Source organism: Esox lucius, chromosome 20 (assembly GCF_011004845.1).
Source record: "Esox lucius isolate fEsoLuc1 chromosome 20, fEsoLuc1.pri, whole genome shotgun sequence".
Taxonomy (NCBI): domain Eukaryota; kingdom Metazoa; phylum Chordata; class Actinopteri; order Esociformes; family Esocidae; genus Esox; species Esox lucius.
In genome coordinates, this window is record NC_047588.1 from 22,189,888 (window position 1) to 22,433,680 (window position 243,793).

A 243,793-nucleotide genomic window follows, 5' to 3' on the forward strand; every position below is an offset into this window, starting at 1 on the left:
TTGAGTTTTTAATCCAAGTTTATACATTTAAGACGCTATGTAATAATTAGTAAATTATTTTGCAATTATGTTAGCACAGCTGAAAACTTTTGTGCTGATTAAAGAAGCAACAAAACTGACCTTCTTTAGACGAGTTCCATATCTGAAGCATCAGCAATTGTGTGTTCATTAACAGGCTAAAAATTGACAGAAACAAAGTGCTTCTGACACTCATCAGTCTATTGTTCTGAGAAATTAAAGCTATTACATGTGAGAAATTGCCAAGGAACTGAAGATCTCGGGCAACGTTATGTACTACTCCTTTTCACAGAATAACACAAACTGGATCTAACCAGAATAGAAAGGAGTGTGGGAGGCCTCGGTGCACAACTGAGCAAGAGGACAAATTAGTTTAATCTCAGACTGGCCAATAAAAATAAAAGATTAATATGGAAAAGAACACAGACACAAGACAGAGAAAGTACTCTCTAAATGTCTTTAGATTCTAGGAGTTACCAATTAAATGTATATTATAAAAACCCCTTTTCACATCAGCAGTTGTGACAAAGTGCTTTTACAGATACACAGCCTACAACCCCAAAGAGCAAGCAACAACTGAGTTGAGGAACAATTGTTAACAAAGGTCAATCTGTTCCATACAATAAGCAGAATGTGTATAAATGTGTTTACCTATATCCAGTGTTTCCTACTTGACCACCTCACAGTTTTTATGAAACAGGTATAACTACACTGAGGAGCCATATCATGTAACTTATAATTTGGTGGTGCTGTATAGGTAACATACTGTATAATGGTTCTATGACAGATTAACTGAATGTAGCACATTCACCTATTTACTTCAGTAAAATACCGTTAGATTAATGTGCTATGTTAAAGACATCAAACACAACCAAACATGCTGCCAAATAAACATGCTTCTATACAATTTCTATACAATTTGTGGTCACTTGAATGTAGCAATGGCAACATGGTCCAACAATGCCTCAAGCGTTCCCTTCAGCCAAGTTTAGTACATCATTGGGGTGAGACCAGAAGAAGGCAACTGGCTTGATACTGTGTGAGTTTGTGTGTGTGTGTGTGAAACCTTATTTGCAGTGACATCCAAATTAAATTTATTCTTATCACACCACAGGAGAGAATATTTAATTTCTGCAGAGCATACTAATCCTGCCAAATCCAATAGGTGTATGTACACACTTCGAAAATAACCTCCAAGAAGAGGGTATAATTACTTTTTACATACCAATTCAAACTGTCTCGAGCTGCCTATGTGTTAGCAACAGTGCTGAATTTCTGGGTAGGATTTAAATAAAGGTTGATTTTAAAGCCAGTAAAACAGTGTGAAATCATAATATTCTTTTAGAAATATGTATTACAGTGAGGGAAAAAATATTTGATCCCCTGCTGATTTTGTACGTTTGCCCTCTGACAAAGAAATGATCAGTCTATAATTTTAATGGTAGGTTAATTTGAACAGTGAGAGACAGAAAAGAAATCCAGAAAAACACACGTCAAAAATGTAATAAACAAAGATTTGCATTTTAATGAGTGAAAGAAGTATTGGATCCCTCTGCAAAACATGACTATGTACTTGGTGGCAAAACCCTTGATAATCACAGAGGTCAGACCTTTCTTGTAGTTGGCCACCAGATTTGCACACATCTCAGGAGGGATTTGTCTCACTCCTCTTTGCAGGTCTTCTCCAAGTAATTTAGGTTTCGAGGCTGACGTTTGGCAACTGAAACCTTCAGCTCCCTCCACAAATGTTCTAAGGGATTAAGGTCTGGGGACTGGCTAGGGCACTCCAGGACCTTAATGTGCTTCTTCTTGAGCCACTCCTTTGTTGCCTTGGCTGTGTGTTTTGGGTCATTGTCAAGCTGGAATACCCATCCACGACCCATTTTCAATGTCCTGGCTGAGGGAAGGAGGTTCTCATCCAAGATTTGACGGCACATGGCCCCGTCCATCGTCCCTTTGATGCGGTGAAGTTGTCCTGACCCCTTAGCAGAAAAACACCCCCAAAGCATAATGTTTCCACCTCCATGTTTGACGGTGGGGATGGTGTTCTTGGGGTCATAGGCAGCATTCCTCCTTCCCCAAACACTGGCGAGTTGAGTTGATGACCAAGAGTTTGATTTCACCCTGCAGATCTCCTCTGAATCATTCAGATGTTCATTGGCAAACTTCAGACAGGCCTGTACATGTGCTTTCTTGAGGGAGACTGACAGTTCTTTTGTGTTTCTTCCAATTGCAAATAATCTCACCAACTGTTGTCACCTTCTCACCAAGCTGCTTGGCGATGGTCTTGTAGCCCATTCCAGCCTTGTGTGGGTCTACAATCTTGACATGCATTTTTCTGGATTCTTTTTTATGTTATTCTGTCTCTCATTGTTTAAATAAAACTCCCATTAAAATAATAGACTGATCATTTCTATGTCAGTGGGCAAATGTACAAAATCAGCAGGGGATCTGCTTGAATTTCTTTCCCTCACTGTACATATGAAATATACTTTGTTTATTTCAGTGGGTTCATCAGCCTGGTTTAAAACAATATGTATAAGGTATGTATTTAATGGGGCAATTGGGAAATGTTTGTTTAGATCTGGAATGATCCTGAGAATCCGGAAAACACAAAAGGCCTAACAAAGTCTGAAGGACCCCAACGTATTTAGTGCCAAACAGGAACCATAGGAAAACTGTCTAAGATCTATAATAACTCACACTACAACTCACACATTTAAAAAATCTACTTCAAAATACCATACCATACCATACCATCTTCTTCCGCTTATCCGGGGCCAGGTCGCGGGGGCAGCAGTCTAAGCAGGGATGCCCAGACTTCCCTCTCCCCAGACACTTCCTCCAGCTCTTCCGGGGGGACACCGAGGCGTTCCCAGGCCAGCCGGGAGACATAGTCCCTCCAGCGTGTCCTAGGTCTTCCCCGGGGTCTCCTCCCGGTGGGACGGGACCGGAACACCTTCCCAGGAAGGCGTTCCGGAGGCATCCGAAAAAGATGCCCAAGACACCTCAGCTGACCCCTCTCGATGTGGAGGAGCAGCGGCTCTACTCTGAGCTCCTCCCGGGTGACCGAGCTTCTCACCCTATCTCTAAGGGATCGCCCGGCCACCCTGCGGAGAAAGCTCATTTCGGCCGCCTGTATCCGGGATCTTGTCCTTTCGGTCATGACCCAAAGCTCATGACCATAGGTGAGAGTAGGAATGTAGATTGACTGGTAAATCGAGAGCTTCGCCTTGCGGCTCAGCTCTTTCTTCACCACGACAGACCGATACATCGACTGCATTACTGCAGAAGCTGCACCGATCCGTCTGTCAATCTCCCGTTCCATCCTTCCCTCACTCGTGAACAAGACCCCTAGATACTTAAACTCCTCCACTTGAGGCAGGCACTCTCCACCAACCTGAAGTGGGCAAGCCACCCTTTTCCGACTGAGGACCATGGCCTCGGATTTGGAGGTACTGATTTTCTTCCCCACCACTTCACACTCAGCTGCAAACCGTCCCAGCGCATGCTGAAGGTCCTGGTTAGAAGGGGCCAACACAACAACATCATCTGCAAAGAGCAGAGATGAAATTGTGTGGTCCCCAAACCTGACACCCTCCGGCCCCTGGCTGCGCCTAGAAATTCTGTCCATAAAAATTACGAACAGAACCGGTGACAAAGGGCAGCCCTGCCGGAGTCCAACATGCACTGGGAACAAGTCTGACTTACTGCCGGCAATGCGGACCAAGCTCCTGCTTCGGTTGTACAGGGACCTGACAGCCCTTAGCAAAGGACCCAGGACCCCATATTCCCCAAGCACCCTCCACAAGATGCCGCGAGGGACACAGTAGAATGCCTTCTCCAAATCCACAAAACACATGTGGATTGGTTGGGCAAACTCCCATGAACCCTCCAACACCCTGTAGAGGGTATAGAGCTGGTCCAGTGTTCCACGGTCCGGACGAAAACCACACTGTTCCTCCTGAATCCGAGGTTCTACTATCGGCCGTATTCTCCTCTCCAGAACCCTGGCATAGACTTTCCCGGGGAGGCTGAGAAGTGTGATCCCCCTATAGTTGGAACACACCCTCCGGTCCACCCTTCTCCGGTCCCCTTATGCCACTTCAAAATAAACTTCTTAATTATTTTTGTCTGTTGAATCATGCAACAATTGCTCTTCATTTTAATAATTGGAAAAAATAAGTTATGTTCATATGTTTGATTTGATTGGTGTGACGTTGCAGGTGCCTAAGCGGTATAAAGTTGGCACTCAACATTGGTGTGAAAATCAGAAACAGAACGTTCAACTCCCTATACCACTATCAATTTTGTGAAGACCAGAAAATCCTCAAACACAGACATTTTAAAGATTACACATATCTACAAGCAGACTAGAAGAACGATAAAAGACTGGGCTATCTGCCACAAACCAAGAAACTCTAAATTGTAGGAAGCTCAGGAAAGCTCCATTGCTGAAAGACAGAGAAAAGAGACCCAGATTTTAACTTTTCATAAACCAAATTAAATAAGCGTAAATCCTCTTGGGAAAATGTCCTATGGACTGTTGGAATCAAACTGAAGCTCTTTGGCAAAGCAGATCAACCCTTTGTTAACAGATGACCAAATGAAGTGCTCAAAGAAAAGAACACCTACATTTAAATGTGAGGAAAGTTTGATAATGCTGTGGGGTTGCTTTGCTTCCTCTGGTACTGGGGAAGTTCAGTGTGTAAAAGACATCAAATAATCTTATTTAGAGTTTTTGGAGCGCAGTGTATAATCTAGTGTTTAGAAATTGTGACTCAGTCGAAGGTTCTGGGTCTGCTAACAAGGCAGCGGCCCCAAATCAATCAAAAAGAACTACAGAATTGCTTAAGAAGAAACGCTGGACTGTTCAGGAATGGCTAGTGACAACTCCATTGTCCGTATTCACAAAACATTTTATCTTACCACTTGGAGGACTCCGAAACAGCACTAAAAGTTCCTAGCTTAAAGTTTTCTCTTAAAATCTATTCACATAGCTGCTAAGACCAACTTTTACCAAGGAATGAGGAGAAATCTTAAGCTAAGAGAAAGGGCGGAGTTGACCCTGTTACTATGGATGATGTCATGTTCTATGAACAAGCTTACTTACTATGCCCACCGTGATTGGCTGATACGGGAGGACTGTTGTTTGTTTAGTCTTAGTGAATTAGGAGTCCTCTTGACTACTCCTAACCTTTTACAGATTTAGGAGCCGGTTTTAGCGCTAAAACGTTTTGTGAAAAACGTGAGCATGTACAGGACTAACATAATTTTTTTTTAAAGATACTCCTAAATCAGGAAGTTAGGAGCTACTTTTAGCCTTAAGAGGTTTTGTGAATACAGTCCCAGATCTTATTCCCATATAAAACTAAAGGCTAGTGAACAAATCCACAGTTGGGCGGTGGACCCTTAAAACATTACAGAACTGGAGAGTGGGCTAGGTTGCCAGTAGAGTATTGCAGGAAGCTTACTGATGTTTACAAATATATCTAATACATATAATTAACTGCTATTTTCTTTAGCAAAGGATGTGCAACCAAATATTGTTCTTGGGTGCCTATTTTACTTATTTTTACTTAATTTGAAAATATTTTTAAAGTGTAAGAATGTGAATATAATTTAACTGTTGTTCAGATTTTTTTTATAATGAGCTCTGATGCATATACACATTAAAGACAGATTTCACTCTAAATTAAAATAATAAAATGCATTTGTTACCCATGAATCTGGTGTGTTTAACATGCTGGAATGCCTCTTTACATGTGTCAGAGTCTGCGATATTATGTTGCAAGTATCTAACCACAGGTTGTGACAAACCTCCTTTGACTTCCCTCCGTGACCATCCCATTGCCCAACCCGCTTACATGCCATTTACTCCACAGGGTCTCATAAAGCTGTATAGCTGTTTAACTATCCCAGAACACAACAGATGAGCGAGCTTTCATCATTTCATTACTCTTTTTTTAACCTTTAGCTTTGATGGGGGGAATCAGAGATAAGGCTGGAGTTTGCCTTGAGAAAACAAAGGGAGACACGCACAGCCAGGAACGAGGAAACTGAAGAGGAGGAGGAGGATAGGTGTTCTGTTTCAGGATCCTGCCAGACTCAATGAGGAGAGGTTGTGAAAATAACACCACAGTCCAGCTAAGTCTGAGACTGTGCGTGAAATTGCCAACAGAGGGATTAAAGGAGATTGTAAAAAGAGCAACAGAATGGCTGGTGAGTGGGTAGGACACTGAAACCAGAATGAGTTGTTAGGACATCCACAGAACCTTACAAAATGATCTCTTAAACTGACATGGAAGTTGTCTTGGGTTCCTGGCATGCACCAGATGATGTTTATAGGATTTTTATGGGACATTGGCCCTTGGAAGCCTTTGTCTTGTTCCCAGTTTGTTCCAGGAATATCCCAGAGAAAGAGTTTAAGATGTTTTTGGGATGTTTTGTCTGATGGCTTAAAAATTTGTGATTGTTGTTTTTATAAAATATAAAATATTTTGTTAACACTTAATATTGAGAGTCCCAAGTGTATCTGTAGATTCTCTAAAAATGATCTACTGACTGTCAGTAACATTTTACCTAACTATCGACTAACTGTTTTTTGATTGGTTTTATTTGTGTCTAGTTTATCTCTAATAATGTACTGCTATAATTTCCCCCTCTCCTAGTGTATCTTGTCAGTCATTGTTTCCTGTACGTCTCTGTTCCCTGTTGTCGTTCTTATGTCATTGTTTTGAGTACGTCTGTTAATTATAAGACCTTCATTGACATCATCCACGCCTGTGTCCTGCTCCTACTTCTATGCGTTACACCTAACCTTAACCCTTACCCTAAACCTTCCTCTAACCCGAACCTTAACAAGTAGATCCTTATCAACAGATGGTTTGTTGAACATTTGTTGATGATATATAATAATACTATCTACATATAAAGGTTTTTATTTTTTATAAGGACCATCAGAAAAAATCCAAGTAGGTACTAAAGACCCCTCCAGTGGACATTGACACAACATCCCATAAATGTCCCAATGATCAATTAAGAATTATACAATACCTCCTGAAGGTCATTATACAATGTCCCACTGACGTCAGCCTCGAAACCTTAATGACTTGGAGAAGATCTGCAAAGAGGAGTGGGACAAAATCCCTCCTGAGATGTGTGCAAACCTGGTGGCCAGCTACAAGAAACATCTGACCTCTGTGATTGCCAACAAGGGTTTTGCCACCAAGTACTAAGTCATGTTTTGCAGAGGGGTCGAATGTTTATTTTGCTCTTTATAATGCAAATACATTTATAATATTTTTGACGTGTTTTTCTGGATTTTTTTTTTTTTTGTTCAAATAAACAAACCATTACAGACTGATCATTTCTTTTTCAGTGGGCAAACATACAAAATCAGCAGGGGATCAAATAATGTTTTTCCTCACTGTATGTGATAATTGTCCGTTCCAGGTTTTAAACCTTCTGTAACATGCCCAAAGATGGCTTATTGGCTTGTGCAGTCTGAGCCATCTGGAGATGTTAGAAAAGTTCAGATTTACTTTAAAACCAGTGACAGACAATTATTGTAAATCAACCCCATTTTCTAAAAAGTTGGTAAGCTGTATAAAATGTAAAGAAAAACAGAATGCACATGATTTAAACTCTATATTCAATAGAAAATAATACCAAGACAACATATCAAATGTTGAATTCTGAGGAACGTTATTGCTTCTTGGAAGATAAATTCTCACTTTGAATTTGATGTCAGCAACACGTTTCAAAAAAGCTGGGACATACTGGAAACGCTGTGTAATGCAAAAACCTAAACCTGGCAGAATATCACACAACTAATTAGGTCAATTTGCATCAGGTCAGTAACATGATTGGGTATTGAAAGATCATTCCAGAGAGGATGGGCCTGTCAGAAGTGAGGATGGGGATGGGTTTACCACTCTGTGAAAGACTGCATAGGCAAACAGTGCCACAATTCAAGAATATCTCAAACTTATCTCAAAGTAAAATTGCGTTGAGTTTGGGGACCTCATCCTCTATGGTAGACAATATCATTTAAAGATTCAGAGAATCAAGTTTCCACTTCAAGTTTCAAGGTTTATTTGTCAAATGTACCAAACAACATATCGGAGTAATCTCAGTATGCAAGGGACTAAGGCAAAAACCAATGTTGGATGACCGTGATCTTCAGGCCCTAAGGCTGAAATGCATTAAAAACAGACACGATTCTGTAGTGGACATCACTTCATGGGCTCAGGAACACTTCCGAAAATCATTGTCTGAACACAGTTTGTCGCAGCATCCACAAATGCAAGTAAAAACTCTACCATGCAAAGAAAAAACATGTATAAACAAGATCCAGAAACACAGCCGCCTTTTCTGGGCCCAAGGTCATTTAAGATGGACCGAGGTGAAGTGGAAAACTGTCCTGTGGTCTGACAAATAAAAATTTGAGAGTCTTTTCGGGAATCATGGACGCCATGTCCTCCGGGCTAAAGAGGAGAGCAACCATCTGGGTTGTTATCAGCACACAGTGCAAAAGCCAGCATCTGGATGGTATGGGGATGCATTAGTGCTGGCATCTATGTCAAAATGGGCATGTATTTTTCTAAAAACAATAACATTTCTCAGTTTCAACATTTGATATGTTGTCTTTGTACTATTTTCAATTAAATACAGGGACAAAAGATTTACACATCATTGCATTCAGTTTATATTTGCATTTTACGAAGCGTCCCAACTTTTGGAAACAGGTTTGTATATGGTATATACCAACAACTACTTCAATCATGTTCTTTATGTTTTCCTTTGGTCACATTTAAAAAATTACATGTAAATGTACCATTTGAGAGTTGAGCACTGAACCAGATCATTCTAGGTCTGCATTTGACCCCTGAAAGAGTAAGGTTTGTGTAATAGGTGTGTATAGGCGTCCTGCTTCGCGACGATTACTTTCATACTGTCATGCAGGCTACATTCTAACATATCACTAGTAAGCTACTGAGCTAGACTAGTTAGCTAAAACTACATTGTCTCACATCAGCAGCTTGTTTGAATTGTCTTGGACAGCACAATGAGGTCAACTTTCTGCTCCTATATTTGGAACAATATTTCTACAAAATCAGTTTGTATATAAACATCTACACAATTCTACTTCAAATCAGCAGCAACTGACACAAATCTACTGTTACTTTACAGTTTCACGGCAACAACAGGCTGCTGGCATTTTGAAATATTATCATATTAGCTAGCCTCTGACCAACTGTAGCTACCTAGCTAGATTTTCTGAAGATGGTGTATACCATGCAGATAATGTCTTAGGCACAAGAGGAGGAGCCACATACATTTCCAACACTGCAAATGACAGCAGAGACTGGGTACTGACAGGAGGATCAAGAGGGCATACAGTTTTTTAGCACTCTAAGCCTGGTGGATAGTAAGGAGTTAGGCGTTATGCAATGCCACGAAAAAGTATTTGCCCCCTCTTGATTTCCTCTATTTTTGCATATTTGTCCCACTGAATGGTTCAATTCTTAGATTACACTTTGTATGTAGATCTAAGAGAGCCCAAGTAAACACAAAAATCTAGAATTAGATTTAGAAAACACTCCCAAAACCAACTGGCCCAGTGTGAAAAAGGGATTGCCCCTTAGTTACACATTAACCAAATTCAGTTGATCATTGGATTCAATTAGAGCAGACACAACCAGACTTGATTACTGACAGCATGTTCGATCTAAACATAGCTAATATAGAACATCACCAACAATGTGAAGTAGATTACAATGTCTCTACAAGCAGCACCATGCTGCAATTGAAAGAAATTCAGATAGATGAGAAAAAAGTAGTTGAGACATTCATCACTCTGGAAAGGGTTACAAAGACATTTCTAAGGGTCTGGGTCTGGGACTCCAGCAAACTACAGTGTACATTGGTAGCCAATATGCTTCTTTACAATTCTGAATTTGTTCTGCTGCTGTCATCATTCGTTACATCACCAAAAAAAATGAGTGACCTCATTCCAGAGGCAGCAATGCTTGTCCATGCTATGACACTACCTCCACCATGCTTTACAGATGAGGTCACTACACACTTTTGCCTCATCTGCCAATAAAACTCTGTTCCAAAACTGTATTGGTGTATAGTTTTTTAGCAAATTCCAATCTAGCCTTTCTGTTTTGGATGAGACCATTGTGGCTGATCAGAGGTTTGAACCATGCAGTGTAATTCTGCTGCCAAAGTCTTCTGCAAAAAGTTGATTGTGACACTTTCAACCCAGCATTCTGGAGGTTGTTTGTAATTTTACTGACACTTATTTTAGTGTTTTTTTTTCACATTATAGGTCACATAATTTATCTTTGTCTCATTATTTTACATCACAAAAACCTGGCATTTTAACAGGGGTGTGTAGACTTTTTATATCCACTGTACAGGAATATGCACATTGCACCTTTAAATATATTAATTCAAAACATGTAATTAAAAAAATTAAAGCCTCATTGGCTTTAGTACCTTTAACATTTATATTTAAAATAGGCAACTGTGTTGTTTATTATGACATTTTCTGACATTTGAGCATATGAACAAACATTTCAGATTGGAGAACAAAATCTAATCCGGACTAGCATCAAGATAATCCCAAAAACTAACAGTGAGGTCTGTGCTTGTGTGGCTAGGATCGATAACATAAACAAGCCCCTCTTTTCATAACTGAATAACAGGTTGGTGGAATAAACAATCCTTCTGTTCAGACAGAAGGACAGACGGAGGTACACAGACACAGTCAAACAAAATGACGGACAAGCAGAAAGACAAACGGGTGAATATTCTAAAATGTAATTTGCAAGAGATGGGCACCGTACATTAGAGTGGTTTCATTAAATCGGTTTTATGGACAGAGATGGAAATATAATTTTGAAAGGTAAGAGAGGAGAGCTGATGATGCATCAACTGTCTTGGATTGTTACATTAACTAGCCTTTGACATAGAGACAAACTTCTTTGAAAACCAATAGAACAGCACTGTGTAAATTATATAGTGTTTGTAAAATATTTCCCTGAATATTTAAGGTGATATTTTGGCTTGCTCACTGTGAAGAAAGTGAAGGATGTTGTAAAGAGTTATGAAAAATTTCCAAAGCCTCTCTATTTTTGTCACATCCTCATTCCGGGCTTCTCAATAACATCGACCATGCCCCTGTGTTTTGTTGTGGGTGATTGGGGTTGGTATATACTTCTAGGGTGGGGCCTGGTAGTTGCGAAGTATTGTTTTTTTAATCAACTTGCTGAGCGTTTATTCAGTATACTCTTTTCCCTAGTTATACTCAATCTAGTTTTGTGACCATGTTTATTCTCTTGCCTTACGATTTTGTAATGTAGCCCTGTTGTTTGGATCTCCCGTGTTTTTGACCTTTCTGCCTGCCCTGTGACTTTGTATTTTTTTTGGATTATGTTTTTGTATTAATAAATTCAGCGCTCTGCGCTTGACTCCATCTACCGTGTCTGGAGAGTCGCAATCATTTTGGATTTGTTGATTTCAGACCACAGTTGCTCCAGCAAGATTTAGCTAGCTAGTCTATCTTATTGACTACCTTAGCTCATTAGATAATATACAGTGGGGAGAACAAGTATTTGATACACTGCCGATTTTGCAGGTTTTCCTACTTACAAAGCATGTAGAGGTCTGTCATTTTTATCATAGGTACACTTCAACTGTGAGGGATGGAATCTGAAACAAAAACCCATAAATCACATTGTATGATTTTTAAATAATTAATTTGCATTTTATTGCCTTTTTAACTTTCATGAGTAAAACTTCTAATGAATGTGTTTAAGAGTACATTTATATTTACTGTCATAAATATTAGCAACACCCCCTCCTTTTCGGGATGCACGGGGGATATGATCACTAGTATAGCCAGGAGGATAGGCCTCATTTAGGGCAGTAAATTCATCAGGCTTTAGCCATGTTTCACACAAGCCAATAACATCTAGTTTATGTTTAATTCATTTATTTTAATTGCCTTTGGAGCAAGGGATCTAAAATTTAGGAGTCCCATTTTGAGATACGAGGTGATACAGTAATTGTTTTTGTGACCGAGATGGAGGAAGGCTTTATCTTAATAAGGTTGCTATTGTTAGCACTACCTTGTTTAACTTTTCTCAGCCTTGAACAAGTAACAATCTCAAAGGGCAGAACGAAGCTAACTCCTCTGGCTATGCTATTGACAGACTACACTATGCTAGCAGGCTGGCTAACAGCCTGGGCCTGACCTGCACCCTATCTCATGGTGAGGTTATAGGAGTGAGACTCCTGTCAATGTTCCTAGATAGAAGAAGAGCACCAATACAGCTAGGATCAGGCCTGGCCCTCTTTCTGGGAGACTCCCAAAAATAGAGCCAGTTATCTACAAACTTTACCTACTGCGATGGGCAGAACTCAGTTTTCAGCCAGCGATTGAGTTGCGCAAGTCTGCTGTAGAGCTCGTCACTACCCCTAGCTGGGAATAGGCCAGAGACAATTACTCAATCAATCAATCAATCAAGTTTATTTATAAAGCCCTTTTTACAACAGCAGTTGTCACAAAGTGCTTTACAGAGACATCTGGCCTTAAACCCCAAGGAGCAAACAACAGTAGTGTTGAATTTCAGTGGCTAGGAAAAACTCCCTAAGGTCGAATTTTAGGAAGAAACCTAGAGAGGACCCAGGCTCAGAGGGGTGACCAGTCCTCTTCTGGCTGTGCCGGGTGAGATATTAAGAGTCCAATTGGAATAATAAATACATTTCTCTGGGCTAAATCCAGAGTCTATTTGATTTTAGACTAGGTCAGAAGTATGACCAGGTGGACAAGGACAGGGACAGCAACGGGCCCCCCAAACCAGGTAATCCGCAGGTGTGGACCAGGACCTCATCTCCTTCTAAAATTTAAAACTGGAGGAGACTGAGAAAATGTAGTAGTACATCCCTCATATCCCCCAGCACAATAATATAGCATTGTAACACCTTGGAACTGAGATGGGGGGGTCCGGTGACACTGTGGCCCTACCCGGGGGAGGCCCCGGACAGGGCCCAACAGGCAGGAAATCAATTCAACCACATTGCCAGGCATCAACCAAAGGGACACCCACCAACCGCAACCCCCCTGAATGAGGGGCGAGTATTGCTAGCGGCGTACAGCCCAATTGCACAAGTGCGCAACAGAGAGTCAAAAACAAGCCAGTGACTCTTCCCCCGAAAGGCATTGGAGGGAAGGCATCCCAAACTTTACCTACTGCGACGGGCAGACTCAATGCCGACACAATGCTGACTATTTCTTCCTAACGTCATTGGTGCCAACATGAATAACAATACCTCTGTACTCTCTATACTTGCCAGTTTTAGACTTCGCTAGCACCAATCCCAGATTTGCGGCTACGTCGGTGGCTCTGCCCCCCGGTAAACAGTGTATGATTGCCGGCTGATTCTTTAGTCTAATACTGCGGGTAATGGAATTGCCAGTGACTAAAGTTTGCAGATCACCGGTAGAAAATGCCTGCCGATAATTCCCCTCCAAAGACAGCTTGGGCCTTGACTCCGACTCCAGTGGGGAAAACCTGTTGAAAATATCAGTCAGCTCTAGCAGCGACATAGGTTTAAATGGTCGACAGCATTTTTTCATAGTGACCAAGAGAAAGTTCTTGCCCGGCTGCAGGAGCTGTGCCGGGCAGCTAACTACACTATTGTTTCTTCCTGGTGGCACAGACGCAGTTTTTCCATATACATAATCCTTGCCTGACATTTGTGTCTGAAGCCGAGCCTCTAAATCTGCTATCTTTATCTGAAGACGATAGTTCTCCTCCGTGTTGTAGCTACAACAATTACAGTGATAAGGCATAACAATGGTACTTAGCTTCGGGGGTTCAGCGGTGAGTAGTTCCGTTAATTATGTCCAAATAGAGTCCTGGTGTAGAAAAGTTGGGTAAAAAGTCAACAGATAAAATACTGTGTTGGTAAACTCTTAAAGTAGAATTTAACCAATTAGTTTATATAGAGTAAATTCGACAAAGTTTGGCAAGGTACCCAGGTAGGTAATAGGCTTGGGGGTAATAGGCAGCATTCCTCCTCCTCCAAACACAGCAAGTTGAGTTGATGCCAAAGAGCTCGATTTTGGTCTCATCTGACCACAAAACATTCACCCAGTTCTCCTCTGAATCATTCAGATGTTCATTGGCAAACTTCAGACGGGCCTGTACATGTGCTTTCTTGAGCAGGTGGACTTGCGGGCGCTGCAGGATTTCAGTCCTTCACGGCGTGTGTTACCAATAGTTTTCTTGGTGACTATGGTCCCAGCTGCCTTGAGATCATTGACAAGATCCTCCTGTGTAGTTCTGGGCTGATTCCTCACCGTTCTCATGATGATTGCAACTCCCCGAGGAGAGATCTTGCATGAAGCCCCACACCGAGGGAGATTTACAGTTCTTTTGTGTTTCTTCAATTTGCGAATAATAGCACCAACTGTTGTCATCTTCTCACCAAGCTGCTTGGCGATGGTCTTGTAGCCCCTTCCAGCCTTGTGTAGGTCTACAATCTTGTCCTTGACATCTTTGGACAGCTCTTTGGTCTTGGCCATGGTGGAGAGTTTGGAATCTGATTGATTGATTGCTTCTGTGGACAGGAGTCTTTTATACAAGATGAGATTAGGAGCATTCCCTTTAAAAGTGTGTGCCTAATCTCAGTTCATTACCTGTATAAAAGACACCTGGGAGGCAGAAATATTTCTGATTGAGAGGGGATCAAATACTTTTTTCACTCATTAAAATGCAAATCAATTTATAACATTTTTGACATGCGTTTTTCTGGATTCCTTTTGTTGTTATTCTGTCTCTCACAGTTCAAATAAACCTACCATTAAAATTACAGATAATTTATAGATTTATTTTGTCAGATTTATTTGTCAGTGGGCAAACATACAAAATCAGCAGGGGATCAAATAAAATTTTCCCTCACTGTATATGACACCACACAGGAACTGCCAAAAAAAAGGCTGTCCATCAAAACTCAACATTCAGATAAGAAGGAGACTTGTGAGGGAAGGCACAACAATCACTTTAAAGGAGCTACAGAGTTAATTGGCTGGGAGAAATGTAATGGTGAATTGATCAATCATATCAAGAGGTCTGAATTAAATTGATCTGTATTGGAGTCTGGCCAGAAGAAGCCATTCATCAAAAAAGGACATTTGAAATGAAAGCGATGAGAGTTGCCCAGTTGCAATGTAGAAAAAAGATTTGTGGTCAGATTATAGAGCTTTTTGGCCAAAACTCTAAACAATATGTGTGGGACTAACCTAACACTGCCCATGGCTCCACAAACAACTTCCCTACAGAGAAGTATCATGCCGTGGGTCATGATACTTATCAACAAGGACTGGGTATCATTTTAAAATTAAAGGAAGAATTTGATTGACCAAATGACTTGGAAATACTGTGAGGAACCTGCGTCAGAATGCTAAAAAGTTTAGCTTGGGAGGAAATACCTTTCAGGAAGTATATTTCAGCAAGAGAGTGATCCTAATCACAAGGCATAAGCAACATTGGAGTGGCTCAAAGAAAAGCATAGGCCTAAATCATTCAACACTGTGGGCCGGTTTCACAGACAGGATAAAGCCTAGCCTAGGACTAAAAAATCAAGTTCAATAGAAAACTTAATTAAGCTTGTTGTTTTAGTCCAAGATTAGGCTTCATCTGTGTCTGTGAAACCGGCCCTGTATGCAACACAGGCAGATACTTACCCCAAAAGACAGTTTCTGCAACAGAATGTGGCTCTACCAATTATTGTGTCGGGGTTGAATACTACAACCCTGTTTCCAAAAAGTTGGATGCTGCGTAGAATGTAAATAAAAACATAATGCAATGATGTGCAAATCATCTAAACACTATACTCAATAAAAAACTTCTACAAAGAAATGTTATTGTTTGTTGAAAAATATATGCCCATTTGAATTTGATGCCAGCAACACATTTCATAAAGTTGGGAAAGAGGCAACAAAAGACTGGAAAAGTTGTGTAATGCAATTAACTTGCATATCACACAATTAATTAGGTCAATTGGAAACAGGTCAGTATTGTGAATGGTTATTAAAACATCATTCCAGAGAGGATGGGTCTCTCAAAATAAAAGATGGGGAGGGGTTCACCACTCAACATAAACATAAAAAAGTTTCTCAACATAAAATTGCAAAGAGTTTGGGATCTCATCATCTGTGGTATATAATATCATAAAACATTTTGGAGAATCCAGAGAAATCGCTGAATGTGAGGGGCAAGGCCGAAAACTAATATTGGATGGCCATGATCATCGGGCCGCCAGACAGCACTGCATTAAAAATAGACACAATTCTTTAGTGGAAATCACTGCATGGGCTCATGAACACTTCAAAAATAATTGTCTGTGGACACAGTATGTCGCTTCATTCACAAATGCTAGTTAAAACTCTACCATGCAAAGATGAAACCAGATATACACAAGATCCACAAAAGCCGCCACCTTCCCCTGATCCAAGGTCATATAAGATTGATGCAAGGTGGAAAAAACTGTCCTGTGTTCTGAAGAATCCAAATTTGAAATTATTTTTTGGGAATCATGGATGTCGCATCCACTGGCCTAAAGTTGAGAGGGACCATCCGTCTTGTTATCAGCACACAGTTCAAAAACCAGCATCCTTGATGGTATGGGGATGCATTAGTGCACATGGCATTTGTGACTTCTGTGAAGGTGTGACAGAGAACATCTTGCTTTTAAACTCAAGAAAAACAGAAATGCTCATTTTAAGACCCTAGAAACAAAGAGCTTTGTTAGCAGATCTAACTCTGAACCTCAACGGCTGCATGTTCGTATCCCAAAAAACTGTAAGAAACCTTGGCGTTACCCTTGACCCTGACCTCTCCTTTAATGAACATATAAAATATGTCTCAAGAGTTTCTTATTTTCATCTTGGAAACATCGCAAAAATCTGAAACTTTCTATCATAAACTAATCCATGCTTTTGTTACTTCTAGACTAGATTACTGCAATGCTCTACTTTCCGGTTACCCTGACAAATCAATAAATACATTTAAATCAGTGCTGTACACGGCTGCTAGAATCCTAACTAGAACAAAAACCTTTGAACACATTACTCCTGTCCTAGCCACCTTACACTGGCTGCCTGTTATGGTTAGAGCAGATTTTAAGGTTTTATTGTTAACCTATAAATCAATACATGGACTTGCTCCTACTTACCTTGCTGAAATGATCCAGCCATACATACCTACACGTAACCGCAAGATGCAGGCCTTTTAATTGTACCTAGAATCTCTAAACAAATAGCTCAATTTTTCCCAGTCTCCTCCCGTTTTGAACTTATGAGGACATGAGGTCCTGGCCCACATCTGCGGAGTACCTGGCTTGGGGGATCTGTTTCTGTCCCTGTCCAAAGTCCTCCTGGTTGTGTTGCAGATCGAGACGATGCCTGACGATTTCAGCTGCCACTGTGCTGACCCCTCCCCCGTGTTGTCCCTTTCCTGGTCCATCTGGTGATGCTTTCGACCTGGACTAAATTAAAATAGACTCTAGACTCAGCCCATATGCATTTATTAATAATTACAATTGTAATCTTAATATGTTCACCTAGCACAGCCAGAAGAGGATTGGTCACCCCTCTGAGCCTGGGTCCTCTCTAGGTTCCTTCTTAAATGTTGGCATTCTTAGGGAGTTTTTCCTAGCCACTGAAATTCAACACTACTGTTGTTTTCTCCTTGGGGTTTAAGGCCAGGCGTTTTGTAAAAGCACTTGACATCTGCTGCTTTGTGACATCTGCTGATGTAAAAAGGGCTTTATAAATACATTTGATTGATTGATTGAAGGTACCATTAACGCTGAACAACATATACAAGTTTTGGAGCAAAATATGCTGCCATCCAGACAATGTTTTTTTCAGGGAAGGCCATGCTTATTGCAGCAGGACAATGCTAAGCCACATTCTTCACATATTACAATAGCATGGATCTGTAGTTAAAGAGTCTGGGTGCTATACTGGCCTGCCTGCAACCCAAATCTGTCACCCATTGAAAAAAATGTATGCATTATGAATTGAAAAATATGACAAAGGAGACCCTGAACTGTTCAGCAGCTGAAATCCTATATCAAGCAAGAAGGGGAGCACATTTCACTTTCAAAACTATAGCAATTGGTCTCCTCAGTTCCCAAACGCAGAGTTTTGTTGAAAGAGGTGATGCAAAACATGCCCCTGTCCCAACTTTTTTGAAATGTGTTGCTGGCATCAAATTCAAAATGGGCATATATTTTTCCAAAAACAATAACACTTCTGTTTCAACATCTGATGTGTTGTCTTTGTACTTTGCAAATTAGATATAGGGATAAAAGGTTTGCACATGTTTGCATTCTGTTTTTATTTGCATTTTACACACTGTCACAATTTTTTGGAATTAGGGTTGCACAGTAATAAAAGCAACATATTTCACCATATTCTTCTTAAAAATTCCAATGTACCATTTGTAATTCTGCAATGTGAGAGAAATAAATAAACACATTTTTGTTCTGAGTGATAAGGACTCAGCCCAGGACGTTCTTGCCACTGGAAAGACAAAAAATACCACAGGCATTTTAGAGCTTGCTAGATATCCCTTTGCCCTTTTCTTTAACAAAGGGAATGTGATATCCTCACTCAATTTGAGTACCATCATCATGCTCTTCCCAGGCACAGAGGTATTTAATCAGTGCATCAGACAGTATTGGAGTAGTCTATTTGGCAATACCGACATCCATGGATAGCATAATTGTGTCTGTCAAACAGGTAGGCGTACCACTTATTTTTTGGAATAGGAAGATATATGCTCCAATTATATACAGTGGGGCAAAAAAGTATTTAGTCAGCCACCAATTGTGCAAGTTCTCCCACTTAAAAAGACGAGAGAGGCCTGTAATTTGCATCATAGGTACACTTAAACTATGAGAGACAAAATGAGAAAATAAAATCCTGAAAATCTCATTGTAGGAATTTTTATGACTTTATTAGTAAATTCCTCTGTAAAATAAGTATTTGGTCACCTACAAACAAGCAAGATTTCTGGCTCTCACAGACCTGTAACAACTTCTTTAAAAGGCTCCTCTGTCCTCCATTCGTTACCTGTATTAATGGCACCTGTATGAACTTGTTACCAGTATAAAAGACACCTGTCCACAACCTCAAACAGTCACACTCCAAACTCCACAATGGCCAAGACCAAATAGCTGCCAAAGGACAACAGAAACAAAATTGTAGACCTGCACCGGGCTGGGAAGACTGAATCTGCAATAGGTAAGCAGCTTGGTGTGAAGAAATCAACTGTTGGAGCAATTATAAGAAAATGGTAGACATACTGATAACCTCCCTCAATCTGGGGCTCCACGCAAGATCTCACCCCATGGGGTCAAATTGATCACAAGAACGGTGAGTAAAAATCCCAGAACCACACGGGGGGCCTAGTGAATGACCTGCAGAGAGCTGGGACCAAAGTAACAAAGGCTACCATCAGTAACACACTACACCGCCAGGAACTCAAATCCTGCAGTGCTAGACGTGTCCCCCTGCTTAAGCCAGTACATGTCCAGGCTCGTCTGAGGTTTGCTAGAGAGCATTTGGATGGTCTAGAAGAGGATTGGGAGAATGTCATATGGTCAGATGAAACCAAAATAGAATTTTTTGGTAAAAACTCAACTCGTCGTGTTTGGAGGAGAAAGAATGCTGAGTTGCATCCAAAAAACACCATACCTACTGTGAAGCATGGGAGTGGAAACATCATGCTTTGGGGCTGTTTTTCTGCAAAGGGACCAGGACGACTGATCCGTGTAAAGGAAAGAATGAATGGGGCCATGTATTGTGAGATTCTGAGTGAAAACCTCCTGCCATCAGCAAGGGAATAGAATATGAAACGTGGCTGGGTCTTTCAGCATGACAATGATCCCAAACACACCGCCCGGGCAACGAAGAAGTGGCTTTGTAAGAAGCATTTCAAGGTCCTGGAGTCACCAGTCACCAGATCTCAACCCCATAGAAAATCTTTGGAGGGAGTTGAAAGTCCGTGTTGCCCAGCGACAGCCCCAAAACTTTGCTCTAGAGGAGATCTGCATGGAGGAATGGGCCAAAATATCAGCAACAGTGTGTGAAATCCTTGTGAAGACTTACAGAAAATGTTTGACCTCTGTCATTGCCAACAAAGGGTATATAACAACGTATTGAGATGAACTTCTGTTATTGACCAAATACTTATTTTCCACCATAATTTACCAATAAATTAATAAAAAAATCTTACAATGTGATTTTCTTTTCTCATTTTGTCTCTGACAGGCCTCTCTCATCTTTTTAAGTGGGAGAACTTGCACAATTGGTGGCTGACTAAATACTTTTTTGCCCCATTGTATGCAATACTATGATTATGCCAGTAAAGAATTTTGGTGCACGCGTGCACATATGGGAGGTCCTTTAACAGGCAAAAGGGAATTTAGTTTAACCCCTGCATCGGAGAGCTAAGAAAATAAAAATGTATTTTAATAATATGCCGCCTGTTCAACCATATGGCGCGATCCCATAATTGTACCAATTACAATAAAAATAGTAGTATTTTATTAAAATTTTACTTATATTTTAATATTCCTGTAGAACTGAAAAAAGAGTGAGATAATTAGAGCTTTAGAAACAACTGCTTTCATAAATGCATGGCTATCCTTGTTTCGCTGGAGTAGGCTAGTGTAAAATAAGCTTTATGTCAAGTTTATTAGCATGTCGAATTTATGTCGATTGTCCAACATCAGTTTAAGCATTTATTTATTTAGTCCCTGCCTAGAGTGGACTCTAGCTACCAAGGTGGGAGAAGGGCGAATGGTGAGGGTGGGAACTGCAGCAACGCTAAGAGGTGGGGCTGGGGTGCCGTCGACTGCCGCTCCTCAGGTCCGCCGGAGGACATCAGCCAATTGTCACGCTGGAGGGAGCCAGCCAGTTGTCAAAATGTCGCCTCAAATTCAAGTGTCGCCCTAGGCGGCTGCCTAATATTGCCTAATAAAAGGGCCGGCCCTAAGGACTCTCAAGTGGTCATTTATCACTTCCTGTTTCACCAAAGCATAAATATGAGGTGGCACACCAAACTCCTGTATCTATCAACATGGGGAAGGTAAGAAAAAATACTAATTAAACTTCATGTTGATGTCCATAAATTAGGCAATGTCTGTAAGAAATTGCTACATGCCTGAAAATCCACTGTTAGGGCAATTATTAAGAAGGTTAAATGTGCACTATGTGGGATTTTGTCAGTAAAAAAACAAATGTTTTGTCCCCTGTAAACATGTTGTGCAAGCTAGTGGGGGCCCTCTAAGAGCTGTTTAGCAACACAGACAGCACAGCGCTAGTGGAATATCAATTTATAATTTCTGGAGCCTGCCGCTACTTTCCAGTCAATTCTGTTCTAGCAATCCCGTTCCAGCCAATCGCCTTCTGCGAGGCAGGCCTTCAAGCCAATCCAAAGTCCAAAGTCCTCCTGGTTGTGTTGCAGATCGAGACGATGCCTGACGATTTCAGCTGCCACTGTGCTGACCCCTCCCCCGTGTTGTCCCTTTCCTGGTCCATCTGGTGATGCTTTCGACCTGGACTAAATTAAAATAGACTCTAGACTCAGCCCATATGCATTTATTAATAATTACAATTGTAATCTTAATATGTTCACCTAGCACAGCCAGAAGAGGATTGGTCACCCCTCTGAGCCTGGGTCCTCTCTAGGTTCCTTCTTAAATGTTGGCATTCTTAGGGAGTTTTTCCTAGCCACTGAAATTCAACACTACTGTTGTTTTCTCCTTGGGGTTTAAGGCCAGGCGTTTTGTAAAAGCACTTGACATCTGCTGCTTTGTGACATCTGCTGATGTAAAAAGGGCTTTATAAATACATTTGATTGATTGATTGAAGGTACCATTAACGCTGAACAACATATACAAGTTTTGGAGCAAAATATGCTGCCATCCAGACAATGTTTTTTTCAGGGAAGGCCATGCTTATTGCAGCAGGACAATGCTAAGCCACATTCTTCACATATTACAATAGCATGGATCTGTAGTTAAAGAGTCTGGGTGCTATACTGGCCTGCCTGCAACCCAAATCTGTCACCCATTGAAAAAAATGTATGCATTATGAATTGAAAAATATGACAAAGGAGACCCTGAACTGTTCAGCAGCTGAAATCCTATATCAAGCAAGAAGGGGAGCACATTTCACTTTCAAAACTATAGCAATTGGTCTCCTCAGTTCCCAAACGCAGAGTTTTGTTGAAAGAGGTGATGCAAAACATGCCCCTGTCCCAACTTTTTTGAAATGTGTTGCTGGCATCAAATTCAAAATGGGCATATATTTTTCCAAAAACAATAACACTTCTGTTTCAACATCTGATGTGTTGTCTTTGTACTTTGCAAATTAGATATAGGGATAAAAGGTTTGCACATGTTTGCATTCTGTTTTTATTTGCATTTTACACACTGTCACAATTTTTTGGAATTAGGGTTGCACAGTAATAAAAGCAACATATTTCACCATATTCTTCTTAAAAATTCCAATGTACCATTTGTAATTCTGCAATGTGAGAGAAATAAATAAACACATTTTTGTTCTGAGTGATAAGGACTCAGCCCAGGACGTTCTTGCCACTGGAAAGACAAAAAATACCACAGGCATTTTAGAGCTTGCTAGATATCCCTTTGCCCTTTTCTTTAACAAAGGGAATGTGATATCCTCACTCAATTTGAGTACCATCATCATGCTCTTCCCAGGCACAGAGGTATTTAATCAGTGCATCAGACAGTATTGGAGTAGTCTATTTGGCAATACCGACATCCATGGATAGCATAATTGTGTCTGTCAAACAGGTAGGCGTACCACTTATTTTTTGGAATAGGAAGATATATGCTCCAATTATATACAGTGGGGCAAAAAAGTATTTAGTCAGCCACCAATTGTGCAAGTTCTCCCACTTAAAAAGACGAGAGAGGCCTGTAATTTGCATCATAGGTACACTTAAACTATGAGAGACAAAATGAGAAAATAAAATCCTGAAAATCTCATTGTAGGAATTTTTATGACTTTATTAGTAAATTCCTCTGTAAAATAAGTATTTGGTCACCTACAAACAAGCAAGATTTCTGGCTCTCACAGACCTGTAACAACTTCTTTAAAAGGCTCCTCTGTCCTCCATTCGTTACCTGTATTAATGGCACCTGTATGAACTTGTTACCAGTATAAAAGACACCTGTCCACAACCTCAAACAGTCACACTCCAAACTCCACAATGGCCAAGACCAAATAGCTGCCAAAGGACAACAGAAACAAAATTGTAGACCTGCACCGGGCTGGGAAGACTGAATCTGCAATAGGTAAGCAGCTTGGTGTGAAGAAATCAACTGTTGGAGCAATTATAAGAAAATGGTAGACATACTGATAACCTCCCTCAATCTGGGGCTCCACGCAAGATCTCACCCCATGGGGTCAAATTGATCACAAGAACGGTGAGTAAAAATCCCAGAACCACACGGGGGGCCTAGTGAATGACCTGCAGAGAGCTGGGACCAAAGTAACAAAGGCTACCATCAGTAACACACTACACCGCCAGGAACTCAAATCCTGCAGTGCTAGACGTGTCCCCCTGCTTAAGCCAGTACATGTCCAGGCTCGTCTGAGGTTTGCTAGAGAGCATTTGGATGGTCTAGAAGAGGATTGGGAGAATGTCATATGGTCAGATGAAACCAAAATAGAATTTTTTGGTAAAAACTCAACTCGTCGTGTTTGGAGGAGAAAGAATGCTGAGTTGCATCCAAAAAACACCATACCTACTGTGAAGCATGGGAGTGGAAACATCATGCTTTGGGGCTGTTTTTCTGCAAAGGGACCAGGACGACTGATCCGTGTAAAGGAAAGAATGAATGGGGCCATGTATTGTGAGATTCTGAGTGAAAACCTCCTGCCATCAGCAAGGGAATAGAATATGAAACGTGGCTGGGTCTTTCAGCATGACAATGATCCCAAACACACCGCCCGGGCAACGAAGAAGTGGCTTTGTAAGAAGCATTTCAAGGTCCTGGAGTCACCAGTCACCAGATCTCAACCCCATAGAAAATCTTTGGAGGGAGTTGAAAGTCCGTGTTGCCCAGCGACAGCCCCAAAACTTTGCTCTAGAGGAGATCTGCATGGAGGAATGGGCCAAAATATCAGCAACAGTGTGTGAAATCCTTGTGAAGACTTACAGAAAATGTTTGACCTCTGTCATTGCCAACAAAGGGTATATAACAACGTATTGAGATGAACTTCTGTTATTGACCAAATACTTATTTTCCACCATAATTTACCAATAAATTAATAAAAAAATCTTACAATGTGATTTTCTTTTCTCATTTTGTCTCTGACAGGCCTCTCTCATCTTTTTAAGTGGGAGAACTTGCACAATTGGTGGCTGACTAAATACTTTTTTGCCCCATTGTATGCAATACTATGATTATGCCAGTAAAGAATTTTGGTGCACGCGTGCACATATGGGAGGTCCTTTAACAGGCAAAAGGGAATTTAGTTTAACCCCTGCATCGGAGAGCTAAGAAAATAAAAATGTATTTTAATAATATGCCGCCTGTTCAACCATATGGCGCGATCCCATAATTGTACCAATTACAATAAAAATAGTAGTATTTTATTAAAATTTTACTTATATTTTAATATTCCTGTAGAACTGAAAAAAGAGTGAGATAATTAGAGCTTTAGAAACAACTGCTTTCATAAATGCATGGCTATCCTTGTTTCGCTGGAGTAGGCTAGTGTAAAATAAGCTTTATGTCAAGTTTATTAGCATGTCGAATTTATGTCGATTGTCCAACATCAGTTTAAGCATTTATTTATTTAGTCCCTGCCTAGAGTGGACTCTAGCTACCAAGGTGGGAGAAGGGCGAATGGTGAGGGTGGGAACTGCAGCAACGCTAAGAGGTGGGGCTGGGGTGCCGTCGACTGCCGCTCCTCAGGTCCGCCGGAGGACATCAGCCAATTGTCACGCTGGAGGGAGCCAGCCAGTTGTCAAAATGTCGCCTCAAATTCAAGTGTCGCCCTAGGCGGCTGCCTAATATTGCCTAATAAAAGGGCCGGCCCTAAGGACTCTCAAGTGGTCATTTATCACTTCCTGTTTCACCAAAGCATAAATATGAGGTGGCACACCAAACTCCTGTATCTATCAACATGGGGAAGGTAAGAAAAAATACTAATTAAACTTCATGTTGATGTCCATAAATTAGGCAATGTCTGTAAGAAATTGCTACATGCCTGAAAATCCACTGTTAGGGCAATTATTAAGAAGGTTAAATGTGCACTATGTGGGATTTTGTCAGTAAAAAAACAAATGTTTTGTCCCCTGTAAACATGTTGTGCAAGCTAGTGGGGGCCCTCTAAGAGCTGTTTAGCAACACAGACAGCACAGCGCTAGTGGAATATCAATTTATAATTTCTGGAGCCTGCCGCTACTTTCCAGTCAATTCTGTTCTAGCAATCCCGTTCCAGCCAATCGCCTTCTGCGAGGCAGGCCTTCAAGCCAATCGCCTTCTGCGAGGCGTGCCTTCGTCTTTGGCTTATTTTGAGAAAGCACATTTTACCTGGCAGATATATATAGCATAAGCAACCACAGGGAGCAAAGTTTGCTAACTTTAAGAAACTATAATGACAGCTAGAGACCAGGACGACAAACTTCCAATTCCTCCCTTGCCTACACTACAAAAACTGCAAAGAATTGAAAGAAGACTAGTTTTCTATGGCAAGCAATCAGGAACCCTAAGCTAACATTAGCAAGGCTAAGAATAATGTCGAACTCTGAGTTTGTTTTTTCTGGAATAGATCATTCTATTTTTCAGATTATTATTCAGAACTTCATTCTATATTCGACACTGTTGCAGAACCGCTTTCTGACCGGTGAGTAATTGCAAAATCCTGTATTTTTTTTTTTTTTACTTTTACAGCTTTAAATGAACTAGAAGAAGACCAATTTGTAATTTGCCCCTACTCACAGTAAGGAGAATGTTTTAAGAGTTATGCAAGGATTACAGTGGGAGAATTACAGAATTTCGTTGAAACTTTCGGTCACCAGTATCCAAATGTACCATTAAACATCACCTCTATGCTAGCAAGATACTTGCCAGATGGACTCTTTCTCATCAAGACAAAAAATCAGCACCTGGAGTTTGCTAAACGTAATTATATCTTTGATTGTATCTGCATTCTATGTCCAGATGTCTTGATGAAAGAATAGGCTTCCTTCTTCCAAATAGCTTGTTCGCATGGAGTTGAGGTCTAATTCTGGAGGTCACTGTATATTCCAAATGTAAGAAAATTACAATGTGCCTTATATGCTAATATTGTTTTTTGTTTCTGTTCATCACCACGAGCCGCAAGGCGAAGCTCTCGATTTACCAGTCAATCTACGTTCCTACTCTCACCTATGGTCATGAGCTTTGGGTCATGACCGAAAGGACAAGATCCCGGATACAGGCGGCCGAAATGAGCTTTCTCCGCAGGGTGGCCGGGCGATCCCTTAGAGATAGGGTGAGAAGCTCGGTCACCCGGGAGGAGCTCAGAGTAGAGCCGCTGCTCCTCCACATCGAGAGGGGTCAGCTGAGGTGGCTTGGGCATCTGTTTCGGATGCCTCCGGAACGCCTTCCTGGGAAGGTGTTCCGGTCCCGTCCCACCGGGAGGAGACCCCGGGGAAGACCTAGGACACGCTGGAGGGACTATGTCTCCCGGCTGGCCTGGGAACGCCTCGGTGTCCCCCCGGAAGAGCTAGAGGAAGTGTCTGGGGAGAGGGAAGTCTGGGCATCCCTGCTTAGACTGCTGCCCCCGCGACCCGGCCCTGGACTACTATCATTTTCAAATGTCATTTGTTTGATATTTCGTTATTATACCTTATGAATATGTTATTGCATATGTATGTATAGACAGCGATAATTATGTGTAATGTACTTGTAATGAATTTTGGTGTATGTTGACTGTTGTCTGTTCGCTAGTATACTAGACTGGAATGGTCACACGGGCTTCCTGTTAACATACGTCGCATCGGCAACATCTGAGTGCATGTACGCATGTCGTCCTATACAGCATTTAATTGTGTCTGTCATCAGATTAAATAAACAAGAACAACTGGGATCGCTGCTTGGATGGATTATTTAAAAATTAAACACTGTAAGAAAGAAGGTTCTGAGTGACATCTGTTACATTTGCACATTTTGACATGTCCCACAGGGGAGGAAAGCAATACCACAGTTCTTTTCTTTGGAAAAAAGTTTATTTTTTTCTCATAGAATTTGCTTCAATTAAAAACACACTCATATACTGACTTAATTGCAAATATATTTCAAACCTAATATAACTATTTACTTAAATAAAACATAATTGTACTTCAATGTGGTGTCTTTTTTTGAGCATATTTACATCATAAATAACTTCAGGAAAAAGCAAAATTCATGCTCTGAACGAACACAAAAAACAAATCAAAAATGTTAGAATAAATACAGGCTAATCTAGAGAGAAGACCACATCTAAAATTGCATCCATCCGATCATAATAGTGTATGCCATATAACCTACATAATATAATAAATATGATATGAAGATTGTCACTAAGATGACAAATAAGATAAGGATTTAGACTGTTCTAATATATCTATAACATATGTACAGATAATCAGCAAAATAAAGGAAAACACCAATAGTGTCAAAGTAGGGTGTTGGGCCACCATGAGTCACCAGGACAATTTTAATGCATCTTCGCATAAGTTCAAGAAATCTCTTTAACTCTGTTGGGGTTAATTTTACACCCGTGTGGAAGCACTTCCTTTAAATATACTTTGTTCCTCACTTACCCAAATGTTTCCTTTATTTTAACGCCATGTACATTTCTCTTAATGTCTTATCTCAGGAATTCTGTAAAATCATGAATCCCTTTTTCCCAAAACATTTCAGAACATTAACCAAAACTGACAAATTCATTACAGATTTTGTTAAATTCATTACAGATTTTGTTAACCCAGAACTAAAGTCTCAAATATCTGGTCAGATGCTCAGTTAAGCTCTGGGTCAGTGTGTTATGATGTGACTGTAAACAGTACAAAGAACCCTAGGTTTATGAGCCAAATCTCCCCTCCACTTTTGAAACTGTGGTGATGCAAACAAGTGCAAATTCAGTATTTGTCCAAAGCAACAGAACTAAAGCTGCAAATTATCTCAGGCAATATGTTTTTTCATTAAATATCTACAGTACCATTTATGTTGATGTAGACTTTCATCAAATGTCAATTAAGATGATATGAAAAAAGAAAACCATGTCATGAAATGCAAATAACTGGAGTAATGTCAACTCTGTCAGAATTTAGTCTGAAGTTAGTATGAAATTGTTTAAAGGTCTTGATTGAAAAATTTTCTCATTTTTATTTAAATGTTGTTTTTTTTTGTAGAAGACTATAATGTGCCATGGCTAATTACATTAGCTAGAATTTTAGGATTTTTTTTTACATACAGAATATAAAAAAATATTTACTAAACAACTATTATTCTTTAGGTCTTGCACAGCAAATACCTGTACAGCAATCTTTTAAGCATAAATTACAAAATATGTTTTCATAATACTGATTTTTGGTTGACAAGCCACTATTGAGGTTGACCATAAGTGGCACTTTTACTGAAGAAGGGGTGCTTACGAGCATGGATGTAGCACAAAATTCTGGGCCCTGTACATAGGCGGTCTCTGAGGGCCCCTCCCCACTTTATTCAAGATTCAAACATTTTTGAGGGCCCCTCTACACATTAGGGCCCTATATACTTAGTACCCCTTTTCCCCCCAGTCCAACGCCCCTGCTTACGGGGTCCTTATAGTATAGCTGATCCTGCTACTTCAAAATTCATTTAGACAAATCTGACGGAGTTAACAAAATCTCCTGACAAATCTTTCCAGAATAACAGTTTTGAGATAAACATTGTTTAAAATCAGAGGTACTGTAAGAAAATGCATACAATCTGTTTTCAGTAAAAACATTTTTAAAGGTGACAGCAGTCATGTGATCATTCATCTGAAATTTGCATCCATTTGAAAAGTCCCAGCTTGTAAATAAACCATTGGTTTAGAAGATAAAATAACACTGACAGCTGATTCTAAACCATAGAAATAAACAGAATATCCCTCCCTAAACAACCTGATTTTCACCTGAACCTAAATTTCATGGGTAGTGATACATTTCCGACAAGGGGAGCTCACTTTAGGGCAATGTGTGATCATTTCTTAAGAATAGTGTGTTTTTGGACATTGGCCCTTTGAATACTTTGATCATAGAGTATATAACTCTTCCACCCCTTTCAACACTTTTTCTAAAAGATCGAGATCCTTCACTCAGGTCCAGGGCATTTCCAATAATTTTGTTACATATTCAGTTCCCCAATCTCTATAATTATTTTAATGTTTCCTTTATTAAAAAAATAATAAGGATTGCCTGGATTTTTAACAATCCCAGATTTCTTATCATTCTCTTATGAAAGATGTGGGTACACTGCTCTTAATCCACACCACTAAATAGCAGGAAAAAAACTTAGACAAAATACATTTGCATAATTACTGATGTCCAATAGCAATTCCAGGAAGTTTTGATTGGGAGAGATAAGAAGGTACTAGGTCGAAAGTCAGGTGGTGCTGATCACCGGGGGCGCTGATTGGCGAATGGTCACCCGACACATGGACGTTGGGCTCAACTGACACAATGCATTCCTGAATAATTCTTGGGGATGTTAATGGGGGTGCTATGCTTATTTTTTTGTTTATTTGTCCCCGCCAATGCTGATGACAACTGTAGTTTAACTATAGTGCTAGTTTTACTTAACTACAGTTGGTCTAGTGTATCTTGTAGAATTCTGATTCTGGTCATACACATCACTGCAAAGTGCACTGAAATGGAAACTTGCCCTCAAAACATATCAATAACACCATCTTTAGCCATGGGGATGAGGTTCCCACAATACGACTTCATTTCTGGCAGTGCAACTGGAGTGATGTATTTCTGAAAAAAAGAAAAAAAGAAAATCTCTATGTAGGATAGGATTTTTCATGGATAACATCCGTAAGACGCTGTGCTAAGGTCATGGCATTAAGATTAATTGAAATTACAGTTTCTTCTTTATGTATTAGTAAGTGTCCAGAATGGTACCTTATTCCATTTATGGTGCACCACTTTTGACTAGAGCAGTAAATGGGCCCTATACATACAAACAGTAGCTATTAGGATGCAATTTCAGACGCTGTCTTAGTGTAATTAAATGAGCTTTGCGTTAGCTGCCATTGGTTATAATTACTGAGGTCCCCTTGTGTCCCGGCCCTTGCTCAGCCTGCATGCACAAGTGTGAAGTCACATCATAGTGGGTGGAGCCAGCAGAGCCCCTGAGGCTCTCTGTGTCATACAGGTGCTCCACAGCATAGCCAGTCAGGGAGAAAGTAGCAGCATGCTTGTCCAAGTAGAGCCTCCCCCCTTGGGTTTGGGGGTGAGGATGTGAATAGCAGAGGGAGGTGGCTGAGGATGGGCCTGTTTGGCCCAGCTGGTACTGGAGAGGGACAGGGGAAAGGTCTGTCTGACCAGTTTGCTGGAGGTAGTCTTTGTGCTTGTGAAGGTGGTGGTCAGAACCTGGGCTTCTAAGTCTGGACAACGGGGCAGGGCTGGAGGCGGGGCTGATCACCTGACCCAGCCCATGGCATAAGACGCTTTGCAAAACCCCCTGGGGGTAGTCGATTGTGAAGCAGGGGCCAGGGCCCTTAGGAAGGCCATTTGCAGGTCCTATAGGAGTGTTAGGGCCTGGGTGGAGATGGCTGCGGTGCAGCACCCGATTCTCCTCCTCCTTAATCATCTGTTGTGTGGCTCTGATCAAAGTTTCAATCTTGCTCGGCTCCTGGGAGCTGGTCCGAAATGGGTCAGCGCGGTAATGGTCCCCAGAGTCACTGGCGGAGCCTCCTTCTGGCGAGCTGACCACGCTGTCCTCGTCCCATTGGCCATGGCCTGTAGAGGGCAGTAGTGGAGAAAATGCCCAAGTGTCACACTTAAGTCTAAAAAATCTAAATAGAAAATGACTGAAGTAAAAGGGAATGTCACCTAATAAATTACTTGCCTAATGACTCAAACTGAAATCTTCCAATCCATAACATGCACTACCTGTTTTAGTCTGATATTCTTTGTATTGCAGCAATTTAAGTGATGTCAAAAAGGGGTGTGTAAAAAACAGTGATCAGCAATTAGAGTATCAAAACCAATTACGGCTCTGGTCACAAAAATAGAGAGATTGGGCCAATCTGCCTGAACCCATAATTTTATGTTTCATACTCAAATGTTCAGCGTCATATTTAACTCAGGCTTTTAAATTAGAGTAGCTATAATAATAATATATTTTATTTTATAGGACAACAATTACATATCCTAATTTCAGAGAGGAAATTTTGTTTTCAGAGAGAGAAATTAAACTTGTTGTCAAATATAAGAATGACCCAAACAGTAAACATCCTAAATACAGTGTAGGGATAACAAGTATTTGATACACTGCCGGTTTTGCAGGTTTTCCTACATACAAAGCATGTAGAGGTCTGTACAATTTATCATAGGTACACTTCAACTGTGAGAGACGGAATCAAAAACAAAAACCCAGAAAATCACATTGTATGATTTTAAAATAATTAATTAGCATTTTATTGCATGACATAAGTATTTGATCACCTACCAACCAGTAAGAATTCCGGCTCTCACAGACCTGTTAGTTTTTCTTTAAGAAGCCCTCCTGTTCTCCACTCATTACCTGTATTAACTGCACCTGTTTGAACTCGTTACCTGTATAAAAGACACCTGTCCACACACTCAATCAAACAGACTCCAACCTCTCCACAATGAGACAAAAAGAGAGCTTTTTGGTCTAAACCCCACTCGCCGTGTTTGGAGGAAGAAGAAGGATGAGTACAACCCCAAGAACACCATCCCAACCGTGAAGCATGGAGGTGGAAACATCATTCTTTGGGGATGCTTTTCTGCAAAGGGGACAGGACGACTGCACCATATTGAGGGGAGGATGGATGGAGCCGTGTATCACGAGATCTTGGCCAACAACCTCCTTCCCTCAGTAAGAGCATTGAAGATGGGTCGTGGCTGGGTCTTCCAGCATGACATGACCCAAAACACAAAGCCAGGGCAACTAAGGAGTGGCTCCGTAAGAAGCATCTCAAGGTCCTGGAGTGGCCTAAACAGTCTCCAGACCTGAACCCAATAGAAAATCTTTGGAGAGAGCTGAAAGTCCGTAATGCCCAGCGACAGCCCCGAAACCTGAAGGATGTGGACAAGGTCTGTATGGAGGAGTGAGCCAGAATCCCTGCTGCAGTGTGTGCAAACCTGGTCAAGAACTACAGGAAACGTATGATCTCTGTAATTGCAAACAAAGGTTTCTGTACCAAATATTAAGTTCTGCTTTTCTGATATATCAAATACTTATGTCATGCAATACATTGCTAATTAATTACTTAAAAATCATACAATGTGATTTTCTGGATTTTGTTTTAGATTCTGTCAGTCACAGTTGAAGAGTACCTATGATAAAAATTACAGACTTCTACATGCTTTGTAATTGGGAAAACCTGCAAAATCGGCAGTGTATCAAATGCAGGCTGAGTTAAAGACTGCTTGGTTTTCTATTGGGGAAAATATTGGTAAACTGTAGTTGTAGCTTACTATTAAATTAATTGCTTCTGGCAAAAAAAAAATAAAAAAAATCTATTAGAGGGAGGGGAAAAAACATTGGTCTTAAAAATCTCTTTGCCAAACAGAACATACAGCAGGTCAACATATTATCCTAGAACAGTGATGTCAAACATGTTGCTCACAAACTACTGGTAACTTGCAAGCTTACTAAACTATTCTCAAGTAAAGAAGGTTTTCACATACTCCACTGCAAAAACTAATGAACAATTCAAGTTATTAATGACATTATTCCACCGCTTTTAATCCCTTATTGTACATTTGCAGCATGTTGCCTGCCCAGTCTTTGTGTGGTTCGCATGTTTGATCTCATACTGACTGTAGCGACACCAGGCTGGCATGCACCTTCTACACCACAAATCAAAACAGAACATGCATGGAGCAGTTGTAAATTAGGTTGGTTCTTGCTTGGTTCTTCTATAAATGTTACATCATTTCAAACTGTCCATGCATTTGTGGTTAATACTACGAAGCTTGGTGAATATTTTAAGCATCTAAAAAGCATTAAAAGCATTGGAGCCTATCCACTCCTTATCACTTTCCCCAGAACTGTGAAGTCTATAAAGAGAAAAACATGAATTGTGTCTAATATTTATATAAAATAGTTGCAGCAGTAGATGAGATTCATCAAAGACCTACACATTCCTCTTTTTGTAGAATTGTAATTAAAAGGAAAGATTGCCATTAAAGGAAAAGTATTCTGGACTTTCTTTCACCAGAACAACATTTATTTTCTTGATGTTTTCTTTGTGAAAGACCCATTACAGTTTTTCTTTATTAATATTTGTAATATTCACAGGGAAGGTGCTATACTTTCTCTTCTACACTAGCAACCTTGGTAAAAGTTGCCTAATAGAAAGTTTTTAAAAAAAGTGAGTAACTTCACATTTTTTTCAAGTAGCTGTCAAGCCTAAAAAATTTGGTGACCCTTATCCTAGAGGTTAAGGGTTATGGAAAAAGCTACATTTCCTGCTGATTTTTTACAAAGATGCAAACACAAAATATATTTTATTTACCACCGAGGTCTTTTTTGGTTATTTAAGGTGAGAAAACAAAGATTTATAATTCCATCCATTAGTGATCTGGACTGTGAAATCAAATATGTGTATTCTAGCTGGGCTGAAACAAAAGCCTGCACAAACTGTTACTCTCTAAGAATGGAGTTTACCCACCCCCAGCCTTTATTAACAGTTACTGGATAAGGGGCCAGGAATAAAAACTTACTATTTTGGTTATGGATGGCAGAGATGTGGGGCATGCTGCTCTCATAAACTTCTCCATTCTCCAGTGATGAGGTCTTGGTCAGAGGCAGTACAGAGCGGGCGGCTCCCCACCATGCCTCTCTCCCAACTTGGGGAGTCCCCAGGAAGTACCTCCCTGCCTCACAACGTCCCCGCCCACAGATCTGGTTGTGACCGTTTGTGTAGGGGTTGGAATGGTTGTCACTGTGACTGTGGCGATGGGGCTCATCAGTGATTGGATGGCTGTGGCAGAGGGAATGTGGCTCGGAGAACTGCCTGTAGGCACAGGAGGAGTCGAGCCGCTCCCTCTGCTCCACCAGCTGAGGTGAGGCAGTGTCATTGACAGGGCTTCCCGCCCAAGGGCTGTCCTGATCTGACTCTGAGCGCTCAACCGGGAAACCAGTGTACTGTATAGACAGAGAGAGAGAGAGAGAGATACAAAGACAAAGAGAGAGAGAGAGTGACAGAGACAAAGACAGAGAGAGACAGAGACAAAGACAGAGAGAGAGAGAGAGACAGAGACAAAGACAGAGAGAGACAGAGAGACAGAGATAAAGACAGAGAGAGACAGAGACAAAGACAGAGAGAGACAGAGACAAAGACAGAGAGAGACAGAGACAAAGACAGAGAGAGAGAGACAGAGACAAAGACAGAGAGAGAGACAGAGACAAAGACAGAGAGAGAGAGAGAGAGACAGAGACAAAGACAGAGAGAGAGAGAGACAGAGACAAAGACAGAGAGCGAAAGTAATAGAGAAAAACAAACAATATAGTGAATTCCATAAGCATACGGACATTGGTAATTGTTTTAGATTTTCGCTCTGCATTCCATTACTTTCGAGAAACAATTACACAATGACTCTGGGGTTGTATGTGATCACTGTCAGCATTGATTTGAAGATATTTTCATCCATATCAGATTGACCATTTTTTAAATTATATCAGAGCTGTGAAGCCAACAGTCCAATTACTTTTGGCAACTTTAAATGGGGGAACTATGTACAAACCTGTTGTAATTTGTAAATGGTTAATCGAATTTGAATTACAATGCTCTCAAATTATAGCTTAATACAACCATATAGCCAAGTTCTGGAATACAGAGCCACAAATAAAAAAAATCTCTACCTGTCCAAATAGTTTTGGAGTTCACTGAAAAATAGGGAAATAAGATATACCCCATCCTTGACAGATCATGCAGCATTATGACTTTGTGTAGGTGGTGCACAAGACAAGCCTTGTATGAAGCTCCTATGGAGCCTCACCTGTGTGTAAGGAGACAGTCGAGCCTTGGCTTTCGGTCGGGACACTCTGCTCTTGGGTGCTCTGCGGTTCTCATTGAGGCTGGTGGGAGTGCTGCTGTAGAGGAAGGATGGCTTTGTGCCTGTCACTTGGTCAAGAGACAGCTGCAGACCTTTATACTCTGTATCACTAGAGAGACATAGACATGCGTACTATGAATAAAGAGGATCTACAGCTATATTCCTCATTTAAATATTTGTATGTATTAACATGAAATAAACCCCTTATTAAACAAGTCAAGGCAGCTCCAATGTCAATACTTTTTATCCAACTGTGGTGAAAACATTTGTATGTTGGTATTTTAATTGTTTCACTCTTGGGTGGTGAATAATAGCATACTGTAGGTCTGGTAATAAGACTATGATCTGTGTGGGAGTGCGTGTGGAAGAGAGAGACAAAGAGAGACTAAGAGACAATAATAGAGAACAGAGAGTGGGAGGGTTTTTTGGGATGGGTTGTTTCTCCAGCAGGAGAAACAAGGCCTTTAACAAACATACAACAGAGGGGAGGCTGTCCGTTCAAATACACAGTGAGATTAAGGGCTATGTCTGGATAAACCAAGCCCACAGGAATACCATGCTAGGAGACAGTACTTGGAAACTACATTGATTTCTCTGTAAAGGGCTGTATGGATTTTATTCACTATGATGACTCTAGTTAGATATGGTAAAACCTGGACATGGCTTATTCTGGTCACTGAAGCTACTTCTATGCACACACATGTTTACATACACAGACGAATTGCATGGCAACCCGTTAATGGGCACAGAGACACATAAATACACACTCAAACAGGTACACACAGGATCCATGACTTGTAAAACACACACAATTACAACGAAGACATACACATTCTATACAAACCCATTTGGAGTAGGGTTCCCATAGGATGAGGTAAGTTCACACATTTCAATGCACAAAACAGTCAGTCAGTCAGAGAGACAGATAACACACAGGGGTTATCAGTACTAGACAATAGGAATGATTGATGTGGTTATCAGTTCTTGTACACACGGAGGTAGTTCAACCAGAGGTGAAGTGCCCTACTGTGTGTTAATCAATGTATCAACAAGTATAACTCTACCTGCTACTGTGTTAATCCACCAAGATTAGATCCCATAGCTACAATGAGAAAGTGACCCAGATATACAGTTAGGTCTGGAAATAATTGAAGTTACAGTTAAATAATATAGTTAAATAATGAATATGCACCTAAAGTGTAGTCTCTCAGATTTGAAGGTATTCACATGCAAATTGTAGTAACAATTTAGGAAATACAGTATTTAATATGTAGCCCCCTCTTTTTCAAGGGGCCAAGCATAATTGGACAATTGACTAAAAAGTTGTTTCATGGACAAGTGTGGGCTATTCCTTCATTATTTCTTAATCAATTAAGCAGGTAAAAGGTCTGGAGTTTATTCCAGGTGTGGCATTCGCATTTGGAAGCTGTTGCTGTGAACTCACAACAAATCTGTCAAAGAAGCTCCCAATGCAAGTGAAACAGGCCATCATTAGGCTGCAAAAAGAAAATCCATCAGAGAGATAGCAGGAACATTAGGAGTGACCAAATCAACAGTTTGGTAGATTCTGAGGGGGGAAAAATGCACTGGTGAGCTCTGCAACACAAAAAGACCTGGATGTCCAGGGAAGACAACAGTGGTAGATGATCGTAGGATCCTTTCCATGGTAAAGAAAAACCCCTTCAGAACATCCACCCAAGTGAAGAACACTCTCCAGGAGGTAGGCATATCATTATCCAAGTCTACCATAAAGAGAGGACTTTACCAGAGCAAATACAGAGGGTTCACCACAAGGTGCAAACCATTCATAAGCCTCAAGAATAGAAAAGTCAGAATAGACTATGCCAAAAAAACATCCTTTTTCCAGAGTGATGGGAAGAAACAAGAATCCATGTAAGCCTAGTTCAGCCGGCCCGCAATAAAAAGTGTTGATAATTATTGCCCTGCCGAGACTCAAATCTGGGTTGCCCATGTGAAAGGCTGTCTTTAACCACTATGCCACCAAGCTATACATTTGCAGGGCGTCGGTATTATTACATAATTTTGTCACGCATTATCATCACACCAAGTTTGAATATTCCGTTAGACACCATTAACCATTGTGTTAAACTGAGTAACCTTTCATATTAAGTTTTCCTCCACAAATAGCATCTATGAACTGTATGGCTTTTGTCACTGGCCGTTTTAACAGCTTATTAGCCATTCGTGAATGACATTGATACAATATTTACTGTATGAATATACACTCACCTAAAGGATTATTAGGAACACCATACTAATACTGTGTTTGACCCCCTTTCGCCTTCAGAACTGCCTTAATTCTACGTGGCATTGATTCAACAAGGTGCTGAAAGCATTCTTTAGAAATGTTGGCCCATATTGATAGGATAGCATCTTGCAGTTGATGGAGATTTGTGGGATGCACATCCAGGGCACGAAGCTCCCATTCCACCACATCCCAAAGATGCTCTATTGGGTTGAGATCTGGTGACTGTGGGGGCCATTTCAGTACAGTGAACTCATTGTCATGTTCAAGAAACCAATTTGAAATGATTTGAGCTTTGTGACATGGTGCATTATCCTGCTGGAAGTAGCCATCAGAGGATGGGTACATGGTGGTCATAAAGGGATGGACATGGTCAGAAACAATGCTCAATTGGCACTAAGGGGCCTAAAGTGTGCCAAGAAAATATTCCCCACACCATTACACCACCACCACCAGCCTGCACAGTGGTAACAAGGCATGATGGATCCATGTTCTCATTCTGTTTCCCCCAAATTCTGATCCTACCATCTGAATGTCTCAACAGAAATCAAGACTCATCAGACCAGGCAACATTCTTCCAGTCTTCAACTGTCCAATTTTGGTGAGCTTGTGCAAATTGTAGCCTCTTTTTCCTATTTGTAGTGGAGATGAGTGGTACCCTGTGGGGTCCTCTGCTGTTGTAGCCCATCCGCCTCAAGGTTTTATCAGCTTGAATCAGTCGGCCCATTTTCCTCTGACCTCTAGCATCAACAAGGCATTTTCGCCCCCAGGACTGCCGCATACTGGATGTTTTTCCCTTTTCACACCATTCTTTGTAAACCCTAGAAATGGTTGTGCGTGAAAATCCCAGTAACTGAGCAGATTGTGAAATACTCAGACCGGCCCGTCTGGCACCAACAACCATGCCACGCTCAAAATTCCTTAAATCACCTTTCTTTCCCATTCTGACATTCAGTTTGGAGTTCAGTAGATTGTCTTGACCAGGACCACACCCCTAAATGCATTGAAGCAACTGCCATGTGATTGGTTGATTAGATAATTGCATTAATGAGAAATTGAACAGGTGTTCCTAATAATCCTTTAGGTGAGTGTAGGTGACGATAAAATACTTTTTCGTCAAGTGAAAAGACGAGAGAATCGTGTAGTCAGCAAAGTTTTTGTCTATCCTGAACAAATCCTAAGATATAATTTGAAAATCGACCAGAAATAGTCGCAATATAACAGTAAACGGTTTCATTTTAGTCTTCCTATAACATAGCTACTGAAGGTTGTAGCCAGCGAAGTGTTTCTCTTTCCTGAACAAATCCTAATATCCACCAGAACTGTTTTATATTAGGCTTCCTATTACATAGCTACTGAAGGTTGTAGCTAGCAAAGGTTTTGTCTATCCTGAAAAATTCCTGAGGCATAATATGTTTTAAAAGCTACGAGTGGCGAACGTGGGACCTGTTGTTCCATTGTCTAACCGCTATGCTATTTAACAGGGGGTCAGTCAGTCAGGCACTCAGTCAGTCAGTCAGTCAGTAAGTAAGATACATTCGCTCTTCTAGGCCAGCTCCACTTATGCGGTCCAGCAAAATGTAAGGAGAAGGCTTGGAATGGCTCATGATCCGAAGCATACCACATCATCTGTAAAACACGGTAGAGCATGTGTCATGGCATGGGCATGAATGGCTTCCAATGGCACTGGGTCACTAGCGTTTATTGATGATGTGACAGAAGACAGAAGCAGCTGGATGAAATCTGAAGTGTATAAGGATATATGGTCTGCTCAGATTCAGCCAAATTCAGCGAAGTTGATTCACTTTACAGATCCAAGACATACTGCGAAAGCAATCCAGAAGTTTTTTTCAGGCAAAGAAGTGGAATATTCTGAAATGGCGGAGTCAATCATCTGATCTCAACCTGATCGAGCATGCATTTGACTTGCTGAAGACAAAACTTAAGGCAGAAAGACCCACGAACCAACAACTGAAGACAGCTGCAGTAAAAGCCTGGCAAAGCATTACAAAGGAGGAAACCCAGTGTTTGGTGATCCATGCATTGCAGACTTCAAGCAGTCATTGCCTGCAAAGGATTATCGACAAAGTATTACAAATAAATATTTTATGATTTTGTTAATTTGTCCAATTACATTTGAGCCCCTGAAATAAGGGGACAGTGGAAGAAAAATTGTTGCAATTCCTAAACATTTCAAACAATATTTTTTTCAAACAATATTTTTGTTCTTGAATTAAAGCTGAAAATCTGAGGTTTTCTGCTTCTCGGTTGTTTCATTTCAAATCCATTGTGGTGGAGTACAGAGCCAAAATAATGGAAATCGTATCAGTGTCCAAATATTTCCAGACCTAACTGTACATCTAATGAACACTGAAAGGTCATCCTTGCAAATATTTTAGGTGACAATGAACTAAACATTACAATTTATGCATGTATCAGCTCATAAAGTATAGTGTAATTTATTTATACATCATTGTACATGAAGCTAATGATTGCTTTTGATTGAATATATGGGTATCTGAGTTATGTCTTACAACTGATACGCCTTTGGCCTGGTTTTCATAAATAAAAATGTATTCTCAATCGGCTTGCTTGGTAGAATAAAAGTAAAATAAGAAACATTTTAAATTGGTATTATAGGTGATTATTCACACAGTATTGTTGAGGCAAAACAACGTTTGCATATTCTCTCTTTACAGCTTAATGTCTTAGACAATAAAACATCTAAACAAGATAACAAGACATTACTAATTTACTAAAGCTTTTAATAAATCTTAATTCACAAATTCTAAACTCTCTATTTTCTGGGCTGGCAGCTGTAAACACTATACAGTGCTAGCGCATGTCCAGGCCCGTCTGAAGTTTGCCAATGACCATCTGGATGATCCAGAGGAGTAATGTGAGAAGGTAATGTGGTCTGATGAGACAGAAATAGAGCTTTTTGGGCTAAACTCAACTCACTGTGTTTGGAGGAAGAAGAAAGATGAGTACAACCCCAAGAACACCATCCCAACCGTGAAGCATGGAGGTGGAAACATCATTCTTTGGGGATGCTTTTCTGCAAAGGGGACAGGACGACTGCACCCTATTGAGGTGAGAATGGATGGGGCCATGTATCGCGAGATTTTGGCCTACAACCTCCTTCCCTCAGTAAGAGCATTGAAGATGGGTCGTGGCTGGGTCTTCCAGCAACGACCCAAAACACAAAGCCAGGGCAACTAAGGAGTGGCTCCGTAAGAAGCATCTCAAGGTCCTGGAGTGGTCTGGCCAGTCTCCAGACCTGAAGACAATAGAAAATCTTTGGAGGGAGCTGAAAGTCTGTATTGCCCAGCGACAGCCCCGAAACCTGAAGGATCTGGAGAAGGTCTGTATGGAGGAGTGGGACAAAATCCCTGCTGCAGTGTGTGCAAACCTTGTCAAGAACTACAGGAAATGTATGATCTCTGTAATTGCAAACAAAGGTTTCTGTACCAAATATTAAGTTCTGCTTTTCTGATATATCAAATACTTATGTCATGCAATAAAATGCAAATTAATTACTAAACAATCATACAATGTGATTTTCTAAATTGTGTTTTAGATTCCATCACTCACAGTTGAAGAGTACCTATGATAAAAATTACAGACTTCGACATGCTTTGTAAGTGGGAAAACGTGCAAAATCGGCAGTGTATCAAATACTTGTTCTCCCCACTGTATCTTTACGGCCTACCAATTAAAATCTCATAAACACATAAAGCCGTTATGGATTGGAGGGGGTGCTTGTCGAGCTGTTTTCTTCTACTCTGTTTTATATGAAGCAGACTATTCTGTAGCAGGTCAACCTAGAGATTAGAACACGTGACCATTAACCAAAGGTAGCTAGATTAAATCTTAGAGCTGGCAAGCTGAACAAATCTGTTGTTCTATCCTAGGGCAGTTAACCCTAATTCCTACCATGTTTTGTCAGTCATACCTGGTATAATAAGAGTTAAATTCAGGAAATATAGGTCATGTTTTTAAAACGTATTTTCTTGGCAACTCTTTATTCATGTAAATATCATATTCATTTAATTTGCCATGTGGTACATATTAAAGCCCACTTAATTTAATAGAAGAGGCTTTTGAAATAATGTATTAGTGCATAATAAAAACAATGAACGGACACTTAATATACTATCCTCAATGAGGTATTAAATAAATTCACATTAGAAACAGATGTCTACGCATGGCGTTTTCCATTTAGCATCTGCATGGCCCCATGCACAACAATGACAGCTGGAGCATGGCACTTGGACAAGCATTGTTAGGTTATGAAATTAAAGCCTGAAATCTCCTTCCTAATAAAAAGCACCTTGCACGATAATTATTAATTTAGAAGAAACATTTGAGAGACAACCAATTCTAGCCTACTGAGAATGAAAGAGCAGTGTATCTCCCCCAAACATGCAGCACAAATTTTATTTCTTTTTTAGGTTGATGGTGTGGTGTGAAATATCAGGATGAGGTCACTTCTAGACAATGTTAGATTACTTTTTGAGACATGCGTTTTTGGAGAAGCATCTGTCTTTAGGTTTCAGTCATAAGGTTCTAGTGATGATATCAATACACCCTACTCAACTTCTTTCCATATATGCTGTTTAAAGTCCCATGACACATACAGCATTCCTCACTGAGTTCCCAGAATTCTTATCAGACCTCACAGTCATGGCAGATATTGTAATTTTTGGCAACTTCAATATTTACATAGAAAAGCCCATTGACCCTTTAAGAAAGGCATGGCAGCCACAGATGATTCAGTGGGTTTTGTCCAACAATCTTTCAGGACATTTCCACAATCATTCCTAGAATATAGTCCCACGGAGTAGATATTGTGGATCAAAAATGTTTTCCTCATAATCCTGGATTATTGGACCACCACTTTATAATTTACTGTTGCAAAAAGTAATTTAACCCCAACCAAGGACTTTAAAAAGTTTCAATATGAGTTCTCGGACAACGCAAAAATTCTTGGATGCCGTAGATTCAATAAAAATCTTAACCATCTAACCAATGATCAACAATTAACCCTGCGTTATACCATGGATGCAGTTGCACCACTTAACACTAAAAGTTGCAACAAGGAACTTCCTTGTATACAGAAAATATCAGGACCGTAAAGCAAGCTTCTAGTAAAGTATATCCCTCTACACATTCACAAAAATAGTTTGGCAGAAAAAATCATCAACACTTTTGTTACTACAAGATTAAACTAGAGCAAGGTTCTTCTCTTAGTTTCCAACCCTACTCTTGAGTTTTTCCTGGCCTGTGTGCTTCAATTGCTCATTGCTCAATGTATGTGATTTGAAGTGAATTTGATGGATGAACAAGGATGCAAATGTGTGTCTTTATGTGCAGTTTCACAGAAATGGCTAACTACCAAAAGTGGATTTTAACTAACAAATCAATCAAATGTTTTATTATATTTTATAAAGACACCCAGTCTAAACCCTTGGAGTGAAGATCTGCTGTTTAACCACTAACCAAACAAAAAGACTGTCCCAATCCCAAATAGACCCCAATGCCCTGCACCCTATGCACTTGTGGAGATCTAAGTGTTTAAGTGATATGCTGGATCTTAACTTATCAGAGGGCCAGGTGGAACCATTACCTGACCTGTCAAACCCTCTCAGATCTCCGTGAGTGCAAAGGGTGTAGGGTTTAGGGATCCATTTGGGATTGGATATGTATTTAATAGTGATCACTATTGGGTCTACTGTTTTTTATATGTATAGATATGGATATGAGATGATCTGGATGCCATTCTACAGCTGAATAAATTGATAGAAAACAACTGTGAGTTTTTCACTAAATCAATATTCTAAATTAAAGAGAGTAATAGGGCTGCAGGCTGCAGTCTTCCTGTAAGCTAATGTAACGTCTCACCCTATGAAAGAAATGTTATTAACACAACAACAAATAAATAATAAGACAAAAATACACAATTTTGCTCAACTGTAAATTATCTCAACAAAAGAAAAGTCCTTTTTGAAACATTGTTAAATATACTTTCATCAAAAACCTTATCCACTAAACTTAATCCATGCAAATGGACAGCCATGTCCTGTTTTTAATTAACCTCTTGTTAATTGCTTTGTGGTTGCTTGTGTAAACCTTGGGTGCCAATACTCATCATTTAATCATTATCTTATGGTGTGTGTGTGTGTTTTCTGTGTTCAACACAAAAAATCGGATCAGGCTCCTGCTTCTTACTCCCAGAGACAATAATCAAATTAAAACAACCAAATCAAGTACAAATGTGACTTCAGAGCCCTGTCTGAAAAAGCTCACTGAAAAAGCTCAGTGATAAGCATAAAACATTTGTGTGCAGCAATTTGACCATTCTAAATATAATATGTTGCTTTGAAGGGCTTACTAGTTGTTTTGCTTGTTTATTTTGTTTGTTATATCTTGGGTTATTTCCATTAAGTTTGATTTCAGTAGAATGGCTAAAGTGATTTCACATGTGACTACTATATCAATGGATTACTAAATCAATCCTAAGATTATTGGAAAAAAAGTTTCTGATAATTGTTTTTAGTTTTCTTGCATGGCCAGCAAGCCATGTACCAAGTTACAGCTAACCCAAGCCATTCAACACAAACATTCTACAATCAATTAATGTTTTTGACAGATACATTTAGAAGCTAATTTCATGTCAAATAGTGTTATTTGACCTATTTATGACATTTATTCTGACACAAATATCCCAGAAAAACTGGAGTTTTCCCAAATTTGCAGCTGCCTTCTCCCGCTAATCAATAGAAGGTATGGCAAGGAACAGGCTGACATTGGAACTCAATAATATTATTTGTAGTATGTTAATAACTTGGTGTTAATAAATCATCCAGTAGCCAGCTAGTTACTTATGTTAATTACATGAAGCTTCCTATGACTTCAATCAGCAGACATCTCTGGTGGGTGTCTGTAGAGACCACGATACAACAGAAATGGAGGGTCGACAATTTAGATGTTCACAATATTTAAAATTCTTGTTAAACTCAGTAAAGGTATCTTAGTGGGGATAGGCCTGTATTTGCAAGATAAGGAAGAAGGATGATTTAAGGGGGGCAGCACATCTACAAAGGACTACATTGCAAATAAGTGTAAATAACATTATTAACATTTCCATATGTTATTCCCTGGTTCTTGCTCAGACTGGTACTTACGTCAAGACGTAGTTGACACTGACGATACAGTGGGGTCTGGATGAACGGCTGTTGTGTACGATGGTGGCGTAGCTCTGGACCCAGACCCAGCCACCCTGCTTAGCTAGGAACCTGTAGTATTTAGTGGTCACCTGACCTTTTACCAGCACTGTGGAGAGAGAGGGAGGTAGCGGAAAAGAAAGAGGCAAATAAAGGAAGCAGTGTAAGAGTGAAAGTGAAATGTTGGCTTCATTGTTTTTAATGCTAAAAAGTAAGGATTAACTAGTGATCATGTAAAACAAAATTACTGTAGTGCAAATCTGAATTGAAAAAATATGCATATTTGAGTTATCAGATGATAACAGACCACAGTATAAATTAGAGGTTTCAAAAACCAATTTGGAAATGGAAAACATAGCACTATTTTCAGCTAATGTAAATCATTTACAAAAGAACACGCAAGGGCATTGGATATCTGAGTCCATTTTTTCCATAAAGACAGTGGTGTTAGTCAGCGACTTTTGTTTTTGCCACACACTGGTAATATATTAAAGATTGAACATCCTAGTGCTGAGGACTTAGAGACGGTAGCTACAGGAAATGAAAACAAACCTAACTCACACAAGTGGTGTGCACATCTGAGATGGAAGGTGTCGCAACTATGGACATGGTGGTATATGGTCTTCTCTATAAGATCTTGAGGCTCATAGCCTGTCAGCTCTGCAACCCTGGGACGCAAACAATATTAATACACACACATAATTGCACATGAATACACATACATACAGAACATTTGAGCTTTTATAAATAAGTATCACCACTAATGCATCAGTGTAGTGTTTATGAAAGCTGTATTAATAATATATGAAACATATATAGAGTTGTTTCCAATGGGACTGCTATGAATATTCAGTGTAAGTGACATTTACTACTCTATTCACCTGGAATCAAGGAAGATGAGCTTCATATCCAGACTGGCTCTGAACATGAACATGTTGCTGTGTAGTTTTATCTCAGTGACCGCACTGGGAGGTAGAGAGTGGCCCACTGCCACCAAGCCCACATTCTGGTAGCAGCCATCAAACAGAGACATGTCCAAGCTATACTGACGAATCTTTAAGTACCCACTGCAGTGGATCACCTTACAGAAATGGTACACACATACATATGCTGAGGGTTTTAAGAATACACATATTGTTTAATTAATGTAATTAAGTTTTGCATAAGCATGCTAACAATTATCAATGTCATATAGGCACACCTTGTATCCACCACACGTCAGACCAGCATTTCTTTTAGCAAGAACGCATTTCATTCTCAAGAAGAAGGAACGTTCAATTTCATATTCTTCCAAGAAACAGAGAGAACAGCGATCAGCGTCAAGAATAATTTCAAAACCATGACACGAGACGTAGTGACCAGCAGGTGCCATGCCATACCTTGAACAAAGTGCGAATGGTAGGGTTGACAAGCCGTTAGCACCGCCGTCATTTCGTCGTGGTCAGCAGGGTGGATGTATTCGTAAATACTATTTCCTGTCAGCTCTACCTGTTAAAAATATTAACATTTATAAAATGCATCCCATAGCATATGAAATGTAATTGGACATTTTTACTTTCAGTTAAAGTGATATAGAACTGAAAGATGAAGGGATGTCATTTCACCGAAATTAAAACCTATTATGTCACAACCTACCTGTGATAAGCCCAAATGGACTGATGCTGTTTCAGATATGTACATGATTTTCCCGTCCGGACCAACCACAAAAATGAACCCGTCCAGTGTCTGAAAAATGGAAGCAATGTCTAAACCTCTGTCCATCTGGGCCTGCACATTATATTTATTATGCTACACATGTTTTAAGATCATTCGTTTGGTATATTAATAAGCAAAACCATCCATAACAGTACAGAAGCATCGATTTCTCATCGGTTAACTGTAATAGGCTTTTACCAATAATAGCCTAATACTGGTTCTACACAGTATTATTATTTTGCAGTCTACTTAAATGTACCACATTTAAATAGCCTGGAACCATTAGAAGAATCGAATCATTTATGCACATTTATTCTTAATATCATTACCATCATTTTTAAGTCTACCGCTTTCACTAGACCATGCCACTTTCCTCCACTGCATTTAGTGTTGTAACAATAATGTAGGAACCCTTGTTAGGTACAGATTCATGGAGGAGGGGAGAGAGGCGCAACGCGTGACTATGAATGCATTTAACTTATTTTCCGATTTAAACCTACAAGAATGAGAGCAGCAGCAGAAGGCGAAGGGACACGGAAAAAAGAAAAATCCCGCCCTCTTTAAAAAATGCATAATGGAATGACCACTGATCCTGCATGACAAATCCTTTTAATAATAACAACAACACTAACAAGAATACTTGCATTAATTGGAAATGTATATACAGAATTAGTCATCACCATACGATTTCGTTTTATTTAAAATAAATGACAAATATTAAAATTGGATTCAATTGCATAATTCAAAAAAAGTCTGCACCTGTAAGACATGTGATCCCACCTGTAAAAGATGTGATCCTAGCTCTCGACCGACATTATCCAGAGAACCGGTCCGACTCACGTGGCCCCAGGACTCTCCCAGACCTGCAACACAAAAGGGATGTATATATATATTATATATCATTACAACGTTAAACAAAACACCTTTTTTTTTTAAATAACCTTGAATCCTAAAGAAATAAATTTTCCCCGAACTACTATTATTGAGAGAATGGCTGAGATGAATACAACCATATCCTATATGTACATGCCTATATTTTTTATTATTCTAAATATTATTCATTCAGTTGAACACAATAGTGGATTTAATAGTGAACGAAAAATGTTTTCTCATTGAATGGACTGTAAACAGGTGGTAAAACAGACATTTGACATGTAAATCTCCACAGCTAACCCGAAGGAACCAACAAAACTCGATAAAGCAAATAAGAGTTGCAGTCCGCGGTAAGCCCTCGAGCAATCCGGATTGAAATGCAAATTCGGTACGAAAACAAACACGCGCTGTTCAAAGACCCCATTTTACGTTTACACAACAGATACAACCACATGACTCACACAGCTCAAATACGCAGCCTCTTCACTACAGGAGCTGAACCACGCAGCTTTATGGAATTATTCAGTGGATAATGATATAATGTGGAGCTCCAATACATTCAATAGAATAACATAGGTTTCCTATTTAGAACTTTGGAAACATAGAAATCCAATTAATTCATACCACCATGCATGTCGCAGGCGAATGCAATTGTGGGCTATAGCCTATCCTACATTATTGTTTTGGTTTGCCTGTAATAGGCTAGCTACTAACCTTTTGTATTTCTCATAATTCTAATACAATAATGTCGGCCACCAATACTAACGATAAGCTTCACTGTTCATGAATAGACCTGGGACACTTTACATCGAATAATAAGGCCTTCGCTCGCAGTGCATAGTTGGAGAGTCTAGGCATCAATGCGCTCATAGATCGCTACAGGGTGAGTAGTGTGTAAATGGGACACCTGCAGAGATATTCATTAAAAAGCTTAAATGTCCCATTTTGCTAATTGTCGGATTTTCTCATCTGATTTGGGAATTAAATTAAGCATTATTACATAAAGATGCGCCATAGTGTTAAAAACTGAACAAAACTACCTTTGAAACTAGATGCGTTTAGTGACAATTTAAATATTGATTGAAATGGAGAGCCTTGTCCGGAAGGAATTGCTAGCATGCAGTGTTAGATATGTTTTATGACTACTACATAGCAGTTGGGAAAGCTCCCAGTGTCTGCAAACTCAACTTGTTATGTTGCGCACGTGCGCGTCATTTACAGGTCAGATTATTGTTTACATGGGATCCTGCTCTTCGAAGTACTAGTATATGTTTGGTAGCCTACACACGTAATTAACTCAGATAATTGTAACAACGTAGAGAACCATGAAAACCCGGGGGGAAAAATGACATTGACATTAAAAATGCACCGTTGAATGAACAATGCTCTTTTAACATAACGGTACATAACGTTATTAACAATAATAATATTGACCCCACGAAGAAACTATTGGAAATCCGCAGCAAAATATCACCAGATTTCATATTCAACCACCATTAGACATGTTCATTTATTCACTTAGCAACATTACAGTTTATTTGTATATTTAGTAAATACAATTTTTATGTTTCCTTACATTTTCACTTCTTTATAAAGTTCAATCGATACATAATTTTCTTTTGAAGATGTTAATTAGGTCACATTATGTGATGAAAATTACTTTTAAAGGCATTTAAAAGGGTCGTATTTAATTGACATTTACTGACATTGTTTTCTTAATTTACTTAGCCATGGTATTGCTGTTAGTTACACAATAGGAGTGACAACCTAATGTTAGCACGCTTAATATATCATTTCCAATTAACATTACTTTAAAACTGCTCTAGCAAAAAAAATAGATCAAGAAATGTTGTTAATATTTTGTGTTAATTCAGCGGCAACATGTCTCTACACAAACGCTGTAAGTACAAATAAGCCATACCAGTGACAGTTTATAAGCTGTTACGGCTGCAACTAAGAATATCTGAATTTATAAGATATGGGATGTCTCAATTATTGTTTTTGTCCGAAGAGGTGAAAATGTGTGAAAGCAGTGAAGAAATACTTGCTACCTTTGTATTATTAGTTTGTATTTCATCCCCCCATGAAAGAAAGATAAAAAAGAGTGACAAGAGAGAAAACTACTATTGCTTCAATGCCATCCATTTTCCACGTCAAAACCCCCCACAAAGAAATCCCAGCGAAATAGTTACCCCAATTAAGGCCGACAGCTTAAATTTGGTAGTCAGACCCATTGGACTACTATTTTCAAGTAAAGTTTGAAGGTTAAAACCAGTTATAACTGCAAGCCAGTAGTAGAGAAACCTGGATTCAAATTAAGACATAGATTTGCCCAAGAAAATTGTCGGGAAAATTCGTCTTTACTATGTACAGTCAGAGTGTAGCCAGAGTGTGTCAGATATATATCCGACCACTGTTTCTTGCAGGTGTGCAATGTTTTGGTCAAAAACCTTCGTCAGGCAGATTTTGATAATAAGAAAAAAAATGTGGTGTTGTACATAGTTATTATATACGTGGTTTATTAAGAACACAGACGTAAGACGAGTATGTGATGTGCTATGTCTGTACAGAGTACCATCTGGTCAAAATCACCAATTTTGTAGACTAGTACATTACAAAGTCGTGAAGAAATGGTTCCACTTATTAGACAAACTGATTGACATAGCGATTTGTTTTTCCTTCTTCGCTCTAGATGTGTGTGTGCTCGCTTTAAATAAGCAGAGGCTTATAATGAGGAAAGCACATGCTTCGCAACACGGATCGTAAAACGCATCAGTGACAGGATTCTCAAGCGTGAGTATACAGAAGATTCCCCATGACACTATCCCCCTCCCCCTATGAAAATGTAGCTTCAATTATTCATCAGTTTATTTTACCGTGTGGAAAACGTTACCATGCTTTGTTTCCTTATCAGAGTTGGAAATTGTGAACTGTAGTTTACCTGAAATTGTGAACAAAACATTACCTGGTGAAGACGGGTGTATAATGTGGTGTATGTATATATTATGATGTATTACTAAGTTTCATATGATCGATATTAATAATAATATTTATAACTGAATTAATTTGATTTTATATAAAAAGACACAATAATCTGTAAACATGAAAGATAACAGCGTATAAGTTATTGCATAGGCCCACACCTGAACATTTTTACAGTAATTGCTTGTTTAGTATTATAACGAAATTTCTGTCCAGCTATGTTAATACATTTCAAGTTCATCCTTGTAAAGGTGTGGAACTGAACCTCCTTAAAACCCTGATGAATATAAAAACAAACAATAAACCAAAGATTACACTTGTCACAACGATATCTGCACTGCAGACTACAACAACAAATTACATGCATTTGGTATATGTAAATTGGACTGTTTATAACAGATGTTAAGTAGCCTTTTAAGCCTGGTTCAGTGTTCCACTCATAGCTGAACTGCATTGAAAATATACTGGCTACCAATAGGCACCAGACGTTGGTGCACGCGGTGAACTATTGATCACCTGGTAAATGTTAGGCTCGGTTTACTAGGCCTAAAAACAACCTCCACACATAGAGGGATCGTATCAATCCTATACTCGGTTTTTATTCTAACCTCCCCTTTGTTTATATTTTCTTTAGCTTCATCTTGAGAAGCCTTGATTTCTTTCCACCGCTCCTCCTCTGCGGTGGTGTTGTATACAAGTGCCCCATATGTTTGGAGGGATCAAACAGCAATAGTCGCACGGCCGATCCTAATTGGCGCGGCTCTGTAGCAGTCACGCAGAACAGGGGCCCATGGAGACCTTGGTGAGAAGGTGGCAAATGACGGCTAATCGTCTACCAGGGGCATCATGGTCGACTGACTCTGAAAGGGGACTACACGTGTATAAATGTAAAAAGACCAGACAGTGCATTCTTCGTAAATAAAGACTTGTGGACCACGGAAGGTTATCCATTCACGTGCGCACACTCCTAATTTTACGGGCCATTATATGAGGTAAGGGGCCATATGGGTACTTGGCCAAATGTTTTTTGAAAACAATTAAGGTACCTTGTGATGGAATACAATACAATAAAATAAATTATTTTCAAGACCAAGGTTGTTCATCATTTCTGCAATTTCGTGTCAAAGACCTACATTCTCATGAGCACATATGGCATATGTTTGACCAAGTTTCACCAACTAAAATGTGTTCCAAATATTAGTAAACTACATTTAAAAATAGTACTAATATCATACGCAACATAGCCATGTTACTTTTTGGAATAGAATAGAGCCTGGCTTTTATGCTATAGCCTACAATAGCCTGCTTATGCTTAAGGCATAGCTTAATTTAGACACATCTGACTACTCTTTCATAACATAAACAAATGAACAGCTGTTGTTCCAATCCTTACTGTAAATTAATGAAAGTGGGGGAACAAGGTTTTGTAGAATGAGTGAGGAATACAAAAGGTAATACGACTGCAAAATTCTTTATAACAGCACACAACACTCATGTATGTAAAAGCAAGAACATAGATGAGGCAACAAGTTATATGATGCAGGTAGAAACATTTGTAATTATAATGAGAATGAATATGCCTACATACATAAACAATTAACACACAAATGCATGATGATTATAACTACTGATATAATTATTAAGAACAGTATTATACAATAAAATAGCAATCTTACCTTCAGGAAAAACTATTCTCATTTTCAAGTAGCTTGTTGTGAGTCTAATAATTGAAGCTTTATCAAGCTGAGACGTGATGGCAGAAGGCAGAGGCAGTAGTTTGGCCAGCTCATAGAATTCACTATTTTCCTTTTCCCGACGAGTCCGGGCAGCATTTTTAGATTTTTCTTTCATTTTCAAAATATGATATTTCCCTCGTCCTTTGGGTAAATTCCGCAAAATCTATATAAAAACCTATAGGTGACTCACTATAAAAGTCTCAATTGTAAATAAGTGTAATACTTCGCCACCCATGAATTCTTTCTTGGGCGCAGGTTCTTGAAATGCGTGAACTGAATTTCTCAAGCGCTGATTCTCTTGTGCGGTGCATCAACGTAATGTAGTATTGCAGAAATAAAATACAAAAACAATCCAATGTTACTTCCAGGGCAGAGTACTCTGTCGATAAGGTGATGAGTATCCATTATTATGTGATGTTATAGTTGTGATTTGCCATAGCTCCAGATTCATGTAGACAACTGTAGGCTACATCCACGTGGGCCCAGTATCTCTGCGTTACATTACTACAGTGTGGAGTTTACATCTTTCATACAGCTGCAGAAGACATCATGTCCCTTTGAAAAAAATAAACATGCGCGGATACATTAACTCATTGAATTAAATACTGTCCAAGTAGACCCATATGGCCTATTGATGCACACTTGTCAATTGGACACGTTACATTACATCAGATGAAACCACAGTTCGGTAAGACCAATATAGGCCTTAAATAGCGTAAAGACCAGAGGACAAATAGTCACACAACAACGAATAGTAGGCTATTCTAACGACTAGGCGTTTTAGGACAATGTCAGAGAGTACGCCATAGACGAATATTCGATTATTAACTTACCCCGGAGCGGAATCCACAACTTTATTTTTCTCCTGTAATGTTACCTCTTTTCACGCCTAATTTCCTGTTCTCCTTATTCCTCAAAATATCCTTAGCAGATTTCAAACTAAGACATAAGCGACACGCTAGCCTTCTCTCATACCTGCTTTAGGGATGCTATCAAAAATAGTTTCCAAACCCTCTGTTATTAACTCTAGATCTCCCGTTGAATCTGAGGCAAGCCCACCCCCGCTCTTCTCCCATCCTCCCATTGGGCGATTGTTAGTCTAGTCCATTTCCCTATTGGGCATTCGTGTTATAAACCTGCCAGTGGTGAATGCGAATCCGGGATTTGCTCGTAGACATTTTCGTCTTTAGCCACGTTAAAAACAACCTGGGCACATTACAGACGGCCATATGGTTTATTAGCAAAAAGTGTGTTTAAAGCTATACAGTGATATATGTTTTGATGATGTAAACCAAGTTTAGCCTATCGTCTGAAGTACGAAATGCAATGTAGAAAAAATATCCATGTTTAATAAATCACTATGTTTTTCGTTTGATATAATTCTAAAATATGTTATGATTTAGAAAATTAGTGGACTCACGAATTCATAGTAGTTTAGCCGTGGACATTATACTTGCTCCACAATGCATGAGTCCGCAGATCTTAGTCAATAGCCAGATGCATTTGACATATAAAACAAGACCAATGCCAAATCTTTAATATAATGTGTTTTTATCCACTTGTGGACACCTAATGGAAACGCCTCAAGTAAGAAAGACCAGTGCGCTATTGTCCATGCACTCTCACCCCCAACCCCGGTGCTTCCATCTCGCTCTGATTCTCCTACGAACGCATGCACAATTCTACCCTTCCCAAATCATATCGCATTATTTTCCCTTTCGACGTGGATACCCTGGTAATACTATATCACCTGCGGCGCACGAGAAAGAGAAAATGAGACAGGACGCGATGCGCACTAGAAATCGGTGACTCCTTTTTAACCTTTTCGTACAACCGGAATTTACTTAAAATGAGGCTGCTTTATCTGTGGAACAGAACAATTGAAGATACTCGAGATCATGAAGTCTTCAGGATGGACTGCCCAGAGGCGGCCGCCCATTCGGGCGTTAAGGGCGGTGCACCGTTTTTTTAATGATTATTTTACAAATGTGAATAGATATAAAGCATTGATGGGAATTACATTATAATATTTGATATATATATAGCATTCATACACACAGACTGATAACAAATTAAAGGAAAAAACTGAATAAATGAGTGGAGGAACATATATTCAGGTGTTTCCATACAGGTGTACGGCCAAACAGTTTAGCAATGAACATATATAATGCCCTGTGGCATGCATAGAAACCCTAAACAGGCCCATTTGACCTCGATTTTGGATCAAAATGTCGAGAAAATATCAAAATAACTTTGAAAGAGGGTTTATTATTGGGTCTCTTCCAGGAGCGTAATGCCCGCATCCAAAGGCACGAAGTGTCACTTAATGGTTTGATGATACGAAAAGGATGTGAAGGATATGGTATGCAAGCAAACAAGCAAGTTAATTTATATAGCACAGTTCATACACAGAAGCAATTCAATGTGCTTTACAAAGAAAAATATAAAAATCCAATAGAATAAAAATAAATCCTAGAAGATAAGCAACAAAACAAGAGGGACTCGAACCACCTTAATAATAAAACAACAGGGACAAGATCACAAAAATAAAACAGAATAAGAAAAAATAAATAGAATAAAACCAAAATAAAAACATAACTGGTAGATTCCGTTTTAGATTGCACGAGGAAGCTATAAAAGCTGTAAGGCTAAGTGTGGTTATGTTTCTATAATAATATTAAAATAGGCCTAGATGTCAGTAAGTGCCGGTTTTAGGTATAGACGACAGAAGTCGGGGCGACATCTTTACAGGGGCGACACCGGGCGACCAAACACAAAAAAAATCAGAATGCTGATATTTGTGCGATCGGTTTTCGATCTCTCATTTGCGCGTCACGTATTATATCATGTCACCTTGTCGGAGTGGGCGCCCATGATTTGTAAGCGAGACAGACTACTGAGGAAGGTCTACCACCCAGAAGGATGGGGAGCGGGGCGGGGTTAGGTTGATCTCCGGCAGGGTTTCCATATCTTTGGTTTTGAAGAAAATTGGGCTACTTTTCAAACATTGTCTCTGGTGAAAATTGGTCGCGGTTGGCGAGTTTTTGGGTTAGCCTACTTCTGACATTCACCGCGGCCGCACCGTTTCTGTCTTTATATGCAACGTTCTATATCCTGTGTTTCTATGCTACATCAGTCAGGTCAGATACTTTAGGATCCGCGGCTTCAAATGCGTATACACCTCGTCTTAAGTTTTGTTCCGGGGAGGGGGTTCACTTGTAAAGTAGTTAATATTGTGCACCAACAAAAGTTGGGCTAGTTTTCAGGCATTTTGGGCTGGTTTTGAACAGTCATTTGGCTGGAAATGTTGATTACCCTGGCAACACTGATGACAGGTCTCACCACAGGAAGCCAGAGGTAGGGGGAGCGGGGGAATTGATCAAATAGCTCGCACCTCTAACTTTGTACCGTACTAAAGGAATTACTAAAATCAGTCACACCACGAAACGCCACCACATAAACCACAATTAATTCATAAGTGTCATACAGACATATTGTTGCATTTTTTTCTGGTTTGTACGAAATCGTTAAGAATATAAAACCAGTCTGCATACCACCAAGGTGAATTGGTTTAGTCTTGACTCTTGGTTGACAGTGTGGGGGGATGGGGAATGTAATGTTGCTCGACTGCCAAATCGTCAGAAATGGATAAGAAAAGATCTAAGCCATCAGGTGCCCAGTTCAGGAAAAAGAGGAAAGAAGAAGCAACGAGAAAAAGATAAAGGTATGTCACTTCTTTATGAGTATAAAATTATGCATGTAATCTAATGAAATAGCCTAGTTAGTATAAAACTTGTGTTTGTCAGCCTATGTTGTTATGTTGCTTGCTATGCAATTACACATAGGGCGACTATATTCAGTTTTCTGTCCAACTAGCTTACATAACATTGGATAGTTTTATCACAATAATGGGTGTTGCCTGCAGCAAAACGATTACAACCTAACTAGCACATTATTGACTTGGTTAACTTTCATTGAGGTGACATTATCATGGTTTTCTGTTATAATACTGACTAGGGCTCAGTAAGAGGAATTTCTAATGCTGTAAAGGCTTAAAATACATTATATTATGCTGGTATTTTACTGATATATTGACTCTTTTGGGGTGTCTTATGCCTTGAATTAGCTTTGATTTTCCACAGTGGGAAATATGGTAGAGAAGTTTGGAGCGCTGTCAACGTTCCAAAGTGCCCAGGCTGAAGGGGGGGCAAGCTAGAACCGCCACTGCTCTCAGTCACTAGATCTCAATCCAATTGAACACCTGTGGGTGATTTTTTTAGTTATGTGTTGGACTGTACTCTCCAGCACAATAATCAAAACACTAAATGAAGGAACTGCAAATCCAGAGCCTAAAAGAATCCATGCCAAGGGGCACTGAAGCGGTTCTGGCAGCTTGTGGTGGCCCAACACCTTATTGACACTTTTTGTTTGTTTTACCTTTAGTGTGTCACCTCTTGTTATATTATAATACAAATATACATTTGTAGTGTATTTTAATAACTATTCTGTGTCTTCCTACATTAGATACAATATACACATCGTTCTTAAATTAATAAATTGTTATAAAAACTAGTAAAAAACTAGTAAAAAATAGTAAGGAAATATAACTGTTAGAAAAACTATATGAAAACTATTACTGGAAATACTACAGTAACCAATCACTTTGTTGTCATTGCTAGCCACTGCAGGGATTACATCCTTTTGCTTACTAGCAAGGATTTTTAGAAGGTTATTTGAAGCTACGTCTTTTAATAACCTTAATATGTTTATTGTTATTTCTGGTTAGGTGAAAAATGTCTCTCTAATTTCTCCAAACAAGTTGAGATCTGATGCCAGTGCTAGCCACTCCATTATAAACCGAATGTGAGTTGACTGTATTCCCTAAATAGTTCTTACATAATTTGGAGTCATTGTCGTTTGGGTCATTGTTGTTGGAGGACATTTGCGCCAATCAAGCCCCCTCCACAGGGTATGGCATGGCGTTGCAAAATATAGTGATAGCCTTCCTTCTTCCTTTTACCCTGTAGAAATCACCAAAGTACCCCCAGACCACCACATTTCCTCCACCATGCTAGACAGATGGCATCAAGCACTCCTCCAGCATTTCTTCATTTGGTCTGCTTCTCACAAATGTTCTTCTTTGTGATCTGAACACCTCAAACTTAGATTTCTCTGTCCATAATACTTCTTTCCAATCTTCATCTGCACTGTAAAATATTATGAGTTGGCCTTACTTAGAAAAAGTATGCCAACTCATTGCCTCAGAAAAATGTATAAAAGATAACTTAACTTATTCTGAGTGCGCATTACTTCAATTATTAATTAGTACATATATATAACTTTGTGATAACAGATGTGTGCACAGCTTAATACAAATTGAAACATACTTAAATCAATTATTAACTACAACTTCAAACTTTTAATTCTACTAATTATTCTCAGGTCCATTTAATTTAATTGAACACACTTATTTCAGTGAACTGAGAATGATACTATAACAATTACAACAACACTTAATCTATTTATAAACATGTTGTGTATTCCAAGGCAGTAATTACAATATATATTGAGGGGTACACATCCCCCCCAATATTCAAATATGCTCAAAATGCGCCCCCCCCCCCCCCCTAAAAAAAAGTCTACTTAATCATAACTAAACTTAACAAATTGGCGCTATTATTACTACCAGTTCTACTTTTACAGTTTCTACTTTTCACTGTTGTTCTGCGTGACATTTGTCCAGGTGCTGTTGCTTTACCCCAGGAGAAGCAGTTGGTCGACTGCTATAAGCGGGGTTGCCATATCCGCGGTTTTCATGCGAATTGAGTTACTTTTCAAACAATATCGCGGGTGAAAATGTATTGGTTGCGGGTGGCGGGTTTTTGGGCTGCTTCTGAACTTCACCATGAACTTCACACTTATAAAATAGTCAATGTTGTGCACCAACAAAAGTTGGCCTAGTTTTCAGGCATTTGGGGCTGTTTTTGAGCAGTCCTTGTTCTGGAAATGTTTTGTTTAACTTGGAAACACTGGCTGTAAATGCAGTTGGTAGGTACAATCAATGTCGAACACTGTACTATCTATCTCATTACTTTCAAATGTATTAGGAAGTGGAAATATAGAATGTAATATGAGCGCTACGCACGCTATCTTCCTGTTGATTGTGATTGTTTTAGCATAAACACGTCATTTTGGGCTGGAACTGTACAGTAGCACAAGAGGTGAGTCAATGTTTATTGACATAATAATCATTGCAATTCAGATTGGAAATGGTTAGTAATCCATTCCTGAACATCATGGCAAGAAACACAACTTGTTTACTGATAGTATTTATGTTCACTCTGGTGCGTTCAGAGTAAAGAAAGAGAGGGAGTGAGAGAGCATGAGGATGCCAACAGGCAGGGAGAGCAGGTGACATGGAGGTGAGTGAGAAAAGGACCAAATATTGATGAACCATCAGATACCGCTGTGTTGGTGTTGTTTCCGACAGGATCATATTTAATGTTGGCACAACAGAGGTTAGGCTAAGGCAAAGGCACTACTAATGTTAGGTGTAGGCAAAGGTGTTTCAAAGTTAGTGGTTTTGGTGAGAGGGTTTTGTTTCTCAATCCAAGCATTACTGTTTGAATGAATTTCAGTGTATTTGCTATGCCTTTTGGGCAATCCAAATGCAAAGCATATGTAAGCCCAAATAACAGACAAGTCTCTAATGCTGTCCATGACAATAACTCCCTCAAGTACGATGGCACTGGAGATGGGCTGGAGGTGCATTGAGCTTGGACCCAGCTGAGGACAACTGTATCTTCACCATCTTCACTGAGAACAGACAGCACACCAACTGTGATGGACGCTAGGGCCTCATGTCTCACCGTATCATGCAAAGAAACAAGTTCATTACAATGGCAAGTTATGTTTGCTACTCAATGGATTTTCTCTTATGAACATAAGTGTGTTCATATTTGCTAGAGAACAGAGCTCTAAATACACATTCATGCTGCATTGTAAAACTGTAGCCAAAGAAATATATGTGGTATGAATAAACTAAATCTATGGAAGCATATTCGAGGTCTGTACAGTTTTGAACAGTGACACATTTTTCACCCTAGACCATAAATTAATGATTATAAGGTTTATCAGATGAATTGTGGAGGAATTGGAGCCCAAAACGTGTCACTGTACAAAAACTTACAGACAGATTTACATCCATGTCCGTATGAGGTCTGGATATGATTTTTCAATAAATGCAGACTACACAGTTTTTTTCTGTGCAAGCACTTACAAAGCATCAGGTAGAATTTACTGGAGTACATTGGGAATGCCTTTGAGGACAAGAGAGCGCTGGGTAGTCACATCTGGTGTCTGATGATACAGAGAAGATCCGTTAAGAGACACATTTGAGGCACAAACACAAATCAGACAGGGGTAACAGGGGTCACAAATTCAGTGAGGTAAGTAGGAGTAAGCCCATGTATTGCCTTATAGTTTAACAATAAAACCTTTAAATCAGCCCTGGCCTTAACAGGCAGCTAGTGTAGAAAGGCTAATACTGGAGAAATATGTCCACATTTTTCCATTCTAGTTAGGATTCTAGCAGCTCTGTTCAGCATTAACTAAACTTTATTTATTTATTGATCAGGGTAACCGGAGAGAATTGCAGTAATCTAATTTTGAAGTAACAGAAGCATGGATTTCAGATTTTAACAATTTTCCAAAGATTATATATTTCATATGTTAATCAAAGGAGAGATCAGGGTTGAGAGTAATGCCAAGTTTTCTCACAGTTTTTCAGGATACAACCATACAATCGTCAAGGTTCAATGTGAGATCTGCCAAAAAACTATTTGTTTATTGAGTTTAAATGCAAAAATGTCCACTTCCTAGTATCTGAAACGCATGCTTCTAAAGTATATAATTTTGGGGCTTTTCCATGTTTCATTGAAATATACAACTGTGTGTCATCAGCATAACAGTAAAAATTGATATTATGGTTCCACATGGCAGCATATATAGTGAAAACAATTGTGGTCCTAAAACAGAGCCTTGAGGAACCCCAAAACATACCTTTGATTTGTCAGAGGATATGCCATCCACACATATGAACGGATATCTTTCAGATAAGATTTTGTCCAGCCTAGAAAGTGTCAGTGCAGCCCAATACGTGTTTACAAACACTTCAAGAGAAGGGAGTGATGGTGTCAAAGGCAACACTAAGATCAAGAAGCAACTGGACGGATGTGGAACTTTTGTCTGAAACGTTTAGAAGGTCATTTATCACCTTCATGAGTGCAGTCTCAGTGCTATGATGGGGTCTGAGCATTTCATAAATGTTATTTGACTTTTAGTTTGTTGGGAAACAGATTTTTCTAAGATTTTTTAGGGAAACGGGAGGTTCAATATTGGCCTATAATTGTTTAATACATCCGGATCCAGAAAAGGCTTTTTTTCTGATATTATTATGGAGTGTGTGACACATCCGTGGGATAGAGAGCAATTAATTATGTTCAACATCGGCTGACCTAGCACAGGAAGTAGCTCCTTAAGTAGTTTTCTTGGAATCAGGTCTAGTTGAAAAATGGGTTTAAATCTCATTACTAATTTATTGAACGTGTTGAGCGATACAGGATAAAACATATTCAAGTATCCCCATTGATACCAGGTCAGGGAAGTTGTATTAATTACTGATGAAGTGAAGACCCACTTCACTTGTTGAGCATTGCCTTTTTGTTAACTTTGCAACTGTATCAAAGAAAAATGTGCAATTGTTTTTGTTCACCTCAATCAGGTTGGAGAAATAAGCTGTTCAAGCAGATGTGAGGGCTTTTTCGGTATTGCACTGTACTGTCTCCAGTCTAATCTAAATACATCCAACTTCGTGGAGCACCACTTTCGCTCCAACTTTCTGGAGGCTTGCTTGAGTGCTCTAGTATTGACTGTGTACCAGGTCGCAAGTTTCTTGTTGCGTATTTATTTAGTTTTTAGTGTTGCAACCATATCTAAGGTATTTTGCAGTGTTTACATCCTTGATTAGATCGTTTGCAGATTTATTTACTCACATGAGCGAGCCTGGAAGAGTATAAAATAATATTTTGGTAGTCCGAGAATTTATATTATGGCTTTTAAAAGTCAATGTTTGGGGTGCAATTGGGTTTCTTCTTGTAACGATAAATGTAATAAGACAATGGTCTGATATTCCATGATTATGGCATAATAATTATATTCACAATATCTATTTTTCTAGACAAGACTGAGGTATGATTGTGGCAATGCATATGCCCGGAGACATGTTGGACAAAACCCATTGAGTGAGTTATGGCTGCAAAGGCCTTTTGAAAAGGGTAATTGGACTTTTCCACATGAAAATTGAACTAGCTAAAAATTTGAATACCATCTGCAATCACTACAAGGTTAGACATTAATTCTGGAAACTCACTGAGGAACATTGTGTATGGCCTGGGTGACCTGTAAATAGTTGCTATGAACAATTATTTATCAGCCTGGTTAGCTATCAAGAGTAAAACTTTGAAACAACGAAAACAAGTGATTTTGTGTCAGAAACATTAGCACCCCCCCCCCCCCCCCCTTTTTGGGATGCGCTGGGGATATGATCACTAGTGTAGCCAGGAGGAGAGGACTTATTTAGGGAATTAAACTCATCAGGTTTTAGCCAGGATTCACACAGGCTAATTACACACAGCTTATGATCAGTGATTAATTCATTTACTGCAATTGCCTTTGAAGCAAGGGATCTAACATTAAGGAGTCCCATTTTGTGATGCAAGGGAATACAGTCATTTTTATTCATTACTGAGGTGGAGGAAGGCTTTGTCTTAATACGGTTGCTATTGTTAGCACTACCTTGTTTTAACTTTATCTGCCTGGAACGAGTCTGGAAGATTCCCAAAGAGAAAGCCGGTTATCTACAAACTCTACCTCCAGTGATGGACTGAACTTGGTTTTCAGCCAGCGATTGAGCTGTGCGAGTCTGGGGCTCTGCCCGCTGGTAAAGTGTATGATCGAAGGCTGATTCTTTAGTCCAATACAGCAGGTAATGGAGTCGCCGATGACTAGAGTTCTCAGTCTTTCCGGGCCATCATTAGAAAATGCCTGATGATCATTCCCCTCCGAAGATGGCTCAGGCTTTGATACCGACTCCAGCCGGAGAAACCAATTGAAAATCTCCGTCGGCTCTAGCAGCCACCCAGGTTTTGCTGGTCAGCTGTATTTCTTCCTAGTGACCAAATTAATCTTCTTGCTGCAGGGTGTTTTCCCATTTCCAAACTAACATAACCCTTGCCTGACATTTGCGTCTGAAGTAGTGATGGGTTGTTTCTTGAACCATTCGTTCTTTTGAAACTAATCTTTTTGGTGAATCTTGATTCATGATTCTTCTCAGTAGGATTTTCTGGTCTTCAAATCTTGTTCTCGTTCACCGGAAGGAACAATGAATGAAATGAACGATGATCCTTGGATCTTTAGGCACTTTGGGTCACCTGAGAATGATGGAAGGCCAATGACTAATGAAGAAATAAGTATTTTCAAAATTTTTTTTTATCTCCAAGTATCTCATTTTATCATCTTTAATGTTCCTAAGAAACGTTAGCTACAGTACAAATTAGGACAGTAGGCTGTTATTCAGCTGTCAAGAGATTGTTATGTACAGTTCTGTTCAAACACAACAGAAAACATGAGTGAGCAGGCAAAACACATTTTCTTTCTTATGGGATTCGCATTCACATTTCTCGTGTACCTTTCTCCTGATAGCGAAAGCCATTTTGGAGAAATTGATTTGCAGTCAATAGGTATTTTTTTACTATGTAGTCAGCATTCTAAAAATATTTAACATTATATTATTCCCTTGGAGAATTGGTAATAGATGTACCATTTGTAAAGAGAACATGGGTGAGCACCCAAAACACATCTTTTATTTCTAATGGGATTCACATTCAACTGTCAGTCATAACATAATGGCACAATCATAAAACAAAACTTGGCAACAAAGAAAAAACATGAACTGACCCCTGTTCTGCATACCCTTAGTTCTTAATACTGTGTATTACCCCCATTAGCATCAATGACAGCGTGCAGTCTTTTGTAATAGTTGTCTATGAGGCCCCAAATTTGTCTTGGCAAAATGCCTCCAGGTCAAGTCTTTGGTCATCTTGCATGAACCACATGTTTGAGATCTCTCCAGAGTGGCTCGATGATATTAAGGTCAGGAGACTGTAATGGTCACTCCAGAAACTTCACCCTTTTCTACTGTAACCACTGGAGGGTGAACTTGGCCTTGTGCTTAGGGTCATTGTCGTGCTGGAAAGCCCAAGAGCATCCCATGTGCAGCTTTCGTGCAGAAGAATGCAAATTGTCTGCCAGTATTTTCTGATAACATGCTGCATTCATCTTGACATAAATTTTCACAAGATTCCCGTGCCTTTAGAGCTCACACACCCCCAAAACATCAGTGAGCCACCACCATGCTTCATAGTGGGGATGGTATTCTGTTCACTATAGGCCTTGTTGACCCCTCTCTAACATAGCGCTTATGGTTGTGACCATGGTCTTGTCCCTCCAAATTACAGTGTGCCAGAAGCTGTAAGGCGGTGTTGTTGGGCATATTGTAACCAGGCTTTTTTGTGGCACTGGCACAGTAAAGGCTTCTTTCAGTAAAGTTTTGTCGCATTGTGCTCCTTGAAACAACCACACCGTCTTTTTCTAGAGCAGCCTGTATTTCCCCTGAGGTTACCTGTAGGTTTTTCTTTGTATCCCGAACAATTCTTCTGGCTGAAATATTTTTTTAGTCTACTTGACCTTGTCTTGCTATCGAGATCCCCGAATATTCCACTTCTTAATAAATGATGGAACAGTACTGACTGGCTGACTGACTTTTATATATTTTTCCACCTTTATAAAGTTCTATTACCTTGTTACGCAGGTCTTTTAACAGTTATTTTATGCTCCCCATGTCTCAGTATCTAGACTGCTCAGTGCATCCACGTGAGAGCTAACAAACTCAGTGACTATTTATACACTAATTGCAATTGAAAAATCCACAGACATCGGAAATTCACTTTTAATTGCCATTTTCACCTGTGTGTGTCACCTTGTGTCTGTAACAAGGCCAAATATTCAAGGATATGTGAACTTTTGATCAGGGCCATTTGGGTGATTTCTGTTATCATTATGATTTAAAAAAGAGCCAAACAACTAGGTGATAATAAATGGCTTCATATGATCATTATCCTTAAATAAAATAAATGTTTTTGCATGATCAGTCATATATTCAAAATCAATGCAAAAATTTCACAATTTCTGCCAGGGTAAGCAAACTGATGAGCACAACTGTATTTCAAAACAATTACATTTATCTTTAAGTTGTAAAAGAAAAACGAAATAGTTTTTTCATCCAACCAAAGTCATCATATTTAATCAAGAGAAGTTACAACATGTACATTGATTAATTGTACAATCTAGAAAATTGAAAAAAAAAGTGTATTTTGCATTGTGAATTTGTTTCTAAAATATAGTAGTCAGTTCTCTGATAATAAATAAAGTAATAGTTACAAAATACAATTGAACATTGATATCTTTACACATTTCTCTTTTTATTTTGGTGACATTGTTCTGTTTGTTGTGTGACTATGACACTTTGATCATCTATTGATTCATCTTCCTAAGCATGCGAAGAGCAAAGGAAGAGGAAGATGAACTTTTATTGTAAGGCAAAAAATAAAGAACATGGGGGAAGGGCAGTGTCTATATTTTATCCAACAGATGTGATAATTGGGCACTTCTAATTGTAACCCCATAGCACTGCAGGACTACAATGAAGCATGTTTCTATATAGAATTCCAGTTCCTCCTCAGTTTAAATAAACCAAACTCCTCTCATGGAGAAGCCTTTTCCTGTATGACAAAGTGACGCCGGCATTTTCCTGTCATAAATGAGGATGATTTGTGCACCTCTCTGCTCCTACTGGTAATTTTTTATCTCAGCAGCTCACTCCCACAGAACATTAAATTAGTATTGCACTCACAATCAAATTTGTAAATCAAGATACCTACAGTAGTTTTTTGTTTTCTCACAACCCTTTCAAAAGTTGGTGGATTCAAGGAACATTTGATTGTAGGCCGAAAACCAGAAATATAAGCTATATAACTGGGGAAGCATATGGTAATTCCCTGGAAAACAAGTAGGTTTATATTGCATGATGCAACTTGTGGTGGGTATTAGTACAGTGAGTTGTGAACCATAAAGACGTCAGGTTAGTTTGTCACTTCATGGGCATCCCTCTTATGGTCTCAGTGACCTCAGAGTTGACTTGAGCAGCAACAGAGGGAGGGGTCACATTGAGGTGGAGGTCATACTGCTGGTCCAGACCCAGGTAACTGTCACTCATCAGGTACAATGTGTAGATACACCTAATGGAAGAGAAGCGAGTTACCAGGATGTATGTCATGGGATTCAATATATTCATTACCTTTACTGAGAAATCCCTATTAAAATCAGAAGCTGTTTCAAAATGCCCAAACAGGGCCTAATCAACAAATAAAGTATGGAACACTTTTCCAGTTATTCATAACAATCCCATACGTACTTTCCAGTCTTCTCTGGTGTGTAAAAGGCCAGGGAAATGTTGTTGCGTTGTCTGCAGTAACCAACGCGTTTGACTGCCAGTAGCTCTTTGCGGTCCACCTCTCCCAGAACCAGGAACCAGCCTTCATCCTTATTCTTAGGGAACCTGGGGGCCTGGGCTTTACTGTCCTGCTTCCTCTAGATAATACGATGACAAACAACAACTTAGCAGCAGTCATAACGTACATCAGTAATAAACACAAATGCTTGAGGCAGTCTATGTACACTGAACAAAATTATAAACGCAACACTTTTCTTTTTGCCCCCATTTATGTGGTCTGCGGTTGTGAGGCTGGTTGGATGTACTGCCAAATTCTCTGAAATGCCTTTGGAGACGGCTTATGGTAGAGAAATGAACATTCAATTCACGGGCAACAGCTCTGGTGGACATTCCTGCAGTCAGCATGCCAATTGCACGCTCCCTCAAAACTTGCAACATTTATGGCATTGTGCTGTGTGATGGAACTGCACATTTTAGAGTGGCCTTTTATTGTGGCCAGCTTAAGGCACACCTGTTTAATAATCATGTGTCTAATCAGCATCTTGATATTCCACACCTGTGAGGTGGATGGATTATCTCGGCAAAGGAGAAGTGCTCACTAACACAGATTAAGACAGATTTGTGAACAATAGTTGAGAGGTAAAGGCCTTTTGTGTACAAGTCTTAGATCTTTGAGTTCAGCTTATGATAAATGGGGGCAAAAACAAAAAAGTGTTGCGTTTATAATTGTGTTCAGTGTACATAAACTGCCTCAAGCATTTATGCGTATTTGTGTTCCTTTATATGAGTTTGCATGTGTGTAGGTGTGTATGTACGAACCCTCTGCTGGCCGGTGTTGATACGCTGCAGTGAGACCTGCAAGACGTACTCCTGGTCAGCGTGGACAGCCAGCCAGCTTGTGTTGTCTTTGTACTTCCCTCCAGCCACAGGGAGGGGGCGCTCTGTCTGCTCCCCACATCCCTCCCACCAACCCTTTACACTCAGTATCACTTCCACGATCGGCAGATGGCTAAGGAAAGACCATACCTGGAAAAGAGTAGTGGAGAGGGAGGAGAGGCAGCATAGGATGTGAAGGGGGATAGGAAAAGAAAAAGTTAAATAAAACTACGACTAGATACCACCTCCAACAAGTGGTTGTCAGAAGAAAAGCTCTGCTATCAACAAACCACAAACCTAAGCCCCTGGAATTTGCTTAATGTCATTGGAACTTTGATTGGAACCAAGTTCAATGGTCTGATGAGAATTTAGCAACAAACACTAGGAGTGGGTTGGATTTAAAAAAGCCATTGTAATATGTGGTGGATCTGTGATGATGCATTTTTCACAGCCTTTTTCCCTTGGGTCCAATAATTCTGGAGGGCAATGTATCGATCAGCAAGACTAGAGAATTTGGTAAAAGCATAATTAATTCAAATATACAATACACAACTGTATTAGATGCGAGAAAGCAAGAATATGGGTTATAGGTGTGTGTATTTGCCAATTGAAAAGCAGTCAGTGTCAGGCTGGGACTGGAATGTGAGGAGAGCCTCTAATATTCACCCAGCAAAAGCCATTTATGTGAGGATTACTGTCCCCTGGTGAATCAGCCGGGATGCTGCCACGCATCTAATTATTTAATTAGCCCGGCCTCGACAACATAGGGGGAGATGGTTGATGAGTGAGGAGGAAGTGGAGCCAAAACACTGATTGGGCAAGACTGCTGGACGGTTTGTGGCACCCGGACACTCTCATTATAGCTGCAATTAGCACTTAGATTGGTGCTGTAAACCCTCTGATTGGACCTTAAAAAGCCCCAAGGTCTAAGCTCTTACTTGACAATTCTTACTAAGCTAACATATGGAATTGTTTTAAGATGGTCATACCATGGATTACTTAAGCAATTTTAGTTTAAGGACCTGGGTATATAACATTTTTATTTTAAAATATAGTGACGTGGACCTGCTATGGTGGATAGAAAGACACTGATATTGTCCATAGAAACACATGTAACATGGCTAAACAGATTTTGAAGATTTTGTTTCCTATATTTGAAAGAATGAATTTTGTTATTGACTTAAGTTCTGGTGTGAGTGGTCTTCCATGTTGCTGCATCCCCAGGCTACATCTTCAACACTGTTACATTAAATATACTTAGCGTACATTTAAATGTTTGTGAAGGATTTGTTTGTGTGTTTTGGATCATTGACCTGCTGCAAGATCCATGTTGGGTTCAGCCTCAGCTTTTTGACCGAAGGCCTCACATTCACCTAAAAATTCTTTGGTACATGATGGAATTCATGGTTGACTCAATTGTGGCAAGTTTGCCAGGCCCTGAGGCAGCAAAGCCAACCCAAACCACCATGCCACCACCTCCATGCTTTACGGTTTGTGTGATGTTCTTCTCTTCAAAGGAAATGTTTAGTTTTGGCTGAACAAGGCACCAGGTATTCCGTCAAAAGAACTTCACTCATTTGTCCACAGCACATTGATCCAGCTGTTTTGGTCTTTACCCAGATGTTGTCTGCATACAGTAGAGTATGTCAGTCCTGTCTTGATATTCTTTTTGAGAGACTCCTTCCTTCCTGACCTCCCATGTAGGCCAAGTTTGTGCAGTGTCTTGAAATTATGTATTTACCAGACTGAGTGTATCATTTATAGGCTAATAATTTCATTTTATCCATTTTATGTGATGGTAAAGTTAGGGGTGTACTAAATGTTTCCGCATAAGGACATTGCATTTCTGTTTGTTTTAATTGAATCAATGATTTCCAAATAATATTTTGTGTGTGATTTGTTAAATGTTATTACCTTTATCAGTTAACATTATTTAAATTGAACTCAAATATAAAAAAATTCCCAATACGTAAATACAAAAATAACTTCCCGGGGGTGTACTTACTTTTAACACATGACTGTAGTTAATTTGAATACTAATAAACAATAATAAACTGTGTGTGTGTGTTGTGTTTGTGACTTTGAGTATGTGGTTTGATGTATGTAAAAATATTACATGAATGGAGACAGTTGACATTTTGGAAGGAGTTGAGGTATAAGTTTCAATACATTACTTCTTTCTGTGGTCTGGGATGAAAGATTCTGGAGGGGTCATAATGTGTATTGCATGGCACCCTTACAAATGTTTCAATTGAAAAGCCGAATATCTAGAATAACGTGTTCAACATCACCACTATGAAGGAACACTGTACTGAATGTCCTCAGTGATAGGTGGTTCTGTTACCTGGGTGATCTGATTGGTCTGAAGCACCTCTCCGACGATGGCAGCAAAGATGTTCTCCCGCCCCTCACAGGTGGCAATCAGCTCAGGGAGCCCTTCAATTGGTCGGTGAAATCCCCTGGCTCTGCCCATCCCTTCCTTCAAGTGCCACCTCCTAAGGACCAACAAGTCTAGTTACATGGCTTTAAATTCTAGCCACTCATCTCCACAGGAACCTCCAAACTATCACATCGCTCTCCACACATTTTTATTGATTTCACACAAAATTATTCTACTCTGCATGCAAGTGTCTCAAATCCACATGTTAACTACACAAATAAACACAAGTAAAAATTCCTTTGGATGCTGACTACTGAATGTTCTCTGTGTGTGCATGTGTGTCGAGCAGCCCAGAGGATAGCAAATGTAACTAATGTTGCCTGATGGAAATAGAATTTGCAGTTTGATAGTGTATGTGCATGGATTATAAGTTGGTCCATGGCAGAGTGTCCGAATGTGTGTTTACCTGAACAGGTACAGGTGCTGTTGTTCTATGTGAGGCAGAGTCAGTAGAGAGGAGTCATTGAGCCACCTCCCCTGAACAATCATCTGCACCAGGTTACAGATGCTGAGAGCAGTCACCAGCCAGCCTTCATTGGCTGCTACGTCCAGCATGGCCTGGAGGCAGACAGAGGAGAAACAAACGAAACACAAACAGACACAGGAAATATTTTAATTGAAAAATGCCTGTATATCTACTGTATAAAAAATCCCCCACTTACAACTGTACACTATTCAAATTTTTAGTTCAAATACAATTCTGCCCCTCTCGCATACTCAATTTATACATGTCCATACACAGTAATGCACACTAAAAGCTACACAATAGACAGCCCTTACTTCCTCTAACAAACTCCTCCCCTCTGCTCCCCAATCTTTCTTTCCCTCTTGTTTATCTTAGTAAGGTTAAAGTAAGCAGAGCTCAGCTGCACTCTAACAAATGTAATTCATCAGAAAATAATTTCCATGGAAGTAACTATGACTAAAAAGGACCTTGAGTGCACAAACAAAGCCACAGCAACGTTAATCGAAATGCTAATATAGTACAAATTAAAGTAGTAGTTATCAACATGTCCCAGTAACTAATGAGCCAATGGATTATGACAGAAAAACAGCTGATGTCACTGGAATCCCAGGGTCCAATGGAGAGATGGGTGGCGGAAACAGAGTCACAGAAACAACAGAATATGGCCGAGATAATGATTGTACAATATCTTGGCCATATTCATTCTACCAATATTTATTCTTCCAAAATAAATATTGGCACTAGTATTTATTCACTGTTGATTACAACATGAATGCAAATTAATGTGATGAATCTGACTCCAAAATGCAATTGATACGAGACTCAAAATATTGAAATCATCCCGCTGCTGTTTAGCCACTTTTGACTTAAAAGCTAACCCTTAAACGATGTCTGGCAAATACACTTCCATACCTAAAGGTATATGTAAGTAAAAGGTAAAAGTTTAATATATTTAAATATTCAATACACCATGGTCTTAGATGATGAGTTCAATCATTTAAATGTATTGTGAAAAATGTAAACGCTTTTATTTATTTTGCCTCAGTCAATAATATATATATATATATATATATATATATATATATTTTTACTCCTAACATTTACTGGTCCTTTTTCTTTTTAACACCTCATTTACTATTTTCTTGGTCCAGAACAGTTTATTAATTTCTCTATTTTCCATTTTCTGCATGCAACAGCAATTGACTACTATAGTCTGCTGGGAATAATACTACCACTACTTTTTTCCACTAGCTTTTTTAACATAATTTCACTGGCAGAAATTGCTTAGAAGACAGCTAGAGCGTCTTGTTTATTTAAAGGCAGTGATCCTAACTAATGGAGGCCCATTTTTCTCTGGCCCCATATTTCAAACTTGCTGGAAAAACTTGTCAATAAGCTACTGACGGATTTCCTCAGTGTTTACTGTATCCTCTTTGGTGTGCAATCTGGTTTATGTTCTGCTTTTTTTTTTTGTTTCACTGCAACCCTGAAGGTCTTAAATTAGGTTACCAATGCCCTTGACACAAAGCAATGTTATGCTGCTATTTTTTATTGATCCTGCAAAAGCCTTCAATAGGGTATACCATTCTACAATATTTTCTTGGCCTGGTTTGTTAACTAGCTGTCTTTAAGAGTCCAATGTGTAAAGAAAATATTCTGTCCCAGCCAACTACCTGTTACCAAAGATGTACCAAAAGGCCTCCCGTTTAATTTTAAGCCTCACGTTCGCAGCACAACATTAGCAAAATGGTCGCATCGCATCGCATCATCTTCCGCTTAATCCGGGGCCGGGTCGCGGGGGCAGCAGTCTAAGCAGGGATGCCCAGACTTCCCTCTCCCCAGACACTTCCTCCAGCTCTTCCGGGGGGACACCGAGGCGTTCCCAGGCCAGCCGGGAGACATAGTCCCTCCAGCGTGTCCTAGGTCTTCCCCGGGGTCTCTTCCCGGTGGGACGGGACCGGAACACCTTCCCAGGAAGGCGTTCCGGAGGCATCCGAAACAGATGCCCAAGCCACCTCAGCTGACCCCTCTCGATGTGGAGGAGCAGCGGCTCTACTCTGAGCTCCTCCCGGGTGACCGAGCTTCTCACCCTATCTCTAAGGGATCGCCCAGCCACCCTGCGGAGAAAGCTCATTTCGGCCGCCTGTATCCGGGATCTTGTCCTTTCGGTCATGACCCAAAGCTCATGACCATAGGTGAGAGTAGGAACGTAGATTGACCGGTAAATCGAGAGCTTCGCCTTACGGCTCAGCTCTTTCTTCACCACGACAGACCGATACATCGACCGCATTACTGCAGAAGCTGCACCGATCCGTCTGTCAATCTCCCGTTCCATCCTTCCCTCACTCGTGAACAGGACCCCTAGATACTTAAACTCCTCCACTTGAGGCAGGCACTCTCCACCAACCTGAAGTGGGCAAGCCACCCTTTTCCGACTGATGACCATGGCCTCGGATTTGGAGGTACTGATTTTCATCCCCACCACTTCACACTCGGCTGCAAACCGTCCAAGTGCATGCTGGAGGTCCTGGCTTGAAGGGGCCAACACGACAACATCATCCGCAAAGAGCAGAGACGAAATCGTGTGGTCCCCAAACCTGACACCCTCCGGCCCCTGGCTGCGCCTAGAAATTCTGTCCATAAAAATTACGAACAGAACCGGTGACAAAGGGCAGCCCTGCCGGAGTCCAACATGCACAGGGAACAAGTCTGACTTACTGCCGGCAATGCGGACCAAGCTCCTGCTTCGGTCGTACAGGGACCTGACAGCCCTTAGCAAAGGACCCAGGACCCCATATTCCCGAAGCACCCTCCACAGGATGCCACGAGGGACACAGTCGAATGCCTTCTCCAAATCCACAAAACACATGTGGACTGGTTGGGCAAACTCCCATGAACCCTCCATCACCCTGTAGAGGGTATAGAGCTGGTCCAGTGTTCCGCGGCCTGGACGAAAACCACACTGTTCCTCCTGAATCCGAGGTTCTACTATCGGCCGTATTCTCCTCTCCAGAACCCTAGCAAAATGGTGAAATGCTAAAATGATGATGATTGTCACATCTCACATTAGAAAGTCTGTTAACAGATGCTACATTATCTGTTATGTTGCCTGTGATATTATGTATGTTCTGTCCACAGGACGTTAATCTCCATGTCAACTCCATGTCATATCTATAGGCTTGTTTACATTATGACAGAATAAAGCGCTAGCTAGGCTTATCTTGGTTGGCATAATTTCCAAAGTGTGAATTTACACGGTCATGAGACATACCATGCTGGACTGTGCCTGTCAATCGTGGGAATATTGCGTAATGTGTGCGCACTGCACAGAAATTAGATACAGTCCAGACACAATTGTCTTCACACTAGCTAAACTCTGGCGCGTGCTAATAATGTAAACAAGCATGTTTTTTCTATTGTATGCTGATAATGAGGCAGGAGAAGCTCAATGAGCACCAAGGAAGGACACTTTGTCTTTTTTTCATATCCCATATTGAATCAACAGGGAAGAGCTTTTTCCCCAATTGGAATATATGACGACTAGTGCTCTGAATATTACTCCATGACATATGAAAATGTACTCAGGGTCTGAATCCCAGGGCTAACAATCCATTCTGATGTGAATAAAAGCAAGCTGTACTTTTTGAAGGGAACAAAAGGACAAGAAAGTAAAAGATGTATATCAGAAGAGAAAGGGATCCCAGAGGGATGTAATGTGGACTATAGTACATTAACCTGCACAACGTGTATGCATGTAGACCTCTAACCACTAACCTGACAGATGCGTATGGCGTTGTCCAGGACGGTTTTGGTGTCAGTGCCGTAGTCAGAGCAGGGCAGCTGAGCCCGGCTGAAATGGGCCTGCAGCAGTAAGTGGGTCTTGGTGTGGGCACTGTCATAGCTGTGAGGGTTAACCTGGAGGGGGAGACGCTGAGCCAGCTCACTGTTCAGCTGGTCTTCATTGTGCCTGACGGGCAATTCCCCGTACTCCTCTGCATCCTGGAGAAGAGAGCGAGAAAGGGAAGGCAGGAGACCGGGACAAGAGGGAGAGACATCAAACGTCAGAGTAAGTCAGTTCCCTGCTGTGGTTGGATCCTTTGTTTTACTCATCTCTGTTAAAGCAACTGCACTAAGATCACTAGGTCCCGTCACCCAAGAGAGCAGACTTCCAGAAAAACATATTTAACAGCTAAACTTCACAGAAAACTCCCACAGAGGTGCTTTGTGCTAGTTCCCTCTTTTATTGTTCGATTATATGGTAAGTCTCCTTGACTTCTGTCAAACAACCAAAAATTCAGACTTCTACTCAGACTTCTATTGCTCACTTTTGATAAAAGATGTAGGCCTATAGGGCTATATAAAACGATTAGGTGTAGTATATAAAAGGATGACATTCCATCAATCTGGCTGTTTTTTTTGCTTACTGTGTTAAAGGCTTGTTTGTGGGTTTTGGGGGGAGGCAGATGCATGGGCACGCATGGCTCTTTTTCTATGTTTCTCTGATTCACTCCAGTAAGTTTCCCTAATGTACTTCCATCATCAGAGGACAAGCGGAGACATTTGTCATTGGGCCTTTCCTGATTCAGACTGTTAAGGCTCCATCAATCACCTCAAAGATGGAAAAGAGGAGTGGAATATAGGAACGAAGGGGATGCAGAGGAAAATATGAGGGAATAAAAGAATCTGGTAATGATTGATATGGCAGGGGTTTAGTGTCTGCATGCAGATGTGCAGGAGACAAAGCCCGTAGATCTTTATACAGAGATAATCATGAGACAGAAAAACTAACACCCCAAATCCCTCCGTTGCTAGTTGTGGTATAGAGGTTGCAAAAACAAAGAAAAAAAATAATGATCTTTCCAGTATTTTAAAGACATTTCTTTCCTGACATTTCATCTGTGACCTGTTGACCCTTTCCCCTCCCCCTCCTCTATAAATGTCTGGGTTACATCCTTCTAACCAAGGCTGAGGCAGAGGGTTTTCTGGCAGCTGTGATGGCCCAGTGACCCCCAAGAGAAGAAGGGTGATATCACTTGTCCTAACAATCCCAGCAATTAGAGCAGCATCCAATCAGCACCCTCGCAGGGAATAACACCCTTTAAAACATGCAACAGCAGAGGAATAACAAAGGAATACAAACTAGCTCCTAACAAGTAAAAGAAAAACTAAAGAAGAACAGAGACAAAGAGACAGAAGTAATGAGGGAAGATTTGGATAAGATAGAGCAAACATGACAGAAGTGATAAAATTACCTGAATCATGGTCAAATACCCAATGGTACAATAACCTATGCCCCTCTCTCCTGCCTAAATTTAGCTGCCTTTAAGGTCACACATTCTGTTATCCATGGATAGTTTGTTTGTGGCAGAAACTATTTTAATAATACAAGATATGAAATATATTAAAGGACAATTATATAAGACGGGTGACAAAGGTAAAACCTGTTGACCTCAATTTTAGATCAAGACCACAGGAGGAAAGGATCTAAGTGACTTTGAAAGAGGGTTCATTATTGGGTCTCTCCCAGGATGACAATGCACATCCACAGGGAAAAAGTGACCACTGAATGGTTTGGTGAGCATGAAAAGGATGTGAATCATATGCTATAGCCACTGCAGTCACCAGAACTCAACCCAAATGAACACCTAGGGGAGATTTTGTACCATTTAAATCACAATCTGAGATCGGGTGATTGACTCGGCCATTGCAGAATATTAAAATTCTTTGCTTTAAAAAGCACCTGGGTTGCTTTCATAGTATATTTTGGGTCATTGTCCATGTATGAAGCGCCGTCCAATCAACTTCGCCGAATTTGGCTGAATCTGAGCATACAATATATCCCTATACACTTCAGAATTAATCCGGCTGCTTTTCTTCTGTCACATCATCAATAAACACTAGTGGTCCAGTGCCATTGGAAGCCATGCATGGCCATGCCATCACACTGCCTCCACCGTGCTTTACAGATGATGTGGTATGCTTTGGATCATCAGCCATTCCAAGCCTTCTACATACTTTTTTCTTCCCATCATTCTGGTTGAGGTTGATCTTAGTTTCATCTGTCCAAAGAATGCTGTTCCAGAATTGGGTTGGCTTTTTTAGACCTTGTGGTGAACCCTCTGTATTTGCTCTGGGGAAGTCTTCTCTTTATGGTAGACTTGGATAATGATATGCCTACCTCCCGGAGAGTGTTCTTCACTTGGCTGGATGTTGTGAAGGGGTTTTTCTTTACCTTGGAAAGGATCCTATGATCATCCACCACTGTTGTCTTCCATGGACGTCTAGGCCTTTTTGTACAACAGAGCTCACCATTGTGTTCTTTTTCCACCCAGATTTTACCAAACTGTTGATTTGGCCACTCCTAATGGAGTATTTTTTTGCAGCCTAAGGATGGCCTGTTTCACTTGCATTGAGAGGTCTTTTGACCGCATGTTGTGGGTTAACAGTAACAGCTGGTGGTCCAAAACAAAAGACAAGCTACTGTAGTTCAAATTGCCGAAAAACGAAATGCTGGTACTGATAGAAAGGTGTAAGAACACACAGTGCTTCACAGTTAGTTGCGTATAGGGCCAGTCAGGCTGCCCGTGCTGACCCCTGTCCACTGCCGAAAGTGCCTACAATGGGCACGTGAGCATCAGAACTGGACAACAGAGCAATGGAAGAAGGTGGCCTGGTTTTCTTTTACATCACGTGGATGGCTGGGTGCGAGTGCGTCGCTTACCTGGAGAACATATGGCACCAGGATGTACTATGGGAAGAAGGGAAGCCGGCGGAGGCAGTGTGATGTTTTGGGCAATGTTCTGCTGGGAAACCTTGGGTCCTGCCATTCATGTGGACGTTACTTTGACAAGTACCACCTACCTGAGCCTTGTTTCAGACCATGTGCACCCTTTCATGGCAACGGTATTCCCTGATCGCACTGGCCTCTTTCGGCAGAATAATGTGCAAAAACGGTTCAGGCAAAAACGGTTCAGGAATGGTTTAAGGAACACAACAAAGTGTTCAAGGTGTGGACTTGGCCTCCAAATTCCCCAGATCTCAATCCAATCGAGCATTTTGGTGCCAGATACCACAGCACACTTTCAGAGGTCTAGTGGAGTCCATGCCTCGACAGGTCAGGGCTGTTTTGGCGGCAAAAGGGGGAACTACACAATATTAGGCTGGTGGTCATAATGTTATGACCGATCGGTCTATATATAATTCCTGTGTCTGTCAGACTTTTATAAATCCATCTGCATTGCACAGCAAAACATAATAATTCTCAGGAACATGATGGTTATGCAGTACGATGGTAAACAAGATTATCAATCTAAATGCGAAGTACCATCACCATGAAAATGTGTAATAATTGATATGGAGCCTTTAACTACCATAAAATAATAAAACACATATTATCCTTCTGATTTAAGCTAAGCACAACAAAATAGATTTCCCAAATGTATTTTGTTTTGTTGAACAAGCAGTTTGAAAGACAGAAATATAGACAAAAAAACAGAAGTATATAAGCATAAGTGTTTTTGTATACTAGGATAGGTCCTAAAACAACAACACATTTCTAAAGATCCATGGTGTATCCATTGGGGAAAGACAACCTAACATAGTACAAACTGCAAATTAAATGAAAAGGGCAATGACTTCATTATGAACATAACAGGAAAACACATTTACAAGCACATGTATGCTAAACGTATATAGTCATGTCTTTGAATGAAATTATTAACATTTTGAAGAGGAAAAACAAATCAATAGCTGCAGTTCCATTAGGAAAGACACCCTAATGAAGTTACAACACTGTTCATGTGTTTTGTGTCTACTCCCAGCAGACTTACGTACCGTGAGGACAGAGAGAATGTCCTCGATAGGCAGCTCAGCCCTCAGCCTCTCCTTGAACATCTTGACTGTCTGGTGCTTCAGGTAGTAGTAGGAGGAGATACGGCCATATGTCAAAGGTTCAATGGTGCAATTGTCCTGGAGGGTGAAAAGAAGACAGAGTGGAAAAGTTGAGATAGGGAGAAGGTAAAAGGGTACAAGGAGAAACAGATAACAGAAAATAATTGAAGAGTGGAGACAAGGAAGAAAGTGAGAGGAGACAGAGGGGCAGAGGTGAGAGGAGACAGAGGGGCAGAGGTGAGAGGAGACAGAGGGGCAGAGGTGAGAGGAGACAGAGGGGCAGAGGTGAGAGGAGACAGAGGGGCAGAGGTGAGAGGAGACAGAGGGGCAGAGGTGAGAGGAGACAGAGGGGCAGAGGTGAGAGGAGACAGAGAGACAGAGGTGAGAGGAGAAAGAGGAGACAGAGGTGAGAGGAGAAAGAGGAGACAGAGGTGAGAGGAGAAAGAGGGGCAGAGGTGAGAAGAGACAGAGGGGCAGAGGTGAGAGGAGACAGAGGGGCAGAGGTGAGAGGAGACAGAGGGGCAAAGGTGAGAGGAGACAGAGGGGCAGAGGTGAGAGGAGAAAGAGGAGACAGAGGTGAGAGGAGAAAGAGGAGACAGAGGTGAGAGGAGAAAGAGGGGCAGAGGTGAGAAGAGACAGAGGGGCAGAGGTGAGAGGAGACAGAGGGGCAGAGGTGAGAGGAGACAGAGGGGCAAAGGTGAGAGGAGACAGAGGGGCAGAGGTGAGAGGGGCTGAGGTGAGAGGAGAAAGAGGGGCAGAGGTGAGAGGAGAAAGAGGGGCAGAGGTGAGAGGAGACAGAGGGGCAAAGGTGAGAGGAGACAGAGGGGCAAAGGTGAGAGGAGACAGAGGGGCAGAGGTGAGAGGAGACAGAGGGGCAGAGGTGAGAGGGGCTGAGGTGAGAGGAGACAGAGGTGAGAGGAGACAGAGGGGCAGAGGTGAGAGGAGAAAGAGGGGCAGAGTTGAGAGGAGAAAGAGGGGCAGAGTTGAGAGGAGAAAGAGGGGCAGAGTTGAGAGGAGAAAGAGGGGCAGAGGTGAGAGGAGAAAGAGGGGCAGAGGTGAGAGGAGAAAGAGGGGCAGAGGTGAGAGGAGAAAGAGGGGCAGAGGTGAGAGGAGAAAGAGGGGCAGAGGTGAGAGGAGAAAGAGGGGCAGATGTGAGAGGAGACAGGGAAGAAGTAATGAGGAGACAGAGGGGCAGAGATAAGAGGAGACAAGGAAGAAGGGATGAGGAGACAGAGGGGCAGAGATGAGAGGAGACAGGAAAGAAGGGATGAGGAGACAGAGGGGCAGAGATGAGAGGAGACAGAGGGGCAGAGGTGAGAGGAGACAGAGGGGCAGAGGTGAGAGGAGACAGAGGGGCAGAGGTGAGAGGAGACAGAGTGGCAGAGGTGAGAGGAGACAGAGGGGCAGAGGTGAGAGGAGACAGAGGGGCTGAGGTGAGAGGAGACAGAGGGGCAGAGATGAGAGGAGACAGAGATGAGAGGAGACAGAGGGGCAGAGATGAGAGGAGACAGAGGGGCAGAGATGAGAGGAGACAATGAAGAAGGGATGAAGAGACAGAGGGGCAGAGATGAGAGGAGACAGGGAAGAAGTTATGAGGAGACAGAGGGGCAGAGATGAGAGGAGACAGGGAAGCAGGGATGAGGAGACAGAGGGGCAGAGATGAGATGAGAGATGGAAGAAGGCATGAAGAGAAGACTGTTTCTGTACAGGGAAACAGTAACACACACACACACACACGTATTCACACCCACCTCTCCAATTTCTATACAATAGGAACTCTCCAGATCTCTGAGACTCCTCTCCACCAGGTTGGAAAGATATTTGTTGATTGTCTCATGGGTGATATCATCCAGGCTGTAGTAACTGGACAACAACATAAATAACAAAGGGTTAATGCAATAATGAGCATACAAAGAGACATAGGAAAAAGGAAAATAAAGTTTTTTTTCCCAGTTACAATACAAAGTACAAACTAAATAGTGACATTAATTCAGTTCACCCAATAGTGGTTTTACGTTTTTATATGTGGGTTAATTCAGATCTTAGATAAATGGAATGGTCGGGACAGTCCCAAAAACAGTTAAAACCATTGGTACACTATATTAGAGGGGAATCACCAAAGGGGTGTTGTATTCACAACTGTAAGTATGGCATAGCTAATTGATAATAGCATAGCTCAACAAACATCACAAAGCTTTACAATCTCAAATAATTGTTTCTTAAAAAATTACAATTAGGAAAATACTTATTGCTATTTGAATGACAATAATCATTAACCAACATTCTAGAAGTCAGATCAACAAAAATTGTTTGAACACAGGTTTAAAATAATGACTAATATCAAATGTTTTGTACCTCTCCCTGGTACATATTAATAGTTAAGCAGCATGGATAAATACTGTTGGTGTAAGATGTTTAAGATGTAGCCACTGCAAGCACTCAGGGACGATAATGCAATGGAGAATCTAATATATTTCAGTTTTTACTGTTTATTGATTTACACATAACCCCATGGTGACTATAGTCATGACTCTGTTCTCCACACATTGACACTAACAAAGATACACAAATCAATACATAGATAACCTAAATCAACACAACACAGTGAATGAGACAACAAACACATTGATATATTCACTCGGTAACACAAAAATCAATACATGGAATCAACCACAAACATCAAAAGCTACAGTATGTATGCATCAATAATACCACAGAATATGCTGTTGGTTTTCCCTGCGGTTATTTTAGAAGTTAGGTCTAGAAGAGCCTGGCACTTAAGGCCACACTGGCCGACAGACTGAAACAAACAAAATATTCTCCTATCACAAAATGATTACCAGGTTTTGGGCTATACAGTTTGCTGAGCTAAGGCAAAGCACAGCCAAAATGGCTTCCATGCGTGGCGCAGCAGCTTTACTAGGTAAGAGCTACCACATGAGACACGGACAGAAATCCCACAACTATGGGCTTCATTAACTTCTAATGACAAATAACACATTTTGAGAGTGTGTGTTCGGGTAAATGTGAGTGTGTTTAAAACTTTAAAGGAGCCAGAGCTATTACAGGGTATTTGCAGAAGACAGACAAAATGGAGGAACAACACATGAATTTAACAGAGGGGGAGAAAGAGTGAGACAGCATACACTCAAGACAGAGAGAGAGACTAAGAGTGTGTGTCTGCAAAAGAGAGATGGTGGAGGAATGCCAGAATCCCAGTTAACAGGTGCAGGGATACTTAATGAAGGTAATTAGACAATTGCCTCCATAATGTGTAGAATAACATGCATAACCACTTTCCACTTAATCCACCCATTGTATTAGACTCATCACTTTTTCATTATCATCACACAATCATCTGTTTTTCCTGATCAAACCTAGAGGAGTGTATAAAACAAAGTAATACAAGAGGAGTACATTTGTGAAGAATGGAAGCAGCAGTTGTGGAGCGCTAGACATATTTAATGTGGGTTTAATGTTAAGTATGAACGTCATTATCATCACTCTATATGTCAACACAGCCCATCAGAAAATGCTTTTCTTTCCACATTTTACAGCTCTTTACTGTTTGTGTGTGTGTGTGTGAGACTGCTTTGGGCTGTCTAATTAGGTCAAAGCCATTAGCATCATCACCATTATTGTATTACTCCTGAAGCTGATCATTAAGCTCCCGACGCTACCGGAAGACATTTATGAAACCCCTGGGATCATGGGTGTTTTGTGTGAGTGATAGTCACAGGGAGGGAGAGCGATTGTATGTACGCATCTGTCTGTGTGAGTGCGACAACCCCCGGATACAAGCCACCACAATCAATCAAGTCTCCATGAGCAATGGCTGTTGACAAGGTGAATGTCTCCAGGGCTTCAGGACAGATCAGATGTTCAATTGGCCATGTAAAATACAAATAAGCTGTTGGGATGTCTGTATATCTAAGCCATACATTATGTAACTACTGCAAAACCTGCATAAACAGGCAGTAACAACAAATTACGCTTAAACCAAACTTATGAGGATCAATAGAAAGGGTGCATGCAGTTAGAAGTGCGTGCGTGTTGCACCACGTTTGTACGTTTGTGTGTTTAGTATGGGAGATCTGGGTCAGGCCTTAGTGGTAAATGTGGGCTGACAGCCGTGTAAATGGCAGTGATCAGGAATGTTCTGGAATCCTTGTCCTCAACGCATAGCAGATGTCTCTGTTGCACACTGCATCCTCCCACCCATCCATCTAGAAGAGGAGGATCAGTTTGTGTGTGTAGCCCTGGTGTGTAATGTCAAAGACAAACGTTGTGGCATGTCACACAATGAGAGTTGTAACCGTGGTTTCAAAAATGACCCCGTGGTTGCCATGGTCTTGCAATAAGCACCTACTGTTTATGTCCTTGCCATTCACTTAAAATGAGTTAAACCCACCTCTAATGTTTCTGTCCAGAAGCTGTCCATAGAACCCACTTGCAAACAAAGTTAAAGTGATGTGTAGTGTGATATTATAGTCCTGAAATGTATTTAAAGTAAGCTTAACAATGCATAAGAGTACTAACTGAAACCTACACATGGTGAATAGAGAGAAGCCCAAAGACAGTAGCTTTTCTTTAAGTATGGAGGTTACACAGATGAGGTAATTTGATACCAATCCAGTTTTAGGACACAGAGGACACCTCTCAGGAGGGTGTAAAGAGTTGGACACAGTCATTTTCTCATTGAGAACACAGTAACATCTACAGAAAGTAACATCCTGAATACTTATGCTAATAAAGATGGTAGTGTATGCATGACAACATATATTGTGGAGAGGTTGGAGTCTATTTGATTGAGTGTGTGGACAGGTGTCTTTTATACAGGTAACGAGTTCAAACAGGTGCAGTTAATACAGGTAATGAGTGGAGAACAGGAGGGCTTCTTAAACAAAAACTAACTGGTCTGTAAGAGACGGAATTCAGTTGAAGTGTACCTATGATAAAAATTACAGACCTCTACATACTTTGGAAGTAGGAAGACCTGCAATTTCGGCAGTGTATCAAATTCTTGTTCTCCCCACTGTATATACATACTGGAATAATATGTATATATTGTGTAACGCATATTTTGGTTGTTTCTTTATCTCTTGCCATCATTACAATTAATTATGTTTAATACTGTACAGACAAAATATTATTCTATTACTTAATATGCATTTTATTTGAATGTAACAATGAATAATATGCTCTCCGGTCTATAACTCTTCTTTCATGTATTGAATATTACATGCGGACCTCAGAAAGAGTAGCTGCTGCATGTAAAAACAGGTAATGGGGTCTCAGAAATGTTTTTGAAACTGTATCTATCACTTAAAATCTTTCATTTCAGTCATGATTGACGGTGGTCTTTTTCTGCTGTTCATAAAATAACTTTTTAGAAGTCCATGGATGAAATACAATTGTGTAAAAATGGAAGAAAATAGCTTTACATTACCTGGGGTTCATCACCAGCCTGCGAAAGAAGTATGTCCAGGTGATGTAGTCCATAGCGTCCTGTTTAGAGGCAATGGTTCCTGCTGCAATCTCAGCATTCAGATGGTCAGACAGCACACCCAGAAGACTAAGAAAGAAGTGGTAGTGAAAGATTGTTGAGTTTCCCACATTACAAATTAAACTCTGGGCCCAGAGGGCTAAAACACACAGTTCATTTCTTCCTGTGTGTTAAAAGTAGATGATCAAATGATGATTTGGCCACTCCTTCAGAGTTAAACAGCCCCGATGCAAAGCCACAGCCTCTCACCTGGACTCGACTGGGAAGGGTTCGTACAGAAATTTCTTGTAGAAGTCTTTTTTTATGTCATGGACAAGGATCACTGCCTTGCCCTGGTCGTCATACTGAGGGCGGCCTGCACGGCCCATCATCTGCAGCACGTCTGGATGAAAACAATAACATGATAACTACTAGTTTTTCAACACTAAAAAATACCTGTAGAAAAACCCTGGTGCAGGCAGTGTGCTGTCCAAACATCTGTTAAAATATTGTACTGTATTGCGTAGTAGAGTGGTGCTATATGGTCTTTCTGTACTACCAAATGTAACCACTGGCCTAGAGAACAAAATAACTGACAAAATGAAGTAACTCAACTGATTTCTAAAGCACTTTTAACTTTACTGTAATTGAACAGACCAATATAGCTAAAGAAGTACATTTGATGTACTGTACCTGTAATGGGGTAGTCCACGTAGCGTCTGGTCTTCCCATCATAGTACTCAGTACCTTTGACGATGACCAAGTGGGCTGGGAAGTTAACCCCCCAGGCAAGAGTGCTGGTGGCTATTAATACCTGGAGACAGAACGATATTACAATGTCATAGCTTTTACCAAATCAACTGAGACCAAGTAAAGCATGACATCTTTAAGGTTAAACCTGCAAAAGTGCTGTTCAACTATTCAAGTCTTACAGCTCCGGGAAAAAAAAAAAGGAAAAGGAAGGTTTTGAGTGAGGAACAGAAGGGTTAAAATGAAGACACCAATGCAAATTGAATGATTCTGTTCCTCACTCAAAACTTTCCTTTTCAACTTTTTTGGAAAGGAATGAAAAGGTGCAGTGGTCTCTTAATTTTTTCCAGAGCTGTATAAACCTGTACTAGAGTCAGTCTATTTTGAAAATGCGTCTATCATGCACATGTGTATACTCTGTTTTCTACTTGTGTCACCGCATTTTGACCATTCATACCTGCGTGAGTCTTCTGTGTGTTGCTAGTCTACATGGATAAATCTACCAAGATCAATCATCTTCCTACCTGGATCTTGCAGTTGACAAACAGTTCCTCCACAGTTTTCCTGTCCCTCTCATGTAGTCCAGCGTGATGCATGCCGATGCCGAATGCCAGAGTCAGCTTCAGATTGGACTCTCTCACCGTGGCAATGATATCTGTCATCTGGGGGACATTAAGCGACCACAGCATTAGACCTCACCACATCAACCAAGACCTCATTGACCAATTGTTCTGTTGTAGGTAGTACAGAATGACCGAAGAATCCTACTGGCTGTATATCAACGCTGATATGGCCTTTTCTAGTACATCGGCCATGTTTTATCGGGATCTCCGATAGTCCCTCTATATAGCGTATACAAGTGCACCCTCTAGTGTTGACTCTGAAAACCCCTAACAACCATAAAATCTGAGAAAATCATCAGCAAGCAGCCAGCAAGCTTGAAGCTCGCTTTTTCTCTACTGCCCTGCGTTATGGAGAAATAGAGTTGCCACAGTGAGCAATATCAAATTCCTGTTCCACATATTATTTATGGTGCATTTACAAATAATGTGCATGCAGGGAGTAAGCAAGGTAGCTAGTAGCTAAGTACATAGCTATGTGACCTAATAGCAAAGATTAGCTATGATAACTAAACCACTTCTTAATATGTGGTTTTAACTAGCTGGCTCAGCTAGTTAGATAAAAGTGTTGCTATGATATAAGAGATCTAAACAGCCAACATGAGGCAATAAACAATTAGACTTGTATATAGAGTCTACTGATCTGACCAGCCGCAGTCAGTCATGTGAACAAAATGTATTTCATTTTTTTTAACTTATTTGGACTAATTAATATCTCAGCTAAATTCAAACCACATTCCGCAATAAATGTAAGCCAGTGAAAAAAGGTTTATGCTGTATTGCGTTATATGTATCATGTTTGATGGCTCTATTGCATGCATGGTTCACTTCAAGTCCTCCAACTTTGAAAGAGTTGAGATCTGGGTTTGGACTTGGCCATTCCATAATTCTTAATTTCTAATTTCTACTACTGCTTTTCTGGTGCAGCTTTGCGTGTTTTAGATCATCACACTAATGCCAGATCTATGTTCGGTTCAGCTTTAGCTTTGTGACACATTTTCCTCAATAATTCTCAAGGACAAAATGGAATTCATGGTTGACTCAATGATGACAAGTTGGCCAGGCCCTGAGCCAGCAAAGCAGACCCAAACCACCATGCCACCACCTCCATACTTTACGGCTGGCATGAGGTTATTCTGTTCAAAGGCAGAGTTTCGTTTTCACCAAACATGGCGTCTGGCAGTTGGCAGTTCTCTGGCAAACATCAGTTGATATTCTTTTTTGAGAATAAAGGCTTCTTTCTTCCTGAACTCCCTTGCAGGACACATCAATTAATCAAACCAGTCAGATGTATTTTATAAAGCAAATTTTACATCAGCAGTTGTCACAAAGTGCTTTTACAAAACACCCAGCCTGAAACCTCAAAGAGTAAGAAACAACAGGGTTGATGCACAGTGGCTAGTAAAAAAAACCCTAAAAGGGCCAAAACATAGGAAGTAACCACATTTGTGCAGTTTCTTTCTGACAGTTGATTCACTTTGACATTGATTCAAGAGAGGCATGCAGATCTTGATATTACCTGGGGGTTCTTAAAGACAATACTTACAATACTGTTGAATACAAGTAAAGTCTACTTGATGGTTAATTTGTAATTTTCTCATTCTTAGGCTTTGACATTTTCTAATGACTAAATATCGGCATTAAGTATCGGACATGAGACTCCAACTAACTACGGCAGAGAAAGTAATAGATATTGCAGGGCTAACAGCAGCAGAGGAAGTAATATAGATAGTAGGGCCAACTACAGCAGAGGAAGTAATAGATATTGCAGGGCTAACAGCAGCAGAGGAAGTAATATAGATAGTAGGGCCAACTACAGCAGAGGAAGTAATATATATGGTAGGGCCAACTACAGCAGAGGAAGTCATATAGATAGTAGGGCTAACTACAGCAGAGGAAGTCATATAGATAGTAGGGCTAACTACAGCAGAGGAAGTCATATAGATAGTAGGGCTAACTACAGCAGAGGAAGTCATATAGATAGTAGGGCTAACTACAGCAGAGGAAGTCATATAGATAGTAGGGCTAACTACAGCAGAGGAAGTCATATAGATAGTAGGGCTAACTACAGCAGAGGAAGTCACATAGATAGTAGGGCTAACTACAGCAGAGGAAGTCATATAGATAGTAGGGCTAACTACAGCAGAGGAAGTCATATAGATAGTAGGGCTAACTACAGCAGAGGAAGTCATATAGATAGTAGGGCTAACTACAGCAGAGGAAGTCATATAGATAGTAGGGCTAACTACAGCAGAGGAAGTCAGAAACTTTAGGGCTGACTACAGCAGAGCTAGTGAGTGAGATCTGCAGCAGTCAACCACATAATCTTCTTACATCCTGTCTAATCTAATACCATAATTCTATAAATTAAGACTAGATTAAAAGCCTACTTTTTAACTAATGTGTGTTAATACATTGTGTTATTCACAACAATTTACTCAGCCATGCATAAAGCACATACAGCACTTCCATGGACTAAAAAACAGACAATTACATTGTCTACTGAACTTTGGGACGATGTGCAAAATCCATTGCCCAGCCGTAGATCGTAGGGCTAACTACACCAGAATTAGTAATAGAGATTGTAGGGCTAACTACACCAGAATTAGTAATAGAGATTGTAGGGCTAACTACACCAGAATTAGTAATAGAGATTGTAGGGCTAACTACACCAGAATTAGTAATAGAGATTGTAGGGCTAACTACACCAGAATTAGTAATAGAGATTGTAGGGCTAACTACACCAGAATTAGTAATAGAGATTGTAGGGCTAACTACAACAGTGGAAGTCATTAGATCAAAGGGCTAACTACAGCAGCATTTTTTAAATAAAATAGAGAAACTGTAAGGCTAACTCAGCCCGAAAGGAGAGGAATGGAGGGAGGGACCCCTACTGTGAGCTAGTAAGGAAGCGCCCGTCCGTCTGTCACTCAAACAGCAGGGACTCCAACTGCTACAAGCCCCAGCACAGAGACTCAGCAGGGAGCAGCATATATCACTGGAACACACACAGTGCAGGCCCCACCACCACACACACTTAAGCATGCATATACGCAAGCAAGCAAAAAACTACTTGCAGAGTAGAGGATGAAATGTAGTGCTGTGTGTGTGTGTTTGTTTGTTTTACGAGTTAGTTTGATGTCATTCAGTGCTCTATTTTTCTCTCAGACCACAGGATTGGTGTGAAAGACGAACAGCCCCATAAACCTTGACAGTATCAGTCATTTACAATGCCAAAACTACAACGACAGCCAACACACAAAACTACGGCCAGCCATCACACCAATCCAGTATAAGCATTCTGTATCCTGGGGTTCAGAAAGGCCCAAACAAACACATTGGATTACTGTGTGTGTGTGTGATGTTGGGACTGTACATGGATGACACAAACAAACCCAGTGTACAGTAATTGAGTGTTGTAATAACATTAGCCTCATTCTGAAATCTAAACCCCCCAAAAAAACATCCTGAAATAATCCATTAGCATGCATAGTAAATATAATTGGAGATGACAGCATTATCCTATACAAGTTGGTTTGAGTTCCCTCTGTATTGACACTAAAGCCATTGCTTTGAAATACGAAGACAAGGAATATAAAAGAAGCGAAGAAGGGAAAGAACAAGCAGCAGAGATATAGCTGATGAACAGAAGCATAGACAGAAGTCCCAACATGATTAAAGTTAGGAGCTAAGAGCTCACCTGGGTCTCATCCTGGTGCAGCCACTGTTTGGGGTCGTCTTCTGTGGCCAAGAAGGCTATTAGGTCCAGAGCTGTCAGACGAGTCTGTCGTCGTGACGACACAAAGATCAGAACAGGCTTGGCCGGAGAGTGACTGCGAATGGCTGGTGGAGGGAGAGGAGAACTTAGCTACATATACTACATGTGTTTTCATATTTGTGTTTTGTCGTGTCTGGTGAGTGTTTGGTAGATATACCTTGAAAGACAGGCTTGTTCATGCTGGCCATGCGAGGGCAGTAGTGCTGTCCTGGGAAGCCCTGGATGTGGACTTCCAAAGGGACAGGACGCACAGAGGGTCTGAAGTTAAACAAACCCATCTGAAAGACACGAAGAGATGGAGCGAGAGAGTGATGGAGGAAGGGAGATGAAGGCAGGCTTGGACAGAGTTGATTAAAGACAACCATATGTGCACTAAACCATAGAAAGACAGTGATCATCTTCTTTTAGTCAGCAAGACAGACAAAAAGAGATAAAGTGAGGCCAGCTGGCAGCAAGACCCATCTGGGTTTTGAAAGTTTAGTTGTCGTCTTAGTTGGAGGGAGAGTGGGAGAAAGACTGGGAAATGAGCGCTGATCTGTGGTGCTCTATGGGGCTTGCTGGGTAGAGCAGCAGTGTATTGTGGAGAGGCTAGCCAGATGCATGTGTACACATATCTAAAAGCCTGCATAATGGATTGGACATCTAAACCCAGCCAACGACTCTTGTCCCAATCCTCTGCCTGCAGTCCCTATTCCAAACAGCCAATCTGCCTGCGAAGGACTCATGGCTCAAATAACAATGCTTAAACAATGTTTATACAACACTGACACAACAAAGCTGGCTAAACTGTGCGAGAGATTGGCCGCACCTGTACGATAAGCAGGATTTCAAGTTCACTGGTTGAAAAGCACAAATTACATTCATAATTTTTTTTATAGTACATTTAATAAATAAGCAATTAGAAATTATTACAGATGCTTTATACTTGGTCTGTTTAAGTGAATGAAAATAGTGTTAATCTAAGAAAATATATTAAGTGAACATCCCACGTTAACTGTCTACATAATTTTTTTTATATGTGATGGGTGATGTCTGGTCTTGGGACTCATACATTTCTGTTTATCTATGTGGTAGATAAGGAGGTTATTAAAACCCCCCTGACGATTGTAAAATGTGCACTGCTATTCTTATTGGGACAGGCATTCATCTGCATCGCTACTAGGATTTCTGGTAATTACCAGAGCAAGTCAAGCATAGCTCCAGAGAAACAGGACTCGAAACAATTACAGCTTGGTAGTCAAAACTATAAAATGGATTCCCTGCTAAAAACTTCTGTATGTATCTAAACTTCCATAAAACAGCTGAGGATAAAAATATTGGAAATCTAAATTCCATATTTCATGAATATTTTTTGAATGTAAGGTCTCCACACTGTAATCGGACATTCCACAATGCTGAAATAATCAGTAAATGTACGTTTGAAAGCTTTTATAAATATTTTATTACAAGTCAAATGCTGATACCCAGGACTGACCTTTGGCCAAGATAATGGTTCTACAGTTTGCTGCACCTTTCAACTTGCAACATCAGCCACTCTGACACCGTGTCACGGCTAAACGAAAACTGGATGTGTTACCTGTCCAATCCCTAACCAGTCGGCAAGGTCTCGTGCATTGGCCAGGGCCGTGGACAGGCCAACCACGCGGACAGTCTTGTTGGTGTGGGAGGAAATAAAGTTGGTCCTGGATACAATGACCTCCAGCACGGGACCTCTGTCTTCACCTGTGATAGAGTGGTACAGTCCAGTGTGAGACAAAATGGTAGAGACCGTGAGCGGAAGAGTCCAGTGAGAAAGAGTGTGATGGTGTCCAGTCTAAGGATTTCACGAGAATGGTTACTTTGATTAGTATTCGGTAACAACATTTTAAAAACAATTCTGACCATATCTCAGACGTCCTATAGGACTATACTGGAGCACAAGTGCATTGCCCTGACAGGGCTTTGTGGCATTTTCAACTGTTTATGTCTTTTTATATCCTTTACCTGGTCTGTGTAGGTCAACATCCATCTCCTTTCAGTTGATAACTCTTTGGTTTTAGCCATGGCGATGAATGACAAAAGGATTTTGTGTGTGTGCAACTTCATATTTAAACCCCAGTTATACAATTTCATAACACACTGAACTAGGTTTGATTTTATTTGAAATATTCTTTACAGCAGCCAATACTTTTAAAACCTATGTTTTTGCACAAGGTACTACTCAATAGAATGTTTTGTATTTGAGAAATGATTGTTTTGAAATAAAAGTATGTTTGAGGCCAAAATATGACTCTGTGTTGTTGCGTTCACATTTGGTCAAGACTTCCTACCATGTGTATGTCTGCCTGGCGTGTATATAAAGAATGAAGACCTACGTGAAGTGGTCTGCAGATAAAACGCTCAGAACCCTAAACTCACTATAGCTGTAGCTGTGTGGATTCAATGGAAAGAGGGAATAGAAAAGGCAGTAAAATAAAACAGCTATAGCAAATCCTGGATGAAGATTGGACACATTTCCCACAGCACTACCTTTTACACAACAGTCTATCGAAGAACGCTGTTTTGAATTGCTATGTGGCCTAAGACTGTTGTAAAGTACTGTGTTCGTAACTAGTTTTGGCTAAAGTTAGCTGAATTTGGTAACCATTTAAAGAAAACTGAATCATGGATCAGAGTCCCCCTCTGTCCACTGAATTCTTTCAAGGTGATGATCCCAGAAAACAGCAAACATCAAGACAAAAAAACATCTTAAAGGCTCAAAAAAACGATCTGTTTGCACTGGGGTTTGTGAAGGTAAACGTTAAGGCTATAAACAAAACACTGTTTGCCTGAGGGTTTGGGAAGGAAGAACCAGAGCCATGGAATTAGATTTGAATTCAGTTCCAGGGTGAACTAGTACGTACCTAGCAGGTGGATCTCATCTATGATGAGGATGGCTACTTTCTGGACATAACTGCGGTTCTGCCAACTGCGACTCACGCCGTCCCACTTCTCTGGCGTGGTCACGATCAGGTCTGCCGCAGCAATGGCCCGCATGTCTGGAGTCACATCACCTGTTAGCTCCACAACCCTAAGAAAGGGGGAGAAAAGGGCTTTATGAGGGGGAGAAAGAGAGCTTACAACACACTGTTTCAGATTGATGTCATTTAGAGTAGGCTCTCATCCAGATGCTCTTATCCATTTTGAGTAGGGAGCATACCTTTTCATAAAGGCCCCCCACTGAAAATGAACCAACAGCCCTACCACTGCCAGTGGGATGCTCGATTAACAGATGCTGAAAAAGGACCCACAGCTGAAAGTCCTAGAATGGAAGGCTGGGCAAAATCTGGATTTACACATTGTTGGAACGACCTGTCCAAACATTGTCAATAGACGATGCAATCATGTAAAAAAAAAAATCTGCACACAGTTTTAATATATATAAAAACAACACAGCATACTTCCTAAAATAAAACACATGAAAAAATTAAACCATAGGCCTAATTTTTGCAATATAGAATGATTTAGATGGCTTAGACAGGGCATTACATTCTATTGTACTCTATACACAAATAATAAAAGTGTACCATATAAAACTAAATAGTGCCTTATATAATTATAGTATCTTTAAATTATTAACTATATGGGATATTTGCTTCCCTTCAGGCTATTTTCTGACTGTTTAGCTCACTGTCAAAAACTGCTTAGCCCTAAATCATAAAGGAGAGAGAAAAACATTATTTTTAAACTATGGTGTGGGAAAGAAAAATGCTTCCTCATCTGTTTGGCAGCTCTTCAGTATCATGTCTACTGGCTTAAAGTTAAACCAGTAGACCTGAACGAAGTCAGCTGCAGAAAATGAAAGATTTATTTTCAAGTGTAAAAATAAGTAATAACAGCCTAATTGTTTTGTCTCATGATATTTCGATGTGTAATGCAATTTCTATATTTAAAAGCTATGAAAATGCATATAGCATATACATTTTCATATAATATTCTTGCTGCTTATAAATGCATTTGTTTTTTGTCTCTACTAAAGTACATTTTTGAAGGAAAACCCGCGAGTTGTTTGTATTTCAAACAACTCGCAGTTTAGGGAGGTGGGATTGTATGCACCTATTGGTTTTCAAGGAAGTTAATAAACCCTTCAACAATATTACAAATAGCCTCCTTAAGTTCATATTTCATGGCAACATTTACTACAACTGTATTCACCGAAGCCTACAGTCAGTTTTAGGTTTCCTTCAGCAAGAAGTGATTTCTGACAGGAGTTCAAATCTATACTTAGCAAATCCTTTCTACAGTGGAATTCCATTATACCAGTAGGTTAATTGAAATGCGGGTTGATCATGAAAGTGGAAATGTATACAAAAGGAGATATTTTACTCAGCTTGAAGACCTTTCTTGCTATTTGTACAATATTAATTATTCTCTTGTATTAGGTTAGTCTAACTACCTCATGCTTTTGGGAAAAAAGGGAATAGACCATTTGGCATGTTGACTCGCTGGACTGCAGATGGACCAGGCCACTACAAAATCATTTCAAACATATTAAGACATGTTTTTGACACTGTGATGTTGTGGCTATCAAAAATGTCTGTCCAACTTCGTCCACAGATGACGGTCATCCTATCACCCAGCCCCAATAGGCAGTCATTGTTTTTACTCACTTCTTGCCCAGTTTGTCCTCTATCCTGACTTTCCAGTCCTCAATCCTCTCCCTGACAAGAGCTTTCAGAGGAGCAATGTACACCACCTGAAGACACACACAAACAACAAAGATGTAAACACAGAGAGAGAGAGATGGGGAGAGAGATCAAGATGGAGAGAGCGAGCAAGAGAGATATACCTTGGAGGTGGGATACTGGTTGAAGACTCTGAACATGGCCAACTCAGCAGCAATGGTTTTCCCAGAGCCCGTTGGCGCCCCCAGCAGGACATTGGTGTCAGTGTGATAAAGTGTATGAAAGATTTGTGTCTGAATGGGGTTGAAGTGGGTGAACTTGTACAGACTCTCATACTCCGGGTTCCCCAGGGCTGTGACGGGCAACGGCTGTAGGTCTAGCAGCTCTAACAAATCACATGGCACAATTGAGACAATGCAAGGTATCATTCATAAGGTCAATGAAAAGAGATGTACACAAAGATTGTTGTTTTATCTGCAAACATCTAAGGATTGTGTGCATCTGTGTGCATGTCTACACTGTATGCAAAGTTCAGTACCAGTGTGTGGAGGGTGTCTCTCAGGCAGTATGAGGTGTTGAAAGTTGATGATGCAGACGGCCTCAGAGCCCAACCAGCGGTCAGATACAGCTCTGATGTAATACTGAGAGGGCATGGGCTCAAAAATAGGGATGGTGAACACCACCTGCTGGGGCTCCCCACTCACCACCTGGGGTAGACACACATTCTGGTTAAAACAAAGGATTGCACAGGAGTTCCCATCGATGAGAGGACAAAACGTTACCTCCCTAGAGCAGTGGTTATCAAACTGTGCACAACATGGTCAGATAAAGAATACAAATACGTTAACTTTTATTACTGACAACAGATTACATTGATTTTGTTCATAGGATTGTCAAATACATGTTTAGGGTGTAATATGAAATATTATAAATATTAATCAATGGGGCCTCATATCCACAGTAGTGCACTAATCACATTAACATAAGTGCAATAATATGCCAGAATGCAATAATATGCAATTAATTTAATCCCTATGTTTAATTTAAAATAGTAGAAGACAACATATTAAATGCTGAACCAGAGAAATTATTGGTATTGTTTTTGAAAAAATTAAGAGACCAATGCACCTTTTTCTTTCCTTTCCAAAAAAGTCAAAAAGGAAGGTTTTGAGTGAGGAACAGAAAGGTTAAAATTAAGAGACCACTGCAAATTGAATGCTTCCTCACTCAAAACCTTCCTTTTCAACTTTTTTGGAGCTGTATATGCCCATTTAGAATTTGATGCCAGCAACGTGTCAAAAAATTTGGGACAGGGGCATGTTTATGACTGTGTTGCACCTCCTCTTCTGCTTTTAACAACACTCTGAAAGTGTTTGGGAACTGCGGAGACCAATTGCTGTAGTTGTGAAAGTGAATTTTCTTCCTATTCTTGCTTGATATAAGATTTCAGCAGCTCAACAGTTCGGGCTCTCCTTTATCGTATTTTTCGCCTCATAATGTGCCAAATTTTTCAATAGGGGACATGGCTGGACTGCAGGGAGGCCAGTTTAGTACCCATACTCTTTTACTATGGAGCCCTGCTGTTGTAAGACGTGCAGAATGTGGTTTGGAGTTGTCTTGCTGAAAATGACATTGTCTGGATGGCAGCATATGTTGCTCCAAAACTTGTATATATTGTTCAGCATTAATGGGGACTTCAAAGACGCGCAAGTCATCCATGCCATGTGCACTAATGCACCCCCATAACATCACTGATGTTGGCTTTTGAACTGTGCACTGATAAGAAGCCGGAGGGGTCCCTTTCCTTTTTAGCCCGAAGGACGCGGCATCCATGATTTACAAAAATAATTTTAAATGTTGATTTGGCAGACAGTACAGGACAGTTTTACACTTTGCCTCCATCCATTTTAAATGAGCTTGGCTTAGACAATGCAGTGGCGTTTCTGGATCTTGTTTATATATGGTAGAGTTTTAACTTGCATTTGTTGATGTTGCAACATACTGTTTTCCTGAAGCCATGAAGTGATGTCCACTACAGAAAACTGTTGCCAATGAACCAAATTAGTTTTGAAAAGTTCCACCAGGTTTTTTTTTTTAGTACGCATCTTTTCCAGTATTTTGTTGACCCTGTTTTTGAAACGTGACGCTGGCATCAAAGTGGGCATATATTTTACAAGGAACAATACATACTCATTCACTTGACAATGAAACAGAACACCAACCTGTTTCTTCTGCAGGAGGAAGTACTCAGAGTGGTAGATGTGATCATTGATAGGGTCTTCTACCCACAGCCACCAGGGCTCTCCTACTGAACCATGGCACTGAGGAGAGAAGGACACAACAAAGGTTTGGTATGAGAATATCTAAACATTCACCTGTATATTCATTATTCACTAATACCTGTAGCAGTAGCTGTGGCAGTAATAGTAGTGGTAGGAGCATTGTACTGTACTGTAGTAATCATAGTAACAGTCACTAGTAATAGTAATAGTTGCAATAACAGTAACCAACTGTAGTAGAAACGATAACAGCAGGTTGCTTTGCTCGTTAAAACATTTGTCTTTAGAATTCATAGAATTTTCATTTGCCAAAATTCTTGGTGGCGCATCGTTACACAGGAGGAGACAAAATATGAACATACCCAAAGGTATTGAGGCTCGGCAAAAGCACTTTTCCTGTCAACAACGGCAAGTGTATAATCCACATGGACTCCACTTACCGTAGAGGGAACTCTGCCAAAGGCAACAATCTGAGGTTGAGTCAGTTTTATGTATGCATCCTAGCAGTGGTGTTATCAGTAGTTGCAGTAGCATTTGAAATGGTAGTAGTATTAGAAGTAGCAGTAGTATTAGTACCAGTGGTATCAGTAATACAGCAGTATGTAGAAAAAAGTATTTGTTCTCTTTGTTTCTTGCAGTCATGCAGTGAATTGTACACCAACTTGCAACCAAATGGCAATCATGAAATTATCGTATAATAAAATACTAAACAATGAATAGCATATAGTAGCTCCAGTAAGTCCAGGCGACAGGTTTGAGACATAGAGAGAGGGTCCCTTGTCTACGTGTTGTAAGATATCAGCAAAATGACTGTAGATGAAATAAGTCATAATGAATATACAATAAATAAATACAACGACCCAATAACAGATGTTTACTCAAGAGGTAAAAAAAAACATGCGCTTCAATTTCAGGAAAAGCCATGCAATGTCTTTCCCTATTAGAATAAGCCATTCTCCTGCAGTCCATAACTTGGTTTACAGTTGGGGAGAAAGACATCTAGTGTCTACATGTGTCATGGCAAGCCTGTGCAGGCGGCAGGCGTACATATGCAGTGGGGATCACCAGCTAAGCTAGAGGTGTTACATTACAACTCTCCCATGAACAGAGCATGCACTGCTAATCACACAAAAATTCATCTTCATGTAGGCTGGCTACAATGTGCCTCCTATTCCACCCAGATACTATAATTTACACTAGTCTGCTTCTGTGATGTACCCCCCCCCCCCCCCCCCCACCTATCGGCTCCTAGCAGTCGGACGCCCCCTAGGAGGCCCTAAGCGACCACTTATGTCGTTATGCCTGGAGCAGGGCCTAACTCCATCCATTAGACCGATTTAGGCTGTTTTGACATTGTGTTTTTCCCCAGACCCTACTCTTCACATGGACAGTAGAGCTGTGTTCAAATGACATTTGAAAGGTTTCCAATACTGTAACTGGGAATAGTAAACTTTGAATAAACAATAATCTAAACCATAATGAGAAACAAAGCTAATCAGCTATTACTTGTAGCAAGGCTAACACATCCAGAAGTGTGTGCTTAGGGAAAAACCCCTGTAGGACTATGTACACACTAACTGACACTGCAGGTTGTTTCAGCATTCTGCCTTTTTCTGCATTCTGCGTTTTTCACTCTGACTTCTGAAAGAATTGTGTGGTCATACCTGAGTTATGTCAAATCCCAAGTTACAACTTCTAATTGTTAAAATAGATTTATCCAAAAATCTGACATTAGCATCTACATCTTCAGAATGAATCAGGGACCTTTTCAGGAATTATCTAAATCTAATACAACTTTAGCAGGCTCTTTCTCTCCAGCTTGATTTTAACCACACCCTAAGCATTAACTCCCATACTGACACACCGTTACCAGGCTCTTTGAAACAGCCATTCAAGCGTAGCAACACATTAAAGTTCACATTTTCACTTTTAGCAGCATTCAGACACTTCAAGCTCTTACTGATAGTACACTGTGTGTGTGTTCTCTCAGCTGAAGTAGTCATGGTTACCTGGTCATGCCACTTGAAGTCAGGGGTGATCTGGAGGCGGACCCTGAGTACGGTGCGTGTAATTGGTTGGATGGTGGCCTCCATCAGTATGGAGGGAATTTGATGGACACACTGCTTCACCTTTAACCCAATGTTGACGTGGTGGAGCATATGACCTGGGACAAACAGAGAGAAAGAATGGCATCACTGTAGTCCACTGCGAACACACACGTGCACACACATTTACAGAACACCATAACTCAGGTCATATTTCTTAGAACTCTACAAGTATGGGATTACCAATCTCGTCCTTTTGCATGTCTTTGAGTTTATCCACACTTAGTTTCTTCTCCTCCAGCCGAGACAGCACGTTGCTGGGCAGGATAGAGAACTGTCTCAGGGGGTGAGCAAAGCCCCACAGACGCTTGTCTATCACTTTACACAGGTTCAGCAGGCGGTAGGTCATGGCAGGCCAGCGCTTTCGCAGAGCAATCTCAAACAAAGCCCTGACGATGCGAGCTGCGTTCTACAGAGGGACAAAGAGAAAGACAACTGAAATTTGAGTGGCAAAATAGTGTATTACAGTAGGTGTAGAAAGACAGACATGAGAAGAATGGCTACAGGTAACTGAAGGACGGAGGGTCAAGCAGGGACTCAACTTCCACAAGTAAGACGACGAAACATTGACAGACCGCTATAGATCTGTTTTTACATAATATCGTAGGTCTGAATGTGTGGTGATGGATTGCTCATGTCTGTCTTGACGGATTGGCCAGGTACTGCTGGACGATAGATTTGTTTGGTCTGGCCCGGCTGATTGATTTAGGCAGGTGTTAAAGAAATCTGATTGGCCTTGATGTGACTGGTGAGTTGGGTATGGCAGTGTGATGAACAGGTCATGGCGAAACCACAATCTCTACATCCACTTACCTAGCTTGCACTCCTGCTCACAATTTCAACACACAGCCAAAACACATTAGTCCTACAGTCTGAGTAACAGCTTCTCCAGTGGTCTTGTGTCCCTGTGTCTTTAAGAGCATTGGTGTGGTAAATACAGGTGAAATGTAGTCTCTGGTCTCTAAGACCTTGTGTACAATAACCTCCTCTCAGGAGAACTCCTGCTGTCCTGCGGGCAAGTGCACTGAGCTGAAGAACTGTTCCATTTATCACACAGTTGCAAAACCCATTCTGGATTTTGTGCGAGTGTGAGAAACAGAGCAAGCGATCTCTATGCCCGCACGCGTGTGGGTGTGATTGAGCGAGAGACTGTCAGTGTTTGTCAGTGTGCATTTTTGTGTAACTATATCTCTGCAATATATGTATGTTTGTATGTATTAATGTGTGACAGAAAAAGTATTTGTTAGTGTGTGGTTGCAGTGGGAGTATCAGAAGGCAGCAAGGCCCATCAGTCCTCGGTCTGGATTAACCATCAGATCCCCACTATTCCACTATGGCCGCCTTACTCCAGCCACAACTAAACCGGCTGCATCAGTAATCGGGCGAATTAGGAGCAAAGAGGGAATTTGGTCTGAACTATTCCAAATATTCAGCCACATGGAATTGGTTACAGCGGGAAACCAGGGATAGATGGCTTTAGCAGAGGAAGGGATGGGGGAGGTTAACTCAAAATGCTAAAATGATTCTAGGCACTGTGAAATGTGCTCCGTATCTATTTCCACCAGATACATCAAACCATTTTGGTTTTCATACAGTGCTATTGTGACCATTTATTAAAGCCCATTGATCCCTATAAAACAATGAGGATGCCGACACAAACAGGAAAACATTTTACAGCTGCGCATGACAGGATTAGTCAGGACAGTTCATGAATCCATTTCAGTACACAACAATCATGACTGAAACACTGGGTTCAAGCATGTGGACTGGACTGCATGTGCGGCTGGCTTGGCCAGGGCAGCTCGTTGTGACGAGGCCAGGGAAAGCTTGGCACTGGAACCCCCTTGCAGGGGACATGGTTACAGCTGAAGCCCTCCATCGCAGCTTCTAGCTCAGGTTGGTTAGAGGCTAAAGCAATGGGCCGTCCACGTGGACGTTTCACTTTTTGCCGGTGTGTGCGCGCAAGTGTGTGAATATGTGTTTGTCGTGCAGCGGGTTTGACATACCTGCGCTACATAGGACAGGTCTGAGATGAGAGAGAAGCTGTCCACCTCTCCCCGGCCGATGTATGTCTGCAGGAGGATGTTAATCTTGCCGTAGCCATTCTCTACTCCGCCTGCAGCAGGTAGCTCACAGTAGTTACACAGCATTTGCTCTAGCTCCTCCATTTCCTCATCACGCACCTGGAAAAGCAGTCACGGAGGCACCCACCGAAACACGGGTAAGAAAGCAGATAGCGTGGAGTCTTTCCAAATTGACCGGATCTCTAGCTATAAATCTGAACAGTTGTCCTGCATCAGGCTATCATATGTATAAGGAATTGTGACCTTTGTAACCTCTCACCTTGACCTGTTCAAACTCCTCAGCCTTGGATACGATGCTGAGTATGTCAGCCTCTGTCCTCTGGGAGTTGAAGAGCTCATTGAAGGTCTGCATGGAGGAGGTAGACATACAGCAGCAACACATTGTCTAAAACAGCTGTAGTTCATGTTTATTATTGCACTTTTTTCATGAAGCGGGATGGCAGAATCAGAGGTGATATGACTGCCCAATATCTCCTATGACCTGACATGGCAAAGGATCAGAGAACAGAGCTAGTAACTGTAGCAGTAATCCTTTCCCCAAGTTATCTCAAAATAAGGTAAACAAGTCCTTTGTATCCAGAGCCAGTTCTATGCCTAAAAATGATGTAAAGACCAATCAGCGTATGGCCAGTTCTGATATAATTTGGGGTATACGATTCTATGTATGACCTGTAAATCATTTAGAGAATATTGATGATTGCTGTAATTGAGGGCTTTTCCTTTGGCACCCATATTTCTGAAAAAATCTATCTTAATCTGTCTGACAATTTGAACATAATCTGACAGCCTCCAGATGCTTTTATTATAATAACTATAGTTTATTCAACTTTGTAGTACCTCAATTGTGTTGTATTTGATGTAGAAGTGACTGGCGGTTCTTCCGAGGTCGGTGGAGGCAAAGTATCCAGTCCTCTCTTCGAAGCGAATCATCCTGGCCTTATCCAGCTTCCTGGCTGCCTCCACCACCAGCTCCTTACGGTACAGCTCAAGTCCCCGGTCCATCTAACAGACAGGACAGTTTAGCCCTGATTGGGTCCATCTAACAGACAGGACAGTTTAGCCCTGGCTGGGACCATCTCAAAGACAGGACAGTTTAACCCTGACTAGGACTATCTAATAGACAGGACAGTTTAACCCTGACTAGGACTATCTAATAGACAGGACAGTTTAACCCTGACTAGGACTATCTAATAGACAGGACAGTTTAACCCTGACTAGGACTATCTAATAGACAGGACAGTTTAACCCTGACTAAGTCCATCTAACTGACAGGACTGTTTAACCCTGACTGGGACCATTTAACAGACAGGATATTTTAATTCTAACTGGGTCCATATAGGCAGTGTACTGTTTGTACATGGTACAGTTTGCATTAGCACATGTTCACGTAACAGGAATGCACCCTCTATATTCTCTGGTGTCCCGTTGGACCTTAGGACGGATTCTAGCTATCCCTGTCTAAGGCCCAACTGGTTCAGACCTGTATTTATTGGTTTAAACATGTTGATGCATTTAAAAGGTCATATACGCTTGTAATCTCCACCCAGTGAAGACAGAAGAGGATTGTAACCCAAAAGAGCCAGATTTAGGCTAGGTATATTTTTTATAACATTGTGCCAACTTATGTAATAACATTTTCATAAGATACATTTGATCAATTATAGAAGTGTACTTGGTAAGCTTTGTGGTTGATCCCGTAGGCCAGTGGGTTGGCTCTCATGCGTATGTACAGGTAGGTATAGCTCAGCCACCTCACTGCCTCCTCCACGTTAGTTACCGTTCCCAGTGATACCTGGAAGGGAGGGAGAGAAAATTTTAAAAAAAGATGACAACCTAAAGTAATATTAACCTTTTACTTTTTCACTCAGGTGGTGTGAGAGGATATTCCAGTCCTCTAACACCACCTGCTGGAGATTCCATACAGTCAGCCTCTATTCCTTCCCATTGCCTCTGACGAGAACGCGCCATCTATTGGGGACTTACTAGAATGTCATTCATTTATTTGTAGTGAATACGTTAAACATGTAAAAGCTATGAAGCAGTGTACATTCTAAACCAGTCTGATTTGCGTTTGTATCTCCTACCTCAGCGTTGAGGTTATCAGCCATGGTCTCTAGGAACTGGCTCTCTATGGGATTCTGCTGGGTGAGTAGAGTGAGGTAGTGGCTAAGCTTGTCGTGAGCTGTGATGATAGTCCCCTCGCCGAACTTGTCGAACTGGGGTCGTCCGGCACGCCCGAAGATCTGCATCACATCCAGGATACCCAGGTCCACCAGTGTACCCCGTTTGGCATCATAGATTTGGGTGCCCTGTTGTTACAACAGAAACAGGGAACAACAGAAACTGGATATCAGAAGCTTTGAGTTATAGGATTTAGTTAATATAAAGATAATTTCTATTCTGTCAGCAATTGCAATTTCGAAAATCAGATTTTTGTAATTCTGAGCACCATAGGTAGACATCTGAATGTAATCATTATTGTGTTCTTATTAAAATGTCTGGTAAATTAAAATGCTGCCATCAAATGTCCAGCGCCCCATGTTCTTAACAGAAACCCTGACACACACACACACACCCCCCTACCTTAATGATGACAGCATGTGCAGGCAGGTTGACGCCCCATGCCAATGTGGCCGTACAGCACAGAACCTTGAGGTAACCCCTGGAGAACATGCTCTCCATCAGGCTGCGGTCGGACCGCAGCATTCCAGCGTGGTGGATGCCAAAACCATCAGGGAACATCTCCTTCATCTGTTTGTTCCTGGAGCGCTGGACCTGGAGGAGGGAGAGAGCACATTAAAAGGATATTCTATATTTTGTCCTACTGAAGTACAATATAGAATAGAAAATGGTTAAACAACCATGTTTTGACGACAATTCAATGAAGAGACGGCAATTGAAACTGAAATAAAAAGTGTTGTTTTCAACACCAGATGAAGGTCATTATTTGCTAGTCGCTGCAGCTTCTACAGGGCACAATGAAGGTGGCCTGACACTTCCCCTATCCTTGAATCACACATCCGTAATGTAGTTGAGAAAGATCCATAAAACAGCAGTTGTATTGATCCTGGAGGGGCACTATCAGCTAGGTCCTTTACTACAACTAATAAAACACAGCAACAACACAAGTTGAGGTTTTATTTACTTTGAGAAATCAGTTCTTGGTACAATTTTTAATATCCTTGCTTCAAGTGCACACAGACACATGCACACAGAGACACACGCACACACACACAGACACACGCAAACACACACAGACACACGCAAACACACACAGACACACGCACACACACACAGACACACGCACACACAGACACACACAGACACAGACACACGCACACACAGACACACGCACACACAGACACACACAGACACACGCACGCACACACAGACACACGCACACAGACACACGCACACAGACACACGCACACAGACACACGCACACAGACACACGCACACAGACACACGCACACAGACACACGCACGCACACACACACAGACACCAGCCGATAGAGATCGGCCACACTGGACTGGGTAGTAAACCTGCCTGCACATACTGCCATCATCAAAGATGGTGTGCGCGTTTCTGTGTGTTGACAGGCAGAGAGGTGAGGTGAGGTGGTGACCTGCCGAGGCAGTAATAATGGCCTGCTCATCAGACAGCTTTATCTCTCTCTCTCTGGACCACTAAATGGAGGTCAGAGGGAGAGCACAGAGGAAAAAGCCCATTACAACAAGCATCTGTCTGTCTGCCTGTATGTGTGAGTGCAAGCAAGCGAGCATGTTCCTCTGTGTGTACATGCACCAAATTGTGCAGTGGCTACCATTCCAAACCTTTGAATACCAATTGTTTTCTGAAAATACTGTATGTATTTGTGTCAGATTTGGGTTCAAAAAGTATTTTTAAATATCTTAATTACTTTCACATTTCAAATGTATACATTTTTTGTTGTTGTTGTAGAAAACAAGTTGTTGAATTTTGGAATTATTTTTGAAATATACTCTGTTAATTATAACAAAAAAATACTAAAATGCTCTGGTTCAAATACAACCTTTTTGACTAAGGTATTTGAAGAAAACGGAAATACTATTAGCTTCACATCGTGTGCGGTTGTTTTTCCTGTGGAGAATATACAAATCATTCTATTCACTTTATCACACACTAATACAGTATTACATTGGTAGTGTGTGTGTGTGCATTTGTCTGCGTGAGAGAAGAGAGAGAAAGGCAGAAAGAGCCAAGGAGATGGTGATGGTGTATTCTCAGTGGGAGGTGTGTATATTAAGCTGTGCCGTGAATGAGAGGGGCCTGGCTGGCTAATTGAAATGCTAATGCTAAGCACTGATTTGAGGAGTCAGTGAGTGTTAGGGCGGTGCCTCCAGTCCCTAATGTAGATTGAGGCCAGACTGGAGCAGTATTTGATGTGGCATTATGCTGCATACATCATCAGTCCATATTAAGTCTCCCACCACATTGGCACAGAGCAATAAACGCTGACACCAGCTGTATATCACGTCAGGGCTTGGTACAACCAACATCAAGTTCTACACAATGAAATAAGCTAGCTAAAAGTAAACGTGTCTCTGACAGAATGTCCTGTGAACCTCACTACAGACTTTGCTTTATGCTGATGCACCATAGGCAGGCACTTGTCAGTACGGCCTCCTCTTCAATCATTGAACCGAGTCAGAGCTTCAGACCTAGCTCCCACCACCACCGCCAACTGTGATAGCCATGAGCACAGCTCAGCACGCAATCAAGTGTTCGTTTACTTAGCTAGATTGTGACAGTCAGGATGGTTCATTGTTGATTTGATTTCGCCAGCCCTTGATAGTCATAATGTTTGGCCCTCACCTTGACAGGCTTTTAACGCTGGATGAGTTGACTGCGTGGGAGGAAGAGCTGCCACTCACACTCTACTCCATTTTCTCTGTCTGTCAGTCTGTCTACTACATTTTCAACCACTCGGTGACTGTGTGTCTCTGCCTCTCTCTCTCTGTACTCATCTCTCAATTCTATTTCAGTATAAATCGCTTTACTGTCGTGGGAAACATATGTTTATATTGCCAATGTGAGTAGAAAATAAGAAAGCTATAATAAATAACAAAAGTGAAAACGAAACAATCCCTGTCTCTCATTCTGTGTTTGTCCCATTCTGTGCCTGTCTCTGTCTGCCTGGCTTGGTCGCTCTCTGTTTTTCTTCTTCTGTCTCTCCCTGTGTGTTATCAAAACATTTTTGCAGGATGCAGTACACATGGAACGGTGTGTATAAGGTGTCCATGCGCAAGGAAATAGTCTAGGAACATGTGTGTGTGCCTGTGTGATGAAACAGGAGATGAATGCATGGCAGCCATGGTATGACAGCAATGCTTTGTTCTGGCAGGGGGACATGAGGGGGGGCACACCGGAACAACTCTCACTCAGCTCAGCTTTTAACAATTTGATGATGTTGCAATTAAACAGGAAAATGGAGAGAGCTGGTATGCGCGACCACGGTTACATATCAGACCGTTCCCTCAGGCTGCAGAACTACAGACGAGCTATTTGTGTTTTCCTTTCTAGTGATTTTCTTGCATCTGCCGGTTGGTGTGCATCACTTTACATTAAACATCCTGACTGTCTGTGCCTGTGTCTGTGTGTGTGTTTTCTTGATCTAACCGTCACAATGTAGCTGATCAGTCTTTGGTCTGCAGTGTCAGCCTGGCCATACAGTAGTGACAGATCATCACGACAACTCAAAGACGCTCAAAAGACCGTTGGCGGCATATAAATAATCCCAAAAGAAGGCAAATATAGACATTAATGAGCACTGTGCGGTCCTGTGTAGTGGCAGGCAGGATGCGTGGAGTCCCAGGTGGGCTAACGTCTCCACCGCCACTTCCATCAGACAGCAAAACGCTTCCCTCAGACAGACACCCTGTCAACGTGACGGGACATGAAACGTCAAAGACATAGTACTATAGAGTCGCGGAGTAGAAAGAGACACTTCACTACTACCACTAAACTACACACATTTTTCTATAGTCCTGAGAGAGACCGTGAGAGAGAGAAAAAGGATGTGGGAGATGAAGAGATAGCTATCCTAATGTTTATAATAGATCTCCACTCAATGCCAGCCATCAATACACCACTTAATATAAAAGTAAAACAACTGTTGAACCGCTGTCTATACTGACCCAAACAGTCAAAACGGATCAAAACAGTGTAAATTGACACAAACTGTCTTATACTAACCCAAAGAGTCTACACGAACCCAAACAATCAATAATGACTGAAACCACTGAATGACCCTGACTTTCCATAATGTCCCAAACTGCACCAAAACATTATAGATTACATTCACCTAGTTGTTCATCAAACATCCCACCCAATTTAAATGTGGCTTTTGACCCTTCATGGGTATGGAGGACTGCCGAATTGGGTGACCAGGAAGAAATTATAATTGAATGTCTTAATCAAGAACATGATCACTGATTCATGACCTTTTGGTTACTGGTCAGACGCTCTAACTGCCAGGCCACCCGACACCCCCAAATGCACCATACATTCTTATTAGAAAAGCTTAATTGCATGGTTCGCTCTATGTCTCATTATCAAAACTAGAGCAAAAGGTTGTTGAGGAGGAACCTCTTGCTTTGTCATCAAATGGGTGTTAAGAAGATCTTTCCCATGTTGAATTTGGGTTCACTATAGCTATATCCAAAATGGAAACCGATTCCTGATATTTCACCAGGGGCTCTGGCAAAAAAGTAGTGCACTATATCATGATTAGGGTGCAATTAAGGACTCAAACACATTTAGCCAAAAAGATGTGTGAAGAAGTTGTAGCATCCTATCCTGCCTTACCCTAACCTGGCCACTAGGTGTCTCTTCTCCTCCATGGCTTAGTTTAGCTGACCCTTGCCAATGTTCTGTTCTCTGTATTGCTAGGTCCCTGCGACATGCCTGCATCTTTCATCTCACAGATAAGACGCATCAAACTGGAGAGGACAATGTAGTGGGCTCCTCAGTGTGTGCTAGACCAGGCATACAGATGTCCTGAAAGTTCAAATGTTCCACTAACTAAGAAACTTTTTACTCTTTCACTCTGATATGTTTACATAAACATAAGCTGGCTCAATAAATAACCATTATTCCCTCTTTATTCAAGAAGGTGCATTAAGATATCTAAGCCAGATTGACAGCCTCTTCAAACTCCAAGATAAAGTAAATTAATGAACATTATGATAGAGAAAATGTAGTGAAATCACTTTTGACTTTTAAAGTAGGATAAATAATGCCAAATTACATAATTGACCTTAGAGGTCCTGTATATTTCACTACATATGCATAGAGGAGATTAAAAAACACCTATAAATATTAATGTGGGCCAATTTTCCATCGCAATGAAGCCACACATTATCTCTGTGTGGGCTTAGAGTGGGATCAGCCCTGTCCTCGCTCCCACCCTAATACAGGACTAACTGATGGACTTATGGAGAGAGAAATATAGACAGAGGCAGAGAAAGAGACAAAGAGAGGTAGAGAAAGAGTGGCAGAGTGGGAGAAAATGGAGAGGAGACAGAGAGATGGACGAACAGATTGAAGGACTAACATGATGAAGGAGAGAACAATCAACTAACACTTCTACTCTGGAGGTCCCTCTCTAAACCTTATTTAATGCTCTGCTTATTAACGCCTAAAAAAAACATTTGTAAATACTTCAACAATCCCCATATTACATTTGTTCACTTAGCCTTAGCACATGGGTCTAATTCACACTCATCTTTAAAGTTGATTATCTCTCTAATGTTTATTTGAGTCTTCTTACAGGACGATGTTATAAGCACCAGATAATTATGCGTATGGTACTACACACAATTAAAAGACGCATATACTCAGGCATACACACATTTTTCAAACAAATTCATCCATTTTGTCTAACCAGGCCACAACTCACCATTTTTAGCCCACAACATAGCTAATCTCTTGTCTATATTTGGGGTTTTACAAAGCGTGAAAAGCGATATGACTTGTATATTTATACATTTCACCATATAAATAGGAAGGAAGATTAGAGGCGCATCAATCTGGGCTCAACCCCAGGGAATAAAGGAAAGATCAGTACATTTATCACTCTGCCTTATGCTGCTGTACTGCTTTATACTGTCATAGAGCTTTATACCATCATAGTGCTTTATACTGCTGTACTCTCCTCTTTCACTGCTTGGGGAGACGTTGAGTCTCACAGACCATCGGCTTCCATGGACTACTGGAGATACACTTCTGTGTTCTTTCCCTACACACACAACATTATTTAAGAGTTTGTACACAGCACACACAGACACACTTGGCACACCAGCACAGACACAGGCTTGAACACATGCCTTGCCACGGCCCCAGTGGTTTTGTGTAAGGGTGAGTGATGGAGAATTTCACTGTATCTCAGGCAAGTAGCAGCATCAGGTCAACACTGACACCAGTCTAGTTGGCTCTGTGTGTGCACGCTTGTTTTGTTGTGTGTTGGTGTTTATTGATCCCTGTCCTGGGTGACTGACTCTAGCCATGGGCTCAGGATTAACAGAATCAATCATGGCCAGTAGGATCTGATCAGATGCTGCCCCTCCCAGGAAACAAAATCTGGCTAGGTCCAACTGGACTAGAGTGTGGGCAGAGCTAGGCATCTACAGGTGCTGGTCATATAATTAGAATATCATGGAAAAGTTGATTTATGTCAGTAATTCCATTCAAAAAGTGAAACTTGTATATTACATTCATTCATTACACACAGACTGATATATTTCAAATGTTTATTTATTTTAATTGTGATGATTATAACTGACAACTAATGAAAATCCCAAATTCAGTATCTCCAAAAATTTGAATATTACTTAAGACCAATACAAAAAAATTATTTTTAGAAATGTTGGCCAACTGAAAAGTATGAACATGAAAAGTATGAGCATGTACAGCAGGCAATACTTAGTTGGGGCTCCTTTTGCCTGAATTACTGCAGCAATGCGGCGTGGCATGGAGTTGATCAGTCTGTGGCACTGCTCAGGTGTTATGAGAGCCCAGGTTGCTCCAATAGTGGCCTTCAGCTCTTCTGCATTGTTGGGTCTGGCGTATCGCATCTTCCTCTTCACAATACCCCATAGATTTTCTATAGGCTTAAGGTCAGGCGAGTTTGCTGGCCAATTAAGAACAGGGATACCATGGTCCTTAAACCAGGTACTGGTAGCTTAGGCACTGTGTGCAGGTGCCAAGTCCTGTTGGAAAATGAAATCTGCACCTCCATAAAGTTGGTCAGAGCAGGAAGCATGAAGTGCTCTAAAACGTCCTGGTAGATGGTTGCGTTGACCTTGGACCTCAGAAAACACAGTGGACCAACACCAGCAGATGACATGGCACCCCAAACCATCACTGACTGAGGAAACTTTACACTGGACTTCAAGCAACGTGGATTCTGTGCCTCTCCTCTCTTCCTCCAGACTCTGGGACCTTGATTTCCAAAGGAAAATGCTAAATTTACTTTAATCAGAGAACATAACTTTGGACCACTCAGCAGCAGTCCAGTCCTTTTTGTCTTTAGCCCAGGCGAGATGCTTCTGACGCTGTGTCTTCAAAAGTGGCTTGACACAAGGAATGCGACAGCTGAAACCCATGTCTTGCATACGTCTGTGCGTGGTGGTTCTTGAAGCACTGACTCCAGCTGCAGTCCACTCTTTGTGAATCTCCCCCAAATTTTTGAATGGGTTTTGTTTCACAATCCTCTCCAGGGTGCGGTTATCCCTATTGCTTATACACTTTTTTCTACCACATCCTTTCCTTCCCTTCGCCTCTCTATTAATGTGCTTGGACACAGAGCTCTGTGAACAGCCAGCCTCTTTAGCTATGACCTTTTGTGTCTTGCCCTCCTTGTGCAAGGTGTCATTGGTCGTCTTCTGGACAGCTGTCAAGTCAGCAGTCTTCCCCATGATTGTGTAGCCTACAGAACTAGACTGAGAGACCATTTAAAGGCCTTTGCAGGTGTTTTGAGTTAATTAGCTGATTAGAGTGTGGCACCAGGTGTCTTCAATATTGAACCTATTCACAATATTCAAATTTTCTGAGATACTGAATTTGGGGTTTTCTTTAGTTGTCAGTTATAATCATCAGAATTAAAAAAAATAAACATGCAAAATATATCAGTCTGTGTGGAATGAATGTATACATTATACAAGTTTCCCTTTTTGAATGGAATTACTGAAATAAATCTACTTTTTGATGATATTCTAATTATATGACCAGCACCTGTATACTGTGTTGTTTCATGGGAGGCAGAAGTAGGGCTGGGTGGCAATATTTTTAATCACAATATAAATACCATAATATAAACAGAGCTCGACACAGGCAGTTCTTAATGCACAAAAGCACATATAGAATCACAATACAGTTGAAGCACAGTTCGAATTGTCCCTTGTGTTGACAATTAACCATAAAACTATAACAGACAATAACAGAGCAAAGACAATATACCATACATAAATGTGTATTCACAAGGGTCTACAACCTTTTAGGGTATAAGAGCTATTTAAAAGAATATACGTTGTGAGACACTTTGCTTTGCTTTCAGTTACTGTACACACATTCTTCTCTCCCCTGCAACTTCTCCCTATGTCCTTATTCTATGAGAGGAAGTGCTGCACTTTGATTTCTGTCAATTCCTGGGTATATAAACAATTCTAAAGAGAGCCCTATGAATCCCTCTGAATTCTATTTTACGTTTTCCCAGATGTATTTCTCCTGACTTGTCTTTTTTGGGATACTTATCCAATAATTTCAGACACACAGTGAAAAAACTAAATGGCCTTCCAATTGAAAGATTCATTCACAACAGAATTCAAAACGTAAGTCTGGAAAAAGACATTTGTTTAGTGTAATTGTACTTACACTGAGGCAAATATGACCCTTTCATTGCAGTTCTAGCAAAATAAGAATGTGTGGTCTCTGATAAATGTAGCCTATTGTACTGCGGCTATTTTAAATAAATAGATCCAAATGATATTCTGACTCACTTATGTTTACGATGTTTCAGGTACTGTTGCTGCAGTGGGATAAGGATTTGGTATAGGTAAGCCCGGTAGCTTCTATCATCTGATAGTTAAATCCGTGCACCACAGACAGTGCAAGCTGAAAATTAAATGATCAAACATCGTGATAGGTTTTAGTTCATTTTGGCTAAACAGTGGTGGGATCATTTCAACGATGCGTTAATTAGGTCGTTTCTGGGATCCTGCAGTGTCCAATATGTATACGTTTCATGAGGTAGCCTATATCTCATGACATTACAGCAGCTGGGACGGTGTCAATGAAACGAGCTCAATGAGAGCAGATGACAGCTTTGCATCCACGGTGCAAGTTTCTTTTCAACTGCGGAGGGTAGAATGAAACAGCATCAGAAACGTTGTAATAGGATTGTAATCGGCCAATCGACCATGAGCAGATACTTCAATGTATGAAGATAAACACATCAAGGCAGAACCAAACTGAAATAGATAAACTACTGTCTGGTCTCTCATTCTATAAAGAAAAACGGGCAAATAATAAATATAATGTTAAATATTTTAGAATGCTGACCAAATAGTCAAAAAACATCTGCTTCCTCACACCTCCACGTGAATGCATTTTCATTGAAGCATTATTGGGGATTATTGACTGCAAATCAATTTCTCCAAAATGGCTTTCGCTTTTGCTATCTGGAGAAAGCTACATTATTTCGGTGGTACTCTGACAATCCCGGCTGGACGGGATCATTCCACTTCGTGTTTTCTGGGTGTCCTTGGTTTGTTTTGTCTTTCCTGTTCTCGTTTCAGTTTATCAGTTTATTCCTTTCATCTGTGTTTAGCCCCCACCTGTTTCTGTTCTCCTTGTTAGTCTGTGTATTTAAGTTCCTCCTGCCCCAGTGTTTTCTGTTTTTACTGTGATGTTCCATGTTCCAGTGTTTAGTTTATGTTTTGTATCTCAGTGCACGGCGCTCGGTTTTGTTTTCTTTCTGTTTATATTAAAAGCTCAGTTTTTCGACTCTGCGTTTGCCTCAATCTCCTTGAATTGTGACAGGTACATAGCAAATTTCAAACAATCATTCATTTGAGTATGAAGTATGAAAAATCTTTGAATGCTATGTTTGTGTAGCAAAACATCCTGCTGCTATTGTTACTCCAGTCGGAGTACGTTGAGTTTGGTTAAAAGTAAATGTTTTGGTTCAGATGATTAGCTGAGAACTATAGCTACATTTAAAGGGGCAATATGTAAGATTTGTTACTGTACTACTAGCATAAATAGGCTATAAGCAAAAATGACTAGTAGACGTGTGCAGTTAATGTTTTAAATTAACGTTTCAAATATTTTTTTTCTACTAAATTGATCTGAATGCCTGAGATTCTCCGCCTTTACACTTTCATGCCGGTCCATCTATCAGTTTACAGTGACATGTAATCTCCACATACTCGCTTTAGACACTTCGGGTATAATCCTTTCCACCCTTAATCACCATAGACTAATTAATACTCTACCAGTCTCGTTCGGTAAGGGAAGACGAAGAGGAGACAAGTTTGGTTATTGTTTAGAGGCAGGATTCTACACAGTGCCCCTTTAGGTAAATCCACGTTTGTGTTTCTGGTTCAGAAAGTACATTCCATTGGAGCTCTTTATTGAAAGTAGGAAAAAATCCAGTTATTATGGTTACTCCGTATACAGTATCCTCAGCTATTCAAATTATAAAAATAACTTAACTTTAACTTAAGATACGAAATTTGAGGTTAGAATTGCAGATATAAATCACTGTACATTTTGTTCATTTAAAATATGTTTTCTTATTTTTCCACATAACTATAGCTGATAATGTGAGGATGCTCATGACCTTTTATATTTTTCTCAAAATAGTTTAACAGGGTTTAAAATAGATGGTTTCTGACAATGGACATTCCAGAATTTCAAAGAAATCCCATTCAAGTTAATTCATAACTTCATCTGGACCAGCCTAAACATTTTAAAGTTTGACCAAATTCTTGGCTTAAACGGTGTAGGAGTAGAGTTTTAAATAATAATAATAAATATGTAAAATAACTAACTTTGGGCTTTTGCTACGCAATTATTACAGTAGACAAAACATGCCTGAGCTCCAGTGAGCATTACCTTACACTGCTCCCTGTCCAGTTAGTTGGCCTGTATCTGAGTAAAGCTGTAAAGTTTGCGGATTCTCTCTAATGCTCACACTCTGTTTACCACCCTCCACTGAGGAGCTCGCTCTAGAGGTGCCTGGCCTCAATTTCTCTCACTTTCCTCTCCTTTAAATCTCATGAATAAATGCTAATAAGTAATGCTGTTTGTCTCTAGCCCGAGTCAAAGAGGTGAGCCAGCTCAGGAGTGCATGGCTATTTTGCTGAACACACAGCAACTTTAGTACACACACCAGTAGGCTGGAGTCTTTGGCTTTGGTTTTAGGAAAGTAACTTAAATCCAATAAAACAGTCGGTATTATTATACATAGGGACATGAGTATATCAAGTTTAGCTACTGTAATAATAGACTGGATTGAGTAAACACTATCCGGAAATATTTATTGTATTAATGCACTGGAATGAGTTGCCACTGCCTGGGATTATTTTCTGTATTAATAAACTGGATTGAGTGAGCACTGCCTGGGATTATTAACTGTTAAAGGTTTTTATACAGTAGATCCATTATAATGTCTAAATAGTTTAAATTCAGATTCAGAAGTATAAGAATGGGCTGGTGAGTTATGTCTTACTTCCCCTGAAAACTATTGTATTACCTTTCCGCGGGCGGGATGAAATTGCCTCACGGACGAGATGAAATTGCACGGCAGGTGGGATGAAATTGCCTCGCAGGCGGGATGAAATTGCCAAACTAAGCCCCAGTTTCGGCCCGCGGGCCTAAGTTTGCCCACCCCTGGTCTAGGAATATACAATATAGCATGAAATTGCACTGTTCATCCAGATAAAGTTATGTTGGCCTTTAACTTGTAAGAACGCGGACAAATTTCTGACCATCTCTTCAAGTACGTTATTGACAGCATATATTATACATTTAAAACACATTTTTGTTAACAGGAGAGGAGAGCTTAATAATTAGCCATTTGCAAGTTCCATAACCTTAATGAACTTGATTTAACAACTCAGAAATGGCAAACAATAGCTATGGTGTAGTTACCTACTGCTTGTCACCTGTATTAAAGAAAATTAATACAGTACCATTCAAAACCTTGAAAACACCTATTCATTCAAGGATATTTCTTTCTTAACACAGTTTTCCGCATGGTAGAATAACAGTGACGACACCATAACTATGAAATAACACAAATACATGTCATACTGTAGATTCTTCAAAGTAGCCAGCATTTGCCCTGATGACATCTTTGCACACTCTTGGCATATTCTCAACCTGATTCATGAGTTAGTCACCGGGAAGGCATTTCAAATAACTGGTGGGCCTTGTTAAAAGTTAATTTGTGGAATTTCTTTGAATATATTTGAGACAATCAGTTGTAATGTAACAAGGTAGGGTTGGTATAGAAGACCATCATCATATCTGTACTGTAGTAGTCCGCATTCTGGCAAATACAGCTCAAATAAGCAAAGAGAAATTACAGTTAATTACTTTAACACAGGAAGGTCAGTAGATTGCAAAGATACAAAAACCATCAAGTGCTATGATGAAACTGGTCTCATGAGCACTGTCAAAGAAAAGGAAGACCCAGAGTTACCTCTGTTGAGATAAATTCATTAGAGTTACCAGCCTCAAAAACCTTTAACTGCACCTCATATTGCAGCCCAAAAAAATGCTTGAGGAGTGATGGAGTTCTACTCAGATGACCTGGCTTCCATAATCACCTGACCTTAACCCAACGGATATGGTTTGGGATGAGTTGAAAGGAAAAGCAGCCAACAAGTGCTCAGCATGTGGGAACTACTTCAAGACTGTTGAAAATGCATTCCAGGTAACTACCACATGAAGCTGGTTGACAGAATGCCAAGAGTTTACAAACCTGACATCATGGCAAAAAGTGGCTACTTTGAAGAATATAAAATATAAATGGATTCCATGATTCCAGGCATGTTATTTAATAGTTTTGATGTCTTAGCTATTATTGTACAAGGGGTAAAATAGTGAAAATAACGAAATACCCTTGAAAGAGTAGGTGTCTGCCTTGAAAGAGTAGGTGTCTGTAAACCTTTTCTAGTACTGTATGTGTTTCTTACCGATTTCTCACACTGGCCGTAGTCAGGTCCATGGTCCGGCTGAAAGATGGAAGACTCTCCGCGGTTCTTAGCCATCTCAATCAGGCCCATGGCAGTCCTCACTGTGGCATTACGAGCATGGACAAACACCATTACCTGGGTCAAACAAAGAACAGAGACAGGCCAGTTTGGGTCAAACTGCAAAACACACAGAGAGGACAAAGAAAGGTCCACCTTTAGCATGAACAAACACCATCACTTGGAACTCAGACAGCAAAGGTCAGTGTTGGGTCTAGAGTAAGTTCAAAAACCAAAAGTCAAAATATACAGAGGGTAGAAATATCAGCACGTACTGTTGTCTGCAACATCCCTTTATAATCCAGTAGCGCCAGTGTAAGGTCCTGTTCCTAGTCACACTAAACCTCCATTGTTATAGTAAGGATATACTTTCCTCCCATGTTGTAGTGGGGAAGAAAAGCAGAAGGTCATGATGCCATCTGCATCTCTTGTTAAACAACAGAGTAGGGCTGTCATTTTCCTATTACACGCAGCCTGCTCTCGCAGAACAGTCAATATTCCAGACAAAAACAATCAATAACAGAAATACAATACAGTTATGAGATGGAAGGCAAAGAATCTCTCTCCCATCCTGCTCTCTCTCCTTTGTCCCTTACGGACACTATAAAGGATTGAATACAGAGGGAGAATATGAGGAACAGCAGGAGGGGAGGAGATGAGAGATATGAAAGGAGAGATAGCATGTTAAGATCGGTGTGTCTCCAAGTGTTCGTTGTTTAAGTGTACGTGTGTGAGTACAGGCCTAGAGGGTATGTGTTCTCCCCCTCTGTCTTTGAACCAGTCACAGAGGGAGCCTGAGCACAGCTAATGTGCCACAATTGATTCCTGTTCTGCTGCAGAGCGCAGCAGTGTCATCCCCTCCTCTGGCACTATTCTGTCTAAACATCCCCCTACTACGTTGGCACAGCCAAGTCCCTTAAAGAGCAGTTCCACTGTTCAACCTCATTCATCCCCATTTTGAAAGTGAAAACTGCCTTTTTCATAATCGGCGGATCGAATGAATCGGTCCTAAAACAACCTTTCCTGCTGGTAAAATAAAAAGTAAAATTGAAAACTGCATTGATTCTGAGTGTGCGAAAATGCTTCTTCTGTTACTATGTTGCTTCTTCTTAACTTCTCTACCTCAGCAGCTGACAGGTGTGTGACAACCTGTCCTAGCCTGAATAAAGAGTAGGAGTTACAGTATGGCTGTAACGGTACATTTTCATAACCGTACTGTATGTTATGGGGGGGCCTCTTTACGGTTTGTGTGTAAACCTAAATACATTTGACATCAATTCTCAAAATAAATAGCAAATATCTAAGATGTATTTAAGTTCATAAATGCCATAAGGAAATTATTGGACAGTCTCTCTTTGCACACAATTCTCTCACTCAGGGAGAGCAGAGTCAAGCTAGAGTGAGCACAGTGTTGGTTATAGAGTGAGTGTAAGTGAGGGTTAGATTGATCTCCCTCAACTAAAGTGATTTGATGGAACTTGTGAAATATCAATTATCTACATAAAAAGAAATCTTCTGTCACAGCAAAAACTCTAAATTGGGGAAATTCCTTTTAGGTCGCTTGAGCCACGTTAAGAATCTGCCTCTCCTACCTATTTTAGGAAACAGTACCCTCACCATAGGACCAGAAAACAATGTTCATGCCATGTTTACATACTAAACTTTATCTTAGATTGCGCTCTTATCAAGCATTACGAATTCTTCCTGGATTAGTGTTGCATCTTTTCCAACTCATGACAATACTTTTTTGCACCTCACCGAAAACGTATCGTACCATGACGCTCAAACCACAATACCATACTCTGGGTTCCAGCCCTAACTTAGTGATTCCAGTAGGTATCCAGCCACATAAGAAGTGGCAGAATAATGTGTCTGGGCTGGAATGTAGGGTTTGCGTATTGTCTGAAGTTAGGAAGGGGAAATTCCCCTTTTTCATCCGTAGGCAAACACCACGGCGTTATAGTGGATCCAAGTCTCAACAAGTAACCGTTGAAGTGAGTGGAGGAGGGGGGCGTCATGGAAAACATGGGAAGATTATATACCAGCAAGCCGCGGAATTTGTACTCTACAAATTATGTAGGGAATGAAACCAACAGGAGCAAATTGCCACCTTGATGTTTGTAATTACTTGGTACTGTATATAGAGAAAAGAGGAGACACCTATCTGGCGCCTAGGCATGAGTTGATGAGAGAGATGAAGAATGGAAGGTCTCTGGAGATGTTCTGCAGAAGGGGAGCTAAAGACTTTTTAATATATGTTGTATAGTAGATAATAATGTCAGTGAGAAACCTTAATTTAGTTTGATATTTCCATACTTCCAAGTCCAAATGTCTTCTCTGCGCACTAACAAAGGACTATTTGAAATGCTTTCTCTTGATTTTAGATGGTCCACCTCCTGGAAAGTAGTCTTTAATAGTACATTTTCTTTAATCAGCCATTACAAACTTTAGCAACTGCTAGCTAAAGATTAATGAAAGCAGTATTGGGCTTGTGTGAGCATTGCTTTTTTTTTGCCAAATTACTTTAAAAGTAACAGCCAAACACATGCAGAGTATATGTCTGGTGATTTGGCCATAAAAACAATGCTCACACAACCTGAGGAATGGCTAGTGTTAATCGAAGTATGAAATCACTATTTTATGAACTGAATAATGGATTGGTCTCTAAGACTTCTTTTGGTTGAGAAGCCATCTAAGACAAATAAAAGTTACCATCTCCTAAATTAAAGACTGGGATTTAGAAATAAAATGGAGAAGCAACATCAGATTAGTTAAAGCATTATTTGATTGTGATGCTATAGCTTACTACAATACATATGTGGGCATGTGCTGAAGTGACTAATTGGTATCGATAAGTACAAGGGGGCAGGCATAAGTTAACAGCCTATTACACAAATTTGCCCGCTATGCCTACTTATTTTTCTTTGGTTACCTATACTTACCAAGAGGATATACAGATTCAGCAGCCTGGCTTCTCTTCCATCCCTTGTTTTGGGCCCATAGAGACCACTACAGCAAACTGTTATTTATTGAAGCTGTTTTATCAGCACCAAGCTGTGAGGAGGGTAGTGGTGTCCACGGTAACTGCTGGTTTCAGAGCTTATTAAAGTTCCGTCTGCCGGCCTGAAACCCCAGGACAGGGGGCCCAGGGGTGTTTCATAAAGAAAATTCCATCCATCACCATCCCATATGAAATTAATATATGTCACAACCACTTTTGACAATTTAATATGGAGCCCAGAAACCAGGTCTGTACAGGATAGATTTGGCTACATTGTACCCACTGATATAATCTACACTCATCAGCTGTTCAAGATTGAGCTACTGTTCATGACTAATCTACTGTTCAAAACAGATCAACTATTTTAAAACTGAGCTACTCTTTAGGACTGAGCTACTGTTTAAGACAAATATATTCCTTAACACTAGGACCGCAAATGCCTACACCAATTGGCGTTTCAATTTTAATTAAAATAAATCTGTGATTTTGAAAGTGATACCCCTAAAAACACCTAATTTAGTAAGACATGGAAGGAGATTCCATGTCTTATTAAATTAGGTGTTTTTCAGTTCCGTTGACAGAATTCTAAACACACTAACTTAAATTTTGTTATTGACTATTTACCTGTTTTTTTTTAACCCGTATTCCAACCTAATCCACCAAAATCACACAGCACATAACGTTGCTACCCAGACAGGCGCTAATCGGTACCCAGATGCTAATCACTCCCCACTAAATGAACAATGTCAATACATGAATGGGCAATAACCCCAGATAAAAGATCAAATCAGCCTTGGTTGAATGAGTATAATAAACTCAGACACACCTATGCATGTGACTGAATGATGAAGAATGGTGGAAATTGTATAAAATATCAACTTGGTGAGCAACTCAGACACTGAATACAATTTACTTTTAGTTCACAATGGCAAACCAAACCCAACAAATGGATGCGCTGACAGCATTGCGGATTCTGCAAAATTTGGATCAAATGGAGGATCAGAAATGGATTCCAAAAAAACACGTCTGATGTCGGGTCTTCATCTTCTGATTCTGATATTGAGCTGCCACCTCTAATGCCTGAATCTTGTCGTGGAAACGACAGAACCGAGCAGACTGCGAGACCGGATTCTGGGATGGACAGCATAATTTGGGTAGAAATGAGCAATGAGAGCACACCAGGAAGACAACACTTGCAGAATAACCTCAGAGATCACAGGCCCAACAACCCACACCAAAAGACCCATTGGCAGTGCACTCAACAGTTTTCTTTGTTTGTGTGACATGCGGCATATCAGAGATTGTACCGTCACTCGTGCACATAAAAAAGAAGAGTGTATGTGGGAGATGTCTATTGATGAACTTTAGGCGTTCATTGTATTTCCTGCTCTTGCATGTGCGTGGCACATAAGATGGAATGAACATGGATGTGGAGTTGTTTGTCTGAGGGAAAAGGAGTGTTATTGATTGTGTTAGGCCTACTGCCTTGCACGCCAGTGACCAACAGTGTGAACTAGACTGGCTACGATGTAGCACTGATGAACAAATAAAACGATTTCCCGGACAACAAAACGGTGGCTAGTGAAAATGATGAGTGGTATCTTTGGAAGACCACTAGCCACAATGGCTGGTGAGCCAAAAAGTTAATGTCAAACGCTGCTGGGGAAAGATGAAACCAGGCCAGCCGTTGAGTGATTTTTACAGCCTAATAAACTAAGGTTTCTATTGTTGATGAATGTTTTTGGTCTCAAATTGGCCATCATCGTATTGTGTTAAATATTTTATTGTTAAAGATTATTTATTTTTTTCCTTTTAGTCAAATTCTCCACTTAAAATTGCATTCATGTGGGATACTTGTAAATGAGAACAAGGTCTCAATGTATTTCCCTGGAATAAATTATCTTTTTTAAACTTTCAAATTTTTCCTGACTAACTTGTATCGCTTTTTCTACTATAAACATAGCTGTCTACTTCATGTGCATACCAAACTATTTGTGTTTTGCCACATTTATAGTTCATAAAAAATGAAGTAACTTTATAAAACCCTGATTACAATTTGTACTGACAAGGCAGTGCGATATGGCCTGAATATCATATCATGGGGAATATTTAAATGTTTTTATGGTAACGATACATATCACAGCATATTTGTTTTTCCTTTAATTGCAAACCTCTCACATTATGTTTAAGGAGTAAAAGTCTCTAGGATTGTAACTACTTATTTCTAGGAGTTATTTAACAGGTTTCTACAATGCGTTATCTATAGAATTATGTATATAAGGCCAAATTTCACAAATACAATGAACCTCAGGACGATACAATGAACAGATAAAGGAATAAAGAAGAAACAGTAACCGCTACTGCATAGAACAATGGAATTTACAATATTATTAGGCAATGATTAAAGCTAAATGAATGTTTACAATAATAGATTTTTTGTCAAAATGTATTTTAAATATATTTTTGAATACATTCTTAAAATATATTCCTAAATACATTTGGAAAATATAGGTCAAAATGTTTGAAATTGTCCGCTTAAATATATTTATTAAAAATGTATTTAATAATTTTTTGCCGGACCACATAAGCAGAGCCGGCAAAGAAGAGCGAATGTCTCTTACTGAGTCATAGTGATTAGAGGAGCGGACTTGTGAACTATAGGTCCCGAGTTCGTATTGTGAATTATTCTGTATTAGTGAAAACTTAGCTGGCTAAAACCGAAATCTGAAACTGTATAGTTATACTGCGACTGTTTCTGTCATGGAATAGTTCATCTTCAGTCTCGCTAGCAATTGCTCAATTCTTATGATTATTCCCAGGAAGTTAGTAGATACTAGTAAGCCTATTACTGGCTAATAAGCAGTTAAAATGGCCAGTGGAAAAAGCAATACAGTTAATACACGCTTTTAGTGGTGGAGGTAAACTTAACAAGAAATGTTAGTCAGTTATACTCAAACCTCAAGGCAGTCTAGCGACTGCTGAAATGTGTAATGCCGTTGTGCAGTGGTTAAAGACAGTGCCTCTCATGTGGAAGACCTAAGTTAGAATCTATTCAGAGCAATGACATATATTCATTATTTCTGGTAGATTCCACGATGACGAAAAAGTTAGTTATCACCTTTATTGATAGTTATTCGATAAATGTAATTCACGAATAAAGGAAAAAAGTATGTTGTTTTGCAAAGAAATAAAAATATACATTATTATGCCATGAAATATAATTGCTTTGGCAGGCTCGCTAGCAACTGCTCAATTCTTATGACTATTCCAGTAAGTTAGTAGATACCGGTAAAGCTTATTACTGGCTAATACACTGTTAAAACGGCCAGTGGCAAAAGCAATACATAGCCACTATTTGTGGTGGAGGTAAACTCAGTAAGAAACGTTTAACTGTATCAATGTCATTCACGAATGGCCAATTAACTGTTAAATTCAACTCTGTGGTGTAGTGGTTAACAACACAGCCTTTCATTTGGGAGACCCGGGATCGAATCTCAAGGTGGCTACCATTTCAACTGTGGGCCAGCTGAACTAGGCTTGCCTGGTTTATTGTTAAAATGCATGTCTAAACATACTGTAACATTGGCCAGGCTGTGTTTTAAACCTGCAACCTTATGTTCCACAATTTGGCGCACTAACCATTACTCCAAACAAGATTATTTCATTTGGAGGGGCAAGTAGTGGTCTTACCAAGTTTGCTATAGTACGTTAGAATATATTTGTGACCATAAGATGTCATGTATTTTGGTCATCGGTATCTATGTGTTTCAACACCTAAATGTGAAATAATCAATACTTCTGTAATTACATTTAATCTTTTTACTTTCACAGGATTTTCTATACAAAATACATATTGTAATGAGAGCGTTTTTGACGGTTAAATACATTTGGTCAAAACTGAAACGTATTTTGAATAAAGTAACATGTATTTATACATTTTTAAATACATTTCAGAATAAAAGGTGAAATACATTTTGATACCTGAAAAGTATTTTGAATAAAAGTTAAATGTATTCGACATTAATTCATCATATATTCTACATACATTCTGCATTGCACATTTTTTCTTTATCATATAGGTGGGTTGTTGACTTGGTAAACAAAGCCTTCATTTGACACAGATATTACTGCTAGTCAATGATAACCCTATAGTGTCTGAACACCATATTTAAATAGTTTTCTTGTTTGGCACCCAACTTTCTAAAACTGCCCTCTTGCACTTATATACACGTCTTTGCTTACATGAGTTGATGCAGAAACAGAAAAGGAAACACTAACATGTGTTGTCATTAGCTAAATTATTGTATAGATTATGGTCTCTAGCCAACATCTTTGTGAAAACAGAGACGTTCACATCTACACTGAAATCTATTCCCAAGCCTGGATTTGCCCACAACGTGGCATATATTTATTAGCCCGACTGATACAAATAACATTCCTCATTCAAAAAATGCACAAAATCATCCTGGCACGCCTACAAGCGAGCAACACCAGGCAAGGCGAGCATGGCTATTTAAATTTTTGTGTGAAGTTAAAACATAGGGTCACAGGGCAAGGAGAGCTGTGACTCACTGGTCTGGACAGGAGCCTATAACCGCAATATTTGCTCAGAATGTTCAAACGTTGTGATTGGTTCTTATTTACTAGCTGTTTAATTGCGCAACACAGCAAGCTTCCTTAGCAATTCGCAACCCCAAAGATTTTAGAAGTAAACATAACTTTGTTTTTCATTCATTCAATCTGAAACAGCGCTAACCAATCAGCAGTGCACATCGCCGTCATTATCTTGTGGGCAAGATCAAAACACCCTTTCCAGACCCTTTCCAAAAAGTTAGAAGGACGTTGAATCAGGTGTCAGCGAGGCTACATATTTATACACAATTACAGTCTTTCCACATGCCAAAGGCAAGCATGAAAACCTTATCTGCAAAGCTTGTATTCTCAAATGTCAAAATCATGCTCCACTACGTTTGTCTGAGTTGGCATATTTGTGAATGAACCCAAAAAAATCTTGAAGCAGTGCAACAATGTCACTTCTTCCCTCTTCAGAGAAGTAATCGCGGTCAAGCAAACCATGGGCATCGGGCGTCAGGCTGTCCTGATAACCTGGATAACCAGAATCAACTGTGACGGCAGTAGCAACAGAAAGAGGATCACCACCAGTTTGCCCCAATTTGTCTGCCCAGTTTGAACATGATAAGCATGGCCACAGAAAGAGGATCACCACCCGTGTGCGCCAATTTGTTTGTCCAGTTTGAACATGAAAAGCATGGCCACAGAAAGAGGATCACCACCCATTTGCGGCAATTTGTCTGTCCAGTTTGAACGTGAAAAGCATGGCCACAGAAAGAGGATCACCACCCGCTTGCGCCAATTTGTCAGTCCAGTTTGATCGTGAAAAGCATGGCTTGAACATACTGAAATAATACAGCCTGATTTATTTTCTGTCATCTGCTGTGCCAGTTGCCAACCCTTTTCTCTATGGTGTAAAGACCAGAAAACCATGTTTGCAATGGTGAACTTGCACCAACCTGAAATGGGCAACAAAACAAGGACATCAGCTTTGTGGCTTGCGATCGCACCAAATTAATTCTCTTTTGCAGCTACATGTTTTAATTGGCAAACACCACAGTGTGGTGCAGTTTGTATTGAAATGATTTTTCTCAAAGTAAGCAAACTCACAGCAGTAAACATTGTTAATATGCTTCCTAAGCATCAAAGCGTCATTTGTAGGTATTTTCTGTTGTTGTAGAAGACCAACAAACTTGCTCACCTTCAGGGTTCACAAAAGAGGTACATTTAGAGATTGTCCTAAATCAGACCCACTGATCTAGGGTTAAAAACTGAGTGACAGTTTAAACGACCAAATTGTTTTAGACTTAGCGACTAACTGATTTAGGATTTTTGACCAAATAAGATAACTAACACCAACTCTGCTTAAGACTGAGGTGCTACCGCTTAACCCTTCATTCACACATAAGCGGCGAAATTGCTTGCCATTCCACTGGTGACCACGGGAGGCAGCTGAAATCATCCCACCTTTGCTGTTTTGACCAATCAGTTCCTTACTTTAAGCTGGGAAAAGTTACCTATTGCATTCAAGGGGGAAAAAAAGGCAGACGGGCCCAACATAAACAAAACAGTAGTAAAGTAATCTCTGTTCATTAAAATGAAACTCACTAAAAGAAAATGCAGGGGATTTGAGCAGATTTCTCTGCTATAGCCTACTGGCAATTAAAACAAAATGTGACAGCCCCCACAGAAACAGCTCATTAACGAAAATTGGAGTTTGCCATATGTTTTAAATAATACATCCAGCAGGTAGCTAGTATTTCGTTTGGGTTGATAGCAAAAGCTTGCACTGTTGCTATCAACCCAACGTTATAAATTTCCTCTAAATACATTTTCCTAAAAATAAAACACTGCTAAAAAGATGTCCCCATCTGCCGTCCTGCCTCGGCAACCTTTTTTGAATGGCTAGCAGTGGAGAGCTTCTGCTTTAAACAACGCTATGCCATTTATGTGTGAATGAGGGGTCAGACCGAGCTGCTACCGCTTAAGAACGACCTGCTACCGCTTAAGAACGAGCTATAGTTCAAGACTATTTATAATGCAAAGGAATAAAAAAACTGAACTGTGTGAGAGTAGTAAATGTTTGTACAGTATGTGTGTTTAGGGGAGTAATACAGAACCAGCAAACTGAAATTGGAGCTAAACACAGCAAGCATATGGGGAGATGGCTGAATCCACACATTTCAATTTCCCCTAAGACCTTGAAAAGCTCGGGGAGTGAGACAGCAGAGTGTTTCTCAGGGATAGAACAGATTCTTCCTGTACCTTGCCTGCTCAGGAATTCAATTTAGCAAACTATTCTGTACTGGTCAGACGCTCTAACAGCTAGGACACCTGCTGTCAATAAACTGCTTATGAAGTAAAGAAACCTATGTAAATACATCATTTAATTACATTATCCCCTTGAACTACTGCATTATATTATGTTACTAATTTTAAAACCCCAGGTTCTACCAAACAAAACAATATGCTATAAGTTTGAAGTATTGTATGTATTTAAATGTTCTACATAAAAACACTTCTACCTCAATCTAGTATTAGTTGTAATGAAGAAATAAAAATCCAATGAAGAAAAGCTGTCTTTCTTCTGGCCAGCTGTTGTGTGTGAACATGTTTGTGAGACACTATAAAAAACACCTCTGTAAATAATTTTATCTACTTCCTGTCTTGTTTACTTTTTATTTAACCATTGATATTATCTATGCTGCTATGAGACATCAAAAAATTAGGTAATGCTGGAAGGTCTACCAATGAAATTACCACCTTTTTGTAAGAAAGTTACATTGGTCACACAACACAGTATTAAAGTATTTAACAGTAGAACCGCCAGGCCTCTCAGACCCCCAGTAACCACCAGATTTGAACGCTGTTTCATGCCATTAGCATACGAATCGTCCCTATTAGCAAACACATTCTCCGCCGTAGCATCACCATCCAGTCAAATCATTAGTTCATCTACAGGGTTGTCATCAAACTATATAGAATAGTATACATTACAGAATTTGTTAGTTTAAAATGGTTAATGAATTTGAAGAACAGCAGTGAGTATGTGTTGAAGGTCTTATCACATGAAAAAAACTATTAAAAAAAGAATACAGAGAACAATTATTTCTAAAAACACAGGCTATAGTACATTCATTTGTTTATTAGGCCCTAAAAATGTACAAAATGTAAATTACAAAGCCAATCTTTAGGTGACATTAATTGTTTTTAGGTGACATGTATAAGTTATCAAAAAAAGTCGAGGTCCATTTCTCCAAATGAGTAGGCTATGCGAATGGCTCGTCTTTGCAGGTCTCTCCCGGGGGTTCTAATGGGGCTATCGAGTTTATTTCAATGCCAATGCAAAGCTCTAGTCTCTTAGTTTGCTAACATATAAGACAGAAAACGGGGTAAAAAAGTTCTGCCCGACCATGAAATTAGATAATAACTAATTACACAGCTTTAGCACCGCAGACAGCAAGGTTCATCAGTCTTAAAGACTGAAACATTTATAAAAAGCATTTGTTTTGAAATTGAGAACAAACTGACAGATAATAAGCGCTTACCTGATGTCCATTTCTGACCTGCTCCAGAACTTTCTCGTAGCAAACCTCGTCCATGTCATGAAGCTGCTGAATCTGAGAGAGAGAAAAACACCAGATCAAAACATATTAGCAGAGTTCAAACTGTTGATCTAAAAGATCATACTGTAATGTGTTAATGAAAAACTTGCGCTGTTTCAGTGAATTAAAGCTGTCTTGGGAGGAAGACTGTGGTGAAGATTGCATCTGACAGCAGCCAGTCTACGTCAGGAACATTGCTTCTCTAATAGCAGGATAACACCTGTTGAGGCATTCTTGAACAAAGTCTCCATCTGCTCATGGCATGATAGCTGCCCATACAGGAGAGAAGTCTGATCAACTGGGAATGTAATACAATTTTGTTTGTGTGAACATGTTTGGAGTTCCTATTTTTCCCATAAATGAATAACACAGCATGTTTCGTTGGATTGTACAGGTTGGGAATTATCCTGTACAGGTAGACATGTGGTCAGACACTATCGGGGAGTTTGTGAGGTTGCTGTGTGTAATGTTTGTTTGTGGATAATTCTTCTCCAGGCATAAGGCACACTTCTATAGGTACCAAAGATGCGCATCTTCTACATATGCTTGGGCTATAATCGATGACTGTTGGTATGTTAACAGTGACAAATTGCTACTCTATTGCTTAATTGCAGAGATGGGGACAAGTCACACATGGTCAAGTCCAAGCAAGTCTCAAGTCTTAACCATCAAGTCTCGAGTCAAGTCTCAAGTCACAGTTCAGATAAATCAAGCAAGTCAAGTCAAGGGTTCACCCTAAGCAAGTCAAGTCGAGTCCTTATAAGTTTCAAGTCAAGTCAAGTCACAGTACTAAAGAGATGAACACACACACACACACACACTGTCCTCTGTTTCTGACGCGAAGCTCGATTTCAAAATCAAATATTGTTCTCCTCCACGGTACAATTTTTTGGGGGGACGAAGCGGAGGGATCTTGAATCAGCCTGAAGGGGTTGTATTCGCTATAACAACCGCCTTGCTATACCTTATCCCGCTTATTACATGGCTACCTACCAAATAAATCTATAATTTGACACAAAATATTGATTTCAAAATGAATTTATTGATTTAAAAACGATTGTTGAGGGGGGGCGGGTTGGCTACAATTTTTAAAGACTGTTTTAAATGTCGGACTATAAAAAAATCGGCCTACAACAGCTTTGAAGTACAGCTGCTTGTCCTAGACTCTAGTTCTCCTATTGCTGTTGCTGTGGTCTATAGGCCCCCAAAGCCACATAAAGACTTTTTAAATGAGTTTGCTGACCTCGTAGGAGGTATTATGTCAAACTTTGAGAAAATTTTAATTATGGGGGATTTTAATATTCATATATGTTGTCCCCAAAATTCAATTGCTAAAGAATTTATTAATTTAACTGAAGATTTTGACCTAGTGCAGCTGGTGAGTAGACCAACACATATAAAGGGGCACACCCTTGACCTTATTTTTTCTCATGGGATACTGCTTGAGTGAAATTGAGATATGCGAACATAGTTTCTCTGATCATAACCCTATCACATTCAATATGCCGCTAGCACATAACCCTATAAATCTACATAAAACTGTCTTGAAGACACATAGAATCACTGACGCTACTTCTACTACTTTTGCTGAAGCTTTTGAGGAGCTCTCAAACTACCCTGAATTTGCTTCACCAGATCTGAACCCGGACGAACTATTATATAATTTTAATTCCATTTGTAGTATAATTTTAGATGATATAGCACCGTTAAAAACAAAAAATCAAAAAACATCCTCTGAACCATGGGTAAATAATACCACCCGAACCCTGAGACAGATATGCAGAAGGGCCGAGAGGAAATGGAAAAGAGACAAATTACAGCTCTCTTACGAGATGCTTAAAGATTCTCTTTTTAAGTATCAAAATGAGTTGAGAATGGCCAAATCAAAATACTTATCTACTCTCATAGATAAGAACTACAACAATCCTAGAGTTCTTTTTAAGATTATTAATAATGTCACAAATCCAGTTGTGTCCATCTACCCGAGTGAGTCAGTGGCTATGTGTGAGCGGTTTTGCAAATTTTTCATAGCCAAGATAGCTGAAATTAGAAATAACATGCATGTGATCACTGGCACCCCGGCAGGGATCCTACAGGATCACCATTAGACACTATCCCGGCACGATTATTAAAAAAAGTGTTTAATGTAGTGGGTACAACACTTCTACATTTGGTAAATAAATGCCTTGAGTTGGGAGTCATCCCTGAGTGCTTACAACATGCGTCAGTGCAACCCATACTAAAGAGGCCAAATTTAGACCCATTTGACCTATCAAATTTCAGACCTATTTCACATCTACCATTTGTAACAAAAATTTTAGATAAAGTAGTTCTAAGTCAGCTCCAAACTTTTTTAAACGAAAACAAAATTTTTGATATATTTCAATCCGGTTTTAAACAATTTCACTCTACTGAAACGGCGCTTGTAAAAGTGCTAAATGACATTTTTATAGCCACTGACTCTGGAAACTCAGTAGCACTGATACTCCTGGATTTAAGTGCTGCCTTTGATACGGTAGACCACAACGTTTTATTATCTCGTTTAGAACACATAGTGGGCATTAAAGGCACAGTTTTAAATTGGTTTCAGTCTTATCTTACCAATAGGAGTTTTTCAGTTAACATTAGTAACCACCGATCTTCCTCAGCAAAATTTATGTGTGGAATTCCGCAAGGTTCCACACTGGCTCCGATGTTATTTTCTCTACACATGCTTCCTCTGAGTACTATTTTTAAAAAATATGACTTGAATTATCATTGTTACGCAGACGACACACAAATATATTTTCCTCTTAATAATAATCAAACACAGATCGCTGCTTGCCTTGAGGAGGTGAAAGCATGGATGTCGCAAAATGTTCTTAGTCTGAATGAGAAAAAGACTGAGGTTATGGTGTTTACATCTTCCAGTCTACATAACACAACAAATATAAATCTTGGTACACTGACACCATATGTGAAGCCATATGTAAGAAACCTGGGAGTGGTACTAGATAGTGCCCTAAAGCTTGATAGACAGATCAATCAAGTTGTGAAATCATGCTTCTACCAGCTACGAACCCTGGTAAAAATTAAATCTATACTATCTAATTCTAACTTTGAAAAAATTATACATGCTTTTATCACCACAAGGCTAGACTATTGTAATTCACTTTATCTGGGGATCAATGAATCATCCATGAACCGTCTTCAAATAGTCCAGAATGCCGTTGCAAGAGCTCTGACGGGAACGCGGAAAAGAGATCACATAACTCCTGTCCTCAAGGCACTTCACTGGCTACCAGTCTGCCATAGAATTACTTTTAAAGTTTTATTACCAGTTTTTAAATCACTACATGGGATGGCTCCATCCTACCTCAAGGACTTACTGACTGTTCATCAACCACCAAGAGCTCTTAGGTCTGCAAACCAAGGCCTTCTGGTGGTCCCTAGAACAAAACTTAAGACCAGAGGAGACCGAGCTTTCTCCATTGCTGCTCCTAAACTGTGGAATAGCCTCCCTGTTGAAATCAGAGCGGCACTAACCCTTGGCATTTTTAAAGTGAGGCTAAAGACATTTTTATTTGAGCTGGCATATGCAAATAATAGTTGAGGAAATTGTCCTGGTGCTGTGTATGTATTGTTTAAATTCATCATGTGTTATTTTCTTTATTGTTATCTGCAGTTGTCTCTGTACAGCACATTGGTCTACGGAAGTAGTGTTTATTTGTGCTTTATAAATAAAATAAATGAAATGAAATTCCTCTAAAGAAAATAGTCCATTCCGTCTCGGGTTAGAATCCTGCTGCGTCCATAGCAACGCGATGTTTTTCATGGCAACGGTCTGTTATCAAGAAATAACACGCATTCTGCACTGGAATTCAGCAAATCCATGTAATAAGGGCTAATAATAACAACCTTATAAACTAATTATTGTGACTGAAAAACTGCCTAATATGTAATTACGCTATAATTATTCTTGTCTGTATGAGTAAAAAAAAAAAAAACTCTTCGAAATGTTTAGGTGCTAGTAATCACATCGGCGCCTCCATGTTAGCCTTTCATGCAGTAAAGTTAACTGTTATGGTGTAAGCACAATGCTTTTTAGTTTCCACACGCAGTCCACAAACACTTGAAAATGCGCACATTTAATACAGACATTATAGCCTACGTGTAATAATATACATGCCCGCTCATTTTAAGATGCCCATCAACATTAAAATTCAGTCTATGCCACTGTTATAGTCAAATTCCCTTACATCCATTTACCAGACGTATTCAGTAATGATAATGGTCACATTTCTAACAAGAAAAAAAACAAACATAATCTGCAACCAAGGCCAAATTATGACAAACAAAAGATTAATTCATTACATTAGTAACTTAATCGTTATAGATCTTAGTGAAACAGAATATAAAGAGATTACTTTCTTACCTTTCCTTGTGGTTCTTAAAATAACAAATTAAATTTGACGTTGTTGCATATTTTGCATCTGGCAAATCTTTTTTTATTCACACGGTCCAGTTCAAAGTCCTTGTATTCTAAACGATACTATTTGTGGAGCTCGACTAACGTTACTGTCTGCCATGTTTGGCTCGGTTTGAATTGTGCAGCGTTAAAGGCACATAATCATCACATTATAACACCAAGTCAATTAAACTTCAGGAACATCAATTTGCCCAGTTAGGAAGCATAAGCGACTGAATCAATGTCACCTGTTTTGGTGCAAATGAAAGTTACAACAGGAGCACTGGAGAGGCAACCCCTAAAAAGGGAATGGTTTTGCAGGTGGTGGTCACAGACAATTGCTCTCTCCTTATCCTTCTTGACTGATTCTTCTCTAGTTTAGCAATTTGCTAGTGTCTGTGTCACTACTGGTAGCATGAGGCGGTACCTACAGCCCATTAAGGTTGCATAGGTAGTCCAGCTCCTCCGTGATGACATCCTTCGCAAGAAGGTTTCTAGAGCATGGAGGAGATAACAGGAGACGAGCCTGGAGACGAGGAGAGCTGGACAGGGCCTTAGAAGGGCATCAACCCTGCAGCAGTACCGGTATCTGCTTCTTTGCGCAAGGAGCAGAAGGAGCACCGCTAAGACCCCTACAAAATGACCCAAAGCGGGCTCCTGGTGTGGAGGGTAGTATGAGGGCCCAACATCCTCTAGTGGGGACCTGTGCTCACAGCCCAGCACCATGCTGATTGATTGGCATTCGCCAGAAAACATCAATATTGGCAGTTCCACCACTGGCGCCCCGTTCTCTTCACAGATGGCAGCAGGTACACACTGAACACATGTGACAGATGTGAAAGAGTCTGGAGATACTGTGGTGAACATTATGATGCATGCAACATCATCCAGCATGACCTGTTTGGCGGCGGGTCAGTGATGGTCTGGGGAGGCATATCCTCGGAGGGTCGCACAGACCTCCAGATTGCCAACAGTCCCCTGGCTGCTGTTAGGTACCGGTATGAAATGCTCAGACCCATCGTTAGACACTGGTGCAGTTGGCCCTGGGTTCCTCCTGGTGCAGGTCAATGCCCAGCTTCATGAGGCCAGAGTGAGTAGGCAGTTCAAGGATGACGAAGGCATTGATGCCATTGACTGGCCCTCACATTCATCAGACCTGAATCCAATTGAGAACCTCCGGGACGTTATGTATCGGTGCCTCAGACGCCGCCAAGAAGCACAACAGACTTTCCAGGAGTTCACTGATGCCCTGATGCAGGCCTGGGAGGAGATCCCCCAGGACACCATCCATCATCTCATCAGGATCATGCCCAGACATTGTCGGGAGTGCATACAGGCACATAGGGGCCATACACACTACTGAGTCACATTATGAGTTGCAATGGTGGTTTCTTCCTTCCTGACCTCCCCTATAGTTACATTTTGTCCAGTCTCATTCTGACATGCATTTCGACTCTGATTGTGTAAAGTGAGGCCTGTAGATTCCTTGGTGTCACTCATAAAAAGTTTAGCCATTTCATGTGATGTAAACATAGATTAACACATAGTTGTCAGATTTGCTTCAAGAGATTTTAAATACTAATTTATCAACACAATTAGAATTTAACCATAGTCTGAACTTTGTTTTACCATTTTCTATGTTTGTGTTAGTGAAGTGTGTGTTAAGTCGTGTTTGTTATCACCTTGTTGGTGGTCTTAATGCCGACAAAGCTCTGTCCAAGGGGAACAGGCCTGAAGCGGCTATCAAAGTAGAAGAGTCCGATATAGGGGTTAACGTGGAGGAAAGAGGCGACATCCAGGTAGTTGGGCAGGGTGGCTGAAAGACCCAAGATCCGGATCATGCTCTGGGTTGACTCCACCTGCAAAAAAACAAGATGAATGTAAACCATGATCACATAATTCTTTGTGAACTCAAAGATGGTGGATGAATAATGAATGACTTAAAGGTAAATTCCACCAAAATACACTATTATTTTGAGATTTTTCCTTAAATATTAATTTGAGGTGTTTCAGAATTAATTATGCACCACAGCAGTATTTTGGAAAAAGTGTACCCGCGCTACAAGCCAATTTTGTATGTAGTTGCGGTTGTCCTGGATTGAGCCATCAGATGACATTCTGCAATGTACCTATTAGCGGATATGTTGATAAATGTACAAGAGGGTCAACATTTTTCCTCCTTTTTAAAATACTACCAATATAAAAGCCATTATTCATGCTCTGCCAAAGTCTCTCCCCACACTTAGCGGGGTCTTTCAAACATTATCTTGTTGTAGACTGGATACTGATAGCTAGCTAACTTTGCAAAAAGCAACACAATGGTTTGCAGTCATGATTTGAATGATTAATTTTTTGAGGTGATCTTGCATTGTCATATTGAACCATACAAATTTTAACTTGAGTAGGCTACTGTACAACAGATTTAAGAGACAGTGTTAGTTGGATACAATGGTGATTTTTCTTCCCGGTGAAACACTTTCAAATATGCATTGAATAAAATATTTACTAATCACATTTTGTTTAACAGGACCAAAGCGGCAAAACATTAAGTAAATTCAATTGAATTGTGCCTTGCTTCTTGTTAACAGTGGGATTGCTACTTAATTGTGGTAGGTTAAGAAGCTAGCCACTGAGATCTGTGGCCAGTAATCTATTGTAAAATGTATAGCCGACCCTTTCTATATATATTAGTTACTGACTTTATAAAGGCAAATTATTTTAGCCTTGGTTACTGATAAGCTCGTCTGTGGAATTAACTAGGGCTCTGCGGTTGGTATTGATTAACAAATGCAAATGCAGTTTCATTGCTGTTATTCAAGAACATTTTGTACAATAATTATAATATCATCCTTCACAAAACCCGATTTAGTGGAAAGCCGAGAAAGCTAGTTAGTTTATGTGTTTGCCTGGTAACTGCTATGGTATAGAATAAGCTTGGTACCGAAAAGCAATTTCCACTGGTGAATGAGTGTTATCTTTATTTTTTGTTGATATGTTATATAAGCAAGGTAAACATAAATCTGATATTTACCACAGAGATCTATTGTAGTTACTTATTGGTGCAATACTGGCAGCGGCCCCAAACAAGCAAAAAATACGTTTTTGAATTGACTTGTATTTACTGTAGACAGGCACAGAATACCTCATGGGTATGACCTTTTTTTTTTTCTTCAAGAATAACACATTTGTTTTTGTGGCTTCTAAAAATTATAATTTATTTCTCTGATTACCAATTCTTCAGGTATGTGCTATCTATATTTCCTATGAATTATGGAACTTTTTATGGAACTTATTTTATGGACAGTTTCTTTTTTTGTTGCAGTTAATCACACAACACAATGCGACCAATGTGAGGCAGGTAACAATGCTCTAAAACAATTTGGTGGGTGGCAAATGATAAATCAATTAATATGAAATTATCTGGCAACAGCTTTGGTGGATATTCCTTCAGTTGGCATACCAATTGCAAATTCTCTCAAAGCCTCACACATCGGTAGCATTGTACTGTATTATAAAATTATTTTATTGTCTTGAACACATGGTGCTTTTTTGTAATGATCATGCTGTTAAATCAGCTTCTTGATATCACACAGCAGCCTGGTGGAAGGATTATCTTGGCAAAGCAGTGTTCACAAAATTCTGAGCAAACGTTTGAGAGAAAGCTTTTCGTGTGCATACATATAACATTACAGGGAATGTTTCATTCAGCTCATGACAAATGGGACCAAGACAACATTTTATATTCATGTTTCCTTTTATAGAGGTAATTCGGTCCTCCATAAAATACAATGTCTGACAAATTTTGTAGATTTCACACTGAATTCATGTCAGTTGATAAGTAATCTAAATTCAACATTTATAAGACATCTGTACCCAGTGGGTAATTATATTTTGAGTGGATTCCACATGTAATAAAATCATGCCACATTGTTACACAGCAAAGACTTAATTGAGTAAAGAGGAGAACAGAGGGTCCTTTGGAAACCTGGATGATGACGTACAACAGCCTCCTAGGGCAAGGCAACAGGAAGAACTGTGAGGAAAGTGCTGTCCTGTCTTTGTTGACAGGAGTAGTGCACTACCTTCATGCTCTTCAAGGTGAAAAAGAAACAAAGTGTAATTGGGTAAAGTACCAAAGAATGAGAAAAGGAAAGAGGGAAGGATATAAAAGAGATCAGAATGATTGTAGACTTTTTGCTCGAGGAGGGATTAACCTAGAGTAAGACATCTTGCTAGCTATGAGAATAGGCCATAGCCAAACCCTGGCAGACAATATGGTCACACACACACACACACACACACAAACACTTCCAGCACTCCATTACAAAATTGCTCTGTTACAAGGTGGTTCTTACAAATAGCACAAGGTCAGCCCTCCTGTTCCAAAATGGCAATGTTACAATGTGGTCCACACACAAACTGTCAGCGGTCTCTTACAAAGTGACTCCGTTACAAAGTGGATGAAAAGCACCAGGCATGTTGTCAGTCCTCCATTACAAAGCGATCAACTCACACTCACCCTATCAGCCCTCCGTAACAAAGTGTTTCACCCTGTAGATGTGCAGTATGTTCATTAAGTGTCTGAGACAGGGAGCCTGCTTAAGCAGATAGTTGTCTTCTCACACACACCTTTCCATCATCACTGGAAATGGGCTCAAAGGAGTATTTCTTTCCTGTGGCTTTATCCAAGATAGACTCTGCTTTAATGTTTCACCAATAGCAACACATCATATTATTGGCAATAATTATACTGTAATCAACAATTAGGCAACATAATACTTATGCAAAAAGTAATCCATATTAATGCTCCTAGCGATGTAGGGGTTTATAAATGCGGGTAATGACAGACATTTATCTCCTGAGTAATGCATAGACTGCAGTCAGCCTATCCAGATAAGAGAAAATAAAATAAACCAGAGCTTTGTCAAGCATAACATCACAGGTGATGAATGCTTCAGTGATCATCCTATATAATCCATAAAGATAACAAAAAATAATTTACCACCAGAAGCGTCTTCTCTTAATTTGGAAGAAAGGATTTCCATATTCCTACTTTCAAAGAAGTGAACTTAAGCACCTTGTTTGTCAGGAGCACCAGCCGTGATTCCTTCAGCAGAAAGCACTATCAATTAGGTTAGCTTGTCAAGTGTGGCGGTAATTGCACAGAAGAATTGTTTGGGTGAGTGTCTGCGTGTGTATGTGCACATGTCTATCTGTGCAGGTAGGGTTGGGAGTAGCTGGGGATGCGTTTGGGTCCTGGTTTATTGTGGGTAGTAACAGAAAATAGGTGTGTTCACTTGTTAGGACCAAGAAAGCTACTATTAAATGTACATTATTACAAGTGATAAACTGTGAACAGTAATGTGCTCGTGTTTTGTATGTGTCTAGATTTGTTGGTTAACTTGAGCAGGAATAAAACAACATGGATTTTTATACTGGTGTCTGAGTTTGTCCAATGGTTTATTGGCCTATCAAAGCTTGTCAATTCCTAATATAGGTTCAGACAAACACCATCACTCAGTGCATTTCCTTCATTCTCACTGAAGCACACATCATTCCGAAGTCTGTTTGTTCCATTTACTTTTGTGGAATATGGATCAAAGTTTGCTTTGATGGTTAACAAAAAATAGATACATATGAAAATTAGATATGGCTGCTATGACAGTGACTTGAAGACTACCAGAGCAAACACAGACGGAGTCACAGCCTACAAGCCAACAGAATTTTGGATGGGACTCTTCTGGAAAGTTACACAAAAAAACTCAGTGACTGCTGTGCTGTCTGGGCTATGACTTGTTTTTGTTCCTCTTGGAAACTAAAGAACTAAAGACCCAGTCCTTCTCCTTCTGGGAACTGTTCCTCTCTCTACCTCCACATACTTTTTTGATGAGGAGACTTTTTTTGAATTTCCAGAGGCAATAATCTTGCTTACTGTGCGCCAATCAATAATTCAGTGTCTTAACAACAGGAATACCTTCCAATGTGCCGTTGACATTTGGCTCTAGCACAACACAGACACCTTAATTACAAATGCTTGCTAGAGAAACACAGGAAATACTATGTGTCTGCTATGCAGCTTAAAGAGGGATCCATCTTTGATTTAAAGTGCAAAAATAAAACAGTCTGAAACACCAGCCTGTGTAATACAGTCATAATGTATTATAACACTTATTTGTTGAATGACTTGGAATTTCTATAGGGTCTCCTCAAGATAGGGAAGCTGGTTTGATGGAGCCTAGCCTAGGTCCTTCCCTCTCAGGAGGCATGGCAAAGTTGCTCATTCAGCCTTTCTTCAGTGATAGCTGCAGATAAATAGGCTGTGAAACAAATCTACAGTGGTCCTATATACAGACTGCAGTTCAATTACCTGAGGGTTAACCTCATCCAACCAGAGGAACCCCACAACACAGTACAGTAAATAAATAAATAACAGCACTGTATTCTTTCAGTATCCTTCTGTCTCCATTATTCTCTCACCACCTCTGATCATTCTCTATCCCTGTTTTGTTAAAGACAGTACTCTCCCATTTTAAGTTTTATATCTGTCATCATCAAGGACTTTAATATCCATACTGCTAAGTCGTATGTGTATGTGTGTTTGTCTGCCCATAAAAAAGGAATTGCAATCTTATCACCTAGGAAACAATGAAAATTCCCACCATGCATCTCTCTTTTCATTGATTAATTTCCTACTTGGCTGGGATTGACACCTGACGCAGGCTTGTCACAATTGAACACGGATGCGGGACACTTCGGAATGATGGCTCCCATCTCCCTGACTGTTTGCATTTGCATAATCACTCTAATATCCCAAATGGCTGGGCTGATTCCTGCACAGGGCACTGTCAATCATCATCAGAGTAAATCAGGCATCCCACTCAGACACACAAAAAAATAGACACAGCAGCTCAGCTCAACTCAGCAGAGCACAGACAAACAGGAGACAGACAGGCAAGACAGACAGACAGGACAGACCAAAGCCTATTCACTGACTACATTAAACAACACACAGTTCCACACCTTAACAAAGGGTAGATATGGATGGAAGAGAGCCAAAATCCTTTGAATGTTAATTTAAAGGAGTGTGTTTGTGACTGTGTGCCTAGAATTTAAGCCAGCCTTAGCAGCTAACTAAATAACAGTTTGCTAGCTTGGCAATCTAGCTTAAGTTATACAACAAGTAATTTGGGTTTCCCATTTTTATAGCCTATCCAGCACATGGTATAACTGTAACCGGGTGAACAAACGTTTTTTGGCCTAGGTATAGTTGCGCTGGGCAGAGACATTAATGCATTGCTTACTAGGTAGCTAGACAGCTACTTCATATACAGATGTAAAGCTAACCTTCCTGAGTAGAAGGTCAACTGGCTAATCAGATCCATATAAGTGTGCGCATTCCTCCATCGCTCCAAATCTATGCCTATATTTGAGTTTTCTCCAGAGCCTCACACAAATTTCTTTGGGACAGGAAATCCTACTTTTGTGCACTGCTATAACCGGCGCTGGATGCTTCCCTTCCATCTGAAAGGGCTAATCCACCCCCAGAAAAACAAATACAGACATTCCTATGCATTTGGTCAAAACCATGTGTTCTATAAGTGGGTAAAAAATACCATGATCTAACTACGAAGTTGTTTGAAATATTAAATATTTGGCTGTGATAGGTGTGCAAAACACAGTCCTTTGAGTCCTTTGATTACACTTTCTTGCCACTCTTTCATACAGAGCTCTGTTATGCAAAGCTCTTGATATGGTTGACTTGATATGGTGCAACATGACTTTATTACTACTATAAGCCACTGAATTCGGTAGCTCCTGGTTGTTGGACCTTCTGTAGCTTCTCTCCCTACTTCCGGTGCTGGATTTTGAGACACTACATTTTACGTGCAGTGAATGGTTGGTGTCTGCATTTATTGACTCACCTGAGGTCACTGGGATATATATATATATATATATATATATTTTACCCTTTTACTATTCTATGGTATTATCTAAGGTCTGTAGAATGCTCTTTGGGCTTTTCCTTTAGATTCACAGTCTGACCAATAAACTCTCAGCATTGGGGTTTTTAATCAAAAAAATAACAATACAGTGGGGAGAACAAGTATTTAATGCATTGCCGATTTTGCAGGTTTTCCTACTTACAAAGCATGTAGAGCAGAGGTCTCAAACCGGTTCCACGGAGGGCCGAGTGTCTGCAGGTTTTCGCTCTCACCTTGTACTTAACTGACTAATTAGGTCACTAATTGATTCGTTTATACCCCCACCTGGTTGTTTAGGTCTGAACTGGGAACCAATTTAAAGGAAAACCCAAAAACCTGCAGACACATGGCCCTCCGTGGAACCGGTTTGAGACCTCTGATGTAGAGGTCTGTAATTTTTATCATAGGTACACTTCAACTGTGAGAGACGGAATAAAACAAATTTAATCTAGAAAATCACATTGTATGATTTTTAAATAATTCATTGGCATTTTATTGCATGACATAAGTATTTGATCACCAATCCAACCAGTAAGAATTCCGGCTCTCACAGACCTATTAGTTTTTCTTTAAGAAGCCCCCCTGTTCTCCACTCATTACCTGTATTAACTGCACCTGTTTGAACTCGTTACCTGTATAAAAGACACCTTTCCACACACTGAATCAAACAGACTCTAACCTCTCTACAATGGCCAAGACCAAAGAGCTGTGTAAGGACATCAGGGATAAAATTGTAGATCTGCACAAGGCTGGGATGGGCTACAGGACAATAGGCAAGCAGCTTGGTGAGAAGGCAACAACTGTTGGCGCAATTATTAGAGCATGGAAGAATATGACGGTCAATCTCCCTCGGCCTGGGGCTCCATGTAAGATCTCACCTCCTGGGGCATCAATGATCATGAGGAAGGTGAGGGAACCGTCCAGAACAACATGGCAGGACCTGGTCAATGACCTGAAGAGAGCTGGGACAACAGTCTGAAAGAAAACCATTAGTAACACACTACGCCGTCATGGATTAAAATCCTGCAGCGCACGCTAGGTGCCCTTGATCAAGCCAGCGTATGTCCAGGCCCGTCTGAAGTTTGCCAATGACCATCTGGATGATCCAGAGGAGGAATGGGAGAAGGTCATGTGGTCTGATGAGACAAAAATAGAGCTTGATGGTCTAAACGCCACTCGCCGTGTTTGGAGGAGGAAGGAGGAGGATTAGTACAACCCCAAGAACACCATCCCAACTGTGAAGCATGGAGGTGGAAACATTATTCTTTGGGGATGCTTTTCTGCAAAGGGTACAGGACGACTGCACCCTATTGACGGGAGGATGGATGGGGCCATGTATCGCGAGATCTTGGCCAACAACCTCCTTCCCTCAGTAAGAGCATTGAAGATGGGTCGTGGCTGGGTCTTCCAGCATGACAATGACCCGGAACACACAGCCAGGGAGTGGCTCTGTAAGCAGCATCTCAAGGTCCTGGAGTGGCTTAGCCAGTCTCTAGACCTGAACCCAAAGGAAAATATTTAGAGGGAGCTGAAAGTCTGTATTGCCCAGTGACAGCCCCGAAACCTGAAGGATCTGGAGATGGTCTGTATGGAGGAGTGGGCCAAAATCCCTGCAGCAGTGTGGGCAATCCTGGTCAAGAACTACAGGAAACGTATGATCTCTATAATTGCAAACAAAAGATTCTGTACCAAATATTAAGTTCTGCTTTTCTGATGTATCAAATAATTATGTCATGCAATAAAATGCAAATTAATTACTTAAAAATCATACAACGTGATTTTCTGGATTTTTGTTTTAGATTCCATCTCTCACAGTTGAAGTGTACCTATGATAAAATGACAGACCTCTACATGCTTTGTAAGTAGGAAAACCTGTAAAATCGGCAGTGTATCAAATACTTGTTCTCTGTATATATGTATACACACACACACAGTGGATATAAAAAGTCTACACACCCCTGTTAAAATGCCAGGTTCTTGAGATGTAAAAGAATGAGACAAGATAAATCATGTCAGAACTTTTTCCACCTTTAATGTGACCTATAACGTGAACAATTCAATTGGAAAAAACTAACTGAAATCTTTGACATTCTGTCCAATGCTATGGCTGATCGTTGTATACCTCATTGGACACAAGTTGAACAACAACAACAGCCTAAAAACGTGGCTACACATCCATTAGTACAATGGATATGAGAGAATTGGAATACCTCTCCTTGTGTCCCGCACCCCAGTCTCACTCCTATGGTCAAGTATGGTCAAGGACATTAATACTCATTCAATATTATTGAGATTACCGACCTTTCTTAGAGTGTCTTAATTAGCAGGGTAATGAGGAGAGAATGGGTACCAACCTGTCTGAGTGTCCTGGCTACCAGGCTCTCCAGGACAGGTCCTCTGTCCTCATGCAGCAGGTGCACCTCGTCCAAGATGAGGAGCTTTACGATTTGGGACAGTGCCACATCCCCAACACTCTTCCTGGTTACCACGTCCCACTTCTCAGGAGTGGTAACCAGCATCTGGAACACAGCATGGGCACAATCAATGAGGTTAGTGACTGAAAGGCAGACTTTTAAGTGTATCAAAGTAGCTTCTCACCCCCATACACTCCAAGGTCATGAAATACCTGGACAGGTCACTGAACACCTCGACTTGGGCCCTAGCAGTATATTTGCAAACAGAGCACTTTACCCATTCACAGTGTAATCTGTTCATCATTCTATCCTCCAAACATCCATCCCTCACATTTCCTAATCACCATCTCACCTGTTCTCATTTAAAACCTGGACCCTTTTATTCCTTTAAGGGCCGCTCTGCGCCATCATTCTAACGCAATTAGGCGAAAGAAAAAAAGAAGAATTGGTGTGAAAATGGTTTGCAACCTGTCTGTTTATGTGTGTGCCTATGTGTCTTGTTTGGGAGTGTGGAAATTCCTATTAAACACTTTTTGTATAAGCAGTTCATTAAATACTCTCTACTTTGCATTTAAATCAATCTGGCGAGCCATTAGAGACTGGAGCGGAGCTAGCAGAGAGAAAAGAAGCCGCTGTCTTAATTAGGCTGCTGGTTAATCTAAATGAAAGCTCTAGCTTTCAAACCAATGGCTAGCAGGCTAAAGTGCTTTCTTTAATTACACAACAAAAGATCTGGAAAGACACCATTTGACTTAACAGGAAACACCCATCGATTTCCTTGTATTGTTCTTAATAACGGTGATATTGATCTTGTTATTTCTATGACTGGCTGCTGAGTATATTAAACTCATGGTTGGGGGGACTCACACTGTTCGGTTTCCTTTATGAAAAAAACTCCCATAGAATGAAATAGAATATTTGTGAATATGCAGCATCGATGAAACAGAATCTTGAAAAAAACTATTGAGTGAACGAAGACCTGTATACATTTACAGAGCAGTTTTTAAGTATTTTGGACAGTAACACAAGGCTCTATACTCCAGCACACAGGAAATTACATGAAAAGCAAAAAAGGTTAAAGTACAGACTTTCAGCTATAATTTCTATCCATGAATAGTGAACAAATTGTAGGAATTACAGCCCTTTTTATACAAAGTCGCAGCATTTTCGAAGACCAAAGGAAATCGACAATTGTATGCTACATTTTTTCTTGGCCAGCTGTGTGTCATTGCTTTGTTAGTTCACGCAAAAGAGCTTACAGATGGACAATGAGCCAAAACATACTGCGAAAGCAACTCAAGATTTTTAAGGCAAAGAAGTGGAATATTCTGTAATAGCAGAAAATACCCTGATCTCAACCAGATCAAGCATGTATTTCACTGGCTGAAGACAAAACATAAGTCAGAAAGACCCAAAAACAACAACTGAAGACAGCTGCAGTGAAGGAATGGCAAAGCATCACAAAGGAAGAAACCCAGCATTTGGGTGATGTCCATGCATTCCAGATTTCAAGCCTTCTCGACGAAGTATTAAAAATGAACATTTTATTTATTATTGTGTTAATTTGAGACCCTGAATTAAGGGGACAGTGTATGAAGATGGTTGCAATTCCAAAAAGTTTCATACGATATTTTTGTTTAACCTGTTGAATTAAAGCTGATAGTCTGCACTTCAATAGTCTGCATCTCGGTTGTTTCATTTCAACTCCATTGTGGTGACGTACATAGCCAAAATCATGAAAATTATGCCAGTGTCAAAATATTTCTGGACCAAACTGTAGCTAACATAGAGGTAACAAGTCATATTAATGGTCATGTTAGCACAAATAACAATAACGCCAGCTTTAGATTACATTGTCTAATGAATAAGTATGTATAAACGTTGACTTAAGCATTTCACAACCCAAGAGAAGTTACTCTAAATGACTCCCCACTCTCAACTTTTCAGGGACTTGATGTCGGATTTGCAGCAGGTGTCGTAGCGAAGGCATACCGTTTAACCATTTTGAGCCTTAACAACGAAAGCTTGACGGACCTTCTTCAAGTAGTGACCGTTTGCAAAGGGAGGATTGGACAAGGACCGTTTTTGGGGAAGGGGTTTCGTGAAAGGTCAATTCTCCGGGCAAGTGCGGTTTATCTCAAAAAATAAAATATTGTAGAAAAGTTACTTTTTTCCCGTAATTCAAATGAAAAAGTAACACCTTCATATACTCTAGATTAATTACAGAAAGACTCTCCACTATTATGCACACCTGTACACCTCATCTTATCACCCCGGACTTCCCAACATTAAACACACCGGATCATCACTACTACAGTCTATAACCGCCCTTGTATTGTGGTGTCTTTGGGGAGTATTGTCTGCTAGTTGTCCGTGTGTGTTCATTGATTTTCCTAGTGTCTAGTGTGCTTGTTCCTTTGTAACGGTTCTAGCTGTTTCAGCCTTCAGTGGCCTTCACTGTTTGTATTACACATTGCGCTTTTCAGCTCAGTAAACCCTTGTTTCACCGTTCATCCTTCTCTTCAAGTGAAAACATTAGTGTATTATTCAATTAATTGTATTTGTAAAATTTGATTAGCAGAGTAAAAGGACGATCAAAGGATGACTTAGAGTAGCCTACATGAACAAGAAACCATGCAAGCCTAGTTCAGCCGGCCCGCAATAAAAAGTACTGCCCTCTCAAGATTCGAACCCGGGTCGCCCATGTGAAAGGCTGTGTCATTAACCACGACATCACAGAGCTCTACATTTGCTGGGTGTCAGTATAGCCTTGTGTGTCTATTCTGAACAAATCCTCTTCAGCCACTGGCCGTTTTAACAGCGTATTAGCCAGTAATTAGCTTTACCGGTATCTACTAACTTACTGGAATAGTCATAAGAATTGAGCAATTGCTAGCGATTCTGCCAAAGCTATTCCATTTCATGGCAAAACAAAATACTTTGTTCTTTCATTCGTGAATGACATTTATACATTAACTATCAATAAAGGTGACTATGACTTTTCATCAAGTGAAAAGACGAGAGAATCGTGGAATCTACCAGAAATAATTAATAAATGTTGTTGCGCTCAATAGATTCAAACTTAGGTCTTCCACATGAGGCACTGTCTTTAACTACTGAGCCACGGCATTACACGTTTCAGCAGTCGCTAGACTCCATTGAGGATCGTGTTAAAATGACTAACGTTTCTTATTAAGTTTACCTCCACCATAGCGTCTATGAACTGTATGGCTTTTGCCACTTGCCGTTTTAAAAGCTTATTAGACAGTAAAAGGCTTACTAGTATCTTCTAACTTCTTAGGATTAATCATAAGAATTGAGCACTTCCTAGCGAGACTGAAGATGAAATGTTCCATGCCAGAAACAGTCTCAATATAACCGTAAACTGTTTTATTTCAGGCTAACTATAGTGTAGATATGGCCGGTTTTAGCCAGCGAAGTTTTCGTCTATACGGAATTATTCATAATGCGTACTTTGCTTCACATGCAAGGAGATACAAACTCGGGAGCTGTAGTTCACAAGTCCACTTCTCTAACCACAACGCTATTTAACAAGGGGTACTCAGTCAGTCAGTCAGTCAGTCAGTAAGAGACATTCACACTTCTAGGCCGGCTCCGCTTACGCGGTCCGGCAATAACATAAATCGCTATTTGATAAAATATAGAAAAAAGTCATTTTTGGACGATGTGGGCTACGAAAACCCATGCATTTATGCATCTCGCTCAAACATTAAACTTCTGCCTTCTGAAGTGTGTTTAGATTACAACAGAACATCCATTTATCAGTACACAGGAAGTTACGTTCATTTAAAGCTCGACAGTAATTAGCCAATGGGCTTACATTATCATGATGTGTATTCTGGTATGTATCATGATGTGTATTCGGTATGTCTATAAAGTAGTTCTTTGAATTTTGTTGGTGTTTCATGAAAAATTTTGAAACACCAAAAATTTTGTACACATTTTTTATTTCAATTTCATGATTTAGCGTATACAAGAAGCTGAATCTAAACTGAAAAACAGTAACGTGTGATACATATGTTGAATTGTCGAGTAGCCTTTATCGCTTGTATTAAGTTTCAATAAAAGCCTAATTAAGTTGTTGAATGGTCATGGAAATCTTGTATTTCATTTGTAAATTCATTCAAATTTAACCAAGGCTCTGATTTATCTGGGAGTATCGTGCATTCACCCATTGACAAAATGAATTCAGTAGTGACCATTAGCGGCAGCTTTTGTGGCATGTGCTTTTGGCAGATTACGTTGGAAAATGGGCTATAAAAACGACAACAGGGAAATAGTATCTAAATAGTTTTACGTTTGTGATTTTAGAATTCTGACAACGGAACAACGTAATATACGCCTATTTAGGAAAAGTCTTGGAAGGAGGAGGGTGTAACTTTCAAAATGGCAAGTTTTGAAAAACAGGATCAGAACGTAGCCTTTACACATGCAATATTACTTCTATGTATAATTTCAGATAGATTGTATAACTAGTGCAATAATATTAATTGTTAACATAGACAGAATCTTTTGGAATCTATGCCTCGAGAATGGTTGTGGAAAAACATATGTGGAATAAAATTGATACCTTGCATTTATTTGTATGAGCTGAGATATCAGTGTACCATCATTGAATGGTATTCAGCAAAGAGTCAATATTGGATAAAAGTAGAGCTCCATTTTCCTTAGGACAACAACTATCACGCTGAAACGTTTTAGTTTCCTCAAATCAATGTTATTGAAATCCTTTGTCCTTTAAAGATCCTTGAGATTTAGACAGGTACACACCTGTCTACTTAAGGTCCACAAAATATATGTCAGTGCAAAAACCAAGCCATGCACTTCAAGGAACTGTCTATAGAGCTCCAAGAGGCAATTATCCGGATAAGGCTGTAAAAACAATTGCTAAAGCAATGAAAGTTCCCAGGACTGGTGGGCTGCTTCGTGGATGAAAAGATCAAAATACAGAGAGGTCCTTGAAGAAAACCTAAACTAGAGAGCACAGAACTTCAGACTGGGGTAAAGATTCTTCTTTCAGCACATCAGCATCATGAAGCACAAAGCCAAAACAACACAAAATTGGCTTCAGGATTTCACGTCTGTGAATGTCTTTCGGCTGGCCCTTGAGTGGCCCAGCCAACGCAGGGAATTGAACCCGGTTGAACATCTATAGGCAGACCGGACGATTGCAGTTCGCCATCACTCCTCATCCAATATTGACAAAACTTCAGATGATCTACAAGATGGCAGTAATGACAGAAACTGGCCAAGACTTGAAGCTGCTAAAGGTGCATCTTCAAATTATTGAAAAAAGGTCTAAATACTCATGTACATGTTAAAATTTTAATACATTTGCAGAAATGTATATTATCAATTGGACCATGCCTTGGACTACCTGTTCTGATGACTCCTAGTTATCCATATCCACCGGGTTGCATAGCAGATCCAATTTCTGCCAGACGGCTCCTAACTGTCCCTATCCCAAGTCTACATGGTTGTGCTATAGATCTGGATTCTGCCTAAAAATACTGGCCACAGCCCACCTGTTTCTACCTGTATTTACCTGTTGGTATATTGACAAACAATTTGGCTTTAAAATACTCTACAATCTCCACACAGCACACCTAGAAAAGAGACCGGCTCCTCTCTTGGTTTATTCCTAGGTTCCAACCATACTAAGTGGTTTTTCGTACACATTGTGCTTCAGTTTTTAGTTGTTGCTTTCTCATTTGGGTTTTAGACTGTATGTGTATAAGCACTTTGTCAAAACTGCTAAAGGGCTTTATTAAATTCATTTGATAATGAATGGTGCTCTACTAAGCATGGTAAAAGTGATGTGTGCATCCGTGTGGAACCCGAGGCCACAACAAGGTCTTCCCACAGCACCAGTTATCTACTAGGCCTAATTAAAACTGGTCTGTCTGCCTAGATGGGTTTCAGTCTCTGGCAGACTGTGGTGGTCTGCGTCTGTTAAGCAGACTGCGAGGGAACCACTATCATTAGGTACATTTTTGTTCCTCTGGAGTGCTAGTGCGCCCGCTAAGCGCTCACCCACCTGCATACTGGCATGTCTGGCAGCCATCAGCCTCTCCCTGTCTGCTGTTACCATGGTAACTATCTGTACCAAAGACCGAGCATGTGTGCGAGAGTGTGTGTGTGGGAGAGTGGATAGTTAGGCATAAAGGTACAGTTGTTTCACTGGCTTAAAAAACGTAAAAGACCAAGTGGTTTCTCCATGTTAAAACAGTAATGAAAGTTAAGTTAGGGAGAATTGTTTTTGGAGTGTGTGCACATCAACTTAATATTTTCAATAAAGGGTGTTAGTAAGAGAGAGAAAAAGACAGCTGGATGAGTAGACAAAGTACTTTATCTTAAATTGCTTGAATAACTGAATTTACAAGGTTCAATAAAACATCTATAGTACTTTACTTGATGTCCATTTAAACAAAGTGTCCATTTAAAACACCATGTTCTCCTTGGTCTGGCATTTAACCAGCTGCTGCCTAACACAAGCCACATACCTCAACACGAAACATATTTAGCAAGGAAATGTATTCTGCTAATAGTTTATAAGAGCAAACTTTAAAGAACATTGCAACATTTATTGGATGTGTTATTTTAGTTACTATGCTGTACTTAGAGAAACAGAGGTTCATTTAATGAAATTCAATGGGAAGACTGTGTCCGCCCACTCGCACAAACACAGACAGAAAGACACAAACACCTGCTTCAACCCACTCTCACTGCCCTCCCCCACTCCAGCAACCCCTCTCTCTCGCTGCTGCCCCCCCCCCCCTCCACTCACTCTCCCTGGCCCCACCTTTCTCTGGCTCTCTCATACCCCCCTTCTCTACCCTAACACCCAGCTGCCCCTCTCTGGCCCTGTTTCCTCCCTGTCCCTTCCCTCTCTCTGTCACCCTCTCTCCGCCCTGTTCTCTCCATCAGTGAGGTCAAGGAGTTAAACCTATATCCTACACAATCTTCCTTTTTGTTACACACATTGCACACATTTTTGTTTCTCACACTTTCATTCAAATAGGCTAAGGAAAACAAATATGTAACAAATGCAAAGAAACAATCTCCCAAAAAGTGTTTTAGACATTTTAGCAAATTTATACCAAAAACAAACAACTGAAATACCACACTGTTAAATACTTAAACCCTGTGCTATGACACAATTGAGCTTGGATGCAGCCTGTTCCCACTGATCCCCCTTGAGATGTTTCTGCTACTTTATTTGAGTCCACTTGTGGTACATTTAATTGATTGGACATGACGTGGAAAGGCACACACTTGCCTATATAAGGTCCCACAATAAATGCCAGAGAAAACCAAGCCATGGGGTTTGAAGGAATTTGGTGTACAGCTCAAAGACAGGACTGTGTTGAGGCGCAGATCTGAGGAAGGGTACCAAAACACTTCTGCAGCATAGAAGGACCACAACAACATTGTGGCCTCCCACATTCTTAAGAAGCCTGGAACTCCCAAAACGCCACCTAGAACTGTCCGTCTGGCAAAACTGAGCAATTCAGGGAGAAGGGACTGTGTCAGGTGAGTGAGCCAGAACTCGTTGATCACTCTGACAGAGCTTCAGAGTTCCTGCATGGAGATGGTAGAACCTTCCAGAAGGACAACCATTTCGTCAGTACTCCGCCAATCAGGCCTTTATGGTAGAGTGACCAGATGGAAGCCACTCCTCAGGCACATGACAGTCTGCATGGTGTTTGCCAAAAGGCAGAATCACTCATAGACCATGAGAAACAAGATTTTCTGGTCTCAAGATTGAGCTCAATGCTCTCAATTCCACACATGAACCCGATCAAACTTCTCTGGAGAGATCTGAAAATGGTTGGCAACGATGTTCCTCATCCAACCGGCAAGAATATCTCCAGAGAAAAATGGGAGAAACTCCCCAAATACAGGTGTGCCAAGCTTGTAGCATCATACCCAAGAAGACTCACGTCTGGAATTGCTGACGAAGACGCTTCGACAAAGTACTGAGTAAAGGGATTCCTACAAACCTGTTGTTGCTTGGTCATTATGGGGTAGTGTGTGTAGATTGATGAGTAATGTGCTTTAGAATAGGGAATCTGGAACAAGCGAAGGGGTCTGAATACTTTCCACATTTATTTAAAAAATAATTGGCTGAAGTATTGCTGCAAAATTTGGAATGCTTTACCCAGTGCACTGAAAATTATAATAAAAATTATATATTTCTTTTTAACTCCTACCCTCACACCTCCGTCCCTCGGCACAAATACAGTGAACAATAAACAGGAAATTTGTCTGGCAGTGTGTTCTGTGGATTTGGCATTTCAAGGTACAACTGATGGCAGTCACCATGGCAACTACAACTAAGAGCAGAGAAAGTGCTTCGGAGAACAAGGAACCAGCAACCTAACATTAAGTGAGAAGGAGAAGGATGGAGAGGGGGTTATAGTTGGGGGTCGCATTAGCTTTCTTAACGTCTGCATTGTTAAAAGGCATTTAACACTTATTGCTCTAGAATGCAGGAAAATAAGCTTACAAGTCAGAGCGCTTCGGAAATGTTTTTTCATAACTGCCCGTCATTATAAATAAATTATAATCATAAATAAATAAATATTATCACTGTATTAACCTGTTATAGACAATGTTATAGATCAATATGGCTTTATCTGACAGTGCTGAATCAGCAGCCACACTATAATAGATATTATAGCTATAATAGAGTTTGTAAAAACAAGATAAAATGAATGTATTTCTTCACATTTAAATAACTCATCTATGAAAAGAAAGAATGAAAAAAGGAAGGCACCACTCTCCTAAAACCATGTCACGCACATAGAAATACAATTTGAACTGTAACCTGTGAGTAACCCTTCATGACTGGGATCTAGTTTGAGAAACTGGTGGTGCTGACCTCTCTACAGCATCAGTTCAGATCTGTAATCATGTAGCAATGAAGAAACAGTCAATGTAAAGGTCCTATCAGAGCATAAATTAGAAAACAACAACAACAACCTCAGATATATAAAGGAACTGCACAAGACAGCTACTTGAAGCTGGAAAAAGAAACATTGGAGGTTGTAATTGTCTATGTGTGTGCAACATGTTTGTGTGTGTGTATGTGTGCATATATGTGCTTGCAAGCATACATTTGTAAGCATTGCAGATGCATGTGTCAATGACTTTTGTTCTGAAACCTAACAAAGGAGACCGACAAAGTCGGGAAAGGAACATTATAGATAATCTAGTTGGAAGTATGTGTATAATTCATGGACACACTGTATGATTGTACTTTAAAGTGAAGTGATGTGGTGTGTTGTTAGCTCATAGTGCTAAGATAAGTGACACTCTAACACACTGTTATGGCCCTGTAGATCTCTGTCCCAGGCAGATGGTTGTTGATGTTGTCTCCCTCTTTGATCTGCTGAGTTAGACAATGCTACTATTACAGCCATAAGCTCTTTTCAAAGTACTGAACCTTTCAAGTCAAGCCAATGTGAACAGGGCTAGCTTGATCACACATTCATCCACTATAGTCACTGGAATGGAAAAGAAATCTGAGCCAGCTCAGTACTGTGGGGGTTTGTGTGTGTATCCTACCTGTGTACGGAGGATCTCCCCTTTAGTTAGTTGCATGTCTCCAGTGAGCTCTTTGACAGCAATGCCCAGTGGCTCCAAACGCTTACTGAAGTAATTAGTCATCTCGGCAGCCAGGGCCTTCATAGGAGCTACATACACTATCTATAGAGTGAGAAAGAAGGAGAGATTGAGGGAAAGGGAAGGAGAGAGAAAGAGTTCAGCAAGAAATAGGGAAAGGAGATATATGTACAGAGAGATTGTTGTGAAGGGTGGGGTAGAAGGAGAGAAAAAGGAAAAAGATGGATTGGAAGTACACGGTTATGACCAACAGAAAAGCGCAGTATAATTTGTTCCCTGGCAACCAGCACAACTTCCAATTCATGGAGAAATATGAATAAGACAAATATGTAGGCCTTACTGTACCTCGTAAAATAACGTACATTTAAACAACAAGAAAAAAAAGAGAAATATTGATATTAAAATAACAAGCCAGACAGTGTGAAAGGCTCATTATCATCTAAGATTAACTACTATATGCATTACTCTCTTGCCTTTTAATAGTCTAACTACCACATATAGAGCAGCGAAATATTTGTAGGACACTTTTTTCTCTAATTGTAAGATGTTACTTTAAAACCCATTATGAAATAAAGGGAACCTGAGAGAACAAAGAAAACCATACAGTGAGGGGGAAAAAAAATGGATCCCCTGCTGACTTTGTATGTTTGCCCACTGACAGAGAAATGACAAAGAAAATGTTTATGGTAGGTTGATTTGAACAGTGAAAGACAGAACAACAACAAAATAATCCAGAAAAACAAATGTCAAAATTTTTATAAATTGATTTGCATTTTAATGAGTGAAATTTGTATTTGATCCCCTCTCAATCAGAAAGATTTGTGACTCCCAGGTGTCTTCTATACAGGTAATGAGCTGAGATTCGGAGCACACTCTTAAAGGGAGTGCTCCTAATCTCAGCTTGTTACCTCTATAAAAGATACCTGTCCACAGAAGCAATCAATCAATCAGATTCCACCATGGCCAAGACCAAAGAGCTGTCCAAGGATGTCAGGGACAAGATTGTAGACCTACACAAGGCTGGAATGGGCTACAAGACCATCGCCAAGCAGCTTGGTGTGAAGTTGACAACAGTTGAAATTATTCGCAAATGGAAGAAACACAAAAGAACTGTCAATCTCCCTCGGTCTGGAGCTCCATGCAAGATCTCACCTCGTGGAGTTGCAATGATCATGAGAGCGGAGGAATCAGCCCAGAACTACACGGGAGGATCTTGTCAATGATCTCAAGGCAGCTGGGACCATAGTCACCAAGACAACAACTGGTAACACACAACGCCGTGGCTCAAGAAGAAGCACATTAAGGTCCTGGAGTGGCCTAGCCAGCCTCCAGACATTAATCCCATAGAAAATCAGGGGAGGGAGCTGAAGGTTTGAGTTGCCAAACGTCAGCCTCGAAACCTTAATGACTTCTGCAATATCTGAGATGTGCGCAAACCTGGTGGCCAACTACAAGAAACGTCTGACCTCTGTGATTGCCAAAAAGGGTTTTGGCACCAAGTACTAAGTCATGTTTTACAGAGGGGTCGAATACTTATTTCACTCATTAAAATGCAAATCAATTCATAATTGTTGTTATTTTGTCCCACACTGTTCAAATAAACCTACCATTAAAATTATAGACTGATCATTTCTTTGTCAGTGGGAAAACTTACAAAATCAGAAGGGGATTAAATACTTTTTGTCCAAAATTCCTTTAAAATTCCTGGATGGCCAATGAGATCTATTTGTTAATTTATTATTTATTTACTTTACCGGGTAAGTTGACTGAAAACTCATTCAGCGTGTGTGTGTGTGTGTGTATGTATGTGTAGGACGTGGGGTGGAGGCTTTATTAGAACAACAAATATATATGAGTTTACTTGTGCTCCTTGTGTTTTTGCATGTCTCATTCACAGGCTTTCACATGTTGTAGTTACCTTAAACTCATCCTTCTTGATGACACCTCCGGGATGGAGGTGTTGTCTGATTTCATGGAGAACAGTGAGCATGGCGATGTTCGTCTTTCCGGCACCGGTAGGGGCACAAATTAGCAAGTTCTCATTGGTGTTGTAGGCTGTCTCAAACACAATGGACTGGATCCGGTTCAGGCGCTCCATGCCCTTAAACACCAACCTACCAACCTAGTGAGGAGGAGGAAGGTAATGACAAAGTTTAAAACAAGTTATTTATGACAGACATTATGCAGACAGACAATGGAAGCGTGATGACACAGGGTCCCTGAAACAGGGGGTCCCTGACAAACCAAGAAAGACTAAGTCACAGTGTGTTCAAGAACATTTGAAAGGTTTTAAATATGTACACACATACACACACACACACACACACACACAAAGACACACACACAGGCACAAATACGCATTATACACCTACAAAATGCACCAAGGATTGACAGAACACCTCCTCCATAATAGTTGGGCAGTGAGGGGATGTAGCCCAGCGTGTGGCTAACTGGGAAGGGAGAGACTGACTAGCAGTACAAGATAAAATCCTGAATGGTGGGAAAAGCATTTTGTCAACCTGTACACTGCCTGCCTTTGCCATAGCAACAGAGTGTGAGTGATAGACACAGACATAAAGCAAGAGATGGGAATTATAGTTCCATCTGACGTAATATGACCGCCTTACCTGGGAACCAGTTCTAAAAAGCCACTTAACACCCTGGGTTTCCATTAGCTTGCTATAGGCCGCTTTTAGCAAATAAAGCAGGTGAAATCATTGGCTGCCCGCCAATTTGTCTGGAAACAAAACACCAAATTGTGATGTTTCCGAAACTTTCAGAGGGATTCGTAGTGCTCCATAACAGGTCAAAACTAGCAAAACTTGCCTTGACTATCCCAATTTACAGTGTGCTCACAGAGAGGGGTTTCTCTCCCCAAAACCGAATAAAAACGGCCTCAAGATAGTATTTTCAGGAGAAAACAACCAAAAAATGCTCAGCGCAAGCTGCTTGAAGGAGTTGGGAGGTTTCGATTTCCAAACAGCAGAAGCTCACTTTGAGCACACATTTCATACCACCTGCCTGGGTTAAATAAACGCACGCGAAACATTGTGGGCAATCAAAAAATCTGGATCAAGAGCCTGGACAGCCCAGGTCTGGTAATGCCCATGGAATTCAGGCAATTGGGTTGATTTTCAAATTCAAATAAAACGCTGCCAGTCACATTGTCCAGTGACCAAGTTTATCAATGGACGACGTTCTAACTTTGTGGTATGTGAGGTCTATTACTTTGATTCATATAGGTGGGATTATGGCATCCTTTTCACGCTTAAATGACACGGTAGAGAAATTCAATTAGAATATTTTTTTACCTGGTTTACTTTTAAACAATTGAGCTAGAAAGCTAACTGCTTCTGTGATCAATTTTCGTTGTATAACCAAATATTTTTTATTTGGATCAAGTTAAGTTGTCTGGAGAGTACAAGCCCACATATTTCAATTAATTTAATGTTTGTTTTTTAGGTTGACCCAAAGGGGATTTTGCAACATTTCCCAAGAAGCTTTATTGCAAGAAGTTGGTTTTAATATATTCTGTTCACCATGCACACACTGATTACTTATTATAAAATGGATTATTATATTTTATTTATTACAAAAAGTCATTAATAATCTATGTTCCTAACCTAATCCAACATTTAAGTGGTTGGATTTACCTAGTCTTGTTCAGTAAGCAATTCAATGCGGAGTCTTTCTGAATGTGTGTTGTGGGTGATAAAATGTCAATAGTTGGCTATTCACACAGCTGGAGTCCAACTGGTAATATAAAGCCCAAAAAGCATACTTAATGTGAGTTCCATGCATTAACATTATGTGTACAGTGTGAATTAATTTAGCACATGCATGGTGGAAGCTTCAGGTTTGTGAGTTGTTGAATACAATAACCATGTCTCTGTCACTAACAAACACACTCATGGATGAGTATCACTCACATACTGCTCCGGAAAAAATTAAGAGACCACTGCACCTTTTTCTTTCCTTTTCAAAAAAGTTGAAAAGGAAAGTTTTGAGTGAGGAACAGAAGCTTTCAATTTGCAGTGGTCTCTTAATTTTAACCATTCTGTTCTTCACTCAAAACCTTCCTTACCAACTTTTTGGAAAGAATAAGGTGCAGTGGTCTCTTAATTGTTTCCAGAGCTGTATATTTAAAAAAGCATGTGGGGATATATATGCAAATAAAACTTTACGTAATCAACACTAATAAATTTCAAAAATACAGGTTTAACCGAACTGATTGATTTACATTGGGTTTAGTGAAAAAATACAAGAGTGAATCGTTACCACACATTTTTTAGGTTGGATCAATGTTCTTTTTTTTAATACCAGGCTTAAAATGTGATACATGCAAGTATATAACATCTAAACACCACAGACAATCTAAGTTTTTTGGAATGCCTAGGAAAGTGGTATGATGCTTCTCTCAAAGCAACAAAAGCAGCGTATCCAGAACAGAGGAACAGGCAGACGAATAGCTATATCAGCATGGTCTGCTACCAAGACGTTTGTGCCCCATGACTCTATGAAGTACCTATGACATCAGTGGAAGCTTGAGAGACCAAGGAAAGATTTCATGAAAAACTGCCAGAAGAATGGTTTGGGATACAAAGAAAAACCCACAGATAACCAGGAGAAATACAAGCTGCTCTGGAAAAAGACGGTGTGGTTGTTAAGGTGTACAATATAAAAATATTTGCTGCATGGACAAGTTTCCAGAAAGAAGCCTTTACTGTGCCAATGCCACAAAAAAGCCCAGTTACAATATGCCCGACAACACCTTGACATGCCACACAGCTTCTGGCACACTGTAATTTGGACCAAAATAGAGATTTATGGTCATAACCATAAGCGCTATGTTTGGAGAGGGGTCAATAAGGCCTATAGTGAACAGAAAACCAACCTCACTGTGAAGCATGGTGGTGGCTCACTGATGTTTTGGGGGTGTGTGAGCTCTAAAGGTATGGGGAACCTTGTGAAATAAAAAAATTGTTTTGCCAGCACACTCATGTTTTCTTTAAAAATGGTACATATATTACCAATCCTGCTACGGTATGCCAACTTTACCATGGGAAACCGACCGCAGGGGCAGTTATAAAGGTACTCATTGGTAGTTCGTCAGGGATGGTGGGTGGGCGTTTAAGCAACAGACTTTCAGTTGGATGGTGATGGTCAGTTTGATTCCACCATGAGGTGAGACATTTTTGTTGGAGAATTGTCTGGTTTAGACAGGTGTTTTCCTGTTTTTGTAACCTTAACCCTAATCCTAACATTAGTACTATGACGCCTATTGCCCAACCTTAACTAAACCCAAACATTATTCCTAACCCAAACGACGGTAAGGGGATGCCTAAACTAAACCCGAAAATTACCTTAACCAGTAAATGTAAACATTATACGTAATGAGGCAATTTTCATTGCCACAGATTACGTTAAAGACCAACATAATTGCACCAATCTATAATGAACGTAATCAAGTAAAAAACTGAAAAAAGATCAACAATATGCCAATGCATAATTTCATCATTAGAAATGCTTCTTCCTCCAATTAATAATATGGGTCCGTAGGCTTCCACAGAGAATGCTATTCAAAAGTGAATGTGTTAAAGACTCACATGAAAATATAAGTCTACATTTTTATTGTAATTGTTTAATTATTTTGAATGAATTTTTATTTACACTACATCTCTTGATATTGTTTTATTGTTTTGATCATGCTAAAGTTATGGGTATCAAGTGAGGTTCCATCTTTTAAGTATCATTACAGACTCTCAATACTAAACCTGGTATCAGTATTGAAGTCACATTGTTAGTATCTTGACAACACAAGTACTAACTTGTCCCACACTGCCTTTAATCCACAGTAAGTGGAAACACACCATTGGTGGGTAAATTAGCATCTTTTCGTGATGCAGACTCTAGAATAATTATGTATATGTATGGAAACCTAGCTGCTGAGAGGAACTAAGTGAAAGGAATATAGTGATAGAATGGAAAAAAGGCGATAGTATAAACACCATCAACATGTTATTAAAGTAAGTAAGGGAAGTAAGCAAATGAGAGAATGGATTTTAGTTTGGTGTTTTGCAGACATCCATCCTTGATAGTCGGAATGACAGCAAGAGACCATTTTCTCACTCCCTAAGCAGGCTGGTGAGTAGAGGGTTCTCCTTTCCAACCAATTATTTCCCCCAAGGCCATGTCCTGAGAGAACCAACCAACTTATAAATATTCATTTCTGAATTAGGACAGGAGTAGTTTCAACCCATTTAGCAGGGCTCCTACACGCATGCAAGTGCGCACACTCAGACACTTTTTCCTGTGTTGTCATGGTGACCACACTCACTTTAAGCAGCAGGCCCCTCTTTCATTTTTGATTTATTGACTATGTCTGTGGGTAACGAGGAGCCAGTGTCCCCAGCAATTCTTAAACATGCTAATTTATGCAAATGTATGCCTGCCCCAATATTCACCTTGAGCTATTGCATACATGTTGTAAATATGAAGTTGCCAACATTTAATGATATTTTGGAAAATCTTCAGTGCTTTATCAAATTAATAATTTATTCCTTAAAACATCTTTGGCTGGCATCATTATTATTCATATTTATGCACGGTAGATTTTCCAATAGGAGATGCAGCTGTCCCTGCCAAGAGCAGTCTATGGGGTTCAAGCAAAAGTAACTTACTTGAAAGGCAACATCACTGTAGGCTAGAGATTTTCTGCCAAAGAGATGCTCTGCTATATGGTAACTTACTGTCATGTGACACTGATGTCAAGTTCCCTTTTCTCACATATATGGATACATGGATAATAGGAGTGTAACAATTTTGATTCTAGTTTGAAAATGCAAAAATGTAAATGAGTTTGGAATTCTGTAGTTAAGTGACCACACATCATTGATTGAGCTGTGGTGGAGCTGTTACCACCTCCACTATATCCATGTAACCAGGGTTGGGTATGTTACTTTTTTGTGTAATCCGTTACAGTTACAAGTTACCTGTCCACATTTGTAATCAGTAACGTAACTTTTTGTTTACTCAAACTCAGTAACGTAATCTGATAACTATGAATTACTTTTGGATTACTTAAATATTAAGAGGCATTAGAAGACAAATAGGAATAGCCTACAACCAATAGAACACCTTTTGCGGGATCAAACAATGTTAGTTTAGCTGGCCAAAAAAATTAATATGCATTTTACCTTATGGGTTATGTTGGAAAGGGTTTCTAAACCATTGCTTTCAACTTCAATATAATTGTTCTACATCTCTACGCTACATGCTATTGAATCATTCCAATTAATCCAATAACCCTTGATCTTCCAGAATCTGACATTTTATCTAAACATATCTAAGAATGTGTTAACCTATTAACCTATATTTGCATTTAATTCATGATTTTTATTGCTTCAAAACATTGTGGAAAAATGAACGTAAATTTCTCGAAAAGGGTATTGACATTTTTGTAAAGAAAAATCTAGATATCCATAGCTTTTCACATGTATACTAAATCTGCAGTAGTGCAATGTTTTGCTCCACTACCACCAATAATGTAAAAACGTTGCAGAAACCCCAGGCACGCGAATGCATGATCACAATCATTAACACCCGCGCAAATGTAACATAAATTCTATGTTGTCAGTAGCCAATGATAACTAACAAATGCAATTTTCTGAGATGCAAGGCAAGCAGAATCCCATGTCCTACCTGTAAGGAGTTGAGGTGGCTGCATCAAGTGAAAATCATCTTTCTTAGGCAAAGTGCTTTCCCGACACCCTTTTCACCCTTTTCTCCTCAAATATTGTGATTAATTCCATATAATGTATTATCTTGAAGGCAGCGCCATGTTAAAGCTATCTAACAAATAGTTGCCTAATATTCTAAATGATTCCTGTCAGAAAAAGATATAACATCATTGATCTGAGAAAGATGCATTGATAGTAGATAACTAAATTACATTTATATGGATAGGCTAATATCGTAAATATACTCAATTTTAACCAACCAAAAACCGGAGAAAATTAAACTAGCGCTTCATGGGTCACAAATCTAGTTAGGCACGCCCACCACTGAGACGCGCAATTGTAATTTGGGTTCAAATAACGATGTTCCAAAAAAAACTGAGAAATGGTTAGAGCTTAATATAGAGAATGTATCCAGTATGAAAGAATATTGCTATTTTGATGTAAAATATTTGCTCATACTCATTAACTTTGGAGGGGGATTGTGTAGCAATCCCAACCACACCGTGTTTACCATCCCCCCCACTGTAATGTAAAAAGGATACTTTGTGTGGAAAAAATCTATTCAGTGTTGCAGTGAATGTACTGTATGAAATACTCGGGAGAGTTTGTAAATGTACAAATATAATGTGAAATCATGGGGCACTGTGTGCTACATCCAGCAAAACTATATTTTCTACCCCCTCTTTAACCCCCAGTGCAACAAACTATACTGTACATGGAATTCATATTGACTCATTAGTTACTAGCAAGTGGCTTTGATTAGGAAAAGAAACACTAAATTTAAAATGAAATATTAACGAGTATAAACACAATATTGTGAAAAAAGAATTGCAATTCTACATTAAACCGTTGTATCAGCACATCACTAACAAACAAACAGTCTAGCATTACCAATTTTCTGGTACGAGAATCCTCTAATTCTCTGGTACACTCCTCTAATTTCAGGGGCTCAAATGTTCATTTGGCTGAATCTGAGCAGACAATATATAGTGGATATAAAAATCTACACACCCCTGTGAAAATGCCAGGTTTTTGTGATGTAAAAGAATGAGACAAAGATACATCACGTCAGAACTTTTTCCACTTTTAATGTGACCTAGAATGTGAACAATTCAATTGAAAAACAAACTGAAATCTTCAAGTGGGAAAAATGAAAACCTTACAATAACCTGGTTGCATAAGTGTGCACACCCTCTTATAACTGGGGATGTGGCTGTGTTCAGAATGAACCAAACTCATGTTAAATAGAAGTCATTACACGCCTGCCATCATTTAAAGTGACTGATTAATCAAACAAAGTTCAGCTATTCTAGTAGGATTTTCCTGACATTTTCTTAGTTGCATCTCAGAGCATAAGCCATGGTCCACAGAGAGCTTCCAAAGTATCAGAGGGATCTCATTGTTGAAAGATATCAGTCAGGAGAAGGGTACAAAATAATTTCCAAAGCATTATATATACCATGGAACATGGTGAAGACAGTCATCATCAAGTGGAGAAAATGAGACAATACCAAGATGGACGTCCATCCAAAATTGATGAAAAGACATTAAATTAACTGCAGGAATTTCTGGCAAGTACTGGCTGCGTGCAACATGTGACAACAATCTCCCGTATTCTTCATATGAATGAGCAATGGGGTAAGGTGGCAAGACGGAAGAATTTTCTTACAAAGAAAAACATCCAAGCCCAGCTGAAATTTGCAAAAACAAACATCAAGTCCCCCAAAAGCATGTGGGAAAATGTATTATTGTCTGATGAAACCAAGGTTGAACAACACTTCACATCACCCAAAGAACACCATAACCACAGTGAAGCAAGTTGGTGGTTGCATCATGCTTTGGGGCTGTTTTTCTTCTGAAAAAACCCGGGGCCTTAGTCAGGGTGGAGGGAATTATGAACAGTTCCAAATACCAGGCAATTTTGGCACAAAACCTTCAGGCGTTAGAAAGCTGAAGATGAAGACAAAGTTCACCTTCCAGCACGACAATGACCCAATTGTCGTGCTGGAAGGATGGAATGGATTTGGATGTAGCACACATCCAAATCCACAAAAGCATGGCTTCATCAGAAGAAGATTGTTTTGGAATGGCCCAGCCGGAGCCCAGACCCGAATCCAATTGAACATATGTGGATTGATCTGAAGAGGGCTGTGCACAGGAGATGTCCTCACAATCTGTCAAATTTGGAGCGCTTTTGCAAAGAAGAGGGGGCAAATTTTGCCACATCAAGATGTGCCATGCTAATAGATTCCTACCTAAAAAAATCTAAAGGTACTTCAACAAAGTATTAGTTTAAGGGTTTGCACACTTATGCAACCAGATTATTGTGGGTTGTTTGTTTTCCTCAAAGATTTAGTTTGTTTTTCAATTGAATTGTTCATGTTTTAGGTCACACTAATGGTGGAAAAAGTTGATTTCTCTTTGTCTCATTCTTTTACCATCACAAGAACCTGGCATTTTAACAGGAGGGTGTAGACTTTTTATATCCACTGTATCCCTAAACAATTCAGAATTAATCCGGCTGCTTCTGTCACATCATTAATAAACACTAGTGACCCAGTGCCACTGGAAGCCATGCATGCCATCACACTGCATCTCCTGTGTTATACAGATGATGTGGAATGCTTCAGATCATGAACCATTCCAAGACTTCTCCATACGGTGGTGTTTTTCTTCCCATCTTTCTGGTTGATCTTAGTTTAATCTGTCCAAAGAACACTGTTCCAGAAATGGGCTGGCTTTTTTAGATGTTTTTTGGTAAAATCTAATCCGGTCTTACTATTCCTGAGGCTTATGAATGGTTTTCACCTTGTGGTGAACTCTGTATTTGCTCTTATGAAGTCTTCTCCGTATGGTAAACTTGGATAATGATATGCCCACCTCCTGGAGAGTGTTCTTAACTCAGCTGGATGTTGTGCAGGGTTTCTCTCTATCATGGAAAGGATCCTACGATCATCTACCACTGCTGTCTTCCGTTGACATCTAGGGCTTCTTGTGCTGCAGAGCTCACAAGGGCGTTATTTTTTTCTCAGAATGCACCAAACTGTTGATTTGGCCGCTCACTAAGTTCCTGCTATCTCTCTTATGGAGAGATCTTGTGTGCCATTTCATAATTTCATTGTGCAGGATGGTGCTGTGTTATTCGGTGCATTTGATAACAAAATTTGCCGATTCGGGCTGACGATGAACTCTCTACCTCTGGGTCACAATGTCTTCAGCTGCAGTTTTGCTGGCTCCCATGCTTAATATCCAGTCCTTCCAGGTCACTCAACACCTTTTAGGACAGGTAGGATATAGGCCTAGCAGAACCTGTTATGAATGTGATTCATCTTCGCAAAGCAAGGTTGTGGCCACCTACCTATACTATTAATTAACAATAAAACAACAACTAGATTTGAACATACAAAGTAAAGTAACTGGTGCTGCCTTTAACTCTTTCCAATTAAGTTTTGCCAGGTACATTGATACAGCAAACTTTAAACAATCATACGTTTTTTAAAGTATGAAGTCTTTGAAGGTTGATATCAAAGTGCATGTAAAAGTTGCAAAAAATCATGTTGCAAGAAAAGAAAAGTGCTATGGTTATTGTGGTTGCAATCCCGAGATTCGTAAAAGTTATTTTTGTAATTGTTTCAGATTTGAAAAGCTGAGAAGTAGGCAAAGATATAGAAAGCTGAGAAGTAGGCAAAGATATAGAAAGCTTTAACACTGTCTCTCTCATTCGCAAAGTGTTCAAAACCTGCACTATTAGAACATTTGAAAAGCTGTCCTATTGTCCTATTCCACTATGAGAAATGTTTTTCAATGACATGGTGCTGCTATTAACAACAAACTGTAACAATTGTCTGTATATTAAAACAGGAATGCCATAATCGGTGCTCAACATTTGGTAGCAGCAACTCCTCCAACACAAAATTCAATCCATTCACTTTTCTTCCCCAATGGAAAACCTCCCAACTGAAAGTCCCTTGAATATTTTAAGACAATGTCAAATTCAATATTAAATTGTCCCCCTTAGTAATGTTTGTTTGTTGTGCAGTACTTTTATTTTGAAAAAATTACTTGTTGGAACTTGTCCCAGTCACGACCGAATCCGATATTCTCATTGACTCTTTCATTACGATTAGTGTGTGTAGGCTAGCTAAAGGGATTAGCCTATGGTAGCTATACGTTTTACTGTAGTATAACCTACTCGCATCACAATTGTTGTTGGCAACAACATAGCAAGAACAACCAGTATAAATGTCAAAACGTCAACTGCCAAGGGAAATACAAGGCAAAAAAAAAATAGTGGAACACAATCAAATGAAAGTGACAACAGGTACAGTGGAGAGGCAACAGCAAGACAATCCCCAAAACCTCCTCATCCTTCCCCGTTGATTTTGCTCTAGTTTTCCGTTGTTCAAGTATCCTTGTCACTACTGGTAGCATGAGGCGGTACCTGCAGCCCATTCAGGTTGCACAGGTAGTCCAGCTCTTCCAGGATGGCACATCCATACTGTATGTGCTGTCGCAAGAAGGTTTGCTCTGTCGCCCAGTACAGTCTCAAGAGCATGGTGTAGATACCAGGAGATGGGCCGTTACATGAGGAGAGATGGACAGGGCCGAAGAAGGACATCAACCCAGCAGCAGGACCCGTATCCGCTCCATTGTGCAAGGAGGAAAAGGAGGAGCAGTGCCAAAGCCCTACAAAATGACCTCCAGCGGGCTACTGGTGTGCATGTTTCTGACCAAACTGTCAGAAACAGACTCCATGAGGGTGGCATGAGGGCCCAACATCCTCTAGTGGGACCTGTGCTCACTAGCCCAGCACGGTGCAGCGTGATTGGCATTCACCAGAGAATACCAGAATTGGCTGGTCCGCCATTGGCGCCCCGTTCTCGTCACAGATGAGAGTACGTTCACACTGGCAGGTTTGGCAATGCTGGGCTGCGACTGCTGTCAGGTACCAGGATGAAATCCTCAGACCCATTGTCAGACCTCACGCTGGTGCAGTGGGCCCTGGGTTCCTCTTGGTGCAGGACAATGCCTGACCTTATGTGGCCAGAGTGTGTAGGTAGTTCCTGGATGACTTGACATAACTGAAATCTGAAATCAGGTGCCATGGATTTACGTAAAATAGTCGACGTATTCCAATGACACCAGGATGCTCTATCTAAAGTAGTTATGGACAAAGAATTGAAATAAGAAGTGGAAAAACACATAGAACTACAAATGAATACCCTGACATTCACACTGTAATCACATGTCGTCGTCGTCCCCCCCGCAATATCAAAGTCACCCCTATACACTTGGTGTTTCCCCTGAAAACGATTCAAATAGAGGAATTAACAAACAATGTCAATGTTGGGCATTTATTACAGATCTGCCCTGATTAATGTTTGTAAGATAAAACATATCTCTAGCCAACATGCCTAATTTATGCATGTGTCTATTCTTCAAGTAGCCTAGCATATGCATTCGGTCTGCCATTCATTGAATTTGGAAATAATGTAATAGACATAATAATTTGGGTGAATTGTTGCATCTATCAAGGTGGCCAACCATCCATCAGGGGAGCTACTGTGTGCAGGCCCCCACTGAGCACCACTCCAACCACACTGTAGCCTAAACATCAGCTACAGGACAATACATTGAAAAGCTTAGGTGTAATTCAGTGGCTGTCTGTGTTTGAGAGTGTATGCTTGTTTGTTTCAGTCCCAGTACAGGGACTGATATGGAAGCTGACAGGCTCCTTATCAGTGTTAGTACAGCCTACGGCCATAAGTACCAACCAGGCTGAATGAAAATATAATGGCAATATAGCACCAATCCACCAACCACTCTATGCACACTGATTGGACCCTCACAGACCCCAGCTTGTATTTTATTGCAAAATCTAAATATCCACTTGGCAGTCTCTGTCTATTCACCTTGTCCAAGATTTAACAGAGAAGGAGAATGCTATCTCACCTCAAACGCTATCTCACCTCTGTTTGTGGTCACTTCAAACAGACTACCTGCCAGCAAGGGTATGTGTTCTGCTTGAGTCTCTCTCTGTGCTTACTGTATGAGTCAGTGTGAACGGCTTGCTAAACTAATTAAAATGTGCATTGATAATGGGCAGCTAAAATACATAATCTTTGCAGGCTATACTTCTAATTACTTTCAGTTCCATTTCATTCCATTTGAATATACAGCTTGTTCAACTTTTAATTGCTAGTTTTAGTAAACAGCTTATCAGCCTGCTTCAAGCCCACACACAGAGTACCGAATGACCCGGCCAAACATGCACACACACACACGCACACACGCACGCACGTACGCACGCACGCACACACGCACACATGCGCACACGCGCACACGCGCACACGCGCACACACACACGCATAGAGTACCGCAGAGTTTGACAGTGTGAGATGCAGAAAGCAGGAGGCCCATTAATTTCCTCACAGCATATACAGAAATAGAGAGGGTGTGGAGGGAGATGTCTTTAAACCACCTTCCCAGTCAACCACACCCCCACCTCCCTCCCCACATTCCCCTGCCTTACTCAAACCCTCCCTCGAGCAAATACAGAGGAGGATTAGGAAATACAATCAGGACAGATAAATGATGGATGACACTCCCAGCACTCTCTGGCTTGTGTCCTCCTGCCACCATCCAAAATATAGGATCCACGTCACTAAAACAGAACCTGTCCTCCCACTCTTCCTTGTGCATGAGTGTGCAGCATACCAACAATTACAAAAAAGGCACACATTTATTTGAAGAAATTAGGAAAGCTTTTACCAGCAGAACGTGCAAACCCTGATTCATTAGTTAAAAGGCCCCCTAATAAATTCCCCACTTTTAATGTTTCACAGAGCTATTAAAAGCTTGCCAGGCCCGGGAGAGCCCTACCGCCCATCACAGCTTTCAATAAATGACAATCTACACTACTCTGTGAGACGGTGGGGAAAGAAAGAAGGGAAAGTGACAGGCTTTTGGTTACGCCCGCCTTTTAAATTGCTGCTTTAATAGCACGTAAAGACTTATTAGCCTCAGCATTGTGTGCTTGGCACTTTATAAGAGAGTGGCACTTATTTCAGAGTAGCTCTGGCTTTAGTTAATGAATAGAGCTGCTCCTTTGCTAGGGGCTAATTCACACGGATCAGCTAAAGAAGCTCCATATCATTTTGGATTGGTCACATTCAGGTTCAAACAGCAGAGAAAACCAGGAATCTAGCATGCTCACTCAAAGTTAGTCTTTAGTAAAAAAGAGAAAATTGGAGCTGGGAAAAGCCGAAAATCGAAGAAAAAAAAAGGTGTTTATTGTTGTTTTCTCATTGGAGAAAACAACAATAAAACCCATTACATTTTCCCATCAAATTCTAACAGAATATATTTTTTGCATAATTTCAAATTATTTTTAATTTTAGGTGCAAATTGATATTGAGTAATTAATATGGAACAAACAGAACAATGGAAAGGAGCTTTATTGATTAACACTCTATAGGACACAACCAGGACATTCTCCTGGGCTGCAACACTTTAATTCATTGTTTGCTATGTAAAAGTAAAAGTAAATTAACCCTGTGAGAGAGAGCAATAAATCTGTCCATCCCAACTCATCACACTTAGGGGAAGAGAACTTCTGAAAATATTTATCACTTTGTTATGAGAACGAAAATGTCGGCAACCACCACTCATAAAGAGGGTTGGGGTGGGTGGAGGGGTCTGTGGCATCAGACCCTTTTTCTTCTGAAAAACGACTAAATATACAATCATCTTTGAACATATTCTGAATGCCTGAAGTGGGATGCACATTTGTAATGTGTTGTTTGTGAAGGAACAGCTGCTTAAAAAGCTCTTTTTGGTGAACACTGGGAACCTGAGTCTCAAGGATCCATCCATTTAGCTTCTAGAGTTTCTTATTTTTATTTTGCAGATAAGTTATTTAAACTAATCTCCAAAGATGTGCATTGCAGAAACAAAGTGAGGACAGCGCATCTGTGCAGCGTGAGGAAGGTGACGAAGAACTCAAGGTGATGAAGAAACTCCCCAAAAACAAGTGTGCCACGCTTGTATGATCATACCCAAAAAGACTTGAGGCAGCAATTGCTGCCAAAAGTGCTTCCACAAACTATTGAGTAAAGAATCAGAATAAGAAAGTGTTTTATTGCCAAGATTCACAACAAAAAAGGAATTTGTTCTGGACGTTTGGTGCAACAATTAATACACAAGGACTAAGGGAAGTAAAACAAATAAGAACAGTGAACTGAGCATAAAAATTGTAGACTATGTATTAATAAATTACTAAATGTAACAAAAAAGTGTATGTAAGCTGCAAGATTTTGTCCAGCTGAGGGTTGTTTATGAATGCGGGGAGGGATAATAAATTGTCCAGTTGAGGGTTGTGTGTGTATGTGGGAGGGGGTTATAGATTTGTCTATTGAGGGTTGTGTGTTTATGTTCAGAGCAGGCTATAATCAATTTGGTTCCAGAGGCATGTTCATGAGGCCTACTGCAGTAGGAAAGAAACTGTTCTTGTGGCACAGAGTTTTGGTCCTGAGAGAAATCAGCCTTCTACCAGAGGGGAGAGTACTGAATAGTCCATTTCCGGGGTGAGAAGGATCAGCCCCAATCTCTGCCGCTCCCCTCCGTGTCCTGGAGGTGTGTAGGTCATGCAGAAATAGCAGTTCGCAGCCAATCACCCCCCTCTGCAGAGCGGATGATGTGTTGCAGCCTGCCCTTGTCTTTAGCAGTGGCTGCACCGTACCAGACGGTGATGGAGGTCAGGATGGACTCTATGATGGCAGTGTGGAAATGCACCATCATAGCCGTTGGCAAGTTGAACTTTTAAAGCTGTCGTAGGAAGTACATCCTCTGCTACGCTTTCTTTGTAAGAGAAGTGATTTTCATCTCCCACTTGAGGTCCTGGGCGATGATGGTGCCCATAAAGCAAAAGGACTACAGAGTTGACTGGGGAGCTACCCACAGCGATGGGGGAAGGGCTGCAGGGCATCTCGAATTCCACCATCATCTCCACTGTTTTTAGGACACTGAGCTCCAAGTTGTTCTGACTGCACCAGGACACCAGATGGTCAAATCTCCCACTGTAGGCAGACTCAACTCCATCAGAAATAAGTCAGATGAGGGTGGTGTCATCCGCAAACTTCAGGAGCTTGACAGGGCGGGGACTGGAGGTGCAGCTGTTAGTGTACAGGGAGAAGAGTAAGGGGGACAGGACACAGCCTTCTTGTGAAACTCGTCAGTAAATTATTGTTCTGAGAAAAGACTATTCCATGCAAGAAATTGCCAAGAAACTGAAGATCATGTAGAACATTGTGTACTACTCCCTTCACAGAACAGCGCAAACTGGCCCTAACCAGAATAGAATGAGTAATGGGAGGCCGCATTGAACACCTGAGCAAGAGAACATGCACATTAGTGTATAGTTTGAGAAATTACGTCTCACAGGTCCTCAACTGACAGCTTCATTAAATAGTACCAGCAAAACACCAATCTCAACGTCAACAGTGAATGGGCGACTCCGGGATGCTGGCCTTCTAGGCAGTGTTGTCATTATGGGGTACTGTGTCTAGATTAGTGTGTTAAAAAAAATCTAAAAAGTGAAGGGGCCTGAACACTTTGAATGCACTGTTTCATGTTTGTTGTGTCATGAGGAGCTTTAATGTTATTTGTTAAGCACCTTGAAATGCACAGGTTGTAAGAAATGTACTATATACATTCTGACTGAATAATAAAAGCAGAGGATAAGATACGGGTTGGTTGGTCCCTTAGCTAGCCACTTGTTGATCCTATGTGCTAAGGCTGAATCCTGGGCAAAAGCGAAGGACACAACTATTGTTGTTTGAAACTGTATTTTACCGGATTGATTGAGAACACATTCTCATTTACGACAACAACCTTGAAGCAAATTAGATGCTTTGCTCAGGCACAGAATGACAGGTTTTTCAAATGTTTCAACTAGCAAGGAATTGAACCGTACAACCTGCTGGTTACTGATCAGATTCTAATACTGAATCCCGGCCTAATTCAAAAAGTACTATTTTTGGAAATAACTGAATAGTTACTAGTTGAGAAATAGTTGAGAAAGAATAATAGCCACACTATTTTACTCACTAGCTTAGTAAAAATCACCTTAACTTATTGATGATTTCCACATAAAAAAAGTAATGTTTCTGATTTTGATTAAATATTTTGAATACTTTCATTTGTTAAAAAAGCATGACAATAAATAATCAAAAAATCTATTTAAACAGAGAAAATCTCAATTAATATTTGTAAATATAACCAAAAACATGTTTTCACTGTAACAAAATGAAGAGAAGTAGAAGGGAGTGAAAACTTTTAAGAGCCACTGTATAAAGCTTTCCACAGGGGCTTTGTAAGCGTTAAATTATGACATGAAAGAAGCAGTTCAGAGTCGAGATGGGACATGTTCAGCTGGCAAACACAGTTTCCTGTAACGGTACCAATTACTATGTTGGAATGATATCTTGACCCCAAGGGTCTATTTGAGGACTACCTGACTTAGGAATACTGTTAATGGGGACCTTGCGTTCATTGTGAAGTGTCAGAATGAGTGGTACAATTACCACTTTCTGGGTTTTGAGCTGGAATGTGCAGGGAAGGTTGAATTCCTCAAGCAGAAGAATTGATCAGAAATCTACCCACAAGAAGCATACACTGTTAGGCTGAAGTGCAAAGGTCACCCTAAAGCATCACATATGCATACCGTGTAAGGTGACATCTTATTGACTGACATTACCGAAATGTCAGTTTTAAGCCAAGCATTTGCACACCTGGGTTGTCACAAGGAGTAACACATGTTTTTAACATTTGGTCTACTACTAACCTTTCTATTAACTTAACCCATTTGATAAATAACCAGTCTTCTTTTTTGTTGACATTCGAAAGATTGGCTTCTTGAATCTCCACTACCGTGGCCAAACTTGGCTCAGTTGAGAGAGAGATTTCAGTCTACATTACACGGAGAGTGAAGTACATTGCAGATCAGTTTTTGCCGGGCAGCGTAAGCGGAGCCGGCCTAGAAGAGTGAATGTCTCTTACAGAGTCCGTCCATCCTGGACTGACTGATTGACTACCCCTTGTTAAATAGCGTAGTGGTTAGAGACGTGGGCTACGGAACAACAGGTCCTGCGTTCGACTCCTGTAGCAGTCAACACACACGATGCCGGAGGTTCAGGACAGAGAAAAGGCGTTGCTGGCTATAACTTTATGTAGCGACAAAAATAAAACAGTTCTGGTGGAAATAAGGATTTGTTCAGGAAAGACAAACACTTCGCTGCCTACACAATGCTCTCGTCTTTTCACTTGACAAAAAAAGTCAGTTATAAATATATCGTCACCTATATTGATAGATACTCAATGTCAGTCACGAATGGCTAATTAGCTGTTAAAACGGCCAGTGGTAAACAAGGATTTGTTCAGAATAGACAAAAACTTAGCTGGCAAAAACTTTCTGTAGCTATGGGATGCCTAAAATGAAACATTTTACTGTAGTGAAGGCCAAACGAGGCTTCATTAGTGTTATTTAAGCAGCAGGATATTATGCTGGCAGCATTCAGATTTTCATTATCACAATAAAAGCCATCATTGACATTTAGAAGGCCATATAGTTAACAATCTAGTATGTAAAAAAAGAACAGACAAGAACAACATTGGAACAGACATTAAACATAAAATGACATACTAGATTGATAGACTAGATTGTTAACTATATCGCCTTATATCATTCAATAATGGCAAATAAGCTGTTAAAATGGCCAGTGGTAAAAGCCATACAGTTAATAGATGCTATTTGTGGTGGAGGTAAACTTAATAAGAAATGTTACTCAGTTAACACAATGGTTAATGGTTTCTAACAAAATATTCAAACTTGCATGACAACATTATATAATGTCAATATGCTATACTGACACCTGGCAAATGGTGAGCTCTATGGTGTTGTGGTTAAAGACACAGCCTTTCACGTGGGCGACCGAGGTAAGAATTTTGAGAGGGCAGTCAGGATCAACACTTTCTATTGCGGGCCGGCTGAACTAGGCTTGCCTGGTTTCTTGTCCTCCTTGATCGATACTGAGCACATTAAATCGTAAATAATCTGTAAGAATGTTCCAAATATTCTGCAGAAGGAGGTACTTTCATTGAGAATTTAACTCAAGATTCATAGTAAAGTCAATAATTACATTTGGCATAATTTTGCTGCATGTACTGAATGCAACCATCTATACCCTCTCATGACCAGGCCACCACCACTTAGGCAAAAACGGTCTTGGGTAATCCATTGCGTGATTATATGACTTGGTAAAAGGTAGAAGACATTAGCAAAGACTAAAAGGTAAATATGTTTTCCAGTTTCATTTGCTCATCTCCCCTAATCCCTCTAGTATGTGTAAATTATTCTGGGAACCCAAAATTGTTAACTGATATTAACAATTTTATTTTTCTCTGTGAAATTCACCCAAAGGATCAATGTCCACTAAGTGAGGTTAACTAATGCATTTTGAGGGCAGTGGGAAAAATCATGAGGACCTAGCTCTGAATGCACACAAGATGTGGTGAGAGAACTGCAGAGAAAATCTTAATCAAGGTAGCTGGCTTACGGTCCCTATCTATTGCTTGAACCTAACCTACCCAAAATAAATTAAATGCACCTTGAGATATTCAAGAAGAGAGACAACTGAAGACTCACAAAATATATGATGTTCTGTTTAGTACTACATATTTTTGTGAAATCAGTGCACGGTTTTTGGTAGGCCATGAGGTCTTGTTACTGGGGAAAATGTACTCAACGTCATGCGGTCTTTTCAAAATGCCTGGATGTAACGTCTTCTGTTAGCTATTCAGTTTTATTTGAATTACCTCAGGTTTGTGTGCTGAAAAACCATTATCTAAAAGTAATTCAACATGGAAATGCATTTTTTGTTACTGGAGACTACTAATATTTAAGTCAGTGTTGATTGTTTTGTTTCCTGTTTACACGCTGAACTGAAAGACCTACTTTACAGATCACCAAATTACAAAATGAAATTCCTTACAAGAAGGTATGTCTGGCAGGTGACACCTGCCTGTGGTTTGAGAAATATGAGTGATTGGACACAGGCCATTGTAATGGATGTTTTGAAGTCAAATGTCCTAGTTGTTCAAAACATATTTTGGGTCCCTTGTTGTTCACTCTATGTATAAATGATATTTGTAATACTGTGAGGAACTGTAAATATCATTTTTATGCTGATGACAATTATTCATGCTACCGCCCAATCCCATGCTCAAGCACTTGCTGATCTCCAGTCAGATTTTTCACTCCTACAAAAATCCCTTATTGATCTTAAGCTGGCACTGAATTTGAGTAAATATACTGAATATACTCTTCTCATCTAAGTCCAGAAATAAACATTTGGATGATCTTAAAATCAGAACCCTGGATGGTTCTGCCATATAATGTGTTCCCTCTTACAAATAATTTGGGATTTGGTTGGATGAACATCTTTCTTTTTAAAGCCATATAACTAACTTGGCGAAGAAGCTCAGATCTTACAAAAATGCCTTGTCTTACCATCATAGAGTTGACATTGCAGAACCTACTTTTATGTCAGTACTTGCTGCCTTGCGGTTTATTACTGGTTCAAATTTTAACACACACCAATGTCTGTTGTATACTTTAGTGTACTCTTTGGTTTCCAGTAGGACCAGACATTGATTAACGTTTATCTATAAGGCCATAACGCATAAACATCCGAGCTATCTAACCTCTAAAATAAATTGGAACGTTGGCGGCTATTAGTCTTGCTCCAAAGATTGGTTAGTCCTACAGATTCCTCAGGCTCATTTAGAGCTAGGGAAAATTCTCTTTGAAAACAATGCCGCTCTTTCTTGTTTTCAATGCGGGACAGGTCTGGACAGCAGGCAGGCCAGTTTAGCACCCAGACTCTTTTACTACAGAGCCATGCTGTTGTGATACATGTAGAACGTGGTTTGGCATTGTCCTGCTGAAATAAACAACGCGTTCCCTGAAAAATACATAATCTGGTTGGCAGCTTATCTTTCTCCAAAACCTGTATATAGTTTTCAGCATTTATGTGGCCTTCACCGATGTGCAAGTCAACCATGCCATGTGCACTAATGCACCCCTATACCATCACAGATGGTGGCTTTTGCACTGTGTGCTGATAACAAGCCGGATGGTCCCTCTCCAGCCATGGGGATATGGCATCCATGATTCCTGAAAATATACTAACATTTTGATTTGTCCGACCACAGGAACATTCATGAATGAAGGAAAAGAAAACATTGTTGTGCCATGAAATGAAATAGCTCAGTGTAAAGTTTGTCTTCAATCTTGCTAGCAATTGCTCAGTTCTTATGACTTTTCCAAGAAGGAAGTTGCAAGTAGGCCTATTTCAGGCAAATAAACTATTAAAACTGCCAGTTGCAAAATCCATAAAGTTAATTGATGCTATTTGCGGTGGAAGTGAACCTCATAAGAAATGTTAGTCAGTTTGACAAAATGCTTAGTGGTGTCTAGTGAAATATTCAAACATGGTGTGATGTTAATGCATGACAAAATGATCTAATGTGGAGACGCAATTTTATGAAAAGTTAGTCTCCCCCAATCGGTCCCAATACTGGCATACAGTGTGCGAAAAAAAAAAATTCCTTTTCAGGTCATGTATGCATTAATTTCAGTACATTTCATTGAGATAATAAGGTATTTTGTTGAATACCAACTTTTCATTTCCGATGAAAAATTTGTTGTTTCGGCTTTTATCTTCAGCATACTGGCCACGCACAGAACAACTCGTCACCACAGCCTCAGCAACATACTGTAGCCAACCTTTATATCCAAACCTCCAATTCACACAAAACGTAATTTTTCTAGGTGATGCTACAAGCATGTTTTTGCTGTATTGCAATAGCTTCATCCCTTTACATCAGTCTCTAATCCTTGTCAACATTATTTGACATTACTTGTTTAACATAAGTCCCTACCAACCTAATTACTCCCCCTCAATTAATCATTCTTTAAAACTGTTCATGAACCGCCACCCAGATTTATAACACAATCCCTCTCCAAACTTAATGAGCAAAAGCAAATTAAGAACAATAACATCAAAAACATGATTTACTTTACATTAAAGTAGAAAGGTTCTCTACTGTACGTTAACTTAATTGAGCTGTAACCATTTCTCAAGGTGCTCTACCTTATAATAATCTTTACCTTATATAATGTATTATTTAAATAGCAATTTGTTTAATTTATATTTTACCCCACATAGATTTTCCTTTGAAAATATAAATACACACCACCCATCGCAGATTTTTATTTTAAAGGGAAAATACAAAAACTGGAGGTCATATTGCGGCTGCTGAATCTCTAATGCTGCCGGCATAACGCTAATCCGTTGTAGCTATCGAGCTGTGACAGTTAGCTTCTTACCTTGGGTTGTCGCTCATACGATGGCTACCTTTCTATGAATGTGACAGTTCAACACAAACGTGCGCATATACAGACACAGCCAGTTACTTTTCGCTGACCTCACTAGCTAGTTTGATACTCTGAATGTGCGCGACATTGTTGCTCTGCTCTGATGCTCGTGCAATAGTACACTGTGCGCGATTCATTGAATCTTTTCATGCTTTGCTCTTTCCTTGTATTCTGCCTACGGGCTGTCTCTGGGCATTTTATTTCACTTCTACAGCGTTGAAGTTAGCTGTTTTTGTGGTTCTGCCCTGCTAGCATTAGCATACTCATTTAACTCAGTGTTGTGTTTTGTCCAAAGATGTTTGATGAAAATGCTTGAGTTAAATTTGTGTTTTTCTTTTCCTTCTCTTGACAAATGTATTAAAGCTTGCACTCTACTTGTGTCATTGCTGACATCTCGGTTCTCTCGCTCCACCAATCTGAGTTCTAAATTCTATACTTATGCGTCCAGAGTCGACACAAACCATCGAGTTTCACTTAATGTTTCCATGATGTGGTATCGGCATATTTCTATGAGTACGATTAAGAACATGAGCTCAGAATCTGGCTATTATTTTTCAAGGAACAATAACATTTCTTAGTTTCAACTTTTGATATGTTGTCTTTGTAAAATTCCCTATTAAATATTGAGTTTAAATGATTTGCACATCATTGCATTATGTTTTTATTTCCATTTTACACAGCATCCCAAGCTATTTAGAAATGGGGTTTCATTTATATTACCTTTAACATCAGTCTCAACACATTTTACTGAGACTAAATGCCATAGTACACTGAAGAGCCAGAAAAATTGCTACACCAGTCAAATACTTGGTAGGCCTCCCATGGGAGTGCAGAACTACAGAAATACGACGGGGCATGGGCTCCACGAGCTTGCAGAAGTATTCTGTAGGCAATGAACACAATACTTCCTGCAGAGCAGTCCATAATTCTGTTGTATTCTGAGGTGTAGGATTTCTGTGGTCCACAGCGTGTTGCATGTGTTCGATAACTTTGAGATATGGTGACTTAGGTGGAAATGGCAATACTCCAAACTCAGATGAGTGTTCCATTAACCACAATTTGGCGTGTCTAGACTTGTGTGGTGGCGCATTGTCTTGTACAATGCCCTGTTGACATGAAGCCACCAAAAACGTTTAGGGTCAATCAGGGTAGAGTGCTTAAGGTTAAAACAACAGATGTGTCACCTTGTTTTGTACAGGGATTAAAACCACATTTTAGTTACTAGCACTCAAGCTACTCTAGATTTAGACCAGCAAACTACTATGTTTCTTTATTTTCTGTTCAATGTTTGGTAATTTACTGAATAATAGAAACTGACAGGTGACCCTTATGTTATTTCACTCAAACTGAAATGTAGTAAACCTATAGCTTAGGTTAGAAGTGTTATTCAGATACGCTATTGGTTTAAACCTAGCGTGGCTTAGTCGGACTCTTGTACAACACCGTTTAATCACTGCCTCTTTTGGCCAGGGGGTGACCTTTGGTTTAGGCTCTGAACTTAAGCCAAATCAGCCAAATACTCAACCCCCAAAATGCTAAGAGATCATCGGCTTACCTGACTTACTGACCTCTGCTATTGGCTGAGACTGGCTTTGGGAGTCTGTCAATCAGTTTGTCAGCAAGAGATGAGAGGCCATTGTGGCTCTAAACAACTGGCAGAGAGAGACAACTCTTCCATTAAGACTCAAAATCCCTCACTGCCCATTATTGCGCGAGACCATTCCCAGTCACTAGAACATGGACACTAGTGAGTGAAACTGAACATACCTTGGCAGGTAATCACAGTCACAGTAACAGACCCAGACCATAGACATACAGATACTGACAGGCAGATAAGTGCAGAGACCCAAGCCCACACAAACACAAAGATGAACGCACGTGCACGGAAACACACGCACACACACAATGTTGGATGTCTTACCTCATCCAGTTCAGAGATGTAGATGGGTTTCTCTTCAAAGCTGATGGGCATGGGTTCACTAGGTGGAATCTCCACCTCTTCATACATCTTATTATTCTCTCTCTTTATCCCTTCTGGTAACATCAGCTGAAAAGAAAAACATACATATCTCAAACATTAACACAGGACTGTATAACACAATGCATATTACAAGTAACTTTCCTCCCCAAACAATGTTTTAATTTAGCAAAATAAACTTTCCATTGAACATTATTTCCTCTAACACACCTGCTACTGAAATGAGACCAAAGAAACTCACCCAAGATTAAATTATGAAAAAGGATAATGAATTAAAAATGACGACATCATAAAAAAAAAGTTTTGAAAGCAGTGGCTTGTGGGTAATGTGGAAGGGATTGCAAACGGACTATAAAAGGAAAACCTGCCATGAGCTGCCCAGCAACGCAAGCTTACTAGATATGTGAACTGCTTTTTAAGCTTACTTTGAGGCAAGTTGCTAATAATGAACCATCCATGAGGACACCTACTTTTCCAGATGACTGTTATTCTGCTCTCCACATTCAATGTCATTAAGACCTTTAAACAGGTCAACATTCGTAATGCCGCGGGCCAGGAACAATAAGATGCATACTCAGAAAATACACACACCAGCTGGCAGGTGCCTTCATGGACATTTTGAACCACTACCTGAACCAGTCCCTGTGCACAAAAATGTCAAGGCAACACACCAAAAACACTATGACATTTTTTGAAATGTTTGTCATTGCTCACATCAACAGACACTCTGGACCTAGTCCAAGTTGCATACTGCACTAACAGACCCACAAATTAGATAAAACCTAGTGCACTCCACACTGTAACATCCTACTTGGATATATCCCACCTTGATATACAAATAAAAAATTTGTGTTCATGGAAATTCTTTTCAGCATTCTACAACACAGTGCCCACCAAGCTCATCACTAAGCCCAGGACCCAGGGTCTGAACACCTGTTCAAGAACTGTGCGCTGGACCTCATGATGGGCCACCCCCAGGTGGCAACTTTGTTCATTGTTGTATACAATTAATCACTTTGGTTAGAATTGATTGATTTCTCTATTTTATTTGAATCTGCATTATTGGAAAATATGTTAGTATTTCACTCTCAGTCTACACGTGACAAACAATTGCATGTGATGGGGTGCAGGTGTGCAATAAAGGAACATACTGCTGTTAATGACAGATGGTAAGAACTGTGTGTGTGTGTGTGTGTGTGTGTGTATGGGTTCCTTTTCAATGAAGGCAGCAGATAAAAATGAATGGTCTTGTTAGCACTGTTAATTTTGATAGACCCAAGATTCACAAGGTAATTCACAAGGTGTAGATTTGAGACTGGGCAGAACTGCCAATCCACACTTACCTTGGCTCCTCCTACAAAGGCGGAAGTCTTGGTGGCCTCAGAGTAGCAGTCGTAGACATTGGGGTAGCGGATGCGTTCGTATACCCGCTCACGGCTCAGCACTGGAGATCGTCGGGCAGTCAGCAGTGCCTGCTCTCTGGAGAAACAACCATGACCATGAACCATTTAGATACTAAACAAATGGACACCTTCTCAAAACTTGGAAAGCCCTTTTTCTTGTTTCAAATTGTTATCCACCAGACAGACAGACAGACATGTTGATCATGAAATCATTCAGCAAGGAAGGCATAGATAGGAGAAAAGGTTTTTAGGAAACACATTTTATCTACCAGAAGACGGCAAACATATTAGAATATTTGCTAATAGTCACATTAAGTGGCAAACAGACAAGCACAAATAGACAGGGGCACTCCTGTATCACCTTTCCAAAGAATTTACAGAAAACATAAATCACAAATGCATTTTGCTCATGTCTGATTATTCAATTAATTTTATATTTTATATTAAGGTGAATTAATATTTTCTGAATTCTGTCATTCCGTTTGCATTCAAAGTGAGCAGTATCATGACAATATCACATTGTCTGGGCATGTCTTTCCTACATATAATACAATGCATATCTCATGAACTGAAAAATCTAAAGCTAGCTCTTGGACAAAAACAACCTGACAAAATGGACACTAAACAGCCCCTCAAAATGTTTTGCAAGTTGAATATCCCCCAAAACATTGGTGTAGGCTAATTAGCCAGAAAGGGACACCTAAACTTCATCAAAATGAATACAATCATCAATATAAAAACAGCCTTAATTTAAAGTAAAACATACAAAATGTGAAATCTCTCTCTCCATATATATATCTATCAGACATTTAAAGTACCATAAAATGCCCAGCGTATGGTCATTCTGAATGTCATTCCATGTGTTTGAAGCATAGTATTCAAAAGCAGTTTCAACCAATTCTGACACAGAGCATGGTGTCTCCAGGACTAGCAAGTCTTGAGAGCATGTTTGATAACTAGTGCTTTTCCAAATCATTGTCAAGGTAGGATCGTTAGGAAGTTTCTGAATGGCATCCTTACTTAAAAACATCAATGCCTGGCCTTTCTAAAGGTTATGCAGTACAGAGATTTCAAAGTCCTTAACCTCTGTATTACTTAATCTCTGTAAGGGCCAGCCATTGGTTGAGGTTTTCATCTAAGGAAAGCATTTCTTTTCTGATTGATGACTTTGCGTTATACACCCCAAAACCTTATACTCAACAGGTTAAACCAAGAGCAGACTTAGTGTCTCACCACTGAGGGGCAAAGATGTCATTATAAAACAAGTTTTAATAACGTGAATCATGAATGAAAAAACATTTGAATGTCTCAATAATTACGCTGCACCTTTGCCCACTCAGCAAATTAATTCATACAAGAAAACAAACACTAAGATCAAAATGTTGATGTGACCTACTGGCCACAAAATGCTTTTTAGTATAGTTCGAGGGTAGGCAAAAACAACCCATAACAATCAAGATAAGGTTGACTGCACCCCAGTCTACACAACATGAACAGCCAAATCTCACATACCCACATCATCTTGACAGAGTAGTCTATCAAGCCGTATTCAGCATCATTAAGCTATTACATGACTCTTGGAGAAAGGAAGTCAGAATCAGTTATAACCAAAAACAGATCCAACCACAGGTTCACTTCTACCATACCTGATACTAATCATAAGATGACTTTGACCAAGCCCAGAAAAACAGCATATAATTAAGACCGGCAAACCTATAAGCAACAAAGAAATCAGAAATGCAAAAATTGAACTATAATGTAATGGGAATCTGACCAAATTCTGGAGAATAGTGCCTCCATTACTATACATTGAGGTCTTAAAGTAATGATGCACTTTCATTTATCTGCTTATTTGAGCTGTCCTTGTCATAATATGAACTACAGTACAGACATAATGATGGTATCCTGCAGTGCTTAATTTGTAAACTTATAAGTGAAGGTAGATCCTTTAAATCTTTGGAAGGAACGAGGAGCCGGACTGAACGAACTAACATCAGCGCAGTGCTGAAATAAATCCTCATGCGCATGTTGGCTAATAAATATAATGAACACAATGCCTTAACACATCCATAACTGTCATCAGTGCCAAAACTGGTCTGTGCCCAGGTTACTAAATTATGGGTAGGTGGTTGGGACGATGGGTAAATCCAGACATCACCCGGTAGGCCTAAAACAAAATGCCATTTCCTTTAAAATGTGTTAAGCTACTGTTAAATTAATGAAAATAACATGCAACATGCAAACTTATAAAACATACACAATAGGCTAATGAGGGCATGATTGGTTGTAAATTGGATCACTATATGAGTCTATGAACAGAATGGAGCAGCGCATTTTTGTGAAATAGTATTAAATATGGTTGCGTCCTAAAGAATTCAGACCCTTAAATTTTCTTCACATTTTGTAGTGGAATACAATTGATTACATGTATCTTTCCAAATCAATCTACACACCCATAATGACAAAGAGAAAACAATTTTAGAAATTTGTGCTAATTTATTGAAAATTAAAAAACGAAATAAAATATTTCATTCAAGTGTTCAGACGCTTTATTCGATATTTCATAGAAAAGCCTTTGGCAGAAATCTCAGCTTCCAGTCTTCATGGGTAGGATATGCCTCTAACAGCTATGTCCACTAGGAATTGAAAAGACAACGCTCAGCTGGGTAAAGTATTCAAAATAAGGGTATCAATCAATTTGTACTAAAATTATATGAAATGCTTACAGTGACTTGAGAAATCTAGACCTATTTCACAATTTGTTGTGTCAGTGTCATAGTCATAACAATTTCTGCAGTTGTTTTGGATAAATGTGGGATAGTTTGGGTGGAAGCTTGTATCTCTTTGCATTGGCTTAGATATCGAAAATACTCAATATCAAATAGGGCTGTAAAATTATCCGTCTAATTAGGCTAACATTTTGACATAAGCAATGGGGGGAGTGTAAACAGACGCAGATTTGTGCCTGTACTCTGTGGATGAAATAAAAGGGTTTCAGTACTTTTACAGACATTAAGTATGTCAATAAATGTTTGTGCTGTCCTGAAAATGTACCAAACCATTACCTTCAAACTGAAATACAAACTATTCTGTGGGTTAGGTTTCCATTGCACTACTAGTGCAATCAAATAAACTTTTGTTGTCTAGCTCATCCTGGATATAACAGAAGAGCTAAGAGGAAAATGTATGTTAGACTGGAGAGCTGTCTAAACATGAGTTGCTGCAGCAATAATATTCTATTTTAAAGTAACATGGCTTACCTTTTTTACTAATCTCTTCCCACACACTGCCAGATTGTGCCAGGCTACGTTTTCAATTAAACAGATCGCTGCACTGCTTTTTTAATCAGCTGAAAATTAAAGCCCCCATGTAGTCTTAGTAATTGTATTTTTAAATTAAAACTAAAGTACAACAAATCACTGTATTTAATTACAAAAAAACTCAAATAAAAATATTAATAAAAATATTAAATATAAACATATGTACAGTTAATGTATTTTCTTGAGTATAATTTGATCTTTGAAATCTTGAGTAGGCATTAGAAAACAAGTTTGAAGATATTAACAAATATGTCTGCGATTGGCTGATTGGGCTTACCCGCTTTAGTCAGTCATAATTAGGTCACACTATAACGTCTTCATGCTGTCTACAAATTCCATCCCAGCTGAACCGACTGAACTTCCCAGATTACATAAATTGTTAAAATACATAATAGGCATATAATCTGTTGATAAAAGAAACAGTGGGAAAAGAGCACAGAACATGTGTACTCAAGGACCCAATGCTCTAATCTACAAAATTGAGAATAGAGCATTTTCAAACCTAGATAAGAAATGACAGAGATAGACAGAAAAGTGGAGTAGTGAGATGGAAACGAGTGAAAGAGGGACAGATGTAAAGAAAGAGAAAAAAAAAGGAGAGATACAGGGAATGAGCGAGACAGCGAGAGCGAGAGAGCTCACCTCTGGGCCCTCATCTCCTTGGGGTCAAAATAAAGGTCTGAGGAGGCCTCTGGGTCATCCCAGCGTCTCTCCCCCTTCTTCCTTTCCTTCTTCTCCTCTCTCCGGTGCATCCTCATCATCTCTTTCTCCTTCTCTGACTGAATGATCACCTGACAGCCATACTTGGGTTTGCTGATCCCCTCTCCTCCACTTCCATTCTTTTGACTACCGTCTAAACAAAACAAGATGTAACAGAGAAAGAAATTGAAGGTTATGATCGCAAAGAACCAGTCGGTTCATCATTACTAATACATAAATGAACAGTTTCTTTGTTGAATTAACTGTTTCCAATTTTAGCATGTAAAAAGCATGCAATGAGCAGTGCATATTGTCACTACCAATCGCTGTAGGTATGCTATAGGTGAAGATGCCCCACGATCAAAAGCTGTGTTGCATCTTGTTTTAATCCAAGACTGACATAGGCTCTTTGAGTGACAGAGAGGCAGAGAAAATGGCTTTTTGTAACCATACAATCTCCGGTTCTGTTCCTCAAAACTTTCCTTTTCAGCTTTTTTGGGAAGAAAAGATAAAGGTGCAGTGGTTGCTTTATTTTTTCTGAAGATGTATATAAGAATCTGAATAAAAAATTATCCCCAGGACACAACTAGGAATCCCCAGGACATGAATTCAAAAGGATGTTTCCTAAGGATATTATGAGGACAGATCCTCTAAAAATCACAGCATTTCACCAAAGGGTGGAGCCTTATGTCGCATGTCTCACAAAGCGCAGTGCACATGATCCATGTTCCACGTGTGTTCTAGGCAGCAACATTGAGGTATTTTATAGCTTGATGGCACCAACAGGAAATTAGCTGGTGTAAATAAACATTTTATAAATAACACAAAGGAAGAATGGAATTTTGAACCAAGCAAATTAACTGAGTAATTCTGAATTTACAGTGAACTACACGCTCTAGAAAAACAGCTCCAGAAACATGGAGAGACCACTGCACCTTTTTCTTTCCTTCCCAAAAAAGTTGAAAAGGAAAGTTTTGAATAAAGAACAGAAGCACATGTCTCTTAATTTTAACCCTTCTGTTCCTCACTCAAAACCTTCCTTTTTGACTTTTTGTGCAGTGCAGTGGTGCAGTGGTCCTTAAATTTTTTCCGGTGCTTGTACATTACTTGTATTTTGCATGTCTTAAAAACAAATATACTGAAATGTTAATAGAATAACAATAGAAATGTATAAAACTTCAACAAACTATAATCAACAATGCCTGGGAGAAAGAAAGGCAGGAAATAATTTATTCATTACTGCATAAAGGGTATACACAACTGTAATGTTCTCAGTGTATAGATAACTATGGTAGACTGATAATCTGATAACAATATCATTTAAAAAGATAATTTAGCAGGCATATTACGTCAATAATGTATCAAGTCTGCCAAAAAATCCCTATATCACTCCTCGTCCATGAAGCTTGTCTCTGATAGAAAAGCAATCACATGACAGGGCTCTACAGTGTGACAACTTCAAATCACGTGTGACTAAAATATAGGCGCACAAATATATCAAATTTAAGTTTTTGCACATGCACGTTTACCAATTTCTATACAGAAAACAAACCCTACCTTAATGCAATGGACAACTAACCAAGCCAGTCGTAGCCTAGCTTAGTCAGTGGCTGGAACTGCCTTAGGGGGATGAACAGAATTCTACATATGATTCTAATGCTTTGTAAACTTTGTTAATTTACTAAAATAAATTAGAATCGCACACCAAGGAAACAAAAGCTCTCTTCGGCAGGTCATACCATATAATGCAACACAAATCACCTGTTCCATGGCACACATATTAGACACTGTCTCTGATCTACTCAACGCATAACTAAAATGACCCAAACTCTTTTAGTCATTATTGGTATAAAAACAAAACTTAAGGATGTCTGGCAAAATCATTTTCAGCATTTTTCTTGCACTATGTAATTCACTCGTTTGATTATCAGCTGACAGGAGCTAAGGGGCTTGCCTGTGTGTAATCTGTAAACCCTATCTTAACACAGTAGTTGTACCTGCTAAATCACAAACAAACTAGTTAGAGTAAGAACACAATTTGTATCACTGAAATGGACTGTCATTTATTTTCTTCTCTGAGTATATATATTATTAGTTGATAAGAAAGGTTGGGTAGGTTACTTTTTAAATGTAATCCATTACAGTTACAAGTTACCGGTCCACATTTGTAATCAATAACTTAACAGTAAAGTAACTAACCCTTAACATAAGATAGCATGTCTAACCAGGATGCAGTGATGGCAGCAATGAGCTCCCCAAGGTAGACATGCATATGTAACAACTAACCCTTATGTAGTGGTAGCTCATGAGCAGCTTTCCAAACCCTAGGAATGACCCCCCAAAATGAGTGTACTAGGGGTACATTAAATCCACAGTTAATTGCAGGTATGTACTGAAGTGTCACAGTTCATTTTTAAGTGTCACTGTACATTGTAATAAAAGATGAAAATGTAAACATGTTATTGTTGTTTTTAATCAAATTAATTTAAATAAGATGCTTTTAAGATCAAAATAAATAAGCAGGCTTCTCTGGCTCTCAACTAAGACTTTTTGTTGTCCAAACTATTTGCTGTGGTATATACATGATGGCATAGTTGTTCAGTGTTTTTATAGTTTTCCAGAATTTGGACAGATTCCCACTGCACTCAGTTAGTGGGTTAATATAATGGTCCTTATAGATTTTGACTTTCTGACTAGCTTTAAACAAAACTTTCTTGGTTGCTTAAAAGTCTGAGTCTGAATTAGATTCTGTTTTTCTGGCCAAAATTATCTTATGAATGGAGTCAGATGTATCCAAAAGGGGCTGTATGTGTTTGCTGTAAGAAGTCTTGTAGGAAGGCCTGTATATGTAGGTATAAGAACCCAAGCCCCTTTGTAAAGAATGTGTGTTGTTCTGTTCCTCACTCAAAAGGCAAGGTTTTATAATTTATTCTACACATGAACATATTAGAGCAAGCAGAGCAAAGGAGCAAATTCAACTCAGCGATTTCTCTTAAGGCATCTTTGATGAAGCCTTGAGTCTATAAAAAGCATGTCAAGACATGTTTACTAGACAACACCTGGGAAAATGTGCTCTGGAAAGAAGAGTCAAAGGTGGAGTCGTTTGGCCGCAAGGCCGGAAAATGTTTGCCAAAAACGAAACAATGCATTTGAATGGAAGAACTTCATACCAGCCTTAAAACACTTTAAGGTGATGGCATTATGGTCTGGCACTCATTTTCTGTCTCAGGGCCTGGCCGACTTGCCTTTAAACAACCAGGAATTCCATATTGTACCAGAGAATGTTTAAAATGGTTAAGTTATAGCAAACATGCATCTTGCAACAGGACGGTCTAAAACACACAAGCAAAGCTACAACAAAATGGCTCAAAACAAAGAAATGAAGGGCTACTGAGAGGCAGATTCAAAGCCCAGATCTCTATCCAAACAAAATGCTGTGGGGGGACTTGATGTAGGCCACGCATGAATAAATGCCCTGGAACATGACATAGTTGAAGTAATACTGTAAAAAAAAAAAAAAAGTGGAAAAACAAATCGTCTCAGTTGATGTAAGAGACTGATGAATAGTTAAGAAATCGCTAATTTTACACTAGTTATTTCAGCGAAAGGGGCAACACCAGCTATTGAAGGGTGTACCTGTGTTTGCACTATGTGAAGCATTTCTGTTGATGTTTGAGCAAATGACTGCAAAGCATAATACTAAAGCATCATTACTTAATTTAAGTAAACTTTACCTGTCAGGTGTTGAAGTGAAGATTACTTATCCATATGTCAAAATAGGTTAATAAAAATTACTTTCATGAGGGTGTAAAAAAAAAAGTTTTCACATAACTGTAAACCTGTTTGATTCTGAAGCTCATCTGTCAGAAACAATGTGCTTGCACTGAGCCTCTGCCCAGATTTTAAACAACGTAATCTGTCATTATGATTCATCCACCATTTTACTTGAGTTTTCCACCTAATTGTGGGCTGATAACACTGTATATCACTATATCATGCAGATTTTACAAAGGCTGACAACGCTCAATCCTAGTGTGTGTGTGTGTAGGGGAGTGCGAATGTGTGTGCATGGGTTCCACTGAAAGTGTTAAAGCCCCCAGAGACTAACTCCCTGACTGAGACACAACAGCTCAATACAAGGCAGAATTGATCTTGAAAACTGATGAGATGTGATGATTGCACCGAGGCCTTGGCTGATTGTCTGAATGATCTCTTCTTTATCTCCTCTAACGGCTTTACCTGCTGCGCCTCACCCTCCTCTATCTCTCCACTTCCCAACATTTTATCTTTCTTAATGTGCATACTCCTCTAACTTAACCCATTCACTGTCCCTCGCGTTCCGTTTTATAGCACATCAACTTTTATATCGAACAGTGATTGCCTCCAGAAGATGCTTTTGTCAAGGAATGGCAATTCTGTGCAAAGAACCTGACAAAGAAGCAGATATAAGACATATAAAAACACAAAGCGACACACAGAAAGAGAATAAGAGAACTCTCACAAAACAGGATGCTATCATCGGCAGGTTCTAGCGGTCAGCCAACAAAAGGTCATGGCTTGAACCCCAGGAGCGACCTGTAGTAGCCTAAGGGAATATTACTGGACTGAACTCACTCACAAACGTAACATTCCCTAAGGCATCACACAAGGCTACGAGACCAGAAATGTCAAATGCAGACATCTTCACTTATTACGCAGCAAGATTAAGCTTGGCTTCAGTGGCCAAATGTGTTATCACTGATGGGGGCCCACATATTAGTCTACTGCCTTATTAATTATGCACAGAGCAATGGGTATAACATGCAGATCTAACCTTAAATCAAATACTTAAATCACCTCGAACCTGTCCATCTCTATTGTCTGCTGTAAAATCAAACACCCCTCCCCATAATAGTTAATTACACCACACACCGAGCTTGATGAATTAAGAGCCCTGGAAATTACGTAAAACCTACATGCCTAGTATATTAACAGGATGGATGAGAGGTGGCCTGCTTGAGAAACCTCTGCTCCAATAGCAGCAGGTTTATAGTCTAGCTTGATTGTGGGAGCTAAATTACATACTCTATAAACCCAAAAGTTTTCAGTAAACAGAAATTTCAATAATACTCATGTCCCACTCCTTATCTAATACCCACCTAAGACTGAAATGTTTGTCAGTTCACATTACCTTACAGTACAATGTACTGTACATATGGCTCTCTCAGGATTAAAAACAATCATACGTGCATGAAGTCTCCCAGTGGCCACAGAAACAGGGACGTAATGAGGACTCAACCATTGTGTGTACACACACACAATACCTGTGGACCCACATATACTCACAAAATTGGAGATAAACAACAGGATATTAAAATATAGCAAAGCTGTGGTCATTGTCCTATTATAGGAGGAAATCAAGCGATGTCCACAGGGTATTGCATAGGATTAAAAAAAGGAGTGATAACCTGTCTCCAAGATCCCTTTACCTTGTACAAATCTCCCACTTGGCCACCACCAAAGCACCCCCAGACCATCACATTGCTTGCACCATGCTTGACAGGTGGCTTCAAGCACTCCTCCATTTTCTTTTCATTTGGTCTGCATGGTCTTCTTCTTTGTGATCAACACCCCTCAAAATTAGGTTCATCTTTTACGTTCTACACTTTTTGTCAATCTTCCTCTGTCCAGTACCTGTGTTTATCGCCCAACTTAATCATTTCTTTTTTATTAGTATTTTTTATTTTTTTCATCCTAGCAGGCAGTTGCTTATGCTCCAGATACTCAACTAGTCTAAAGATGGCCAGTTTTACTGCTTCTTTAATCAGCACAACAGTTTTCAGCAATACAATAATTTACATGGAAATGATCGAAAACATGGTTTATTTAAACTTAAATAGGATGGACACATCATCCCCTTGGTCCTGAAAAAGCTACAAATAGAGAACGACCGATATGGATTTTTAAGGTTGATACAGATTTTATAGGATCAACCTGGCTAATGGCTAATTAATTTAATGATGACATTCAGCAAAACTTAAATACAAAATATTAATGCCAAAAAATTCAGCATAGCATGCATGTATGGAAGGGCATCACATAGGCACTACTATCACAGTATAACCTATAATGGACATGTGTAATGCAAATTCAAAAGTTAAATCAGGATATGTATTCATTAAAGGAAGTTTATGTACATTTTTCTCTGAACAGGAAACTTTTTTTTCTCAGCTGACAGGATGCTCCTCTAACAACTCAGCCAAACCATAATTTCGTGCAGATGTTTAGAACTTTGTGGAGATGTTTAGAAAATTAGCTTCCAGGACACAAGTGGAACACGAGTGGGTTCTAACCATCTGAAATATTTGTTTTACAATTTTCTGTACTAATGTTAATGGATAAATTATGGACATATGTATTTATGTATTTAAAAACAGTAAATACATAAAATACATTTTGAAACAATGTTCTTGAGTGCCATATACGAGCATTATGAGCAAGGTTTTGTCGCAATACATAATTTTAACAAGACTTACATTTTCCTGTTTATTTCTCAGAATGTAAAATAAACATAAAAACATAAATGTTTTCAAAAATTTACAGTGAGGGATTGTGTCTCAGGAGTGATTTTGTCCCACTCCTCTTTGCAGATCTTCTCTAAGTCATTAAGGTTTCAAGGCTGACGTTCGGCAACTCGAACCTTCAGCTCCATCTACAGATTATCTATGGAATTAGGGTCTGGAGACTGGCTAGGCCACTCCAGGACCTTAATGTGCTTCTTCTTGAGCCACTCCTTTGTTGTCTTGGCCGTATGCTGGAATACCCATCCATGACTAATTTTCAATGCCCTGGCTGAGGGAAGGAGGTTCTCACCAAAGATTTTACAGTACATAACCCCGTCCATCGTCCCTTTGATGCTGTAAAGTTGTCCTGTCCCCTTAGCAGAAAAATATTCCCAAAGCATAATGTTTCCACCTCCATGTTTGACGGTGGGTTTGGTGTTCTTGGGGTCATAGGCAGCATTCCTCCTCCTCCAAACATGGCGAGTTGAGTTGATGCAAAATAGATCGATTTTGGTCACATCTGACCTCAACAATTTCACCCAGTTCTCCTCTCAATCATTCAGATGTTCATTGGCAAACTTCAGACGGGCCTGTACATGTGCTTTCTTGAGCAGGGGGACATGGCGGGCGCTGCTGAATTTCAGGCCTTCACGGTGTAGTGTGTTACCAAATGTTTTCTTGGTGACAATGGTCCCAGCTGCCTTGAGATCACTGACAAGATCCTCCCATGTAGTTCCGGGCTGATTCCTCACTGTTCTCATGATCATTGCAACTCCCTGATGTGAGATCTTGCATGGAGCCCCAGACCGAGAGAGATTGACAGTTCTTTTGAGTTTCTTCCATTTGCTAATAATTGCACCAACTGTTGTCACATTCTCATCAAGCTGCTTGGCGATGGTCTTGTAGCCCATTCCAGCCTTGTGTAGGTCTACAATCTTGTCCCTGACATCCTTGGACAGCTTGTTCGGAATCTGATTGATTGCTTCTGTGGACAGGTGTCTTTTATACAGGTAACAAACTGAGATTACCTGTATAAAAGATATTTGGGAGCCAGAAATCTCTCAGATTGAAAGGGGTCGAATATTTATTTCACTCATTAAAATGCAAACCAATTTATAACATTTTTAACATGCGTTTTTCTGGATATTCTTGTTGTTATTCTGTCTCTCACTGTTCAAATAAACCTACCATTAAAATTATAGACTGATCATTTCTTTGTCAGTGTGCAAACGTACAAAATCAGCAGGGGATACTTAAAATACTTTTCCCTTAACTGTATGAAGGCTGGCATCATGGAGTCCCATCTTCACTGTTGACATTGAGCCTGGAGCTTTGCGGGTACTATTTAATGATCCTGCCAGTTGAGGACCGGTGAGGCGTCCATTTCTCAAACTAGACACTAATGTATTTGTCCTCTTGCTCAGTTGTGCACAGGGCCTCTCAGTCCCCTTTCTATTCTGGTTAGAACTAGCTTGCACTGTCCTGTGAAGGGAGTAGTACACAGCATTGTACAATATCTTCAGTTTCTTGGCAATTTCCCCCATGGAATAACTTAACCTTCAGTCTATTCTTGTTCTGTGAAATGTATTTGTTTCTGACCATTTTGAGCCTGTAATCGAACCCACAAACACTGATACCCCAGATACTCAACAAGTCTAAAGAAGTGCTTCTTTAATAAGCACAACCATTGTCAGCTGTGCTAACATAATTGCAAAAGCGTTTTCAAAAAGCCTAGTCACATAGACTGGATTAGCAAATGCAACGTGCCATTGAAATGACAGGTGTGCAACCGATGAATAAGTGTGACATACGCAAAACGAATGATCAAGTAATCCCATGTAAAAAGGAATGTTTGTGTAAAGAATAAAGTGAAACGAGACGCAGACTACTGGGCAGCAATCTGCGTCTCTAACCACTACGCTATTTAACAATTTGTTGTCAGTAAGCCAGAGACATCCGCACTTAAAAAAAACTCATTTCATGTTTTTGAAAATATGTGAACCCCTTCATTCAATATTGTGGCACCTCCATTAGCAAAAATAGCTTGGAGAAAATGTCTCCTATAGCCACTAATCTGTCTGACATTTCTGGGGGATTTTTGTCCACACCTCCTTACAAAACTCAGGCAATATGAGTGAACTTTGAGAGATGTCTGGTATGTACTGCCGTTTCAGGTTCTGCCACATCTCAATTGGATTAGGATCAGGACCTCTCCTTGGCCAATCCCAAACACAGAACCTCTTTCTCATTAGCCATTCTTCAGTACATTTGCTTGAAAACTTGGGGTGGTTATCTTGTTGGACCCATTATCGGGCCAGCTTTAGATCCCTGACTGATTGACTGATATTCTGTTCAAGAATCACCAGATATACCTCAGTGTGCAGTCAAACAGGTCCAGAGGAGGTACTGTAAAGTAGCCCCAGGCCATTGACATTCCCACCACCAAGCTTGACTGTTGGGATAAGGTTATTTTGGTAAGCAGTGTTGGATTTTCGGCCAAACAAAGCAGTTTTGATTGTGAACAAATAGGTAATTTTTGACCATTCTGAACAAATAATCTTCAAGTTTGTCTCTTGATCAACAGCAGAAGCTTCTTCTTAGTGACCCTGCCATGAATGCCATTATGATTCAGTGTTCTTATAGTTGAAGCATGCACAGTATCTTGATATGGAGCAAGGTAGGTCCGTAAATCTCCCAATGTTATGTTTGGGTTGCCATTTACCTGGATCATTATTTTTCTGGTGGCTCATGGGGATATTTTAGAAGGGCATTCATTTCAAATTCCTGTCATATTAAATGCTCTCCATTTGTAAATTATTTGCCGCACAGTGAAATGACGGAGCTCAAATCTTTTTGAGATGGTCCAGACTGATGTGCTCTCAGGAGCCTCTTCCTGATGTCAAGAGATCTCCTTTCCTTGCTGCATGGTGTTTTATATTCACCAGTATTGGTAACACCAAATTGAACCAACATATAGATTTGGTAACTATAAAAACGGTTGTAATATTTTTTTAAAGAAACCAGGCAAGCCTAGTTCAGCTGGCCCGCAATAGAAAGTATTGCCCTCTTGATATTCGAACCCGGGTCGCTCACGTGAAAGGCCGTGTCACTAACCACTACACCACAGAGCTCTACGTTCGAGGGGTGTCAGTATAGCCTCTTATGTCTATCCTGAACAAATCCTCTTTTGCCACAGGCCATTTTTACAGCTAATTGACCATTCGTGAATGATATTGATACAGTTAAACTTAGTTTCTTACTAAGTTCACCTCCACCACAAATATCATCTATGAACTGCTAGCTTTTGCCACTGGCCATTTGAACAGCTTATTAGCAAGTACCAAGCTTTACCAGTATCAAATAACTTACTGGACTAGTCATGGGAATTGTGCAAATGCTAGTGAGTCTGCCAAAGCTATTTCATTTCATGGCATAAGAATGTATTTTTTTCTTTCATGCCATAAAAACATACTTATTTTTTTCATTTGTGAATGACATTGATACAATAACTATCAATAAAGGCGACGATAACTAACTTTTTCATCAAGTGAAACGACAAGAGAATTGTGGAAATAAAATAAATGTTGTTGTTCACAATAGATTCGAACTTGAGTCTTCCATGTGAGAGCCACGGAATTACACATTTCACTAGTCGCTAAACACTATTGAGCATTGTGATTAAATGACAAACGTTTCTTATTAAGTTTACCTCCACTACATCCATGAACTGTTAGCTTTAGCCACTGGCCGTTTGAACAGCTTATTAGCCAGTAATAGGCTTAAAAGTATCTACTAACTTCTTAGGAATAATCATAAGAATTGAGCAATTGCTAGAGAGACTGAAGATGAACGTTTCCATGCCAAAAAGTTGCAATATAGCCATATACAGTTTTAGGCTCACTATAACGTAATTACTGTATGTTGTAGCCAGCAAATGTGTTTTCTATCCTGACCCAAAACGCATGCATGAATGCGTACTTCGAAAATCCACCAGAAACCGTCGCAAAATAAACGTAAACTGTCTTATTTCAGTCTTACTATAATTTAGTCAATGGAGGTTTTAGCCAGCAAAGTTTCATCTATACGGAGTAACTGATAATGAGTCATTTGCTTTGCCTGCGAGGAGATACGAACTTGGGACCTATAGTTCCATTGTCCGCTTCTCTAACCCTAAAAGACTGGTTATGATTAAATAAAGAATTCATGAAGAAAACAAAATAAAATTCTGTAACATAATTGGAAAATAAGATTGTGTTAAAGTTATATTCTTATTTTGGCTACCTGAACTAACACAACCAAAACAGGTGCGTCTCAACTATAATCTCAAACCAAGACTAAAACAGACATGATGAAACATTTATTATACCCAACCTGCCTGTCTGCCCATTGTTAAGTAGTGTAGAGTTTAGAGACGTGGACTGCCACGTACTTGACAGGTGTTCGATCCTCGCCAAGGACAAAACAAATTAGGCATCAGGATTTTTTCAGGATAGATTAAAACGTTGCTGGCTACAAGCTTCAGTAGCTACGTAATAGTAAGCCTAAAATCTAAAAATGTTTAAAAAATGCCCTTTTTACATCAGCAGTTGTCACAAAGTGCTTTTACAAAACATCCAGCCTGAAACCCTAAGGAGTAAGCAACAACAATGTTGAAGCACAGTAGCTAGGAAAACCTCCCTAAATTTAAGAAGAAACCTAGAGAGGAACGAGACACAGAAGGGTGACCACTCCTCTTCCGGCTGTGCCGGGTAGAAATGTTAAGTGTGCATGTTGTAATAATTAGTAAATACATTTGGGTTGTGTCCAGAGTCTACAAAACCTAACCCTGGTCAGAAGCATGACCAGATGGACAAGGACAGGGACAACCGGGTGGAGGCTGTCCCTAAAATAAAACAGTTTATGGTAATATTGTGAAGGAGGAACTGCACCAACAAGGAACATATTGCTCTAGATTTACATAGCGTAGTGGTAAGCTATTCAACTGTCATTGTTTTCTAAAGAAACAAACCAACCATGAAGAGATTGGAGTTCATTATAGGTACTGAATAGTTAGACTAAAAGTACACTAGCCATGAGTGTCAGTAGCTACTGTACATTATAGTAAGCCTAAAGTAAAACTGTTTATGGTTATTTACATATTGTAGTTCAAATAGTTTAGTGGAACCAGCCATGGAGTCATTGCTTTCATTACTACTTTAGCTAACATTATAGCTAATACCTAGCCATCTACAGTCATCTCAAAATCAATGCGTTGAATGTACTGTAGTGACCCTATAATACCTGTTGTTAGTTTGGATGTTAGCTAATGTAGGGAACTAGGTTCGAGTACTGTGGAGTTGGTTTAACAATTACTAATTGGTTTAATGCAGAAGTAAACAAGCACCACATCTCTACACATGTATCACGTGCAACAACACCTGCTGTTTAAATAGCGTAGTGGTTAAAGTCTGCTACATAGGAAAACGCAGATCGAATCCAGCCAGGGCAACAACATTCATCCCTTCTAATCGTGGGCTTGCAGATCTAGGATTGACTGGTTCCTTTTCTTGTTCCCAACAATTATAAAATACTTGTTCCAGACAAGCAGACAATAATTAACAATGAACCCTATTTTAGTAGCCCATCTTATGATCTCTGTGAGTAGAAACCTAACTGTGATTTGGAATTACAATTCATGCAATAAAATGTACCAATGGTTTAATTGCCTAGCATACATGTGGTGCCAGTGAATTTATCCACACACCTATGGTCTTCTAAACAAAGGAAAATAAAGGTAATTCCATCCCTCTGTGATGAGAAATTAGTCTTGCCTCAACACCGCAAATATTTACCATTTGTTCATGTTTTGTTGTCCCAATAAAGTACATGGAAATAGGAAGAGATCGTATTTAATTTTTTACAGGTATTCTAGTAGGTATGAAACATTTTATTTTCAACATCCTGGGAACAGTATTGGGTTAACCTTTCAACTTTCACCTATTTTTAGCTAACATAAACTAAGGGTGTGCTGAGAATGAAGTCAAATATCTACAACCTTCCAGGAGAGCGAAATACAGAAGATAAGCTTCTCACCAACTCATCTTCATCAGTAGTACCACCAAACCAAACAACTTAATTTGGAGTGTGGCAGGGTACCTGTATTTAGCAACATTGCTGATTAAGGAGCTCGCAATTTGAAAGCTAATCAGCTGTTGACAGACTCAGACCCTCCCACAAAATTCAATTTCTGCTTTTATGGGAGCCAGAAAGTGGGAAATGTAATCAACCTCTTTCAGCCCTTCCAGACCTCACCCCTCTGTCGTCAAGGCAACACTAATCTCAAAAGCTGCCTTACAGGCAGGTGAACTTTCTAATGAATGAGAAGTATTTTACTACAACTCCATGCATGCATGCATCCAGGCATGGGTGGATGGATGCATGGACAGACACATGAAGGGGAAGGAGAGAAGAGGAAAGCAAAGAAACAAATATAGCAAAGAATACAACCCTGTTTCCCAAAAAATATTTAACTCTGCGTAAAATGCTAGTATATACCGAATAAAATGGAAAAATTAGTTTTCCATCATATATCCATTTGAAAATGCTGAAACTGAGAACTTTTATTGTTTTTGGAAGTTCAAAGTTTTAAGGTTTATTTGACAAATGCACTGAACAACACAGCATCAAACCCTGCACAATGAAATTCTAGTGACATGGCACCGGACAATTAGTGAGAGTTAAGCAGAAGAGTATATAAGCAAAAACACTGCTAGACAGAAAATAACAATAAAGCAACAATATACATAACACTGTACACTAGCAGCAATTTAAGAAACAAGTACTGTAAACTAGCAGCAACCTGGGTAGTATTATTGATATAGCAGCAACCTGGGTAGTATTATTGAACATTTAGATATAGCAAGTATGGCAGTAATATAAAAAAATATATTAAACTAGAATCAGGTTTGAAAAAGTGGGATGGGGGAGTATGGTAGACGCATTGAGCATAGATACCTCTGAGTGTAATATGCTTATGAATGGTACGTGCAAAGGAATATTCTAATGTCCATTAAAAGTACCTGATCTGGATCTGGATCAATACATGCCCATTTTTAATTTGATGCCAGCAACACTCTCAAAAAGCTTTGGCTGTACAGTGTTGCATCAACTCTTCTATTAACAAAACTCTGTAAGCGTTTGTAATCTGAGAACAATTACTGTAGTTCGGAGAGTGAAATGTATTCCCATTATTTGGTTGAAATAGGATTTCAGCTGCTCAAAAGTTCTCCAGGTTCTCCTTTGTCGTATTTTTCATTTCATAATGCACCCCCATATCATCACAAATGCAGGCTTATGAACTGTGAGCTGATAAAAAGCCGGATGGTCCCTCCCTTCTTTAGTCCGGAGGACACAGCATCCATGACTCCCAAAAATAATCTACATTTTTGATTTGTCAGACCACAGGACAGTCTTCCACATTGCCTCAAGTCCATCTTAAATGAGCTTGGACCAAGAGAACAAGATGGTTCTGGATCTTGTTTATATATGGTTTTGTCTTTGCATGGTAGAGTTTTTAAGCAGCAGTTGTGAATGAAGAAATGTACTGTGTTCACAGACAATGGTTTTCGGAAGTGATCCTGAGCCCATGCAGTGATTTCTACTACAGTGTCCGTTTTTAATGCAGTGCTGCCTGAGGGCCCGAAGATCAAAGCCATCCATCATTGGTTTTCAGCCTTGTCCCTTGCATACATAGATTTCTCTGGATTCTCTTAAACTTTTAATTATATTATTTACCATAGATGATGAGATCCCCAAACTCTTTAGAGTTTTTGAGAAACATTCAACAAATTGTTGCACTATTTGCCCGCACGGTCTTTCACGGAGTGGTGAACCCCTCCCCATCCTCACTTCTAAAAGATGAATCTTCTCTGGGATGCTCTTTTTAATACCCAAATCATGTTACTGACATGTTGTCAATTAACCTAATTAGTTGTGTGATATTCCACCAGGTTTAGTTTTTTAACATTAAACATTTTCCAGTCTATGTTTGCCTTGGTCCCAAGTTTTTTGAAAGGTGTTACTGGCATCAAATTCAAAGTGGGCAAATATTTTTCAAGAAACAATATAATGTCTCCTTTTCAACCTTTGATATTGTCTTTGTACTATTGTCTATTGAATATAGGGTTGAAATGATTTCCTCTTCATTGCATTCTGTTTTTATTTACATTTTATGCAGCACCCCAACTTTTTTGGAAACAGGGTTGTAGTTTTTGTATTTCTTCTCTGGGTTTGAAACATGAGGTAGAAAGAGAAAAAGTAATCAAAATTGGGCATATCAGCCCTTCTAAGCTCTTTAGGGTCTTACAGCTATAGCTACACAAATTATTTCAATAGTGCTTAAATGTCAGACTGTAAAGAGGCAAGGGCTTGATTCATAGCAAGTGCAGAGGGATAGAGTATTGCATCATCAGCATAAAACTAAATGACACATTTTCTCCAAGCATCTTCAATGTAATTTATATGCAGCGTGAACAACAGAGTACTCAGAATAGAACCCTATTCATGCACTTCAAGAACTCAGGTTTGACCTTTCAATCACACTAGCCTAAGTGCTATCACAAAGGCGGTCCAGAGACCACAAGCAGGTGTAAACGCTCAGCCCTACGATACTGACTTCATAACCTTTAGAAACCATAGGCAATAATAAATTATTGAAACTGCTGCGAACAGTGTTGTCTCTAAATATGACAAGGTAGTCTTGCTTTAAATCACTTACTGTAACATTGAAAATGAAATTCATTGTTGGTTAGTTGGGTCTACGTTAGAGCAGAACATTTTTATAATTAAAGATGGAGAACACAGCTGTGCTCATCATCATAACCTGTTCCAAAACAAGTGTCTTCTTTTCATAGAGCTCCACATTAGTTTAACATCACACCATAAGTTGGGTGTTCAAATGAAAAATATTTATTCTGTAATAAATTGTAGTTTTGCATTAACTTAACCCTCTGAGGACGGATTAGGCGGTAGCGCCCACGCCTGGGGCGTATTTGCATAACAATTACATAGTATTACATATTTTCAAAACGGTTTGTAATAGAGAGATTCTGTTTTCTTTGCCGTTTCAACGAGAGTCCGATGAAAACGCAGATGCGCTTTGTGTTTACTTGGCATATTTCCTTGTTGTTGTCATCCTGTCCAAATGAAACCAAAACCGTGTGCACCTGACCAATGTATGGGCTGTTGAGTGACAGCATCCAATGGAAGGCTGTTGCCATGCAGAATAGTTTATTTTACCCAATCTGGGGAAGGTATCTGTTGCGTATTTGATCCAATCATAAGGTTGCTGGGTGGGACGTAAGTTTTGTTTTCTTCATTTGCTCATTCTGACTGTAGAAGAGGTTGTAGCAGTATGTCAGCTTAGCTAGCATGCTAACTTAGCATTAGCGAACTTTTTAGCATTGTGTCCTTGCGTAACGCTAACTTGTTGAAAAGACAAAGAAAGGATTTGTTTTCAACAGTTTTATAAGTATTATTATTAGTATAAAATGGCAAAACGTAAAAACACTTTTACTAAATGTAGCCATAGTCCGTTATGGTTATCAAACGTTGGATAGCTGAGTTACCAGACAACAAAGGACTAATGCTAACAACAGGCTAATGCTAACGCAAGTACAGTCTGGTAAGTAACATCTAATAACCTATTTATCATGAAATAATGTAATACAAATGTGATCATTATAGATATTGTCTGCTTTGCGTATTTGGAATGGGAGAACTGTTCCACATGGCTGTGTGTGGTCTGAATTCAATCATATAGAAAATAATTATGGGTGTCATAATCATATTGTCCTGTATGCACATAAGGTGAATTATTATTTAATTGTTCTGTTCACTTTTATTGTGATACAATGCATATTTGTGTAAGAAAAAGGGTTTGAAAAGTGTTTTTGGAATGTTTTTGGGTTGAGATACCGGGGTGGTTGATTTCAATGAAAAATGTGTCAAAAACATGTTGGACAAAAGGCAAATTATTTCATTTTTCTGTTCACATTCATTGTGAAGCCTTTTCTTACACAAATGTGCATTGTGTTTGCACAGAACATTTGTATTGGGAGTATCACTCCATATGGGTGTGTTATGGTCAGAATTCAATGATATATAGAAAAAATCTGATTTTGCTTATGAAATTATTTACTTAATTGTGCATTTTTCCCTAAAACACTACCTTATAAGAACATTAACATGCAAGCTTATATTAGCTGAGGTAATTTGGAATAATTTGATGCCAAATACACAATGATCGATTCACATTACATATCGTTTATAAGCCCAAATATAAAAGTAGTGACACCCAAACATTTTAAGCGTAGTACTCAGAGGGTTAAGTCACCGTAGCACCTCTACTTGTGCATGTGGAGTGTTTACCGTCGAGCAGTGCATGCTATTAAAGTTCTGAAAGTAAAAGAAAATGCATTGTTAAGTTGTGTATTAAAGTTTGCAGTAGACCCACTGTTGGATTACTTGTGCTTGTTGAGTTGATTTATAGTTGAGCATGCTAACTTAATACTCCCCACTTTACTGATTTGATTAATCCTCATGCCATAAGTGTCATAGAATCTGGGGATGTACAGAAGTAGAGGGATGTTGTCTGAGTAATTTAAGCTATACTTTTGCTATTTTAAAGCTGCCTCTTATAAGACTCGCAGCAATTTCTTTGCTACCACATCTTATTCGTCTTCTGTGCTATTCTGGGTGAATTCCAACATGTTAAATCATAGTAGTGGAAGTTAAGAATAATTTGTTATATGGTATTCTTTATTACAAATTAATTGTCGAGTAAGTTTAGAACAGCACAATTCAAACATAACAGTAAAATATATATGTTTTTATAATACCTCAGTGTCTGAATGGTTTTCCAGAAGTTTGTTACATATGTTACATAGATATAGCGTTTATGACTTTTCTTATACATAGAGTCCTAAGTTGCTAAAAAGCCTGCAATTCAGGATCTGGGTTTACTAGCCCTAAAACTATTTCAGGTTCTGGTATAACAGAAATATTCTTTGGAAAATAAGTAGTTTTTTAACTACTTCTGATGATGAAGCCCTAGGAATCCTTATATTTAGAAAAAAATAGTAAATACATATCTCTGGACTTCATTACTAGCTTAGGTAGAGTGGATATAAAAAGTATACACACCCATGTAAAAATGCCAGGTTTTTGTGATGTAAAAGAATGAGAACTTTTTCCACATTTAATGTGATCAATAACGTCAACAATTCAATTGAAAAACAAACAAATCTTTGAGAGGGAAAAATTTTAAACTCAAAATAACCTGGGGCATAAGTGTGCACACCCTTAAAATCAAAAGGTGCTTCAACAAAGTATTTGTTTATTACAGCACTCCGTCTTTTTGGGTAGGAGTCTATTAGCATGGCACATCTGGATGTGGCAATATTTGCCCACTCTCCCTTGCAAAAGCGCTCCAAATCTGTCAGATTGTGAGGACGACATCTGTGCACAACACTCTTCAGATCAGCCCACAGGTCTGGGGTCTGGCTGGGCCATTCCAAAACATTAATCTTCTTCAGGCGAAGCCATGCTTTTATGGATTTGGATGTGTGCTTTGGGTCGTTGTCGTGCTGAAATGTGAACTTCATCTTCAGCTTTCTAACAGACGCCTGAAGGTTTTGTGCCAAAATTGCCTGGTATTTGGAACCGTTTCATAATTCCCTCCACCCTGACTAAGGCCCCGGTTCCAGCTGAAGAGAAACAGCCCCAAAGCATTATGCTGCCACCACCATGCTTCATTGTGGGTATGGGGTTCTTTGGGTGATGTGCAGTGTTGTTTCTGCGCCAAACATACCTTTTGGAATTATGGCCAGAAAGTTCAACATTGGTTTCATCAGACCATAACACATTTTCCCACAAGCTATTGGGGGACTTGATGTTTGTTTTTGCAAACATCAGCCGGGCTTGGATATTTTTCTTGGTAAGAAAAGGCTTCCATCTTGCCACCCTACCCCATAGCCCATTCATATACGTTTTCAATTGAATTGTTCACATTATAGGTCACATTAAATATGGAAAACGTTGTGACAAGATTTATCTTTATTGGACTTTATCTAATTATTTTACATCACAAAAAACCTGGCATTTTAACAGGGGTGTGTAGACTTTTCACATCCACTGTATCTGTCCTTAGCAGAGATAGAATAGGTTGAGCAAAGCTTTATAAGATTCACCCCCATTTCCCTCACAAAAAAAAGGATGCGACAATATTCCATATCGCAAAATTGGACAAATTAATGTCAGCGGTCTTACTTCAAAGACAATCACAGTCCATGAAATAATAAATGGAATTGGATATGATTTAATCTGGTTTAAGCCTGACAAATATATTCCCCTAATTCAGCAGTTTTAGGTGTGGACAACAAATTTCAATTTAAATCTGAACAAATGACTGGTATCTTTCTTTTGAGGTTCTAGTCATGAAATGAATCCACCCTACTCAAATCACCTTTTCACAGCTACTATTTAATGCCCACCTAGTTCCGCACTGTAAGATTTGTCTGTCATTTCAACAGTAAAATACTGATTAACAGCATTAATGCTGTAGATTGCACTGCTTTGTGGGGAAAATGCTAGGAATCTGTTACATACTGAGTTTGAAAACCTCCTTATTGTTTTTTAACATATTGTATAGATTTACAGCAATTTCCTTTCTTGCAGAAGTTGGAGGCGCTACACAGTTTGAGGTATGTGTCTGAGCAAGAGAAAGAGCCCCAAAGTGTGGGAGAAGACATTTTAATATTAACAGTGTGAATAAATCAATATGATACAGTTGCTATGCGTCTCAGAATTGATAAATTGCACTTAAAGTCACAATCCCATTTTGAACGTTCCCTTTGAGGGTTGATTCTCCTTTTCTGCTTCCTGGGATCTGATGAAGATTTTGTCTAATAGTTCATTACTAAGGCTTACCACCTCTAAAGAAGCCATATAATTAGTAGCTAAACCCTTTATCATCATTTTCATGTTATCAAATAGATTTTATGATGCAGTATAACTCACAATTTTAGCTAGCTAACGGTAGCAACGTTATCTATTCTTGACAGACCTTGCTAGCTGATGACAACATTGCTGTCTGTCAAAGTACAACATTGGTCATGTGGTGTTAGGTAGTTAACGTTGTTGGTGCAGAGCAGAGTAACGGGGTCCGTTGAAAAAAAGAAACAACCTTTGGTCAAATACATTTTAGCTCATCAGGAGGCATGAACTGACAATTTCTCTTAACATATTTCTTCTGAGATATGTTATTTAGTGGTACCTAAGCATAGCTAACCACAGATGCCACTGTTTTGGTGATGACCCGCTTCAAAAGGTGGGTCGAGGTATAATTTTTTTTTCCTGGCAGATGTCTGTGTTTTCTACGTATAAATAGTTTACCTTCATGATGAATACGGCTTCTACTGAACTCTCACATTATTTGAATTACTTTTTTTTTAGGTCACTGCGATGTCATGGACATTGAGGAACAAAGCCCCTATGCTGGGCAACCCTATGCTTGGTCATGCTTGCTAATACTTGTTAATATTCAACAGGTACTTCGAGTTTGCCCAAAGGCTGTTTAACTTTCGAGAGGGTCAAAACATTTTCTAACACCCATGTCAGAAAGGTTCTATGCTGTGTGAGTGTCTTGAGAATGTCAGTAACTTAATCCGATCACGTATAATGACATTACAATGGAGAAAAAAAGACAGCTGATTAACTATGGATTCTAATTTGCGTATTTGCACTGGTGATAAAGTTGACCCCTGAGAAAATAAAGAATTAAAACTTTGTGTGCATCTCTATTGAGTTGAGAAAGGATAGCAGCTTTAATCCCATACTTGCTCATAAGAAAATGAAGTGTATCGCAAGAACGTGTACTATTAATCAGGGAAGTCACCATACTGGTGTGTGAGGGGGTCGCTCTGCTAACATGTCATACATCCCTGCACAATGTTAACAGTGAAAACAAAGCACTCATGGCACACTCTCCGGACTGCGTTTACGGCTCAGATTTGGATTTACACAAAATGTATTTGGAGATAATGGTAATGGAGTAATGGAGAGAGTTTGGTCCTGAGAGATGAATGCGTGAAAGTGAATACCTGTGTGTGTGTGTGTGTGTGTGTGTGTGTGTGTGCGCACACACGCATGTGTGGTGTGCTAGCAGCAGGCTCAACAAACATTCCCACCCATATCTTCACTGAGACCAGAATCATCCAATTAAGCGCTTAGCATGAAGCGCTGTGTGAGTGATGTGAGGACGCCTGGTTTTCAGTAACTATGTGATCATGGATAATGACATTAAATAATCGGATCATAATTTTGTTGCCAGCATAATACTTCTACGCCTTTTTACAGGGGAAAGTTTTACACTGCAGAAATCCCGTCACACCTCAGAAATCCCATCACGCCACATATTTCGTTTTCCCAAATTCACATGGAAAAATCCACTGAGTCTCTAAAAAAGTATTTGAAGCCATAATAGGCAAACAACATGTAATGTACTTTTGTTACTTCAAGTTCAGAATCTCAAAATTCTCTTCTCTCCAGTTACCCTGACAAGAAAATAAACTTCTATTAGCGTGATTAATTCTACTAATGCATCTGGCAGAATCTTGACTATAACCAAAACAAAGACTCATTGTCTCAATCATAGATCTCATTGAAGAGATCAGACTTTGGTAAAGATTTAAAGATTATATGTAATCTGTGCTTGTAGTTTGTGTTTGTGTGGAGCTAGTGTGGAGGATTTCTTGCTTGAATAGCCTTTTCTGAATTCATCTGGATCATGGTGTCTTCAAGAGGAGCATCAACACACCACCTCACTACATACGGGAACATAACTCCTACATAGATTACAACTACACCCATTTTGCCTATGGGTACTGTTGAAGTGTATGCTTGTTATGTATAGATAACAAAAGACCATCTGTTTATTTGTACACAGGAAGTCACGTTCATTCAAAGCGTGACAGTAAGTAGCCAATGGGCTTACAGTAATTCTGTCCTGCCATATCTATAAAGTAGAGGACAACCTGAAGCCCCTTTGAGATGAGATTGAGTGAGATGAGCGAGATGAGCTTGAGTTTGTAAGGCAGAGTATAGAGTCTGTAACATTATGAACAATAGACTATCAAATACTGCAATAAATAATTGAATTACTCTCTCCCTTGACGACCGGGAATGCGATCATTGTTGCAGCCACTGTACGAAACGACTAATTTCTAACAATACATCATATGGACACTCAAATGTATAAGGAGATGGAGAGAAAGGGAACAAAAAGGACTTGCAAAAAATGCTAGTTTGTAGACACAACAAAAAAAAAAAGTTTTCAGGGCAACAGTGAAGTGGAGTGAAAGAGATGCGTTTTGATAAGGCAACATGTCTGGTGTCTCAACACAGCAGGGCTAATCTAATCGCACACCAATGTGCTTATTTGCTTCCTCAGATGAGCAGTCACATAAGATGGGGGGACCAATTAGCCCCACACGCTCAGACCACCCAGGTGTGAAGACAGACATGGTTGAATGAATAATTTGCATGATTACATTTTTTCATGCTAGATTTTTTATATTGCTTTAACACATTTCGGTTGTAATTACTTCAATATATTTTGATGTAAATATTCAGACCTCCAATAATGCAAAGAAAAATTCAAATAAATGTTTCAACAATATACTAATGGTTTAACATAGCAAGAGTTTAGAAATGGTGGAATAACCCTTATCTATAATCAGAGCTTTCATGCATCTTGGCATGCTGTCCACCAGTCTGTCACATTGCTGTTGGGTGAGTTTATGCCACTCCTGGCATAAAAATTAAAGTAGCTCGGCTTTGTTTGATGGCTTGTGACCATCCGTCTTCCTCTTGATCAAATTCCAGAGGTTTTCAATAGGGTTCAGGTCGGGAGATTGGGCTGGCTATGACAGGGTCTTGATAGGGTGGTCCTCCATCCACACCTTGATTGACCTGGTTGTGTGGCATGGAGCATTGTCCTGCTGGAAAATACTATTCTCAAAGTTGGGGAACATGGTCAGAGCAGAAGGAAGCAGGTGTTCTTCCAGGATAACCTTGTACTTGGGTTGATTCATGCGTCCTTCACAAAGACAAATCTTACCGATTCCAGCCTTGCTGAACCATCCCCAGATTACCACCAATCCTCCATCAAATTACACAGTGGGTGCGAGATAGTGGCTTGTAGGCCTCTCCGGGTCTCCATCTAACCATTAGACGACTAGGTGTTGGGCAAAGCTGAAAACTTGACTTGTCAGAGAAGATTACCTTACTCCATTCCTCTACGGTCCTATCTTTATGGTCCAAACTTCAGCTTGGCTCTTCTTTGCTTCTCATTGATGACAGGCTTTTTTCTAGCTTTTCACGACTTCAGCCATGCCCCCAGGAGCCTGTTTCTAATCAACCTCGCCGTGCACTTCACTCCAGCTGCTGTTTGACATTCTTTTTGTAGGTCACTTGATGGCATCCTACAGTTGTTGAGTGACATTCAAATGAGTTGACAGTCATCTCGGTCAGTGGACAGTTGTTTTCGCCCTCTGCCAGTCTGTAGCTTTGTTGTCCCCAATGTCTGTTGCTTGACCTTGTAAAATGTGGTGTGCCTGTGTTGGATTTTAACAGACACTGGAATGAAACGGCTGCCATACATGTAGAGATGATGATGATTTAAGTCAAAAATTTCCAGAGCAGTATATGTATGTATATATATATATATATATATATATATATATATATATATACACACTAATTTAAACTGACCAGGTTTTAGACATATTGAACACTAAAACGCGCAGCATCCGTGCAGATTTGAATTGTAGTAGTACAAGACAAGTTGCAAATCGTGAAACGTGACTTGCCCAACAGACCAGATATGTAAGTTGATCTGCCTTTTTTTTCCTTTACCGGAAGGCAAGAAAGTATCTAACTTTGTAGTAGACAGTTCAGTGAAGATAACACAAATAAAAACAAAATAAAATGTAATTGAACAAAATAGTAAGGTGGTTGATAAGACGGGTCGTATGTTTTTAGTTATATCGTTAACCAATTAGCTAATAATATTACTATGTCAACAGATTTCTGAAGTGCTAATTAATGACACCTAGTTAAAATTTTTATGTTGTTAATAAACACAAAACTTTGACAACTTGATGAAATGGATTCTTGCCGATCTCTCTTTGACTTAATCAAAAGGTATGTGTGGTGACACAAGAAAACTGCCAGAAGAAAATAATACCATTCCCAGACTCAAACATGGTGGCGGTTCTCTGATGTTTTGGGGTGCATGTCTTCATCAGGCACTGGTGCCCTGGAGAAGGTGGAAGGTTGAATGGAGGCAGAAAAATATCAACACATTTTAGAGGAAAGCCTCATACCATCAGTCACCAAGCAAAAAAAAGAGGCTTGGATGGATCCTGCAACATGACAATGATCCGGAATTTAAGGCAAACTCTACCGAGAACCTGGAGGCTTCACATATGCTCCACCCTTGCTGACACCTTGGAGCTCTTTCAATTCACCTACCGCCCCAATAAATTTAAGGGCAGTGCCATCGCCTTGACGACACACACAACCCTCACCCACCTGGAAAAAGGCAACACGTACGTGAAGATGCTGTTTCTGGGCTACAGCTCAGCATTCAACACTATTGTGCCCGCCAAGCTTGTTCCTAAGCTCATCATCGGCTGCCATCTCCCCACCATACAAGGAATCTACCATACACGATGTCTGAGTAAAGCACGGAACAAACATCACAGCCACCCAGACTATAGTCTGTTCACACTGCTGCCGTCTGGTAGACGCCACCGGAGCAACAGGGCACACACTTCCAGACTCACAAACATTTTTTTTCCATCAGGCCATAAGGCTCCTCAAATCGGCAACATTCAATAATTCTACCAATTGCTGTTAGATTACACTTATGTATATTACTGCCATTCTTGCCATATCTATAATACTACCCAGATTGCTGCTAGTTTACAGTACTCTTTCTTAAAACTGCTGCTACTGTGCAGAGTTCTGAATATTGTCGCTTTATTTATTCTTTCTGGCTATAATTACTGTCACTACGTAGTTGTCGGGTGCCATGTCACAATAATTGTACTGACCAGGATGACGCTGTTTTGTTCAGTGCATTTGACAAACCTTGCAATGTGAAATAAAGACAACCACTGTCAATGACAGAATCCTGCTTTACCTAATCTCCTTCCGTCATAGCCTGGATGAATGCAAAGAATTGTTCATGGGTAACAAAGCATTGTTTTAACCTTACTATGTGCGGCAATCAAAACCCAACAGTTTCCAAAATCATATCCGGTTCCTAGAGGTGGTTTTGTTAAGGAAAACATTAACAAGCCCTTTCTATTTGCGGCCTGTAACTACTTGTCCAAAACATTTCAATAAGTCAAAATATGCAACTTGGATTTGAAAATGAAGTGGCGGTATAATTCCAGCATCTGATATTCAGTAATGACAACATTAGATCAGTCAGAAGCAAAGACCTTGTTAAGACTAAGCCAAATGTTTTTTTGTATTTTTTTATCAAACACGCAAACGAGGACAATTTGATGTGTAGAACTTATACACAGAACGTGTTTTTCAGATATCACTTTGGGTAAGACCCCACAATAAGTCGTAAATTATTTTATCGTTGCATGCAGACAATATTCAGAATATTCACTATGCAGAACAGTTAATCACTAAGGTACAATTCCAAAGAATGTCTTGGCAGTATTGGTTTTTGTGTATCTTTTACCTTTGTCCTACCAAAACAGGAGTTTCCAAACCCTTCCACTATTTACATTGGGACATTGAAGGCCAAGTTTTCAAATGAGATCACATCACCGGCTATTTCTGTAGGAATGGAACTGACATGTTGGCAACTACAGGAGTTTGTAGTCATGAGACTGCTAGTTATACAATTGGCACATGTAATACATTTCAATCTGTAACCTTTAACAATACAAAAGTAATAGCTGTTTATTCATTACACAGCTATGCTAATGCTATCCAATTGTCACAAACCCAATGGTGTGTCATCACTGAAATGAAGTGTTTTTCCTTATGGGAATTAATCTATCCAGCTAAACAGAATATAGGTTTGGAAAAGGATGAATATTTCACTATGGGACAGTTGCACATTCTAGGTAGAGTAACTCGGCCACTGACATCACACCTTGGTTGGCGGACACGTTCTATGAAAAAAGCATCAGGTAACTGATGGAATGGTAAAACGGCTTCTACAGAACACCTGCACAAATGTGCGTATACCATGAGTATGCCAATTGACACAAAAGTTGGCATCAATGTTGTACTTGACGGGAAAGGGTGCCTATCTCTATGCAAATTTCAACCCATGCCTAGGTACAGCCTAGAGGTTGAATTGAAAAAACGACCATGATATTTCAGAAAAGCTGGTAGAAGAATGTCAACTGAAACACACAGGACAAATCTTATCAATAGAAATATGAACAGCAATGGGACAGTTTGCTGCTACATCGTAGGCTAAAGGCTGTAGCAAGTATTAAACCCTACAGCCTGTAGGCTACCTGATCCAAAAACGATTAGAACTAATAGTTTGTAAAACATAGTCCTTTCAGTGGGCATATACATACAGTTTGAAGATGAACGATAACACAAGGTATTTCCAAGAGTCATTGATCTTCTATAAAACTTCTGAAATGTTATATACTTTCTTGGTCACATTCTTTAGGCTACTATTTCTTTTAACAGATTTTGCGTTTGGCAAAACAGCTACGGCTGTACCACCACAAACCCATATTGATGTTTCTTTAATGTGAAGTCGAAATTTTATGATTAGCCTAATGGCAAATGATCATAAACGGAGAGGTCCGGTCAGAAGTACCCTTCATGGAAGACTTGCGGCCAAAAAGCCATACCTACGGAAAAAAGGTCAAGCGGCCTCAACTACCCATGAAAAAACAGGAACTGGGGAGCAGAAAAATGGCAGCAGGTGCCCTGAACAGATGTGAAATATTTGTCTATAACATAAGGCAGTTTGGTTCAGCAAAGGGCTTGAGAGCAGTACACAAATGGGTGTCTGCAGTCAACAGTGAAGCATGGTGGAGGGTCCTTGCAAGTTTGGGGCTTTGGAATTTGGTCAGAATTAATGGTCAACTAAATGCTGAGAAATACAAACACACTCATCAATCATGCAATACCATCAGGGAGGCATCTGATTGGCCCCAAATGTATTCTGCCTGAAACGACCCCAAATATACAGCAAAAATCATTAAGAGTATAAAGAAAAACAAGGAGTCTTTGAAGTGATGGTATGGCCCCCCCAGAGTCCTGATCTCAACATAATCGAGTCTGCCTGGCATTACATGAGAACAGAGAAGATACGGAGGCTGTCTAAATCCATAGAAGAACTGTGGTTAGTTCCCCAAGATGTTTGGGCCCACCTACCTGCCGAGTTCCTTCAAAGACTGTGTGCAAGGGTACCTAGACAAATTTACGCTGTTTTGAAGGCAAAGTGTGGGGAAATAATTTAGTTAATTTATAAATAAAAACTATTGACGTCTATATTTGAAATCATTCTAACTTTACAGAATTCTTTCACATCGGCCTTAAACTTTTGCACAGTATTGTAAAACTTGCAAAGAACCAGGACAGGTAAGGTCCTGATCAACACCTCCAGTGTGGCTGAAAGATATTAATATAGGTGAAGTGACTACATTTATTTCACCTGTGTGTGTTGGCATGTCACATAACAGTGACTATAACTGTAACGCACTATTATTTCAGATCCTTAATAACATCTCTCCGGAATACTGCAACATCACTAGTTCTGATCCCCATCAGTCTATCTAGACTGACAGGGGCCAAACTAAAGATTTCTGGAGCAGAATGAAAGGGATGTGTTTTGGAAACAAGACGTCTGGAATCTCAACTCAATGGGACATTGTAATCTTAAACCAGTGAGTTCATCCTCAGAGGATGGGATAAAGGTGTGTGTGTGTGTGTGGTGGGGTAAAAGGAGCCTCACCCGCTCAGATGAACCAGGTGTGAAAGATATCAGATTCAGATTAGAGATGTTAAAGATTATATTATCCAGGACCATCTTCCTGAATGTCTTCTCAGCAAATTATAAGTGGGCCACATTTCGAAAATAACTACAACAGTTTATTACCGTAAATACCATACGGTCTTGATTGATGGAGTGCAGCAGAGATGGTTTACCATCTCAGCAGATTAACGGAGCTTCAGAGTTTAAGTGCTCATTGGGTTCTTGGGTAGCTCCCTGACCAAGGCCCTGCTTGTCCTGTTACATAGTTTGCCCTGAAAACTTGCTCTATGAGAGATGTTAATCATTAAGATCGATTAAATGTCGATAGGAATTTGACCAAAGGCAATTTAATCGACGTAGGCAACTTCAGTATAGTATTTCTTGAGGCCGAAGGTTTTTTTGGGGCTAATGAATAAGGTGGAACCGGGATATAGCATTCCATCGCGAGGCACAGTCACTGGGAGCATAGAAAGGTGGTACTGAGATAAAGTAACTTTCTGTGGGATATTCAACCACCGCTGGATGGAAGACCAACGGACTGATGGAATGTAGGCTAAATGAAGGAAGATTCCCCCGGCTGTACATTTACTGTACATCCCTGCGACCTCTGTGCCATCCAAGCAGGGGTTTTCAACTGCGGGACTAACCGTACCACCCTGAAAGATTTTATTTAGAAAAAAACTAAACATCGGAGATTTTCTATAATAGACAAAAAACATTTTGAATGAAATCATTTGATTGATTGATCTTTTACGATTTTCACCGTCGATTAAGGAAAAGCCTTAAAGCTCTATGCATCTTGGGGGTTTCCAAACTTCTTCCATTCCACAATGATTGAGCTCACTGTGCTCCTGGGAACCTTTAATGCTAAATTATTTTTTGTTTATAAACTTCTCAAAATCCATGCCTCAACAAATTCTTGGCAGTCTACACAATTCCTGGCTGGCTTTTTGACTTTCTGGCTTTTTGACTTTCTGGCTTCTGGCTGGCTTTTTGACTTTCTAAATCATGTCCAGTCAATTGAATTTGCCACAGGTGGACCCCAATTATATTTTATGTACCTGAGCTCAATCTGGAGTGTGCAAAAGTTCTGAAAACCTATGTTCATAAAGATTATTATTTATTTACTTTTTTTCATTATGGGGCATTGTGTGTAGATTGATTAAAGTTTTTAATTAATTATGAATTAAGTCTATAACACAACAACATTTGGAATGAGTGAAAGGTTAGAAATAATTTCTGAATGGACTGGATGCAACGCAAATAAAAGTAATGTTTCCCGTATTTAATATTACTAATTGCATGCCTTAGATGCCAGTTATACCAACTTACAACTGACAGACAGACACTGTTTGCATTTTATTCTGTACCTATTCATTCAACAGTCCTAAAGGGAATACAATCATAAATGGTCCTCTTTCAGACCAGTATTGATTTGTAAATCAAATCCTGAGATGGATTTTTAAGGGTTGTTCGGGCTTTACTGTGCTGTTTGTATTTTAGGGATTAACATCTGAACATGGACAAGATGCCAAAGGTTACCACCCCATTCAGAAGTGCATAGCAAACAGTTTAAATCTGTGACCCAAACACACATCACCCTTTACTACTTCTACCTTTCAGCGCAGCCTCTTCCTTATAAAATACCCTGACAATAATGAATATTTCGATAAATGAATTGTGTTAGGGTGACAGTCATACTAGACAATTAATCCCAAGAGTTGGCAAGGTAAGTACACCTAAAACTTTAAAATCAATGGTCTGCAGTTTCATTTACCAATAATCCTCAACTCCACGGCTCTCAGAAAATGTAGTGGTTTTCTGGTTGCTATGGAGATGACCTGGTTGCAGTGTGTGCAGGAGTGTGGAGATTGACTCACCTGGTGGGTAGTTGATCCTGTCTGCAGGGACAGAGAGGAAAGAGTCCACGACAGAAGCCCTACTCTGGAGGAGAACGGATATCATCTCGAATCCTTCTGGACCCAGCAGCTCAAACAGCTAGGGAGAGAACGTGAGACAGAGGTAGAAGGGGAAGAAGGGGTGGGAGACATCAGCTGGCTTGGCTGAGCCAAAAACGCTACTAAAGTAGTAAACAAACACACATCCTATGGTTCACCATTCTCCACCCTCCAGTCTGAACACAGGCCTGCATTGCCAAGAATGAACACCTGGTAATTATCATGCCTAAATTAAGTCTGGGCCTGGGACAGAATATGCTCCGCTGCTTAGCCCCCCAAAAACACAACCACCTGGCACTTAGCAGACTGTGAATAAAAAAACAACAGCAAACATAGAAGGGAAGCAATCACAGAGCTAGTAGAGGAAAGAAACATTAACTATAGAATAGGAGTAACTGCTGTGTATAACAATGGGAGACAGTCACATATTACAATATACATTTAGATACTGACTGTTGTCATTGCCTATTTACCAAAAGTTACAGAAAATAATGAATATGGGCGTAAAGTGTGGTCTCCAACAGATATGTAAAAATTTTTATAGATCTGTGTAAATTTGAGGGTATGCACACCCAAATTGGAGGAATGGTTTAGAAATTGCAGCTCTTTAATATGTAGCCCCATCTTTTTAAAGGGACCAAATGGTTCATGGACAAAGGTCTGGAGTTGATTCCAGGTGCAGCATTCGCATTTGGAAGCTGTTGCTGTGAACCCACAGGTCAAAGGACCTCTCAATGCAAGTGAAACAGGCCATCCTAGGGCTGAAAAAAAAAGTAAAAATCATTAGCAGGAACATTAGGAGAGGCCAAATCAATGGTTTGGCCGGGACGTCCACGGAAGACAACGGTGGTGGATGATCGTAGGATCCTTTTCATGGTGAAGAAAAACCCCTTCACAACATCCAGCCAAGTGAAGAACACTCTCCACGAGGCAGGCGTATCATTATCTAAGGCTATAATGAAGAGAAGACTTCACAAGAGCAAAAACTGAGTGTTCACCACAAGGTAGCCTCAAAAACAGAAAGGCCAGATTAGGCTTTGAAAAAAAAATACAAGCCAGCCATGTTCCGGAACAGCATTTTTTTTGACATTCTTACGCGTATGGAACTAAGATCAACTTGTACCAGAATGATGGGAAGAAAAAAGTACAATGAAGGCTTGGAACGGCACATGATCCGAAGCATACCACATCATCTGTAAAACACGGTGGAGGCAGTGTGATGGTATGGGCATGCATGGCTTCCAATGGCATGGTGTCAGTAGTGTTTATTGATGATGTGACAGAAGACAGAAGCGGCCTGATGAATTCTGAAGCATATAGGGATATGTTGTCCGCTCAGATTCAAAAAAGTTGATTGGACGGCGCTTCACTTTACAGATGGACAATGACCCAAAACATACTGCGAAAGCAATCCAGGACTTTTTAAGCCAACGAAGTGGAATATTCTGCAATGGCCGAGTCAATCACCTGAACTTAACCTGATCGAGCATGCATTTCACTTGCTGAAGACAAATCTTAAGGCAGAAAGACCCATGAACAAACAACTGAAAACTGTTGCAGTAAAGGCATGGCAAAGCATTACAAAGGAGGAAACCCAGCATCTCCATGTCCATGATTTCCAGACTTCAAGCAGTCATTGCCTGCAAAGGATCCTCAACAAAGCATTAAAAATTAACATTAATGATTGTATTCAATTACATTTGAGCCCCTGAAATAAGGGGACTGTGTATGAAAATGGTTGCAAATCCTAAATGTTTCATACAATGTTTTTGTTGAACCCCTTGAACTATACTGAAAATCTGCAGTTCAATTGCATCTCAGTTGTTTCATTTCAAATCCATTGTGGCGGCATAAAGAGCCAAAATTATGAAAATTGTGTCAGTGTCCCCATATTTCCGGATCTAACTGTATCAGCATTGTTGCCCATTTCGAATATCTGACTTTGCATGTTATCGGTGGGTAGGTGGTTGGGGGTGGTGGATGAACAGACATTTTTTCTACTGTAGGGATTCAGCTAGCCAGGGAACCAAACAATAGACAGTCTTTGACAATGTCAGGTCAGCCATCTTCATCTGTGAAGGGTTGTCTTTCTGTGTGGTTGTTCTTTCATTCCCTACCTCCAAAGTAATTTTCCTCTCAGTGAATATGGTTTATGTTAGGTTGTTTTTTACCTGCTGCCTGGAGTGAATTATTTTTATGGGCACTAATCAATTCCATCTTTGGAGTTCATTGTATCCTCTCTGCCAGGAAGCAAAGGTGTGGAGGACAACAAAGGCTGCTGGAAATGAGAGACAGTCTTCCCCTCAGAGGGATGGAGCTCACAGGCCAAACCCATTTTGCATACAGGAAGTTAGGAACTTCCTGTATGCACAAAATACATTAAATGTAAATGCTAATGTATAATTAGACATATGTATTTATTGAATATTAGGACTGTTATAATCATGTTAAGTGTATATATTGAATATGTGGTTGACCTTCTTTGGTATGGGCTCATCAGTGGTCTCCGGGTATGAGTTGTTTGGTAGAATAAACTGGGGGCAAATAAGGTGTCAGCCTTGTTTCAGGGAGGTTCTGGTTTGTACTAAGACAATAACGATTACCAATGTAATGATGTGTGTAGAATATTTAAACACTGCTAATATACTTGACGGTATGTATTCTTACATACATTATGATGCAAGCCCAATGGGAATTCTCTACTAAACAATGTGCTTAGACTTTTAGCTCAGAGTTGTGTGTTTAAATTAATTAACTTTGAAAACAGGAAACTTAACAACTCTAAAGGTTTCCTTACCTTTAAGGCTGAATGAAGCAGCAAGTGAATACATTTTACACTGATTCCAAAACCGGCAAATCTGAAAATTTCTTGAGTTACATTCTCAAACCTTGTTTTATATCTGAAATGCATATGAAATATTAGCAAAATCTAATTTTAATGACCAATCAAATTAGGATTTTGATAAAGTTCTGTTGTAAAGCTAAGGGCTGTTTGAATTCTTAGGGGAGACGAAATTCTCTTGTTCTTCTTTGCGTTTCCATGACGCTCCAGGGATATTGATACTGGAGTGATGTTGGCGAAGATATTTCAACATGTTTGAGGTGTTAGCAGCTGGGTAGGCTTCTTTTGTCATGCAGAGGTAACATAGTTAATTTCTTAATGAAAGATAAGATGATAGATTGAGCAAGTTAAGGAGAAGGTTTTTCTAAATGTTTCATAATAACACTGTTCATCCACACAAAATTGGGAGTACCAACGAAATTATAGAACGTGTTTTCTTTGAGTGTATGAAGACAACTGTATTCCAAATGTAAAATTTATATTTTTCACCAACCAACGCCATTATTCCAGTGGTACAAAGAAAAAATTATGTTACAGAGTAAAGAGCTTTGAAACTGTGCTGCTGACTTTGGAGTCATATGCTGGGAGGTGTGTGGAGTACACACACACACACACACACACACACACACACAAAGGGCACATCTAAAGATGTCAGTGAGAGAGTTGGATTTCAAATGTCAACTACGTGAGGAACATAAAAGTGAATAGAAGCAAGTAGTTGTACAACCTCCATTCGGCTGTTTAAAGGAAAAGCATTTGGATGAGTGAGAGATGGAGGGACAAAAGAGGGGGAGAAGATAAGACCGTATCTACATGGTAGGGAGAGGGGGAGAGAGTGAGTTCGGGACAATGCATAATGTAAAAGAGAGAGAAAGGAGAACAACATGCAAGAAAACAGAATGACACTGTGCTTGTCTATGTCATAATTGAAAGTTGAAAATGTAATCGCCAGGTTACAGCAGGGCATGCTGTCACCAAGTGGCCAACAGAGGGCACTCCAATCCTGACCTTTTACAGCTAACACTGAAGAACCAAAACATTATGACCACCTGCCTAAAATGTGGTCGGTCCTCCACGTGCCGCCAATATAGCGCCAGGAACGCGGGAGCAACCCACAAGCACTGCCGTTTCAGAGATGCTGCGGCCCAGTCGTCTGGCCATAACATAATCTTTACTCCTGCCCATTCCTCCTGCATCCAACATGTTGACTACAAGAACTGATTGTTTGCTTACCACCTAGACCCAGACCTGGACATGTAGCCTTGTGAGATGACCAACATTATTCGCTTCACCTGTGAGTGGTCATAATATTTGGGCTCATCAGTTTGTATACACCCAGTGTAGCTCTATTGCTACAGGAAGGACTGTGGGTTCTATTCCCATGGGTGAGGTTGAGAAAAAGCTGCGAAAATGGCCAGTATGAAAAAAGCATGACATTGTATGAAGTATTTGCCATGGATTAAATTACTTAAATGTACTAGACTAGAAGGGAGGAAGAGGAGAGCAAACAGAAGGCAAGAGCCAAACATAAATTATATTAATTAAGGTGTACGGTGACCTTGTGTGTTGGTGTGTGTTGTGTGCGTGTGGGAGGGTGGTAAGCCCCAGCGAAAGGAAAATGGGAGCTCTGCCCAGAGCCTCATCAATTCATCTTTCCCTTCTTCTCCTCCATCACAGCGTGGCACCACAGTCCCTCATTCTAAGAGTGTGTTCTTTTCTTGTGGATAAGGTAAACGACATGTCTCTATAACACCATGGCTCAGCACAGACTAAGTGCTGCCTTAATTGCCTGTTGCTGCCCTCACTCTTTCTGTCAGCAGCAGCCCAGTCCTTCAGCCCAAGTCGTGATTCATCTGTAACTATGCTTTCAACATACAGTAAACCCAAGGTCTTTCTGTCCCCTAAAAAAGCAAATACAATCTTGGGCCTTAAACATGAAACTGTATCACTGACTCAGGTATGTGTATATCAGGCATAATGCAGCTGTGGTAACACCAAAAGTTGCCGTCTTTTTGTAGGCACTAAAAGACGCTAAACTCCATTGGGGTTCTCACATGGTAAATGACAAATAAGGTTAGTACGGGTGTTTGGATTAACACCGACAATAAGGTCTGTGGTAAACACAGGCTTAGCAGATCTAAAACGTTTAATCATTTATAAATAACAGAACATTAAAAGCCTGCATACATATTTTTTTTATCCTAGCTCACATGCATTAAACTTAAATGATCAAAAGTCTCCTGTAGATTAGACATTGTTTGGGAACCAATACAAAAACCACCTTCCAACAGAAAAGATATGGTTACATCCTGGTGAAAAACAGAAACTAAAAACGTATGGTTTAGTTTTGGCTGGTTAGGTAAAGCCTTTCTTTATGCCTCCTACGTTAGGTTAGTTTGTTGGTGGACTAGTGATCTCCATTGTGACATGGTTTCACAGAAAGGCATGAGCCTTTAAAAAAGGTTAATCAGATAACCTGTTATTATCAGACAAAAGAAAAAGTAACAACTAATCCTTTGTTAACCCCAGACCTATTTCTGGCCTGTATTCCAAAAACATTAATTTCAATGTTCATGCCCCAGAATGAACCAAAGGCAGAACATACAAACTAATAAGATATTTTGGAACACAAGCTGGGACCCTATGTGAGGCAGTGAGATTCACCACATTTCACAGAAGGTTAAGATCTGCTCTTTAAAGACATAACGTTTTGCATGAGACACACAGCAAAACAGAAATACTTGCACACATCCTGTGCAAAAGGTCAAGGTTGATCTGCTATGAAAAGGACCAAGGTGGATATGGGCGTGGTCAAAGGAATCAAACCCCAGACACTAGTTGGTTAAGTTCAAATAAATGCAGTAAGATTGGGGTCAGATACCACTCACCTCATTCTGCAGCTCATCATCACTCTTTGCGGATGCCAGCATCTCAAACAGGGAGTTACACAGTTCTTCAGGGCTGGATGAGATCATGTTGCCTCCATTTAAGTACTTCTCCACCTCCACCCTCAGGATGGTCCCATCTCCAGAGCTGTGAGCTCCTCCTGAACTTAGCCTTCCCCAATCTATCTCTCTCCCATTCCCGATAAGGCCCTGATGGTTGTTGAGGAAGCTGTTGAAGTCCAGGCCCACACCAGAGGTCTCTTCATCAGGGCCCCCTGTCCAGGGCAGGGCCTCCTGGGGGTCCAGAGCATAGCAGTCATAGGAGAAGCTGATGTTGCGTCCAAAAGCAGTGCTACGTTGAGGGGTGCGGCAGGAACTCTGGGACCGAACAAACTCCACCTGTAAAATGTTCAATAAAACATATAATTAAAGATATTGTTGAGCATAAAAAATGTATACAATAGGAGATAAAAAGGAAAGGGATTTTGCATGCATTTCTTTTGAGTAATCCCAAAGTTGATCCCGCATTAACCGAATCAAATGGAAGCATCTTCCTCACAGAAACATATTCCCAACTCCCTTATGCCTCTATCAACAAGAAAGTTTAGAAAATACGTAAATTACATAAAACAAAAGAGGGATGGTTATGCAGATAAGCAAATCCCTACTGTGAAGTAGAGGTCTTCATCGGATACGAAATGTATATCCAAGCAGAGCTGTATTAGTGAAATGCCTGTATGACACACCCATGAGATGCTTGGCAGACACCACAACATCAACTGTTCAGAGGAGACTGCATGAATCAGACCCTTATGGTGAAGCATGGAGGAAATGGTGTGATGGTGCTTTGATGGTGACACAGTGATTTATGAAGAAATCCAGACACACTCAACCAGCAATGCTATCCAAGCATTCAGCAGCGACACACCATCCCATCTGGTTTACACTTAGTGGGACTATAATTTCTTGTTCAACAGGACAATTGACCCGAAACACCTTCAGGCTGTGTAAGGGCCATTTGACCAAGAAGGACAAGCGGGTTGACAAAATGCCAAGCAGTCACCAAGGCAAAGGTTGATTACTTTGAAGAATCTAAAATATAAATGTATTTTGATTTGTTTAACCATACATGATTCCACATATATTTCATAGTTTATGCCTTCACCATCATTCTACAATGTGGAAAATAATACAAATATAAGACCCTTGACTATTATGCCTGCAACATTCCCACGCAGGACGATCAAATTGTTTGAACTTTTAATGTAAATTGCATTTATATTTTGATCGGTGAAATACATAGTTAATGCTATACTGTTATTTTTTCCATGTTATCTTATTTAAACTGCCAAGACAGACTTCAACTTCATCGAAACCCTTATTACATAGCCTAGATCACAGAAAATAGCTAATTGAAAATCTTTTCAGTACAAGCTCAACCCATGCAAAGACATGCAGAGAGAAGAAAGCTCAAATAACCTGTCCAAAATCAACTGCAAAATTTAGCAAACGTAAATGATGATATTTATTTATCTGTATATTTTCATTATATAAAATAATTTCAGATACCGTCAGTGTTTCACATATTATCACAATGATTTGAGATTGGCGGCCATCATGCGTGAGCTGACGATTAACTACATGATGTTGTATCTGACTCAAATCGGGTAACAGATTGGATCCAGGAAAATACGATTTTGGATACATCCGTGAAGACCTCTACTGTGAAGTATGGTGGTGGATATATAATGTTGTGGGGCTGTATTCCATCCAGGGATAACGGATAATGGACTGTCAAATTCTTTGAGCAAAAGGATTCACTCCACTTGCACTTTTCCCATTTCATTCACTGTGTTTACATTTTTTTGATTCATTTAAGGAGTTGTTGCCACTAATCAACAGTAATCAACAGTAAGTCCATAACATCAAAGTAGGATATAAAATCTACAAATTGTTATGAAAGAATTAGAAATAGAAAACAATAAAGAAAACCTAGGCAAGCAAAGTACAGCTGACCCACAGGTAGAAGTGACTGTAGTAAGCCAGGGAGGGGCCTTGTTGACAAGCAGCTACTTATTTACTTATTGTATTTTCTTGCTATTTGTTCTGGCTTGGTTTACAGCTGTAGGTGGTTTCAGACAGAAAGTGGTGGATGGAGAAGCTCATTTGTTTTCAATGGAGAATTGGCTGTGAGCAGAATTCTACCTTGGCTGAGGGGTGTGCAGTGTCCATGAACCCCGCTCAACAAGCAGGGAAAATAGTAAAATGTTCTGGATGAGAAAGATGTAGGAGAAGCTAATCCGTGTCAGCTAGCTTTTGTCAGTGGGAGACAACATGGATGAGGCAGTGAACATGGGCTTGCACGGACAAAACCTTGAAAATGCAGAACTAAATATAATAGCTTAACAGGACAGTATATATAGAGAGCAAAGCAATAATAGTATAACAAACGAGTTAACTTGCTAATCCTTTTGCCCCAAAAACAACTAGCTAACGTCAATAGCAGCTATATCCTTTGCGTCATTTGAATGGACCAGGCCAAAGAGGTAGGCAGATGTGTTACTACCATACAGCATTTAGGCCTGTGCCTGACTAACATTAAAGGCATAGACCTACCAGTAATCTAAATATGTCAGCTGTTTCCTTAGCATGAATATGGCAAATACAACTCTGGAAAAAATTAAGAGACCACTCCTAATTGTTCTTAAATCAGCATCTCTACATGTATGGAAGCAATTACCTTCCATTGCCTGTTAAATTCCAACACAGGCACAGCTCATTTTACTTAGAGTTACTGATTAGGTGATTACCTGAACCAAATCTAATTTAACAAGGAAAAGTATAAAATCACTATCCTCTTGCAATAGGACCAGCTGAATGGCAAAAACAGGGCTAGTAGTACCTCTAAGGTAATTTGAATAAAAAATTGTTGAAAAGAAAAGCTTTGAGTGAGGAAATAAAGGGTTTCAATTGTGGCTTTACTGGCAGAGGGATACAGTTACTTCCATCATGAAAATCTCAAAGATGGTGGTTCATAAGAAAAAGGTCAAGCAACAGACATTGGGGACAACAAAGCTACAGACTGGCAGAGGGCGAAAACGACTGTCCACTCACCGATATGACCGTCAACTCAACAACCGTAGGATGACATCAAGTGACCAACAAAAAGAATGGAAAACAGTAGCTGGGGTGAAGTGCACGGCGAGGATGATTAGAAACAGGCTCCTACGGGCTGGGCTGAAGTCGTGCAAAGCTAGAAAAAAGCCCTTCAACAATGAAAAGCAAAGAAGAGCCAGGCTGATGTTTGCAAAAGACCATAAGGATTGGACCATGGAGGAATGGAGTATGGTCATCTTCTCTGAGGAGTCACATTTACACCCAACAGTAATGTGACAGACTGTTGGAGAGTCGAATGAAAGCTGCGATTAAAAATCAGGGTTATTCCACCAAATACTGATTTCAGAACTCTTATACTAAGTTAAAACATTAGTATTTTGTTTTTGAAAAATGAATATGAAATGAATATTAATTAGTTTTCTTTGCATTATTTGAGGTCTGAAAACAATGGATATGTTTTTGTTTATTTTGACCAGTTGTTATATTTCTACAAATAAATACTCTAAATGACAATATTTTTATTTGGAATTTGGGAGTAATGTTGTCAGCAGTTTATAGAATGAAACAAAACTGTTCATTTTACTCAAACACATACCTATGAATAGTAAAACCAGAGAAACTGATAATTGTGCAGTGATTGTGGTATATTGCAATATTTACAATTACAGGATTGAACGATATATAAATGTTTCAACCCCCTAACCTGTTGTTTTTAACTCTTTTCAGGGGGCCCAAGTCTAAATCTTGGGGGTCAAACACCCCACATCCCCACATTATTGGAACCCTGCTTTTAAGTAACGTTAATTTTTTTCGGGCCAACAGATCTAGTTACCTTGACGAAGAAAATGGGAGCTTAATCCCTTCCTTCCAGTCAAGACCGAAGTACTGTATGCTGCCTTTCCTGCAATGACAGGTGTCTAACGCAACTGTCCCAGGACCATTACATATGTACAGACTAATCACTGTGACATTTGCATTACGAATGATGAATGCAATTCATGCATAAAAAACAACGTACCCACAGAGAATTAAGTCACAATGTTTCAATCAACAGGATTATTCCTTGCTCCTTCTGTCCTCAAAATTGATGTGTTAGAAGCAGGATATCGCAATTTGTTGCGTATGGGGCAGGATAGCCACAGACCAATCAGGGTGCCCATGCTGACCCCGTCCACTGCTGAAAGCACCTACAATGGGCACGTGAGAATCAGAACTGGACCATGGAGCAATGGAAGAAGGTGTACTGGTCTGATGAATCAAATTTCCTTTTACATCACATGGATGTCGTATACCTGGAGAACACATGGCACCAGGATGCACTATGGGAAGGAGGCAAGCCGGCGGAGGCAGTGTGATGCTTTGCACAATGTTCTGCTGGGAAACCTTGGGTCCTGCCATTCATGTGGATATTACTTTGACACGTACCACCTACCTAAGCATTGTTGCAGACCATGGCAACGGTATTCCCTGATGGCATCCTCTTTCAGCAGGATAATGTGCCCTGACACAAAGCAAAAATGGTTCAGGAATGGATTGAGGAAGACACCAATGAGTTCAAGGTGTTGACTTGGCCTCCAAATTCCACAGGTCTCAATCCAGTCAAACATCTGTGGGATGTGCTAGACAAACGATTCATGGAGGCCCCACATCGCAACTTACAGGACTTGGTGCCAGATACCACAGAACACCTTCAGACCTAGTGTTTTGGCGGCAAAAGGGGGACCTACACAATATTTGGCAGGTGGTCATAATGTTATTGCTGATCGGTGTGTAATGTCACTGAGGACAGTAGCCTACATTCCCTAACGAATCATCTTTTCAACAGACATCTTTGTCTGTCTCGCAAACTCCATTAAAAAATATATCTGTGATCCTAATAAAAGCAAGTACATGCAAAGGTAAGTCTAAACCCTTTGCTATATAGTGCCCTTTCCAGTTGGCATGTGCCTGTCTGCCTCCGTGACACGCGTTACGCACACCAATGCGCATGCATTGTCCGTCTTCATGCACGTCACGCACTCCGATGGGCACGCGTCTTCCATCTTTTTTGTGCACATCAGGCACACAGTCAGAGTCTGTCCGTGTGAGCCAACAACTCTGCCCAATTTTTCAGTTTTGGCACGTCTCTCGAAAGGCCTGTGCATGGTACTGATTTGAAGTCATCTGAAACGTTAACCAATGATATGTGATTTGGATGTAGTTTAAGTTTTACTGAAATTTAAAAAATGTGCCCAATTTTGGGGGAAACCTACCCATCTGGCAACACTGCCAATATGATTTTGGGAAGGCAGGTGCCTGGACCCTCAACACCTCAGCACTGGTCAAGAAGGTGGAGCTGCACCTGTACTTTTTGAGGAGGCTGAAGAAAGCCCGCCTGTCCTCCAGGATCCTTGTGAACATTTACCACTACACAATCGATATATTTCAGCCTGACTGCGCCACAGTGTGGTTTAGCGATTGGAAGTCCCTGGAACGGATGGTGAAAACCACCCAACACATCACACAGCTTCCTGCCATCGTGGACCTCGAGCACATGCGGTCCCTGTGCAGGATCATCAGCGACCATTCACACCCATGCCACAAACTGTTTGCCTTCCTACCATCAGGCAGGAAGTACAGATCTCTTCGTTCTCACAGGCTCAGGAACAGTTTCTTCGCATCTACTGTAACCCTGCTTAACCCTACTCTGTGACCCAGAGAACACTGAACTCTCTGACCCATCACTAACCTTAACCTCATCGCCTCTTAGGGACCTTGTTGCACTGCTCCCTTTGCACAACTCTGACACTGCTTTGCAAAGTCTGATAATGGAACTTTGCAGTTGTTACAGGGTATGTGTCTACCTTGGGAACTACCGACATCACTGCATTTCAGAGGCACATGCACCTTGCCTCTTTGCACATTCAGAACTGCCATCGTGCTGGCATTTTTACAGTTGTTACATATGCATGTCTACCTCTGGGACCTCATTCCTGCCATCTCTGCATCCCGGTTGCACATGCTACCTTACTCCTTCAATTTGCCTCGATTGCACATCTAGAATGCTAACTGCATTTTGTGGTACTTTCCTTGTAATTGATCAATGACAATAAAGTTGAATCTAACGTAAAAATCGAATTGTTGATTTTCATATGCAGGAAAATCCCTGATCAAGTGTGGATTGGTCAATAGGCTAATTCACTTAATTCTAGTGAATATTTGCACGGCATTTCAAAGCCCTGTAAACAGGATCACAATTGTGATGAATTTCCTGTCACCAGCGACAGTTCAGCCAATGCAGCTGTATTTGCCACTTGGCTTGCTTGGTTTACTTAATGTAGATACTGATGCTTGTAGCCAGCTAATCTTCTGTTAATCTTTCTTGGCAAGATTTGTAACCCGGTGTACTGGGAGACAGTTGGCGTTGCTAATCACTACGCTGTTTAATAATGGGTAGTTAGTCAGCCAGAGGCATTTGTGCCTCTTGTTCAGCTCCCTAAGTCGGGCAATAAGTATTCACAACATTTACTGAATAACTTTGTTTTAAAGCCAATCCACTGTGGCTTTGGCAGTATTTTTGGGGTCATTGTCCTGCAGGAAAATGAATCTTACACGAAGTCACAGGTCCGTTGCAGATTCTTTTTTGCTTTATTTTATTTTGCTGCATCCATTTTGCCCTCTATACACCAAATATAGCTTTGATGTATCTTGTTTTCTCCAGGTGATGTTCAATCAGGTTCAAGTCCAGGCTTTAGCTGGGCCACTCAAGGATATTTACAGATTGTCCCTAAGCCACTCCAGCGTTGTACTGGATGTGTGCTTAGGGTCAATGACGGTTGGTGGTCCAGTAAGCTCTGGATTGGGTTTTCTTGAAGGGCCACTCTATATTTTGCTCTGATCATCCTTTCATCCTGACCAGTCTCTCAGTCTCGGCCAATCAGAAATATCCCCAAAAACATGATGTTCCCATGGCCATGCTTCACCGTAGGGATGGTATAACCCAGATGATGAGAGGTACCTTCTTTTTCCAGACATAGCGCTTAAAATTCAGGCCTAGTAGTTAAATGTTGGTCTCATCAGACTAGAGAATATTTTTCATCATGCCTTCAGAGTCCTTTAAGTGCCGTTTGACAAATTCCAGACAGCATGTCATATGCCTTTTACTCAGCAGTGGCCTCCATCTAGCCACTCTAACTTTGATAGAGTGCTACAGAGATGGTTCCTCGGTCAACTCCCTGTAGACAGGTGGGTGCCTTTCTAAACCATGAATTTGCCACAGGTGGAATCCAAGTTCTAAAGACAAGTCTAGAAAAGGTAATACTTTTCAGTTGATTTCCATTGATTTTCAATGAATTGGCACAAATCTAAAGAAAGTATTTTCACCATGCAGTTGTTTTTTTTTTAACAATTATGAATTCCGTGTATAACATAAAATCTGTAGAAAGCGATGGGGCCTGAATACATGCTGAAGCGATGTACATTGCTATATAGTTAAACATATTTTATTTTTTTAAGAAAAAAAACTATTTCCTTACCAGGGACTCTCCCAGTGGGGCCACAGCCCGCGACACAGCAGCACAGCAGGTGTCTGCTGCCGAAAAGGGGAAGGGGCCAAACATCTGCTTGATGGCCCTGGTCTCCTCAAGACCGACATGGTCTTTGTTGTGGAACGTCTCAAACAGGAAAACCGCCGCACTCTCAATGGTGTCCTGGCCATGCTCTTCCCCCACTGGGGAGACATGGGAAAAACAACAATATTAATAAGAACGAGTGATAATTTAAAAGACCAGCTTCTTCTGTCCTAACAACCAAAACAATATGCTGTCATTATCATCAAATATTATGCACAGATTATGATAATTTATTATCCAAAAGAATATTACCATTTGTGATACTTGACAAATGTTTACCCCATTCTTGTCTGCATTCGCATTTCATATAGCCATCACGGCAGGGCTGGGAGGGTTATGCCAATTATTGTGACATAACCAGGCCCTAAAATTAACATTCTGGAACACCAGCCACAGTAGAAGGTAGAGTAAAACCTACCAACCAGTAATGTAATGTAATGTAATACATTACCAATAATCAGTCATTATGAAGGTTCAAAATATCCCAAACAGCAGTTATGTCTCTTAATATAAAATGATAACGATACTGTTAACTAGTGCAGCACAAAAAGTATTGTCATTCTTCATGAAACAAAATATTTTGGCCTCAAACATAAGAGGGAACAGTATACTCTTATTTCAAAACAATAATGCCCTGGAAAGTGCGCATCCCTGCAAAGCTGGCGAGTTGATTACCTATTTGCTTGGCAGCCTGTAGGATGCTCTTCAGCTCCTGTGTTGCAGATTGCTGCTCTGCCTTATCCAGATGCTGAGTCAAGAACTGGACGATCTTCTGCCATGTCAGACCCTCTCTGGAGAACAGCTCCTGTCTCTTCAGACGCTTGCGCTAAAATTAGACAAACCAAAAAGGTCAGTGATAAAGAGTGCCTCTACCTACAACGGTTAAGAAATGGTGTTAATGCATGCTAACTAGACACAATTTGATTATTCCAATATAGTGATAGTACATAAACACTCACAAAATAAATGTTGGGATAACCTAAACATGTGAAATGAAGCAGATTTGGCTTTTTTAGTTTAAACAATTCGGGAAACATTTTACGAGGGTTACTTTTTGCAAGAACATCACAAAGTTGTAGTATATAGCAATGGAGACAAAGGCAGTGTTTTAGCAGTCTCTGGAAAACGCAAACAGGTCTAACATTCCATTGGTAACTGATATTTCTGTTCTTCTGTGTTTACAAGGTGAAGGAGAGGAATATTTGAATTTGTTAAATTGATGAACTCTATCAAAACGGTCAGAAAGGCAGGATGTTAGCATACAGTCAGGTCCAAAACTAATTGGACACTGACAAGCTTTGGGTTAGATGATGAATGTGCGCTGAAAGGGCAATCTCTCAGCTTTGAGGGTATTCACATGCAAATTTGAGGAAGGATTTAGGAAATACAGCTCTTTAATTAGAAGCTCCCCTCTTTTTCAATGGGACAATCGACTCAAAAGCTGTTTCATGGACAAGTTTGGGCAATTCCTTTGTAATTTCCTCATCAATTAAGCAGGTAAAAAGTCTGGAGTTTATTCCAAGTGTGGCATTTGCATTTGGAAGCTGTTGCTGTGAACCCAGAACATGCAGTCAAAGGAGACGTGAAACAGGAACAATTTGGAAAAAAAAAAAACAGGTAGATTGAGGAAAAAAAGAACACACTGGTGAACTCAGCAACACAAAAGGCCCGGACATCCACGGAAGACAATAGTGGATGATAGTAAGATCCTTTCCATGGTAAAGAAAAAACCCTACACAACATTAAGCCAAATGAAAAACAATCTCCAGGAGGCAGGCATATCATAATCCAAGTCTGCCGTGAAGAGAAGACTGCACTACAGCAAATACAGAGGGTTCACCACAAGGTGCAAACCATTCATATGCCTCAAGAATAGAAAGGCCAGATTAGATCAAAAAACAACTAAATAGCCAGCCCTGTTCTGGAACAGCACTATTTTGACAGATGAAACTAAGGTCAACTAAAGATCAATTTTCTGCAATGGCCAATCTGAATCTGATCTAGCATGCATTTCATTTGCAGAAGACAAAACTTAAGGCAGAAAGACCCATGAACAAACAACAACTGAGGACAGCTGCAGTAAAGGTATGTCAAAGCATCACGAAGGAGGAAACCCAGCGTTTTGTGATGTCCATTCATTCCAAACTTCAAGCAGTCATTTTATTTATGATTGTGCCAATTTGTCCAATTACATATGAGCCCCTAAAATAAGAGGACGGAGTTTGAAAATGGTTGCAATTCCTAAACGTTTCATAAGATATTTTCGTGCAACCCCTTGAATTAAGTCTGCACTTCAATTGCATCTTGCTTGTTTCATTTCAAATCCATTGTGGTGGCATAGAGTCAAAATTATGAAAATTGTGTATTTTTAGAGTAACAATGTAGAATCAAAATAAGTTATTTTTGATCAAGGTTGGCTAAAAGTATACCGGTCTCATAGTTTGTGTTGGAATTTAAGTCATATTAGATGTGTCTATCAAAAAAAAGAAATTAGGTACACTGTATTCATCCATCCAACACCAACAAAAGTCACAAAAACACCTGTACTATGTAGCTAAAATACTTTTGTCAACTATAGTTTATAGTAAATGAACATCTACATACAGTATATTCTGTTTCTAAGCAAGATTTCTCTGAATCATTTCAAAAACAGATTCTCAGAATGAAGTCATTCAAAAATGTATCCTAATAAAAAAAAAGATTAATTTAACAACCGGATCTACCTTCCTCTGAACAGAATACGATGCACTACGTTAACTTCAAACCCAAACAAACATGAATCTGTGAAACACACAGTTTCGCAACAGTGTTCCTTATAATTATTAGTGAAAAAACAAATTGTTGGCTAGCATTTCGATCATTAACATGAAAATTCATGTTTTCAGTAGTCGGTTAGTGTTAAAAAATACCAGGGTGTTCCCTGCATAGAGGACTTTTTGGCACCCCCGAAAGAGGTTTTAGCGAGTGCCAAATAACCAGCAGCAAAATTATAAGAATAAAAATAATTTCAAATCCTGGATGGGGGGGCCTAAGCCTCGTTTTGGGGGGCCTGGGCATACTCCCCAAAACATGTTTTCATCATGTATTTTAAGAGTAACAATGGGTGTAAAAGCTATCAAAATAAGGTTATTTTCAGTCAAGTCTGGCTAAACATATACCGGTCTCATAGTTTGTGTTACACAGAGATCTAATGACTTTAACTTCTTTATTTAGATAACATTCAAGTCCACTCGGTCAAAAACAGCAGTACTATGTTTATAGTAAATGAACATCTACATACAGTATATTCTATTTCTAAGTGAAATTTCTATGAACCATTCTGAATCATTTAAAAAACAGATTTAATTAAAGCTCGATCATCTCAGAATAAAGTCATAATTTTTTTAAATCATAATTTAAAAAAAGAAACAATCGTGTCTCCCGTCCTCTGAACAGAATACTTTACAATACATTAACTTAAACACAAACAAACATGAATCTGAAACACGCAGTTTGCAACTGTGTTCCTGATGGTTTAGTAAATCATAAATGTTTTAATAGAAATGCACCTATAGACTACACAGTAATAAACAAGGCTGTTTTAACATTTTAAATCAGCATAAATATCCAAACACAAAATACAGCTATCTAGTGTAGGCTGATGTAATACATTTTCTATGTAACTGCAGAGGCAGGCATTTTGCCCAGTTGCAAATCAACCCAACAACTGCCTCAATTGTAGGTATCAGGATTTTTTTGGTTAGCCCTGAACGTTTTGCAAGCAGGACATTAACATAGCTGGTATAAAAAATGGGAAAGCGCGCAATGGGAGATGATGACTGCTTTGTTTTTAGAGCTTGCACTTGTTTGACTTATCAGCAGAGCATGTCCGCATCTGCAGATGGCTCAAAGTGAGCTACTGCAGATGGAAAAATCGAAAATGCCCAGCGACTTCGAGCAATATGATCTTGAGACCGTGCTTATTCGGTTTTGGAGAGTCTCTTAACTAATGGCCTCTTAACCGGACTCCCGAAAAAGACAAAAACAACTGCAGATCATTCAGAATGCTGCTGCTAGAATGTTAACCAGGACCAAGAGAACAGAGCACATCACTCTGGTTCTTAAATCTTTGCATTGGCTTCCAGTCAGTTACAGAATAGATTTCAAAGTGGTGCTTTTAGTTTATAAATCTCCCAATGGTTTAGGACCCGAATACATTTCTGATGTTTGCATAATATAAACCGAGCAGGGCTCTTAGATCCATGAACACAGGTCAGCTAATAGAGCCCAGAGTCCAAACTAAACATGGAGAAGCTGCATTTAGCACTTAAGCTGTACAAAACTGGAATAAACTACCAGAAGATCTTAAACGTGCCCCAAACGTATCCAGTTTTTTATCCAGGTTAAAAATACTTCTCTTCTCACGTGCCTATGACTGAGCACTTAAACTTAACCACACTGTTTAGCATTATAGCTTCCTATGTTTTTATCCCACTATTAATCTTTATATGTTTTCTTATTGTATTTATTATAATTATGATGTATTCATTTGCTTCAATGTTTCCATTTGAGTATTTGTTTTTGTCATTGTACTTTCTCATATTTTTCTTTGTAAAGCACATTGAATTGCTTCGATGTATGAATTCTGCTATAAAAATAAACTTGCTTGCTCCTCTCGGTGGGCACACTGTAAATCAGAATAAGGGAGGAAATCATTGATCGGGTGTGCCAAGTTAGGGTAAACTTAATTGAAGTCCCATAAGAGGACTTCAATCACCAATCAGGAAACTTAAATCACCTAGACAATTTGGCGTCAATTGGGAGTCCAATAATTTTACAGTCTTTTGTTTTGTTTATTTCTGGACAAAAGAGGCTCATTGCCAGCTAACAGGAGCCCTGATGCAGACACATACACACAACATTTTAAACAGGATCCTGGGTCAAAACCATAACACCTTAACTCTTCTTCACCATTACATTTATTTAAAAGCCCAGAACTACACGGCCGGACCTGGTCTTGGGGATGGTGTTGTTGGGGTTGTACTCATCCTTCTTCTTCCTCCAAACACGGCGAGTGGAGTTTAGACCAAAAAGCTCTATTTTTGTTTCATCAGACCACATGACCTTCTCCCATTCCTTCTCTGGATCATCCAGATGGTCATTGGGAAAACTTCAGACGGGCCTGGACATGCGCTGGCTTGAGCAGGTGGACCTTGCGTGCGCTGCAGGATTTGACGGCGTATTGTGTTACTAATGGTTTTCTTTGAAACTGTGGTCCCAGCTCTTTTCAGGTCATTGACCAGGTCCTGCCGTGTAGTTCTGGGCTTCCTCATGATCATTGATGCCCCACGAGGTGAGATTTTGCATGGAGCCCCAGACTGAGGGAGATTGACCGTCATCTTGACCTTCTTCCATTTTCTAATAATTGCGCCAACCGTTGTTGCCTTCTCATCAAGCTGCTTGCCTATTGTCCTGTAGCCCATCCCAGCCTTGTACAGGTCTACAATTTTATCCCTGATGTCCTTACACAGCTCTCTGGTCTTGGCCATTGTGGAGAGGTTGGAGTCTGTTTGATTGAGTGTGTGGACAGGTCTCTTATATACAGGCAACGAGTTCAAACAGTTGTAGTTAATACAGGTAATGAGTGGAGAACAGGAGCGCATCTTAAAGAAAAACTAACAGGTCTGTGAGAGACGGAATTCTTACTGGTTGGTAGGTGATCAAATACTTATGTCATGCAATAAAATGCAAATTAATTCTTTAAAATCATACAATGTGACTTTCTGGAAACCTGCAAAGTCATCAGTATATCAAATACCTGGTTCTCCACACTATAGATGTTTTCTCCAAAATAATGTTAGGATTTTATTTTGGAGGCTGTAAAGAATATGTATCCACTGACAGGATCGTTGTGCGAACATGGGGACATGTTATAAGCTTAACAAATATCATTATAATTGCAGTAAGAGTGCTAAATTAAAAACAATTATAGTCACCATATGGCCCATTTGATAAATAACTCATGCCAGGTCACATATGAATTTACTCTGTCAGTTATTTTCAGTCAGGCTTTCAATCTGTTATTTTACGGCAGCAGTGGTGTTCCTGAATTATTACTCAGGTGAAATCCCAAAGCAATTCAGTTTATTTAGTCAGACAAACCATTGGAAATGTATGGTTTATTAATTTGGCCAGAAAATGTATTGATTAAGTTCCAAAATAAAATATTCTGAATGGTATAAAGGATCTATTTGTGGTCCAATAATTTATTCCCTTTGTAATGTATAGAGCACGATGGATGCTTTGATGTCAATTGGATTTTCTGCATGAAAACAGGCCATGGTGACAGTATATCTGATGGTGGATGAGCTCTGTGTTTATTCAGTTTAACAGGATAAGATCCACTTAACCTAGTAGGTAGCAGGTTTGATTCAGAGCATTGGTTACTACGATTTCTGATGTGGCTACACTTCCTGCATTCGCTACATTTGGCAAAAATCCAACACTACCTACCAACATTCAAGCATGATGGGAATGTCAAGATGTGGAGCTGGGTTTCCCTCCTCTGAAACTGGTCGACTGCTCATTACCAAGGAAACCATAAATTCTGTGGTACAACAGGAGATTCTTGAACAGAATGTAAAGCCATAAGTCAAGGATCTAAAGCTGGGCCAAAAATGGGTCTTCAAACAAGAGAACAACTCAAAGAATTCAAGCTTATCTACCAAAGAATGGCTCAGCAGAAAGATGTGTGTTTTGGATTGGCAAAGTAAAAGCCTAGACCTCAATCCAATCAAAATAATGTAGGGACCTGAAGTGGGCAGTACATGCCAAACATCCCTTCAACTTCACTTAATTGTGAAGTTTCAAGGAGGAGTTGGCAAAAATTCCACAAAAATGTGTCATAGACTGATTAGTGGCAGCTGGACATGTTTACACCAAGTTATCACTGCTAATGAAAGTGACAAGATATAGAATAAAGGGGTTCACATGGTTTTGCACACATGGAATCAGGGTTTTTAAGTAAACCACTTTTGTAAAAGAGCAAATGAAAACATATGTTTTTGTCTGTGTCCTTTATTACAAATCAGGGTTTAGATACTTACAAAATCCAGATGTTCATATTTTATACAAAAATTATTATTGCGGAAGGGTTCACATACATGCAGCACTGAGGTTGCAGCTATCAAAGCATGTACAGAGATTCACTTTTACAGGATAAGATCCACTTAACCTAGTAGGTAACTACACATCCTGTATTCATGCTGGAGCCAAAAACTCACTAAGTAAACTAAAGAGCTAACTAAAGAGCTCACTAAGTGACTAAACCAGTTTTCTGGAAGACCCATCAGTTCAAAAGAACAACTGTAATGTTGATGTCTCTCAGTGGTTTAATACATCATCCACAGCATAATTATTTTCTTGAACATACATTGATCAGCCATAACATTATGACCACCTGCATAATATTGTGTAGGTCCCCCTTTTGCAACCAAAACAGCCTTGACCTGTTGAGGCATGGACTCCACTAGACCTCTGAAGGTGTGCTGTGGTACCTGGAACCACAACGTTAGCAGCAGATCCTTTAAGTTCTGTAATTTGCGAGGTGGGGCCTCCATGGATCGGATTTGTTTGTCCAGCACATCCCACCGATGCTTGATTGGATTGAGACCTGGAGAGTTTGGAGGCCAAGTCAACACCTTGAACTTGTTGTGTTCCTCAAACCATTCCTGAACCATTTTGCTTTGTAGCAGGGTGCAGTATCCTGCTGTGAGGCCAGTGTCATCAGGGAATACTGTTGCCATGAAAGGGTGCACATGGTCTGCAACAATGCTTAGGAAGGTGGTGGTGTCAAAGTAACATCCACATGAATGGCAGGACACAAGGATTCCCAGCAGAACATTGACCAAAGCATCACACTGCCTCCGCCGGCTTGCCTTCTTCCCATGGTGCATCCTAGTGCCAAATGTTCTCCAGTTAAGTGACGTACACGGCCAACCATGTGATATCAAAGACGATGTGATTCATCAGACCAGGCCACCTTCTTCCATTGCTCCGTGGTCCAGTTCTGATGCTCACATGCCCATTGTAGGTGCTTTCGGCAGTGGACAGGGGTCAGCACAGGCCCCCTGACTGGTCTGCGGCTACGCAGCCCCATACACAACAAACTGCAATGCACTGTGTTCAGACACCTTCCTGTCAGTACCAGCATACCAGCCCAAGATCCTGTCGCCGTTTCACCGCTTTTCAGTGCAGTTGTCAGTGCCACTTTTGATTGGCACTGACCATTGCAGACCAGGAACAACCCACAAGGGCTGCAGTTTTGGAGATGCTCTGACCCAGTCGTCTAGCCATCACATTCTGGCCCTTGTCAGTCACTCAGATCCTTACACTTGCCCATTTTTCCTGCTTCTAACATCAACTTTGAGGAAAGAATGTTCACTTGCTGCCTACATCCACCCACAGACAGGTGCCATGATAACGAGATTATCAGTGTTATTCACTGCACCGGTCAGTGGTCATAATGTTATGGCTGATCAGTGTATTTCTTATTGCCACCAATGTACCAATTACTGATCTTCTAAAGACGTTCAATAAAAGTTTCCAGATCTTTGTGGTTGTACATTACCTGTGCTTGGATCGCAATACTTGAATAAAGGACCATACCAATGTTGTATGTATGAGGGACAGAGGAAATGGGCAGTAATTTACAAAACATCTTTAAATCCCTATTAAATTTAGGGTTACTTATAACTTATTCATTTTCATTGTTGAAAAGAAACTTTCGAATCTGACATTACATATATCAAAACAAAGGCACAATTAAAATCAGTATTATTTAAAAGTAAAAGTGTTATACAATATGATGTAGCTTTGAGCTAACCTTACCTTAAGATCATAGACGTGTTCAGTGAATTCTTCCCGCTTACTGACGGTAGAGAAAGAGCGCAGTGCTCCAGTAAGCCGGGGAGGAGACATTGCATATCAATCTGTGATTGACAGGAGACTTCCACACAACGTTTTATCTGAAAGGGTATTAAAAACACAGGCTATAAAATCACTGACAAATTAAACAATACCTTACATTGCATTTCCCCCATCACCAACTGAGATACTTTACCTCACTGATTCTTGGGACAAAAGTTGGGATAAAACATGTTTTACTTCTCCTAGTACATTATGTTATACTTTGTGAATATGAAAATATATGCATAGTGCTGCTTGAAAGTAGGTGAACCCCTTGGGCAATTGTAGTTTTTTTTGCGTTCACCATGAAATGTTTATTTGAATCAAAACCAGTCAAATTTATTTTACATACATTTTGTAGTTAGCAAGTCCATATAATTGGTTTAGAGGAAATCAGGCGTAGTAGAAAAACCTAATTAAATATTAGTGCAGGTGCACAAATAAGTGAACCCCAAGTTAAATGAAGTAGGTAAGTACAATGCCCAAAATAATTATGGGACACCTGAATCACACATTTGGGTCACGTTGATCGAAAGATATTAAAGATCAAAATCTTTACAGTACATTGTGTAATTCGTTGAAAACAAAATGACGTAACAACGGTCAATGGAAACCAAAACTATAAACCGATTGAGGGTTGGATTCAAACTAAAACCAAAAATCTAAGTGAACAACTGAAATCACAGGCTGCTCCAAAACTTAAACCACATGGGGACTCTGATTAATAGAGACATGGAACCTGTTGAGTTTGGGGTTACCCGTTCTGTTGAATATAAAACCCAACTGCCAAGAGGAAAGGAAATTTCAGAAATATCAGGAAGAGGGTAGTGAGAGCACATCAGTTTGGGGAAAGCTGTACAACTATCTTACAAGGCAAATCATTTACAAATGGAGAGCATTTAACATGACAACAACTCAGCCTAAAAGTGGACGCCCTTCCAAAACATCCCCAAAAGCCACAAGAAAAAATATAAGAGGTAAATGCCAACACAAACATACCATCTGGAGATAAGCAGACCTCCCTAGCTCCATCTCAAGTTACAGTACATGCTTCAACAATAAGTACACAATCAAAATGGCATTCAAGGGAGGGTTGCTAGGAAGAAGCCTCTGCTGTAAAAAACAAACCAAACTGCCATCTTAACTTTGCCAGAGACCACCTGGGAAAAACAAGAAGGTTTCTGGAAGTCCATTCTCTGAACAGATGAGTCCAAAAATCACCCGTTTGTTCACAATCTAAAATCGCTATATTTGGCTAAAATACAACACTGCCTACCAACAAAACAAACTCATCCCAACAGTCAAGCATAATGGGAATGTCAAGATGTGGAGCTGGCTTTCCCTCCTCTGGACCTGGTCGACTGCTCATTATCCGGAAACCATACATTCTGTAGTACAACAGGAGATTCTTGAACAGAATGTAAAGCCATCAGTCAAGGATCTAAAGCTGGGCCAAAAATGGGTCTTCAAACAAGAGAACAACCCAAAGAATTCAAGCTAATCTACCAAAGAATGGCTCAGCAGAAAGATGTGTGTATTGGATTGGCAAAGTAAAAGTCTAGACCTCAATCCAATCAAAATAATGTAAGGACCTGAAGTGGGCAGTACATGCCAAACATCCCTTCAACTTCACTTAATTGTGAAGTTTCAAGGAGGAGTTGGCAAAAATTCCACAAAAATATGTCATAGACTGATTAGTGGCAGCTGGACATGTTTACACCAAGTTATCACTGCTAATGAAAGTGACAAGATATAGAATAAAGGGGTTCACATGGTTTTGCACACATGGAATCAGGGTTTTTAAGTAAACCACTTTTGTAAAAGAGCAAATGAAAACATATGTTTTTGTCTGTGTCCTTTATTACAAATCAGGGTTTAGATACTTACAAAATCCAGATTTTCATATTTTATACAAAAATTATTATGTGGAAGGGTTCACATACATGCAGCACTGAGGTTGCAGCTATCAAAGCATGTACAGAGATTCACTTTTACAGGATAAGATCCACTTAACCTAGTAGGTAACTACACATCCTGTATTCATGCTGGAGCCAAAAACATATAGTTTGCTCAAGTTCTGGTTTGAAAGAGCTCACTAAGTGACTAAACCAGTTTTCTGGAAGACCCATCAGTTCAAAAGAACAACTGTAATGTTGATGTCTCTCAGTGATTTAATACATCATCCACAGCATCATTTTCTTGAACATACATTGATCAGCCATAACATTATGACCACCTGCATAATATTGTGTAGGTCCCCCTTTAGCAACCAAAACAGCCTTGACCAATTGAGGCATGGACTCGACTAGACCTCTGAAGGTGTGCTGTAGTATCCTGTAAGTAAGGAATGTTGCGAAAATGTACTGACCATTGCAGACCAGCAACATCCAACAAGGGCTGCAGTTTTGGAGATGTTCTGACCCAGTCGTCCAGCCATCACAATTTGTCCCTTGTCAAAGTCGCTCAGATCCAAATGCTTGTGCATATTTCCTGCGTCTAACACATCAACTTGAGGACAGAATGTTCACTTGATGCCTAATATATCCCACCCACTAACAGCTTCCATGATAACGAGATTCTCAGTGTAATTCATTTCACCTGTCAGTGGTCATAATGTTATGGCTGATCGGTATATATATCTCAACACTTTACACTCCATAACTTTGTCAACACCGTCAGCCAAGATAAAAAATATGCTCTGGCCAATATAAGTTTAAACTCCAATATTTTTTTTAATGACAATTAGCTACCCAAATATTATATTAAATGCTCAATATAAATTTGTATTCAAATTCCACTATATTAAAATTACATTTAGAATTTCTAAATTCTGTTTTATAATAAAAGACAAAGATATTCATTCAGCAAAGAAAACATACTAAGATGTAGATAATTAGATGCTCTAATAGACATAAATAGCAACAACAGCACATCTTTAAAAAATCTATCAAAATACCATCTGACGGTGGTCAATGACTTATGAGAAAAAAAGGACAGAAAAACATTAGGAAAACTGGCTAATTCTTTTTTCAAGAAGCTAAAAATGTTATTCCATCATTAGCTTCTTGATTAGCCTTTTTTCCTAACGTGTCATCAGATATTTCCTAACAAAAACAAAAAAAAGTATAATTACAAAACAAATGAAACATTTCATTTTATTTTTATATATCTAGTCAACATTTTGCTCAGAGTAAGGACTGTGCTTTAACACATAACTGTATGAAGAGTGAAAGGTCAATGTAGAAGATTTGACATTTTATGACTCTCAGGCCAATTTGTTGGTGTGTTCCCCTCTTTGGATTCATAAACTAAGCACTTCAAACATTTAGCATTGATTTTCATAACATACATTTGGTGCTATAGCATAATGGCTGCAGAGCACAGAATTATGAAAATATTAATTTTACAGTATATTTAACTTTACATCTTTTGGAGAGTGTCACTATGGTGGTTGGTCATTGAGTCTGAGAGGATAATATTCTGCTGCTTTATCTTGTTCCTTGTGTTCACTTTTGTATGCCATCACTGGTGAAGAGTTCAGGAATATTTCCTGAATTCTAGGAATGTTTATTTGTTTCTGTGTCCTCTAATTTACACTCCCATTAACTGGTAAGTTAACCCAAACTGTCATATCTTATGTACATGATACTTCTTCCCAATCTTGCCTGAATCAATGTCAGGGCTTGACAATTTGAACCTTCAGATGCCCGAATCTAACAGTACACTGTGTATTCTTATTCAGTTGTGAGGAACTAAAGACATCGAGAGGATCGACAAGCTTGCTTTCTTGTTTTTCTTTATCCCTGTCCATGGAGTCTATTGTGGCTTTTGTTACCTACTGTATGTCAGTTCTTAAGTTGTTCCTACAATTTCTAACTTCTTAAGTCTCTCTTTCAATGCTTTAATTTATCTAGTTTTTTCACTTTGCCTTTCACTTAAGATATCTTAAGATAGCTTGGGTCTTCTATACAGTCCAGTGGACTACCGGGGGTGTGTCTGCTTGTTGCATTATCCTGAGCTCAGTCCAGTGGACTACCGGGGGTGTGTCTGCTTGTTGCATTATCCTGAGCTCTCTAGGTTTTTTTTGCATGACCGTCTCCAAATCCTTCACTGCTGCCTCTTCTTCCGTGCATTCCAACTGCCTGTCTCATTTTCCCCATCTTGATCACCTTTCTTCCACATTGTCTTGTCCTTCAAGCATTTCATGTTTTAAATTGTTTCCTCTTTCTTTGGTACTCATTCCTTCTCTATTGTTCCTGACACTGACAGCTTCTGTCAAGCCATGCTTGCCAACAACACAAATTAAAGTAATATTAGAATTAGATGGGAATTATTACTATAAAACAGATCTGAAACTATGCAGCATTGGTGTGCGCGTGTGTGTGTGCGTGCGCACATAGTACGTGTGAATAGGATAGTTTGTGATTTTCTCTCACACACACACACACACACACACACACACACACACACACACACACACACACACACACACACACACACACACACACACACACACACACACACACACACACACACACACACGACAACTGACTGGGGTAAGCATTAACGCTCATGCCCACAATTATTCAACATTTCCTTACAAATCTTATAATGGAAAGAGGGAGTGTTAATGTTGAGACAGCAGTGATATCAATAGTCGGCTAAAAGTTACAAAATATAAACTTCCCAGACCATGTGTGGTATTACTGCCTTCAACACAAGCAGGAAGTGGAAAAAATATTCTCAGTGATATAGATGGCCATGCAATTTCCAGATTTATTGAAATTGAGGTCACAAATTCAAATTGAGGAAGCAGTTCAAGTCAATGCATTATTTGATATATTATATTTTACATAGTTTAACAGTGATATATTATATTTTTATTCGATAATTATAATTCATGTACTTATTAAAATCGTAACCGTTATTGGCCAGTGTGATATTGTGATCTCTTGTGGAGGACTAGCTAATTTCCTGGTATAAAGCAAACATGTAATAAAACAGGTTCTTAAAGGAAACGTGAAAACAATTTTATAGGTATACACAGTTCCATTAAATGTTACTTTTTATACATATTAATGGTTACAAATGTATTCAGAGAATACTGACATCAAAATGTGGCAAGTCAACTACTGTAGTTCACAAAATTGCCAGTGAGTTATGACTGATTAGCTTGACTTCGCGTTAGCTTCCTATGCATCTCGTAACGAACCATAATACAGGCTCTTGACATTGTTTAAACCTGCTAACACGTATTTTTAAAAGTTATTTTGTTAACACAAATGAAACAGCTAACGAGGTCAGCTAACTAGCAAGCAGACTAGTTCACTAACATCAGAGAGGAAACCAAAATAAGGGTAGACGTGTGTTAGCTAGCTAGCTAGCTATCCTGCAACTAACCTTTGCCGGTTGAATACAATACATCTGTATAAAATTTCTACAAGGCCACTATGATACATGTCATCATAATAACAAAAACAAGCAACCAACGTACAAACCAACGACAAAAATGATTGTATACTCACACTCCACACACAGAGGTATATGATGTAAGATATTCTCAACAGCAGCAGCTTCTAAATATATAGTTGTGGGTGTTGTAGTTCTCTTTTACACATTTGTAGGCATTCAGCCTATGGCCAGTAGAAGGGCATAGAACGGACTACAAGATCTATAATACATAATAATACCAAGCCAGTGACTGTCAGAAGTTTTCAAACGTATTCACCCCACTGGACTTATGGACCACTTATGGAATAATAAGTTTTTGTCACTGATCAACAGAAAAACAGTCCATTTTGTTAAAGTAAACAATAATAACTAAGAATTCTTCCCCAATAATTACAAATGCAACAAATAATAATGAATGACATAACTATTTACCCTCTTTACTATGACATTCCTGAGATTGAGAAGTTGTGGTGCAACTAATTGTCTTTAGATGTCACGTAGAATGGAATCCAACTGTGTGCAATGTTGATGTTTCACATGACTTTAGGTTACTTAGACATGTTCAATCCATTTTGAGAGGAATCCATTGAAAGGAATACAAACAAGCACACCCATATACTCCCAAAACATACAATTTAAAAATACTGACATTAAAATTAGATTAGATTCAACTTTATTTTCATTGAACAGTATAAGTACAGTACAACGAAATTAAGTTAGCATCTAACCAGAAGTCCAAATAGAGGAGTACAGAAAAATGTACAAGTACAAGAATATGTATATACAAGTGGAATGAGTAAGTGTGCCGTTAATGCAAATGCATTACATATGGCAATTCTAAATGTGCACTGGAAAATTCACGAATTTACCGAAAATGTACAGGTATTAAGTTTAATGTATGTACAAGTGAGGTTAATAGTTGTGGCAATTCTAAATGGCATTCTGAATTTGCAATCGATGCAAATTGAAGGAGTAAAGTAGCATGTGGAACTGAAATGCAGGGATAGTAGCAATGAGGTTCCCGAGGTAGACTTGAAAATGCAAGTACAGCGGCAGTGCTAAATGTGCAATGTGCAATGAGCGCAGGGTTAAGGTGCAAGTTTAAAGTGCAAGTCGGCATGTGCAAATGAAATACAGCAATAGCAGCAATGACACGTGAACTGAAAAATCTTATAAGACTAGCCCAGTAGTGCAGAGGGTGGGCATAATTAGTGATGGGAAGTCACAGAGTTCAGCAAGGTTACAGCAGATAGAAAGAAACTGTTCCTGAGCCTGCTGGTGAGAGAAGAGAGAGTGCTGAACCACCTGCCTGATAGGAGGAGGGCAAACAGATTGTGGCATGGGTGTGAAGGGTCTTCAATGGCTGGGAGCTGGGTACTTTTCACCACCCCTTGCAAGGCCTTCCAGTAGGCTACGAAACAACCACCAAATCACACTATGGCGCAGCTGGTCAGATTGCATGTGATTGTGCAGAGGTAGAAATTCACAAGGATCTTGGAAGACAGGCGGGCCTTCTTCAGCCTACTGTGCCTTTTTGACCATGGCTGAGGTGTTGAGAGACCAGGAAAGGTCCCCGAAGATGTCTGCCATACAAAGGCAAAGCGCAGTAACTACACATTTGGCCAAAATTGAGTTAAGACTCAAAATGGGCTTTGTGACATCTGTTCTGTCTTGTGACAAAGTCTCCTGGTTCAATTTTGCCACGTTTCAGAGAAACGAGAGTGTCAAAATTGCATCAACTACAAAATCCAAGCTAATACCAAGGCAAACCGCAGCAAGTGATGTGTTACTGCATTCTGGCTTTGTTTTCCTGGCTTTGATACCGCAGATACTGTGGTCTGCCTTAGTAGCCTTATCCTGAGGGAGATTCTAATTCCCAGGGAAAAATTGTCCCAGGCCATAACAATCCCTCACACAGAACCATCAAGCCAGCCGGCTAGCTTAACATAAACACCATGGCACAATCCTGTAGCAAAATGATGGTTGAACTTGCGTTAAAAAGCAAATATCCAGAGAAAGGTGAGGAAGATGGCAAAACATGAACACCTAGCGAGGCAAATTACAGAATCAGATAACGATAGCTAAATAAGTCACTGGCTAGCCTGCTGCTAGCAAATTAAACAGACAGAGCCTACCACTCTAAGGAGCCAGTGGTGCAAAGCATAAGGAACCAGACGAGATATAATTTATGAAAGCTATTTATTAAAATAAAAACGGAAACGAAAGCATTGACACAAACAAAAGGGCTGAACGTTTCGGAATAAAACTAAAACCTAAAGCTAGCCTAACATATATCAGCACTAAATTGGGCTACGTTACGAATAACGCTCACTGAAACACACGTTACAGGAAAGACACAAGGCGGACACAAAAAATGACTTTCTTCCTAAGAAGGCATTACATGAATGCATTACAACTAACCTACCCACAGCATGTTTGACTGGCTGGTATAGGCATTTTTCTCAGTTTCAGTGTTTGCGTAGTTACTGCCCTTTGCCTTTGTAGGGCAGATGTGGACACCCAGGAATTTGAAGCTCCACCTCAGTACCACCGATTTGAACCGGGGCATAACTGGAACATTTAGATTCCTGTAATCCACAATGAGCTCCTTGATTTTCTTTGCATTGAGAGTCAGGTTGTTGTCGGCGCACCATACCGCCAGTCACTTGATCACCTCCCTGTAGGCTGTCTGGCAAAGGTCTTTATTAGGTTATGGGTGGTGACGTCGTTGGTGCAGGTGTTGATGTAATCCGTTCTGGATTACATCAAGGAAACATGTGTTTTAATGTCCGTATGGGAGTCAAGGGTGGCTTGAGTGGTGAACAGTCTCGAGTCTGTGTGTTGAAACTGGTGTTGTAGTAGTGAGTCTTCTCCCTCTGGCCACGCTTTGACTGACCTCAATGAGGGTGTCACCCGTTTAATGAGTGGTCATTATTTGGGGAGAAGGATGTACAGCCCCCACGTTCCTGTATGCACTCCCCACAACGTCTGGGCATGCTCGTGATGGGACAGCGGGTGGTTTCTTGGGGGTGTCCAGCCTATTCTGGTGTTCTCTAGCCAATGCCAACCGAGCTGCACGATGCCGGGCTGTGAGCAACGGTCCCAATAGAGGACGTTGGGCTTTCATGTCACGCTCATGGAGTCTGTTTCTGACAGCTTGGTCAGAAACATGCACACCTGTAGCCTGTTGGAGGTTTTGTAGGACGCAGTGCTCCTCCTGTTCCTCCTCGCACGAAGGGCAGATACTGGTCCTGCTGGTGTGTTGAGGCCCTTCTAAGGCCCTGGGTTGATGCTGGGTTGATGCCCTTCTGAAAAACTCTATTCTAAATGTGCAGTGGAAAATTCACACATTTACGAAAAATGTACAGGTATTACGTATAATGTATGTACAAGTGAGGTTAATAGTTGTGGCAATTCTAAATGGCATTCTGAATTTGCAATCGAGGCAAATTCTAAATGGCATTAAACTTTCTCGCATGAATTAGCCTTCGTTACTCAGAATAGATAGACTGAAGTGTTTCAGAACAATTTTCTCTGTTTGGGCTATTTTGAGCCTGTAATCGAACCTATAATTGCTTATGTTCCATATACTCAAGTAGTCTAAAAAGGACAGTTTTATTGTTTCTTTAATCTGTTTTCAGCTGTGCTAACACATTTGCAAAAGGGTTTCATAATGATCAATTAGCTTTTTGAAATGATAAACTAGGATTAGCAAACACAACATGCCATTGGAACACAGGACTGATGGTTGCTGATAATGGACCTCTGTACTCCTCAGTCATTTACAGCTGCAATAGTAATGCCCAAAATTAACAATGTCTACATTGCATTTCAATTTTATTTTATTTTAAGGTACAAAATATAGCTTTTCTTTCAAAAACAAGGACATTTCATAGTAACCCGAAACTTTTGAACAGTAGTATAGCTTATGTCTTTGGAGCAATATCTGTGTAAATATACCCCATCAAATGTGTAGATTCACACTCAGCAAAATACACTTCATAATGTAGCATAATACAGCAACGTTAATTTAAGAATTACTATTTTTTATTTCAATATGCAAAAAAATGTATGCAAAGATATTGCATGTTTGTGAAGCAACATATTCTTTGAAAATACCCTGGGTATTTAAAATATATAGCTACCAAGACTACCACTATAAAAGGCACACCAGTGAGGACTTTGTAGAGGACTTATGTTAAACATTATTTCTTGTGTTGGCCATTTCATTTCTTTGTTGTGATAAATGTAGCATACATTATTACACAATGAAAATAAAATCGAAATTGACAGTTTCCATGATGTATGTGGTTTCAGACATCCATAATGTGAACAAAATAAAGGAAAACTGATTTGCTATTGCTTTGATGAGACCTGTAATCAAATAAGGGCTAAACGTTTCTAGTAGTTGAATATGAAGACAAACTACTGGTTAACAATTCTACTGTACTGACTAAAGTAGACACCTTCACACAAAAGACAATTTGGAACCTCTGGTGATTTGAATGGTGCATTGAGACATCTACAGTATCTCACAAAAAAGAATCTCACACTCATATTTTTGTAAATATTTGAGTATATCTTTTCATGTGACAACACTGAAGAAATGACACTTTACTACAATGTAAAGTAGTGAGCGAACAGCTTGTATAACAGTGTAAATTTGCAGTCCCCTAAAAATACAAAACACAAGACACAACCATTAATGTCTAAAACGCTGGCAACAAAAGTGAATTCACCCCTAAGTGAAAAAGTCCAAATTGGGCCCAAAGTGTCAATATTTTGTGTGGCCACCATCATTTTCCAGCACTGCCTTAACCCTCTTGGGCATGGAGTTCAACAGAGCTTCACTGGTTGCCACTGGAGTCCTCTTCCACTCCTCCATGACAACATCACAGAGCTGGTAGATGTTAGAGACCTTGCGCTCCTCCACCTTCCGTTTGAGGGTGCCCCACAGATGCTCAATAGGGTTTAGGTCTGGAGACATGCTTGGCCAGTCCATCACCTTTACCCTCAGCTTCTTTAGCAAGGCAGTGGTCGTCTTGGAGGTGTGTTTGGGGTCGTCGTCATGTTTGAATACTGCCCTGCGGCCAAGTCTCTGAAGGGAGGGGATCAGGCTCTGCTTCAGTACGTCACAGTACATGTTGGCATTCATGGTTCCCTCAAAGAACTGTAGCTCCCCAGTGCCAGCAGCACTCATGCAGCCCCAGACCATGACATTCCCACCACCATGCTTGACTGTAGGCAAGACACACTTGTCTTTGTACTCCTCACCTGTTTGCCGCCACACACGCTTGACACCATCTGAACCAAATAAGTTTATCTTGGTCTCATCAGACCACAGGACATGGTTCCAGTAATCCATGTCCTTAGTCTGCTTGTCTTCAGCAAACTGTTAGCAGGCTTTCTTGTGCATAATCTTTAGAAGAGGCTTCCTTCTGGGATGCAGACCAATTTGATGCAGTTTGGTCTGAGCACTGACATGCTGACCCCCACCCCTTCAACCTCTGCAGCAATGCTGGCAGCACTCATT

The 243,793-nt window shown here is 39.9% G+C and overlaps 2 protein-coding genes across 2 annotated transcripts; both read right to left on the reverse strand.

Moving 5' to 3' along the window:
- Nucleotides 1-28,921: 28,921 nt before the first annotated feature.
- On the reverse strand, nucleotides 28,922-53,082 carry sim1a (SIM bHLH transcription factor 1a). Its single transcript, XM_020041015.2, has 12 exons — nucleotides 53,017-53,082; nucleotides 52,124-52,738; nucleotides 47,373-47,455; nucleotides 46,533-46,622; nucleotides 46,277-46,385; nucleotides 46,099-46,184; nucleotides 45,779-45,978; nucleotides 45,459-45,565; nucleotides 44,859-45,006; nucleotides 35,349-35,514; nucleotides 34,071-34,494; nucleotides 28,922-31,112 (listed from the first exon to the last, which is right to left on the reverse strand). Exons 2-12 carry the CDS (start codon nucleotides 52,296-52,298, stop codon nucleotides 30,394-30,396), a joined length of 2,307 nt encoding a protein of 768 aa, XP_019896574.1. The 5' UTR covers nucleotides 52,299-52,738; nucleotides 53,017-53,082; the 3' UTR covers nucleotides 28,922-30,393.
- Nucleotides 53,083-64,587: 11,505 nt separating this feature from the next.
- Nucleotides 64,588-238,387, reverse strand: ascc3 (activating signal cointegrator 1 complex subunit 3). The gene is made up of 43 exons (XM_010897185.3): nucleotides 238,335-238,387; nucleotides 232,732-232,868; nucleotides 224,539-224,689; nucleotides 223,768-223,961; nucleotides 216,140-216,535; nucleotides 210,332-210,449; nucleotides 180,777-180,987; nucleotides 176,755-176,890; nucleotides 175,355-175,480; nucleotides 152,117-152,320; nucleotides 150,142-150,282; nucleotides 140,491-140,655; nucleotides 131,837-132,013; nucleotides 125,651-125,722; nucleotides 114,473-114,607; nucleotides 101,813-102,004; nucleotides 101,314-101,538; nucleotides 100,902-101,021; nucleotides 100,067-100,231; nucleotides 99,489-99,575; nucleotides 99,152-99,328; nucleotides 97,329-97,554; nucleotides 97,050-97,204; nucleotides 94,984-95,082; nucleotides 93,300-93,468; nucleotides 92,926-93,146; nucleotides 92,747-92,832; nucleotides 91,001-91,167; nucleotides 89,695-89,840; nucleotides 88,276-88,396; nucleotides 88,041-88,183; nucleotides 84,245-84,382; nucleotides 83,664-83,784; nucleotides 83,241-83,373; nucleotides 82,935-83,060; nucleotides 79,237-79,348; nucleotides 77,429-77,563; nucleotides 73,370-73,594; nucleotides 69,536-69,687; nucleotides 69,034-69,184; nucleotides 66,633-66,839; nucleotides 65,775-65,950; nucleotides 64,588-65,598 (listed from the first exon to the last, which is right to left on the reverse strand). Exons 2-43 carry the CDS (start codon nucleotides 232,819-232,821, stop codon nucleotides 65,451-65,453), a joined length of 6,639 nt encoding a protein of 2,212 aa, XP_010895487.1. The 5' UTR covers nucleotides 232,822-232,868; nucleotides 238,335-238,387; the 3' UTR covers nucleotides 64,588-65,450.
- Nucleotides 238,388-243,793: the final 5,406 nt, after the last annotated feature.

Coding starts and splice junctions, on each gene's coding strand:
- sim1a (XM_020041015.2), bottom strand. CDS start 52,298: ATGAAAGAAAAATCTAAAAATGCTGCCCGGACTCGTCGGGAAAAGGAA. Junction 45,566..45,778: donor CTCATCTTCCTTGATTCCAG/GTGAATAGAGTA, acceptor TTTGCGTCCCAG/GGTTGCAGAGCTGACAGGCT. Junction 34,495..35,348: donor GACTGTCTCCTTACACACAG/GTGAGGCTCCAT, acceptor CTGTCTATACAG/TACACTGGTTTCCCGGTTGA.
- ascc3 (XM_010897185.3), bottom strand. CDS start 232,821: ATGTCTCCTCCCCGGCTTACTGGAGCACTGCGCTCTTTCTCTACCGTC. Junction 100,232..100,901: donor TCAACCACAAAGCTTACCAA/GTACACTTCTAT, acceptor CCTGTCTGTTAG/ATGGACCGGGGACTTGAGCT. Junction 79,349..82,934: donor AGGCTGGTGATGAACCCCAG/GTAATGTAAAGC, acceptor GTTGTTGTCCAG/TTACTACAGCCTGGATGATA.